Source organism: Staurois parvus, unplaced genomic scaffold (assembly GCF_062004578.1).
Source record: "Staurois parvus isolate SC_StPar_1 unplaced genomic scaffold, SC_StPar_1.0 ptg000195l, whole genome shotgun sequence".
Classification (NCBI taxonomy): domain Eukaryota; kingdom Metazoa; phylum Chordata; class Amphibia; order Anura; family Ranidae; genus Staurois; species Staurois parvus.
The window spans coordinates 3,693,498-3,981,855 of NW_028317991.1; the positions used below are offsets into that span (position 1 = coordinate 3,693,498).

A 288,358-nucleotide genomic window follows, 5' to 3' on the forward strand; every position below is an offset into this window, starting at 1 on the left:
GGTTGAGCTGTAGTTTTACCATCCACCCGAACACTGACATGCAGCCACTCTTGGCTGTACACTCGCCATGGCAGATATTAGCGTGTTGCATTACTGCTGCCTAACGCGACCCATACAAGTCAGTTGGGGCCACACTGCAACTGTGTGCAATGCATGCAATTGCAGGAGGGTACTGCACAGGGGTGGACTGACAACTCATGGGGCCCCCGGGCAATAGGGGGTCATGGGGCCCCTGTGTCCTTGCCCAAACTCTAAAAAGCCTATGAAAAAGGTACCAGGGGCATCTCATGGGGCCCCCTACTGACCCCGGGCCCTCGGGCAGTGCCCGAGTTTCCAAATGGTCAGTCCGCCCCTGGATATAGCACCTTCATATTGAGGAATGTGGATTGCTCATCAGAGGGCACCGCATATGTGAATGAGCCCTTACTTACCTGACCTTCCTCTCCCGCAGGCTCCCTCTCCAGGATGTAAGATTGATCTCCCACAGTCTGGACATACACTGTACAATCTGATTTATGGTGGCCATACCTACTTTGATTTTTTTTTTTTAATCCAATCGATGTGCAATTTAAACAAATCAATGGAATAGCCATAACATATTAATCGATTTAGATTGAATCAACCTGAGTCAATCAGACAATTATCGATGGCTTCCATGGGCAGAATACCTTGTTCATGAATCCAGTTATACGTCAACTGCTCAGATTGTGAGATTACACGGTGGGGACAGATGCGATCAATAACGTACAATTTGTACAATTCTGAACTATAAATCTAAAGCCACTTCCACGTCTGTGGCACATCGATCGAATGGACTGTGAACTATAGATTGATTATTCCCAGAGGAAGAGATCATTCGGTAAAATAAATTAATCGTTTCTCAAGGCATGTATGGTCACCATGAGATTGTATGAGGACAAACCAAGCAATACGTTTGGATCCAATCAGACAGGCTCTTGTACTACATAGTGGATGGTGGGGCTAAGGAAGATTGTACAATTGGATTGTATAGTGTGTGGTCACCTTAACCGCTACAAGGAGGAACGGCTGCACAAAATCAACTAAATACACGTGATTTGTATTTCCAGGCAGGAGGCTCGCGTGCGGGTCACCCTACCCGCGCCGCTATTGGCTGCTGGGGAGTTGGTGATCGGCGGTAAAGCTGACGGGAAAGACCTGTGTGCACAGCAGAGAGATACAAAGCAGCATGTCTCCCAAGTAAAACACACACGGCACACTGTTAACCCTTTGATCGCCCCAGATGTTAAAGCAATATTAAACGCAAAAGCAAACATTTATTACATTGCAGCTTACCAGTTCTTAGATGTGATGGCTGCATTAGTTTTCTTTTTTCAGGATTCTCTTCTTTTATTTTCATCTGGTGACTCGGCCATTAAGTCTGTTTTTCAACACAGTAAGCTCTCCTTAGATGTGATGGCTCCATTAGTTTTCTTCTTTAGGCTTTTTTTTCACCTAGTGATCTGGCCAGTAAGTCTGCTGTTTTTCAACAGAACAAGCTCTCCTCCTCTTATAGCAGTTTGAGGGTTGAGACAAACCATTTACCACTGACAGAGGTGATTACAATGATCAGCTTTTTTTTCTATTCATGCAAAACGTTTATCTCAAAAGGAAAAGAAATAGTTACTATAACTGCTTATAAAGTGTTAGCTGGAGTTTGGCTTCAATTAGTTAGTGTATCTAAAACTGCCAGTACATCGAACACTCCCCTCCCCCCAGACTGACAATGTTGCTGTCTAAAGGTGCTCCCTGTGCTTCTTCATCCAGCGTGGGGGCGCTCTAATACAGGAGGTGTGTTACCGGCAGGATTACCAAGTGAAAACAGAGAGGAAAACGCCAAAGAAAAGAAAATGAAGGCAGCCATCACATCTAGTGACTGGTAGGCTGCAACATGTTACATTTTTGGTTTGGGGTTTATAACCGCTTTAAGTGCTTCCTGTCTGCCCTATAGCAGAAGTACTGCTACAGGGCGGCACGGGTGCGCAAAATCATCTGTGTATATATACGTGATTTTGCAGTTGCGGGTAGGGGGCGCGCGTGAGCTGCCATTCGCAGCTTCAGCTGTCAATCACTGGGTCCCGGCCTGTGATTACTCGCCGGCACCCGGTGATTGCCGAGCATTAGCAATGGAGGGAGAGAACTGTATGTAAACAATGCAGATCTCTCCCGTCAGCTCCTGCACACTGCTTTGTATGGCTCTGCATAGCAGTGTGCTTACAGTGTAAAGAACTAACACCGCACACAGTTAACCCTTTGATCGCCCCACATCTTAACCCCGTCCTGCCCAGTGCCATTAGTACAGTGTCAGTGCTTTTTATTAGCACTGATCACTGTATTGGTGTCACTGGGGATGTCAGTGACACCAAGTCAGTTCCACCCAGTGTCAGAATGCTCCCCGCAGTCCTGCAATAATTCGCTGATCACCACCATTACTAGTAAAAAATAAAAAAAATAAAAACATTTCCCGTATCTATTTCGCCATTTATAAATGCTATAACTTTCACATAAACCAATTAATTTACACATATTGAGATTTTTTTTTTTTTTTAGCAGTCATGGAGCAGAATACATTTTGGCCCAAATTTATGATGAGATTTGATTTTTTTACTGGACATGTTTAATAGCAAAAAGTCAAAAATAAATGACATTGCTGAGTGCTGTAAAAAGATAGAAAAAAGCCAGCACATCAATGCATTATAATGAGGCATTTAAATGTCTTTTACTGGACATGTTTAATAGCAAAAAGTCAAAAAATATTGTTTGCTTCCCAAAATTGTCAGCCTTTTTATAGCGCAAAAAATAAAAAATGCACAGGAGATCAAATACCACCGAAAGAAATTTCAATTCGTGGGAAAAGAAGGATGTAAATTTAATTGCATGACTGCGCAATTGTCAGTTAAAGTAACAGTGCCATATCGCAAAAAAATGGCCTGGTCAGGAGGGGGGTAAATACTCTGGAGGGCGAGTGGTTAATGCCCTCTGATGTCATCAAGTACAGTGAAGAGTCCATAGCCCTGCACTGGACATGAGGATGCCGAGGTTCAGTCCAATCTTCTGGAGTGGAGAAGAGCGCTGGCTGCCCGGAAAGTGGAGGATCGGGTAAGTTAAACTGCTTTTAGCGCCCCCTAGACCTAAACACTTAACCCTTGCAGTGCAGGGGAAGCATTTTTTCCTGTCCCTGGAGATGAGCTTTAACAGCTTTGTGAAATATGGAAATAATAACAATAAATACCGAGCTCCCCTCTATAGTGCTATTCCTGGAGTATGAAACCTATAGAGCCCTATGATCCCTACGCATTGGATGCAGACGCTGCACATTGACACTCTAAGGGCTGGTTCACACTACAGAAATGCATTCCGGATGCGTTTCTGCATATGCGTTTTTGATGCATTTTTGGCATGTTCCGGTGTTTTTTTTTTTTTTTTATGCGTTTCTGATGTATTCTAGTTATTTTTTTCTCCTCTGTCTTCAATTTAAATAGGGACATGTGCGCTCCAGTGCACTTTTTTTGCGCTTTACCACATTCCAGTACAGTTCTGTGCAGAAAAAAGGAAGTTCTACATTTTTTTCTGTATTTTTTTCTGCAAACCGGAACGCACTGGAACTGCAAGCACTGATGTGAACTATGACATTGACAACCATATAACCTACTTTCTGTGCATTCTGGATGCAGAAAAAAAGCAACTGAAACGCATGGAGTGTGAACTGACCCTGATAGAGTTTGACAAGCTGCTGGCCATGGGGCTGGATGCTGCTCCTGTTTCCCGGCGTGTCTTTCGCCTTCAGAGGACTTTCTTATATACAGAATTATTAATTAACCATTAGCCATCTGGCCTATAGCCGTTTGGCGGCCGCAAAAGTGCTGCAGATTTCCGGGTGCACTCCATTTGGCGTCCTCCCACACATGCGCAGTTGGCGCAGTTGCAGAGCCGCGCAGCAGCGCAATCTGTCACCGGCCGTGTACCTCGGACATGGCCGATGACAGATCTGAGTATCGGCCCCCGTTGCCGGTACCATGTGACCTGCTGTGACCAATCACAGCAGGTCACATGACAGTTGTATACAATGGATGGCTTCATTCATGCCATCCATTGTATACTAGTGTCTAGCTGTGAATGGTCACTGCAGGTCACATGCACATGTCATGTGATTAGCTGATTAGCTGTGGCCAAATCACAGCTAATCACAAAAAAAACCAAAGAAAAAAAACCCTGAATGAATCGATGTCATTCAGGTAAATGCTCGCTTATAGCAAAGTAATTCTTTGCTATAAGCAAATTGTGTAAAAAAAAAAAAAAAAAAAAAAAATACTGATCACTTCCCCAAAGTAGTACAATGTTACTATGGTAACATTGTACTACTTTGGTCATAGTAAAATATGAAAAAAAACTTAAAAAAAATAAAAAGTAATAAAAAATAATAAAAAAAAAAATATATATATATATATATATATTTTTTTTTCATACTGTCACCAGTCAGTGTCCCTGTCACCGCCATGCCAGTTATATGATGACGCTGTACTGCACTGGTGACAGTATGTAAAAAAAAAATAGTGAAAATAATTTTTTTCATTTTTTCATTTTCCCGAAAAATTATGACAAAAAAAATACAACTTCAAAAAACTCGCCATTCCTCTTATGAAGTACGTCGGACTGTCTACTCTGCAAAAAGGGGTCATTTGGGGATATCTGTACTGTTCTGACATTCTTGGACCTCAAGAAATTAGATTGGCTGTCAGTACTTGATTGATCAATATTCAGATCTATACCATAGTTTGTGAACTCTATAACTTTCCTACAAACTAAATAAAACATCCTAATTTGGGTTATTTTCACCAAAGACATGTAGCAGAATACATCTCGGCCTAAATTTATGAAGAGCAATTATTTATTTGTAAACTTTTATAACAGAAACAAAGAAAAAAGTTTTTTTTTTCAAAATTTTTGGTCTTTTTTTGTTAATTTAGCAAAAAATAAAAACCCTGGCAGTGATTAAATACCACCAAAAGAAAGCTCTAGTTGTGTGAAGAAAATAACATTTTAGTTTGGGTACAATGTTGTATGACCGCGCAATTGTCATTCAAAGTGTGAGAGCGCTGAAACGTGAAAACTGACCTGGGCAGGAAGGTGTAAAATTGCACGGTATTGAAGTGGTTAAGAAAAAAAAAGATAATATATCACTTGGGGCTCACTCAGCTGGGTGGCTGAGGTCTGTAAAAGTAGGTGGACTGCAACTGTAAGGACCGCCCACCTAAAGAAGCGCATGCAGCCGTAGCAAAAATAAATGTTGCATTACCTTCACCAAACAGGTAACATTTAGGGCCCATTCACCGTGGAACACAAAGCATTCAGAGTGATTCACCACCCTGGCAACTCTCCATTCCTGGCTGCGGTAGGAGTGTGGTGTGTGATTCAGCGCATCGCACAGTGCTTTTTTTTTTTTGTTTTGTACAAACTTTATTTGAAGTGTACAGAATGTACACTTCATTAATGTCAGTGTATGGCAGCACGATGTGCTGCACTGCCATACATTGTCATGCGATTTGGCATGGGGCGCTTTTATCGCAGAACACTGCAGCACAGCCATATGCTGCATTGCAGCGTGAATGGGACCATGAGGTGACAGTTGTTTTACAATGCAGTAAAATGTCTGTCACCGCACATAGTGTGAATTCACTCCTAAATGTATGAGGCCACGCCACAACCACGGATTGCTTTTCAAAAGGGCAGCAAAGATAGCCACCCATGTGAATAGAAACATAGAAAAGTGATGGCAGAAAAAGACCCACAGGTCCATTGAGTCTGCCCATATTTTTTGTGTGTATTTTCTTTTTTTGCTTTAGTTTTTTTTTTGTGGGGGGGGGGGGGGGGGGTGGTGGTTGGGCTTTTTTTTTTTGTTTTTATTTGCTAACTTTTTTTGTCTGAGTATAGATCTATGCTTGTCCCATGCATGTTTGAAGCTATTTACTGTTGACTGGCTCACTACCTAGTATTTGTAAAAAAAAAGTGTAAATTTTCCACATTTTGTCATGTTACAACCAAAAACGTAAATGTATTTTATTGGGATTTTATGTGATAGACCAACACAAAGTGGCACATAATTGTGAAGTGGAAGGAAAATGAGAAAAGGTTTTCAACATTTTCTACAAATCTGTGAAAAGTGTGGCGTGCATTTGTGTTCAGACCCCCGGAGTCAATACTTTGTAGGACCTGCTTTCTCTGCAATTCTTTTTGGGGATGTCTCTCCCAGCTTTGCACATCTAGAGCAGTGTTTCTCAACTCCAGTCCTCATGGACCCCCAACAGGTCATGTTTTCAGGATTTCCCTCAGATGGAACAGCTGTGGTAATTACTAAGGCAGTGAAACTGATCAAATCACCTGTGCAAAATAATGGAAATCCTGAAAACATGACCTGTTGGGGGTCCATGAGGACTGGAGTTGAGAAACACTGCTTTAGAGGGACATTTTTGCCCATTCTTCTTTGTAAAATAGCTCAAGCTCTGTCAGATTGGATGGAGAGCGTCTGAACAGCAATTTTCAAATCTTGCCACAGATTCTCCATTGTATTTAGGTCTGGACTTTGACTGGGCCATTCTAACACATGAATATGCTTTGATCTAAACCATTCCATTGTAGCTCTGGCTGGATGTTTAGGGTTGTTGTCCTGCTGGAAGGTGAACCTCCGCCCCAGTCTCAAGTCTTTTGCAGATTCTAACAGGTTTTCTTCTAAGATTGCCCTGTATTTGGCTCCATCCATCTTCCCATCAACTCTGCCCAGCTTCCCTGTCCCTGCTGAAGAAAAGCATCCCCACAACATGATGCTGCCACCACGTTTCACGGTGGGGATGGTGTGTTCAGGGTGATGTGCAGTGTTAGTTTTCTGCCACACAGAGTATTTTGCTTTTAGGCCAAAATGTTCAATTTTGATCTCATCTGACCAGAGCGCCTTCTTCCACATGTTTGCTGTGTCCCACACATGGCTTCTCACAAACTGCAAATTGGACTTATGGCTTTCTTTCAGCAATGGCTTTCTTCTTGCGACTCTTCCATAAAGGCCAGATTTGTGGAGTGCATGACTAATAGTTGTCCTGTGGATGGATTCTCCCACCTGAGCTGTGGATCTCTGCAGCTCCTCCAGAGTTACCATGGGCCTCTTGGCTGCTTCTTTGATGAATGATCTCCTTGCCCGGCCTGTCAGTTTAGGTGGACGGCCATGTCTTGGTAGGTTTGCAGTTGTGCCATACTCTTTCCATTTTTAGGTCATGGATTGAACAGTGCTCCGTGAGATGTACAAAGCTTGGGATATTTGTTATAACCTAACCCTGCTTTAAACATCTCCACAACTTTAACACTGACCTGTCTGGTGTGTTCTTTGGCCTTCATGATGCTGTTTGTTCACTAATGTTCTGAGGGCTTCACAGAACAGCTGTATTTATATTGAGATTATATTACAAACAGGTGGACTCTATTTACTATTTAGGTGACTTCTGAAGGTAATTTGGTTCCACTAGATTTTAGTTAGGGGTATCAACGTAAAGGGGGTAGAATACAAATGCACGCCACACTTTTCAGATATTTATTTGTAAAAAATTTTGAAAACCATTTATAATTTTCCTTCCACAATTATGTGCCACTTTGTGCTGGTCTATCACGTGAAATCCCAATAAAATACATTTACGTTTTCAGTTGTAACATGACAAAATGTGCAAAGTATCATGGGGTAAGAATACTTTTTCAAGGCACTGTATATCCGGCTCATTGCATTTGTGATAAAAAATAAGGAAAGCCACAGAATATCTGCTGTGTTCAGCTGAAAAAAAATGAAAGTACAGCAAAGGGGAAGTACAAGAGACAGCTGTTGGTGGCAGTATTTACAGACATGTGCAATCCTGTAAACATCCACTAGAGGTCAGCCAAGTGTGTGAAAAAATGATCAGTTGTTTAACTGCTTGACTCCCAGGCCAATTCTCACATACACATGAAAATCTATTTTTTGTTTTTGCTATAAAATTATTTAGAACACTATATATATATATATATATATATATATATATATATATATATATATAAAAACAGTGGATGTTGCAATTTTGTATGTCACAGTGCAGCAAATGCATTTTTTTGGGGAAAAATAGTACACTTTAATGAATTTTAGTGCACACAAACACAATATAATACCCATTTTTTCTTCAAATATAAAAGATATTATGCCGACTAAATAGATACCCAACATGTCACGCTTTAAAAAGCCTGTGGAGCAGTGCCAAACTACGGTACCATAGGCAACAGTTTAGAATTACACAGGTGGTCTGGAAATAAAATGATTGCTCTTGCTCTGATGCTTGGGGTGATACCTCACATGTATGGTGCGATCACCATTTACATTTGCGTGCAGGATTTACATATGCGTTCGCATTTGCATGTGATCATAGGGGAGATGGGGGTGCCTTATCATTTTTTTATTATTTATTTAAAACTTTTTTTTACACTGTCCCTATTTTTTTTTCAATTAAACTTTATTGCTATCACAAGGGATGAGCAACATCCCTTGTGATAGCAATACGAATGACAAGTCCTCTTTAATGGAGAGATCTGGGGTCTATTAGGGATTTCCTCCCAAGCAACATAATAATGTAGGATGCAATACGGAAACCCACCACCAGGAGCCCCTGTGAGTACCCATAGCCTGAGGTCATTCATAGAAGAGTCATTGCATTGGTGGTCAGTGGAAAGAATACACCTCATAATGGTGGTCAGTGGGAAGAATGCCCTTACATTGGTGGTCAGTGGGAAAAATGACCCTTACATTGGTGGTCAGTGGGAAGAATGCTCCTTACATTGGTGGTCAGTGGGAAGAATGCTCCTTACATTGGTGGTCAGTGGGAAGTATGCTCCTTACATTGGTGGTCAGTGGGAAGTATGCTCCTTACATTGGTGGTCAGTGGGAAGAATGCCCCTTACATTGGTGGTCAGTGGGAAGAATGCCCCTTACATTGGTGATTAGTGGGAAGAATGCCCCCAACAATGGTGCTCAGTGGGAAGAATGCTCCTTACATTGGTGGTCAGTGGGAAGAATGCTTCCAACATTGGTGGTCAGTGGGAAGAATGCTCCTTACATTGGTGGTCAGTGGGAAGAATGCCCCTTACATTGATGGTCAGTGGGAAGAATGTTCCTTACATTGGTGGTCAGTGGGAAGAATGCCCCTTACATTGGTGGTCAGTGGGAAGAATGCCCCTTACATTGGTGGTCAGTGGGAGGAGGAGGACGCACTGAAGGAACTCTCCCTGAGAACCAGCATTTTCAAGCCTGGGCCTTGCCTGTTAGCTTGGCCCAGGAACCATATCTGATCCGGGGGAAGACCCTGAGAGGGATCCCCCTGATGACACAGGGCCTAGTGAGGAGGAGGTGGAGGACCTGACTGTGGGTCCAGGCCCTGGTGTGGACGTGGATGTCTTCAGACAGAAGATTATCGATTTGATTCTTGGATATCAGAAGAGCTGAGGAAAAACTTAAAGTTTTGAAGGCTAATCATAGGCCTGGAGTAAGAACAGATTGGCCATGAAGAGGAAGATGAAAGAAAGAGCGCACAAACCTTGCGCATTACCTCAATAAATAGTGACTAATTTTATTAATAAGGAAATATACTCACAAAATGATTGTATAACAGGCATAAGTAACCATAATCCAAACAGGGTTACAGGTAAATCAAAAAGGGGGGGGATGAAGACTAATGCGTTTCGAAGGGTGCTCCCTTCTTCATCAGAGCTGGGTTTGGCAGATAGAAACTTCAGTATGTAGTTTAGTAACAGGCTGAAATGCTGTAATACTGACACTCAGTGGCTGATTGTCTCCTTGCCATGGGAACTCTGCTATACTGAAGTTTCTTTCTGCCAAACCCAGCTCTGATGAAGAAGGGAGCACCCTTCGAAACGCGTTAGACTTCATCCCCCCCCCCCTTTTTGATTTACCTGTAACCCTGTTTGGATTAAAATATTTAAGAACTGTCAGGCTGGCACAGCTGTCAGACGGTTGGGAGTCAACGTCGAGAGCGGAGATTTTTTTTTTTTTTTACTGAGTCGGTGGTGGTGACGGATCTACTTTGGGGGGCATTTTTTTTTTACATACATATATTTTTTGCTTTAAATAAAGGACTTGTCAAAGACTATCTCCTGTCATTTTTTACATTACACTTCTTATTTTGTGAATGAGTAGCGGTACCATGTACCCCATACTCATTCACATAGGGGGGATGGGATCTTGGGGCCCCACTTCCGCAGACCCCCACAACCACCAGCCATGGTTGTGGAGAAGAGCCCCATATCTCGATCAACATGCCCCAAAGCATCCCTAGGTTGTGGGCATGTGGCCTGGTATGGTTCAGGAGGGAGGGGGTGAACTCGCTCATCCCCCCCCCCACCCTTTCCTGACCTGCTGCTCTGCACGCTCAGAAAAGGGTCTGGTAAAGATTTGGGGGAGACCCCACGCCATTTAAAAAAAAAGATTTGGTGTGGTGGTTCCCCTCAAAATCCATACCAGACCCTAAGGGCTTGGTATGGATAGAAGAGGGAACCCCACGCTGTTGTTTTTTTTTTGCTAAATTTTTAATTGCCGGCAGTTCTTTTTACTTTCAACTGTTAGCAGGGAACCCCACTGACCGCTGAAACATTACCCCATGTTTTCACTAATTAAATACTTCCTGGCTCATTCTGAGGTAGTGCAGGGTGGGGGAAGGATCAGCTGATCTGCACTGCTAGACTGAGGAGCTGGAGTGACATTAGGACAGAGATCCGACCCAGCTTCACATATTGTGTGGGATCTACACAAAGACACTCAGCACAGCTTTTCAACCTTTGCAGCCCTAGAGTGACCCTTTTACCAGCTCCAGAGAGGGGGAACTTTTTACTCCATACATCTCTACAAGGATACTTCTGGCCCGTGGGACCTCATCCTTACCACACGAGGGCGCTTCATCTCCATATTTTTCCAGTTCCTATCTACATTCTGACCAGAAAGAGAGGGGAATCTTCAGGATATTTACATACATGCGTATTATCAATACGCTTCTGGTTAGTGCGCATTTCTATCATTTGCACTGGAAAAACATCGAGCACTATTACAGGACTGCATTTCATTTGTGATTTTTCATTTGTGATTTTTCTTTTTTATATTGTAACCGTCATTCATTTTTGCTAATATCATACAGTGCTGCATTTATATATATATATATATAACTAATTAAATACTGCATGACATAACTCGTGATATTTTAGTGATTTGTTTTTTTAAAAAATGCTGTGCGGTGTCTTACTGTATACTCGGATGCGGTAAGATACCGCTTAGTGAATTGTCCCCTTTGTTCGAAGTTCGCTGTGAAACTTTTGTTAGGTTCGCATGTTCAACCGTGAACGGAACAGGGGGGTGTTCGGCCCATCACTACTGACCACCAATGTAGGTAAGATTCTTCCCCCACTAACCACCAATGTAGGGAGCATTCTTCTCACTGACCTTCAATGTAAGGGGCATTCTTCCCCCACTGACCTCCAATGTAGGGAGCATTCTTCTCACTGACCTTCAATGTAAGGGGCATTCTTCTCACTGACTTCCAATATAAGGAGCATTGGTGTCAGTGAGAATAGTGCCCCATCATTGGTGTCAGTGAGAATAGCGCCCCGTCATTGGTGTCAGTGAGAATAGTGCCCCATCATTGGTGTCAGTGAGAATAGCGCCCTGTCATTGGTGTCAGTGAGAATAGCGCCCCGTCATTGGTGTCAGTAATAGTGCCCCATTGTTGAAATAGGTGGCAGGAGTTATGCCATGTTGTTGGTAGCAGTAGGAGGGATAGTGCCCATGGGATGGTTAAGGTCAAGCAAAGGGCCACATCAGCCCCCCCACGGGCCACAGTTTGGAGACCCCTGCTCTATGCTGATTGTAGTTGATGACTTAAAGGTCCTGTCGGCATGGCAACCATCAGCTGTACAGTGACAACCTACCCAGAGTTCTAGGATGAGGGACATCATATTGCATGCTGTGATTGGCTGACATCAGCAATACAGGAAGATCGATAGAGAGGATCCAGTGTGTCCCTTCCCGGCCTGTCGGGGCGCCTACAGGTTAGTAGTGGGCGGGCCTACCTGGGAAGGTGACCCCGCCCACCCCATGATCGCTCTAGAGTAGTGGATAGAGAAGTCTGATCGGGGTGTGGAAAGGGAAGCCGAGGAACCCATCGGGGAGCATGCGCAGTACTGCCCGGAGCACTTAGTCTGCGCTGCTGCTTCCAGCCATGGTGAACTACAGGTTCCTGTCTGCAAGTAAGAGGGGAGCCGGGGGGAGGGGAGAGAGGAGGGACCCGGCCGGGGGGCAGCCTGGATATGTGTGGGGCTCTCTGTATCAGGTGTGTGTAGTGTATGGGGGGGGGGGGAATCACATATCGTCTGCAGCAGTTCCTGTACTCCATACACACCGGATACATTGTATGATTATCACTCATCTCACTGGATGACAGGTGTGCCTGTCTCTGTCCCCCTTCAGTCGGTCTGCCTGCCTGTCTCTGTCCCCCTTCAGTCGGTCTGCCTGCCTGTCTCTGTCCCCCTTTGGTCGGTCGGTCGGTCGGTCTGCCTGCCTCTGTCCCCCTTCAGTCGGTCTGCCTGCCTGCCTCTGTCCCCCTTCAGTCGTTCTGCCTGCCTGCCTCTGTCCCCCTTCGGTCGTTCTGCCTGCCTGCCACTGTCCCCCTTCGGTCGTTCTGCCTGCCTGCCTCTGTCCCCCTTCGGTCGTTCTGCCTGCCTGCCTCTGTCCCCCTTCGGTCGTTCTGCCTGCCTGCCTCTGTCCCCCTTCGGTCGTTCTGCCTGCCTGCCTCTGTCCCCCTTCGGTCGTTCTGCCTGCCTGCCTCTGTCCCCCTTCGGTCGTTCTGCCTGCCTGCCTCTGTCCCCCTTTGGTCGTTCTGCCTGCCTGCCTCTGTCCCCCTTCGGTCGTTCTGCCTGCCTGCCTGTCTCTGTCCCCCTTCGGTCGTTCTGCCTGCCTGCCTGTCTCTGTCCCCCTTCGGTCGGTCGTTCTGCCTGCCTGTCTCTGTCCCCCTTCGGTCGGTCGTTCTGCCTGCCTGTCTCTGTCCCCCTTCGGTCATTCTGTCTCTGTCCCCCTTCGGTCGGTCGTTCTGCCTGCCTGTCTCTGTCCCCCTTCGGTCATTCTGTCTCTGTCCCCCTTTGGTCGGTCTGTCTGCCTGTCTCTGTCCCCCTTCGGTCATTCTGTCTCTGTCCCCCTTTGGTCGGTCTGTCTGCCTGTCTCTGTCCCCCTTCAGTCATTCTGTCTCTGTCCCCCTTCGGTCGGTCGGTCTGCCTGCCTGCCTCTGTCCCCCTTCAGTCGTTCTGCCTGCCTGCCTCTGTCCCCCTTCAGTCGTTCTGCCTGCCTGCCTCTGTCCCCCTTCAGTCGTTCTGCCTGCCTGCCTCTGTCCCCCTTCAGTCGTTCTGCCTGCCTGCCTCTGTCCCCCTTCAGTCGTTCTGCCTGCCTGCCTCTGTCCCCCTTCAGTCGTTCTGCCTGCCTGCCTCTGTCCCCCTTCAGTCGTTCTGCCTGCCTGTCTCTGTCCCCCTTCAGTCGTTCTGCCTGCCTGCCTCTGTTCCCCTTCGGTCGGTTGTTCTGCCTGCCTGTCTCTGTCCCCCTTCAGTCGTTCTGCCTGCCTGCCTCTGTCCCCCTTCAGTCGTTCTGCCTGCCTGCCTCTGTCCCCCTTCAGTCGTTCTGCCTGCCTGCCTCTGTCCCCCTTCGGTCGTTCTGCCTGCCTGCCTCTGTCCCCCTTCGGTCGTTCTGCCTGCCTGCCTTTGTCCCCCTTCGGTCGTTTTGCCTGCCTGCCTCTGTCCCCCTTCGGTCGGTCGTTCTGCCTGCCTATCTCTGTCCCCCTTTGGTCGGTCGTTCTGCCTGCCTATCTCTGTCCCCCTTTGGTCGGTCGTTCTGCCTGCCTGTTTCTGTCCCCCTTTGGTCGGTCGTTCTGCCTGCCTGCCTCTGTCCCCCTTCAGTCGTTCTGCCTGCCTGCCTCTGTCCCCCTTCAGTCGTTCTGCCTGCCTGCCTCTGTCCCCCTTCAGTCGTTCTGCCTGCCTGCCTCTGTCCCCCTTCAGTCGTTCTGCCTGCCTGCCTCTGTCCCCCTTCAGTCGTTCTGCCTGCCTGCCTCTGTCCCCCTTCAGTCGTTCTGCCTGCCTGCCTCTTTCCCCCTTTGGTCGGTCGTTCTGCCTGCCTGTCTCTGTCCCCCTTCGGTCATTCTGTTTCTGTCCCCCTTCGGTTGGTCTGCCTGCCTGTCACGGTCTCCCTTCGGTCGGTCTGCCTAACGGTCTCAGTCCCCCGTCGGTCGGTCTACCTGCCGGTCTTGGTCCCCATCCCCATTCGGTCGGTCCACCTCTGTCTGTCAGTCTCGTTCCCCCTTCGGTCGGTCGTTCTGCCTGCCTGTCTCTGTCCCCCTTTCGGTCGGTCGTTCTGCCTGCCTGTCTCTGTCCCCCTTTCGGTCGGTCGTTCTGCCTGCCTGTCTCTGTCCCCCTTTCGGTCGGTCGTTCTGCCTGCCTGTCTCTGTCCCCCTTTCGGTCGGTCGTTCTGCCTGCCTGTCTCTGTCCCCCTTTCGGTCGGTCGTTCTGCCTGCCTGTCTCTGTCCCCCTTTCGGTCGGTCGGTCTGCCTGTCTCTGTCCCCCTTTCGGTCGGTCGGTCTGCCTGTCTCTGTCCCCCTTCGGTCGGTCGGTCTGCCTGTCTCTGTCCCCCTTCGGTCGGTCGGTCTGCCTGTCTCTGTCCCCCTTCGGTCGGTCGGTCTGCCTGTCTCTGTCCCCCTTCGGTCGGTCGGTCTGCCTGTCTCTGTCCCCCTTCGGTCGGTTGGTCTGCCTGTCTCTGTCCCCCTTCGGTCGGTTGGTCTGCCTGTCTCTGTCCCCCTTCGGTCGGTCGTTCTGCCTGCCTGTCTCTGTCCCCCTTCGATCGGTCGTTCTGCCTGCCTGTCTCTGTCCCCCTTCGGTCGGTCGTTCTGCCTGCCTGTCTCTGTCCCCCTTCGGTTGGTCTGCCTGCCTGTCCCCCTTCGGTCGGTCTGCCTGCCGGTCTCGGTCCCCATCCCCATCCCCATTCGGTCGGTCCGTCTCTGTCTGCCAGTCTCGTTCCCCCTCGAAGAGTGATTTGTAGGGTGCACGGTTTGGCCTAGAGGCCTTCATGGTGGTATGAATTGGGGCTGCTGGTTTGTAAGGGATCTGAGTATGATAGCGCCCTCTTCTGCAAGCAGTGAAGGGAATCTGCCCAGCTAAGCCCAACAAGCATTGCTGGAGGAGCTCTGACAACCTTGGTGGAGGTACTTGCAGAATACTAGAAGGAATATTTCTGTTGGGGTGAAGTTCCATTTGGGTTGGTCTTTGTAGATGACAGGGCCCCATACTTCGCAGCCATATCAGAGGATTAGGGCGATGACAATGTTGAAGATTTTAAGCCAGACTCTTACCTGTGGTTTCAGGTGGTACAGCTGTTTCCTGATGGTGTAGGAGGTGCCGCATACCTTGTCATTCAGGGCCTCCATGGCGGACTTGAAACTTCCTTAGTACTTAATTTCTAGGCCTAGGTATGTGCAGCTGTCAGGGTCATCAGAAGTGCACTTGTTTAATGTAAAGGAAGATTCTTTAGTTGGTATGTTTGTGTTCTTCCTTTGGAACATCTTGATTTTTGTTTTTTTTGGGTGTACAGGTAGTACCCCATCACACAATTTTTCTAGCACTGCCAAACTGTCTTGTAAACCTCTCTCTGTTGATGATGGTCATAAGGGGTCATCCTCATACAGCAGAACTTCACCTCGGTGTCACAAGGAGTTGGCCCTGGTGCTGGGGAGGATCCTCACCTTCCCTTGGGTGGAGTGTCTGAGACATTCAGAGTCAGACAGCATACAGTGGTTAGAGAATTCCACCGCCCTCAACTCAGGAGAAAGCAGAGTTCTCCTTTAAAAAAAACCTGTTTATCCTGCTCTGACGATTCCTTCTCTGAAATGTAAACCCTGTGTTGCCAGGACAGTGCTTAATGTGCACATCTATCAGGCTTGCCTAACCATTTCTCTGAGAAAAACGCTCTCATAACCCAGCCTGCCTATGGAGCCTCCCCTGTCTTCAGGCCTAATTATGGTGTTAAAAGTCACCCCCAAGGACAACCTGCTGGGATGTAAAAAGGAAGGGTTTGATCTTTGTGAGGAGGCATTTCCTGTCCCATTTTGACAGTGGGAAGGAACCCATTTTCAATGCCCTGGCTGAGGGAAGAAGGTTCTCACCCAAGACTTGAGGGTACATTGCCCCATCCATCATCCCTTTGATGTGGTGCAGTTGTCCTGTCCCCTTAGCAGAAATACACCACCAAAGCAGAATGTTTCCACCACCATGTTTGACAGTTGGGATGGTGTTCTTGGGGTCATAGGCAGCATTCCTCTTCCTCCTCCAAACACGGCAAGTTGAGTTGATGCCAAAGAGCTCGATTTTGGTCTCATCTGACCACAACACTTTCAACCAGTCCTCCTCTGCATTATTCAGATGTTCAGTGGCAAACTTCAGACAGGCCTGGACATGTGCTTTCTTGAGCAGAGGAACCTTGTGGGTACTACAGGATTTCAATCCTTGTTGGCGTAGTGTGTTACCAATCGTTTTGTGGTGACTGTGGGGAGGAGTTGTAGCCAGTTCATTGATGTATATGCTGGAGAGCTGGACCTAGACTACATGGGCATCTTGGAAGTAGTCTACACATTTGATGCAGCTATTTGTATATGACACCATTTGTTTTCCCTCCTATGCCACTCTTCAGTAGTTTGAGGAACAGGTCACCCTGGTAATTTCAGGGCTTCAGCCCCAGGCCAATTCTGATAATCCTCTCCCACATGTAAAAATCGGCATTGTTTTTTTTTTGCTAGAAAATGGCTTAGAAATGACACAGAGTAGATGAATACCCAACATGTCACTCTTTAAAATTGTGCATGCTTGCGGAATGGCGACAAACCGCTTTACTTAAAAATCTCCATAAGTGACTCTTTAAAAGCCTTTTACAGGTTACCAGTTTGGAGTTACACAGGTCTGGTGCTCTCGCTAAAACATTTTGTGGTGATATATCACGTGTGGTGCAAACACTGTTTACATACACATGTGTGACCTATGTATGTGTTCACCTTTGAATTTTTAAATGTTTTTTTCTTTGTTTAAATTTTTATTTTTACACTGTCTCTTTAATTATTTTTCACTTCTATGGCTAGCGCAAGGGATAAGAAACATCCCTTGTGATATCTGGAGCAGTGACAGGTCCTCTTTATGGAGAGGTCTGGGGTCTGTTAGATCTCTCCTCTGCCCTTCAAAACATCTGATGCTTTCACAAGCCGGTAATGGTCTGTTTACGTTAGACTGAAACTGGAAATGCAAACTACTCATTGCTTCTGGTTTCTTCGACCTTACAGATAATCGGGGACATTTCGGTCCTTGGTCATCCCTATGGTCAGCCGGTGGAACTGGAGGCTTCAGTCCTGGCTCCTTGGTAGGAGGGCCGCTCAGGTAGCTTTTACTTTTTAGCATCACCAGCTGGAAAAAAAAGATATGTGGGATAATGCGTGTAGGTGGAGGCATCATCCCGGTATAACTACTTCAACCTGGCGATGGACGTCACTGAGGCTGAAGTGGTTAAAGTCCAGAAAACCAGCAAATGTTTTCCCATGTTTTATATTGTGAACATAGTTCTTGATGGGACTGTTGAGGTTGTAGATTTGTTCTGTGTTGCTGTGGTTCGGCATGAAGCCTGCTTGTCCTCTGCTGAAGACATTATGCTGTGTTACCCCATAATTGAAGGTAGTAACCAGCACTCAGGACTAGGATGAACACTGTACATACTGCAACATGCACTGTATATCTGGGGACCCGTGTTTAATCATCGCTGGCAGGGTTCCAGCCCTATCACTGGCTTTTTACATTGCAGGTGTTAATTTTATTTCTTGTAGTGTAATGGGTATATCTTTTCAGTTTAATATTTGATTTTTAGAATTTATTCTTATGATGGGTTTTAGCTCCATAGTTGGCTTCTCTTTTGGAATGTCTTTGTAGAGGTTCTTGAAGCAGTTGAACCAGATGCTACCATTTTGGAATGTTGTTTTTCTTAGGTCCCAATTCCTTATATCCCCAAAAAAAATTCTTGCTCGTTTTTCTCAGCTCCTGCCTGAAAAGTGACGGTGATCCAGTGGCTTCATAGCCGCCGATCACTTTCACAGTGCAGGCGACGAAGTTCTCCTTCTTTGTCACTGGACCCCCCCTTCATGTGGTTCCTGGGCTCTCCTGCTCTTATGGGAAGACCAGGACCACGTCATAGGGCTTCAGCATGGCTGGCGGGAGGAGACCGAAGAACATCTGGTCTTCAATCCCCTTCTGTTTGGAATGAAACTGATCGTGATGATGGTTTCGTCACTTCAGTTTCAGAGCCATCAGATCTCAGCTCAGTTACATGCTGTGGAGGGTAAGGTAGACATTGTGGTCTATTACCCCAGTGTCCCTATGAAGAGTACCTGTCACCTGCCCTATGCTATTACATGGAGTCTGGAACCCCTTTTGAGAGCAGTAAAGTTAAATTTAAAAATAAAAAAAGTTTAAAAAAAATAAAATGTATTAGAAACAAAGAAAAATAGTAACGCCTGTTGCCCCACACACATTCACAAATGTAAACACATGCCTAGGCAGACATATATGTAAACCACAATCTCGCCACACGTGAGGTATCATCATGACCACCAGAGTGGGAGCAATAATTCTAGTATGACAGCTCACAGTAAACTCTTAGGCTCAATTACACTAATATTTTTTTTTTTTTTTTTAAACTCCTAGAAGCTATTATCCGCATATTTTTTCGGCTTTTAGTAGTTTTTGAGCTTCAGCATCTAGGAGCAGAAAAACATAAATTTTTTACACTGTTTTTTTTTTAAGCTTAAAAACTGCTGGTAATAGCGATTTTTTTAAGGAAGGAACATTAGCTTTTTTACAGTACATGTAAAAAGAAAAAGCTAGAAAAAAAGAGTTTTAGTTGCATTTAGAATTTTTTTCTGCTGGAAAAACGCTCCAAACAGACTCTACAGAAAAAACTTTTTTCTGCTCCTAGACGCTGAAGCTAAAAAAATGCTAAAAGCCTACAGTAGTGTGCATGGACACATAGGAGAACACTATTTAGCTTCTAGAAGAACAAATGCTAATAACCGCTTCTAGGAACTTAAAAGAAATGCTAGTGTGCACAGAACTGTAGAGTTTTTTTGGAGCATTTTTCTAGCAGACTAACAGCTTTTCTTTTTTTCCCTCTAAATGTACTGTAAGAACACTAATAAAACACTAATGCTGCTGAATGCTACTATAACCCTACTGAAAACTATTACCAGCGTTTTTTTATCCAGCGTTTTTTGAGCTTAAAACTCTAGGCTCAATACACACTAGCAGGTTTTTTTTTTTAAAGTGTCACCTATGGAGATGTTTGAGTACCATTGTTTTGTTTCTCACAATATTATGGGTGTGCACAGTTTTAAAACTTTCCATGTTTGGTACAGTGGATATAAAAAGTCTACAAACCCCGGTTAAAATGTCAGGTTCCTGTGATGTAACAAAATGAGACAAAGACATCATTTCAGAACTTTTTCCACCTTTTAATGTGACCTATAAACTGTGCAACTCAATTGAAAAACAAACTGAAATCTTTTTTTTTTTTCTGTTGGGGGGAGGAGTAAAAATAAAAGCCTAAAATTATGTGGTTGCATAAGTGTGCACACCCTCTTATAACTAAGGAAGTAGCTGTGTTTAAAATTAAGCAATCACATTCAAAATCATGTTAAATAGGAGTCAGTACACACCTGACATCATTTAAAGTGCCACTGATTACCCCCAAATAAAGTTCAGCTGTTCTCGTAGGTCTTTCCTGACATTTTCTTAGTCGCATCCTACAGCAAAAGCCATGGTCCGCAGAGAGCTTCCAGAGCATCAGAGAGATCTCATTGTTAAAAAGGTATCAGTCAGGAGGAGAGTACAAAAGAATTTCCAAGGCATTAGATATTATTATACAGGATTTATATAGCGCCAACGGTTTGCTCAGCACTTTACAATATAACGGGAGACAATACAGCAACAATACAGTTCAATACAAGAGGGATAGGAGGGCCCTGATCCTTGGAGCTCACAATCTAGGAGATATACCATGGAACACAGTGAAGACAGTCCTCTAGTGGAGAAAATATGGTACAACAGTGACATTACCAAGAAGTGGACATCCCTCCAAAATAGATGAAAAGACCAGAAGAAAACTGGTCTAGGAGTCTGCCAAGAGGCCTACAGCAACATCAAAGGAGCTGCAGGAATATCAGGCAAATACTGGCTGTGTGGTACATGTGACAACAATCTCCCATATTCTTCATATGTCTGGGCTATGGGGTAGAGTGGCAAGACGGAAGCCTTTTCTTACATAGAAAAACATCCAAGCCCGGCTAGATTTTGCAAAAACACATTTGAAGTCTCCCAAAAGCATGTGGGAAAATGTGTTATGGTCTGATGAAACCAAGGTTGAACATTTTGGCCAAAATTCCAAAAGGTATGTTTGGCGCAAAAACAACACTGCACATTACCAAAAAAACACCATACCCACAGTGAAGCATGGTGGTGGCAGCATCATGCTTTAGGGCTGTTTTCTTCAGCTGGAACTGGGGCCTTTGTCAAGGCAGAGGGATGTCACTCCACTTCCTCAAACTAAATCTTTCCAAAACTGAGCTCATACTATTCCCTCCAGCCTGTGCCCCCTCTCCTGACTTCTCCATCAAGATCAATAATACAACCATCAGTCCCTCCCCTCATGCCAGGGTACTAGGTGTAATCCTGGACTCCCATCTGTCCTTTCAGCCCCAAATCCAATTGCTGTCCAAATCTTGTAGACTTCACCTCCGCAACATCTCCAAGATGTTCCCGTTTTTAACCTCTGAAACTACTAAGCAACTTATTCTTTCCCTTGTTATCTCTCGCCTTGACTATTGTAACTCCCTTCTCATTGGCCGACCTCATCGCAGGCTATCCCCTCTTCAGTCTATCATGAATGCTGCTGCTAGACTCATCCACCTTACTAACCATTCTGTATCTGCCACCCCTCTCTGCCAATCCCTCCACTGGCTTCCCGTTGCCCAACTAATAAAATTCAAAACATTACCAATAACATATAAAACCATTTATAACTCTGCCCCAAATTATATCACCAATCTTGTCTCCAAATATCACCCAAACCGTCCTCTCCGCTCCTTGCAAGACCTCCTGCTCTCTAGCTCCCTTGTCTCCTCCTCCCTTGCTTGTCTTCAGGACTTTTACAGAGCCTCTCCCATCCTCTGGAACTCTCTACCCCAATCTATCGGACTATCGCCTACTCTGCCCACTTTTAGGTGATCTCTGAAAATCTCTTCAGGGAAGCCTATACCGCCTTCAGCTAATAACGGAATCTTCTACGCCTCCTACCAGTCCATCCCCCACAGGTATTACCTTTTATACCACCAGCCCCTCCCTCTTAGATTTTAAGCTCCAAGGATCAGGGCCCTCCTAACCCTCTTGTATTGAACTGTATTGTTGCTGTATTGTCTCCCTTTATATTGTAAAGCGCTGAGCAAACTGTTGGCACTGTATAATAATAATAAATTCCAAATACCAGTCAATATTGGCACAAAAACTTCAGGCTTCTGCTAGAAAGCTGAACATGAAGAGGAACTTCATCTTTCAGCATGACAACGACCCAAAGCATACATCCAAATCAACAAAGGAATGGCTTCACCAGAAGAAGATTCAAGTTTTGGAATGGCCCAGCCTGAGCCCAGACCTAAATCCGATGGAAAATCTGTGGGGTGATCTGAAGAGGGCTGAGCACAGGAGATGCCCTCGCAATCTGACAGATTTGGAGTGTTTTTGCAAGGAAGAGTGAGCAAATATTGCCAAGTCAGGATGTGCCATGCTGATAGACTCATACCCAAAAAGACTGAGTGCTGGAATCAAATCAAAAGGCGCTTCGACAAAGTATTAGTTTAAGGGTGTGCACACTTAAGCAACCATATAATTATAGTTTTTTTTTTTTTTTGCTTCCCTCCACCTAAAAGATTTCAGTTTGTAGGTCACATTATAGGTGGAAAATGTTCTGAAATGATTTATCGTTGTTTAATTTTTTTTACGTCACAGTAACCTGACATTTTAACAGGGGTGTGTAGACTTGTTATATCCACTGTATCTATTTACTCAGTGCAACCCCATCTTTAATCCTTTACCCCCCCCCTCAAAAAAAAATTGGGTATTATATTGTATTTTTTCACTAAAATTAATTTTTTATAATTTTTTCCTTCTAAAATATGCAATTGAATAGCAATTGCGCACATATCATGCAACATAAAAAAAATTGCAACTTATCTTTTTTATTCTACGGGATCTCTGGTTTCAGAAAATATTGTTCTGGAGGTTTTAAGTAAGCCTATGGCTACAAATGTATATTTTTACACATGCAAAAAAAAAAATCTTTAGTGCCATATTGGTTACCTCTTTCATGACAGAAGGTAAAATAAATCTTAATGCCTGAACACAATTTTGCTACTGTGACGTGTTAGTAAAACTGGACCCATCATCACAACTGCTTGGTTCATCCAGGTGGATTGCGAGGGCATCTCCTGTGCACAGCCCTCTTCAGATCACCCCGCAGATTTTCCATCGGATTTAGGTCTGGGCTCAGGCTGGGCCATTCCAAAACTTGAATCTTCTTCTGGTGAAGCCATTCCTTTGTTGATTTGGATGTATTCTTTGGGTCGTTGTTCATCCAGTTGTTTTTCAGGACACATTTGGCATTTGTTTGGTGGTAAATATTAATGGATAACCCCTTCTGTATTGTGTTTTTTTTTTTTTTTGTGTATTAAAGGAAAACTGGCCTAACGTTAGCCATATATTTCTTGCTATTACCATAACCTACTGCCAAAGAGCAACACAAAATAGATTCTCCTGCTCCCAGCACTCGCAGTGATACCACATTGGCATATTCTTTGTTGGTCGTACCCGTAGTAAGGCTCAGAAACAATAATGTGCATTTTGCTTTTTAATCCTACCTAAAACACACTAACACGACCTAGCAAAAAAAAAAAAAAATACCCTGACCTTGAACCCCAACCTTTGACCTTGACCCCTACCCTGACTCTAGCCCTGGCACTGACCTAGGTCAAACCCTGAACTAGCTATTTTATCTTTTTTCTTTTTTTTTTTTAATATAAAAAATATATAGAGTGTGTATATGTGTGCGTGCATATGTATGTGTGTGTGTGTGTGTGTGTGTGTGTGTATATATGTGAGCGATATATTATAATTTTTTTTTTTTTTTACACACCTATGTTTGTTTAGATTGCGACCCACGTCAGTAAGGCCACATATACAGTATATGCAGATGTAGTGGGAAATAATTAAAAAGTGTTGTCAGGGTATCTGTTTTTTTTGTTTTTTTTTTTATTCATTTTAATTTTGTTTTTGTTTAGGTTTTTTTTATTAAAGTTGTGCAGCATTACACGAGGTATAATAATGCATTGAACTGCACAACTCTTATGGAATGTCCAATCTTTGTACTCTAGGTAAATTTAAAATGGTTGTCAGCAGAGGTAAAGCAAAGTTCAAGGGGCAGGTGACTAGTCATCGTACACAGATATATATATATATATATATATATATATATATATATATAACATCTATTACATGGGCGGTGACACCAACTACCTCTTTGTCACTTTTAGTTTTGCACAACTTTATCTTTCTAGTCAAAGCAGTATTAAACTTAAAAGAAAACGTGAGTTATATTGTAGCCAGGGTCAGGGCAAGGAGTGGCAGGAGAGTTGGCTGCCTGGGGCCCAATGGTTGACTATAGGGATGGGATGGGAGTGCCTTCCTTGTGTTACAATGTTGACAGGAGTAGAGACAGGGGCAGTGATTTTGACAAGCGAGTAGCTGCTGGGCATAGGGGGGGGGCACAGTTTGCCCTGGGTGCTTGATGACCTTGTCATGGCACTGATTGCAGCTTACCAATTCTTAGATGTGATGGCTGCATTCATTTTCTTTTTTAGACTTTTTATTTTTTTTCATCTGGCGATCCTACCAGTAAGACTGTTGTGTTTTCAACAGAACAAGATGTCCTGCGGGTGTAGCAGTTACAGGGTTAAGACAAACCACAGACCACAGACAGGGTGCTTACAATAATCAGCTTTTATTTATTTATGTAAAACCTTTATCCCAAAGGGAATAAAAACTGCTTTAACTGCTTAAAAATTGTTTGGCTTCAGTTTGTTAGTGATTCTAAATCTGCTAGTCTATCTAACACTCCCGTTCCGTCAGACTGACAATACTGCTGTCCAAAGCTGCCTCCTATGCTTCTTCATCAAGAGTGGGGGCGCTCTAATACAGGACGTGTGTTACTGGTCAGATCACCAGGTGAAAACAGAGGGGAAAACACATGCAGGCACCACATCTAATGATTGGTAAGCTGCAGTATATTATATTTCTGGTTTTGAGTTGATCACAGCTTACATTTCTTTTACAGCATACTGAACTCGTTTTGTTAGTATATTATGAGGCTTAGAATGTATTTATGAATGTGTGAGCTGTATACATACAGCTTTTAGATGTACACCTCTGCATATCCCATCCAATATATCGTTCTCTATGTCAGGGTTCGACAAATCCCAGGTCGCCATGGCGGCTAGATATTGCATCCTGGCTCCTGGGATCACACACACTGCGCCCCGTAGACTTCAGCGGGGAGCTGCGCCCCGTAGACTTCAGCGGGGAGCTGCGCCCCATAGACTTCAGCGGGGAGCTGCGCCCCGTAGACTTCAGCGGAAAGTTGCGCCCCGTAGACTTCAGCGAGAAAACTCACATCAATAGCAGTCCTATGTGAACACTTATCTCTGCATGCCCCTTGAAAGTCTGGAACACACCGCTACAAACTTGCACAGGACCCTTTTCATAATGGCACTCAAAGCACAATGCATTTGGATCGCATCTGTGTGAACCACCTCAATAGGAACACACAATATCTAGTCTGTCGTGCAAATCTGTGCGTTTCAAAACAAATCCAGAATCGCATAGGTGTGAACATATACAAAACCTTCTATGCTCAGAGACCCAGATCAGAATTCAGCGGGTAGATCAATATATGAAAGTTCACCCAATAGCCGATCAAAGTTTGTGCAGCTTAAACACAAGGCTGGGGAAGCCCAATAGAAACTGTAATGAAGAATAAAAACAAAAGCGCACCATCCTTGCGCATTACCTCAGTAAGTAAAGGGTGAATTTATTGAATTGAGATACATACTTACAAAAGTAGCAGTAATAAAAGCATATAAAATCCAACATCAGCGCACTGGAATAGGAGACACGTGCGGATCCCATCGAGAGGGGAGACTCTCAGGATGAAGTTGACGCGTTTCGAAGGGTGATAACTTCTTCTTTAGAGCTACTCAAACTGAGAATAATCATATATATATATATATATATATAGCACAAAGCCATGTGTGAGCTTTCTCATATGGGTGGGAGATTCACATCATGTTGGGTGGGGCAACAGTGTCACAAAACCACAGATGCACATAAAAATAAACATAAAAACATGATTGTCTAAAATATAAAAAAAAAAATATATATATATACATACATATACACTGCATGATGGCCATAGATTGCTTGATATTGATTGTTCAATTAAATAATAAAAAATAGTAGTATAATTAATAATAGACATTTAACTTGAGCGCTTGGTCTACGATCGCCTAAGCGCCCACCTAACTGACAACAACCTCCTTGACCCACTACAGTCCGGCTTCCGTCCCCTACACTCCACCGAAACTGCCCTCCTCAAAATCACCAACGATCTACTAACCGCCAAAGCCAAAGGCGACTACTCTGTCCTCCTTCTCCTAGACCTCTCTGCGGCCTTTGACACAGTCGACCACCCCCTCCTCCTTAATAAACTACTCTCCCTTGGCATCAGAGACACCGCTCTCTCCTGGTTCTCCTCCTACCTATCCCAACGCTCCTTCAGCGTTTGCTACAACGGCGCCACCTCCTCTTCCCTCCCCCTCTCTGTTGGGGTCCCCCAGGGCTCTGTCCTTGGACCCCTTCTCTTCTCCATCTACACCTCCTCCCTTGGCAAACTCATACACTCCCACGGCTTCAACTACCACCTCTATGCTGATGATACTCAAATCTACCTATCCACCCCTCACCTCACCCCCACATTCTCCGCCCGCATCACTCACCTCCTAAACGACATCTCTGACTGGATGTCGCTCCATTTCCTCAAACTCAACCTCTCCAAAACCGAGCTTCTCGTCTTTCCCCCTTCCCGTGCCCCCCCCCCCATCCTTCCCATCACTACCAACAACACCACCATCAATCCCGCCCCGCAAGCCAAGGTCCTTGGCGTCATTCTGGACTCAAACCTTTCCTTTCAACCTCATATCAAATCTCTCACAAACTCATGCAGGCTCCACCTCCGGAACATCTCCAAGATACGCTCCTTCCTTACCCCAGACACCACTAAACTACTCGTTCACTCCCTGATTATCTCACGCCTTGACTACTGCAACTCCCTCCTCACCGGCCTACCCCAGTGCAAACTCACCCCGCTTCAGACCATCCTGAACTCAGCTGCCAGACTCATCCACCTCACCAGCCGCTCCACCTCTGCCACCCCCCTCTGCCTCTCCCTCCACTGGCTCCCCATTGCCCAACGCATTAAATTCAAACTGCTCACTCTGACCTATAAAGCCATTCACAACACTGCCCCTAACTACCTCACCGACCTGATTCCCAGATACCACCCTACCCGTACCCTTCGCTCTTCACAGGACCTCCTTCTATCTTGCTCCCTCGTCTCCTCCTCCCACGCACGACTGCAAGACTTCTCCAGGTCCTCCCCCATCCTCTGGAACTCACTACCCCAACCCATCAGACTGTCACCTTCCCTCCTCACCTTCAGGCGCTCCCTGAAAACCCACCTCTTCAGGGAAGCCTACCCCACCCTCACCTAACAGCCGCTGCCCTTCCCTCCTCCTTCCACTCCATCCCCCACAGCCATTTCCTCCTGTACCTCTACCCCCTCCCTCCTAGATTGTAAGCTCGAAAGAGTAGGGCCCTCTTACCCCTTGTGTGCTGTTTGATGTTACTGTACTGTTTCATGTATTGTCCCCCCTCTATTGTACAGCGCTGAGCAAACCCTTTGGCGCTATATAAACTCGATAAATAAATAAATAAATAACTTTACCTTTCACTTGCGATTAGATCAAATACATCTTTTTGCAGAGTGATCTATAAAAAGGTGCATATTGTTAAAGCTCTTAAAATGATTCAAAACTCTTTAAAATCCTTTTCAAGGGTGAACAGGCAAGTGTGGGGAAATAGCATTCAATTGTCTTAGATGTGTATAAATTGAAAAAAAAATGTCAGTGGAGAGAAGAAATCTAAACAGCAGAGGCTGCTCAGATGGCGGTGGAAGGCATGCTGATGTATGACAGCTATAGGGCGCCTGCGCAATGCGTTCCAGCCGCCATCATGGAGGGCACGTCGCAGGAGGTGCGATGGAGTTTTGCGTCTGTGCATTGCAGACGCCATAGCAGCCGCACGTAGGCTTTAGCTAGGGGCTTCACTTGCAGCATTGACTCTTTTGAACAACAACCCAATGGGACTAATACCCAAGAGACTAGTGCGGACACTACCCCTGATATTCATAAAAGGGAAGACAAAATGGTGTCCCTTTTCTACAAATTAAAACATGCGTTAGAAAAAGAGATGATACAATGGTGGGATATTTTGCTATTACAGAAATACTTAGAAGTCAGCAGAATTCCCAGGGGCCTTAGAATCACAAAAATATGTCATTTTTTTTTAGATGAAGACCTCAGTACTCGTTGGAAAGAGGAGCTTCGTAAATGTAATAGAATATGGTTACATTTGATTATTCAACAGAGAGAGGAATCTTGAACACATTAGACTGGAGAGATGTTCTCTCCAAGAGGAACTAACTTCTTATACTGATATTACCAGTTGTAACCAATGGGACACAAAAGTCTATGAGCAAAATATGCACTTTGAGACTGAAGTTATCAGTGATAAATTAGAAAGAGACCTACTAGACTATATGCAAGGGTGTGAATTTAATTGGAAATGTAGATCATTCAGGCCTTCTAATCCATCATATAGTACTACACAGGGGGAGAATGCAGTTCAAAATGAGGAAACAAATATCTTTTGGCTACTGGTTACTGGTTTTCAAAGCCAATCTTCTAGTAGCCAGCAGAAAGGCCATAGACAGGCCATCATCGCCCTAAGGCCCAGTTCTCTCGATGTTACCTAGGATCTCCCATCAGGATCATATCAACAAGTATAATTACAATAAAAATGATTAGCAGAACAGTTATGCTAATCCAAGGTCTCTGGATAAGCACCACCAGAACAACTCGCAAAATTACCACCCTAGTAGGTCAACACATTATAAGCCCCAATTTACTCCCAATAGACACACAGGTGGGCCACCTTCAAATAGGTTTGACCACCATAAGGGCAATGTGAATAGAGGGTCACTGTTTCACAAAGATGTACCATCTAAACATCACTCTCCATACGAATATAGGACTACTGAGACCAGCCATGGTTTTCCTAAAAACTCTGAATATTCTACCACCACGAATACCGCTGAGTTTGGCCCTAACACTGCCACTGCTAACAATAACAAAGACAATTCTATTAATGCTAATTTTTTACTGGAGAGGGCTGCGAAAAATCCATCATCCGCAGCCACAGTAGACAAAGCACTACCATCCACCAGCCAACAACAGAAAAAGAGGACAAGCGTACGAGAAGAGGAAGGAGAGGGGGAAGAGATATCAAAAGAGGAAGGAAAATACAATGATATCCTCCCTGTCCACTATTAAGATTTATAACTTATCACATTACACTTTTTCAGATACTGAGTTAGAACTGCTTAAGAAGGGTCTAAATTTTGCTCCTAATCTGTTCAAATTTTTCATCGATCTGAATACGTTTGTTCGTAACCTAACGGTTAAGAGATACTTTTTACTAAAAGAGAAAACCACCATTGATATTGATACCAACCTGAATGATTCCCCTTCGTCTCCATTGAATGACCCACTAGATACATCGTTATTAGATATATTAGAAAATTTATATACAGAAGGGGCGTTGATTGATAGTAAATTAGAGAAACTGATTATAGCAGAGACAACAAGTGCCTCTCAAATGGAGATCCTGCATACTGGTTTTAAGCCCAGATGTACTTTTTACCCACACTGCGTGAAAGGACATTATATTCCTACATTCTACAAGACCGTTTTGAAAGAATTTAGGAAAATATGCAAAACCAATGCTTTCAAACATAATTACCACACACGTCAGGACTCCTTGTCTGGCCCTCTCAAGATTCTTAAAGACAAAAAAGATGTCATCAGGAAAGCAGAGAAAGGGGTGGAGGTTTGGTGATCCAAGACCATGAGGCATATATTAATGAAGCATTGAGACTTCTAAATGATCGTCATACATATGAAGTCTTACCTACAGACTCTATAGTGCAATACCAAAAAAACTCAAAACATTGGTAGAGAAAACATTGTCTGAGAAAATACTGAATAAAGAAGAATTTTTCTTCTTATGTACCAAACATCCAGCTACCCCCTTCTATCATATTCCACAAATTCACAAAGATAAAGAAACCCCTCCGGCAGACCAATTATTGCTGGTATAGCTAGTCTTACCAACAATCTTGGCTGCTATATTGATCATTTCCTAAAAGAGATCGTGGTCAACCTTCCTTAATATGTCAAAGATTCTAATCATATACTTGAGATATTATCTGACTACACATGGGAACAGGGTTACAGATGTCTTTGGATGTAGTGTCACTGTACACTTCTGTCAAACATGACCCCGGCCTCGGAGCCATATATTATTTTCTAGCCAAGGATTTACCATTCCACTATACACAATCACAATTTCTCTTTATCTGCACTGAGTTTGTGTCAGCAAGCGCGACGGGGCACAGATCTGCGCATGCGCAGAACACCAATGCGCCCTAATCCGCTGGTGCTAGGACCTGGGCGGCGGCCGCGCATGCGCACTCGCGTTCCCGGATGCGCGCCTGGCACCAATGATGGCGCAGGGTGCCCTCTTTAAACCAGCCCTGCACAGACACTAGTTGCCGTATGGTCTAATTATCCTGTTCCTGTGTACCTGCTGATTGACTAGTTGCGGACCCTGCTTGTTCCTGACCTCTGCTGACTATCTCCTGCTCTGACCCCTGGCTCGTTTGACTTCTCTCCTGGATATTCCTATTGATCTGAACTCCTGTTACCGAACCCGGCGAGTGACCTGACTACTCTTTGCCTGCTGCCTTGTACTACGCTGACCCCACTGTTACCGAACCGGCCCATCTGACCACGCTCACTACTCTGCCATCCATTCATCCTGCATGGATCTGGGTATCACTGCTCAGGCTTTTCCGCCTCTTCACGTCAGGCTCTCTACCTGTATTTACCTCTGGCGGATCCCTCTACCACAGGCGGGTGTACTCAGGGGCCGCGACCTGGTCACTGTCTGCTCCAAGTCCATCCCCACCATCAGGGGCCCTGGTGAACAAGCAGACTGAGGCTTAGACTCCGCGCTCAGGGGAATCCTGTCCTGTGGATTGCTAGAGGTACCGCCAGGCAGTGTCTGACAGTTTTCCCTACAACTTCTCCTTTTTAGATACCTGACAGGTTCAAGGCACAGCTATGGGAGCCAGATTTGCTCCCAGCTATGCCAACCTATTTATGGGCTACTGCGAAAACCACTATATTTGGGCGAACAATCCCTATAGTGAAAATCTGATTCTATATGCCCGGTATATAGATGAAATTATAATCATTTGGAATGGTACTGACTTTCAGCTACAAGGTTTCTTGGATCAATGTGATAAAAACCCCTACGGAATTTCATTTACCCATGTGATAGATGAGAACCAACTAGTTTTTTTTAGATCTTGAATTAAGACATGATAATGGTGGACATATTCGTTCAAAAACACACTTTAAACCTACAGCCGGAAACTCCTATTTAGACGCAAGAAGTAACCATCATCCACAGTGGATTAAGAACGTCCCATATGGACAATTCTGTAGATTAAGACGTATGTACATGTACGTTGAAACAGGACTACATTGAATAAAGCTCAATTCTTAAAAATACATTTAAAGAGAATGGATATAACACCCATATTGAAACAGCATTTTATAAATATCTACTCATGTACGATAACCATCCTACAGATCCTAATAACCAGACCATCTGTTCAAAATCTTTGAGCCATATTCACACCAATAATCAATGTGAAGTGCGGTTCTGTACGAGATTTAATATCAAATCGTGGGCCATCAAACAGATTCTATCCAAAAGTTGGAATATCCTCAAAAATGATCCTGACCTGGGCAACTCGCTTCCAGAAAGGCCTAGTTTGATCTTTAGGAAACCCAGAGATCTTAGAAGTATTCTAGCTCCTAGTAGGCTACATAAGACTGCTATCCTCCCTAAATCTGTTCCAGGCCCATGGTCTGGTTTCTTTGACCAAAAAGGGAACTATAGATGTGGTGTCCCCAACTGTGGCACCTGTGAGATCACCTACCATCGCAAGTGCGATATAACAGGCACTGATGGCAAGAAATACGCCATTAAACAATTTATCAGCTGTGGTACTTCTTTTGTTGTGTATGGGTTTTTGTGCCCATTCGGCTTACTTTATATAGGCCGTACCTCCTGTCCCTTGAGAGTCCGTATCAGCGAGCACAAAAGCAGTATCAAAAATGGTAAAGACAAATATTCTGTCCCCTGTCATTTTAAGGAAGTTCATCAGGGCAATTACTGTGTTATCAGAGTGTTTGGTGTTGAGGCAATACCGAAAGATTTGGACAATAGCAGGAGACACCAAAAACTCTGCAGGAGAGAGAGTTACTGGATCTTTACACTAGATACTTTATCCCCGAAAGGTTTAAAGATCATCTTGAAAAACATAACTTAGTATAGTTCGTATGGATCTATACAAGTCTGTATCTGCTATATATACATACACCCATTCAATTTACATATTAATTTCATGAACAATTTATCTGTATCGCAATCTTTCATTATCCCCATTAATTAGAAAAACCTGGCAGGTCTTCAGTTTGTTTTTTTATTTCTGCTGAGCAGTGTCATATATCATGTGTTATTGAGTAATTATCTTTGATTATTATCCATTATTCATTACTCACTAATATAGCTTTCTTGTTGTATATGTATCGTTTAGGATTTTTTTCTCCATTCAGTGAATTATTTATTTATTTTACACATTGATTCTACACTGTTTTCATTCATTCTTTCATTCATTTTTTTCAATTTTTATTTTTTTTTTTTTTATAATTCGTTATTTTTCATAATTTTTTTTAAAATTATTTTTCATTGATTTAATTTTACCAATTTACTAGTATCATGGCTTATCAATTGTCAGCCAATTATTTATGGATTTCATTTTTGAGCATTATCCTTGAGCTTTATGTCAGAGTTGTATTTTTTTGAGCATTCATTTTTGAGCATTTTTTTTAGCATAATTGAATATGTGTGTGTGTGTGTGTGTGTGCGTGTGCGTATATATGTGTATATATATATATATATAATTTTTTTTTGGTTACTTTTCCATATTTCTCCCTTTCTGGTATTAATTCATAGACTTTTCTGTTTGGTGCAGGGACGATGCTGCGCTCCTCCATCCCTCCTGTGGTATGTGTGAGGTCTGGGTTGCAGCGCTGCTATGCACTTTTTTCCTTTTGGTCTCTCTGTCCCTTAGTGTTGGCTTGGACAGCAGGTGATACCGGCTGGCATGGATTAGCATAACTGTTATGATTATCATTTTTATAGTTTTTTATTGTAATTATACTTGATATGATCCTGATGGGAGATCCTAGGTAACATCGGAGAGTTTGAGAACTGGGCCTTAGGGTGATGATGCATGTGCCTATGGCCTTTTTGCTGGATATTGGGAGATTGGCTTTGGCTTTGAAAACCAATGGCCAAAAGGTTTATTTGTTTCCTCATTTTGAACTGCATTCTCCCCGTGTAGTACTATATGAATTATTTGAAGGCCTGGATGATCTACGTTTCCAATTAAATTCACACCCTTGCAGATATTCCAGTCTGTGTCTTTCAGATTTATCTGATTTATCACTGATAACTTCAGTTGCAAAGTGCATCATTTGCTCATTGACTTTTGTGTCCCATTCGTTACAACTGGTAATATCAGTATAAGAAGTTAGTTCCTCTTAGAGATAAGATCTCTCCAGTCTAATGTGTTCAAGATTCCTCTCTCTTTGTTGAATAATCAAATTTAACCATATTCTATTACATTTATGAAGCTCCTCTTTCCAACTAGTACTGAGGTCTTCCTCCAAAAAGACATATTTTTGTGATTCTAAGGCCCCTGGGAATTCTGCTGACTTCTAAATATTTCTGCAATAGCAAAATATCCCACCATTGTATCATCTTTTTTTTTCTAATGCATGTTTTAATTTGTAGAAAAGGGACACCATTTTGTTTTCCCTTTTCTGAATATCAGGGGTAGTGTCTGCACTAGTCTCCTGGGTATTATTCCCATTGGGTTGCTGTTCAAAAGAGTCAATGCTGCAAGTGAAGCCCTTAGCTAGAGCCTACATGCAGCTGCTATGGCATCCGCAATGCAGTGCGCAGGCGCAACACTCCGTCTCACCTCCTGCGACGTGCCCTCCATGATGGCGGCTGGAACGCATTGCGGAAGTGCCCTATAGCTGTCATACATCAGCATGCCTTCCACCGCCATCTGAGCAGCCCCTGCGGTTTAGATTTCTTCTCTCCACTGCCATTTTTTTCAATTTATACACATCTAAGACAATTGAATGCTATTTCCCCACACTTGCCTGTTCACCCTTGAAAGGTTTTTAAAGAGTTTTTAAGAATTTTGAATCCTTTTAAGAGCTTTAACAATATGGGCCTTTTTTAGATCACTCAGCAAAAAGATGTATTTGGTCTAATCACAAATGAAAGGTAAAGCTAAATGTCTATTATTAATTATACTACTATTTTTAATTCTTTATTATTTATTTGAGCGATCAATATCAAGCAATCTATGGTCATCATGCAGTGTGTGTGTGTGTGTGTGTGTGTGTGTGTGTGTGTATATATATATATATGTATATATATATGTGTGTGTGTGTGTGTGTGTATATATATATATATATATATATATATATATATATTTATATATATATATATATATATATATATATATATATATTTATTTCAGGTACTTGTATAGTGCTGTCAATTTACGCAGCTCTTTACACATATATATTGAACATACACATCAGTCCCTAACCCTCAAGGGGTGTACAATATAAGGTCCCTAACTTACATTCATACATACACATACTAGGGCCAATTTAGACAGGATCCAATTAACCTACCAGCATGTCTTTGGAGTGTAGGAGGAAACCAGAGCACCCGGAGGAAATCCACGCAAGCACAGGGAGAACATGCAAACTCCATGCAGGAGGCGCCATGGTCGGGAATCGAACCCATGACCCATTTACTGCAAGGCAGACGTGCTAACCACTAAGCCACTGTGCCGCCCATATATATATATATATATAATCTTTTAGACAATCTATATATTTATATATGTATATTTTCATATATTGCTTATGTATATGTACACACTGATTTATTCTGAGCATGTTTTTATGTTTATTTTTATCTGCATCCGTGGTTTTGTGACACCGTTGCCCCACCCAACATGTTGCGACTGTCCCAACCATATGGGAAAGCTCACACATGGCTTTGTGCTCTATCTATATATATATATATATATATATATATATATATATATATATATATATATAGTTATTCTCAGTTTGAGTAGCTCTGAGGAAGAAGGGATCACCCTTCGAAACCCGTCAGCTTCATAATGAGAGTCTTCCGTCTCGATGGAATCCGCACGTGTCTCCTATTCCAGTGCGCTGATATTGGACTTTTATATGCTTTTATTACTGCTAATTTTGTGAGTATATAATTCAATAAATTCACCCTTTACTTACTGAGGCAATGCGCAAGGTTGATGCGCTTTTGTTTTTATTCTTCATTACAGTTTCGCATAGGTGTGGCCCAGGGCTGCTCCATTCACACTTGGGTGTTTTGGGATCACAGAAGAATCGCTATGATCGCAAAATGCAGGTTCAGGTGCCATTATTATAATGGTGCCTAAAATGTGGTGCGGTTTTGCCGTGGTTGTCACATGGAAAATTGCATCCTGTGAAGTCCCAGGTGCTGACAACTCAAGCTAAAAAAAAAAAATAGCTCCTACCTTTTTTAGCTGGCTCTAGATTCATAGGAAATTTGTCAAGGCCTGCTCTATGTCACACGTTGTGCTGTATGTATGAGCCCAGCTTGTGCTGATTTGCTATATGTACTGAATTTCCTCCTTCCGTATATTTTGCAGGCATGGGGCCTCCTTGTATCATATTGTATACTGTATCTCTATAATAATGGTATAAGGATGTAAAAGCTGTATTCTGATTGGCCAATGTTCTTTGGACAAAGCTGTATGTTGCATGCAAACACAAACTTTCATTGACTTTGACTTTCATTCATTGAATTGGCTGCCCATTGCTGATCTTTCCTTCTGAAAATACTAGTTGCCTGGCTGTTATACTGATCCAGTGGGTTGAATACTTTTAGGGTTGATTCACTAAAACTGGAGAGTGTAGAATCTGGTGAAGTTCTATATAGAACTAATCAGCTTCCAGGTTTTATTGCGAAAGCTTAACTGAACAAGCTGAAGCTAGAAGCTGATTGGCTACCATGCACAGCTGCACCAGATTCTGAGTGCTCCAATTTTAGTAATTCACCCCCTTTTGAATTGCTGATCAGATACAAGTATTTTTCATGAGGCAAGCTATAGATGAGACTATTTTCTTTCCTTCCACCATAGAAAATTGCTCAATTTCCCCAATTCCCCTAATTCCCCTCTCGCAACGCTATTGTGTTCTGCTGGCTGGGAGTCCTCCCTGCCAGCAGAACACAATGATCACTGCTGGCGACTAGAGTCACTGGCAGTGATCACATGCAAACAATCTTACGGGCTGGTTGTACTGAAGTCGATCAATGGATCACATTCAGTCCAACCAGCTTGCCCATAGTTTGATCAAATTTCAGCCACTCCCTGCTGATCTGGTCTGAGATTTGATCCTTCTATGGCTGGTTTAAGGACTTCTGATTTATCTTCAACTTTCCTAATCTGCTTAGTTGTTCCATGGCAGTGACTCCATATTGACACCAGAGGGTCATTTATAAGAGCCTGACAGCTTCTAATTTTTGGAGAGGTGGGGCAGTGACATCAGAACTTCAAACTTCAAAGACACCAAAGGTGGGGCAGTATTTCTTCAACTGACAGCAATGAAGAGGCTTGATTCCCTCCACTGACACCAAACATGGGGCATAATTATTCCCACTGATATAAATGATGCAACACTATTCCTCCTCCCACTATCGCCAACAATGGGACACTATTCCTCCCACTAATACCAAGGTGAGGGCCCTACTGACCACAGGTACTATGACTTTTTTTTTTCATTTTTACTGACCACCAACCCAGAGGCTTTGTTACCTCCTACTGACGCTGGAGCATTTTCTACTCCCACTAGCCAAAGTCTGGTCCCCTTAAAGTCTGAAGGACAAGTAACTGGCCCTTTGCTTAGAAAGTCTGGACACCGCTGCTCTGAACTGTTCAACTGTTTTTTCTTATCTTGCACACCTTCTTTAAACTAGTTTAGGTGGCCGGGGAAATGGGTCAACACTGATCAGCTCTGACCTCCCTTTTGACCACAAAGATTCCAACTGTTCTTTGCATTTCCAAAGTATACCTGATTTGCTATATTGTGTACTGGAGCCCTAGGTAGGAACTCTACAGCCGTGTCCAAAGGTTTTGAGAATAACACAAATATTAATTTTCATAAAGTCTGCTGCCTCTGTTTTTATGATGGCAATTTGCATATTCTCCAGAATGTTATGAAGATTGATCAGATGAATTGCAATTAATTTCAAAGTCCCTCTTTGCCATGAAAATAAACTTAATCCCCAAAAAAGCATTTCCACTGCATTTCAGCCCTGCCACAAAAGGACCAGCTGACATCATGTCAGTGATTCTATTGTTAACACAGGTGTCAGTGTTGACAAGGATAAGGCCGGAGATCACTCTATCATGCTGATTGAGTTAGAATAACAGACTGGAAGCTTTAAAAGCAGGGTAGGGCTTGAAATCATTGTTCTTCCTCTGTTAACCATAGTTACCAGCAAGGAAACACATGCAGTCATCGTAGCTTTGCACAAAAAGGGATTCACAGACAAGGATATTGCTGCTACTAAGATTGCACCTAAATCAACCATTTATCAGATCATCAAGAACTTCAAGGAAAGAGGTTCAGTTGTTTTGAAGAAGGCTTCAGGGTGCCCAAGAAAGTCCAGCAGGTGCAGGACCATCTCCTAAAGATGATGATATTTGATTCAGCTGCAGGATTGGGGCACCACCAGTGCAGAGCTTGCTCAGGAATGGCAGCAGGCAGGTGTAAGTGCATCTGCACGTACAGTGAGGCGAAGACTTTTGGAGAATGGCCAGGTGTCAAGAAGGGCAGCAAAGAAGCCACTTCTCTCCAGGAAAAACATCTAGGATAGACTGATATTCTGCAATATGGGTAAAGTCTTTTTCTATGATCTTTCTGAATGTTTGGGCTTCCAGAAGAAACCTTGTCCAGAGAGGAAAAGGTGAATGCTACCATCAGTCCTGTCCTGTGTCATGCCAACGGTAAAGCATCCTGAGACCATTCATGTGTGGGGTTCCTTCTCAGCCCAGGGAGTGGACTCACTCACAATTTTGCCTAAGAACACAGCAATGAATAAAGAATGGTACAAAACATCCTCCAAGAACAACTTCTCCCAAGCATCCAAGAACAGTTTGGTGACCTACAATGCCTTTTCCAGCATGATGGAGCACCTTGCCATACGGCAAAAGTAAAAACTAAGGGAGTTGGGGAATAAAACATCGAAATTTGGGGTCCATGGCTTAGGAATTCCCCAGACCTAAATCCCATTCAGAACTTGTGGTCAATCCTCATGAGGCGGGTGAACAAAAACCCCCCACAAATACTGGCAAACTCCAAGCATTGATTATGCAAGAATGGGCTGCTATCAGTCAGGATGTGGCCCAGAAGTTGATTGACAGCATGCCAGGGCCAAGAGCAGAGGTCTTGAAAAAGAAGGATCAACACTCTTTGCATAAACTTGATGTCATTGTCAATAATGGCCTTTGACACTTATGAAATGCTTGTAATTATACTTTAGTATACCATAGCAGCATCTGCCAAAAAGATCTAAAAACACTGAAGCAGCAGACTTTGTGAAAATTAATATTTGTGTCATTCTCAAAACTTTTAGTCTTGAGAAGAGGATGGAACTTGCAACAGCATGTTCTGGCCATTTGAACATCTGTCCATATCTTTGAGGGCCTCTATGAAAGGGATTGTATTGATGTCATCAGTTTTATGTCAGCCTGAGATGATTCTAAATTCATTGATGAGTGCATTTGACATGAAGCAGCTGTAAATTGAGGGGGCTGGGATCACTGCTGAAGGTAAAAAACCTTGAGCCCTCAGGCTCTCCTGGTTCCTCTTTCTGTCAGGTGCCCACATAGCAAGCAGCTTGCTATGGGGGCATCCACTGCTCTGTGTGTCCATTCACTCACAGAGGTGCGGCTTGCCCCCCCCCCCCCTCCTCATTGGTTGACTGGCTGTGATTGTATTAGACCGCCCCCAGTCTGGATGAAGGAGCACAGGGGGCACCTTTGGGCAGCAGAAATGTCAATCTGGGAGGAGGGGAGTTTTAAATGTATTAGCAGGTGTAGATACACTAACAAATTGAAGCCAAACTCCAGCTCACGCTTTATAATTTTACGGAACTTTTTTTTTATTGGGGTAAAGGTATTACATGAATAATGAAAAGCTGATCATTGTGATCTCCCTTGTCAGCGGCAAACGGTTTGTCTCAACATCCTGATACATTTGCAAGAGCGCTTACTATGTAGAAAAACAGACTTACTGGCCAAGTCACCAGATGAAAATAAAAGAGAATCCTAAAAAAGAAAACTAATGCAGCCATCACATCTAAGAATTTGTAAGCTGTAATATAATAATGTTTGATTTTGGGTCTAATACAGCTTTGAGGGGATTCGCCCTCAATGTAGTAACAAGAAAAGGGCACTTTATTTATCTACAGCTGACTAGAGCAAGAAGAAAAAAATGTTGTAGTTTTTCTTCCTGGTACTCTGCGGGTGTTCATCTATATCAGGAGTCCCCAAACTTTCTAAACTAAGATTTGGGGGGGGGGGAGTGGCTGGCCAATGGGAATAGACACTGGGGTTGATTTACTAACGCTGGAAAGTCAAAATCAATCTGTTGTAGCTCTGCATAGAAACCAATATGTTTCCAGGGTTTAAGATGCGTTCCCACTAGTGTGACTTTGGAGCCACTTTACACTTTCTGGCACTTTAAGTTGCATCAAAGTGTTGCAGGAAACTTTTCAAAGTCGCTGCGACTTTAAGTCCCATGGATTGGAACAGGTTGAAGTCAATGTGCTGTGACTTGTCATGTGATTTTATTTGTCCAAAGTCGCATAAGTCACACTAATACGTACGGAGCCTTATTGTTAAAGCTTGACTGAAGAGACTGAAGTTAGAAGCTTTTTGTTTTCTATGCAGAGCTGCTGCAGGTTTTGCACTCGCCAGTTTTAGTAAATCAATGACCCAAAGCTTCAGGCTTGGAGGTCATCAAGAGAAAAAAAATTTACATAGTACCTGTGGTCAGTAGGAGGAGGAATAGTGCTCCCTTTGTTGGTGTTCTTGGGAGGAATAACTACTCCTATCAGTGGGAAGAACAGTGCCCTAAGGGCCAGATAAAGGCAAGCAGAGGGCCCCATCTGGCCCCGGGGCCATAGTTTGGAGACCACAGATCTATGCCATCACACATTTCTGCATGAAGGCGCACGGTGCTCATTGAAAGGCAGTCAGCCATGCCAGCACCAAGCCACCATTTACCTGTGATGTTCCTGACCATGGCTACCCACAGACAAGGAGGACAAGTTGGAGGGAACGTTCACCTAAGAAAGATCTTTTGCACAAAGCTTTCTTTGGTTGGAACATCTTTGGAAATATCGAACTGTGGAGCTGCACAAGGGCCCTTGGGATTTAAGGGCCCTATTTATACTAGATGCAGACCAGATAGATAAACCTTCCAATGTCCCTCAGATCTGGGCTTAGCTCACCCTTATTGAGCTGTCGCTCAATACATCATTAATGAGGGTTTTTACTTGATGTCACGTACCCGATTGGAGACTGAAATGATGAGGTCGGCCTCACTTGTGTCACTAGCCTTGACCCCACTGGAAGTGGAACATTGGGTGTCTAGGGATCAAGGGGACAAGAGTGCCAGTAGATGTTGTTTGCAGCTCTTGCAGCTGGAGACTTTGGAAGACTGATGAACCTCTGATTCAGGCACAGTAGTAATATGCAGAGCTGGTATGGTAGATCACCAGGTGTGCACCAGATCAAGGCAGGAAGCTGGATTGGGAGACAGGAACAGTGTCCTAGGAATAGCCGGGGTCATCATCGGGCGGACAGCGAGGTACCAAATCATAAACAAGCCAAAGTCAGGAGCAGAGCCGAAATCAGGAACCAGTATCAAGCAGGAGAGTAATCAGTCAGGTCAAGAACAAGCTGGGTCAGCAACAAGGAAATCACACAGGAACGAACAGGGAACAGCGGAAGACCAGTCGGCACAAGCAGAGGAACCTCTTAAATAGTCCGTCTGGCGCCAATCTTCACCATGCGTGTGCGTGATCGTGCATTTCTGTGCACATGCGCACGTCTATTCACCAGCCGCCTCACGGGAATTCCCTTACACTTGACCAATACTTGAATGGGAAGGGAGGATAGGGGTCTTACATAGGGGTCCTTTGGTAGCTCTTTCTGTCATTGAGTATAATGCAGTAATTAACCAAAGCAGGCAACCTATCACCAGAGGAACACAGAGGGGGAGATTTACTAAAACTGGAGAGTGCAAAATCTGGTGCAGCTGTACATAGCAATCAGCTTCCAGGTTTTTTTATCAAAGCTTAATTGAACAAGCTGAAGTTAAGCAGGCCATACATCGGTTGAATTCCAAAAGAGATTTTTTGATCCATCGAAAATCTAAAACATTGTTCGTTCTGTAATCCGATGGGGCCACCAATGATTTCGGACGTTTTTCAGAAATTTTCCAGCATGCCCGATAAACGAAATGGGGAGGAACCATGAAAATCGTCCCGTGCCATTGTCCCACTAACAGCAAAAATCAGCCAATTCTTCTTAGGTCCGATTTTCGAACAAAAAATCATTTGGAAATCGACCCATGTAGCTGATTGGCTACCTTGCACAGCTGCATTAGATTCTGAGTGCTCCAGTTTTAGTAAATCTACCCCCAGTGACTTTTTAGCAGCACACTACATACAGTCAGGTCCATAAATATTGGGACATCAACACAGTTCTAACATTTTTGGCTCTATACACCACCACAATGGATTTGAAATGAAACGAACAAGATGTGCTTTAACTGTAGACTGTCCGCTTTAATTTGAGGGTAGTTACATCCAAATCGGGTGAACGGTGTAGGAATTACAACAGTTTGCATATGTGCCTCCCACTTTTTAAGGGACCAAAAGTAATGGGACAATTGGCTTCTCAGCTATTCCATGGCCAGGTGTGTGTTATTCCCTCATTATCCCAATTACAATGAGCAGATAAAAGGTCCAGAGTTCATTTCAAGTGTGCTGTTTGCATTTGGAATCTGTTGCTGTCAACTCTCAAGATGAGATCCAAAGAGCTGTCACTATCAGTGAAGCAAGCCATCATTAGGCTGAAAAAACAAAACAAACCCATCCGAGAGATAGAAAAAACATTAGGCGTGGCCAAAACAACTGTTTGGAACATTCTTAAAAAGAAGGAACGCACCGGTGAGCTCAGCAACACCAAAAGACCCGGAAGACCACGGAAAACAACTGTGGTGGATGAGCGAAGAATTCTTTCCCTGGTGAAGAAAACACCCTTCACAACAGTTGGCCAGATCAAGAACAGTCTCCAGGAGGTAGGTGTATGTGTGTCAAAGTCAACAATCAAGAGAAGACTTCACCAGAGTGAATACAGAGGGTTCACTACAAGATGGAAGCCATTGGTGAGCCTCAAAAACAGGAAGGCCAGATTAGAGTTTGCCAAACGACATGTAAAAAAGCCTTCACAGTTCTGGAACAACATCCTATGGACAGATGAGACCAAGATCAACTTGTACCAGAGTGATGGGAAGAGAAGAGTATGGAGAAGGAAAGGAACTGCTCATGATCCTAAGCATACCACCTCATCAGTGAAGCATGGTGGTGATAGTGTCATGGCGTGGGCATGTATGGCTGCCAATGGAACTGGTTCTCTTGTATTTATTGAGGATGTGACTGCTGACAAAAGCAGCAGGATGAATTCTGAAGTGTTTCGGGCAATATTATCTGCTCATATTCAGCCAAATGCTTCACAACTCATTGGACGCCGCTTCACAGTGCAGATGGACAATGACCCAAAGCATACTGCAAAAGCAACCAAAGAGTTTTTTAAGGGAAAGAAGTGGAATGTTATGCAATGGCCAAGTCAATCACCTGACCTGAATCCGATTGAGCATGCATTTCACTTGCTGAAGACAAAACTGAAGGAAAAATGCCCCAAGAACAAGCAGGAACTGAAGACAGTTGCAGTAGAGGCCTGCCAGAGCATCACCAGGGATGAAACCCAGCGTCTGGTGATGTCTATGCGTTCCATACTTCAGGCTGTAATTGACTGCAAAGGATTTGCGACCAAGTATTAAAAAGTGAAAGTTTGATTTATGATTATTATTCTGTCCCATTACTTTTGGTCCCTTTAAAAAGTGGGAGGCACATATGCATACTGTTGTAATCCCTACACCGTTCACCTGATTTGGATGTAAATACCCTCAAATTAAAGCTGACAGTCTTAAGTTAAAGCACATCTTGTTCGTTTCATTTTAAATCCATTGTGGTGGTGTAAAGAGCCAAAAATGTTAGAATTGTGTCGATGTCCCAATATTTATGGACCTGACTGTATATAGCCAGCTATAGACCTGACAAGCTTTGTACCGCAGGTCTATTTTTCCATCCTAAAGAAAAACTAGTATCCGATGTAATTTTTATGGTATGTACATGCATTCTAAATGCAGTGTAAAGCCGGCCATAAATGGATCGAAATTTGTCCTGTTCTGCAGAGATGACCGAATTTCAATCCATGTATGGGTTCGCTGGTTGTACACAAGTTGATCTATTGATTGACTTCTGTACAACCAGACTGTCGGGGTTTTCCCAGCAACACTGATTATTGTAGGGGGAGGGGAAGGCTCCCTTCTGGCAGAGTACAATAGCACAATGGGAGGATTTGTTCATACATCAGTAAGGTGTACAAGAGGCCTAAATTTACTGAGGGTTCACTTTGAAGTGGTTGTAAACCTCAGACATGAAATATGAACAAAGTATATCCCTCTATAGTGTGTACATGTCTCAGTCCACAGCACGAAGGGGTTGATATACTAAAGGCAAATAGACTGTGCACATTTGCTCCAGAGCTTAATAAATGAGATAAAGCTTCACTTTGCAAAGAATAGCCAATCATATGCAAGGAAAATTTAAAACCCCCCCACAAAAAACAGCATTTTTGCTTGCACAGGATTGGAGTCGGCAGAGCTTCTGTCCTGGAGCAACTGCTATTGCAGACTGCAACTGCACTTTGCAAAGTGCACAGTCTATTTGCCTTTAGTAAATTAACCCCTAAGTGTCACTTTTGCTTGCTACCTCATTTCTCTGCTATCAGCATGAATCACGTCTGATGAGTTTTCCTGACACCAATTGATCTTCAGCACATAGCCTGTGATTGACAGCATCAGCTCTGCTCCAGTGAGCTGTATGAATGAAGGGGGTGTGTCCCTTCCCTCCAGTGAGCTCTCAGAGCTCTCCTCACTGAGCTCTGCAGTATATTATTTCAAGTCTCCACCCTCCCTTTTTTTTCTGACCTCTCAAACAAGCTTTATAAATTCTGCACTTTGAATGGATGTAGTGAAGAGAATGATACATATAAACAGGTACAATTTATAACTTATCCATGCCTTGGTTATATCCCGCCTCGATTACTGCAACTCCCTCCTCACTGGTCTACTGTTACACAGGCTATCCCCCCTTCAGTCTATTATGAATGCTGCTGCTGCTGCTAGACTCACACACCTTACCAACCGATCAGCGACTGCTGCCCCTCTCTGCCAGTCCCTCCACTGGTTTCCACTAACCCAACGTATAAAATTCAAAATACTAACCACAGCTTACAAAGCCATCCACAACACTGCCCCTAGCTACATCACCAACCTCATCCACAGATACCGCCCAAATCGCCCACTCCGCTCCTCCCATGATATCCTCCTCTCTAGATCCCTCATCACCTCCTCCCACGCTCGCCTCCAGGACTTCTCCAGAGCCTCTCCCTCCTCTGGAACTCCCTACCACAGCATGTCCAGTCAGCCCCCACCCTGTCTGTCTTTTAGGTGATCTTTGAAAACTCACTTCTTCAGGGAAACCTACCCCACCTCCACCTAAGAACTGCACTTGAATCACCTCCACCAGATCATCCCCCGCAGCTATCACCTTTTGTATCACCTCCCCCTTCCTTTAGATTGTAAGCTCCACGAGCCGGGCCCTCCTATTTCTTCTGTACTGCAATGTATTGTAATTGTACTGTCTCCCTTATATTGTGTATTGAAAATTGGCCTGGACAGGGAGGGGATATAAGTGCCTGGTAGGCAAGGGGTTAAGATAAAACGTATCTGTTGCCATTTCCAGGTAATCTGAGATCATGTTTGTTGTGGGTGAGAAGGTGTGTTATTACAATGTAAACACCACGGTGACAGCATGTCTTCAAACAAAACTGTGATCACTAATTTGTATTCCATATCATCAGCCACCACTGAGACCAGTGATGGAGCGCTATGCCTCCCCTGATGCCAGCGATGGGGCGCTATGCCTCCCCCTGACGCCAGCGATGGGGCGCTATGCCTCCCCCTGACGCCAGCGATGGGGCGCTATGCCTCCCCCTGACGCCAGCGATGGGGCGCTATGCCTCCCCCTGACGCCAGCGATGGGGCGCTATGCCTCCCCCTGACGCCAGCGATGGGGCGCTATGCCTCCCCCTGACGCCAGCCATGGGGCGCTATGCCTCCCCCTGACGCCAGCCATGGGGCGCTATGCCTCCCCCTGACGCCAGCCATGGGGCGCTATGCCTCCCCCTGACGCCAGCCATGGGGCGCTATGCCTCCCCCTGACGCCAGCCATGGGGCGCTATGCCTCCCCCTGACGCCAGCCATGGGGCGCTATGCCTCCCCCTGACGCCAGCCATGGGGCGCTATGCCTCCCCCTGACGCCAGCCATGGGGCGCTATGCCTCGCCCTGACGCCAGCCATGGGGCGCTATGCCTCCCCCTGACGCCAGCCATGGGGCGCTATGCCTCGCCCTGACGCCAGCCATGGGGCGCTCGCCCTGACGCCAGCCATGGGGCGCTATGCCTCGCCCTGACGCCAGCCATGGGGCGCTATGCCTCCCAGAAAAACATCTGATCTTCAAGTGAATATACTATACCTGGCAGATCGCCCTGGAAGCTGGAAATCACTGTAGTAGATACCACTACTAATGATGAAACCCTGACCTCATGGGTTTCAGTAACATTTTGACTGCTGATGCCAGTTTGAAAAGTGAATTTATTTTTTCCTACAAGCATGCAGGGAGAGCAGCAGAATACATAGTACTGGCTTCAGAAGATTTGCCCAGGCTAGGTGACAAATGTTAAAACAATTTAGATGTCATATGATGGGTGGGAACTTAACTTTCTTTGAAGTTTCTGGTGAAGTTCATTAAAATGATAATGGCCATTCATGCAGGCATGTTACTTCCAGGGAACAAGTCTTCAAAAGACAGAGAGCAATCTTCTTAGCTGGAGGTGTAATTGACATTGTGACACAAGAAGTACAGATGTTACACAATAGGACTTCTACTTACAAAGAATACATCCAATAGATCTGCTTAAAGCGGTGCGTGAAGGTATCGGTCAGGTATTTTATATTTTTATATATATATATATATATATATATATATATATAATTTTTTTTTTTTTAATTTATTTATTTTTTTCATTTAATTTTTTTTTTTTACATTGGCCCAAGCTGGACTAGTGTAAGCATGTACAAATTGCCCGAACCTTGAATTCACCTAAAGTTGAACAATCGGATAAAGGATGGTAGGATGAAGCCTATAATAAAATTCCATGTTTACTCTGACTTTTAGTAGTTCCTGTGGGCCAGCTTTCCATTAGGGCCCTTACACACTGGTGCACTTAATGCGGTATGCATTTTGCAAAAAGCAGATTGCATTTTTGACACGCTTTCAATACACTTTTGGTGTGTTTACTGGATTCCTGACTCCTAGCATGCACCTGTGAAACTTGGACATGTAACTCAAAAAAACACCCCGTGGGTGCATATTTGATGCATTTTCCATTTGTTTCACTTAGGGGATGCATTTTTTTCTATCTTTTTTAGACATGCAATAAAAATGCAGCATGCAGGACTTTAAAATAATGCACTGCACCTGCAGCACATTGGTGTGAAGAGTTCCATAGGATTTAAAGAGATACATTTTTCTTGCCCTTTTTTTATTTAACCCCAGAAACACATCCAGACAGATCAGCGTGAAAGGGCCCCTATATAACAATGCAGCCACTGTTTGTGCTACAATATACTGTAATTGCATTAGCTACATACAGTATGCAGCACCAGTGGTTAGCACTTCCGCCTGGCAGTACTAGGGTTGTTGGTTCGAATTCCAACCACGACACCACCTGCCTGGACTTGCATGTTCTCCCTGTGCCTGTGTTGGTTTCCTCCGGGTACTCTGGTTTCCTCTCACACTCCAAAGACATGCTGGTAGGTGAATTGGCTCCTGTCTAAATTGTCCTAGTATGTGTATGTATGAATGTGAGTTAAGGACCTTAGATTGTACGCCCCTTGAGGGTTAGGGACTGATGTGAATGTACAATATATATGTAAAGCGCTGCGTACATTGACAGCGCTATATAAGTACCTGAAATAAATAAATAAATAAAATGTTCCAGCAACAGTGCTGGTGACTTCCCATTTCAGCCAGAACTATAGTCGGACTGATTGCGTCTCCTGCTTGTTCAGGAGAATCCTTGTCATTTTATAAATACAAAACTTATGATGATTGGTCGAGGTGGAAATTGTGACATCTTCTGCCCACCAATCACTCCCCACAAATCAGAGTCAGGTTTGTGTTCATTGATAAAATTACAGGGGAGAAGCATTCAGCCCCACTCTTTAGTTCCATCAGTAGATGGGAAGTCACTGGTACTGCTGCTGGCTCATGATGCTGTATACTGTATGTAGCTAATGCTACTATGGTATATTGCAGCACACAGCAGCCACTTTAAAAAATTCAGGCCAAGCTGGCCCAAGCCATTTCAAAGTCATAGTAAGCCGTGAATTCCACACTGATGCCTGCTATGGATGCAGTGATACCGTTTTTTTATTGGCGAGTACGAGTACTGATACTTTCAGTCAAGTACTCACCGATACTGATACTTTGCATTGCGATTTGCATTAATGGACGCAAATTGCACCACAAACAATTATTATTATTATACAGTATTTATAAAGCGCCAACAGTTCGCTCAGCGCTGTACATTACAAAGGGGGACAATACATGAGACAGTACAGTAACAATACAGTACAATACACGAGGGGTTCGAGGGCCCTGCTCCTTGGAGCTTACAATCTAGGAGGGAGGGGATAGTGGTACAGGAGGAGATAGCTGTGGGGGATGGAGTGGTAGGAAGAGTGGAGGAGGTCGGCAATTAGCAGGGGGTGCGGTAGGCTTCCCTGAAGAGGTGGGTTTTCAGGGTGCGCCTAAAGGAGAGGAGAGTAGGTGATAGTCTGATGGATTGGGGTAGGGAGTTCCAGAGGATGGGTGACACCCTGGAGAAGTCCTGGAGGCGGGCATGGGAGGAGGAGACCAGGGAACTAGAGAGAAGGAGGTCTTGTGAGGTGTGGAGAGTGTTTTTTGGGTGGTATTTGGATATTAGGTCGGTGATGTAGTTTGGGATCAGTATGATGGACAGCTTTGTACGTCAGTGTTAGGATTTTGAATTTGATCTGTTGGTCAATCGGAAGCCAGTGGAGGGATTGGCAGAGGGGGGTGGCGGAAACGGAGCGGTTTGTAAGGTGAATGAGTCTGGCTGCTATATTCAGGATCGACTGAAGCGGGGATAGCCTGTGGTGAGGCAGGCCAGTGAGGAGGGAGTTGTAGTAATCGAGTCGTGATATGATGAGGGAGTGGATGAGCTGCTTAGTGGTTTCTGGGGTTAGGAACGTGCGGATTTTGGCGATGTTGCGGAGCTGGAGTCTGCATGAGTTTGTTAAAGATTGGACTTGGGGCAGAAAGGATAGATTGGAGTCAAGAATGACACCAAGTACTCTGTCCTGCGGGGCGGGCTTGACGGTGGCATTGCTAGCATATGATTTGAACAGGAATGCGATTCCTGGCCAAATCGCATGCAGATTCCTCACTTCTCCTGTGTGAGCCTAGGCGTGTCATAGCCTGAGTTCACACAGGAGAGGTGCAGGGAGATTTCCCGTAGCGGAGAGTGGGGGAGTGGGGAGGTATACTGTGGAGGCAGATATTCTCATTGGTAGGAAAGGAGAAAAAGTGACGGGGATTTGAAATCGCTGCTGCGTTCTTTCCTCTCCTTGCAGGGATGACAGTTTGGGCTAGAGGACTTTTGTTTGGCTAGCAGCACCATCACATGGATGGTGCTGACCAATCAGATGCTGTCTAGCCCAAACTGTAATTGCTGCAAGGAGTGGAGAGAAAACCGCTTCACGGGTCTGGGGATTTGAAATCCCCACTGCTTTCTGTCCTCTCCTACCGCTGAGACTCAGCATAGGATGGGCCTGCAGGGAGGTTCCCCACATCGCTCCTGTGTGAACTTGGGCTATGACAAGCCTGGGATCACCCAGGAGCAGTGGGGAAACCGCATGCTATTTGGACAAGAATCACATTGCTGTTCAAATCGCATGCTATTCTTTGCGGTGCAATTTACGTTCATTAATGCAAATCGCACCGCAAAGTATCTGTTAAGGTATCTGGAGTAATACGTGAAAATACTCTGTATTGTATTGGTGCATTCCTAATGGCTGCTATTTAAAAGTAAATGGTGGATCTTTTTTTGCATCCTCATACTCCTTCTGTACACTGTGACCTGTCAGGGATTTATTAATGACTCGTAAAATTACAGAAGGTCAATATTAAAATAAAGGATTGTCCCCATTGTACACTTCTTGTGTCTTTACACATACTTGCTTTATTGCCGGGTACTGTTGTATGTTTATTTTGCAAACAGTCATATCAATGGAAAAGCTGGTTACTGTTTATGGAAGGTTGTCTTGGGAAGGGTCATTTACATCCCGTACGGGCAAGCAGATATACTGACAGGTCTGCAGGAGACCTGCATAGCACCCGCGGTCTGCTGATCACTGATGCAATGCTTTAGAGGCTCCAGAAACAAAAACTAATAAATGCACATTTTTTACCTGCAAAAAAAGGGCATTTATTATTTTTTGGTAAAAAAGTGAACTTCTTCTGTAACAATCATGTTGATGTACAACCAAAAGTGGTATTTTTTTGTACGATTTTCTGATTGTGTGTACTAGGCTTAAGGGTTCATTCACAACAGCAAGAATACACACTGGCGTGCGTTTTTGCATTTGTGCTCTGATGGATTGTTAAAATGCTTCACAGTGCTTACTTTTTTTTTTTTCTTAATAATTTTTTAATCTATTTAAGGAATAAAATAGGTACCGTATTTTTCGCCGTATAAGACGCACCTGACCATAAGACGCACCTAGGTTTTAGAGGCAGAAAACAGGAAAAAAAATTCTGAACTAATGGACTGCAGACACAGTACAGGAGATGACCAGAGACTGCGGACAGCACAGGGATGACCAGAGACTGCGGACAGCACAGGGATGACCAGAGACTGCGGACAGCACAGGGATGACCAGAGACTGCGGACAGCACAGGGATGACCAGAGACTGCGGACAGTACAGATGACTGCTGACCTTTGGGGAGCGGGTACCTGAATTTGACAGGTACCCGCTCTTACTTCCGCAGAGTTTTTGTTTGATCTTACCTGTTCCTCGATCGAGCGGCGCGCTGTCTTCCCGGCTTCTGTAATGGCGCTCGGCATGACAGCCGGGTGCCCAGTGCGCATGAGCGAGAAGCACTTGCGCTTTGTGATTGGTCTGGCGGCTTCTGGGATCTGTCATGTGTCCCAGGTACCGCCTTACCATTCACAAAAAGCACCGCTTCTTGCGCATGCGCACTTGGCACCCGGCTGTCATGCCCAGTGCCCACACTACAGAAGCCGGAAGACAGCGCGCTGCTGGATAGAGGAACAGGTAAGGTCCCGCTGCAGAGCTGAGCGGCCGGCCCGGTATTCTGACACGGCCGCGGTGGAAATACCGGACCGGCCGCTCCATATTCGCTCCATAAGACACACTGACATTTCCCCCCCAGTTTTGGGGAAGAAAAAGTGCGTCTTATACGGCGAAAAATATGGTACATAAGAAATGTACCTATCATTGTAAACAGTTTTACAAAACAGGAAAGTCCTATTACTTACTCAGTGGTCCTATACAATAATCGTAATAAATAGCAAGTGTGCTTTAAAGTGGATTTAAAGGCATATGCACAATAAAATATATATGAAAATCCTCCTGCGCTAGTATGGGGTGAGCAAAAATATTAATATGAGATATAAAGCAGCTCACACTTGAAACTGACCTTTATCAGTGAAAAATACTAATACATAAATACTATAGTGAAGTGTTCAGATCACCGCCATACACCATACCATCATCCTGATCACCGCCATACACCACAACAGCGTTCTGATCACTGCCATACACCATACCAGTGTCCTGATCAACGCCATACACCACACCAGTGTCAGTAGTGTAATGTAGCAAAAAACATTTTGGCCTAAATTTATGAAGAAAAATTATAAGCAAAAATGTTTTTTTCATTTATATAGCAAAAAAAAAGGTAATTGCCTTTAAATCCAATACATATATACTATAGTGAAATGAAAAAGTACTGATAATTTTGAAAAAAACATTTTTGCTTAGTTTGTTATACAATTTTGCAAATAAATATTTTTTTTTCATAAATTTAGGCCAAAATGTTTTTTGCTACATTACACTGACACTGGTGTGGTGTATGGCGTTGATCAGGACACTGGTATGGTGTATGGCAGTGTTTAGGACGCTGTTGTGGTGTATGGCGGTGATCAGGATGATGGTGTGGTGTATGGCGGTGATCAGGATGATGGTGTGGTGTATGGCGGTGATCAGGATGTTGGTATGGGGTATGGCGGTGATCAGATCACTGGTATGGGGTATGGCAATGATTAGGACACTGATTTGGGGTATGGTGGTGATCAGGACACAGATATGGCATTCTGGTTGATCAGAACACTGGTATGGGGTATAGTGGTGATCAGGATGCAGGCACGGCCATGATGAGGACACTGATATGGTGGGTGTATCGCGGTGAACAAGACACTGGTGTGGTGTATGGCAGTGACCAAGACACTTGTATGGGGTATGGTGGTGATCAGGACACTGGCATTGGGTATGGCGGTGATCAGGACACTGGTATGTGGTATGGCGGAAATCAGGATGCTGATATGGCATTCTGGTTGATCAGAACACTGGTATGGGGTATAGTGGTGATCAGGATGCAGGCACGGCCATGATCAGGGCACTGATATGGTGGGTGTATGGCGGTGATCAAGACAATGGTGTGGTGTATGGCAGTGACCAAGACACTTGTATGGGGTATGGTGGTGATCAGGACACTGGTATTGGGTATGGCGGTGATCAGGACACTGGTATGTGGTATGGCGGAAATCAGGATGCTGATATGGCATTCTGGGTGATCAGAACACCGGTATGGGGTATAGTGGTGATCAGGATGCAGGCATGGCGGTGATCAGGGCACTGGTATGGTGTATGGCGGATATCAAGGTGCTGGTATGGTGTATGGCATTACTGTGAGCACTGGGACCAGTGCTGGCTTCATTGTGTGTTATGACTACACTGGGGCAGTGATCAGGGACACTGGGGTGGCTGGCACTGCAGTCTGTGAGTGTACAATCAGTCTGACAAACTGCAGCATCGGTTCTCTCTGCTCTCACAGTGAGAGCAGAGAGAATCGATGCTTAATTTCACTTTGCATTGTTTACTATGTGATTGCTGTGATTGGCCACAGCAATCACATGGTAAAACACCATTTGATCACCATTCACTCTGAAACGTTCAGGAGGTACGTTAACCTGTTACATATTACACCATGTTCAGTATGTAACATGTTACAGATGCACCAGCTTCCGCTCCCACCCCCTCCTCCCAAGTCCCTGTAATGACAGCAAGCAGGGGATCTTCTCCCCCCCCCCCCCCGCTTGCTGTCACAATCTTAAAAAAAAAAATGCACCTGTGTGCATGCCCACCCGGCTGCGCAGTATTCTGTGAATGTTGTATATTTGTGGATATTGGTAGTTCCGAGGGCGTTGTTCCGGTCAGAGTCCAACTGCCTGCCTGTATCAGAGGTATGGGAGGACAGATACGCAGACAGTCTGCAGAACTGAGTGGGTGCAATGCTTTGCAGGCTCCTAACAAAAAAAAAAAAAATACATGCATTTTTTTACCTTCAAAAAATGTGCTTTTTATTTTTTTTTGTAAAGGTGAATTTTATCTTTTAAAGTCCATTTTTTTTTACTTTCTGCTATAAAACTTTCATTAAAAAAAAATAAAGTTTTTTTTTTTTTTCAAAATGTTATGTCTTTTTTTGTTTTATATAATAAAGAAAAATGAAAAAAAAACAGTGGTCATCAAATAACACCAAAAGAAAGCTCTATGTGTGTAAAACAAATTATATACATTTTAGTTTGGATACAGCATTGCATGAGCACGCAATTACCAGTGAAAGTAGCACAGTTTTAAATATCAAAAAATGGTCTGGTCATTAAGGGGGTAAAACCTTTCCGGAGGTCAAGTGTTTAAAGAATAGTTTAAATCAGGGTTGGGCAACTGTGGCCCTCCAGCTATTGTAGAACTACAAGTCCCATGAGGCATTGCAAAACTGACAGTTACAAGCATGACTCCCAAAGGCAGAGGCATGATAGGACTTGTAGTTCACCAACAGCTGGAGGGCCACAGTTGCCCACCCCTGGTTTAAATGGAAGTTTATAAATGTTTGTCAATTATAATACAGAGCTAGAATATCAGATCTATCAAACAGGAATAATCCCAGGACAAATATGGAATAACAGTGCTGGGATGGTCCTCGAAAGACGGGCCCAGTAAGCATTGGACGGGGGCGGACTTGCTCTTTGTTGAGTGATGAGGATCAGCCCATTGACTGCTGGGAGAGGCTCTCCTGTAATTTAGTAAATGCTTTGTATCCCATTACTCTTGGCCTGCCCATGGAACCTGAAGATCTGGTTTGATTATTACATTTCCGGGTCACTCACATTTTTTTTTTTCTAGAACCTTTTGGCTCCGCCCCTTTTTATTGTAGCTGAATCTCGCCTTTCCAGTTTTAGATTCCTGTAATTTCATTCTGTTTTTAGATTTAGCCTTTCATCCCCATTCATTTCATACATATGTGCAGTGCGCGGTTACACAGGGGTATATGTCAGCTGCAGGTTTCTGCCACACATTTTAAAATGTTTGTTCAAGTTCAACAGGGGTGAGAACAAATGGGGGAATGTCATTGTCAGGAGGTGTTAGTCCTTGACACACCTTATCTCTCAATTTGCAAAGGAAACCTGTTTGGTTTCACATATGCATGGATTTGTTGGCATTTGTTACACTGTTCCAGCTTGGACCAGGGGTGGACTGACCATTCCGGCTCTCGGGCACTGCCCGAGGGCCCGGGGTCAGTAGGGGACCCCATGAGATGCCCCTGGTACCTTTTCATAGGCTTTTTTGGGTGTGGTTTGAGTGTGGGCTAGGACACAGGGGCCCCATGATCCCCTATTGCCTGGGGGCCCCATCAGTTGCCAGTCCACCCCAGGCTTGGACTATACAAGTATGGTATGTCATACCTATTGGACTGCCATGGAAGCGGAAATTTGCTGTAGTAGTCCCCGCTACAACAGTGACCTCGCTGTCTCCAAGGCTTTTGCTAAGCAGCTGCTCTGCTGCATAGTAACCACGAGGGTCGCTCGCTCGGCATGGGCGATGATCACATAACTCCTATTTGTGAAAAGTTGTCACGATCTCCACTTCGTCCAATCAGAGCATGCTGTGCATTCATTGAGAAGAATGCTAGCTGAATGGTGCCCATGCTAAGCCACCATGGGATCTGGAAGACTACAACATTTATTCTCCGCATGCACAGAGATTGTACAGGGTGAAGAATGGAGCACGGTCGCCATTCACAGAGCAACCTGTATTTTTCATGCAAATTAGCATTGGCAACTTGGTAGCATTCGGGTCCTGGCTTCACTTACCTGTAGGAAGTTGAGGCTAAGGAGGCACATATTTACTTTTTAGGTTGGTGGACACTTATGATGATGATGCTTTTTGCATCATAGATGACTTATTTCAGGACTTTATTACTGATATGTGTTTGTAATTTTTATTTTCACATTTGGTCACCTATCTACCTTAACCCAGTGGACACAGCAGTAAGGGATACATATTCTATTCAGCAGCGCAACACATATTTTGTCTCTTTTGTATGACCTGGGGCCGCCTGTTTCTAGCACTTTGTGATCTCCCTTGATTACACTAATGCAGTGCAGCTTAGCAGGTATTATTTGTAACTCCTTCTACTGAAGGCTGAATTAAACTGGGATGTGGCACATACTACTTCTTTACTCTTTTAAGGTCTGCTCTTAAGTTCTTCCTTATGCAGACAGGCTGAACATAAATAAAGAATTGCTTAGGCTGACTTAGATCTACAAGGTTAACTGTGAAAGCACTTGGAACAAAAAAAAATCAGGTTTGAGGATTTATTTACAAGCCTGCTGATTATCCTTGGCTATATTATGATCTAATAAAGTCTAAAAGTACAGTTATCATCTCATGACCAGCTTTTGCTAATGCTGTAACTGTCTGTTTCTGGCACCTTGTGATCTCTATTGATTACATGAATGCAGTGCAGCTTGGCTTTCCTCATTAAATGACTCATGTCATGAAACACTCTGAAACAAAAAGGTATACGGATCAGACGCCTTCCTAATTTTACTTGGTCTTGGTCTGCAGTAAGAGTGCATGTGCAGGCAGGCCTAATGTAAACAAGGCAGTTTATACGCTGGGTGTGGCCTATGGGTATAGCTTTGAAAGCATTGGTAAAGAAAATACAGACATAAGAGGTGGAGTTTACAAGGTTGTGTGGTATTCATGGCCATGTTAACAGAGATGACTTTGTTTAAAAATACAGATACCCTTTAAATTTATTACAGCGGACCTTTACCCTGAAAAGGGACCTTAGTCCCTGACTGTCCCTTAATCAGGGGTGGACTGACCATTTGGAAACTCGGGCACTGCCCGAGGGCCCGAGGTCAGTAGGGGGCCCCATGAGATGCCCCGGTACCTTTTTCATAGGCTTTTTTGAGTTTGAGCAAGGACACAAGGGCCCCATGATCCCCTATTGCCCGGGGGCCCCATGAGTTGTCAGTCCGCCCCTGCCCTGAATATAAAGAAGGTTTTTCGAGGGGTGCTCATTCTATTTGTTTTTGTCTCTTGTTCACCCATTATTGAGAGCCACTTGTCCTACTTCTGCAGCCTCCTGACCGTTCTTCATTCTTCCTCCTTGTTTTGTGGTGGTTGAGTTCATCTGAAGCATCTCCTCCCCAACAATGGAATAGCGGTTGGCCCCGGTCTTGTCTGGTAGCTTTTACTAGGCTTTATCTTGTGATCTCTGTTGTCAGTCAACATGAGAAGCTCAACTGGTTGAGTTCTTGGAATTTTCTCCTTACAGTGTTGGTGTGTGGGGAGTATGAAATATTTAGAATGAGACCATATGCTGGCCTGGAGGCCTTTAGCCTAGGGTCACAGTAGTTCTGCTGCAGAATAATGCATTTCCAGCTTTTTCAGATTTTTCTTGTAGCATGCTTTTTTACGTGTTTTTAATGCATTTCATGCTCTTTTTTTTGGCTTTTTTGTTTTTTGGCTTTTTTTTGACTGGTTAAGCACAAAAACACACCAAAAATGCATGTACATGCATTCTTCATGTGCTCCCATTGAAGTCTATGTGGCTAAAAGAACTGCATGCTGCAACAAAAAAAAGCACCTGCTACTTCAAAAAAAAATCACACTGTATCAGGTTACATTGTTGTGAATGGCTGCAGGAGGGCTGGCCTAGCATGCATCAACGGGGGGGCTGGCTGCCTGAAACCAAAAGAAGCAACCAGCTCCTAGTGGTGGGGAGGGCCAAGATGGTGGTGCAGGGCTCAGGCTTCGTCATCCATATAGAGAATCTCAGTGGGACAACACTCTGTTCGCTGGGCGGGAGAGTATGTATTTTGAAGAGAACCCAACAGTCAGGGTGGATTTGATTTAAATCAAACTGATTTAAATCACGATTTAAATCAAACTGATTTAAATCACGATTTAAATCACGATTTAAATCACTAGTCAGTAAGGCTTGATTTAAATCCTAGTTTTCTTCATTAAGTCTAATTCTTGCTGGTATAACTTTAATATGCAAGTAGATGAAGATTTTTAGAATAACAACTTTTCATATTAGTTTTTTTATCCCCAGTTTAATAGGTTAATCATTCATATTTGGACAACTTTTCTGTTGTACTTAGGAAGGAGAAAAATAATCATTACCTTAATAATAACAATTTAAATAGATTTATTCATCTGAAACAATAACATTCCAGCATATGTGATTTGCTTAAACATCCATGTTTGTTAACTAATTTGGCTAAACAAAATATATAGATTTTAAGAAACTTAGACTGTCAGCCCCTTCCTCCTCACACTTGGCTTCACTTTCTTCTTGTGCAGATCTATTCCACTCCAAACAATCAGAAAAATATTGTTTCTATTCTATTCACTGAACTTCTTGAAACTTAGCACTGAAGGGGTTGATTCTGTATTCATAGGTTGGTAGAAGTTAGGATGAAGGTCTTTTTCTTAACTCTGTTCATGTTATAACATTTTTGCTGTGAAGAAGAGGCATGTGATCTCCGCTGAGTCAAATTCAGTTTTGAGAACTGCAAAAGTAAACCAAACATCTGTGATAATATCTTGTAGGCAGAGAAACTGCCCAATAATCTTACAAAAACCTCTGGAAGAGCATGACATTGTGAATGGATTCATGGAATTTATTTACCAAAACAAACATTGTTTTGGTAAATAAATTGCCTTATTCTACATAATTAAAAAACTAATCTTTATTTCATGATGGAATAACCTTTGGATGGTAATATATTTTCTTCAAAAAGCATTTTATTTAAAAAAATTGATTTAAATTTAAAAAATCCGATTTAAATTAAAAAAATCCGATTTAAATAAAAAAAAATCCGATTTTTTTTTTTGATTTTTAAAAAAAAAATCATTGATTTTTATCCACCCTGCCAACAGTACATGTTAGAGGTAGAAAAAAAATATGGGGGGAGGGGGGGGGGGGGGTAGTGAAGTTCCTCTTTTAATTGTATAGTTGTGATGTGGTGCCATTTATTCTGAATGGCACCCTCTCTAAAAAGCACCCCCAAATGCACCCTCCTGAATGGCCCCACCAATGCACTCTTTTGAATGGCCCCCAGGTGCACCCTTTTTGAGAGCCTCCTCCCAGCGTAGCCTTCTGGACTGCCCCCCACGCGCTCCCTTTTGCGCGGCCCCTCCCAGCGCCCTTTTAGCGTGCCCTTTTACACAGCCCCCCAACGCCCTTTTGCACGGCCCCCACCCTGCGTATGCTTTTCTTTTTTTTTTTTTTTCTTTTTTTTTTTGGCTCAGTAACACAAGAACATGGTGAGAATGGAGTAAATAGTAAAACAGCTTCTCAAGGGGCACTTGCCATGAACAAGCACCACTCACTAGCAACCGTTGCTAGCCCAAGTTCAGTGGATTAATGCAGGGAACTGGAACAGCTGCACTCTGCAAAAAAAATAATTTGCTCTATTGTTGGAATAACATCTTCCATAGTGTCATGAGTAAGCACTGTGTTGGCGTGAAATGCATTGACGTCACCTTCAGCCCACACAGTGTCGTGCTTTTACTATTGAATATGTTATTACAACAATAAAGCATGTTATTAATGTTAATAAAGTGTATTATTTTTTGTTCAGCGTGCAGCCATCCACGTATCCTGCTTTATGTGTGAATAGAGTGTGAATAGAGCCATAGATTGTTCACCCTGTCTTCTCCTTCTATCACAATGTTCTGTATTAACTTGCAGCACACCTGATGAGCTCCCAGTCCTTCTCCTCCCTCTCCCAGTCTGAGCTCTGCTGTAGATGTGAATGCAAGAGACTGCTGTTAAGTCAAGTTCAGATTCTCGCATTGCTCAAATTCCAAAAAAAAAACAAAAACTTCTGAAAATATAATATAACAGCGCAACTCATACAATTATGCAAATTATTCATGGCTTGTACAGACCTGATTGGATATTATTATTATAGTATATAGCACCAATAGTTCCCTCAGTGCTGTACATTTTAATGGGAGACCGTACAAAAGACAGTACAGTAACAATACAATACACGAGGGGTTCGAGGGCCCTGCTCCTTGGAGCTTAGGATACCTATCGAAGCCCAGGCCTACCACCCATTATGGATAGATATGGTGACTTGGGTCCCCTCCAGACATCGTAGGGCCATAATGTGCCCAACACTCTCACATTCTTTAAACCTTAAGCCTGTGGGACTCCTCCAACAAACGATGGCCCCTATCGTCCCCCCATATGCCGGTTTCTCCTTTCTTCGATAACCCTTTGCTTCCACCAGGTATGCAACCCATTCATTTTAGCTGGTGGTTGAACAAAAGCCTTTACCGTATGCACCATTCTCTTGACCACAAGGGTGGTCTTCCTCTTACTTTGTGCAGTCTCTTGAAATGCCCCCTCTGAACGTTTCTACTTGCAGCAAATTCCTCACTCTTTACAGAAATCGAGCCCTGACCTCACAGAGCATTCAATGTTTGAAAACATATGTCTCCTAGATTGTACGCTCCAAGGAGCAGGGCCCTCTTATCCCTCTTGTATTGAACTGTATTTATTATTTTATTATTATACAGTATTTATAAAGCACCAATGGTTCGCTCAGTGCTGTACATTACAGAGGGGGACAGAACATGTGACAGAACAATACCAATACAATGGAAAACATGAGGGGATCGAGGGCCCTGCTCTTTTGAGCTTACAATCTAGGAGGGAGGGGATGGTGGCACAGGAGGAGATAGCTGTGGGGGATGGGGTGGTAGGAAGAGTGGAGGAGGTCGGCAAGTTAGCTGGGGTGGGGTAGGCTTCCCTGAAGAGATGGGTTTTCAGGGTGCGCCTAAAGGAGAGGAGAGTAGGTGATAATCTGATGGGTTGGGGCAGGGAGTTCCAGAGGATGGGTGACACCTTGGAGAAGTCCTGGAGGCAGGCATGGGAGGAGGAGACCAGGGAACTAGAGAGAAGGAGGTCTTGTGAGGAGCGGAGTGTGCGTGCTGGGCGGTACTTGGATATTAGGTCAGTGATGTAGTTCGGGGCAGTATGGTGGACGGCTTTGTACGTCAGCGTTAGGATTTTGAATTTGATCCGTTGCGCAATCGGAAGCCAGTGGAGGGATTGGCAGAGGAGGGTGACGGAGATGGAGCGGTTGAAAAGGTGAATGAGTCTGGCAGCCGTATTCAGGATCGTTTTGTATTGTTGCTGTACTGTCTCCCTTTATATTGTAAAGCGCTGAGCAAACTGTTGGCGCTATATAAATCCTATATAATAATAATAATATGTATTCAGGAGACCCAACAGCGGGGTTGCATCTCAACATTGTACAAACTACTCACTTCTCCGGCATCGAAGCTTTCCTATCAAATTGCCTAGGAGAGTGACTTGGGCATTTCCTCCGAGGTGGAGGAGTGGAGGGCCTTGACTGTCCATATTTACAAAGGTGTCATAAATGTAGCATTGGTTTAAGCGGGCTACAAGATGGTACCGGGTCACATCTCTTAAAAAATATATCCGGGCTCTTCGCCCCCCCCTGCTTCCAGGGTTGTGGCCAGGTGGGAACAACTCTCCACACATGGTGGACATGCCCCAAGGTTTGTCTCCTTTGGATAAGGGGTCCACTCTCTTATACATTTTGGTTACCATGGTCAGAATCCTGCTCAGACCGCACTATTAAATGCCCCGGTGGATATTCTAAGACACTCGCAAACTTTGATTCATTTTTATGTTCCTAGCTACTAAAATTGCCAAAGCAAAAACCTGGAAAAGTCCAGTGATTGATCTGGCCTTGATGAAGCATAAACTGATGTGGTTCATACTCAATGAAAAAATTGTGAGTGTCCTATGGGATAAATAAGCCATCGTTGATAAAGTGTGGATCCCCTGGCTTTCTTATCTACAGGTTCCAGACATCTAGGGACGGCTCCACATTTGACAACGATGGATCCCAGGATGGACGCACCTTTACCCTCTCCTCTTTCCTTTTCCTCCACCTTTCCTTCATCTCTATTTTCCACATACTTTTCTTACTTTCAATGTAAGGTGCAGGGATGTTGAATTTATATTGCCTGACACCTGGGACTCGTAGTTCTGGGTGCCGGGCAGGTAGTTTCTTTTAACCTTTAGCCCTGCTGTGGGCAAGCAGTGGGGCTCACCTGTCAGGTGGAAGCATTCGGGTGGCTGCGCTGCTGCCTGATTGCTTCCGCACAGCGCACTACAGTGTCAACCTCCGCCCCCCTGCCTGATATGTCTCCCGGGCCTTGTTTGCCCATCTGTGGGCATGGTACCAGTTCAACGGGTGCCAGCATGTATAGGGCAGGGAAGAGGGCGGACATGTAATCTCCCCTCCTCTTCGTGTCCTGACCCGGAAGTGACACTGTGATGTCACTTCCGGGTCCTCGTTGATAGATGTCCCGGCCATCGAGGCCGGGAAAGAATGTAATGCAGTGCAATGTGCACTGCATTACATCCAGTTGAGTACAGGGGAGACATTCAGGGTCTTTTAGATCCTGGATGTCTCAGTAAAGAGAACCTGTCACCAAAATCATATAGGGGACTTTTTGTCCCCTATGCGATGTAAAAAAAATAATTTTAAGAAAAAAATAACGCACGTGTTTATACTTACCTGCTGTGTGCAGTGGTTTTGTACAGAGCAGCCCAGTTCCTCCTCTTCTCACAGGCTCTCCTCCATTGCACATCGCTGGATCGAGAGGGGGCTTAGGTGAGTATTAAGGGGGGCTGCTGCACAGAGAAGGTTTTTTACCTTCAAGCATAGAATGCATGACGGTAAAAAAAAGCCTTTACAAACACTTTAAGGTGTGACATGTTGGATACTTATTTACTCAGTGCAATCTTATCTTTAATATTTTCCCCCAAAAATTTGTAATTTATTCCTTTTTTGTGTCCTAAAATTAAGTTAGGTGTATTTTTTACTTTTGTACCTTTGTGATAATATCGTGTGACGTAAAACATTTAAACTACCACTATTTTATTCTCTATGATCTCTGCTTTCAGAAAATAATATTGTGTTTGGTGGTTTGTGTAATCCAGGCATAAAATGATTTTTTAAAAGTGTGCAATAAGCGCAGAAACGCTCTAGCAATGAAAGCGATAAAGGATAAGCCCGACACTCCCCTTTCCTGATGAGCAGCCAATCGGTGCTCATTACACTGCAAGGTATCCCCCCTCCCTGCTAGTCCCCGGGTGCGGTGCTGGAGACAGGTAGGGAGGGGAGGAGGAGATAAGTGGCGAAATGTTAAAAATATTAAATGTTTACATCATCATAAAGCCCCTTTTGTTTTTTAAAAGCCCCAGACATTTCTAAAATCATCTTTGATTTAAAATACAGTTTTGGTTAAAATGTATGTTTGTTTGTTTGTTTTTTTAAGAAGGACAATTAGATTGGAGACACTGATTTAAAAAATTTCCAACCCCTAAGCCCTGGTTCACACTGATGGGGTACGGAATTCGTAGCATTTTCAGTGCGAATTCCGCACCGCATCAGAATCGCACCCCGTTCATGCGAATTGCTGAGGGTGTGTTTGTTAAGTTCACAACACCCCGAAAGCGGTCCTCCAAACGCGGTGCGACGTGCAGAATCGGATCGCATAGGTGTGAATACCTATGCGATCCGATTCTAGTGCGGACCCAAAAAAGGTTCCTGCACGTTTTTCGTGCGGGTGCGCTGCGAATGGAGCCATATAAAATGTATGGCTGCAAACGCACCGCACACAAATCGCATGTGATCTGCACAGGAATGCAGTGCGGTTCCTGTGCGAATCACATGATATGCTGCAACGCATGTATGTGAACCCGGGCTGTAGTTGGTTTCTGTTGTCGAGACTCTGGTCTCTTCTGCTTCTTATATATTTTTTCATTGCAAGCAATCCTTTCACGCAATGAGAAAAATGCGGTCCCGCTACCCTACAGATACAATTTATCGGCATATACTTATTACGGTTTATCTCGGCTTTCTAGTGGAGATTAGAGTTTCACTTCTGGACACATCCACTTTGTTACCTATGCTTAGCTCTATGGCTTATGTTTTGGGATCTTCTTGTCAACGTTCTCAGTGATTGTAAAACTCGTGCAGACTCCACCTCCGCAACATCGCCAAAATCCGCACGTTCCTAACCCCAGAAACCACTAAACAGCTCATCCACTCCCTCATCATATCACGACTCGACTACTGCAACTCCCTCCTCACTGGCCTGCCTCGCCGCTGGCTATCCCCGCTGCAGTCGATCCTGAATACGGCTGCCAGACTCATTCACCTTTCCAACCGCTCTGTATCCACCACCCCTCTCTGCCAATCCCTCCACTGGCTTCCGATTGCGCAACGGATCAAATTCAAAATCCTAACACTGACGTACAAAGCTGTCCATCATACTGCCCCAAATTACATCACCGACCTAATATCCAAGTACCGCCCAGCACGCACACTCCGCTCCTCACAAGACCTCCTTCTCTCTAGTTCCCTGGTCTCCTCCTCCCATGCCCGCCTCCAGGACTTCTCGTAGGGTGTCACCCATCCTCTGGAACTCCCTGCCCCAACCCATCAGATTATCACCTACTCTCCTCTCATTTAGGCGCACCCTGAAAACCCATCTCTTCAGGGAAGCCTACCCCACCCCCTGCTAACCTGCCGACCTCCTCCACTCTTCCTACCACTCCATCCCCCACAGCTATCTCCTCCTGTACCACTATCCCCCCCCCTTCTAGATTGTAAGCTGGAAAGAGCAGGACCCTCAATCCCCTCATGTTTTGCATTGTATTGGTATTGTTCTGTCACATGTTCTGTCCCCCTTTGTAATGTACAGCGCTAAGCAAACTATTGGCGCTTTATAAATACTGTATAATAATAATTGTAGTTGCTGTATCTTCTCTACTAAATGCAGTGTAACGCATGTTCCCATACTATTGTGTATTGCTTGATTCTCAATGGTAAGCCTAATAAAAATGATTGAAAGTGGGAGGAAAAAAAAGAATTATAATGTATTTATGACTACAGAGCTGCATTAAAGTGTTAATAAACCCAGTGTTACTAAAATCAGTCTGTATATGCATGTAAAGCATGCTTGTTATACTCACTGTGGGACCTAAAGGGTTAATCCTCTGCATTGTGTAAAAAAGCTGTTTGATCCTGTCTTCTCTGAGTTTCCCCTTCTTCTATTGTCCCCAATCCATCTGCTGATAGAACAGAGCTTTGGGGGCAAGCTGCACATGCTCAGTTTGGTGTGTATTGCTAGAGAGTTTTTTTTTTTTTTTGGGAGGGTGCATGTGATCAGCACAGGGCCAATCAGCAAGTCAGAGGTTATGACGCCTCAAAGGACAATGAGGGAAGAATGAAAACTCCTCCTACAAGCTTTAACTAGTGCTCTGCTGAACACTAATTGAAGTTACAAGATTGCTATATACTGCTGATGAGAAAAGGTATTTAGCAGTTTATATTTACTAAAATAATTGCATTTCTGTGTACTGTGGGAGACCAGATCTAGTGAATGCAGGGTCCTATGTTCAGCAAGCAGTGTTTGGTGACCACACATATAGCAGGTGCGAGTTTCATTTGTCATTGTTAATGTTTAACAGGTTTGAGTGTGTCACTGCCTTGTAAACTTAGAAACCGATTCATGCTCCATATCCTGACTTGTAACATTGCACTTTGCTCTTTATTATTTAAAGGAAACTGTGCTGAGAGATGCTGTCAGACGGTTACAGCTGAATGCCTTCTGCAAATGCTGATTACCCGGCTTTCTTCTGTATTTCTTTACCGAAAGGTTTCCTTTAGGACCGATTTATATCTATGCATTTCAGGAAGGCATGCGTTACATGTGTTACATGCAATGATACATTATTATACAGGATTTATATAGCGCCAATAGTTTGCTCAGTGCTTTACAATATAACCGGAGACAATGCAGCAACAATACAGTTCAATACAAGAGGGTTAGGAGGGCCCTGCTCCTTGGAGCTTACAATCTAAGAGGGAGGGGCTAGTGGTACAAAAGGTAGTAACTGTGGGGGATGGACTGGTAGAAGGAATAGAAGATTCCATTATTAGCTGAAGGCAGGATAGGCTTCCCTGAAGAGAGAGGTTTACAGAGATCGCCTAAAAGTGAGCAGAGTAGGCGATAGTCTGATAAATTGGGGTAGAGAGTTCCAGAGGATGAGGGAAGCTCTAGAAAAGTCCTGGAGACAAGCATGGGAGGAGGAGACGAGGGAGCTAGAGAGAAGGAGGCCATGCGAGGAGCGGAGAGGACGGTTTGAGTGATATTTGGAGACAAGATCGGTGATGTAATTTGGGGCAGAGTTATACATAGTTTTATATGTTATTGTTAATCTTTTGAATTTTAGCCATTAGAGTACATTGAAGCACCGTTCTTTTTTAATAGCACCCCAATTTGCCATAGTACACTGCAGCCAAAATTTTGTGATTCCTCAATTTTTTATCGCTTTTTTGCTGCATAGGAAGCATTCTAATTACATTGGGCTGTCTTAATGCAATGCATGTGAACTTGCGACGTAACGCGCAGTGCAGTAACGCACTGCACAAATATCAATCCCCTTAAACATCTACCTATGCATTCTGTTCCAGTTTTGCTTTACGGCAGTATTGCAAATTTTTAGTGTTCTATACAGCAAATGGTATTTCAGGGGAGGAGATTATTTATTTCAGCTTGTGTGATTGGCTCACCACCTCTGCCAGAGAGCTGTACAGAGCTGGAAGCTGCATTACAGGCATTCCCTGCAATAGGTGAGATACTTTCTGACTCAGTCCTCAGGCACACTGGACATTTTTACAGCGGCTGTTTTTGGCTTCTGGCGGGTTTTTGTTCTACAGCCAATAAACTCCCCAGCAAGTTATCCTATGTAACTAAGATAAAGTGCGGCGCTAAAAATAATAAAATAGTGAGATAATATGATAGTCAAAAAAGTGTGTAAGCCACGTAAAAACCATATATGAACATCATGTATATTCATAAAAACCATTAATAAAAGTCCATAAATAGATTCAAAGGTCATGCGTGAGCCCCTAGGTGACGCGATTAATCCCAGTGGTAGTCCAACATAAAGGTGGGTGGCAACAAGTAGATAAAGTGCGCACTCACCAGATGCGCAAGGAAAATGCGCAATGTATTTAATCACATGGAAGTCTGCCCGGAGTCCCTCTTAAATGGTACAGTTTAGGAAAGGTAGGTTAACGTCAGGGTATCTTTACATCCGGGGGTCCACTTTAAGGACGTGTAATCAGCCTCTTCATAAATCAGGGATGGTCACCAGGGGGAGCTCTGGGGAATTAAAAGCTCACCAAACCCAGTAGCATACCCCAACTGAAGAAGTATTTTCGTACGAAACGCGTCTTGGACAAGCCTGCTCGCCTATGGCCCCTCCAGCTGTTCATTTTGAGCATCTGGGATCGTCGGCAGGCATCCTGAGACTCCTTGGTACGGATACCCCCCAGGGTGCAGAGGTCCCTCTGGTGGTGGAGGAAAGCAGCCAATTTAACCCAGGGGTTGCTTTTGGAGCTTCCCTGTTGCCAGGGAAATTACAATGGACGCGAGTGCCCAAGGGTGGGGAGCACACCTGGGGGAGTTCATGGCGCAGGGCTCTTGATCTCAGGAAGAGAGGAGGGAGTCCTCAAACTGGAAAGAACTCAGAGCAGTTTGGTGGGCCCTTCTTTCCTTCTGGGCATCGATACAGGGCCAACACGTTCGCGACCTCTCGGACAATTCGACCATGGTAGCCTAGGAGAACAGGCAGAGAGGGCCCATGGGTCCTGACCGCGAGTCCTTCTCCAAACGGACCTCCCTGATCCTAATAGCTCCATATTGGCCCCAACGAGCGTGGTTTTCGAAGCTGGCGGCTTTAGCAACACGTCCGCCTTGGGTATTGCCACTTTGGAAGGGCCTGCTATCTCAGGGCCCGGTCGTGTGTTCCAGGGTAGACAGATGGAACCTGGCGGCTTGGTTTCTGAGGAACAGCTCTTGTTAGCCAAAGGGCTCTCAGGTAGGGTAGTTGCCACACTCCTGGATAATAGGAAGAAAGAGACCCAGGCGATCTATCTGAAGGTCTGGAAATGCTTCAATAGATGGTGTACCCAGGCCTCGATGGAGATTTATAGCTTGGTGTCGGTCCTGGAGTTTTTGCAGGCAGGGGCCGACAAGGGTTTGGCTGTCCGTACACTTAAGAGTCAAGTATCGGCTCTAAGGGTTTTCTTGGAGTCTCCATTAGCCAAGGAGGTACTCATAGCTAGATTTTTTAGGTCCTTGACCAGACAAAGACCGGCAGGGGATAGACTGTTTCCCAAATCGGATCTGACAACAGTTCTTAATGTACTGACGGGATCCCCGTTTAAACCTCTGGATTCGAGCTCCCTAAGGTCCCTGACTCTCAAGGCGGTTTTCCTTGTAGCGATTACTACTGCAAGAAGAGTAAGTGAACTAGAAGCTCTGTCAATTAGAGCCCCTTTTTTTTCAGGTATTTACGGATAGGGTTACATTTAGGACGGACCCTGCCTATGTACCCCAGGTGGCCTCTAGTTTTCGTAGAGGTCAGGATATTATTTTGCCTTCTTTTTGCTCTAATCCTTCGTGTGACTAGGAGGTAAGGTTTCACATGCTGGATGTGAGAATGTGTTCTCCTTTATTTAGAAAAGGCTAAAGAGTTTCGTATTCATTTTTTGTTTCTTTTTCGGGCGTATGGAAGGGCCAGAAACCTTCCAGGCGCACATTAGCTAGGTGGCTAAGACTAGCAATCGGGCCAGCATATCTGGCAGAGGGCCTGGAGGTCCCGTAGGGCATCATGGCACATTCTACTTGTGCCATGGCGACCAGACAAGCTGAGCGGGTCAGTGCTTCCCCGGGGAAGATCTGTAGAGCTATGACTTGGTCCAGTTAAGGCACCTTTGTCAGACATTACAGACTCAACCTGGTCTCGGTGCAGGAGCAAGCCTTCGGACGTAGGGTTCTGCAAGCAGTGGGCCCGCCCTAGGGGTGAGTGCTCGCTTATCCTCTCAAGGTGCTGTCCTGAAAGACAAAGAGTGGAAAAAGCAGAGTTACACTTACGGTAACGCCTTTTCCAGGAGTCTTTCAGGACAGCACCAGTTACCCACCCTCTGTTTCATGATTTTCAGGAGATACGTTTTATTGTGTTTATTGTGTCTTATGTTGTGTTTCCCCAGATGACAGGAGGTGCTTAAGTGTGAACTGAGGTTGTGAGGGGAGAGGCAGGCATTTTATTTTGGGTGGAGGTGTTTCCTCAGGTGGGGAGGAGCCGAGGTCTCTCAAGGTGCTGTTCTGAAAGACTCCTCGAAAAGGCGTTACCATAAGTGTAACTTTGCTTTTTTTTTTAAATTTTTTTACTAGTAATGTCGGCGATCAGCGACTTATAGCGGGACCGTGGTGGGCATTCTGACACTGGGGGGGGGGGGACTGACTTGGTGTCACTGACATCCCCAGTGACACCAATACAGTGATCAGTGCTAATAAAAAGCACTGACACTGTACTAATGGCACTTGGCTGGAAGAGATTATCATGTGTGGCGATCAAAGGGTTAACTGTGTGCTGTTTTACTATGTGAGCCATACAAAGCAGTGTGCAGGAGCTGACAGGGGAGAGATCTGTGGTGTTGATACACAGGTCTCTCCCCCATTGGTAATACTCGGGTGCCGACGGGGAATCTGCGACTGGGACTTGGTGATTGACAGCCGAAGCCGCAAATGGCGACATGGCTAGGGCCACAGCTTTAGTCATAAGGCCTCATGCAGACTGGACGGTATAAGAAACGCCAGTAGCGTTAGCTGTAGAATGCTGCATTAAAAACGTGAGTTTTGCCACTTTTTTTGTGTTTTTGTGCCCCCTACCTGGAACTGCAAAATCACGTATATATACGTGATTTTGTGCACCCGTGCCGCACGGAAACGGTTGATGCCTATGTGTGTATGGACACATAGGATAACATGCTGGGGGGTTTACTAGCTGTAGAAAAAACCACCAAAAGCCAAAACAGCCGCTGTAAAATTGTCCAGTGTGCTTTAGGGCTATATTTGCTAAAACAAAAATACTAAAAATAAAACACAAAAAAAAGTGGCAAAACTCACGTTTTTAATGCAGCATTCTACAGCTAACTCTACTGGCGTTTCTTATACCATCCAGTCTGCATGAGGCCTTATGGCTAAAGAGATGCAGACAAGGATAGATTTAATATTGCCTTACATAGTTATTATTCTACACATGTGACATGATTGTGTTGCCAGCAACTGCCAAAGTGTTGGGGAGAAGAGGCTGGGGACCTGGTATTACAGTACGGAGGGAGCCTGCGGCAGTGAGGGATCAGCTCAGTAAAAGTACTTTTTGGCATACCCCTGATAGAAACCTTTGCAGTGAGATGGGGTTGCCCTAGAGAACGTGTCAAACACAAGGTCCCTTGGCCAAATGCTGACCACTAGGCCATTTCATCAATCCTGCAGCTGTGGCACCCCCCTCGCCTCTGCCCCTACCTTGTCTTAGCAGTCGGCAGCAGAGAGGAGAACAAAACTCCTCCTACAGGTCCTGCGCTTCCCTATGCAGCCATGGAGAGGCTCATCTCTGCCCCCCTTCCCCCATCTCAGCAATCAGCAGCAGAGAAGAGGACAGAACACCTCCTTCAAATCCTGGGCTTCACTATGCAGCCATGGAGAGGCTCATCTCTGCCCCCCCTCCCCATTTCAGCTTTTGGCAGGAGAGAGGAGGGCAGAACTCCTCCTACAGATCCTGGGCTTCACTATGCAGCCATGGAGAGGCTCATCTCTGCCCCCCCTCCCCATTTCAGCAGTTGGCAGGAGAGAGGAGGACAGAACTCCTCCTACAGATCCTGCACCTCTCTGTGCAGCTGCAGCACCCCCTCGTCTCAGCATTCAGTTGACTCCAGCCCTCCTCTTGTCCTCCTCCAGATCCTAAACTTTTTGCTTCCCAGTTCCACCCGCAGGTTCTTCCCAGCAGCACAAGGTAAAGGGGGGGTGCACTGTGATTAACCTGTTGGTGCAGAGCGCACGCAGATATGCGGCCTCTTGGTGACTGGGCATTGGCACTGAGGGGCTGCATATTTGTGTACCCAATGTAAACAAAGGATGTGCGGCGAGTGCACGCTCTGTGCGCTCCCAGCACATTTACCTCACGGAAAGTTCCTGATTGCTACATGTGGTTGGAAGCTTTCTGATCATGTGTCAGCCAATCATAGCAGTCACATGACCCTAAACCCCACCCCACCTCCCACCGTCACAAACCCCTTAAAGGGCTGGGAGGCTTACAGATATAACTGGTCCTTTAAGGGCAGCCATAATGCTAATGTGGACTGCAATGAAATGGAGTCTGATACCCCTGCCCTAGTGCAATGGAAAAAATGTTCTATTTCCAGATTTATCCACTTCTGCACTACTCTATAGCAGAAATACTGTTACAGGGCGCTACGAGTGCGCAAAAACACACACACACACACACACACATATATATACATATACATGCTTGGCCAGTCCATCACCTTTACCCTCAGCTTCTTTAGCAAGTCAGTGGTCATCTTGGAGGTGTGTTTGGGGTCGTATCATGTTGGAATACTGCCCTGTGGCCCAGTCTCTGAATGGAGGGGATCATGCTCTGCTTCAGTATGTCACAGTACATGTTGGCATTCATGGTTCCCTCAATGAACTGTAGCTCCCCAATGCCGGCAGCACTTATGCAGCCCCAGACCATGACACTCCCACCACCATGCTTGACTGTGGACAAGACACACTTGTCTTTGTACTCCTCACCTGGCTGCCGCCACACACGCTTGACACCATCTGAACCAAATCAGTTTAACTTGGTCCCATCAGACCACAGGACATGGTCCAGTAATCCATGTCCTTAGTCTGCTTGTCTTCAGCAAACTGTTTGTGGCTTTCTTGTGCATCATCTTTAGAAGAGGCTTCCTTCTGGGACGACAGCCTTGCAGACCAATTTGATGCAGTGTGCGGTGTATGGTCTGAGCACTGACAGGCTGACCCCCCACCCCTTCAACCTCTGCAGCAATGCTGGCAGCACTCAAACGTCTATTTCCCAAAGACAACCTCTGGATATGACGCTGAGCACGTGCACTCGACTTCTTTGGTCGACCGTGGCGAGGTCTGTTCTGAATGGAACCTGTCCTGTTAAACCGCTGTATGGTCTTGGCCACCGTGCTGCAGCTCAGTTTCAGGGTCTTGGGAATCTTCTTATAGCCTAGGCTATCTTTATGTAGAGCAAAAATTCTTTTTTCAGATTCTCGGAGAGTTCTTTGCCATGAGGTGCCATGTTGAACCTCCAGTGACCAGTATGAGAGAGTGAGAGCGATGACACCAAATTTAACACACCTGCTCCCCATTCACACCTGAGACCTTGTAACTAATGAGCCACATGATACTGGGAAGGTAAAATGGCTAATTGGACCCAATTTGGACATTGTCACTTAGGGGTTGACTCACTTTTGTTGCTAGCGGTTTAGACATTAATGGCTGTGTGTTGAGTTATTTTGAGGGGACAGCAAATTTACATGTTATACAAGCTGTACACTGACTACGTCACATTGTAGCAAAGTGTCATTTCTTTAGTGTTGTCACATGAAAAGATAGAATAAAACATTTACAAAAATTTGAGGGGTGGACTCACTTCTGGGAGATACTGTATGTATATGTGTGTGTGATTATTCAGTTCTGGGTTTGGAGCACACACGCCCTACCCACCCTGCCATTCACGGCCTCAGATGTCAATCACCGGCAGTGTGCTTACAGTGAAACACACACACAGTAAAACAGTACACAGTTAACCCATTGATCGCCCCATGTTAACCCCTTCCTGCCTAGTGTCAGTGCTTTTTCTTTGCACCCATCACTGTATTGGTGTCACTGGGGATGTCAATGACACCAAGTCACTTCCCCCCGTGTCAGAATGCCCGCTGCAGTCCCGCAGCCACAGTTGCTGATCACCGCCATTACTAGTAAAAAAAAAAAAATTCCAATATATATATACTGCCAATTGTAAACGCTATAACTTTCACGTAAACCAATTAATTTACACGTATTGGGATTTTTTTTTATAGCAGAATACATTTTGGCCTAAATTTATGACGACATTTTGTTTTTTAAAAAACTTTTACTGGACATGTTTAATAGCAAAAAGTCAAAAATATCGTTTTTTTTATTTTCTTGTGCCAGTGTTGAAAAAACAAACACAGGCGATCAAATACCACCAAAAGAAAGCTATATTTGTGGGGAACAAAGGACATAAATTTCATTTGGGTTAAGCATGACATGGCCGCGCAATTCTCAGTTAAAGTAATGCAGCGCCGTATCAGAAAAAATCGCCTGGTCAGGAAGAGGAGCAAATCCTCCGGAGGGCAAGTGGTTAAGCTTGAAAGTGAAACTAACGTCCGCAATACTTACCTTTTCTTCAATGGACTGACACTTGTGAGCTGCCTCACTGGCGTCCACATGGTGCCAGTCATCAGCCATTTTGATTGGTCGGTGCAAAAAGACGTCCCTTCTGCACATGCCCAGGAGTACAGTGACTGTGGCACCATGGGCATTGTGCTGGAATGTAAACTGAGCATGCGCAGCACAGTGTTTTTCATTGCAGAAGAGACGTTGCGTGTGTCCTCTACAACACAGAGCTTGCCTGCTGGCAGATTTGTTTTGTTTGTTTTTTTTAACCAGTATGCTGTTTTTTTATTATTAGACTTTAGTTCCGCCTTAAGAAAGAGGAATTGACTCTAAATAAGTGGACTTTGAAGTGCAAAGTCTGCTTTAAGGTGCTCCTTCCCTTGTGTCATTATCCCAAATTACACACAAGATGAGGCCTGCAAGGTTTACACACCCCATAAAATTGTAGTAAATTATTATAATTTAAAATAACTGAATCCCAATTTCCTGATCTTTTATTTGTTTCATCTCCATGCAGGATTGTGTGTGTACTTTTTATTACGAAGGATAGTCACTCAATGAATGCCAGGGAGCGTCTGGAGAAGATCCTTTTACATGTTTTGCCCTTTGTGTCAGGTCACCTTCTAGAAGTCCAATACTCATTCCATTTCCATTTCTAAAGCCCTGGTGAAGGGCCCTAAAACGTGTTGGCTTTTATTAAATGTAGCCTAAAATTCTACGTCTCTACCTAATAAAATGTGTCTGGCTCTTTCCTCTCTACTATATAAAGAGAATGTCTGTCTAGGTCAGCCATTCTCAACCTTTTCAACACTAGAAATAATTTCTGGTCTCAGGGAACCCCTGCCAAAAAGTACTATATATACAGTTGTGTTCAAAATAATAGCAGTCAGACATCACTAACCGGACCAATTGCTGTTTTTGGTAGAAATATTTCTACATGGCAAATAATTTACTAGCAGGTGTAGTAGAGTAATAGAAATCCAACAGACCCAACAGTCATGACATGCATGCTGCTGATTCTGTGTAATTGAATCACTAATTGAAAGGGGCATGTTCAAAATAATAGCAGTGTGGAGTTCTATTAGTGAGGTCATTCATTCTTTGAAAAACAGGTGGCAATTATTGCCCTTATTTAAGGAAGGAAGGCAGCAAATGTTGTACATGCTGGTTACAGTGCATTTCTCTCTGAAATTCTGAGGAAAATAGGTCGTTCCAGACATTGTTCAGAAGAACAGCGTACCTTGATTAAAAAGTTGATTGGAAAGGGGAAAACATATAAAGAAGTGCAGAAAATGATAGGCTGCTCAGCTAAAATGATCGCAAAATGATCGCAAATGCTTTAAAATGGCAACCAAAACCTGAAAGACATGGAAGAAAGCGAAAAACTACCATTCGAATGGATAGAAGAATAGCCAAAATGGCGTGGACTCAGCCAACAATCAGCTCCAGGAAGATGAAAGAAGGTGTAAAGTTCCCTGTGAGTACTGTTACAATTAGAAGACGCCTATGTGAAGCCAAGCTATCTGCAAGAAGCCCCCACAAAGTCCCACTGTTGGAAAAAAGACATGTGCTGAAGAGGTTACAATTTGCCAAAGAGCACATTGACTGGCCTAAAGAGAAATGGCGCAACAACTGATGAAAGTAAGATTGTTCTTTTTGGGTCTAGTGGCCGGAGACAGTTTGTCAGACGACCCCCAAACACTGAATTCAAGCCACAGTACACTGTGAAGACAGTGAAGCATGGTGGTGCAAGCATCATGATATGGGGATGTTTCTCATACTACGGTGTTGGGCCTATTTATCGCATACCAGGGATCATGGATCAGTTTGAATACATCAGAATACTTGAAGAGGTCATGCTGCCTTATGCTGAAGAGGAAATGCCCTTGAAATGGGTGTTCCAACAAGACAACGACCCCAAACACACCAGTAAACGTGCAACATCTTGGTTCCAGACCAACAAGATTGACGTTATGGAGTGGCCAGCCCAATCCCCGGATCTTAATCCAATAGAAAACTTGTGGGGTGACATCAAAAATGCAGTTTCTGAGGCAAAACCAAGAAATAGAGAAGAACTATGGAATGTAGTCCAATCATCCTGGGCTGGAATACCTGATCACAGGGGCCAGAAGTTGGGTGACTCCATGCAACACAGATGTACAGCAGTTCTCAGAAACAGTGCGACTACAACCAAATATTCATTAAGGGATTCAAAGGAAAGCAAAATCTTCAAACATTTTTCAGTTTATATAGTGAATGTTTGAGTTTGTAAAGAAGAATACAAACACTGCTATTTTTTTGAACAGTCTAATATTCACTTTTCTTCAATTTTTTTAGAGGAACAACACAAATTTGATGTATTTTTCTTCATGTTTTGATTTGGAATAGAATGTGTCGTGTTCCCAATGCATTTGTGTGTATGGAAATAAAAGCTATTAGAAGGATTTTGAGCATTAATCACTTTTTTTCAACACACTGCTATCATTTTGAACACAACTGTACAACTCATGAGTGCAGTGGTGGTCAACTTTCTTGATATGGTGGTCAAGTGTGGCCCCTGACATCATTAAAGGTCTGCACTTAAAATTCAGTGAATATTCAGAGACCACAGACATATATAGGATATAGTCAAAGACTAATGGCATGATAGAAGACATAAGAGACTGCGGACAGGTTACCGGAGAGGGTCAGAGACTGTAGACATTCTGCAAGAGATGGTCAGACTGTGGACAGGTTACAAGAGAGGGTCAGAGACTGTGGACAGGTTACAATTGAGGGTCAGAGACTGTGGATTGGTTATGAGAGATGATCATACACTGCGGACAGGATACAAGAGCTGGTCAGAGACTGGACAGGATAGGACAGCTGGTTAGAGACTGCGGACAGGTTACCAGAGAGGGTCAGAGACTGCAGACAGGATATGAGAGCTGGTCAGAGACTGCAGACAGGATACGAGTGCTGGTCAGAGACTGCGGACAGGATACGAGAGCTGGTCAGAGACTGCAGGCAGGATAAGAGTGCTGGTCAGAGACTGCAGACAGGATTCGAGTGCTGGTCAGAGACTGCAGACAGGATACGAGTGCTGGTCAGAGACTGCGGACAGGATACGAGAGCTGGTCAGAGACTGCAGACAGAATACGAGTGCTGGTCAGAGACTGCGGAGAGGATACGAGTGCTGGTCAGAGACTGCAGACAGGATACGAGTGCTGGTCAGAGACTGTGGACAGGATACGAGAGCTGGCCAGAGACTGCAGACAGGATACGAGAGCTGGTCAGAGACTGCAGACAGGATACGAGAGCTGGTCAGAGACTGCGGACAGGATACGAGTGCTGGTCGGAGACTGCGGACAGGATACGAGTGCTGGTCGGAGACTGCGGACAGGAGACGAGTGCTGGTCGGAGACTGCGGACAGGGTACGAGAGCTGGCCGGAGACTGCGGCCAGGACACGAGAGCTGGTCAGAGACTTGCGGCAGGATACGAGAGCTGGTCAGAGACTGCAGACATAATATAAGTGATGGTCACAGACTGCGGACGAGCTGGTCAGAGACTGGGGACTGGTTATGACAGATGGTCAGAGACTGGGGACTTCCTGTAGAAGTTCCTGGAGACTGGAGACATATTACATGAGACTGATACAAATCTTTTCTATAGTGAGACAATGGTGTCAGTGGGAGGCAGAAATTGCTGCGGGAAACCCCAGCAACCACTTTGGGAATCCTAGGATTCCATGGACCCTACTCTAACCTAAAGTTACTTTTTCACTTCCATATATTTTCTTTATATAGCTTGAGCTGGAAATGAAATCCCCGCCTCTTCTGTTTCCCATGTCAAATAACGCTTCTCCAATTCTGAGTAATCCCATGCTGAAGGTTCTTTATGAAACCGACATTTCTGGAAGTGTCAGATCTCCTGTTTCTCCTGCATTTCCTCCAGATGTTTCCAAGCTCTGATGAAGACCCCAAGAGCCCCTAAAACGTGTTGGCTTTTATTAAACATGTCCAGACATACTAGTTGTAGTCTTAATAATAGCTGAAATTTTCTTTTGAAACCAACACTTTCGGGAGTGTCAGTCTTTTGTGTCCCCTACAGCGCTCGGTGGTTCCTCCTGCTGATGTCTACATCACTAAAGTACCTATGTGGGGGTTGGCAGGAAAAACCAATGAGAGCTGTAGGGGCGTTCACAGGAGATCGATACTTTGGTAGTTGCTTTGGCAATTGGGTTAGAGCGACTTTAAAGCGGTCTTGCTGTAAAAGGCATGGTTTGCTTTTTAGATATGGGTCCTCTCTCCTTATTGAGTCTCATTCACGTGTGCGGCAGGTTCTTCCACCACCTTAAAAACTGATCTGCATTGGATCGCTTTTCAGAGGTGGTTTAAAGTCATTTTTCAGGAGACTGACAATTCCTACATGTCAATTTTTCGATCCCCACTGAGGATTTTAAGTTGAACCATCTCACTGTAGCTGCACAGTCCCATGGACTTCAATGGTCAAGTCTGACAGGTGGTGCTACCTGTCATACTTGACATCATTTAAAATTGACACAGCCAGGCCTTAAGGCAACGTATACAGATTTGAGCAGCTGGTGTCATATTGTACAAGAGAGGGTCAGAGAGGAGGAGGTATGAAACCACGGTCAACTGCCTGTTTTTATCGCCCACCTCCCAAAGGTGAGCTTATCTTTAAATTTGCGCATATACTGTAGATGTATCCTATAGTGTAATGTACCTGTAAGGAAAAAAGTGTAATTATATCCCTGTCCATCGTGTAATTCCTGTACAGCAGGGCTGGAGTGTGAAAGAAACAGCACAATTTATGGGCATGGGCAGCACAGTGGCTAAATGGTTAGCACTTCTGCCTGGCAGTACTAGGGTCGTTGGTTCGTATCCCAACCAGGGTACCACCTGCCTGGAGTTTGCATGTTCTCCCTGTGCCTGTGTGGGTTTCCTCCGGGTACTCCGGTTTCCTCCCACACGCCAAAGACATGCTGGGAGGTTAATTAAATTGGATCCTGTCTAGATTGTCCCTAGTATGTGTATGTATGAATGTAAGTTAGGGACCTTAGATTGAGGGTTAGGGACTGATGTGAATGTACAATATATATGTAAAGTGCTGCGTAAATTGATGGCGCTATATAAGTACCTGAAATAAATAAATAATAAATGGGCTGAAAGGAGAATGTTGATAGGTGGGGAGAGGAAGCGGAGAGATAAGCTCATCACCGCACTTATTCTCTTGTCCAGTCACAGGCTGGGGGCGGGTCCATGACAACCTACACTCTGAGCAAGTCGGTAGAATGATGCTAGACTTCAGACTGAGGACATCTTGTGGCATAAAGAAGTAGTGCAGGGGACAGCTGTGGACTGAAGCTGAATATTACAGCAAAAGCCACTTTTTTAAAATGTTATCTATTAATGCACTTTTAGTTTTTATCTTTTTTTTGTTTGTTTTTTTTTTTGAATAGGTGTTCTGCTTCAAACGTACGCTTCTTTAAAATACAGGTGTAAATGGTTCAAGGAGAACGATGACATATGTCCTTAGTAAAGGTGACCAAGTTTTACTCGTTGATCAGGTTGGCTTAGTGCAGTGGTGGGCAACCTTTTTTTTCAACTGAGCCAAATCTCGCCAAAACCACGATTGAAATTTATTTTGAGAGCCACATTTTTAAAACTGAAAATACATCTCCCATATAGTAATTCATCCCCCATAGTAATTCATCCCCCATAGAGTAATTCATCCCCCATATAGTAATTCATCCCCCATATAGTAATTCATCCCCCATAGCAATTCATCCCCCATATAGTAATTCATCCCCCATAGTAATTCATCCCCCATATAGTAATTCATCCCCCATATTAATTCATCCCCCATAGTAATTCATCCCCCATAGTAATTCATCCCCCCATAGTAATTCATCCCCCATAGTAATTCATCCCCCATATAGTAATTCATCACCCCATAGTAATTCATCCCCCCCATAGTAATTCATCCCCCATAGTAATTCATCCCCCATAGTAATTCATCCCCCATATAGTAATTCATCCCCATAGTAATTCATCCCCCATATAGTAATTCATCTCCCATATAGTAATTCATCCCCCATATAGTCCCCCCCCCATATAGTAAGTCCCCCCCCCATATAGTAAGTCCCCCCCCATATAGTAATTCATCCCCCATATAGTAAGTCCCCCCCCATATAGTAAGTCCCCCATATAGTAATTCATCCGCCATATAGTAAGTCCCCCCTGTGTCAATTCACTTACCTTTGCTCCGCGCGTTCCTCTCGTCGTGCTTCCCGCGCCGTTCTGGTCTTCAGGGCGGACTGTGAGAGGAGAGGAGTTCGTCACGCTGCCCCGCCTACATCCTGGCTGCCCCGCCTACATCCTGACAGCTGCAGAGTCCTGACTTTTGGGGCGGCCGCCCGAGAGGAGGGAGGGGAGCGGGCGGCCGTCCGAGAGGAGGGAGGGGAGGTGAGGGGGCGGCCGCCCGGCACACGCCCGTCCGAGGGGAGGGAGGGGAGGGAGAGGAGGGAGGGGAGCGGGCGCCCGGCACACAGAAGAGCCGCATTTAAGCTTGTAAAGAGCCGCATGTGGCTCGCGAGCCGCGGCTTGCCGACCACTGGCTTAGTGTGTTGACACTTTTTTGTCATCACCCTGTTAGGCACACATTTGCCGAGACATACGGTGTTCAAGCAAATTCAGTTGTGTTTTGTTCGATGTTTGCAAGTGAAATGCAGCAACAAATGATTCGCATTCAATTCACTGGAACCTTAGGTGCTGGGGGAAGGTAAAAACAGGCGAATGACCTGTGGTTTTACTGCCCCCCCTCCCAATCGCCCCCCTAAACACAGCAATACAGCCAAGGCTATATTCATGCTTTGGTTTGTGGCAAAAGGTAAACGGCATGTCACATTTGGCAGACGGTACCACGGCTGACTGGGACCCCTTAAAGTGATTGGGGCTGCATCGCAAAGGCACGCAATGCACCTGGGTGTGGTGGGGTGGCATTTTGAGGGTTAAAGCAAGCGGTGAGGAGGCAACATATCGCCTTCTTAGTGCTTTTCAAATGCCCTCTGAAAGGCGCTGTACCACAGATCACTGTTCAGAGGCGTGGCACATGTGAATGAGCCCCAGTTGTTCAATCTGCCTTAGCTCTAAAAAGAACTGTGCAGTGCAAGTCCCTGCCAGACTGGATATACACTGAACTGAGTGTAAAGAGAGACTCTCCTGTTGCATGATGTTGGTAAATACAAAGCAGATTGTACAATTGGATTGTAACATGCGTGTCCAACTAAAGGGCATATATATATATATATATATATATATATATATATATATATAAATGAAGCAGCAGATAATTCTTTCATGGATCGGGACTTTGCATGCTTGGGACGGGGTCACGTATACCGCACACATTTATCATCCTTTAGTGGGAAATCCAGTTGTTGGTAACACCAGAAGCCTGTTGCTGCCAGAAATACAGAGGCCTGTTGCTGCCAGAAATACAGAGGCCTGTTGCTGCCAGAAATACAGAGGCCTGTTGCTGCCAGAAATACAGAGGCCTGTTGCTGCCAGAAATACAGAGGCCTGTTGCTGCCAGAAATACAGAGGCCTGTTGCTGCCAGAAATACAGAGGCCTGTTGCTGCCAGAAATACAGAGGCCTGTTGCTGACCCCTTGGTGACAGTCATGCTAATGCCTTGGATTCAGCTCACTCTGGGATTGATATGTGCATTTGTTCTAATAATTGATTCAGAAAGTACTGAGACCATTGATTCGGCATGACAGCCAGGCACTTAGCATTTTTGGACAGAGGTTAGCTGGGGAAGCCTCCACAGATTTTAAATCTGAACTGCAGCCTTGCACAGCTGCGCAGGCTCCTCTCTTAAGCTGAAATTGCTTACTCTGATTTCACTGCATACTGTGAGCTTCTCGCATTGTACATTGGAAGCTGCAGCAAGTCTTTTCCTGGCTGGAGGACATTCAGTATCATCTAGCCCTTTCCTCCCCAGCCTTACTGTCACCAGTCCGCCTCTTTCACGTATTCGATTTCAGTTTTTTCAATTCTGGAGCATCACATGTGGGTGTTAGCTAGGGCAGTCAACGTGCAAACCCCTTTTGCTCATTTTGTGTGTATCAAAGTCTTTTTTTTTTTTCAATACAGTCAACACCAGCAACCACCACCACCAACCCCCACCAGCAACCACCACCACCACCAACCACCACCCACCCACCACCAACCAGGAGCAACTACTAGCCTACTAAAAAAGAAAAAAAATGTTCGCTGTCTATCAACAGCCTGCTGGTTAGAAATTATCCTTGTCCACACTTGCATGACAGCTAAAGGGAATCCTAGCACTCCTCTAATCAACATTTAGTAGAAATGGCCCCTAAGTCCTATTGCGCCCTCATGCAATTGCACAGTCAAAACAAATGGTGTATCCCTTGAAGAGGGAAAGGAGTTACATAGCACAGGCTCCAGGGAGCAGGCACAGGCTCCAGGGAGCAGACACAGGCTCCAGGGAGCAGACCTGTCCATTTCCCATGTAAGGAGCTGTAGGAACTCTCACTGTATTTAAATACAGAGATTTATCAATTACCTGACTTTGGCACAGTATCTGTGTCTGCTGGGATGCAATCTAATGTTTATTGGTTACTTTTTATTATAGTCACATAATCATTCAAATTTGGGTCAGTCCTGAGCTGTATGTATGATTCTTCTGTACATCAACCACCTCTCCTGCGCAGATTTCAGAACTCCTCCATAACCGTCTGTATTTGTTTCCCCCCAGATACAGTGAAGGTGTTCGGATTATTATGTGCCTCCGTGTTTGCTTGGTACTTGGGCTATTTCTTTGCCGAAATATTGCCTGAAGACTCCCTACAGACCGCCATCGGAAGCATGCAACGGCTAGGAGAAAAAACTATGATCAAAGGTACTTTTTTTTTTTTCCTAAATGTGTATCAGATATTCAAGTATTGATTCTTCTGGATAGTTCCCTTTATTTGACCCCTTTTCAAGGTTTTTTTCCTTGTTACATTATCGCAGGACAAAGGCACAACCAAAACCTGACTACAAGGTGCCAGCCATGCACCGCACATCCTACTAAGGGGAAACCTGGAGTTTTTTTTTTGTTGTTTTTGGATAGAGTAGGTCTGTGTCCCCTCTGTCTAACTGTGAGAGGGAGTCTTCTTATCGGAGCCTGAACCGCATAAAGGTCTTCATGTGGGAGTCTGAACCCCATAGGTGTCTTTGTATAGGAGCCTGAACTACATAGGGGTCTTCATTTAGGAGCCTCAATTGCATAGGGGTCTTTGGTTAGGAGCCTGAGCTGCATAGGGGTCTTCGTATAGGAGCCTGAACTGCATAGGGGTCTTTGTTTAGGAGCCTGAGCTGCATAGGGGTCTTTGTTTAGGAGCCTGAGCTGCATAGGGGTCTTTGTATAGGAGCCTGAACTACATAGGGGTCTTTGTATAGGAGCCTGAACTACATAGGGGTCTTTGTGTAGGAGCCTGAACTGCATAGGGGTCTTTGTACAGGAGCCTGAACTACATAGGGGTCTTTGTATAGGAGCCTGAACTACATAGGGGTCTTTGTGTAGGAGCCTGAACTACATAGGGGTCTTTGTATAGGAGCCTGAACTGCATAGGGGTCTTTGTTTAGGAGCCTGAGCTGTATAGGGGTCTTTGTTTAGGAGCCTGAGCTGTATAGGGGTCTTTGTATAGGAGCCTGAACTACATAGGGGTCTTTGTATAGGAGCCTGAACTACATAGGGGTCTTTGTATAGGAGCCTGAACTACATAGGGGTCTTTGTGTAGGAGCCTGAACTGCATAGGGGTCTTTGTACAGGAGCCTGAACTACATAGGGGTCTTTGTGTAGGAGCCTGAACTGCATAGGGGTCTTTGTATAGGAGCCTGAACTAAATAGGGGTCTTTGTACAGGAGCCTGAACTGCATAGGGGTCTTTGTACAGGAGCCTCAATTGCATAGGGGTCTTTGTACAGGAGCCTCAATTGCATAGGAGTCTTTGTTTAGGAGCCTGAACTAAATAGGGGTCTTAGTATAGGAGCCTGAGCTGCATAGGGGTCTTTGTATAGGAGCCTGAATTGCATAGGGGTCTTTGTATAGGAGCCTGAACTGCATAGGGGTCTTTGTATAGGAGCCTGAATTGCATAGGGGTCTTCACATAGGAGCCTGAGCTGCATAGGGGTCTTTGTATAGGATATATAAAATAAAACCACTTCCTAGATAAATGAATGAATAATAAAATTATAAATTCAACTCCCCGCAGCACCATCAACACCTTCACCCCTAAAGAATTATTAATAAACAGAAAATGCTATATAAAAGTTGATCCCCCAGCAATAACTTTACAAGTGAAGTCCAGACCCTAAAAGTCCAGAAAATAAATCATATTCTTCATATGTGATAGCGGTGCCAAGTGTCCAAAAAATATGTAATCCTTCCAATGCTTTCCACGATAATATTCCCTCAAAAAAAATGAAATATCACATAGTGTATTATCTTTTAAACAACATAAAATATAGTGACATCACTCAAGTGAATAACCAATCAAACTGATAATCAGTGTAATAAGTGAACAAAGTGAAAAACTGTGAATCCAAACAGTGAAGCAACACTGTGTATGTGTATCACTCTTCAGTGCTCCTACTCAAACCAACACTGTGACACTTCTAAATTGCAGTAAGGAATGCATACCCTTACCAATATTCCAAAAAAAACGCTTTCAATATCATACAATAACTGGTGGGAGACGGCCCTCCTATAGATCTCCACAAGGTTTACACTGTCTTCACGGCACTGTCTGGGTCCATTAGCCTTGATATTCCATATGTCCCCATATACCATGCTCCATATAAACATATGAGGGACAAAATAGTGTAATTTCTTCTTCTTTCTTATTCCTTCTTTTTTCTTCTTTCTTCTTCTTTCTTCTTCCGTTTTCTTCCTGCTTCTTTCTTCTTCCTTTTTCTTCCCTCTTCCTTCTTCTTTCCTCTTCCTTCTTCTTTCTTCTTCCTTCTTCTTCTTCTTCCTTCTTCTTTCTCCTTCCTTCTTCTTCCTTCGTCTTCTTCCTCCTTCTTCCTGCTTCCTTCCTCCTTCTTCCTTCTCCTTTCTTCTCCTTTCTTTTTTCTCCTTTTTTCTCATTTCTCCTTCTTTCTCTTCTTTCTTCCTTCTTTCTCTTCTTTCTTCCTTCTTCCTTCTTTCTCTTCTTTCTTCCTCCTTCTTTCTTCCTTCTTCCTTCTTCTTTCTGCCTCCTTCTGCTTTCTTTTTCTTTCTTTTCTTTCTTCCTCCCTCTTCCTTCTTCTTCTTTATTCTTCCTTCTTCTTCTTCTTCTTCTTCCTCCTTCTTCCTCCCTCTTCCTCTTCCTTCTTCTTCTTTCTTCTTCTTCTTTCTCCTTCTTCTTCCTTCTCCTTTCTTTTGCTTCTTTTTTCTTCTCCTTCTTTCTTCTTCTTTCTTCTACTTCCTTCTTCTTCTTCTTCTTTCTTCTTTCTTCTTTCTTCCTTCTTCTTTCTTCCTTCTTCTTCCTCCTTCCTTCTTCCTTCTTCTTCTTCCTCCTTCCTTCTTCCTTCTTCTTCTTTCTTCTACTTCCTTCTTCTTTCTTCTACTTTCTTCTTCCTTCTTCTTTCTTCTTTCTTCTACTTCCTTCTTCTTTCTTCTTCTTTCTTCTACTTTCTTCTTCCTTCTTCTTTCTTCTTTCTTCTTCTTTCTTCTCCTTCCTTCTTCTTTCTTCTTTCTTTCTTCTTTCTTTCTTCTTCTTTCTTCTTCTTTCTCCTCCGATTTGCCCATCATTTCCGGGAAAATCGGCCGATCATCAAAATCGACCTCGAATTTTCCAACATGACCAATAAAAAAAAATGTGCAAAAAACGTCCGACAAATTAACCCACTAACGGTGCATAAATTCGGCCGATTTTCAACCCGTCTATGGCCGGCATTAGTCCTCATGCACACCGGACGTTTTTACAGCGGCTGTTTTTGGCTTCTGGCATTTTTTTTTTCTACGTTCAGTAAACCCCCCAGCATGTTATCCTGTGTGTCCATGCACACATAGACTGGAATCAATGTTTTTTGGCTGGAAAAAACCCAGAACTAGTAGGTTTCTAGAGGAGTTTTTTTAGCTGTAAAAAACGCTCTAACTCTGAAAAACGTGGTAAAGCACCGCAAACCGGCATTTTGGGGTGTTTATTTGACCAAAACATTTTTTTTTTGAGTAAAAAAAAAACCGCTAAAAAAACGAAACGCAGAAAAACGCAGCTAAACGCTAATGCAAAAATGGTAAAAAAGAGCTGAAAAACTCGCATTTTGAACGTGACTTTACACAGCTAAGGGTACCGGCGTGATCAAAAAAATTATATCCTGAAAGCTTACCGAGCCATATCATTGATCCCCAGGGACAGCTGATATCATCTGCATCAAGTTGGTAACATGGTTTCTTAGAATTCCCAATAGCAACAGATTCACTTATGCCGGCCATACATGGGTCGAAATTTGACCGTTTTTTTTGTCCGAAAATCGGACCTAAGAATAATCGGCTGATTTTTGCTCTGTTAGTGGGTCAATGGCACCAGCCGAGTTTCGTGGTTCCTCCCCTTTTTGGTGATCGGCATGTTGGAAAATTTGTGAAAAACAACCAATTTTCAACTGAATGATGGTCAAATCGTACGATCATTTTTCTGAAAAGAATATACGCATGAGCCGTGACCTGGAAGGAACAGAAGTTTTGCCTGTTATATGGGGTAAACTTTGACTTGGTCGGCCAATTTTCGAAATCATTGATGGCACATGGGATTACTGAGCGAACGTTTTCTATTTTTGGACGACAAATCGTTCAGAATTTGAACCATGTATGACCTGCATTAGGCACCATTCACACTGAGCTGGGCGTTTTTTCAGGCATTTTTTTCAGGCGTCTTTGAGCATTTTTTTTAGCAGATATGCGAATGTTATAGACTTTTTTTATGTAGGCGTTTTTGCTGTAATAAAATGCTGAAAATAGAAACAGCTGCTGTTTGAACTGAAAATGCCTAAAAAACCGCTTGTAAACGCTCATTCTCACTGTTCAGGCGTTTTTTCCATTCAAGTCTATGGGGACAAAATGCTCAGATCTGTCTGAAAAGTAGCGCAAGTACTTTTTTGAGCGATAGGCGTTTTGCTACAGAATGCTAAAGTGTGAACAGGGGCCATTGGAAATAATGGGATTTTACTTGTTGAGCGTTGGATGCATTTTTTTTTATGCGTTTTACATTTTTTTTGGGACAGTTTGTTGTCAGGAAGATTAACCATTTCAATACTGGACGCTTTTACCCCCTTCCTGCCCAGGCCAATTTTCATGTTTCAGCACTTTCAGCAATTGCACGGTCATGCAACTAGAGCTTTCCTTTGGTGGTATTTAATCACCACTGAATTTTATTTTTTTTTTTTTTTGTTAAATTAAACAAAAAAAGTCCCAACAATTTTGAGAAAAATATAAAAGTTTTTTTTTTGTTTCTGTTCTAGGTTTTGCAAATAAATAATTGTTCTTAATAAATTTAGGCCAAAATTTACTCTGCTACATTTCTTTGGTGAAAAGAACCAAAATCAGTATTTATTATTTAGTCTGTAGGAAAGTTATAGAGTCCACAAACTATGGGATATATCTGAAAATCGATCAATACTGATGTACTAATGGCCAATCTCATTTCTTGAGACCCAAATATGTCGGGACAGTACAAGCATCCCCCAAATGACCCCTTTTTGGAAAGTATACAGTCCGAGGTATTTAGTAAGAGGCATGGCGAGTTTTTTGAATTTGTAATTTTTTGTTGTAATTTTTTGGAAAATAAAGAAAAAAAAAGTATGTAAAAATTATATTAAAAAAGTAAAAAAATAAATGAAATGGTGAAAAAAATTCTCATTTCTTTATTTTCCCAAAAATAGAAATAAAAAAAAGGTGAAAAAAAATTCTAATTTATTTCTATTTTTGGGAAAATAAAGAAATGAGAATTTTTTCACCATTTCATTTATTTTTTACTTTTTTTAATATAATTTTTACATAGTCACCAGGGCAGCACAGCATCCTATAACTGGTGTGGCGGTGATCAGGGACACTGGTGACGGAAAAAAAAATGTTTGTTTTTTTTTCAATTTTTGTATTACTTTTTTTTTTTTTTATTATAAAACACTATGACCAGAGTAATATGTTACCATAGTCACATTGTACTACTCTGGGGAGGTGATAAGTATTTTATTTTCTTTACACAATATGATTGCCTATAGCAGTGAATGAAATTGATTCATTCAATGTTTTTTATTGTGATTTAGCTGATTGGCCACAGCTAATCACATGACACAGATGAGCTATAATTGGCCCAGAGTCTGTACCATGTGATCACTGTCACCAATTACAGCTAGCAACACAATTGTATACAACGAATGGCATGAAAGGAAGCCATCCATTGTTTACAATTGTCATGTGATCTGCTGTGGTCACAGCACTCACATGGTACCGGCAATGGACTGGTAAACAGATTTGTATCTGATGGACACAGCCAGTAATGGATCTTGCCGCAGCGCGGGCCCGCGATCCAGGTGATGTCATATGACGCCCACCCGGATCGACGAAAGTCCCGCTCAACCGTCATTTTGCTATTGTCCAGGCAGAAACTGGCTAAAAAAACCGAAATGCCTCAAAAACGCATAAAAAAAAAAATGCAGTACGTACTTTTCTGCAGCGTCTCCAGTGAAATCTATTGTGGCAAAAATGCACCTTTTCCAAAAACGCAGCGGCTGAAAAATGCATAAATGTGAATGTGCCCCATAGGAAACCATGTTACATGTACTGTACTGTGTTTCTGCAAAAAGCACTGAAAAATGCCCAGGTGTGAACCAGGCCAGAGATCTGCTGCTACAGGGATTTCTAAGGAACCAATTTGATGCAGAAAATCGCAGTGCAAATGTGACCCTGAAGTGTATGTACACCCGAATAATGACATTCTTATTTGCTCCCTTAGAACAAGCTGTCCCTATTTCTCTAGCATGGGGGGGGGGGGGGGTCTGTTGTCCTATCTTCCTGTCCTAGGGTGACAACCCTGTTCCATAGATACGTACTGTATTGAGAGGGCCTTGTCACCCTAGGAAGGAAATATGTTAGGACTACAGAACACCTCCACCTCTCGTTGCTTTAGCATGGGGGACCAAGCCCCCTACTTTTTAAGGTGACCTCCAGCCTTCCCTTCAGTCTAGAACACTTGTACAGTCTCCTCTCCTGGACTGAAATTACTTACTCTGACTTCAATGCATACTGAGAGCTTTTCACAATGTGCGTTAGAAGTTGCAGAGAGCCCACCTCCTTTCCTGGTTGGAGGACGTCCTGCATTATCTCACCCTTTCCTCCCCAGTCTGACTGTCCCTTGCTCGCCCCTTTCATTCTTTGGATTTTATTTCTTTCAATCATGAAGGCTCATCATCACATGCAGGCATTACCACAGCTTGCACTTTGTACAGCACAATTCCTGACCCTCCCACCAGTCATGATCTGCCTGCATTGCATAGAGAAGCACAGAGTCCCAGTGATGATGATGTCACTGGGTTTGACATCAGGTATGTAATGAAAACCAATTGTATTTAATATTTTCATAGAGGCAGAATCAGGGAAGGTAAAATAGAAGCAGAATAAAATTCAGCTTTGGATGCTATTCTGCGGTTTGCATGGCCCTGTGCAGTCCGCTGTGTTTATATGGATTCCTGGTGATCAGCAAGGGATGGATTTAGGCAAAATCATCTCTGTTATTCCTCCGGGGTTTTCGGTTCCGCTGTCGTTGGGAGGAAGTCGACTTGTTGCCTTCACTTAACATGATACCGTGGAATTTGTGTTTCCTTTTGTTCTTAGCTGGCACAACCAGTTTTACAGCTCCGAACTCATGTATGGTTTTCTGATGAGGAACTCGCTGACACCTGTATCTTCTGGTCCTGGAAATGCACAGCTTTAAATACCACCTCCTCTTAAAGGGGCACAAACCTTTTTACAAAATAATAATAAACAAAAAAAAAGAGAGTGGGGAAGGGTTACAACCTCTGTCATTATAGTGCTGGGTCCCTGTTGGGGGAGATGGGGTGGGATCCCCGCCTTCCTGTGCCCAGTCCATGACGGGGTAAGGGGGCCCCATGTCTTCAGTGTGTCACCCACTTTGGCTTAGGAAGACTTTCCACCTGTGTGGTTTGTATGTGATATATATTTTGTAAAATACCATTTAGATTATTTACTAGCAAAGTGTTTGCAATATTTCAAATAGTTCTAAGGAATTATTGTAAAACGGCATTGCTGAAGAATGATGAGAATGATAGCAGTGAGAATAATGAGCACAAGAGGAGCACCAGTGGGTATGGAAATGGGTAGGAGGTGTACACGAGAGGAGCACCCGAGGATATTATAGTGGGCAGGAGATGTATATTAGAGGAGCACCTGAGGGTATGGTAGATAGCAGGAGATGTATATTAGAGGAGCACCTGAGGGTATGGTAGATAGCAGGAGATGTATATTAGAGGAGCACCTGAGGGTATGGTAGATAGCAGGAGATGTACACGAGGAGTTCTGGAGGGTGTGGCAGTGGGCAGGAGATGTACATTAGAGGAGCACTGGAGGGTATGGCAGTGGACAAGAGATGTACACGAGGAGTTCTGGAGGGTATGGCAGTGGGCAGGAGATGCACATTAGAGGAGCACTGGAGGGTATGACTGTGGACAGGAGATATACATTTATCGGAACAATGGAGCGTATGGCAGTGGACAGGAGATGTACGTTTATCAGAGCTCTGGAGCATATGGCAGTGGACAGGAGATGCACATTAAAGGAGCATTGGAGGGTATTGCAGTGGACAGGAGATGTACGTTTATCAGAGCTCTGGAGCATATGGCAGTGGACAGGAGATGCACATTAAAGGAGCATTGGAGGGTATTGCAGTGGACAGGAGATGTACATGGGAGGAGCACTAGTGGTAGAGGCAATTGGCTGGAGATGTACATGAAGAATTCTAGAAGGTATAGTAGTGAGCAGGAGATGTACTGTATATTAGAGGAGCACCTCAGGGTATGGCAGTGCATAGGAAATGTACATTAGAGAAGCACTGGAGGGTATGGCAGTGGACAGGAGATGTACATTAGAGAAGCACCAGAAGGTATGGAAATGGGTAGGAGGTGTACACGAGAGGAGCACCAGAGGATATTATAGTGGGCAGGAGATGTATATTAGAGTAGCACCTGAGGCTATGGTAGTAATTATATGTACATGAAAGGAGCACAGGAGGGTATGGCAGTTGGCAGGGGATATGCATGAAAGGAGCAATGGAGGATATTGTAGTGGGCAGGAGATGTACTGTATATTAGAGGAGCACCTGAGGGTATGGCAGTGGACAGGAGATGTACACCAGAGAAGCACTGGAGGGTATGGCAGAGGATAGAAGATGTACATAAAAGGAGCATCTGAGGGTATGACAGTAGACACTAGATGTACATTAGAGGACCACCAGAGGGTATGGTAGTGGGTAGATGTACATTAGAGGAGAACCAGAGGGCATGGCAGTGGATAGGAGATGTACATTAGAGGAGCACTGGAGGGTATGGCAATAGGCAGGAGATGTACATTATAGGAGCACTGGAGGCTATGGAAGTGGAGAAGAGATGTACATTGCTCAGCATAAATGAGTACCCCCAACAGATTTGTCAGAGAACCTTTCCTTTCCTTTCAGAATCATTTTCTATGGGTCACTATACTACAAAATACTCCCACAAATGTGGACCATTGATTGCAAACAAGATTTGTTCATTTGCACACACAAGTATTTTTCCCAACAAATTAATTCAAGACCATGTTGCAAAAATGAATACACCCCAATAAAAGTCTTAGGAGCAAAGCTAAGTTTTAGGCTACGTTCACACTAGCCTTGTGTGCAGGCGGCAGAGAGGCGTTTGGGAAGCGTTTTTACCGCTTCCCAAACGCCTCTGCCAACTCTGCACATTACAGCACATGGTGCTGTTCTAACAGGAGCGTTTGCGTCGCGTCGCGTTGCGTCGCGGCAAAACGGACGCCTCTGGTCGAGTCAGGAGGCTTTGAAGCCTCCTATTCTGGTCTATGGTGCCGCTCCGCAAATGCCCGGCCGGCGTTTGCGGTGCGGTTGCGACGCGTTTGCGGGGCGTTTGCGGAGCGGTAACACCACTCAAATGCATTATAGGCGTTTGTGGGGCGTTATTAACGCTCGGCAAACGCCTAGCAACCGACGCTAAACCGCGCATGCGGCGTTTGCGGAGCGTTTGCCGAGCGTTAAAAACGCTCCGCAAACACCGGACCAACGCTTGCCAAACGCTATAGGGGCGTTTGGCAAGCGTTGGCAAAACAGCCTAGTGTGAACGAGCCCTTAGACAACAAAATCCTAATTAACAAGAATTCAACTACAGGTGAGTCTACTTATTAATTAAACAGATGTAGAGCAGAAAGTTGATTTATAAAAGGGTGTTACTTAACTAAGAAAACCCCTCCTATTTCATGCTGTCAGCAATGGCACCACATGGAAGAGATGTGTCACAAAGCCTGAGGAAGAAAATAACTACTTTACACAAGAAAGTTGAAGGTTACAAGAAGATCAGAAAAGCTTTACTTATTAGTCAGAATACTGTAGCAAAAGTGATACAAAAATTTAACAAAGCTGGAACTGCAACCATCTCACAGGGACGTCCAAGCCGTCCACAGACGTTAACACCTCGACATGTGCATCTTCTGATGAAAATGGTTGTAGAAAATCACAATGCAAGTTCACTGCCGTTAGCTAAAGAAATAATAAAGCCTAACTAGGGTGATTGTTTCCCGTGACACAATATGACATACACTGTAGAGGAATGGCATGCATGGGAGTCGTCCACGAAGGAAGTGTTTCCTAAAGCCCATGCACAAAAAAGCCCACCTAGAATTTGCCAGGCCCCATGCTGAAAAAGACTACCTGGGACTCTGCACTCTGGAATGATAAGCCCGAGATACAGTCAGGTCCATAAATATTGTGACATCGACACAATTCTAACATTTTTGGCTCTATACACCACCACAATGGATTTGAAATGAAATGAACAAGATGTGCTTTAACTGCAGACTGCCAGCTTTAATTTGAGGGCATTTACATCCAAATCAGGTGAACGGTGTAGGAATTACAACAATTTGCATATGTGCCTCCCACTTGTTAAGGGACCAAAAGTAACGGGATAGAATAATAATCATAAATCAAACGTTCACTTTTTAATACTTGGTTGCAAATCCTTTGCAGTCAATTACAGCTTGAAGTCTGGAACACATAGACATCACCAGACGCTGGGTTTCATCCCTGGTGATGCTCTGCCAGGCCTCTACTGCAACTGTCTTCAGTTCCTGCTTGTTCTTGGGGCATTTTCCCGTCAATTTTGTCTTCAGCAAATGAAATGCATGCTCAATCGGATTCAGGTCAGGTGATTGACTTGGCCATTGCATAACATTCCACTTCTTTCCCTTAAAAAACTCTTTGGTTGCTTTTGCAGTCTGCTTTGGGTCATTGTCCATCTGCACTGTGAAGTGGCGTCCAATGAGTTGTGAATCATTTGGCTGAATATGAGCAGATAATATTGCCCGAAACACTTCAGAATTCATCCTGCTGCTTTTGTCAGCAGTCACATCATCAATAAATACGAGAGAACCAGTTCCATTGGCAGCCATACATGCCCACGCCATGACACTACCACCACCATGCTTCACTGATGAGGTGGTATGCTTAGGATCATGAGCAGTTCCTTTCCTTCTCCATACTCTTCTCTTCCCATCACTCTGGTACAAGTTGATCTCGGTCTCATCTGTCCATAGGATGTTGTTCCAGAACTGTGAAGGCTTTTTTAGATGTCGTTTGGCAAACTCTAATCTGGCCTTCCTGTTTTTGAGGCTCACCAATGGTTTCCATCTTGTGGTGAACCCTCTGTATTCACTCTGGTGAAGTCTTCTCTTGATTTTTGACTTTGACACACATACACCTACCTCCTGGAGAGTGTTCTTGATCTGGCCAACTGTTAAGAAGGGTGTTTTCTTCACCAGTGAAAGAATTCTTCGGTCGTCCACCACAGTTGTTTTCCGTGGTCTTCCGGGTCTTTTGGTGTTGCTGAGCTCACCGGTGCGTTCCTTCTTTTTAAGAATGTTCCAAACAGTTGTTTTGGCCACGCCTAATATTTTTGCTATCTCTCTGATGGGTTTGTTTTGTTTTTTCAGCCTAATGATGGCTTGCTTCACTGATAGTGACAGCTCTTTGGATCTCATCTTGAGAGTTGACAGCAACAGATTCCAAATGCAAATAGCACACTTGAAATGAACTCTGGACCTTTTATCTGCTCATTGTAATTGGGATAATGAGGGAATAACACACACCTGGCCATGGAATGGCTGAGAAGCCAATTGTCCCATTACTTTTGGTCCCTTAACAAGTGGGAGGCACATATGCAAACTGTTGTAATTCCTACACCGTTCATCTGATTTGGATGTAAATACCCTCAAATTAAAGCTGACAGTCTGCAGTTAAAGCACATCTTGTTTGTTTCATTTCAAATCCATTGTGGTGGTGTATAGAGCCAAAAATGTTAGAATTGTGTCGATGTCCCAATATTTATGGACCTAACTGTAAATATTTTTGGAACTGATGACAGTGACCTTCTGTGGGGCTGCATGAGTGCTGCTGGTGTCGGGGAGCTGCATTTCATTGATGATATCATAAGTAATAATGAAATAAAGATAGTGAGCGCTTCCCAGTGTAGCAGCTAGCATCTCAAGGTAACCAAATAAAACCTTCAAATGCAAAGCATATAATAAAGTGCAGCGCTAAATAAGTCACAGTGAGAACTTTTAGTATGAATAAGTCCGTGGATAAATGTGGTAATAACATCTGAGTGAGCCAGAAGATCAAGATAATGGTGCTCGGGAAAACCGATAAAATTGGGCACTTACCAGATGCGCATAGGATATGCGCATAAGTAAATCCACCTCTTGAAGAGGTACGGTAGGTAAGGGTCCTCCTTCTAGGAAAGGTGAGGATTGTGTCTCCAGAGGTCTCCTTTAGGGTAGATTGGGTCTGCAACCTGTTTAAAGGGATTCCCTTCCTCTGGGTACTGTATCCTTCAGCAAAGAACTTCCACAGGCTCAGTTCTCACTGTGACTTATCGTTTAGCACTGCACTTTATTATATGCATTGATGATATCATGAATTCACAGATGTTTTGCTCTATATTGAAAGAGAAGATGCTACCATCACTCCATGCCCATGGTCGTTGTGCACTTTTCCAACATGACAATGATCCAAAACACACATCTAAGGCCAATGTTGCATTTCTGAAGAAGAACAGGGTGAAAGTGATTCAGTGGCCAAGTATGTCTCCTGATCTGAACCCAATCGATCACCTATGGGGAATTCTGAAGAAACAAGTTGAGCATCACTCTCCATCTGGCATCCAGGTTCTAAAAGCAGCCGTTCATGAAGAATGGAAAAACAGAGATGTTTTGATATGTTGCAAACTTGTTCATTCCATGCCTAGAAGACTTGGTGCTGTCCTTACAGATCATGGAGGTCATACAAAATACTAGATGGAGTAGTTTTTGTTGTGGGGTGTATTCAGTTTTGAATTTGAGTAGAACTGGAGATTTTGTAATCTTATATTATTAACCTTACATTCATGTAATGAGCTAAACAAATGTTCTGTAAAACTCAGTTTTGCCACAATTTTGGAAACTGTTCTTGTGTTCATTGAGGTATTGATTAAAGTCTTACTTTTCAAAAGGGGTCAACTCATTTATGCTGAGCAGTGTACATTAGAGGAGCACCTGAGGGTATGGCAGTTGGCTGGGGATGTACATTAGAGGAGCAACTGAGGGAATGGCAGTTGGCAGGGGAAGTACATTAGAGGAGCACCTGAGGGTATGGCAGTGGACAGGAGATGTACATTATTGGAGCACCTGAGGGTATGGCAGTGGACATGAGATGTACATTACAGGAGCACTTGAGGGTATGGCAGTGGACAGGAGATGTACATTACAGGAGCACCTGAGGGTTTGGCAGTGGACAGGAGATGTACATTACAGGAGCACCTGAGGGTATGGCAGTGGACAGGAGATGTACATTACAGGAGCACCTGAGGGTATGGCAGAGGACAGGAGATGTACATGGGAGGAGCACTGGAGGGTATGGCAGAGGACAGGAGATGTACATGGGAGGAGCACCTGAGGGTATGGCAGAGGACAGGAGATGTACATGGGAGAAGCACTGGAGGGTATGGCAGAGGACAGGAGATGTACATGGGAGGTGCACTAGAGGGTATGGCAGAGGACAGGAGATGTACATGGAAGGAGCACCTGAGGGTATGGCAGAGGACAGGAGATGTACATGGAAGGAGCACTGGAGGGTATGGCAGTGGACAGGAAATGTACATGGGATTAGCACTGGCAGGTGAGGCAATTGACTGGAGATGTACATGAAGAGTTCTAGAGGGTATAGTAGTGAGCAGATGTATTGTATATTAGAGGAGCACCGGATGGTATGGCAGTGGACAGGAGATGTACACAAGAGGAGCACTGGAGAGCATGGCAGTGGGTAGGATGTCCCGAATGACTGTTTTCTGCAGTTTCTGTAACTCTCAGTACCGCTGATTGGCTCTATCTCACATGGAGAAGGAGGGGAGACATTCGAGCAGTGGGCCTATGCTGCTTATTGTCACCTTTTATTCCTTCCCTGCACTATCCACACCTATTGGAAGATTTCCACTCACTTCCTGACTTTCATCCCAAGTTTTGGTTGGAATTTTACTTTAACAATATGTTATATGGTCAGGTAAAAATGTTTTCCTTAGTCCTTCATGTATTTAGATGTGTTTTGTTGGGATGAGTATTTTCTATGGCTACATTAAAGATGTCCCAGGCTGTGTCTGATAAGTGATCTGATGCTTCTCAAGTATTCAGTCATACATTGCAGAATAAAGCAAATGTTCACTGGCTGGGTGGTTAGCGTGTCTACATTGCAGCACTGGAGTTCTGTGTTTCACTCCCAGCCAGGACACTGGGATACATGCCGGTAGCTTGGGTAGCTCCTGTCTACATTGGCGCTGGTATGATCCTCTACTGAGCACACCCAGGATGACTGCCTCACCTTCTGTCTGCCCCAACACTAACCTGATAATAAAATGAATGAATGATGATTGTAGGGCTGTGTTCTGTTTAGTGGACATACAGTTCGGTCCATCTATATTTGGACACAGGCACAATTTTAGTTTTTTTTTCAGGTATTTACCAAAACATATTCAAGCTATAGTTATATAATGGATATGGGCTAAAAGTGCACACTCTTGGGTTTAATTTGAGGCTATGTACATCCAAATTGGAGGAAGGGTTTCGGAATTACAGCTCTCAAGAGTGCCCATCACCCCTTTTTCAAGGGACCAAAAGTAATTGGACAATTGAATCAAAAGCTGTTTCCTGGCCAGGTGTGGGCTGCTCTTTCATTATTTCTATCTCAGTTAAGCAGGTAAAAGCTCTGGAGTTGATTATAATTGTGGTGTTTGCATTTGGAATTTATTGCTGTGAACCCACATCATGTATTCAAAGGAGCTGTCCATGCAAGTGAAACAGGTCATTGTAAGGCTTCAAAATGAAACAAATCCATCAGAGAGATAGGAGCAACATTAGGAGTGGCCAAATCAACAATTTGGTACATTCTGAGGAAAGAACACACTGGTGAGCTCAGCAACATAAAAAGGCATGGACGTCCACGGAAGACAACAGTGGTGGATGATCGCAGGATTTGCTCTATGGTAAAGAAAAACCCATTCACAACATCCAGACAAGTGACGGACACTCTCCAGGAGGGGGGGCTATCATTGTCAAAGTCCACAATCAAGAGAAGATTTCACGAGAGCAAATACAGAGGGTTCACCACAAGGTGCAAACCATTCATAAGTATGAAGAATAGAAAAGCCAGATTACACTTTGCCAAAAAACATCTAAAAAAGCCAGACCAGTTCTGGAAAAGCATTCTTTGGGCGAATGAAATGAAGATTAATCTGTGCCAGAATGATGGGAAGAAAAAAGTGTGGAGAAGGCTTGGAACAGCTCATGATCCAAAGCACACAACGTCATCTGTAAAACATGGTGGAGGCAGTGTGGTGGCATGGGCATGCATGGCTTCCAGTGCACTGGGTCATTGGTGTTTATTGATGATGTGACAGAGGACAGAAGCAGCCGGATGAAGTGTTTAGAGATATATTGTCAGCCCAGATTCAGCCAAATGCAGAAAAGTTGATTGGACGGCGCTTCACAATACACATGGACAATGATCCAAAACACACTGCAAAAGCAACCCAGGAGCCTTTGAAGGAAAAGAAGTGGAATATTCTGCAATGGCCGAATCAATCACCTGATCTCAACCCAATTGAGCATGCATTTCACTTGCTGAAGGCAAAACTAAAGGCAGAAAAACCCACAAACAAAGAACAACTGAAGACAGCTGCAGTTAGAGCCTGACAAAGCATCAGAAAGGAGGAAACCCAGTCTGTGGTAATGTCCATGGGTTCCAGACTTCAGGCAGTCATTACCAGTAAAGGATTCTCAACAAAATATTAAAAGTTAACATTTTATTTATGATTATATTCAATTGTCCAATTACTTTTGGTTCCTTGAAAAAGGGGGGATGGCTACTCTAAAGAGCTGTAATTCCTAAACCCTTCCTCCAACGTGGATGTACATACCTTCAAATTAAACCTGAGAGTGTGCACTCAGCCCATATCCGTTATATAACTATAGCTTGAATATGTTTTGGTAAATATCTGAAAAAACTAAAATTGTGCCTGTGTCCAAATATATATGGACCTAACTGTATCCAGACATTCTTCCATGGTGTGCGGATATGCGTTTTTTTAAATGGACAAACGATCTAAAGGGTTGATTTATTTCCTACATCCTGGTTGATCTTGGCTGTACTCACTGGCCGCACTCCAGCATTGTGAACACAATGGCAAATAGACGCGTGACAGGGGAAGCTTGTATTGATTTTTTTTTTTTTTTCTTTTGTGCTTTTGTAACATTTAAAGCTCCATGCACATGGGATGTTTTAATAACTCTGGTAACGTTGGCTGTGTAAAGTCATATTAAAAACATGTCTCTTTAGCATTTTTGTATTAGCATTTAGTGGCATTTTGCCACATTTTTTTCGGGTTTTTTTTATCGCATTTGCGTTTTTTTTGTCAGTTTTTAGTTTTTTGGGGTTTTTTTACCCAAAAAAAAAGATTTGGGAAGGGGGGAGTGTCAAAAAAATGTCCAAAAACAGTGGTTTGCTGTAATTTACCGCGTTTTGTCGCATTTTTCAGCGTTGGAGCGTTTTTACAGCTAAAAAAACTCCTCTAGAAACCCACTAGTTCTGGGGGGTTTTCCAGCCAAAAAAACGTTGATTACAGTCTGTGCATGGACACACAGGATAACATGCTGGGGACTTTACTGGCTGTAGATAAAAACATCAAAAGCTAAAAACAGCCGCTGTAAAAACGTCCCGTGTGCATGAGAACTTAAGGTTGGTCCAGTAAAACATGAGACTAGCCCGGTATAGGAGGGAAAAGGTCTGTGCCCCCCCACCCTTTTTTTTTGCTCTGGCCCTCCTTTTGCTCTGGTCCTCCTTTCTTTTGCTCTGCCCCCCTTTTTTTTGCTCAGCACCCCTTTTTTGCTCTGGCCCCCCTGTAGCTCTGCCCCCCTTCCTTTTGATCTGCCCCCTCTTCTTTTCCTCTGGCTTTCCTTTTTTCATCTGCCCCCCCCCCTTTTTTTTTCCTCTGCCCCCTCTCCTTTTACTGTGGCCCCCACTTTTTCTTTTTTTCTCTGGCCCCCCTTTTTTTCCTCTGGCTTCCATTTTGTTTCTCTGGCCTCTTTTTGCATTAAACTCCCTCCTTTTTCTCTGGTCTCCATCCTTTAGGGCCCCCCTCGTTTTTGCTCTGGCCCTACTCAGATCTGAATCTTACATTTTAAAATCAACACACCCCCCTTCCTTTTAAAAAACCAAAAAGATGAGATTGTCCTATATTGAAATCCTTAAAGTATTAAATGCTCAGCGCTTTTTAACCTGACACATTGAGCGCAATAAATGAATCATTTCCCAGTATGCTATTTGTTAAAACTTTTACCCCTGCACTTTCAGTTTACATCTTTCAATGTGCCGGTCACCTGCTGTATCAGTGCTGCTTCCCTGAACTTCCATTCTTCACAGGAAAGAGTTTACAGTGGACAGCATAGTAGAAAAGGAAGGAGGAGAGTGCCTTGCTATGTTAGCCTATGGGGCTGTTTGTTTTTATTGGTGACAACAGTGTAAGAAGAGTTCCTGCATGCAAAGGTGTCTCCTTAGGATTCTGCAAGAGAAAGGAGCCACTCTGATCAGGAACCCTGGGGCAGTGGTCATGGCACCGGCGTATACTGTCATGTAGACAAGGATTAAAGATAAAGTCAAGGCCTGGACTGAGCGAAGTATAAGGGAGGGCCAGCATGACTGGGGCGTGCAGACGAGGCGGAGAGTGTAATTTGGGTAGAGTATAGGCAAAGAAAAAGGGGATGGGGGGTGGTTACTTACTTGATTGGTGTACGCAGCATTGTGGGTGGTCTTGCAGGATTTGAAATGGGGGGTTGTGTCTTGTCGGAGTCAGTCGGAGCTTGTGCCATCATGGAGGTGGTTTCGTGCCTTGCTATCTTAGCCTATGGGGCTGTTTGTTTTATTGGTGACAACAGTGTAAGAAGAGTTCCTGCATGCAAAGGTGTCTCCATAGGATTCTGCAAGAGAAAGGAGCCACTCTGAACAGGAAACCTGGGGCAGTGATCATGGCACCAGCGTATACTGTAATGTAGACAAGGATTAAAGATAAAGAAGCTTCATATGCTATAAATAAATCCACTCCTGAAGTTGCTTAAAATAACTGAGGGGGGTTTAATGTCCTGGGTTCTCAGGATCTAATGTCCTGTTTCGTAACATTCATTTATTTTTTAAAATACGATCAGTGTAAATATCGGCTGCAGCCGTGAGCTTGGTACTGGCTTTTTCTGGCACCCCTCGGCTGTCATGTTACAAGCATGACTCCCACTGGCAGAGGCATGATGGGCCTTGTCGTTCTGCAACAGCCAGGGGGCCGTCCGTTTGATACCCCTGGGAAACCATGGGTACTCCTCTCGAAAATTGTGGGTACACTGCGTTGCACCCAAGTTACCTCCAAACTGCAGCATGGCAGCATAAAACTGACTTAGGCCTCATTCACATGGCCGTAAAACATTTTACTGATGTAAATGTGATGAGAAAAGTTCCCGCGTAATGATCTGTAAGTCCTATTTCACACCAGTGCAGCTTTGAAGCCGACTATTCTGTGCAATTTCATTGCAGCTTTGCTGACACTTTGTGGGATTTCATTGAACAGATATCAATGCAAGTGGCAATGAAGTCGCCCAAAAATAGCGTAGGGACCTTTTTCTTGAGTCTCACTAATTTGAGCAGTTCCATTGCTGGTAATGGGGTGCGACTTGTCATGCGACCTTGAACTTGCATGACAAATCTGGTGTGAACCAGAGCTTAAATACTTGCGTATAGATGCATTTATACATATTCGTAAATAACCTGTTTTTGTGATCATTTACTTTTACTCTTTGTTTAGACTTAATATATGCACTTACAAACACGTATACATCTATTTATACACATAAAGGCCGGTTCACACCAGAGAAATGCATTTTTATGCGATTTTTCAAAAGGTTCCTAGGGTTTTTTGTTTTTTTTTTTTGCTGTAGTGCGTTCCAATGCTTTTAGATGCATTCTGATGCATTTTTCCACATTCCAGTGCAGTTCCTTGCAGAAAAAATGCAGCATGTTCAACTTTTTGTTGTTGACTGTACTGGAGCTCACTGCAATGGTGAGAACTTTGCCATTGGAATCCATGTAACCTACTGTCCATGCGTTTTGGATGCAAAAAAAACACTCTGGACTGCATGTGGTGTGCACCAGCCCTAAGCGTGTAAAGCGCATGTTCTTAAATGCAGATTTTGGATTCTGTCTCAGGCTAGATTCACGTATATGCGGGTGGAGCCGCTGCGGATCCGCACAAAAATCTGTGCAGCCGCACCACCCACACAGAAGAATGCAGACCTGCGGGCGGGTACCATTAATTCTAATGGCATGTTGCTCGCACTGGAAATCGCAACTGCAGTGGGAACCAAGGTTCCCGTGTGGACTGCAGTTTCCAAAGAAGTGCAGGGACTCCTTCCCTGCGTGTCCCGGGGCACGGGAGTCCATTCAAATGAATGGGCTCTCGTGCCCGCGCAAAATGCGGCCCGCAGGAACGCACATATGTGAACCAGGGCTTATGGATCTGAATGCAGTGTATGTTTATGCACATGTGTGAATGGCTCCATTGAAAACAATGCAGCTGCATTCAGATTCGTCATTAAAAAATACTTGTGTATGCATGATGCCTGATCAAAGATGATGCTGTCCTTCTGGAGAGAGAAAATCAGGTGATGTCCTTGTCATGGGGAGCTCTGTGATCTCTGTGAGAAGTGTGAATACCTGGAAGTGTTACGGAGCATGCATGTACAGAACAGGAAAAATCTGTCTGATGCTAGGCCTGCTTTATTACCATTTCATTATGTGTGTTCTTCTAATGCTGCCATTTCACTTTGTTGTTTTTTTTTTTTTTTTCTGACAGCCCCGCTGCCGGTGAGACAGAAGTGTGCCGTGTGGAGGAAATGCCAGCCATCAGAGTTTGTGTACAGTGTACGAAGTGGTGGTGCAAAGTCCTACTTGCCCGTGATATGTCTGGAAGATGAGATGTAAGTGTTGCACAGATCATGGCAATCAAAACTTTTGTATAAAGTCAACAATGATTCCTTTTTTTTTTTTAACTCCACTTAAGCCGGACACAGGTGGATCGAATCTCCGCTGGTTCAACAGGCACCTGTCGAGATTCGATCCATCTATGGGCAGGCTGGTTGTAGTGAAGTTGTTCCATCAATTGACTTTACGACAACTCATTGATGCATGTGGGAAGTGAAGGCTGGTCCATGTAGTCTTATCCAGTAGAAGAGCTACTGTAGTTCAAAATACTGAAACAGTTAATACTAGTTCTGATAGAAAGGTGTCAGAACACACAGAGCTTCACAGTTGGTTGTGTATGAGGCCACTTAGGTGCAGGCCGATCAGGGTGTCTAAGCTGACCCGTGTCCACAGCCCAAAGTGCCTACAAAGGGGACGGAGCAATGGAAGAAGGTGGCCTGGTTGGTGAGTTAAAAAATGGTTTGAGGAACACAATGCGTTTGAGGTGTTGACTTGGTCTCCGAATTCTCCAGATGTCAATCCAATCAAGTGTCTGTGGGAGGTGCTGGAAAAATAATTCTGATCCATGGAGGCCCCACCTCGTAACTTTCAGGATTTTCTACTTGCGGCTTGGTGCCTTGGCATACTTTCAGAAGTCTAGTGGAGTCCATTCCTCAACGGGTTATGGTGGGTGGTCATAACGCTATGGCTGAGGGTTATATGTGGACCATAGCACGTGCCCATTGGTGCAAATGAGCCCTTCAATTTTAGATATGAGGGGATGGTTACAGGTTCATAGCGAGTGAGGGAGCAGTGGGATTGGTGGGTTGTTTTTTTTTTTTTTTAATAAATTATATAATTTTCCAGCTTCCTAATGAAAATGTTCTTATTAGTGATCTGTTCTTTGGATTTGTCACTCAGATTACTAGGCGGAGGTAAGAAGACCGGAGATAGAGGGTTCAACTTCGTAATCGTCAATCGTAAGTTTGTCTATTGCATAGAAATAATGGCTCAGCTACTGTAAACTCTAAGGCCCCTTGCACACCTCAGAGATTTGTAACTTGAAGCTCCAAAGCACTTGAGAAGAAAAAAATCCATTATTAGTGGAGCTGGTTTGCATCTCCACTCCAAGTCGCCTGAAGCTCAAAAAAGTTCTGGAACTTTTTTATTCACTCAAATCAGGTAGATTTACATGCTTTTGAGTGTTTTTAATTATATAGATATTACATAGGAAATGTACGATTCATGCATTTTTGAGCGTTTCTGCAAGTTCTGACCCATGTTTTTGGAGTGTTTTTCAGTGGCCATCATTAGTAAGGGCAGATGATTAGAGTGTCATTTACTTTCTGGAATCCTTCTGCCCTTATCTCAGGCATAGGCTGAGCTGAGAACCCCCCCCCCCCCCCTCCTGAATACTCCTGAGATATATGACGTAATTTGCATAGGCACATAAACCAGGAAGTAACTGAAGAAATGTGAAAAAGAAGTTTATACAAGTAAATATGATATACTTTCCTATCTATTTACTAATGGGAGCAGCATAGTTACATAGTTAGTCTGGCTGAAAAAAGACAAACGTTCATCCAGTTACATTACATTACATTACATTGAGTTTATATAGCGCCAAAGGGTTTGCTCAGCGCTGTACAATAGAGGGGGGGACAATACATGAAACATTACAGCAACAACAAACAGCACACGAGGGGTTATAGGGCCCTACTCTTTCGAGCTTACAGTCTAGGAGACTGTAGTTCATTAACATATCTTTTGTTTCCAAGGGTGGGAAAGGTCTGAGGTGTGAATTGTCATGATGTGTGACCAGCTTGGTAGGAACATCCTGTGTTCAGTGTTTTGTCCATCTGAGTACCTTGAAAATGCTTTCCATGCATTTTTCACGATGTTAAAAGGCTCTGGACAGCATCGGGAACTGGAAGAGTTAAAAAATAATTGCAAACGCTTATAAACACAGTTTAACCGCATTTACAAGCGCTTTGCGTTTGAAACGCTGATAAAATCGACGTCTGAACGCAAGTTTGTTGCATTAAAAAAAAACGACTGTAAACTCAACTGCCTGTAAGCGACTATAAACGGCTATGTGTACACGGACACATAGGAAAACATTAGGGAGAGTTCAGGGGCTGCTGAAAAAACGCTGAACAGCTCCTGAACGTCAGTTTATCAGCTGCAGTGTACATGAGCCCTAACCGTGTAACATCATCTTTTCTATTTTACCAAACAATTTTGTAACATATTGTGTGTTTGTGCATTAACCACTTGCCGCCCTGCCACTACATATATACGTGTGCAGGGCGGCACTGGGGCGCAAAAGCACGTTTTAAAACGAGCTCTGCGCTCCCAACGTTTCCGCGGGCAGGGGGCGCGCGCGCGCTCCTGCTGACCCACGGGTGACACCATTTGATCCCGGAGGGATCAATCATTCGATTTCAGCCAGTGATGTCCGGCTGAAATCAGATGATCGGTTCCTGTCCTATCCTGTCCTGTGTTGACAGTTACACAGGACAGGATATGATGTCATTCTTCTCTGCCTGGACATATTCCGTTCCAGACAGAGAAGAAGACATACAAATTGTGAGTAAAACAGCACATACCCACAGTTAGAACACTCTAGGACACATTTAACCCCCTGATCGCCCCCCCCCCCCCAGTTAACCCCTTCACTGCCCTGTCACCAGTGTCACTGATCAGTGAGCCGATTTTTACTGATCACTGTATCAGTGTCACTGGCGACTTCCGATAGTGTTAGCGCCCCTCCCAGATAGCACCAGTTTGCCCGCCAGTACACCAGTAATCCCATTTAACCCCTTAATTCCCCCCCCCCCATTTAACCCCTTCACTGCCCTGTCACAAGTGTCACTGATCAGTGAACCGATTTTTACTGATCAGTGTCGCTGGCGACTTCCGATAGTGTTAGCGCCCCTCCCAGATAGTGCCAGATTGCCCGCTAATACACCAGTAATCCCGTCTAACCCCTTGATCGCCCCCCCCCGAGTTAACCCCTTCACTGCCCTGTCACCAGTGTCATTGATCAGTGAACAGATTTTTACTGATCACTGTATCAGTGTCGCTGGCGACTTCCAATAGTGTTAGCGCCCCTCCCAGATAGCGCCAGTTTGCCCGCTAATGCACGGGATTTTTTTTACCAAAAACATGTAGCAGAATACATTATTTGGCTTAAATTTATGACTAACTTTGAGTTTACGATATATTTTTTATAGCTGAAAGTAAAAAATATTGTTTTTTTTTAAATTTTCGTGATTTTTTTGTTTATAGCGCAAAAAATAAAAAGCGCACAGGTGATCAAATACCACCAAAAGAAAGCTCTATATGTGTGAAAAAAAGGACATAAATTTCGTTTGGGTACAGCACTGCATGACCGCGCAATTATCATTTGAATAAGTGCAGCGCCAAATAGCAAAAAAAGGCCTGGTCATTAAGGGGGGTAAATCCTCAGGAGCTCAAGTGGTTAAAATTAATAAAAGTGTATTTTTTGAAAAAAAATGTGTTTGAAAAACTGTTGAGCAAATACCGTTTGACATAAACAAAAATTACCTGTAAAGGCTTTTAATGCGTCGCCTATGGAAATTTTTAGGTACTGTCTTTTGATGCCATTCCACAGGCATACGCAATTTTACAGCATCATATGTTGGCTGTCTATTTACTTGGTGTAACATCATCATCTTTATATGTTAACAAACAATTAGGTATTATATGGTGTTTGTGTGCAATAAAATTAATCAGTGTATTTTGTCCCAAAAAAATTGTGTTTGAAAAACCGCTGCACAAATACCGTGTGACATTAACCTCCCTGGCGGTATTCCCGAGTGTAGCTCGGGGTAAAGTTTCAGCACCACAAGAGGTAACCCCGAGCTACACTCGGGAATACACTGCAGCGTTGCTCTGGGATCCCTTCTGCACTTACCTTGTCCTTCGCTCCTGCGATGTCCCCCCTGCAGTGTCCCCGGCAATTTCCTCCGGCCAATGCCAGCATCTGTCTTCCGAGTTCCGTTCCCTGCGACGTCGGGACGTACGGGGGATGGAACGGCGGGAAATTTAAAAATTTTAAAAAGTGACATTCACTCAATACACTAAAATCACATAGTATAACATTCCTGTATCAAACCATTTCACATACATTTTGTCCCGAGTGCTTTGTCCTGTGCCCTGCCTGCATTTTTACTGTTCTTTCTGCCTGGAAACTGAGAAACGTCCATGGCGTCCAAAAAGCGTCCCTTTAGGTCAAAATCGGTTTTAGACCGGCTGGAGAACAGCGATAGTAAATTAGAGCCACTTGCAGAATTGAGTGATAATGATTCGTGGGGAAATTCAAGTTTGCTCAGTGATGTGCAAACTTGGCGCTCTATTTCCAATTTCAGTATTTTTGGTTTGATTATATTATTGAATTAAATTTATTATTATTATATTATTATTTTTTATTTTTATTTATTATTTTATAATTTATGATTTAGTGTTTCAAATTTTAACATACCCGGGATGTTTACTAGACTCTTGTTCGGACAGATTTCAGTGAGTTATTCCTAAGAATTACAGGCCTACAATAAAAAAATGACATTATTTCCATGCAAAAATATGTACAGCTTTGAGCACAGAAATACTGACATAATCAGAAAGCTAAGGAGGCTACAAAAATAAATCCAGCACCCATCATTTTATTCTCTGAAGCCTCTGCAAAAAAAACATATATAATGTTTGGGGTTGTAAGTATTTTTTTTAGCAAAACAATACTGATTTTTACATGTAGGAGAGAAATGTCAGAATTGGCCCAATAGGAAAGTGGCTAAAATACTTGGAGATCCTGCCATGGAGGTTCCTGTGCAGGTTCTTTCTGTTATAGGGTGACAACGCTCTGCCATCCTTTCATTTTTCCCCTCTATTGTCCAATCTCTCCGCTGGAGACTATAGTTGGCTGTGCCATGTACATAGCACAAGCGTAGTTAAATATTGTGTAGACAACAGAGACATTCACAGGTGAGCTGACTTTACATGCCCCACACTTCAGGGATTATGGCTTTCAGACCTTGCCTGGTCTTGGTGTATTCAACAAAGATTTGTTGAATGCTCCACTGTTGTCTCCATTTGTTAACCAGGTTTGAGAAATGCCATGCAGCCATCTATGGAGTACATGTACACAGGAAGTGGCTGCAAATATTCGGCAGGAGATCAGAAGCACTGAGATGTAACAAAGGATAAAAAAATTAGGTGAAATATTTTATTTAGTTAAACATTGTTAATTATTTGATACACGGTTGTTTTAGTAAACTAAATGTCATTTAGTTTACATCTATTGTTAGATATTCATGTGAAAGAGACCAGTTTAATGTTAATATTCTTACCAAGCTGTGACATTCTATATACACGTGCAGGAAGCCATACTTCCTCATTTTGTATGCAGCGTCTGGTTCCTGCTTAGTAATGCTTTGCGGTGGAAATGCTTTCCTCGTCCTTTTGATGGTGCAGGGTCTGTCTGGCTGCAAACTAGAGACCTTCAACAATGAGGTGATGAATCCACAATGCTCCTGGAACACAAAGACCATGTCATGTTGGCAGGTGCAGGTTTATAAGCTGTCATCTGGACCCTCGCTTCAGTGCTCAGAGCCCTGGTGCCCAAACTGCTTCCCAGAGGCCACATGCGGCAATTTGGCCCCCCTCAGGGCTCCTACAGACACTGATCTGTGTTTCCCTGTAACCCTGTTATTGCAATGATTTCTAGTGGTCTCACATAATGAATGTCTCCTGAAGCATGTCCCCAGTCTCTGACCATCTTCCATACCATGCCCCCAGTCTCCCTGACTATCTCTTATATCATGTCCGCAGTCTCTGACCATCCCTTATACCATGCTCCCAGTCTCTAGGTATCTCTTGTATCATGTTTGCAGTCTCTGACCATCTCCTGTATAATGTCTGCAGTATCTGACCAATTCTTGTATCATATCTGCAGTCTCTGACCATCTCCTGTATCATGTCTGCAGCCTCTGACCATCTCTTGTATCATGTCTGCAGTCTCTGACCATCTCCTGTATCATGTCTGCAGTCTCTGACCATCTCTTGTGTCATGTCCGCAGTCTCTGATCATCTCATGTACAATGTCTGCAGTCTCTGACCATCTCCTGTAAAATGTCCGCAGTCTCTGACCATCTCCTGTAAAATGTCCGCAGTCTCTGACCATCTCCTGTATCCTGTCTGCAATCTCTGACCATCTCCTGTATCCTGTCTGCAGTCTCTGTCTCTTGTATCGTGTCCATAGTCTCTGACCTTCTCTTGTATCGTGTCCACAGTCTCTGACCATCTCTTGTATCGTGTCTGCAGTCTCGGCCCATCTCTTTTATCTTGTCTGCAGTCTCTGACCATCTCCTGTAGCATGTCCCCAGTCTCTGACTATCTCTTGTATCGAGTTCACAGTCTCTGACCATCTCCTGTATCGTGTCCACAGTCTGACCATTTCCTGTAGAATGTCCCCAGTCTCTGACTATCTCTTGTATCGTGTCCACAGTCTCTGACTATCTCTTGTATCGTGTCTGCAGTCTCTGCCCATCTCTTGTATCATGTCCGCAGTCTCTGCCCATCTCCTGTATCATGTCCACAGTCTCTGACCATCTCTTGTATCGTGTCTGCAGTCTCTGCCCATCTCTTGTATCGTGTCTGCAGTCTCTGCCCATCTCTTGTATCGTGTCTGCAGTCTCTGCCCATCTCTTGTATCGTGTCTGCAGTCTCTGCCCATCTCTTGTATCGTGTCTGCAGTCTCTGCCCATCTCTTGTATCGTGTCTGCAGTCTCTGCCCATCTCTTGTATCGTGTCTGCAGTCTCTGCCTATCTCCCGTATCATGTCCCCAGTCTCTGCCCATCTCCCGTATCATGTCCCCAGTCTGACCATCTCCCGTATCATGTCCCCAGTCTGACCATCTCCCGTATCATGTCCGCAGTCTCTGACCATCTCCTGTAAAATGTCCGCAGTCTCTGACCATCTCCTGTATCCTGTCTGCAATCTCTGACCATCTCCTGTATCCTGTCTGCAGTCTCTGTCTCTTGTATCGTGTCCATAGTCTCTGACCTTCTCTTGTATCGTGTCCACAGTCTCTGACCATCTCTTGTATCGTGTCTGCAGTCTCTGCCCATCTCTTGTATCGTGTCTGCAGTCTCTGCCCATCTCTTGTATCGTGCCTGCAGTCTCTGCCCATCTCTTGTATCGTGTCTGCAGTCTCTGCCCATCTCTTGTATCGTGTCTGCAGTCTCTGCCCATCTCTTGTATCGTGTCTGCAGTCTCTGCCCATCTCTTGTATCATGTCTGCAGTCTCTGCCTATCTCCCGTATCATGTCCCCAGTCTCTGCCCATCTCCCGTATCATGTCCCCAGTCTGCCCATCTCCCGTATCATGTCCCCAGTCTGACCATCTCCCGTATCATGTCCCCAGTCTGACCATCTCCCGTATCATGTCCCCAGTCTCTGACCATCTCCCGTATCATGTCCCCAGTCTGACCATCTCCCGTATCATGTCCCCAGTCTCTGACCATCTCCCGTATCATGTCCCCAGTCTGACCATCTCCCGTATCATGTCCCCAGTCTCTGACCATCTCCCGTATCATGTCCCCAGTCTCTGACCATCTCCCGTATCATGTCCCCAGTCTCTGACCATCTCCCGTATCATGTCCCCAGTCTCTGACCATCTCCCGTATCGTGTCTGCAGTCTCAGCCCATCTCTTGTATCATGCCTGCAGTCTCTGACTATGTCCTGTATCATACCTACAGTCTCTGGCTATATCCTGCTGTTTCTGACACTGAATATGCACTGAATCTTATGTGTGCTGTAAAGAGCCACGTTTTAGGCCCCTCACATCAAGAAAGTTTACCACCACTGGCTTAGATCTAAACACAGCTTTCAAAAACTCATAGAAGCGGTTTCAGGTTTTATTGCCAAAGTTTAATTGAGCAATACTCAGCAATATTCATATATACCGATTTTCGTTTTCAAATTCTATTTGAATTTCGGAAGAAATTTTGTTTTGTTTTTTCAGATTCGTTTAAATGCATAACTATAGTAATTTGGAAATTGGCATTCATCCGAATCTCCAAATAACGAAAACTTTGTCCGAATTTCAAATCAGAGGGAAGCAAACTGCACATGTCTGCTTGACCTCCAGAGGTAGCTGATTCCTTGTGTAATAAGAAGGTTAATATACACCCTATAGGGGTTAGTGACCTAAAATTGCAAAATCTGGTGCACTTCTGCATAGAAACCAATCAGCTGCCAGGTTTTATTGCCAAAGCTTAATTGAACAAGCTGAAGGTAGAAGCTGATTGGCTGCCATGCACAGCTGCACCAGATTCTGAGTGCTGCAGTTTTAGTAAACCTCCCCCAGTTGTCCAGGCATGGTCCACCATTGTGCAGATGAGCCTGAAATGAGTGCTTGTAGACATGAAATGGCTGAAAAAGAATGAAGGAGATCAGCAACACTGAGATGCAAAAAATGTAAAAAGGTGAACAGTGTATTATTATATTAAAACAAACATGACTTGTGATACTTGGTGCTCTAGCAAAATGTCATCCAGTTAGGATTTAGATCTGCTTTAACCTGGAGCAGCAAGAATTGAATTGAATTGATGCTGTTAAACTGGCCAACAACTGCCGCTTCCTGTAATCAGATTCTAACCTTGAGTGCTACACATCTCTTTATTTTTTTAAATATACAGTTGTGTTCAAAATAATAGCAGTCAGACATCACTAACCTGATCAATCACTGTTTTTGGTCGAAATGATATTTCTACATGGCAAATAATTTACTAGCAGGTGTAGTAGAGTAATAGAAATCCAACAGACCCAACAGTCATGACATGCATGCTGCTGATTCTGTGTAATTGAATCACTAATTGAAAGGGGCATGTTCAAAATAATAGCAGTGTGGAGTTCTATTAGTGAGGTCATTCATTCTTTGAAAAACAGGTGGCAATTATTGCCCTTATTTAAGGAAGGAAGGCAGCAAATGTTGTACATGCTGGTTACAGTGCATTTCTCTCTGAAATTTTGAGGAAAATGGGTCGTTCCAGACATTGTTCAGAAGAACAGCGTACCTTGATTAAAAAGTTGATTGGAGAGGGGAAAACATATAAAGAAGTGCAGAAAATGATAGGCTGCTCAGCTAAAATGATCACAAATGCTTTAAAATGGCAACCAAAACCTGAAAGACGTGGAAAAAAGCGAAAAACTACCATTCGAATGGATAGAAGAATAGCTAAAATGGCAAGGACTCAGCCAACAATCAGCTCCAGGAAGATGAAAGAAGGTGTAAAGTTCCCTGTGAGGACTGTTACAATTAGAAGACGCCTATGTGAAGCCAAGCTATCTGCAAGAAGTCCCCGCAAAGTCCCACTGTTGAAAAAAAGACATGTGCTGAAGAGGTTACAATTTGCCAAAGAGCACATTGACTGGCCTAAAGAGAAATGGCGCAACATTTTGTGGACTGATGAAAGTAAGATTGTTCTTTTTGGGTCTAGTGGCCGGAGACAGTTTGTCAGATGACCCCCAAACACTAAATTCAAGCCACAGTACACTGTGAAGACAGTGAAGCATGGTGGTGCAAGCATCATGATATGGGGATGTTTCTCATACTACGGTGTTGGGCCTATTTATCACATACCAGGGATCATGGATCAGTTTGAATACATCAGAATACTTGAAGAGGTCATGCTGCCTTATGCTGAAGAGGAAATGCCCTTGAAATGGGTGTTCCAACAAGACAACGACCCCAAACACACCAGTAAACGTACAACATCTTGGTTCCAGACCAACAAGATTGACGTTATGGAGTGGCCAGCCCAATCCCCGGATCTTAATCCAATAGAAAACTTGTGGGATGACATCAAAAATGCAGTTTTTGAGGCAAAACCAAGAAGTAGAGAAGAACTATGGAATGTAGTCCAATCATCCTGGGCTGGAATACCTGATCACAGGGGCCAGAAGTTGGGTGACTCCATGCAACACAGATGTACAGCAGTTCTCAGAAACAGTGCGACTACAACCAAATATTCATTAAGTGATTCAAAGGAAAGCAAAATCTTCAAACATTTTTCAGTTTATATAGTGAATGTTTGAGTTTGTAAAGAAGAATACAAATACTGCTATTTTTTTGAACAGTCTAATATTCACTTTTCTTTTTTTTAGAGGAACAACACAAATTTGATGTATTTTTCTTCATGTTTTGATTTAGAATAGAATGTGTCGTGTTCCCAATGCATTTGTGTGTATGGAAATAAAAGCTATTAGAAGGATTTTGAACTTTATTCACTTTTTTCAACACACTGCTACTATTTTGAACAAAACTGTATATACATACATACACTTTGTTTTATATAAAATATCTAAAAAAAAAATAAAGTACTTGAAAGAAAAGTATAGACTTACTCACCTAGGTGAATGCAGTATTGATCTGATGCATTCATCTCTAGTGAGAACTGAGCAATCAAACACCGCTGATCGCTCCGTTCTCCCCTCCACTCTGAGCAGAAAACAGGTGACTGTCAGTGGAGCACTGGGCTGGGCAGGGGCTGGCTCAGACTCTCGGGGATCACTAAGAGCCTGAGCCAGGTGCCGTTCCAGGATTCTGGGTGGATCCTGACCATATGGTCGAGATTTGTTCACAACCTGGACTGGCTCTGCAGAACTAACTACACTCCAGTGATCCATAGGAAAAGTATAGCCATAAAAGCTTTGGCTACATGTCCCCTTTAATCAGGGTACATTCCACCCTGTACTTCAATGCCTTTTGTTTGCATGGCATGACAACAATCCTGCACTGCTCCTGAACTGAGAGCATAGTTGCCGCTCTCATGTAGGCGTTGTCTGCTTCCATTACAGTGGGAGGAAAAGATGTTGCAGGGGGTGTGGCTATCAGGATTGTCACTACTGATTCATAAGCCTGTGGCTTGTTGACCATCACCTGGCCACACCTACTCCCAATGGCTGCAACGCCTCTGTTGCTAAACCCTTTCCGCAGTGTCTGAGAGGGGAGCGTGTGAGACACAAAGGATTTAGAAGTTTTTTTGATAACTTTTTGAGGTTTGTGCTTTACACAGTGACTGGATTTGGTACTTGTATAGATTGTCATACAGAAGCCTTTAGTTGTACTTTAAGGTGTTACTAAACCCCGGACCCTGCATTCACTATATCCGGTCTCCCCGGACCCTGCACTCACTATATCTAGTCTCCCGGACCCTGCACTCACTATATCTGGTCTCCTCGGACCCTGCATTCACTATATCTGGTCTCCCCGGACCCTGCATTCACTATATCTGGTCTCCCCGGACCCTGCATTCACTATATCCGGTCTCCCCGGACCCTGCATTCACTATATCTGGTCTCCCTGGACCCTGCATTCACTATATCTGTTCTCCCACAGAACATGGAAATGCAATTATTTTAGTAAATATAAACTGCTAAATACCTTTTTTCATCAGCAGTTAGAGCAGTCTTGTGTCTTCTATCAGTGTCCAGCAAAGCTCTGGTTAAAGTTTATAGGAGGAGTTTTCATTTTCCCCTGATTGTCCTCTGAGGCTACATAATCCCTGACCCTCTGGAAGGGTGCATGTGATCAGCACAGGGCCAATCAGTATGGTCCAGACAAAGAAAAATAAAACTCTCACAATACACACCAAACTGAGTATGTGCAGCTTGCCCCCAAGGCTCTGTTCTATCAGCAGATGGATTGGGGACAGTAGAAGAAGGGGAGGATCAGAGAAGACAGGATCAAACATTCTTTTACACAATGCAGAGGATTAACCCCTTAGGTTCCACAGTGAGTATAACAAGCATGCTTTACTGCTTATACAGAGTGATTTTACTGTTGTGGGTTTAGTAACACTTTAAGTGTCCCAGCATCCAATAAGCACCTGCTTGATTTGGGTCATAAAGTCAGGGATCAGGATGGCAGCCTGCACACCATCAGAAACATGAGGACAATGTCCTTGTAAAGTATGGACCCCCCATGTACAAGTATGTTTACCATTGAATACCTTCTTTCTTTTCAGCTCAAACCTTGAAAGTCGTGGACACCAAGACATTTGACATGTATGAAGGAGGTGAGTTTTTAATGGACTTCATGGGTTTGCTGGATCTGTGTGTGATGTGTAAATGGGGGGAGGAAGATGAAAATTTAGCTGGTACCTTTCAATAATTAAATATATTTGGTTGTACGAACTTTAGAGAATATTTTTTTTTCCATCAGGAATGGTGTCATATTAATGGCATGGTGTATATTTCTCACCTACGTTTTATGTCAGTTAATGGTTAAAGAGGACCTTACCCTTCCTTCCCCATCCTGCAGCAAAATGGCAGTAATATATAGTACATTGTGTATAGACAGGTACACTTTCCTATATCCACGCTGCCTTTCCTTCTTGTGTATCCCTTTTCAGAGTGCCTCTGTGCAGCCGGTGTCCATGCTCCCACACTGCCATTTTGAAAAGTATATTGTGGTGCACGAGAAGGAACGTATGACATCATGCGCCTTGTTGCGCACCACACAACATTAGACCCATCTGTTTTTGTGGGGGTTTTTTTGTTTTGTTTGTTTTAAAGGCTTTCCCACAAGATCTTGCAAGACCTTAAGGCGAAAGTTATTTTTGTTTCTTTTTCAAATTTTTTTTATAAAAAAGAGTTTAATGTGTACAGCACATGTGTGAGATGATCTTGCAGTGTAGATATGGAATCTCCTTGAAAACACTAATGACGTTGCCATTCAAGGGGACATTTGTGTGGCCAGGGGTAAGTCTCTAGTGCCTTCGGAGGAACCAGATATTGAACTCAAAAGAAGATAAGAAAATCAAAAACTGTGCTTTTTTTTTTTTTGGTTGTTTTTTTTTTTTTTTTATTAGCATTAGATGGTTTCACATACCCACGCAGTGATGCATGCTAATGTGAAATGTAGAAAAAGGGGGAAAAGTCTGCTTTAAAGCTGAATTCCAAGAAAATTTAAAAGTGTTCCCTTGCAGGGTGGATGCCCCTGTGCTGCAAGGGTTAACTGCGCATTTACTTTAGGGTTGCCCTTGCTTTCCTTTATCTGGGCATTGGGGCACTTTTTAGCCCACTGATACAAGGCACTATTCCACCCACAACAATGGGGCATAATTCCTGCTACTGACATCAACAACGGGCACTATTCCTTCCACTGACACCAATGATGGGGCGCTATTCCTCCCACTAACACCAATGATGGGGCGCTAATCCTCCCACTGACGCCAATGATGAGACGCTATTCCTCCGCCCACAGACACCAATGATGGGACACTACTTCGCCCACTGACACCAGCGATGGGGCACTGCTCTGCCCATTGACACCAGCGGTGGGGCACTGCTCTGCCCACTGACACCAGTGGTGGGGCACTGCTCTGCCCACTGACACCAGTGGTGGGGCACTGCTCTACCCACTGACACCAGTGATGGGGCACTGCTCTGCCCACTGACACCAGCGATGGGGCACTGCTCTGCCCACTGACACCAGCGATGGGGCACTGCTCTGCCCACTGACACCAGCGATGGGGCACTGCTCTGCCCACTGACACCAGCGATGGGGCACTGCTCTGCCCACTGACACCAGCGATGGGGCACTGCTCTGCCCACTGACACCAGTGATGGGGCACTTTTTCTCCCTCCTCCTAATACCAAAGATGCATTGTTTATCCTTACTAAAGCCAGAACAATTTCTGCTCCCAATGGCTACAGTCTGTCCCCCCTAGTCCGAAGACCAGTAAACTGGCCCTTTGTTTTTACAGTTTGGGCACCCCCTTTTTGGGGGAATATTAAGAGCAGATTTACATACATGATCCTCCGTTCTCCACATGCACAGGGCTCCCCCATGCTCCAGCTGTGGACTGTCCCTCAGTGTTCTCACTTTCAGTGCTGGGCTACGGACCCTGCATTGGTCTTGATGATGTCAGAGGACTTTAGACCAGGGACCAGTCTACAGAGCCTAGTCTAGCAGTGTGGAGGATCTGATACAGTTGCAAGAAAAAGTATGTGAACCCCTTGGGATTACGTGGAGTTTTGCATGAATTGGGCATAAAATGTGCTCTTAACGTCATCTAAGTCGCAACAATAGAAGAACACAGTCTGCTGAACATAATACTACACAAACATTAGATGTTGCCATGGTTTAATTGCACATAACATGTAAACATTCACAGTGCAGGGAGGAAAAAGTATGTGAACCTTTGGACTTAATAACTGGTTGACCCTCCTTTGGCAGCAATAACCTCAACCAAACGTTTCCTGTAGTTGCAGATCAGACCTGCACAACGATCTGGAGTCATTTTGGACCACTCCTCTTCACAAAACTGTTTCAGTGTAGCAATATTCTTGGGATGTCTGGTGTGAATCGCTCTCTTAAGGTCATGCCACAGCATTTCAATCGGGTTGAGGTCAGGACTCTGACTGGGCCACTCCAGAAGGCGTATTCTGTGCTGTTGCAGCCATTGTTTTGTTGAATGACTTGTATGCTTTGGGTCATTGTCCTGTTGCATCACCCATCCTCTGCGGAGCTTCAGTTGGCGGACAGATGGTCGTACGTTTTCCTGCAAAATGTCTTGATAAACTCTGGAATTCATTTTCCCATCAATGACAACAATCCGTCCAGGCCCTGAGGCAGCAAAGCAGCCCCAAACCATGATGCTCCCTCCGCCATGTTTCACAGTGGGGATGAGGTTTGGATGTTGGTGTGCTGTGCCTTTTTTTCTCCACACATAGTGTTGTGTGTTCTTCCCAAACAACTCAATCTTGGTTTCATCTGTCCACAGTATATTTTGCCAGTAGTGCTGTGGAACATCCAGGTGCTCTTTTGTAAACTTCAACCGTGCTGCAATATTCTTTTTGGACAGCAATGGCTTCCTCCGTGGTGTCCTCCCATGTACTCCATTCTTGTTTAATGTTTTCCTTATTGTAGATGTGTCAACAAAAATGTTAGCATGTGCCAGAGATTTCTGTAGGTCTTTAGCTGACACTCTGGGATTCTTCTTTACCTCATGCAGCATTCTGCGCTGTGCTCTTGCAGTCATTCTTACAGGACGACCACGCCTAGGGAGAGTAGCAACAGTGCTAAACTTTCTCCATTTGTAGACAGTCTGTCTTACCGTGGACACATGAACATCAAGGCTTTTGGAGATACTTTTGTAACCCTTTCCAGCTTCATGCAAGTCAACAATTCTTGATCGTAGGTCTTCTGAGAGCTCTTTTCTGCGAGGCATGGTTCACATCAGACAGTGCTTCTTGAAACCAGTAAACCCAAAACAGGTGTGTGTTTTTTAAGGGCAGGACAGCTGTCAGCAACACATCTAATATCATCACACTGATTGGAGTCAAGGTTGGCTCACTCCTGGCTCCAATTAGCTCTGGGAGAAGTCATTAAGCTACGACCTCACATACTTTTTCCTCCCTGCACTGTGAATGTTTACGTTATGTGCAATTAAACCATGGCAACATCTAATGTTTGTGTAGTATTATGTTCAGCAGACTGTGTTCTTCTATTGTTGTGACTTAGATGACGCTCAGAGCACATTTTATGCCCAATTCATGCAAAACTCCACGTAATCCCAAGGGGTTCACATACTTTTTCTTGCAACTGTAAGTAAAACTGCTGTGCCCATTCATAAACATAAAAACTAAACTAAAAACCATCAGCACTTAAAGAACAATAGACCCACTAATCCTGCCTACGTGATACAGTCAACATGAAAAACTGTGAGTCCTCCAATTAAACAGAAAGTACAGCGCTCAGCCAGTGAATAAACCCTGAACCTTGATCTTAAGAACTATGCAAGATAAATGATAATGATACAGTGTAAAGTCTTTGATAGAAACAAACAAATCTGTCCCACATGCCGTGATGAAACCAGAGAACTTCATATCACCAATGTGACGCCATCCACTTGCATGCAAGGCTTACCGGAAGGATTGCGACCCCTTACTAAGAGTGGTCAATCAATGCTCATTGTTATAGTATTGGTAACATCATGGATATGGATGATCCCCCAGAATGTTCCGAAAGAGTGGCAAGGGTTCAGCCAAAACAACTCTTAAATAATGGCTCCAGACCCTCCAATGTGAATCAGTAAAGCTGACACTCGTAATAAATATATATATATATATAAGAGAAATGCTCCACATAGTTTCAAACCACCAATATTAAGAAATGTATTGGGTATGTTGCATTTATATGATCAAAGTTAAAATCAGCATGTACAAAAACACCATAGAAGTATTCCACCAACAAAGATGGCCACTGGCTGGTTGCGCATGCTTGGTAGCTGTTAGATTTTAACTTTGGCCATGTAGGTGCAATGGTGTAAAACCACCAATATTAAGAAATTGAATTTGCTGAAGTGACACCCATACACAGGGAGTGAGGCTTATGCTTTACAAGGGCAGGAACCTCTTCATCAGAGCTAACCTGTGCTGTGCCCATTCCCCTATGCCTAAAGAAAATACGTCAGAGACATGGGAGATTATCAAACTTACAATACCTATAAATGGCAGAATATTGTTCAGAATAATTGTCAGTCGACAGATATTACGTCAGCCAATCCACCCATTAAAGAGAAAATTAAATATCAGAATGTCTTACCACAAGAAAAAAAGATGGAGGACAGGCGGAAAAATAGTGTCCACCATACACAGAATGCACAATATAATTCCCCATGGAGAACTAAAGGTAGAGGTAATGGCAACCCAGGGAGCCCTTATAATAATCAATTTAATATTCCAGTCTATAATAGATTTCAACCTCTGGATGGGTGGAGAAATCTTCCATCATATGGAGGAAGTCCAAGAAATAATAATAATTTTTTTCAGCGAGGGTACAGAGGAAGACCACTTGGACCCCAAACAAGAGCCCCATTTTACCAACAGGGTTGGGGAAGGGGAGCCCCAAGGGAGTACCCTTATCCAAACTATTACAGAAGGGAGATGGAGAGACCAGCATTTCCAAGAGGAGAGGAACAAATAGCGCTGACCAGCGAAAGTCCAGAAATACAAGGGAAAGAAATAAGGACGGACAACAAAAGGAAAAGGAAAGATGTGTAGGGGAAAGTATTTATAATCTCAGTTTCATTCCCCTTACTCAAGATGAGATTAATGTTCTAGACAAAGGATTAACATTTGCACCTAAGTCTAACCTTAATAGATTTAGTACTTATATAGACATTAACAAATATATAAGGAAATTTAACATTAAAAAGTATTTTGCCTCCTTACCTGGCCCCAATAAAAATGCAAATAAAAATAGTCCTTCTGACATGTTTACACATAGTGGGTTGAGAAATAATTCGACATTTAATCCGATCAGTACCATGAACCAATATCCAGAGGTCTTTAAACAGATGGTTACAGAAGATTTAAGGGATATCCAAATTAAAAAAATATAAGGAGGAGGAATCCTTCCATCTAGGTCTGAATTTCTTAAAAAATAAAAATATCGGGCAGCACAGTGGCTAAATGGTTAGCACTTCCGCCTGGCAGTACTAGGGTCGTTGGTTCGAATCCCAACCACGGCACCTTCTGCCTGGAGTTTGAATGTTCTCCCTGTGCCTATGTGGGCTTCCTCCGGGCACTCCGGTTTCCTCCCACACTCCAAAGACATGTACAATATATATGTAAAGTGCTGCGTAAATTGACAGTGCTATATAAGTACCTGAAATAAATAAATAAATATTGTGATCAGGCCGGCTGATATGGGGGGAGGGGTGGTTGTGTTGGACAGGACAGCATATGAGGAAGTAATGGGTTCTATTTTGAATGACGTGGACACATATATTAAGAGTAAAAATAATCCTTTAAATAAATACAAGAAGTCACTTCAGGATCTAGTTAAGTTGGCTAAAAAAGATTGAATAGTGAATGAAAAGGAAGCCAAATATCTGATCCCAACTCATTGCAGAATGCCTATCATTTATTATTTACCAAAAATTCACAAGAGTCTAACGAATCCCCCAGGGAGGACCTATAATCAATGGTATTGGGTCACTGCATTCAAGAACTGGGGAGTATATTGACTTCTTTTTGCGACCAATAGTAAAGAGAATGCCATCCTTTCTCAAAAATGGGCAAGACGTGATAGATTTGATTGAGAACATGAAAGTCTTTTATCCATGCAAAAAATGTAACATCTGTAAGGTTACCAATGTAAGAACGAGTAATTTATGATTTTATTTCACATAGTACAGGAAATATTTTTAATATTAAGAAATTTATTACTTGCTCCACATCATTTGTGACGTATTGCTGAAATGTCCGTGTCAACCAGTATGTGGGGTAGGACGTCCAGACCCCTATATAAAAGGCTGAGAGAACAGCTGGCAAATAGGAAAAAAAGACCATTGTCAAGGCATTTGAGAGATTTTCATAACTGTGATCCGGGGGTATTAAACAGGCAGTAAACCTTTTTTTTACCGGAGGTCAGTTTTAAAGGGACGCTGTCACTATTGCTATTTACGACAGGCTGATGGCGTCTCATACTGGCAATCCCCAGTAAACTGGCCCTTTGTTTTAACAGTTTAGGCACCCCCTTTTTAGGGGGATATTAAGATTTACATACATGATCCTCTGTTCGCCACATACACAGAGCTCCCCCATGCTCCAGCAGTGGACTGTCCCTCAGTGTTCTCGCTTTCAATGCTGGGTATGGACCCTGCATTTATATAAAAAAATGCAGCGCTTGAAAAGAAAGGTGATGATAAGACACAGTCCAGTGAAAAAAATGTGCTCCGTATTTCCTAGTGCAGGTGGTAAAGATTTACACTAACCAGATAGCGTAAAATTATACGCATGTGTATATGTATCCTGTAGAGTCCCCTTCTGCACTCAGATCTGGTCAAATAGATAGCCGGAAAGGATAGACATCCTACGCCCTCTTGTGGTGAAAGAGTGGTCCAGCAAGTCAGAGCGATGCCAATCAGAGTAAGCCTTCCCCCTTCACTGGAGATGACAAGGAGATCCCTTGGGGCCCTTGGAATTAAAGATGGCCGCCGGGCCTCCTTGTGGCACCGGCGGCTTAGTATCAACGGCGTCCTAGGTCCACCTGACGCGTTTCGTGCGCACGCACTTCTTCAGAGGTGGAACAAGGACCGCCGTGACCGTCTCCTCTAACGTATATACCGTATCTGGCGCATGCGCACTGATGCGGCGTCATCTTGCCGAGGTCCGGGCGTCCGCAATTAACAAGTGCGCATGCGCGGATGCCATTTTACCATGGGCCAAAGTGAATGCAAGCATCTAAACAGCGGCTCCATACTAGTGGATTTTGTCATATGCCAAAAGGCAGAATACCCTGCGCTAACAGGAACAATATTATCAGTATCGGACGTGATGTACGCCATGATAAAAAAGCAAATTAAATGATATTGTATGGGAAACCCCCTCAGGGGACATCCAATGTGGAATAATGTAAAGGGGAGAAGAATTAAACAAATTCCCAAAGAATGTGAATTGGCCAGGACAAGGGCTCAAAAGGTAAATATTGAATAAACAGGTGTCCTAAATAGGGGGCCGATAGGTGCAAAAGCCCCATAAAATAATCTAATGAATAAAATATAAATCTTAACTAAATAGGGTATCACGCCCTATACGTAGGTATTAATCCCATATGTAGGGACAAAGCAACATGGTAAATTGGCATTATAAAACATATAAAATACCTGTCACATGGAAGTATAAGCCCATAGTGACAAGGTAAATAAACAAAGAAAATATATATAAAATACATGTTTATATTCAGCAACAGATTAAAAATACTAAAAAGAACAGGTGTCACAAGCATATGTCATAACATGCAAAACCAAGGAGCAGAAGATAGATATGGTCCAATTCTAGTAAGCGTGTGTGAATAATGGATTTACACTGATGTATGGTTACCATACACAAGTGGTTAAAATGAAATTAAAATGAAATTAAGTATATAGTAGCTCCCCGTTGACTCAAAAGTATAGTCAACATGGTTTCTTGTGTCAATATCCTACAATTGACCCTAGTGGGTTCAGCTGTTATTAATATAGCAGTTGACGTCAAGCTCAATATTCAAGCCTGCGGGGTGCAAAGTATCTAGTTCAAAAATATATTTAGTCTCCATCTGTGAGACCGCCCTGGTCTTAAAGGTTCCTCTCCAATGTGCGGTTACTACATCAATGCCAACGAATCTCAGACTAGAGGGGTCTCTATGGTGATATTTCCTGTAATGGAGGGACAGAGAGTGTTCCTTGTACCCCTTTTTGATGTTATTGACATGTTCCCGGAGGCGGTCCCTAAGCCGCCTAGTTGTCCTCCCAATGTATTGCTTGGAGCAGGGGCATTCTAATAAATATACAACGTACCTACTGTTGCAACAAATGAATTTTTCAATATTGTAGGATTTCTTAGTCTGGTTAGAGGCAGACGTGTCTATCTTTCTCTTCCTCACTCCATGCGCCAGATACGGTATATACGTTAGAGGAGACGGTCACGGCGGTCCTTGTTCCACCTCTGAAGAAGTGCGTGCGCACGAAACGCGTCAGGTGGACCTAGGACGCCGTTGATACTAAGCCGCCGGTGCCACGAGGAGGCCCGGCGGCCATCTTTAATTCCAAGGGCCCCAAGGGATCTCCTTGTCATCTCCAGTGAAGGGGGAAGGCTTACTCTGATTGGCATCGCTCTGACTTGCTGGACCACTCTTTCACCACAAGAGGGCGTAGGATGTCTATCCTTTCCGGCTATCTATTTGACCAGATCTGAGTGCAGAAGGGGACTCTACAGGATACATATACACATGCGTATAATTTTACGCTATCTGGTTAGTGTAAATCTTTACCACCTGCACTAGGAAATACGGAGCACATTTTTTTCACTGGACTGTGTCTTATCATCACCTTTCTTTTCAAGCGCTGCATTTTTTTATATATATGAATTGTGGGACTTTATATGCGTTTTCCTTTATGTTCAGTTGCTGCCACTATTGATGAGCGCTTACTGTATATTTTACCTTATATGGACCCTGCATTGGTCTTGATGTCAGAGAACCTTAGACCAGGGCCCAGTCTACAGAGCCTAGTCTAGCAGTGTGGAGGATCTGATAAGTAAAACTGCTGTGCCCATTCATAAACATAAAAACTAAACCATCAGCACTTAAAGAACAATAGACCCACTATGGCCTAAACCTGCAGGAGGGCCCCCCCTTTTTTTTTTTTTAAATAACCTTTACTACCACTTTAAACTCACAGTAAAGTTTTGCTTTTACCGGTCAGTTTTAAAGGGATGCTGTCACTATTGCTATTTAGGACAGGCTGGTGACGTCTCATACTGGCCATCCCCTCTGCAGTTGACAGTGTTTGGGACTGGCAACCGACTGTTAAAGCCCAAGCACAGTTCGATTTGGGAGGTCACATGCGCCATTCTGCTGCATAGGGGGGGGGGGGAGGAACAACGCTGTATTCTCCAAGATAAAAAAAAATGATGGCGGAGCTGGGAACTGGGATGGAAATGGGAAAAAATCCACATGTGGATGGCCAGCTTTATCTTTCTGGCAAATAGAGAGACATGTTAGGTTGGCCATATGGGGGTTATTTTTCATACATTTGAGTATGTCTGGTGCTGGTTGGGCTGGTTTTTTTTGGAAAGCGCTCCTACCAGGCATTGGTTAAACAGGTTTTCCAGCATTGTTGATAAATTAACAACTCTGTAAAATTTTTACTTTTATTTTCTGACAATGGTGATCAAAGTTTATTGCTGGTTGTTCATTACCTTACAAATCAACACCTAGAAATCCCCTTTTAATAAAGAAATATTAAAGAAACATTCAAAGTACAAACTAATTTATGAAAGGTGTAATTCATGTGATCAAAGATAAGGGGCTCGAGTGTGTGATGGTTTTGTCCACATTTCTTTTTTTCTTTTTTCTTTTTTTTTATTAAAGGATAAGTCCACCTTTGGAACATTTTGCATGTTCCACGCGTTTTTAGGGTGTAACGTTACCATAGCTGCAGCTGCCACCCACATCCCCCCTCCCTCCAACAGATAGATAGTATTGGGAGATTTCTCCTCTTACTATCTGTCAGGTTTGAAAACAGCGCGGCAATGCGGGGCTCCGCCCACACGGCCGCGTCATTCACTCACGGACTTCCGTGAATTAATGAACTACAAGTCCCGACAGGCTTAGCTGCTGTGGGTTTGTAGTTCTCAATGAACTACCATGGCGCTGTGGAGTGCCATGGTAGTTCATTGAAGCTTCCTGTCAGAATATCTGCTTGCTCCATACATCCCGTACGGCAATCAGATATTCTGACAGGTCTGCAGGAGACCTGCATGGCATTAGCGACCTACTGATCTCTGGTGCAATGCTTTCCAGGCTCTTCCTTCGATCCATCGGACCCTTCCTTTTGATTATGGACCAAATGCGATTTCTCCTGCGCTCCGGGACCCAGGCCGGTGGTGAGTAGATGAAATCAAACTCCGAAAAAGCAACCACCGGAGTATACAAGGTCGTGCAGCTCCAAACCAAGGCTGGGGAAGCCCGAACAGAACTGTGAAGTGAAACCACAAGAAGCGCACCAACTTTGCGCATTACCTCAGTAACCAAAATTTATTTAGTAAAAGAATGGTACTCACAAACAGCGAATAAAAACAGGCATGTAAGTCCTCCAAGGGACTTCAAAGGCAAGAGGCCAGCTCTGCTCTGAGGAAGAAGGCATGACCTTCAAAACGCGTCAGCTGTACTGAGTGGCTACCCCCATGATGGGATTCGCACTGGCCTCTTGCCTTTGAAGTCCCTTGGAGGACTTACATGCCTGTTTGTATTCGCTGTTTGTGAGTACCATTCTTTTACTAAATAAATTTTGGTTACTGAGGTAATGCGCAAGGTTGGTGCGCTTCTTGTTGTTTCACTTCACCTTCCTTTTGATTGATCGGACCCTTCCTTTTGATTGATCGAACCCTTCCTTTTGATTGATCAATCCTTTTTTTCCTTCCTTTTGATTGATCAATCCTTTTTTTCCTTTTTTTTCATTGATCAATCTAGCTTTTTTTCCCTTCCTTTTGATCGATCGATCCTTTCTTCCTTCATTTTAAATTGACTGATCCTTAGTTTGATCTATCATTCTATCCCTTCTTTAATTGGAAGATCGTTTGAAGGAGGGATCAATCGATTGAAGGAAGGATCAAAAACGCTTCAATGTGAACCTAAACTTTAGACATAAGGATGACCAGAGAGGGGAATTGAGGTTTAAAAAAAACAAAAACAAAAAAAACCGCTGGAACCGGAGAGAAATCTCATGGCCAAAAAGACCATGCGTTATGCAGAGTGAGGGGCTCCAAAGTGTTTACAGCTTTGAGTTTTGCAATCCTAAATCAGGACCTGGAACTTGAAGGCTTCAGAGTGGCTTGTATGAGATGAAGCCTTTAATCCTGTGTCCAGTTCTTACTGGAGACCTGCAGGTTGTGTGAGTATGGAGGTGTGCAGGGTGGTCATGAGCCAGGAGCTGGCCACAGCTCAGGGTGGAGACAGATGCCTTTGTTCAGAGATATGCTCCAGCCAGAAGAGATGAACCACTCAGGGGACAGAACTCCATGTGGGAGAGGTTCCTTACCTGCAATACCAGGAGAGGTGGGATGGCTGAATGAGTCGGCAGGACTGAGAGAGCCGAGACAGCTAGTGAGTCCAGGGAATCGGAGATGGTCTGCAAGTTTCAGAAGAGTGAGAGAGCCTGGGGTGCTGGGAGAACCTTGTCTAGAGACCAGGAGTGAGCCCATGCAGCGAGGTGCTGGAACTAAGGCTGAGTGAGCCTGAAGAGCCCGTGGTCAGGAGACCAGAGACGAGAACATCGGTGCTGCTGAGGAGAGCCAAGTGGCTTAGCAGTTTTTTTATCATTTGTTTTGCTGTTGGAACACCCATGTGTGGACAGCCTGATGACAAGACTTTGCTTTTCCTTTTATTAAGTGTGGGCCAGAAAATAAATTACATAATATCTGTTGTCAGTGGGAAGAGAAATATTGGCCCCTTTAACAGCATCAATTGAAGGAATAGTGCTCCATCATTGGTGTCAGTGGAAGGAATGGTGCCCCATCATTGGTGTCAGTGGAAGGAATAATGTCTCATCATTGGTGTCGGTGGAAGGAATAGTTTCCCATCAGTGGTGTCAGTGAAAAGAATAGTGCCCCATTGATGTTGTAAGGATTAGTGCCCCATCATTGGTGTCAATGGAAGGATTAGTGCCCCATCATTGGTGTCAATGGAAGGATTAGTGCCCCATCATTGGTGTCAATGGAAGGATTAGTGCCCCATCATTGGTGTCAATGGAAGGATTAGTGTCCCATCATTGGTGTCAATGGAAGGATTAGTGCCCCATCATTGGTGTCAATGGGAGGAATAGTGCCCTATCATTGGTGTCAGTGGAAACAAAGGTGCCCCATCGATAGCATCAGTTGGAGGAATAGTGTCCCAGCAGTGGTGTCAGTGGAATGAATAGAGCCCCATCGTCAGTGTCTGTGAAAGGAATTTATGCCTCATCGATGGTGTCAGTGGGAGAAATAGTTCCCCATCATTGGTTTCAATAGGGGGAATAGTGCCCTATCATTGGTGTCAGTGGAAGGAAAGGTGCCTCATCATTGGTATCTGTGGTAGGAATAGTGCCCCATAATTGGTGTCAGTGGAAGGAAAGGTGCCCCATCATTGGTGTCAGTGAAAAGAATAGTTTCCCATTGATGGTGTCAGTTTAAGGATTAGTGCCCCATCATTGGTGTCAATGGGAGGATTAGTGCCCCATCATTGGTGTCATTTGGAGGAATAGTACCCTATCATTGGTGTCAGTGGAAGGAAATGTGCCCCATCGATGGTATCAGTTGGTTGAATATTGTCCCAGCATTCTTGTCAGTGGAAGGAATAGAGCCCCATCGATGGTGTCAGTAAAAAGGAATGGTGCCCCATTGATGGTGTCAGTGGGAGAAATCGTGCCCCATCATAGGTTACAATAGGGGAAATAGTGCTCCCTCATTGGTGTCAGTGGAAGGAAAGGTGCCTCATCATTCGTATCTGTGGGAGGAATAGTGCCCCATCGATGGCATCAGTGAAAGAAAAAATGCCCCATCATTGGTGTTAATGGGAGGAATAGTGACCCATCATTGGTGTCAATTGGTGGAATGGTGCCCTGTCATTGGTGTCAGTGACAGGAATAGTGCCCATTGATGGTGTGAGGGGGAGGAATGGTGCCCCAAGGGCCAGATAAAGGCAATAGAGACCACTGTTCTGAAGTATCTGGAACTCTACCATTTGGTATTTGTAACTTGGCCATACTTTGCAGGTTCTATTTTGGTTTTTAAAAACAAATGTGGTTGGATAAAGGCCAAAACTTTCATATCTGAGCACCTGAGGTTTCTGGGCTGCCCTCTGCAGGATAATGAAGGACATGCACAGAGAGCTCTGGCTGCTTCCACTCCCATTCTGATGCTATGGGCTAATAGGAGTGCATACAGTATAAGCTTTGGGTTAGCGACATGAAACAAATATACATGTGAAGAATTCTGACTTCATTGGCTGCATGTTTGTATCAGGTCAGGACAAAAGGATGAGGATGTTTTAACTTCAAAAACAAGTCAGCTGTTGCAACTCCTTTTCCTGTCCTGGCTGAATGCCCTTGGTGTCATAGTTTTGCACAGCGCTGCGCAGAGCCTACAGGACAGTGTAGGAATTACAGCACAAATAAGTAGAACTAAAGGCAAGACTTTTTTTTAACTTTTGGATGGAGTAGAGAGGGATTAGAACTCCTGTCATTTATTGCTGTCTGTGCCCCCGTTGGAGAGACTCACCCGCTGTATCTGTCCTGCTTACCATTATCATTGAAAGTGAAAATAAAGAAATCTCAAATTTTGGGTCCCCAAAAAAGTAATAGAGGGGAAATATTCCCATAGGGACACTAGTTTTAGTGACCTGGGGGTCCCCTAAGGATTCCCCTAATTTGCAGGGATTTCCTCTCAATTTCTCTTTGGCTGTGGGACAGGAAGTGAAGGAAAATCACCCCAATGGGACACAGATGACGAAAAAAAAATCTGACATTATTATTATAATACAGGATTTATAAACCGCCAACAGTTTTCTCAGTACTGTACATTATGATGGGAGACAGCACACGAAACAGTACAGTAACAATACAAGTCAATACACGAGGGGTTCGAGGGCCCTGCTCCTTGGAGCTTACAATCTAGGAGGGAGGGGATAGTGGTACAGGAGGAAATAGCTGTGGGGGATGGAGTGGTAGGAAGAGTTCATTAATTAGCTGAGGGTGGGGTAGGCTTCCCTGAAGAGAGAGGTTTTCAGAGTGCGCCTAAAGGTGAGGAGAGCAGGTGATAGTCTGATGGATTGGGGTAGGGAGTTCCAGAGGATGGGGAAGCCCTGGAGAAGTCCTGGAGACGGGCATGGGAGGAGGAGACGAGGGAACTAGAGAGTAGGAGGTCTTGTGAGGAGCGGAGAGTACGTTTTGGGTGGTATATGGATACCAGATCGGTGATGTAGTTTGGGGCAGTATTATGAACAGCTATATACGTCAGTGTTAGTATTTTGAATTTTATCCGTTGGGCAGTGAGAAGCCAGTGGAGGGGTTATAACCCTCCCTTGCACTATCCAAAATGAAATAAAAGTTTTGCTTACATTTCTACTTTAAGTACAGTTACGGGGTAATGTAGATGTACAGTGAGGGCTGTGCTCTGAGAAACAAAAAGTAAACGAAGCTTTGTGATATGTCCTATCAGTATGATTGCACAGCGACATCTACTGGACAAAGCTTGGTATTGATAGACATTTGCATTGGTATTAAAGAGACTCTGACACACTGCTTGGAAACCATTATTTACCTGCTTTGAAAAAGAAGTAGAGAAGACCCGCTACTAAAAGTTACTTTAGCGACATGTGAAATTTGAAACAACCTTTGTAAAGTAATTACTGTAAGTTTTATGCCCACTTTTGCATTACTTTCTATATAGCCCTCATATGTTTATTGATTTCATCCAATACAGGGAAAGTCTAACTACTCTTCTTATGCATTTCACTGCATTGGAAGCTTAGATACAGAGCTGTATGAATACGTTCCTGATACAGGGAAACACGTAAGAGGAGCAGGTGGAGTTTTCTTGTATCAGATAACATCATTTTTGGCCTTTTGGAAGTTGAGCGGCTCCAATTTTGCTTTTTCACCTACAAGATGTACTAAAGGCAAACAGACTGTGCACTCTTCAAAGCGCGGTTGCTCCAGAGCTTAGTAAATGAGGTAAAGCTTCACTTTACAAAGAATGCCCAGTCACACACAAAGAAAAAAATTAAAGCATTTTTGCTCGCACATGATTGGATGGTGAAAATCAGCAAAGCTTCCCTTATTTACTAAGCTCTAGAGTAAATGTGCTTGCAAAGTGCACAGTATATCTGCCCTATTGTCATATAAAAACATACCACAAAAATTCACATTTGATTTCCTTGGTGCATTCATTAACCCCTTGACACCGCCGTCACAAAAATATGCGGGCTTTTTTCTGTGGGGCCGCATATTTGCGCACTTGTCTCTGTGCTGAGAGCGCGCCACACAGCACGCTCCCAGCACAGAGACCGGGGTGTTACTGAGAGCCCCGGGTACCAATCGTTAGATCGATTCCGGGTCACATGATCGCTGTGATTGCCTATGATTGGCTGTCACAGTGATCAGTCACTGTGAAGCCCACCTCCCTTGTTTTTTTTTCTCTCTGAATGAAGGGGAGAGATGCATTGTATCTCTCTCTTTCTCCTTGCAGAGAGAGGAAAAAAAACTGTAAAATAAATAAATTAAATATTCAAATATAAAATAAAAAAAAAACAAAGAAAAAAATGCCTAGATCAAGGTTTGATCTAGTTCAGTGCCAGGGTTAGTGTTTGGGTCAGGGTCAAAGGTAAAAGGTCAGGATTTTTTACATTTATTTATTTTGTTTAAATTGGTGTCAGTGTGTTAGGTAAAAAAAACAAAACAAAATGCGCACTATTGTTTTTGGGCTGTAGCACAGGTACAACCAACAAATAACACACATATATGGTATCACTGCGATCATCAAGAGCTGGAAAAATTATTTTGGGTTCTTTGGTGATAGGTTATGGTAGTGACAGGAAACACACAGCTAAATTTAAAAAAAGATTTGTTTTTCTTTTTTGGGCCAGTTTTCCTTTTAATAATAAAAAAAAAAATCAGGAGATATCCATTACTATTTACCACCAAATGAAAGCCCAATTTGTCCTGAAAAAACACGGTATAATTCACCTGGATGTTGTGCTTTTTTGACAGATTTCTCAGGACCGATGGTCGAGTTTATGAACAAGGTCCCTGATAAGTTTATTGTCCTGGTCGCCAGCCATGATGATGCATTTTCGAAGTAAGGATAACTGCTATGTTTCTAAAATTTGAATTAAGTATACCTCTGGATGAGCTCCACACGGGATTTCACTTGTTCAAATATGTGTTGTAAAAGTGTGGATTACTTGAGTACATTGAAGGAGGATGAAGTAGTGTTGATCTATTCACAGTGGACCTACAGTACATTCAGTTATTGATCACACATGATAAGGCTTAGGAGCTTAGACACTTGGTTCCTGCCAAGGGGGAGAAAAAACCTGTGTGAAATCTGATTTTCTCCTTCAGTAGAAGAGTTTAGGCTTTTGGATATGTGGCCAGCACTAAAGGGAACCTGGAGCAGCATTTTCTCCAGGAAAGGTAGTGCATCTCATCGTTTAAAACCCACCTCTTCAGGGAAGCCTACCCCACCCTCACCTAACTGCTGCTCTCCTTCATTCCTCCTACCACTCCATCCCCCACAGCCACTTCCTCCTGTACCACTACCCCCTCCCTCCTAGATTGTAAGCTCGAAAGAGTAGGGCCCTCTTACCCCTCGTGTGATGTTCGTAGTTGCTGTAATGTTTCATGTATTGTCCCCCCCCCTATTGTACAGCGCTGAGCAAACCCTTTGGCGCTATATAAACTCAATGTAATGTAATGTAATAATGTAATTTATCCATACCAGCCAAAGTGTGGTTGATTTTTAATGTTCAGGTATAGGTTGACTTTAAAGGATTAGTGTACGTAAAATGGATGTACTGGGGGCTTGAATCCCTCCCAGTTCCTTCCAGCACTTGACTAGGTTACTGCATCACCCATATTCTCACTGTTATTAGAGGATCTTGGCCTAGCTGCAAAAATTATTTTACTATGGTGGGCAGCACAGTGGCTAAGTGGTTAGCACTTCTGCCTGGCAGCACTAGAGTCATCTGTTTGAATCCCTACCATGGCACTACCATGGAGTTTTCATGTTCTCCCTGTGCCTATGTGGGTTTCCTCGAGGTACTCTGGTTTCCTCCCACACTCCAAAGACATGCTGGTAGGTTAATTGGCTCCTGGTTAAACCGGCCCAAATATGTATGAATGTGAGTTAGGGACCTTAGATAATACGCTCCTTGAGACTCTGACTCCAGCAAACCTGATGGACCACTTTGGTCTTTTTACTGGCATCACTTTTATGTTTCTTTAAAAAAATTAAAATTGACAGCGGAGTCTAAACCGCCATCTATCCCAAAAACAATTAACATGTTATCCTTAAGCAGTGTGCAGGGGCGGACTGACAACTCATGGGGCCCCCGGGCAATAGGGGATCATGGGGCCCTTGTGTCCTTGCCCAAACTCAAAAAAGTCTATGAAAAAGGTACCAGGGGCATCTCATGGGGCCCCCTACTGACCCCGGGCCCTCAGGCAGTGCCCGAGTTTCCAAATGGTCAGTCCACCCCTGTCAGTGTGCGTACTTGTTTCCTTTACTAACACATATCTGTGCTCACAGGTTAAACGATGCTGCGAAGAAAGCATTTGAAGACCTTGGTAGCAAAGAAATCCGTAACCTAAAATTCCGATCCGGGTTTGTTTTCGTGGCTATTAAAGGTGGAACCCTTCCTGAGGATGCTGAAAGAGAAAAGGTACGCAGGAGGCTATGTTGTATCCTAACCGCTTGCTCATATGTGTGATCTTAACCGCTTATCGCTACGCGTTGGAAGCAGGGCCGGTGATAGACTATTTTGCACTCTAGGCAAGGCCAGCTACTTGCAGCCCCTTCCCCCGCCCCCCAAAGAATAACACATTAACATTTTTGAAAACCGTATTATATTAAAAAAGCAAAAAATATACAGTCAAAGTCCAGCTACTGATTTTTTTTTTCTTTTCGGGGGGGGGTGTCACACCTCTCAAGGGTCCTTTACTAGTTGGGGAGGGGGATCCTGTCCTAACCTCTGTGGGGTTCATTCTGGGACTTGCAGTCCTTCACTATGGAGGGGGGGGTCACATCCCTAACAAGTGATGGACTACAAGTCCCAGCATGAACCACTTGAAATCTACCCCCCCCTTGCCAAAAGTGATGGACTACATGTCCCAGTATGGTCCTAATCCAGCAACAGCTCAGCTGCCATCCTTTCTATATGGGTCTGTGCTTGGCTCCCCCTTGACATGTCATGTGGTTCCATCTGGTGGCCTGCCCCCCTTCCTCCACCAAAACCAAAAGTGATGGACTACAAATCCAGCATGACCTCTTTCCCCCACCCCCCCAAAAAAAAGTGATACTACAAGTCCCAGCATGAACCCTTGAGACCTAAGGATGGGACCTGTTAGATCTCAGGGGTTCATGCTGAGACTTGTAGTACTGCACTAGTTGTGGTACAGAGGGGGGGGTGTCACATCCTCGTCCAAGGTTCATGCTGGGATCTGTAGTTCTTCACTTTTGGGGGGGTCACATCCCCCAAACGTGAAAGACTACAGATCCCAGCATGAATCCCTGCAATCCAAGGTTGGACCCCCCCTCCTCCCATCCCTCTGCGGCTGTCATCTGTCTGTTAATTTGCTATAATTTTTTTAAAATAATGTGTCAAAAACTATTCTAAATTTTTTTTAAAAATGACTTTATACTGTAACTGTTTATTTTAAGGTGCACCCACTTGTAGATATGTGCACGTCTGCAGCATTTAGGACTTCATTCTGATCCATTATGAATTGGTATAGAATCAACATTTACTGGTGGTGACTGGACTTGCCAGCCTCCATATATGTCCTATTGGACAGAGAGACAGACCATCATGGGAATTGACCAATAGAAATGAGCAGGGAGCAAGTAAGCTCCAATATGAACTTGGTGTTGGAGCTGTGCCCATTCAGAATGGCCTGGCATTCAAGTGTAGATGTAGTGTAGACCTGCTAGCAGCTTTTTTTTTTTTTTTTTTTTTTTTTTTTTTTTTTAACAAAAGTCACTTTAAAGCTTCAGTTTAATCTGTTTATATTTTGCCCTGGTTCTTCCTTTCCATTTTCGTTTCATACCTTATTTTATACCAAGCATTGTCATCCTTGTGCTTCACTATGAAATGCACACAGATCATGGCTGGTGGGAGGGGCTTTCTGAAAATAGCCCTAGACAGCAGGAGGCATGCTGGACCTCTGCAGAGAGACCACTGCCTCCACAGAAAGAACGATTCCTTCTCTACCACATGCTGACAGCGACCAGGCTTTTCTGGCTGTGGATGCTTTCTAAATGAACTGTAACACATTGCGCACCTTCTTTTTTGATTCCCCTGGAATGTATTTAACTGAATGTTTAACCTCCCTGGCGGTATTCCCGAGTGTAGCTCGGGGTAAAATGTCAGTACCAAAAGCGGTAACCCCGAGCTACACTCGAGCTTACCATGCGGCGCTGCATAGGGAGTCCCTGCAGAGCTTACCTTGTCCTTCGCTCCCACGATGTGTCCCCTGCAGCGTCCCCGGCCATCTCCTCCGGCCGATGTCGGCATCCGGCCTTTGTGTTCCGGTCCCTGTGACGTCGGGACGTACGGGCGCCGCCGGCAGCGGCGGGAAATTTGAAAATTTTTTAAAAATGTCATTTTTTTCAAAACGAATTTTACATAGTAAAACATTGCTGTTTCCAACCATTTCACATACATTTTGTCCCTAGTGCTTTGTCCTGCGCCCTGCCTGCATTTTTACTGTTCTTTCTGCCTGGAAACTGAGAAACGTCCATGGCGTCCAAAAAGCGTCCCTTTAGGTCAAAAGCGGTTTTAGACCGGCTAGAGAACAGCGATAGTAAATCAGAACCACTTGCAGAATTGAGTGATAATGATTCATGGGGGAAATTCCTCATCAGACACTGAAAACGATTTTGCGACTTTGCTCAGTGATGTGCGAACTTGGCGCTATATTTCAAATTTCAGTGTTTTTGGTTTGATTATATTATTGAAATAAATTTATTATTATATTATTATTTTTTATGATTATGTATTAAATTATAATTTATAATTTTGTGTTTCAAATTTTATCATACCCGGGATGTTTACTAGACTCTTGTTCGGACAGATTTCAGTGAGTTATTCCTAAAAATTACAGCCTACAATAAAAAAAACTACATATTTCCATGCAAAAAAATGGTACCGCTTTCAGCACCAAAAATCTGAAATAATCATACCGCTAGGGAGGTTAATTGACCTTTTCACTGTTTTTGCATTTTTTGCACACGATTAAAAAAATCATTTTAGGCCTGAAGATTACATAAACCCCCAAACATTTTCTGAAAGCAGACATCCTAGAGAATAAAACAGTGGTATTGTCAGTTTTTTATGTCAGCAGGGTCTTGCTAAAAGTTTTTTTACTTTTTTAAATCACTTTTTTGGTCACTTTTTAAATATAATTTTTTTTCTTCCTTTCCTTGTTTTCCTTCAGTCTGCTAATTAATGGGAGGGATTAATTGGTCACAGGTGATACAGGTCCTATATAACTTGCTGTAGAGCTCACTCTGAGCTTGCCTGTATTTTGCTCACTGGACCTTTGACTAAGTGGACATTTGATAAGTGGAGTTAAAAAACCGGAGTGGAAAACAGGAGATTATAACAGGAGACTACTAACCTGTAGGTGACAACTGATATTTCCTGTTAATATTGTAACTGGGATATGAGTGCTAGCAGGGTGGAAGGTTTTGTGCAGTGCACAGTGTGCGGCATGTATGCAGCAATGGATCAACAGCTCCAGGATGGATACCGCTGAGACAGATGTGAGTGGGTTGCCCTTCTGGAATCTCGCGTTAGAGATCTGGAGGAGCAAGTTGCAACACTGGGCAGAACCGACAACCTTGAAAGGGGTCTTCTGCTCTCTGAGCAGGTAGCTAATGGGATTGATGTGGAGGGTGGAGGGGCTAATCAGGATTATCAAGTAGGAAGATGGGTTACTGTAACGAGAGGGAGTGGTAGGGGCTCACAGAAAAGGAAGGCTGGCCCTGGGTTTGTCCACCCAAACAGATTTGCCAAATTGGGTGAAGATGTGGGGGTGGCAGGCTCAGGGGTGGCAGCCCTGGATGTCACTGATATCCCTAACAACCGGGAGAGCAGACCATATGGGGTGGTGAGGGTAGTGCGGGAAGGCCTAGACAGCTGGTGGTAGTAGGGGATTCTATAATCAGAAGGACTGATAGAATAATTTGTTGCCAGGATCGCCTCAGCCAAATGGTTTGCTGTCTCCCTGGTGCCAGGGTTCGGCATGTGGTGGACCGGGTTGATAAATTACTGGGAGGGGCTGGGCATGACCCAGCTGTCTTGGTACATGTTGGAACCAATGACAGAATACATGGAAGATGGAGGCTCCTTTAAGAATCAATTTAAGAACTAAGCTGCAAGTTGAAGGGAAGGACCTCCAAGGTGATCTCTGAAATATTACCTGTACCATGTGCAACTCAGGAAAGACGGGGAGATTAGAGAACTCAATGCATGGCTGAAGACTTGGTGTAAGAGGGAAGGATTTGGGTTTCTAGAGCACTGGGCTGACTTTTCATTGGAGTGCAACCTATATGTTAGAGATGGTTTGCACCTACATGGAAGGGGCTCTGCTGTGCTGGGGGAGAGGTTTATGGGAAGGTTGGAGGAGTATTTAAACCAGAGTCTGGGTAGCAGTGACCATGACATGATTTAATTTATTGTTAGCTGTAAACAGCAAACACATACGGGAAAAATAAAAACGCTCAATTTTAAGGGAGCTACTTTTCCAAGGCTGAGAGCTGCTCTCCTAGACTTAGACTGGGAGGGAATATTGGCATCGATGAACACAACACAGAAATGGGATTTCTTCAAAAATACTATATGTGAACACTGCAAAATATATTCCCATGGGCAACAAGTTTAAAAGGCTAAAAATCAAGGGCGATCAGGAAGGAATTTTTTTCCCTTCAGGAGCAAATTGAATCATGCTTTGCTGGGTTGTTTTTGCCTTTCTCTGGATCGACTGTGGGTGTAGGATTAGAACCTTTTTTTTTAATGGTTGAACTTTTGTCTTTTTTCAGCTATGTAACAATAGTAGCACAGTGGCTTATGAAACACAAAATTTCTGTTAAAGAAAATACTAGCGTTGGGGCACATAAACGCAATATATTACCCAGTTTTTGGTAAAATATACAGGATGAGGTTGTGCTGAGTAAAGAGATACCAAACACAAAAAAAACAGTAAAATTGCTTACACTCGTAAAATGGGGACACATTTTGGTACCCTATATTTTCTATAGGTAACCTTTAACCATTAGCCGCCCGGCCAATGGCCGTTTGGCGGCTTCAAATGTGTCTCTGCACTCCGGGTGCACGCCATTTGGCGTGCTCCCGCACATGCGCAGTTTGCGCTAATGCAGAGCGGCACAGCAGTGCGATCTGTCACCGGCCGTGTACCTCGGACACGGCCGATGACAGATCCGAGTACCGGCTCCCGTTGCTGGTACCATGTGACCTGCTGTGACCAATCACAGCAGGTCACATGACAGTTGTATACAATGGATGGCTTCATTCATGATGCCATCCATTGTATACTAGTGCCTAGCTGTGAATGGTCACAGCTAATCACAAGCACATGTCATGTGATTAGCTGTGACCAAATCACAGCTAAGCACAAAAAAAAAAAAAAAAAAAAAAAAAAAGCTGAATGAATCGATTTCATTCAGGTAAATGATTGCTTATAGCAAAGTAATTCTTTGCTATAAGCAAATTGTGTAAAAAAAAAAAAAATACTGATCACTTCCCCAAAGTAGTACAATGTTACTATGGTAACATTGTACTACTTTGGTCATAGTAAAATATGAAAAAAAAAATCTTAAAAAAAATGTAATAAAAAATTAAATATAATAAAAAAATAAAACAAAAATATATATATATTTTTTTTTCATACTGTCACCAGTCAGTGTCCCTGTTCAGCGCCATGCCAGTTACAGTCAGGTCCATAAATATTGGGACATCGACACAATTCTAACATTTTTGTCTCTATACACTACCACAATGGATTTGAAATAAAACAAACAAGATGTGCTTTAACTGCAGACTGTCAGCTTTAATTTGAGGGTATTTACATCCAAATCAGGTGAACGGTGTAGGAATTACAATAGTTTGCATATGTGCCTCCCACTTGTTAAGGGACCAAAAGTAATGGGACAAAATAATAATCATAAATCAAACTTTCATTTTTTAATACTTGGTTGCAAATCCTTTGCAGTCAATTACAGCCTGAAGTCTGGAACGCATAGACATCACCAGACGCTGGGTTTCATCCCTGGTGATGCTCTGCCAGGCCTCTACTGCAACTGTCTTCAGTTCCTGATTGTTCTTGGGGCATTTTCCCTTCAGTTTTGTCTTCAGCAAGTGAAATGCATGCTCAATCGGATTCAGGTCAGGTGGTTTACTTGGCCATTGCATAACATTCCACTTCTTTCCCTTAAAAAACTCTTTGGTTGCTTTTGCAGTGTGCTTTGGGTCATTGTCCATCTGCACTGTGAAGCGGCGTCCAATGAGTTCTGAAGCATTTGGCTGAATATGAGCAGATAATATTGCCCGAAACACTTCAGAATTCATCCTGCTGCTTTTGTCAGCAGTCACATCATCAATAAATACAAGAGAACCAGTTCCATTGGCAGCCATACATGCCCACGCCATGACACTACCACCACCATGCTTCACTGATGAGGTGGTATGCTTAGGATCATGAGCAGTTCCTTTCCTTCTCCATACTCTTCTCTTCCCATCACTCTGGTACAAGTTGATCTTGGTCTCATCTGTCCATAGGATGTTGTTCCAGAACTGTGAAGGCTTTTTTACATGTCGTTTGGCAAACTCTAATCTGGCCTTCCTGTTTTTGAGGCTCACCAATGGTTTACATCTTGTGGTGAACCCTCTGTATTCACTCTGGTGAAGTCTTCTCTTGATTGTTGAATTTGACACACATACACCTACCTCCTGGAGAGTGTTCTTGATCTGGCCAACTGTTGTGAAGGGTGTTTTCTTCACCAGGGAAAGAATTCTTTGGTCATCCACCACAGTTATTTTCCGTGGTCTTCCGGGTCTTTTGGTGTTGCTGAGCTCACCGTTGCGTTCCTTCTTTTTAAGAATGTTCCAAACAGTTGTTTTGGCCACGCCTAATGTTTTTGCTATCTCTCTGATGGGTTTGTTTTGTTTTTTCAGCCTAATGATGGCTTGCTTCACTGATAGTGACAGCTCTTTTTGGATCTCATCTTGAGAGTTGACAGCAACAGATTCCATATGCAAATAGCACACTTGAAATTAACTCTGGACCTTTTATCTGCTCATTGTAATTGGGATAATGAGGAAATAACACACACCTGGCCATGGAACAGCTAAGAAGCCAAGTGTCCCATTACTTTTGGTCCCTTAACAAGTGGGAGGCACATATGCAAACTGTTGTAATTCCTACACCGTTCACCTGATTTGGATGTAAATACCCTCAAATTAAAGCTGACAGTCTGCAGTTAAAGCATATCTTGTTTGTTTCATTTCAAATCTATTGTGGTGGTGTATAGAGCCAAAAATGTTAGAATTGTGTCGATGTCCCAATATTTATGGACCTGACTGTATATGATGATGCTGTACTGCACTGGTGACAGTATGTAAAAAAAAAAATAGTGAAAATAATTTTTTTAATTTTTTAATTTTCCGAAAAATTATGACAAAAAAATACAACTTCAAAAAACTCGCCATGCCTCTTATGAAGTACGTCGGACTGTCTACTCTGCAAAAAAGGGTCATTTGGGGGATATCTGTACTATTCTGACATTCTTAGACCTCAAGAAATTAGATTGGCTGTCAGTACTTCAGGATTGATCAATATTCAGATCTATTCCATAGTTTGTGAACTCTATAACTTTCCTACAAACTAAAAAATACATCCTAATTTGGGTTATTTTCACCAAAGACATGTAGCAGAATACATCTTGGTCTAAATTTATGAAGAACAATTATTTATTTGTAAACCTTTATAACAGAAACAAAGAAAAACTTGGTTTTTTTTCAAAATTTTTGGTCTTTTTTTGTTAATTTAGCAAAAAATAAAAACCCCAGCAGTGATTAAATACCACCAAAAGAAAGCTCTAGTTGTGTGAAGAAAATGATAAAATTTTAGTTTGGGTACAGTGTTGTATGAATGTGCAATTGTCATTCAAAGTGTGAGAGCGCTGAAACCTGAAAAATGGCCTGGGCAGGAAGGTGTAAAATTGCACGGTATTGAAACGGTTAAAATCCCCCTATAGGTCATCAGTTTGGATAATGTCCCTAGAATTATTGGTCTCACTCCGGCGTGCGCAGTGATATTGAACATGTGTAGCACAATCAATGTTTTGGTGTGTGTATGTGCCCTTGACACATTTACAGTATGTTCATACGTGGGGGTAGGGCTCAAAAATATATTTTATTAAATTTGTTAAATATTTTATATGCAAACAAAATAGACAGTTCCAGCTGACACAGCTTACTCGTAGTAATAAAGACTGTAAGTGCAACCCGTGTCTATCAGGCAGTATACCAAATTGATATAAAACAATAGACAAAGTACAGGAGGCATCGATGCCAGACCTGCATTGGGAGGGGGGGGGGGTAGGGAAGGGATGGGATGCAAAACGTATATACAGGCTAACAGCTGAGATGAAAAAAAAATATATATGTCCAGAGAGGGGTGTTAGACATAAGCACTTTAGAAGGGTAATATACCCAAACACCTCTGTAATGGAGTATTTAAAAGAAAAATGGGTAGATACCTCCTAAAGAGGGGAGAGTGCCTTGCCTGTGTACTGCCTTCCTAATGGAGTGGGAACAGAGCTCGGTAAGATGGGTGGATGGCGATCGGTAGCGATGGGTGGATGGCAGGGTCTCAACACACGCACTTTATAAAAGAGTAATGCAGAGATTGTGTTGGGACCGTGTGTTCCACCTTTGGGAGGGATTTAAAGTGCTTGGGTGTAACTTTAAATCTTTACACTTTTTTTTATTAAATTGTTTTTTTTTTTTAACTAAACTTTTTTTTTATCCATCACACGGGGGACAAAAGTGTCCTAGATGATGCATTTTTGGTGACAGGTTCTCTTTAATGTTAAATACCTGATCCCAGTCCTCTAATAAATCTAATGGAGTGCAGATCACACTACATTCGTTTTTTCCCCGACCATACTGGCTGGGGACAGTGACACCAGATGCCTGAAATGACTTTTTACACATTGCTTATGGGTCAGTAACAGGAAGGGGAGATCAGCAAATGGATGTTCACTGATCTCCCTCCCCTCTACCTGGCAGCACCCTCCATGCCAGTCCTGGGTCTGCCAGTGAGCACACAGAGCCAGGGGAAAATGGTGAAGATTGGGGGGGGTCTGCAGTAATGGAGGTGCAAAGGTGGACTGACAACCCATGGGGCCCCCGGGCAGTAAGATATGGGGGCCACCTGTGCCCCCACCTACACTCAAGCCACACCCACACAACACCCTACCCACATATTGCAGCTCAGCTGCATAGAAGGGGAATTTAAATATTTACTGCAGCAAAGTATGCATGAATGTTCCCAGCTTCTTTCCGTAGAAGCCACTGGGCACTTCCAGGTTTAAAGATTGCTGCCATGTGGGGGAAGTGAAAGAGAGAGGGGAGTGAGAGGGTGAAATAGAGGATTGGTGTGAGAGAGAAGGGGTGTGTTTTAAATTGTGCAAAAAATTGGGCATGGCTTAAAAGGGGTGTGGTTAAATAGTGCCAGAGATGACTTATATAGTGCAGAATGAGGTAATGTTAAATAGGGAATATACAGTGTGGAGTGTATGACAGTGGGTAGTATGTACAGGGAGAGGAGTGTGGAGTGTATGGCGGTGGGTAGTATGTACAGGGAGAGGGGTGCGGAGTGTATGACAGTGGGTAGTATGTACAGGGAGAGGGGTGCGGAGTGTATGACAGTGGGTAGTATGTACAGGGAGAGGGGTGCGGAGTGTATGACAGTGGGTAGTATGTACAGGGAGAGGAGTGTGGAGTGTATGACAGTGGGTAGTATGTACAGGGAGAGGAGTGTGGAGTGTATGGCGGTGGGTAGTATGTACAGGGAGAGGGGTGCGGAGTGTATGACAGTGGGTAGTATGTACAGGGAGAGGGGTGCGGAGTGTATGACAGTGGGTAGTATGTACAGGGAGAGGAGTGTGGAGTGTATGGCGGTGGGTAGTATGTACAGGGACAGGAGTGCGGAGTGTATGACAGTGGGTAGTATGTACAGGGACAGGAGTGCGGAGTGTATGACAGTGGGTAGTATGTACAGGGACAGGAGTGCGGAGTGTATGGCGGTGGGTAGTATGTACAGGGAGAGGGGTGCGGAGTGTATGACAGTGGGTAGTATGTACAGGGAGAGGAGTGCGGAGTGTATGGCTGTGGGTAGTATGTACAGGGACAGGAGTGCGGAGTGTATGACGGTGGGTAGTATGTACAGGGAGAGGAGTGCGGAGTGTATGGCGGTGGGTAGTATGTACAGGGAGAGGAGTGCGGAGTGTATGGCGGTGGGTAGTATGTACAGGGAGAGGGGTGCGGAGTGTATGACAGTGGGTAGTATGTACAGGGAGAGGAGTGCGGAGTGTATGGCGGTGGGTAGTATGTACAGGGAGAGGGGTGCGGAGTGTATGACAGTGGGTAGTATGTACAGGGACAGGAGTGCAGAGTGTATGACAGTGGTTAGTATGTACAGGGACAGGAGTGCAGAGTGTATGGCGGTGGGTAGTATGTACAGGGACAGGAGTGCGGAGTGTATGACGGTGGGTAGTATGTACAGGGACAGGAGTGCGGAGTGTATGACAGTGGGTAGTATGTACAGGGACAGGAGTGCGGCGTGTATGACAGTGGGTAGTATGTACAGGGAGAGGAGTGCGGAGTGTATGGCTGTGGGTAGTATGTACAGGGAGAGGAGTGCGGAGTGTATGACAGTGGGTAGTATGTACAGGGACAGGAGTGCGGAGTGTATGGCTGTGGGTAGTATGTACAGGGACAGGAGTGCGGAGTGTATGACAGTGGGTAGTATGTACAGGGACAGGAGTGCGGAGTGTATGGCTGTGGGTAGTATGTACAGGGACAGGAGTGCGGAGTGTATGACAGTGGGTAGTATGTACAGGGAGAGGAATGCGGAGTGTATGACAGTGGGTAGTATGTACAGGAACAGGAGTGCGGAGTGTATGACAGTGGGTAGTATGTACAGGAACAGGAGTGCGGCGTGTATGACGGTGGGTAGTATTTACAAGAACAGGAGTGCGGAGTGTATGGCTGTGGGTACTATGTGTAAGATGGTGTCAGTAGGTGCTCTCATTAATTCTTCATTTTATTTAGTATTATTATTATTATTTTTTTTTTTTGCAATTTCATGATTTTATTTACAAATTAATGTTTTATTATTTTTATAATTTTTTTCAAAATGCTTTTGGGTGGCCAGTGGATGGTGTCAGTAGAGCAATGGGGAGGGTGTCAGAATTTTTTTTATTTTTTATTATCTAATTTCTAAATTATTTTTTACAATTTATGTGTAGTGTCAGTAGGGAGTGAACAGGGAGCACTAGTATATGTTGGGCTGTTATTATGAATGAAGGGAGGGGATGGAGGAAGGAAGGAAGGGACGGAAGAAAAGGGAGGGAATGGATGGAGTAAGGAAGGAATGAATGAAAGAAAGAAAATGGAGGAAGGAATGAAGGAAAAGAAGGAAGGAAGGGGAGGGAGGAAGGAGTAAAAAGGAAGAGAGGGAATGGATGAAGAAAGAGGAGGGAAGGAAAGGGGTGGGAGGAAAAGAATGAAGGGAGGGGAAGGAGGAAGGAAGGGAAAGAAGAAAAAGGAGGGAGGGAATGGATGGAGGAAGGAAGGAAAGAAAATGGATCTAGGAAGGAATGAAGGAAAAGGAGGGAAGGGAGGAAGTTAGGAAGGGAGGGAGGGAATGGATGGAGGAAGAAAGGGAGGGGAGGAAGGAAGGAAGAAAAGGGAGGGAATAGATGGAGGGAGGAAGAAAGGGGAGGGAAGGAAGGAAAAAGGAGAGAATGGATGGAGGAAGGAAGGGGAGGGAAGGAAGAAGGGATGGGAGGAAAGAATGAAGGGAGGGGATGGGGGGAGGAATGAAAGGGAGGGAATGGATGGAGGAAGGAAGGAATGAAGGAAGGAAAGAAAATGGATGGGCGAAGTAATGAAGGTAAAGGAGAGAAGGAAGGAAGGGGAAGGGAGGTAATAGATGGAGGGAAGAAAGAAGGAAGGGTAGGGAGGGAGAGAGAAAGGAAGGGGAAGGAAGGGTGGAAGGAAGCAAGAGAAGGGAGGGAATAGAAGGAGGGAGGAAGGAATGGTAGGGAGGGAGAGAGGAAGGAAGGGGAGGAAAAGAGAGAGGAAAGAAGGGGAGGGAAGGAAGGAAATGAAAGGAGGGAAGGGAGGAAAGGATGAAGGGAGGGGATGGTGGAAGGAAGAAAAGGGAGGGAGGAAATGGGGGAAGGGGAGGTAAGGAAGGAGGAAAAGGGAATGGATAGAGAAAGGAAGAGAGAGAGAGAAGGATAATGGGAGGGGATGGCGGAAGGAAGAAAAGGGAGGGAGGGAATGGATGGGGAAAGGAAGAAGGGGAGGGAGGAAGGAAGGAAATGAAAGGAGGGGAGGAAGGAAGGAAATGAAAGGAGGGGAGGGAGGAAAGAAAGAAGAGAGGGGATGGAGGAAGGAAGGAAGGAATGACTTAAGGGAGGGGGGAAGGAAGGAATGATTGAAGGACGAGGAGGGAGGGAATGAAAGCATTAAGGGAGGAGATGGAGGAAGGAATGAGGGTAAGGAAGAAAAGGGAGGGAATGGAGGAAGGAAGGAAGAAAAAGGAGGGAAGGAAGGAAAGAAGGGGAAGGAAAGAAGGGGAGGGAAGGAGAGTGAAAGGAAGGGAGGGAAGGAAGGAGGGGATGGAGGAAGAAAAGGGAGGGAAGGAATGGATGGAGGAAGGAAGGAAATGGAGGGAATGTATGGAGGAAGGAGAGGGAGAGAGAGGGGGGGAGGGAGGGAGGGGAGAGGAGAGAGAGTGAGACGGACCTCGTACATTCAGAAGCATCACAGAGCTGCCAGCTGATCTGGACAGGAGAGGCAGAGCACATCCTCTCTCCTCTGCTCTGCCGTGGAGGATAGGGGGAGGGGTGGGCACTTTCAGAGGCATTAGAGACCTGCGAGGGGGGAGTCTGAGGAACACAGAGGGGGGGGCCCAGGAGAGAAATCCGATGCACAGTCAGGGATGATTGGTTCAGTGGAGGGACAGTGACAGCACCGATCTCCCTGCATGGATTTCAACGAGGCAGCTGGAAGCCTCTCTGTCCCATGGCTTTCAGCTGCTTCCTTGAAATCCATGCAGGGAGATCGGTGCTGTCACTGTCCCTCCACTGCACCGATCACCTCCGACTTTGTTCCTGATACATATCATCCATGGGGGGGTGCAGGGTGTGTATGGTGAACAGCCCGCACCCATGCCTCTCACCCACTGCCCACCGGCTCCATCACCAGCACAGTGTCCGGACCCGTCACCCAACTCGCTGTGCCCCGCAAAGTGACAGGTGAGCTACTTCTGGGTCGGGATCTGAGACTGCTACCTCCTCCGCTCCCCACACTGTCACTGGACAGTGATCCTCTCACGGGCCCCTTACTGACCCCGGGCCCTCAGGCAATGCCCGAATGCCTGAATGGTCAGTCTGCCCCTGTGGAGGTGTGTGGAAGGATCACAGCTGACAGCTTGTCAGATTTACACACAGTGCCCTGAGTCTGTGTAAAATCCCCCCAAAGCCACTGACGTATGGCATACATTGGTGGCTGTAAAAGGGTTAAAGAGTAAGTTCCCTTTTGTTGAGAAAAAACATTCCCCTCTGGGTGATCTGTGTACATTGCAGGGATTCTAACAAACTTTGTTGCAGATTCCTACCTTGTGTTATTCTGAAGAAACTACTGTTTGTCTGTCTGTGTCCATGTGCAGAGTGAATTGGAGGAATTTTATAACTATCAATCAGCTGCTGCAACTACAGGGTTCTAATGTGGAAAGGGGCAGGGTCTGCATCCCTATAAACATGATTTACCCTTTGGGAGTAGCTTAGCAAAAATTAAATTTTTGTTGCAGGGGATGCACAAAATTTTACTTGTATCAAAGTGCAGATTTCTGGGAAAATCAGTGAGCCACTCAAACAGCAGAAAATGAAATTTTTAGGAGGCGTTATGTACACCATCTGTATACAGAACACCTCCAGGTTGCCTTATTGCAGTGTATTTTACAGAAAATTACAGTGCTGCAGATTGAAAAGGAAAGGTCAAGGTTCCTGCCTGGCCAATAGTCAAATGACAGCTGGGCGGGACACGCACCATTCCAGGTAGATGACTTCCTCCTTGTGTGTGCCTAATGGGCTACACTGCGGCACGTTCTCTCACCTGCTGTGTCCACCGGTCACCTTGGATGACCAATCAGTGTACTGGCTGCTGTCAGTACCATGTGATCCCTGTTACAAATCACAGCACATCATATGACAGTTTTACACAATGGATAGCGTTCATTCATGCCATCCATTGTGGCGATCTCTGTGATTGGTCGCAGTTATCACATGGTACAGACAGGGCCAATCACAGCTAACCACAATAGCAAATACTGAAAGAATAGATTTTATTCAGTGAAAATGGTTGCTTATAACAGTGAAATTCACTGCTATAAACAATCATAATGTGTATAAAAAAATAAATAAATTCCTGATCACGTCCCCCCACTAAGGTAACACTGTATTGCTCTGGGCACAGTATGTTTTAAAATAAAAATTGTAAAAAAAAAAAAAATGTAATGAAAAAATATATTAAACAAATTGATTTTTTTTTTTTTTTTTTTGCTGCATACCTGTCAGTGTCCCTGATCACCACCACACCAGTTGTATGATGACTCTACTGCACTGGTGACTGTATATAAATGAAATTGTGAGAATAAAAAAAATTCTGATTTTTTTTTTCCAAAAAATTGTGACAAAAAATTACAACTTCAAAAATTTGCCATACATAAATAAATACATTGTACATTGCCATCTGTACATCAGAATTGATCAATTTTCATATATATATCCCATAGTTTGTAGACTCCATAACTTTCCTACAGACAAAATAATAAATACTGATTTGGGTTATTTTCATCAAAGAAATGTAGCAGAATGCATTTTGGCCTAAATTTATGAAGAAAGATTTTTTTCCAAAATTTTATAACAGAAATTAAGAAAAACAATTTTTTTTTGTTTTGTTTGTTTTGGTTCGTTTTTTGTTTATTTAGCAAAAAAATAGAAAACCCATTGGTGCCTAAATACCCCCAAAAGGAAGCTCTATTTGTGTGAAAAAATGATAAAAATTTAATTTGGGTACAGTGTTGCATGACCACACAATTGTCATTCAAAGTGCAACACTGCTGAAAGCTGAAAATTTGGCCTGGGCAGGAAGATGAAGGTGCCTGGTATTGAAGTGGTTAATACCATTCAATTACAAAATTAACTTGTGTCGCAATTGTTTATGCTATATCTATGTATACACTATATTGCCAACAGTATTGGTCTCCTACCTTTACACCAGTGTTTCTCAACTCCAGTCCTCATGGACCCCCAACAGGTCATGTTTTCAGGATTTCCATTATTTTGCACAGGTGATTTGATCAGTTTCACTGCCTTATGCAGGCCATAGATGGGTCGAAAATCGGCCGAAAATAAAATCGGCCGATTTTCGGATCGTTAGTGGGCTATTTGTTCGGCCGTTTTTCGGTATTTTGGTCGTTTTTTTTTTTTGGTAAAGTTGGAAAAAAATCGTCCGATTTTGCCGATCGGCCGATTTTCGCGGCAATTAGTGGGCAAATCGCCCGATTTTTTACCGATAAAAAATCTGCGCATGAGCAGTGACCTGCAAGAGGAAGACAAAAAGAAGAAGAGGAAGAGAATGAAGAAGAGGATGATGAAGAAGAGGATGAGGATGAAGAAGAAGAGGATGCGGATGATGAAGAAGGAGAAGAAGAGGATGAGGATGAAGAAGAAGAAGAAGAAGAGGATGAAGAAGAAGAAGAAGAGGATGAAGAAGACGAAGAGGATGAGGATGAAGAAGAAGACGAAGAGGATGAGGATGAAGAAGAAGAGGATGAAGAAGAAGAAGAGGATGAGGATGATGAAGAAGAAGAGGATGAGGATGAAGAAGGAAAAGAGGATGAAGAAGAAGAGGATGAGGATGAGGAAGAAGAAAAAGAAGAAGAGGATGAGGATGAAGAAGAGGATGAGGATGAAGAAGAGGATGAAGAAGAGGATGAAGAGGATGAGGATGAAGAGGATGAGGATGAAGAAGAGGATGAAGAAGAGGAGGATGAGGATGAAGAAGAGGAGGATGAGGATGAAGAAGAGGAGGATGAGGATGAAGAAGAGGAGGATGAGGATGATGAAGAAGAGGAGGATGATGAAGAAGACGAGGATGAAGAAGAAGAAGTAGGATGAAAATAAGAGGAATTCCAGTCCAGCAAAAAGTGTCCCTGCAGAGAGCTCCGCTATTTCTTTGACAGTTCCTTGACATTTACAGCCGTTGCAACATTGTATCTATTTGTTTCCGAATAAAAACATCTGTATCCTAAATGGAAACAAATAGATACAATGTTGCAACGGCTGTAAATGTCAAGGAACTGTCAAAGAAATAGCGGAGCTCTCTGCAGGGACACTTTTTGCCAGCTGTAGACGGGATGAAAATCGGCCGATTTTTTTTTTTTACCATTGGTGGTAACGTCGGCCACTTGAACGACCGATTGTTCGTTTTTTTAAAAGAAAAATCGGCCGATTTTCGACCCATCTATGGCCTGCATTAGTAATTACCACAGCTGTTTCATCTGAGGGAAATCCTGAAAACATGACCTGTTGGGGGTCCATGAGGACTGGAGTTGAGAAACACTGCTTTACACTCACATGAACTTTAATAGCATCCCAGTCTTTGTCCGTAGGGTTCAATATTGAGTTGGCCCCGCCCTTTGCAGCTATAACATCTTCAACTCTTCTGGGAAGGCCGTCCACAAGGTTTAGGAGGGTGTCTATGGGAAGGTTTGACCATTCTTCCAGAAGTGCATTTGTGAGGTCAGGCACTGATGTCGGACGACAAGGCCTGGCTCACAGTCTCCGCTCTAATTCATCCGAAAGGTGTTCTGTCGGGTTGAGGTCAGGACTCTGTGCAGGCCAGTCAAGTTCCTCCACCCCAAACTTGCTCATCCATGTCTTTATGGACCTTGCTTTGTGCACTGGTGTGCAGTCATATTGGAACAGGAGGGGGGACACTTGGCACAATGTAGGCAGGCTATTATTGTTCTGGCAACCACCAAACCCAGACATGTCCATTGGGTTGCCAGACAGAGAAGCGTGATTGGTCACTCCAGAGAACACGTCTCCACTACTCTAGAGTCCAGTGGCAGCGTGCTTTACACCACTGCATCCGACGCTTTTCATTGCACTTGGTGATGTAAGGCTTGGATGCAGCTGCTCGGCCATGGAAACCCATTCCATGAAGCTCTCTACACACTGTTGTGTTAATCTGAAGGCCACACCAAGTTTGGAGGTCTTTAACTATTGACTCTGCAGACAGTTGGCGACTTCTGCGCACTGTGTGCTTCAGCATGCACTGTCCTCGCTCTGTCATTTTACGTGGCCTACCACTTGGTGGCTGAGTTGCTGTTGTTCCCAGTTGCTTCCACTTTGTTATAAGACCACTAACAGTTGAGCGTGGAATAGTTAGTAGCAAGGAGATTTCACGGATGGACTTATTGCACAGGTGGCAACCTATCACGGGACCACGCTTGGAGTCACTGAGCTCCTGAGAGCGACCCATTCTTTCACAAATGTTTGTAGAAGCCGTCTGCATGCCTAGGTGCTTGATTGTATACACCTGTGGCCATGGAGGTGATTGGAGCACCTAAATCCGATGATTTGGAGGGCTGGCCCAATACCTTTGCCAATATAGTGTGTGTGTGTGTGTGTGTGTGTGTGTGTGTATATATATATATATATATATATATATATATAATTTGCCCCCCCAAAAAAATCTCCTGGGTTCTCAGCTCCTTTCACTTCATATAATAATTGTTTTCTACTTTCTCCTATGCAGATCATCCACTCGGACGGTTCCAGGAACAGGTACTCCGGCTGGCCGGCAGAAATCCAAATTGATGGCTGTTTACGAAGACAATAAACTGTAATTCTTCTAAAACTGTTCCGTATATTTAAGTTGAATTAAATGCAAAAAAGAAGATGGCAAAAAGGACAACACACAAGTGCATGACAATGATATCATGTTTGGAAACATGACGAGTAGCGTGTGGAAGAATGTGGTTAGATTACAATTATCAGGAAATTCTCGATGAAGCCCGTATCTAAAACTACTCCTATTTTTTTACAATCCTGGCACTCCAGGAAAATTTTTTTTAGATCTGTGTACAGAAGAATATATTTGTATATTTGGTAAAAGTGTATTTTACTACTGACTGTAGATGATGATATACATGAACTACTGAGATTCTTGTTTGGACAGTCAGCAGGTTGCCTTACCCAGAATCCTTTGCACAAACTCGGGTTCATTGCGTACACTGGAAATTTAAAGCATCTGGTCACTTTAACCGCTTACCGGCAGTTTGTTGGCCGAGGTATTTTGGAGCGCTGGTTTAAAAACGGCGCCCTTGTTTACTACTTGTGCCAGTGCCTCGTGTGGCACAGAGCCAATCAGAACCCATCCTCCCACTGTATGTGAGCTGTAGTTTAACCCCTTCATCTCCACCTCCCTCTGTGTAGTACTTGTACATTAATGATGGGCTGTATCTAGTGCACTATTACTATGCTCCATGTTTTAACCACTTTAATGTTCCTTCATTTGCAAACCAATGCAGCAAAAAATTATTACCTCGGGGTATCTACTTTCCATGAAAAGGTTCATTTTGAGGGTGTTTGTACTGTTCTGACATTTTTATTTGATACATTTTATAATAGAAAATACATTTTGAGGTCTTTTTTCCCTTTAAACAATAAAAAAAAATAAAGAAAACAATTCTGGTTACAAAATACCACCAAAAGTTCTGTCTGTTTAAAAATTTTTTAAAATTCATTGGGGTACAGTGTTTAACTGACTAATTGACAGTCAAACCATCAAAAAAACCAAACAAAAATGGCCTGGATAGAACGGGGTATTACAAGCTGGTACTGAAGGGCCTATGTTTTGCCTTGCGTGGTGCGCTAATGCACTTTACAAGCTGATACGTTTTATGCAGTGCTGGGAAAAGGTCATCTGGTGCACAGGACAAAAGTGCCAAACTGTGACCCCCCCCCCCCCCCCTTCTGCCTCCAGCAGCGGTGCCTGTGACCATATTACTAACCCCCCAGCATTGGTGGTCAGTGTTATGTGATTTAAACCCATCATTATTGGTAGGCCCTTAACTTTCTTTCTGTATTGATGATCAGTGGCGGTGCTATTTAAAAATATCCATCCCCATTGGTGGTCAGTGGCATTATTAATTAACCTCTTCATGCTGAATTAGTGGCCAGTGGTAGTAGATAGTTCCTTGTACAAAGCTACCCTATGCACTGTCTGGCTGCATATCAGGAAATGGGTCTCTGACATTAAATGACCAAACTCAGCCTGCTGTTCTCAAGTCTGTTTCCTGCCTTACATCTAACCCCCTCCCATGTGGTGTCAATCTCTCTCTGGCTGGGAATAGAACCATGTTAGAGCAGCAGGCTGGGACTAATCATCACTCCATCTGCCAGTAGTACTGGCCAGGCCCAGAAGCACAGAGAAAGCACCACAGCACCCTGCTCCATTTGCAGGGAGTTGCTCTGCATGTGTCGGGCACAAGGGTAGGGCAGAAGGGGCAGGTGCCTCAGTGGAATTGGGGGGGGGTGGGCAGCGTGACCATCCCCAGTGGAGAAACACTGCAGTGCTTTTCTGCTTTTGATGGTCATGCTGCACCTCAACCCCCCCCCCCCCCCATATTTCACTCCTTCAACTGGGGCACTTGCTCCTTCTGCCCTCCCTTTGTCCCAGCCCTGATTATAGGGACACAATTATGTTGACTGCCTTCCAAATTATATTGAGTTCAAATATTTCCAGTGAAGGATACTGGTAATACTACAGCATACAAACACATTTTAGACAATTGTGCTCTTCCAACCTTGTGGTAACAGTTTTGAGAAAACCCTCTTCTGTTCCACCATGGCTGTGCCCCTATGCACAAAACCAGCTCCATAAAGACATGGTTTGATTAGTTTTTTGTGTCGGAACTTGAATGACTTGAATAGAACCCCGATCTCAACCCTACTAAACACTGTTCATGATAAATTGGAATGCTGATTGTGAGCCTGGTCATTTACAAAATCAGTACTTGACCTCACACATGTTCTTTTGGGCCGAATGGCCCAATTTCTTGCAGACACCAATATCTTGGAAAGCCTCCCCAGAGGAGTAGAGGCACCATATTAATGCCCATGGTTTTGAAAGGGAATGTCCAATAAGCCCATATAGATGTGATGGTCTGTGCCCACACACTTTTGGCCATATATTGTATTTTTATGAATTGTTTTCTATTTACCAACTGCAAAAACTATTCCTATTCCTGGCCATAAATTAAAACTGAACTCCAGGAATAAAGCCATCCCGGTTGGAGTTTGGCAAAGGGATTTTTCTGTCCAACATGACTGTGCCCCTGGGCACAAAGGAACCTCCATATAGATATGGTTTGGTGTAGTGGAAATCAAGTGACCTGCACTGAACTCTGACCTCAACCCTACTGAACACCTTTGGGGTGAATTGGAGCCAAGTCTTCTTGAACTTGACCTTATGAATGCTCATTTGGCTGCATGGACCCATATTTCCACAAATGCCAATAGTCTTTCCAGAAGAATGGAGGCTGTTATAGCTGCAAAGTGGGGAGCCAACTTCATAGTAATATCCATAGCTTTGAAATGGAATAACCACTAAGCAGTTACTGTACGTATGATGGCCAAGTGTCCAGCCGAACTCTGGGGAACAAACCTTAATCCTTGCACTGGGAGTAAGTATTAGCTACTTGTTTTGCTTAGAGCAGTGGTCTCCAAACTCTAGCCTGCAGGCTGAATGCAGCCCTTTGCTTACCTTTATCTGGCTCTTGGAGCTTCTACTTATATGGGGCACTATTCCTTCCACAGATACCAAAAAGGGCACCATTTCTTCTACTGACAATAAAAATGGGGCACAATTTGTTCCACTGATATCAATGATGGGGCACTATTCCTCCCACTGATACAGCACTATTCCTCCCACTGATACCAATGATGGGGCACTATTCCTCCCACTGATACCAATGATGGGGCACCATTCCTCCCACTGATACCAATGATGGGGCACTATTCCTCCCACTGATACCAATGATGGGGCACTACTCCTGCCACTGATACCAATGATGGGGCACAATTCCTCCCACTGATACCAGGGATGGGGCACTATTCCTCCCACTGATACGACATACGACTTCTCCACCATGACAGCAGTATGAGACAGATTCTGCCTCTACAGTTTAGAAATACCATCGTTAGTCTCATCTTCAAGGTGAACCTTAAAGTGGAACCTCAGGGAACACAAAAATTAACCTCAAATGCTTGTTTTTTTTAGGGGTAAAAGAAAAAGTACTTATTCCATGGCAGCCAGAGCTCTTCCCTAAATTCTGTTGCTCTAGTACACGAGTGTCAAACTGGAGGCCCTCCAGCTGTTGCCAAACTACAAGTCCCATGTGGCATTGCAAGAATGACAGTTACAAGCATGACTCCCAAAGGCAGAGGCATGATGGGACTTGTAGTTTCGCAACAGCTGGAGGGCTGCCAGTTTGACACCCCTGCTCTAGTATGTAGGTAGAGCTCTTGATGTTCTCACATGCAATGCACAACCACTGGTGCTGCACTGTACCTGGTGCTGTCAAGAGGTCACAACTGGTGGAGCGGGAAAAGGGAATCAGCTTCAGGTGCCAATCGTATGCCAAGCAGAAAGCTTGTGGGACTAAGAATAAGATACATTTTTGTGCTCATTTCTCTACTACTAGACAAAACACACATTTAGCCCTTGCAGTTTGGAGTGGGACCCACAGTTTAGGTTAACTTTTGTTTTGTAACCCTTGTATTGTAACCAGTGTAAGTCTGCAAAAAAGACAAATTCCTGGAGTCCTGCTTTAAGAACAAAGTATTGCTGTGGGGGCCAGTAAATCACATCAAAGGTCTCAGCAGGGGAATAAATATCTGACACTCCTTAAAGTGTCACCAAGAAGAAATGAATGAAAAATCTCCTGTGCTCAAAGGACTGGATATGGCATATGTGGAATAATCTTCAAAGACCTTAGCATTCAAAGCAATATAGCAATACTGTGCAGCCCCCTAAGGGCTGGGGTAGCCCAATATGGCACTAGAAAATAAGAAAAGAAAAGGGGCGCACAAACCTTGCGCATTGCCTCAATAAAAACTTTAATCGTGAAAAAAAAAAATTGCAGATGAAGAGGAGATCGCTCCTCGAAACGAGTCAACCATTTCCCAGTGTCTTTTTCACATGTGGGACTCATGCACTTTTTCAGACCATGGGCCATTGTTGGTCATGATATGCCGGTTTACATGTGTCGTTTGTGAGTATACATCTGCTATTTTTTACGATTCAATTTTTATTGAGGTGATGCACAAGACTTGTCTTTTCTTTTTTTCTAACTCCTTAAAGTGTGTTGAATACTGAATATACACTATAATGCCAAACGTACCTAGGCATGCAGACTGCTTCTACAAACATTTGTGAAAGAATGGGTCGCTCTCAGGAGCTCAGTGACTCCAAGCGTGGTCCCGTGATAGGTTGCCACCTGTGCAATAAGTCCATCCATGAAATCTCCTGGCTACTAAATATTCTACGGTCAACTGTTAGGGGTATTATAACAAAGTGGAAGCAACTGGGAACAACAGCAACTCAGCCGCCAAGTGGTAGGCCACGTAAAATGACAGAGCGGGGTCAGTATCTGCTGAAGCGCACAGTGCGCAGAAGTCGCCAACTGTCTGCAGAGTCAATAGCTAAAGACCTCCAAACTTGGTGTGGCCTTCAGATTAGCACAACAACAGTGCGTAGAGAGCTTCATGGAATGGGTTTCCATGGCCGAGCAGCTGCATCTAAGCCTTACATCACCAAGTGCAATGCAAAGTGTTGGATGCAGTGGTGTAAAGCACGTTGCCACTAGACTCTAGAGCAGTGGAGACGTGCTCTGTGGAGTGACCAATCACGCTTCTCTGTTTGGCAGTCCAATGGACATGTCTGGGTTCTGCGGTTGCTGGGAGAATGGTACTTGCCTGACTGCATTGTGCCAAGTGTAAAGTTTGGTGGAGGGGGGATTATGGTGTGGGGTTGTTGTTCAGGGGTTGGGCTTGCCCCCCTAGTTCCAGTAAAGGGAACTCTTAAGGCATCAGCATACCAAGACATTTTGGACAATTTCATGCTCCCAACATTATGGGAGCAGTTTGGGGATGGTCCCTTCCTGTTCCAACATGACTGCGCACCAGTGCACAAAGCAAGGTCCATAGAGACATGGATGAGCGAGTTTTGGGTGGAGGAACTTGACTGGCCTGCACAGAGTCCTGACCTCAACCAGATAGAACACCTTTGGGATGAATTAGAGAGGAGACTGCGAGCCAGGCCTTCTCCTACATCAGTGCCTGACCTCACAAATGTGCTTCTGGATGAATGGTCATAGACACACTCCTAAACCTTGTGGCTGGCCTTCCCAGAAGAGCTGAAGCTGCTATAGCTGCAAAGGGTGGGCCAACTCAATATTGAACCCTACGGACTAAGACTGGAATGTCATTAAAGTTCCTGTGAGTGAAAAGGCAGGTGTCCCAATACTTTTGGCAATATAGTGTACCTCTGCGAGCTTTATCTCTTCAAGAGAAGGAAAATCAGCAACATGGTTTATGGGTGTAGTGGTGGAACCAGCTCCTGTAGCACCCAAGGCAAATATGCTAATGTATGTCACCATCCCTGCTGCTATTTACATCCAAACTCCTTGAGCGCTTGGTCTATAATCGCCTGAGTTCCCACTTCACTGATAACAACCTCCTTGATCCCCTACAGTCTGGCTTCCACCCCCTACACTCCACCGAATCTGCTCTACTCAAACTCACAAATGACCTGCTAACCGCCAAAGCTAATGGCCACTATTCAGTGCTCCTACTTCTCGACCTCTCTGCGGCTTTCGACACGGTTGACCACCCCCTCCTCAAAAAACTACACTCTCTTGGCCTCAGAGACTCCGCCCTCTCCTGGCTCTCTTCCCATCTATCATAGCGCTCCTTCAGTGTTACCTATAACGATACCACCTCCTCTTCACTCCCTCTCTCTGTAGGGGTCCCCCAAGGCTCTGTCCTCGGGCCCCTTCTCTTTTCCATCTACACCTCCTCCCTTGGCCAATTGATACACTCTCACGGCTTCAACTACCATCTCTATGCCAATGACACGCAAATCTATCTCTCTACCCCTCACCTCACCCCTTCAGTCTTCACCCGTATCACAAGCCTACTGAGCGACATATCAGATTGGATGTCACTCCACTTCCTCAAACTAAATCTCTCCAAAGCTGAGCTCCTAGTTTTCCCCCCAGCCCGTGCCCCCCCCCCCCCCCGACTTCTCCATCAAGACCAACAACTCCACCATCAGTCCCTCCCCTCACGCCAGAGTACTAGGTGTCATCCTAGACTCCAATCTGTCCTTCCAGCCCCAGGTCCAATCGCTGACAAACTCATGTAGACTTCACCTCTGCAACATCTCCAAAATACGTCCGTTCCAGCCCCGGAAACCACTAAGCAACTCATTCACTCCCTTATTATTTCACAACTTGACTACTGTAACTCCCTCCTTATCGGCTTACCTCACCACAGGCTATCCCCACTTCAGTCCATCTTGAATGCTGCGGCCAGACTCATCCACCTCACAAACCGCTCCGTATCCACCACACCCCTCTGCCAATCCCTCCACTGGCTTCCAATTGCCCAACGGATAAAACTCAAAATGCTAACATACAAAGCTGTTCATAATACTGCCCCAAACTACATCACCGATCTGGTATCCAAATACCACCCAAAACGTACTCTCCGCTCCTCACAAGACCTCCTACTCTCTAGTTCCCTGGTCTCCTCCTCCCATGCCCGCCTCCAGGACTTCTACAGGGCTTCCCCCATCCTCTGGAACTCCCTACCCCAATCCAGACTATCACCTACTCTCCTCACCTTTAGGCGCACCCTGAAAACCTATCTCTTCAGGGAAGCCTACCCCGCCCTCAGCTAATTACTGAACTCCTCCACTCTTTCTACCACTTCATCCCCCACAGTTGTTTCCTCCTGTACCACTATCCCCTCCCTCATAGATTGTAAGCTCCAAGGAGCAGGGCCCTTGACTCCCTCGTGTATTGAATCGTATTGTTACTGTACTGTCTCGTGTATTGTCTCCCATTATAATGTAAAGCGCTGAGCAAACTATTGGCGCTATATAAATCCTGTATAATAATAATCCCCAATAAGCTGTACATTACTGCAGCAGCATAGGTTGCAGGTCTTTCCCTTTTTGCACCCCCTCCTGCTGAAGTGCTCAAGGTGGCTGCCTCTTTTCCCTACCCCTTTGCCTGGCCCTGAAATTGGAATTATAGTCTTGATGCAAAAAAAATCACTGGGAGTTAAAATAGAAGAGCAGATTCAAAGACAAGTTCTCCCTAACACTACTCCTTTTCCTCCTCTGCTCAATCATTAACCATACTTTAAAACACCCCCTTCTGCCCCACCTGTAATGATTGTGCACATTAGGCATGTGAAAGCTGTATGCAACATTCATTTTGTTCATTTCTCAGCCATTTTGTCATGAGAAGAGGCATTGCTCCCTTCCCTTTTCCTTCAGTTCATGGAATACACAAACTGTTAACTGATGCCAAGACCTTGTTATCAGTCCATTGGACAGACACATACAGACCTTTCCCATTAACCAATCCACATTTCAATCTGGAAACCATAAAAAAAACGTTACCCCTGCAAGCTTGAGCAATCCAGAGAACTAACAGATACCCTGTTGCAAATAGCTCAGCCAATATACATTCCTGATTAACTGGTTATTAGCAAAGACTCTAAACCAGGGGTCCTCAAACTTTTTAAACGGGGCCAGTTCACTGTCCCTCAGACCGTTGGAGGGCTGGACTATAGTTTTAAAAAAAAACTATGAACAAATGTGGACACAATACAGGAGATGACCAGAGACTGCGGACATAGTACAGAAGATGACCAGAGACTGCGGACATAGTACAGGAGATGACCAGAGACTGCGGACACAGTACAGGAGATGACCAGAGACTGCGGACACAGTACAGGAGATGACCAGAGACTGCAGACACAGTACAGGAGATGACCAGAGACTGCGGACATAGTACAGGAGATGACCAGAGACTGCGGACATAGTACAGGAGATGACCAGAGACTGCGGACACAGTACAGGGGATGACCAGAGACTGCGGACACAGTACAGCAGATGACCAGAGACTGCGGACACAGTACGGGAGAAGACCAGAGACTGTGGACACAGTACGGGAGAAGACCAGAGACTGCGGACACAGTACGGGAGATGACCAGAGACTGCGGACACAGTACGGGAGATGACCAGAGACTGCGGACATAGTACAGATGACCAGAGACTGCGGACACAGTACGGGAGATGACCAGAGACTGCGGACATAGTACAGATGACCAGAGACTGCGGACACAGTACGGGAGAAGACCAGAGACTGCGGACACAGTACAGGAGATGACCAGAGACTGCGGACACAGTACGGGAGATGACCAGAGACTGCGGATATAGTACAGGAGATGACCAGAGACTGCGGACATACAACGGTGGCGGGAATACTGGGCCGGCTGCTCCATAAGACACACAGACATTTCCTCCCAAGTGTGCCTTATGGAGCAAAATATACGGTAAATGCAGGACACCTTGTTTGGTCCGATCTGTGTACAATGTAAAGAGAGAGAGAGGGGGGTGGAGAGATAAGGAGGGGAGAGTAGGAGGGGGAGAGAGAGGAGTGGGGGAGAGAAGGGGGAGGGGGAGAGAGAGAGAGAAGAAGGGGGGGGAGAGAAGAAGGGGGGGAGAGAGAGAGCGGAAGGGGGGAGAGAGAGAGGAGGGGGGAAAGAGAGAGGGAGGAGATCGATCATCTATTGCACTTATCTAGGGTCTGTGGCCGTGATACCCGACATGCAGCGATGGAGTCTCCTCTCTTGCTCCCCCTCTTAATGGTCAGCTCTAGGCTCCGCCCTCCGGCCGTGACGGTTCCATGCACTGAGCAGAATAGATGGCCGGCTGGCTACAGAGAGGCCAGGTGAGTGGTGCGGGTTCATAAGTCGAGCCCACCTTCCCCTGTTCTAGAATTGCTGATCCCGCCCTCCTGTCTCCCGACCGCGGCAGATACGCCCCTGCCTGGCAGGCCGGATAAATGTCTTCGGCGGGCCACAGTTTGAGGACCCCTGCTCTAAACCTTCATTATATGTCATAACTCCTGAAATTATAACTCAGTTAATTTGTAGCGTTTCAATCCCAAACATCCCTATAATAGACAATATAGGGAATCAATGGAACCTCTTATCCTCCTAGGTATAGTAGACATCTGAGACCTGTCATATTTATATTCATTCCAAAGCTAATTTCATGTTGGACAATAATACGCACATTAGCAGGCTGTACTCTTTAGGTATTCATAGATATTAATACTTATAGCAAACTGTATCTGGGACTTGGTCATAAAAGTAGTGACATCCCAGCAACCACCCTCTAGACTGGATGATTGGTCAGATGGTCTCGGTTAACACCCCACCTTGATGTGAAGAAAAGTGGAATGCAAACACATTTTGGGGGCTCTTGTGTATCATCAAGCAAATGAAGATCTCGCAAGTTATGAGACCAAATCTAACACCTTGCTCATGGACTGAAATCTGCTGAAACAGGACTTGCAAGTATTCTTCATGTTTCACCCATGTATCTTTCTGTTGCTTGTTGTCTGTTACTTTGTAATATTTTTGTTGTTTTTTTTTATATTATTAAACTATATTTTGAAAACTGTCTCTAATGCAAACTAAAAGAATCCCTGTATCTAGGAAGAGTGCTTGCGACTGTAGAATAAATTCTGAATATACATGTCTGTGGTGATAGTAGTGATTATAATTGTTCTTGCTAATATTATGGATGGGTGATAGGCCGATCCTATCTGGTGGCAGTTTGGTGTTTAAAGAGATAATTGCTTAGTTAACTAAAACCAGTAACAAATACTCTCTGTTGGCACCTAAATGTTGGTCCCGCAAGCTGGAAAATCTTTGTACAGTGTAAAGCTAAGAGTGGCATTGTTGCATACATGACAGCACAGTATGAAGTTGGTAAAAAGGGCAGTGGTCCGAAACCGTGTTCATTACACCACCCACCATCCAACTGACAGTACGAGAGCTTCTAGTAGACCAATCACTCTTGTAATTTTCCATCCCAATATTTATTATTTCTCCCCTTATAAACCACTTTGGCACACTTTGCATTCTGCTTAGGTTTCTCCCCTCACTTTATTGTACCTATTTTATGTTTCATTCTATACATTTATCTTGTACTTGTTTACATTTTTATTGTATGTTTATTTCTTCTTTCTCGCTTATTTTGTCTATTTAACCACTTCCCCTGCAAAGGATTTCCCCCCTTACTGACCAGGCCATTTTTTTTGTGTTATTGCTCTGCGTTATTTTAACTGACAATTGCGCGGTCATGCAACACTGTACATAATGGAAATGTATGTCCTTTTTATCCCACAAATAGAGCTTTCTTTTGGTGGTATTTGATCACCTCTGCGGCTTTTATTTTTTGCGCTATAAACACAAAAATACTGACAATTTTGAGAAAAAAACTATATTTTTTACTTTTTTTTTGCTATTAAACATGTCCAGTAAAAAAATTTAAAACATCAAATTTTTTCATAAATTTAGGCTGTGTGTCTTTGCTACAAAAAAATCCCAATACATGTAAATGAATTGGTTTACATGAAACTTATAGCGTCTACAAATGGCGGTATAGATACTGGGATTTTTTAATGTTTTTTTTTACTAGTAATAGTGGCGATCAGTGACTTATAGCGGGACCGTGGCGGACATTCTGACACTGGTGGGAACTGACTTGGTGTCACTGACATCCCTAGTGACACCAATACAGTGATTAGAGCTAATAAAAAGCACTCACACTGTACTAATAGCACTGGGCAGGAAGGGGTTAACATCTGGGGCGATCAAAGGGTTAACTGTGTGCTGTGTGTGTGATTTATACTCTGCTATGCAGAGCCATACAAAGCAGTGTGCAGGAGCTGACAGGGGAGAGATCTGTGTTGTTTATACACAGGTCTCTTCCCCATCGGTGATACTGGGTGATTGCCGAGGGCCGGCGGGGAATCATTGGTTGGGACCTGGTGATTGACAGCTGAGACCACGTACGGCGGTGCTCGTAGGGTGTGGGCGTGCCCCATACCCGGTAAGGCAAAATCACGTATATACAGTAAGGTTCGTATATATTTGGACACAGGCACAATTTTAGATTTTTCAGGTATTTACAAAAACATATTCCAGCTATAGTTACATAATGGATATGGGCTGAAAGTGCACTCTCAGGTTTCATTTGAGGGTATGTACATCCAAATTAGAGGAAGGGTTTAGGAATTACAGCTCTTAAGAGTAGCCATCCCCCCTTTTTCAAGGGACCAAAAGTAATTGGACAATTGAATCAAAAGCTGTTTCATGGCCAGGTGTGGGCTACTCCTTCATTATTTCTTCATCAATTAAGCAGGTAAAAGTGCTGGAGTTGATGCAAAGTGTGGTATTTGCATTTGGAATCTATTGCTGTGAACCTACATCATGGTTTCAAAGGAGCTGTCCATGCAAGTGAAACAGGCCATTGTAAGGCTTCAAAAACAAAACAAATCCATCAGAGAGATCGCAGCAACATTAGGAGTGGCCTAATCAACAGTTTGGTACATTTTGAGGAAAGAACGCACTGGTGAGCTCAACAACATAAAAAGGCATGGACGTCCATGGAAGACAACAGTGGTGGATGATCCTCTCTATGGTAAAGGAAAACCCATTCACAACATCCAGACAGGTGAAGGACACTCTCCAGGAGGTGGGCGTATCATTGTCAAAGTCTACAATCAAGAGAAGACTTCACAAGAGCAAATATAGAGGGTTCACCACAAGGTGCAAACCATTCAAAAGACTGAAGAATAGAAAAGCCAGATTAGACTTTGCCAAAAAACATCTAAAAAAGCCAGACCAGTTCTGGAAAAGCATTCTTTGGACGGATGAAACTAAGAATAATCTGTAACAGAATGATGGGAAGAAAAAAGTGTGGAGAAGGCTTGGGACAGCTCATGATCCAAAGCACACAACATCATCTGTAAAACATGGTGGAGGCAGTGTGATGGCATGGGCATGCATGGCTTCCAGTAGCACTGGGTCATTGGTGTTTATTGATGATGTGACAGAAGACAGAAGCAGCCGGATGAATTCTGCAGTGTTTACAGATATACTGTCAGACCAGATTCAGCTAAATGCAGCAAAGTTGATTGGACGGCGCTTCACAGTACAGATGGACAATGATCCAAAATACACTGCAAAAGCAACCCAGGAATTTTTGAAGGAAAAGAAGTGGAATATTCTGCAAAAAGGCAGAAACACTCGCAAACAAAGAACAACTGAAGACAGCTGCAGTTAGAGCCTAGCAAAGCATCAGAAAGGAGGAAACCCAGTCTGTGGTAATGTCCATGGGTTCCAGACTTCAGGCAGTCATTGCCAGTAAAGGATTCTCAACAAAATATTCGCTTGAGGTGATTGTGCGACATACCCCGAAAGCTTGTCCTCAAAATTGTATGTTAGTGCAAATAAAAAAAGTATCACGGACAGTACTCAATTGTTTCTGTAACAAAATATTCAAAATTAACATTTTAATTATGATTACATTCAATTGTGCAATTACTTTTGGTCCCTTGAAAAAGGGGGGATGGCTACTCTTAAGAGCTGTAATTCCTAAACCCTTCCTCCAATTTGGATGTACATAACCTCAAATGAAACCTGAGAGTGTGCACTTTCAGCCCATATCCATTATATGACTATAGCTTGAATATGGTTTGGTAAATACCTGAAAAAAATAAAAATGTGCCAGTGTCCAAATATACTGTATATGGACCTAACTGTATGTGATTTTGCGCAGCTCTGCCAGCCTGTAGCAGTATTTCTGCTATAATGCGGAACGGAAGCACTTAAGAACCTGGCATTTATTAGATCACTTCCAGGTTTAGCTCTCATGTTCCCCAACTGCTGTAGCCAGGGATGAAGCTAATGGAGCATGATCTGTGCTCTATTAGCTTAATTGGAGAGCAAAAAGCTTGTGACAACAAATAGGAACAATAAGAAAGTTTAAGAAGGTAAAAAAAAATAAAATAAAAAAAGGTTACACCCAAGCACCTGAACCCCTCCCCCCTCCAAAACAAAGTTGAAGCCATCCCTTATATGCACACACATGAATGTAAACAGACCTAATCAGGGCTGTCTATGTGCAAAAACGTTGCTTGTGATACACGTTACATATTTGCCATGCACACCAGAGCGAGAGCAATAATTCTAGGCCCATTATTCACTCTAAGCTGGTGACCTGCAGGGGTTTTAAAGTGTTGCCTGTGGAAAATTTAGAGTACTGAAGTGTGTCTCTGTTGCATGTCATTTTAAGCCTCAATATTTTGGGTATCTATTTAAAAAATAGATAAATATATTACCAAAAAATTGGTAATATATTGCATTTGTGTGCCCCAAATTATACCACATGTTACTGAAATTTTACACTTTTACAATTTGACACAATATTCCGCTAATGTTGTCTGGCTATAAAATATGGAACCAGCACCAGTTTATACTCCCAGGTAATTGTTTTCAGAAAATATGTAATGTTTTGTTGGTCTTAAATAATATGTTACTCCAATATTTCATATTCCTGATATGTGTCTGTTGTGTCATGTACTTGTATGAAAAGTGTCCTGTTCGCTTTGTATTGCTTCCCTTGTGTGAAATTCCTGTTGATCCTGCCACTCCCTCTCAGCCTGTCTGTCCTCCAATAGTCAGGATTGTGCTGACACCCCCCTGCACAGCCATTCACTGGAAAGACCAATGTGTTGCTGTCCTTCCTCTCCCAGACCCTTATGTAGCTGAGAACAGAGGGAATGTGATCACTTATAAAAAGAAAAAAAAGGGGTTTATATATAAAAATATATATATATATATATACACATAACCCTCAAAATGCGAGTGGGCAAGTGGAAATAACGTGGGGACAAGCAGTGCCTGGACTAGGGATGGGTGGGACAGTCGACAGTGGAGGCAGTTACAAGGACTGATCACCTGTATGGCTCTCAATGAAGCAGCTGAAAGCCACAGGATGGAGAGCAGAAGAATTGGCCTCCAGCTGTTTAATTGAAAGCCATACAGGACATCAGTCCTTGTAACTGCCCCCACCTCTGAATTGATCATCCCGGATCCTATAGTTTCTTTCCAGCCCTACTTATGTTCAGCAGTGCAAGACAAATAAATTCTTTAAAAATCATACAATGTGATTTCCTGATTTTTTTTTTTAAATTCTGTCTCTCAGAGTGGGAATGCACCTACAATGTGAATTTCAGACCCCTCCATGATTTCTAAGTGGGAGAACTTGCAAAATCGCAGGGTGTTCAAATACCTCTGTTCCTCACTATATATATATACATAAATGTCTTTTATTTCCATTTTAAACTAAATGGATTGTTTTACAAGGTAAGGGGTCACAGATACTTTAACCCCTCGATGCTGAGCATACGCAAATATGCGGCCTCTCGGTGTCTGGGCCTTGATGCCAAGCGGCTGCATATTTGTGTGCCATTAGAAAATACATATGTGCTGAGAGCGCGCGCCCCCAGCACATGTGTCCTTGACTCACAGAAAGGTCCCGATCTCCCCTTGCGATCTGGACCTTTTCTGATCATGTGACTGCTGTGATAGCGAATCACGGCAGTCACATGACCCTAAAACCCCTCCCGGCTTCTGAAACTCTTAAAAGGCCGGGAGGCGCCGACACGAAGGGGTTAAGTAAGCTTCAGACCTAAAATGACTTTTTAAAAGTGTGCAAAAAAACTCAAAAATAGCTCTCGCAGCCAAGGATTCATCCACACTGCCTGCATCCTAAATGCTCCGTTGTAGCGTGCAGGCAGCTCACAGTTTAGTTCCTGCAGTGAGCTGCGGCACTGGGCTGGTGTGATTTTCACTGTATCATGCTATTTACTTTTTTTTTTTTAAGCAGGTTTGACAGTGCCAGTGTGATTGAGGCCCTCATTCCCCCGGAATATGTTCTGTTTTACAGTATGAGAATAGGTAATAAAAGAACCCTTTCTATCCCTCCATTGCTATCATTATATTCTATAGGAATGTGATTCGTCTCCATCTAGCGGCCGTTTCTGGTAACTGACAGCACAATCAGTTGGAAGGTATGATGTCTCCCTCTAGTGGCCGTTCATGGAGTGGCGTTGCTTCTCTTCCCCCTCCCCCTGTCCTCCTGGTCCCTCCTCTCTGGTGAGGCCTGCTGTCTGTGTCATGCTGATCAGGAAGCTGAGTGTGTGTGCAAGCTGGAGCAATGGCCACGTTCTTCGGGGAGGTTTTGTCTGTGTTCAGCCGGGCAGTGGATGATGAGGATGAAGAGCAGGAAGAGGACGAGGATGAGGAGGACAGAGAGATCAGGAGAGAGCTGGAAAAGAAAAGGTTCATCTTTATCACACTTATCTTCTATTAGTGGGCGAAAGTTACATTGTTGTCTACTTAAGGACTGACTGTAACAGTTACATGTGATTTCCTATACTGGTGGGGTGCGGGGCTTATAATACAGAGAAGGACCACTGCTGACTTCATATATCTCCACTTTATTGGGCCAGAATATTCTGCCGGACACATTCTATGGGCCTGGTGCTCAACACACAGTCTGGGGGCCGTATGTGGCCCCTTGGCACCTGCATAGTTTTTTTTTTGTATTGTGGGGCTTACCCAGGCTGGTGAAGGACAAAACTCCTCTGACTGGCTTGTGGATCTTTTCATTCATAGTGTCTTCCTTTTTCTGTGCTATCGCTTTCATTTTTTTACAAATATATATATATAATGGGTTTTAGGCTGCGGAGACATTACCTGGGGTATGAGGCTATGATAAGTGGTCTACAGGGACTAAAAATGTGAACGCATTGATTTATAAAGGGGATCTAAGGAGCACTGATCTCTAGCAGTCTCATGCAATGTGTTTCCAGTTTTCAACTATCTTATGAAGTCTCCAACAACTCCTGTAGTGTGTCTGCAGTCTCTGACCATCTCTTGTATCATGTCTGTAGTCTCTGACCATTCCCTGTATCAAGTCTGTAGTCTCTGGCCGTCTCCTGCATCGGCTCTGCAGTCTCTGACCATCTCCTGCATCGGGTCGGCAGTCTCTGACCGTCTCCTGCATCGGGTCTGCAGTCTCTGACCGTCTCCTGCATCGGGTCTGCAGTCTCTGACCGTCTCCTGCATCGGGTCTGCAGTCTCTGACCGTCTCCTGCATCGGGTCTGCAGTCTCTGACCGTCTCCTGCATCGGGTCTGCAGTCTCTGACCGTCTCCTGCATCGGGTCTGCAGTCTCTGACCGTCTCCTGCATCGGGTCTGCAGTCTCTGACCGTCTCCTGCATCGGGTCTGCAGTCTCTGACCGTCTCCTGCATCGGGTCTGCAGTCTCTGACCGTTTCCTGCATCGGGTCTGCAGTCTCTGACCGTCTCCTGCATCGGGTCTGCAGTCTCTGACCGTCTCCTGCATCGGGTCTGCAGTCTCTGACCGTCTCCTGCATCGGGTCTGTAGTCTCTGACCTTCACCTGCTGACCATCTCCTGTATCAAGTCTGCAGTATCTGACCGTCTCCTCTATCCAGTCTGCAGTCTCTGACCGTCTCTTCTATCGAGTCTGCAGTCTCTGACCGTCTCCTCTATCGAGTGTGCAGTCTCTGACCGTCTCCTCTATCGAGTGTGCAGTCTCTGACCGTCTCCTCTATCGAGTGTGCAGTCTCTGACCGTCTCCTCTATCGAGTGTGCAGTCTCTGACCGTCTCCTCTATCGAGTGTGCAGTCTCTGACCGTCTCCTCTATCGAGTGTGCAGTCTCTGACCGTCTCCTCTATCGAGTGTGCAGTCTCTGACCGTCTCCTCTATCGAGTGTGCAGTCTCTGACCGTCTCCTCTATCGAGTGTGCAGTCTCTGACCGTCTCCTGCATCAGGTCTGCAGTCTCTGACCTTCACCTGCTGACCATCTCCTCTATCGAGTCTGCAGTCTCTGACCGTCTCCTCTATCGAGTCTGCAGTCTCTGACCGTCTCCTCTATCGAGTCTGCAGTCTCTGACCGTCTCCTCTATCGAGTCTGCAGTCTCTGACCGTCTCCTCTATCGAGTCTGCAGTCTCTGACCGTCTCCTGCATTAGGTCTGCAGTCTCTGACCGTCTCCTGCATTAGGTCTGCAGTCTCTGACCGTCTCCTGCATTAGGTCTGCAGTCTCTGACCGTCTCCTGCATTAGGTCTGCAGTCTCTGACCGTCTCCTGCATTAGGTCTGCAGTCTCTGACCGTCTCCTGCATTAGGTCTGCAGTCTCTGACCGTCTCCTGCATTAGGTCTGCAGTCTCTGACCGTCTCCTGCATTAGGTCTGCAGTTTCTGACCGTCTCCTGCATTAGGTCTGCAGTCTCTGACCGTCTCCTGCATTAGGTCTGCAGTCTCTGACCGTCTCCTGCATTAGGTCTGCAGTCTCTGACCGTCTCTTGCATTAGGGTCTGCAGTCTCTGATCATCTCCTGTATCAAGTATGCAGTCTCTGACCGTCTCCTCTATCGAGTCTGCAGTCAATAGGGGAGACTGTCTGACCATTTCCTGTATCGTATCTGTACTCTCTGACCGTCTCCTGCACCAGGTCTGCAGTCTCTGCAATTCCAATGTCAGCCAATGCAAATGAAGGGATGGATGCTGCTCAACCGACCCCAGGAGTCAAATGTTGTGTAATGGCCTCAGCTGCCATTCTGGCCACACCCTCTGATGCATTTCACCCCACCCACCAGGGGTTTGGTCACAGAGGTCTGTGACCAAGCCCTTGTGGGTGGGGAGAATTGCATCAGTGGGCGTGACCAAAACAAAGGCTGAGACCATTCTACAGCATTGGACTCCTGGGGTTGATTGAGCAGCGCCCATCCCTTCACTGGCATTGGCGCACTCTGCAATGGTATTGCAATCAAATCCTGTGCTGGGGTCGGGGCCAAGCTGTTCTGTGTCTATGGATGCACACAGCTCGGCTCGGTAGTGAGCTTGCATGTGTACCACCATAGGAAGCAGCTTGCTAAGGGGGCACACAAAGAAGAGAAGGAGCCAAGAGCGCCGGTTGGGGTCCTCAGAGGAGGAGCTTCAGGACCACTTTGAGCAATGCCATTGCACAGAGCAGGTAAGTATAACATGTTTTTATTTTAATAAAAAATATATAATCTACAACCGCTTTAAAGTCATTTTTGATATGTTAAAATCTACAGCTTTCATTAGAATAATATCTGATGGCCCTGCCATGAAATTCCAGATTCAGACACTTACTGTAAAGGGGTGACAACCTTTTACCTGTCTCTCAGTTCTCCTGTGTTGTCACCCTGTTCATGCTGTACCAAAGGAGAATGCGAGCAGCTGGGGAAACATGCACCCTCCTGAGCAGAGTGTGTGTGTGACCTCGGCAGAGAGACCACTGCTTCAACATAGATAGCAAGAGTCCTCTGCAGCATGCTGAAGGGCACAGGCTTTTCTACTCAGGCTGGGGCTGCTTTCTAGATAAAACCAATTGTTTAGTCAGCTAAACACATTCCAGAGGCAAAAGGTGTGAAAAGTTAGGGTGAACGCGCATTTGGGCCATTCTATCCACCAGCAGAAGATTTGGAAGGGAGGTCTACCAGGCAGGGGCGTCCCTAGGTAGGTGCGGGGGGTGCGCGCCACACCGGGTGACACCTACCGCACGGGGTGACACCGGACCCGCTCCACGAAACGGTAAGTTGTAAAGCAAGCCGACGATCCCCGCAGGATGGATCAGATCTGCGGATTGAGCATTGTGGATCGGACTCCGATCCATTATGCTCCCCAATCCGCAGATCCGATCCATCCTCCGGGAATCGTCGGCTTGCTTTACAACGTACCTTTTCGTGGAGCGGGTCCGGTGTCGCCCCATATAGGTTGCATGCCGACGATCCCCGCAGGATGGATCGGATCTGCGGATTGGGGAGCATAGTGGATCAGACTCCGATTCATTATGCTCAGATTCATCCTGCGGGGATCGTCGGACTGGTGACACCAAGTGTTAATGCACCGGGTGACACCAACCCTAGGGACGCCCTGCTAGCAGGTTTCATCGGTGTGTCTGGAGCTTCTATTATAATAACAGCTTTTCTTTTTGTTGGATAATAAACAGAGAGAAGAGTAGAATATTGTATGTCTAGTTTTATTTCCTCTGATCTGTATTCAGATATTTCTATATAAACCATGTGACGTTCTGCCTTCTCCTTGCAGGGAAGTGACTCTGACTTGGAGCCCGGAGACCAGCGCGACCATTGAGAACTCTCCTGACCACAGACTCGGCTGCTCCAGTCTGATCCTGGCTGTTGGTGACAATGCTACAGGTTGGTAACTGGGCAATAAAAAGACCAAGTATTCCTGAAATTGCCTTCTAAAAAAAACACTGACCAATGTGCAATCTGTCCTGCAACCATCTATGCCACGGGTGTCAAACTGGCGGCCCTCCAGCTCTTGCCAAACTACAAGTCCCATGAGGCATTGCAAGATTGACAGTTACAAGCATGACTCCCAAAGGCAGAGGCATGATGGGACTTGTAGTTTCGCAACATCTGGAGGGCCACCAGTTTGACATCCCTGGTCTGTGCCAAGATCCAGCATCCTTAACCTCTTGGCACCTGCTGAACGCAAATGTGTGGCCTCCCGGGGTCTGGGCCTAGACGCCGAGCGGCCGCACATTTGCATTCTATTAAAAAAAGCACATGTGCTGAGAGCGCGCACTCCCAGCACACATGTTCCGTGCTCACGGAAGGGTCCCGATCTCCTCTTTCGATCAGGACCTTTCCCGATCATGTGACCGCCGTGACAGCGAATCATGGTGGTCACATGACCCTAAAACCCCGCCTCCCAGCTTCTGGAACCCTTATAGGGCTGGGAGGCGCCGGCACCAAGGGGTTAAAAACTGCTCAGCTCATGCAGAGGAAAGTGATATTAATGCAACATTAACTTGTTCTTTTTTTACCCCCCCCCCCATTTCTGTAATTATGAATACATTTTTTATATATAGGGGTGACTTTTTTGCAGTTCACAGTCTGCACTTCCACAATTCTGGTCTAGCCCCCTGCTTGAAACCTCTTGAGATACCGGCATCATCACAGATCCCACAAGGCTGTAGGCCTCATCAGGAGGTCGGCTCCTAGGACCCAGAAGGGAGAGCCGGCTGTCTGATGACATGACAAAGACAATGGTGGCGTAGGACCCAGAGTGCAGCAGCTGTAGGTGGATGAGTGGGACATTGCTGGATCCACCAGGCGGGTGAGTATGCTATTCCTATGAATCTCCACCTTTTTTCAGATGCAACACACTTTAAACGTATGCAAAACCTCAAGGCATCCAAACATTGAGCATTGCGCAGGGTTGTGGGGCGCTTGCAGAGCGGCCTTATTCACTGACAAGGGGAAGCAAAAACACAGGAAGCAAAAAAATCAAAACCTTGTCATGTGTACACCCCTGGATGCTGCCTCTACAGCGAAATGGGGAGTGGTTGATGAGTGGTAAAGATGCAGCTCAACCACATGGTTTTACCACCCCTCAACTGTGAACAAACCCTAAAAGAAAATTGTTAGAAGGAATATTTTTTTTTTTTTTTGGTAGAAGAGACTACCTCCGAAGGTTTGTTTTTTTTTTTGTTTTTTTTTAAGCCCTCATGTACACTTGACGTTTTGATAACGCTGGTAACCTTAGCTGTGTAAAGTCACATTAAAAACTTTTCAGCTTTTGTTAGCATGTTTGCATTGGCGTTTAGCAAAGTTTTCCTGCGTTTTGCATTTCTTTGACCAAAAAAAATTTTGGGGGGTCAAAAAAAGTCCAAAAATGCTGGTTTGCGGCGTTTTGCTGCCTTTTTCAAAACTCCTCTATAAACCCTCTAGTTCTGGGTTTTTTTCCAGCCAAAAAACACTGATTCCAGTCTATGTGTGCATGGACACATAGGATAACATGCTGGGGGGTTTACTGGCTGTAGAAAAAAACGTCAAAAGTCAAAAACAGCCGCTGTAAAAACGTCCTGTGTGCATGAGGGCTCAAGCAAATGAGTTACTTTGTTCTGAATGGGCAAATGGAATGGGTTGTTTTAAAGAGGGACTGTCATTGGAATATTCACTTTTCTGCAAAACCGACTCATTTTGAGGGCTTTAACTCTACCCTCTTCACCAGGACTTAGAAAAATGAATCAATGAAACAGTGTTCACATATATGCGGTGCGGTACATCGCATGTGATTCCCACAGGAACCGCAACGCAGTCCTGTGCGAATCACATGCGAATTGTGTGCGGTGCGATTGGAGCCACTGGACACTTTTTATGGCTCTATTCGCACTGCACCCGCACCAAAAACATGCAGGACCCCTTTTTTGGGTCCGCACTAGAAATCGGATCACATGGGTATTTACACCTATGTGATCCAATTCTTAACATACACACCCACAGCGGTTCGCACGAACGGGGTATGATTCTGATGCAGTGCGGAATTTGCACTGAAAATGCTGCGAATTCCACACCACATTAGTGTGAATCCGGGCTCAGTGGACTTTTTTTTTTTTTTAAATATTTATTCATTTTCCATATAAAATACATGTTCCATCATTGCTCTCATATAACATACAAAACCATCAATTATATCCCTTTCTGTCACTATTGCCATAAACCCCCCCCCCCCCCCCCCCACCTATCTAAATCTCCATCTACCCTCCATCCCACCCCCCCAAAACCACCCACTCTGCATTTCTCCACTATATCTCTCCCTAAGCAAGGGGCACTTTCACATATCCCACTCTACTGCTTCATGTATTTCACCTTGGGCACAAAATCTTCCCATTTTCCCCACCTCTTCTAATATAACCCCATCTTGTCTTCTTGCATATAATACAGTTTCTCCATCCTACATATCTGATTCACTCTTTCCACCCAGTCCTCTTCGCTCGGCACCTCTGACCTATATCAAGACATAGGTATCAGACCCTTTGCCGCATTTAAATAATACCATATACCCGAATCCTTATATTTGTTCACTGATAGTTCTGTACTATGTAATAAACACAACTCTGGATCCAATCCCATCTTTATCTCAGTAATTATCCCAATTAAGTGAACTATTGTCTTCCAAAAACCTTGAATTTTTGGGCACTCCCACCATATGTGATATAACGTGCCTATCTTTCCACACCCTCGCCAACACTCTGGTGAATTCTCTCCACTCATCTTGTGTTCAATATTCGGTGTAATGTGCCATCTTATTAAACATTTATAATTTACCTCCACCTCTCTCATGCTTATGTTCTCGTGCGTTAGTCTATATATCTTCCTCTGTTAGTCCTCATCTATCTCCATCCCCAAATCCCTTTCCCAATTTGCTATGTACATTGGCTTTGTGTGTGTGTGTCTAATTCAGTGAGGATCTTATAGATTTTTGCCGTGCCCCGTTTCCCATCTCCGCGTGATTCCAACAACCTCTCAAACAAATTCCAATCCTTTCTCAATCTCAAAGGTTTCAGAAGACTCCTGACAAAGTGTTTTAATTGGTGATATCTCCACTCATCTATCTTAATGAAAAGTTCCCTTTTGTCCTTTTCCAAGTCCCTAAGTGTTCTCAATTCCTGCCCTTCCATAATATCTCTCAATTGAATGTCCTCCTTTTTAAACCATTTTCCTGTATTCTCCTCCCTTCCTGGAGGGAAATACTCCGTGTTCCTCAGTGACATTAATTGTGAATTAAAAATCCCACTTCATAAACTTGTGCAGTCTATGCCAAACCCTTAAAACATTTAATGTATAAACACTCGTGGTATCTTTTAATTCTCTATATTGTGCTGGTACCCATATGGGTTTACTCAAGTTAACTCCGCTTAGTTCATTTTCAATTTTGACCCAACTTTTCCCCTCTGGATTGTGTGTCCAGTCATAAATTCTCGCTAGAACTACTGCTCTATAATACCTCTTGAAATCTGGCACTCCCAATCCTCCCTTCTCTTTATTTCTACTTAACAAATCATAAGATATTCTAGGTTTTTTATTCTTCCATATATATCTTATTAACATCTTTTTAATTACCTTAAAAAAAACCTCCGGAAGTTTAATTGGGATCATCTGAATTTTATATAGGATTTTAGGTACAATTACCATTTTTATCAGATTTATGCGACCTATCCAAGATGGGTTACCTCCTCCCAATTTCTTTAGTTCCTCCTTAATCTCATTTAAGAGTGAGATATAATTTAACTTATACAAGTTTGTATATGAAGCAGTGAGTTTAACCCCTAAATATTTTATCTCTCTATCTTTCCATATAAAAGGGAATTCTTTTTGTATCTTTTCTTTTTCACTATTTGGAAGATTTACATTTAAAATCTCAGCTTTTGTTGGGTTGATCTTCAAATTTGATAGCTTCCCATAATCCTTTAAGCTCTTCATTAAATTTGGGAGTGTTATCCTAGGGTTTCCCACATAGAACAACAGATCGTCCTTAAAGGCAGCCACTTTATGTTCAATTCCTCCTATCTGTATTCCCTATATGTCCATATTTTTCCTAATTGTTGACAGTAAGGGTTCCAAAGACAATACATACAACAATGGGGACAGTGGGCATCCCTGTCTTGTTCCATTTGACATCCCAATAGGTTCCGACCTCTCTCCGTTAACCAAAATAACCGCGGAGGGCTCTCTATACAACTTTCCTATCCACGCTCTCATTCTAACTCCCAATCCCAGTCTCTAGAGTGTCCATCATAAAGCTCCAATCTACTCTATCGAATGCCTTTTCAGCGTCGATTGAAAGCACCACCGCCGGAGTTTTCCCCTTCCTAGCTTTCTGAATAAGCAACAAAGTTTTCAACCTATTGTCTCTGCCTTCCCCCCCTGGTACAAATCCCACCTGGTCCCCATGTATCCATTCCAGGCTCAGTGGACTTAAAGTGGTTCTAAAGTCTGGACATTTTTTACCTTAACGCATTCCCTGCATTAGGGTAATAAAATGTCCCAGTGTTTGTATCGCCCCCTCACCCCCCTGTATACTTATCCTATCTCAATCCAGTGTTGTGCCTGTCTGTAGCTGCTCTCTCCCTCCTCCCTGCTCTCCGGCTTTGCTGAGGCAGTGAAGGAGGGAACAGAGGTGGGGTTGACCTGTGCTGTGTGTGTCGATGGATGCACACAACCCGCTTTGGAATCAAGCCCGCAGGTGTGCCCCCATAGTAAGTAGCTTTCAATGGAAGCATAAAAAGAAGAGGAGGAGCCAAGACTCCTGACTGGGGACCCCAAAAGGGGAGGTTCTGGGCTGCTCTGTGCAAAACCATTACACAGAGCAGGTACGTATGACATGTTTATTGGTATAATAAAATATGTTACTGAGATGAGTTTGCAATCCTTCAGCAGGTGGTTTTAAGCTCTGCAAGCTCTTCTCTATAAAATTCAACTACATAGATTGATTATTGAGTTAGTGTACACTGTTTTTCCCTAATGAAGGGGGTGGGGGGGTCCTTGACATGCATTGGCTTTACAAACAGTTTTGTTGTTGGAATATACTTGTATCTGGAGTATTACATTGTTAACACTTTCTAAATTCACTTATCCTTACCCAACCCAAGGTGACCATGGAAGCCCCATGGTGTGCAGAAGCTGCTGAACCAATATTAAGATTCTCTACATTTGAAGGGACTGTAATATTAGATGACAAGGAATAATATAAACATATAAAGAATCTTCAGGGTCCAGCACCACTCATCCACTTTCCCCAAGCATGAAAAAAAAAAAGAACTTTTGGTATAATGAATAGAGAAGGCTCTGTTTGGATACATAGTGTAACTGTTTGTTGTTTCTGGTCTCTCTCCAGGGTTCGTTTCTTCCCATATCCTGAGCTCTGGGAGTTGGGAGGTATCTGGATCTATCACATTATGGAATGAGAGGTGTCGGCAGCAAGCGCCCGGATCTGACAGCACCCCATCTTCCTGCACCTTCTACCGCTGTATCACAGACCCCACGGTGAGCCGCGACCGAGAGGAATGTATAAGAAAACTCCTTCTATATTCAGGAGTATTGAGTGAGGCAAAGAGCGATGGGTAAAGTTCAGTTAGGCATGACAACTAGTCGGCAGTGATGTGACCACCGTAAACTGAACTCTAGCTGCTACAGGGCTCATTCACACTAGCATTTGAGCTGTGTTTTTAACCGCCTCCCACCCGCCATATAAGGTGATGACAGGCGCAAGGCAGTTCTCTCGTTCTGGGAGGACGGCATGTGATGTCCTCCCACTCTAACCACGTGTGCGTGGTTCTGGGAGCACACAACGTGGCGATCGGTGGTGCACTGTGTCCCTCGGACATAGCAGATCACCGTTCAACAGAAAGAGCCGAAGATGTCGGCTCAGTCATGTGATCAGCTGTGTCCAATCATAGCTGATCACATGTAAAAAAGGAAATGTCGGTTATCGGCATTTCTTTCCTCACGTGCTGTCATGCTGACAGAGGAGAGTAGGTAATCGGCATCACTCAGAGGGGACATCTGCACTGATCATCATGGCACTGATGATCAGTGTAGCCCCAGCAGTGCCACCTGTCAGTGCCGATCAATGCCAGCTGCCAGTGCTCATCAATGCCACCTGCCAGTGCCCATCAATGCCACATATCAGTGCCTACCAGTGCACATCAATGTCACATATCAGTGCCCATCTGAGCTGCCTTTCAGTGTTGCCTATCAATGCCTGTCAGTGCCACCTATCAATGCCTGTCAGTGTCACCTATCAGTGCTGCCAATCAGTGTCACCTATCAGTGCTGCCTATCAGTGCCTGTCAGTGCTGCCTATCAGTGTCCTCTATCAGTGCCATATATGAGTGCTGCCTTTCAGTGCCCATCAGTGCAGCCCATCAGTGTCACCTACCAGTGCCTCCTCATCAGTGCCCATCAGTGTCACCTATCAGTGCCCATCAATGCAGCCTCATTAGCGCACATCAGTGAAGGAGAAAAATCACTTATTTACAAAAATTTATAACAAAAACTAAGAAAAAACATTTTTTTTTTCAAACTTTCAGTTGTTTTTGGTTTGTTTAGCAAAAAATAAAAAACCCAGAGGTGACTAAATACCACCAAAAGAAAGCTCTATCTGTCTCAAAAAAATGATAAAAATTTCATATGGGTACAGTGTTGCATAACCGTGCAATTGTCTTTCAAAGTGCGACAGCACTGAAAGCTGGCCTGGGCAGGAAGGGGGTATAGGCAAGTGGTTAACAACCCCTACCCCCACTTGCCCCCTGGCCGGGGTTGTGCACATCGCTTCTGCAGCAGAAATGATGCCCCCTGTTTATTTTGGAGGGCATCGCGCCTAGCTAGCATTACCCATTCAAGTGAATGGGGCTGCTTTGCAAGCACCCTACAACGGCATGTGGTTGCACCATGCTAGTGCAGGGTTCAAGGGTTTAACCACTTCCAGTCCGGACACTTTCCCCCCCTTCCTGTCCAGGCCAATTTTCAGCTTTCAGCGCTATGACACTTTGAATGGCAATTGCGCGGTCATGCAACACTGTACCCATATTACATTTTTAACCTTTTTTGAGACAGATAAAGCTTTATTTTGGTGGTATTTATTCACCACTGGGATTTTTATTTTTTTTGCTATATAAATGAAAAAGTCCAAAAATTTTGAAAAATGTGTTTTTCTTATACATTTTTGCAAATAAAGAATCTTTTTTCATACATCTTGGCCAAAATGCATTCAGTTATTTTAGTAAAAAAAAAACAAATTCGTTTATAACCAAAAATAATAAGTTTAAATTTTTTTTTTACATTTTTATTTTTTTATATTATTTGTTTTTTGTTTGTTTTTTTTACATGCCATCACCCTAGCAGTACAGTGCACCATAGTGACACTGTACTACTTGTGGGGGGTGATGAAGAATTTTTTTTACACTGATTGCTTTTACACTCATAAAGGCTGTAAAAGCAATCATTTCTCCTTCACTCTGGCTGCATTCTTGCAGCCATTGAGAAATACTGTGTGAGCTGTGATTGGTCACAGCTTGTCACATGGTACAACACTGTTGTGAATAGTTTTGTACTCACACGTAGTAAGCAATGATGTCAGAAGTGATATCTTGCTTACTACTCTTCATGTGATCACTGATTGGCCAATCAGTGATCACATGATCAGGTCCTCACAGTGGTCCTGTACAATGATCGGTGTTCCGCTATGTCCTCCGGACACAGTGGGCACCGGATTGCGGTGCTGCACGCTCCCAGAGAGTGCGCACAAACAGGGAGGATGCTAATAAACGGTCTCCCGTCCAGCCGTTTATATACATGGACCGGAAGGGAAGTGGTTAAAGCAGGTAGTAAGGAGGCAATAAAATGACTCCTCAACACCTATCAAATGCTCTCTGAAAAGCAATCATAATGCTGCTTACGCTTCAGAGAGCAAAGCATGTGTGAACTAGCTTTTGACCAATGTGGGTGTTCGACAACTGCCCTTTCCACCCACCTGTGACAAAAGACTGGCCAACCTCACGCCGCTCTGTCACTTATGCAACAATGCCACTCTCGGCTTCACACTGCACAAAGATTTTCCAGCTTGCAGGACCACAATCTAGGTGCCAAAAGACTGAGAGTGATTGTTACTGGGTAGGGTTAACTCTTGAAACTCCAAACTGCCACCAGATAGGATCGGCCTATCACCCATCCATAATATTAGCAAGAACAATTATGAAAAATAAATATCTGTACACACACAGTCACCACAGACAGGTACATTCTGAGGGTTATACTACAGTAAAGCTCTTCAAGAGATAGGGATTCTTTTAGTTTGCATTAGGGCACTACAGACAGTTTCAGCACTTTTCAAATATAGTTTAATAATGAAAAGTTAAAAATGGTGCAAATAAAATATTGCAAAAAAACTCAAAAATATTACAAAATAACAGAAACAACAAGCAACAGAGAAATAAAAAGGAGTTGAAAATGAAGAATAATTTCAAGTCCTGTTTCAGCAGATTTCAGTCAATGAGCAAGGTGTTAGATTGGCTCTCATAACTTGACAGCTCTTGACAGTACATGAGAGCTGTCAACATGTGGTTGCATTCCACTTTTCTTCACATCAAGGGGGGGTGTTGACAGAGACCATCTAACCAATCATCCGGTCTAAGGGGTGATTGCTGGGATGTCACAAAGTTTAAGACCAAGTCCCAGATACAGTTTTCTATAGGTATTCATATCTCTATATGCAGTACCTACTGTTTACAGTCGACTAACATGCATATTATTATCCAGCATGAAATTAGCTTCAAAATGGCTTTACATATGACAGGTCTCAGATGCCCAGTTTGTCTAGGAATTATTATTATTATTATACAGGATTTATATAGCGCCAACAGTTTGCTCAGCGCTTTACATTATGGTGGGAGACCGTACACAAGACAGTACAGTAACAATACGATTCAATACAAGGGGGGTTCGAGGGCCCTGCTCCTTGGAGCTTACAATCTAGGAGGGAGGGGATAGTGGTAGAGGAGGAAATAGCTGTGGGGGATGGAGTGGTTGGAAGAGTGGAGGAGTTCAGTATTAGCTGAGGGCGGGGTAGGCTTCCCTGAAGAGAGAGGTTTTCATAGTGTGCCTAAAGGTGAGCAGAGGAGATGATAGTCTGATGGATTTAGGTAGGGATTTCCAGAGGATGGGGGAAGCCCTGGAGAAGTCCTGGGGACAAGCATGGGAGGAGGAGACAAGGGAGCTAGAGAGCAGGAGGTCTTGTGAGGAGCAGAGAGTACGGTTTGGGTGATATTTGGAGACAAGATTGGTGATGTAGTTAGGGGCAGTGTTATGAACAACTTTATACATCAGTGTTAGCATTTTGAATTTTATCCGTTGGGCAATTGGAAGCCAGTGGGCCGGTTCTGTTGCCAATACTCCTAAGTTAACCATTTCAATGCCGGGCAATTTTACACCTTCCTGCCCAGGCCAGTTTTCAGGTTTCTGCGCTCTCACACTTTGACAATTGCGCGGTCATACAACATTGTACCCAAACTAAAATTTTATCATTTTCTTCACACAACTAGAGCTTTCTTTTGGTGGTATTTAATCACTGCTGGGGGTTTTTTTTTTTGCTAAATTAACAAAAAAAGACCAAATAGTTTGAAAAAAAAAAAGTTTTTCTTTGTTTCTGTTATAAAAGTTTGCAAATAAATAATTGTTCTTCATAAATTTAGGCCGAGATGTATTCTGCTACATGTCTTTGGTGAAAATAACCCAAATTAGGATGTATTTTTTAGTTTGTAGGAAAGTTATAGAGTTCACAAACTATGGTATAGATCTGAATATTGATCAATCCTGAAGTACTGACAGCCAATCTAATTTCTTGAGGTCCAAGAATGTCAGAACAGTACAGATATCCCCAAATGACCCCTTTTTGCAGAGTAGACAGTCCGACGTACTTCATAAGAGGCATGGCGAGTTTTTTGAAGTTGTATTTTTTTTTTGTCATAATTTTTCGGAAAATGAAAAAATTAAAAAAATTAGTTTCACTATTTTTTTTTACATATTGTCACCAGTGCAGTACAGCGTCATCATATAACAGGCATGGCGGTGAACAGGGACACTGACTGGTGACAGTATGAAAAAAAATATATATATATATATATATATTTTATTTTTTTTTTATTATTTTTTATTAAATTTTTTTTCTTTTTCTTACGATTTTTTTTTCATATTTCACTATGTCCAAAGTAGTACAATGTTACCATAGTAACATTGTACTACTTTGGGGAAGTGATCAGTATTTTTTTTTTTTTTACTCAATTTGCTTATAGCAAAGAATTATTTTGCTATAAGCAAGCATTTACCTGAATGAAATCGATTCATTCAGGTTTTTTTTTTTTTTTTTTGTGCTTAGCTGTGATTTGGCCACAGCTAATCACATGACATGTGCATGTGATTAGCTGTGACCATTCACAGCTAGACACTAGTATACAATGGATGGCATGAATGAAGCCATCCATTGTATACTACTGTCATGTGAGCTGCTGTGATTGGTCACAGCAGGTCACATGGTACCGGCAACGGGGGCCGATACTCAGATCTGTCATCGGCCGCGTCCGAGGTACACGGCCGGTGACAGATCGCGCCACTGAGCTGCTCTGCAGGAGCGGGCGGCAAATGGTTAATGATGTTTGGGCTCAAAATGCTACAAATTAGCTTAGGAGAGTAAATATGTCTATATCCTGGCTGTGCTGTTATTATTTCATGAGTTATGAAATATACTGACGTTTTATAGTTTTGGCTGATAAGCAGTCCATGGGGAATGTGGATTGCTATTGTATCTATGATAGGGGGGAGAGCTGCAAGTGTCTGTTAGTTCTCGGGTTTGATTCAGCAATTTCAAGACTGCAATGTGAATTGGATAATGGAAAGTGTCTGTGTGTGTGCCATCAATGGACTGATAACAAGGTTCTGGCATCAGTGAACAGTTTGTGTATTCCATGAAATGAAGGAGGAAGGGAGGGGGCAAAGTCACTGTGGCAGCGCCTCTTCTCCTGCCAGTATGGCTGGTATGAGCTGAGGCATGAACAAAATGAATGTGGCATAGTTTTCACATGCCCTGTGTCTGTGTATACATTTACAAAGCCCACAAGATACCACAATACACATCCTTGCAGAAGTCCTTTTCTTGTTTTTTAGATATTTAGAGATATCATTACATATTTTAGCTATTCAACGAAATGGAAGGAGCGGTCTTGATCAGCATGTGTGAAAAAAAATCTTCTAATGCGATGTAGAAAAAGAGGAAATGTTTAGAGGTGGGCAGCACAGTGGCTAAATGGTTAGCACTTCCGCCTGGCAGTGCTAGGGTCGTTGGTTCGAATCCCAGCCACGGCACCTCCTGTCTGGAGTTTGCATGTTCTCCCTGTGCCTGCGTGGGTTTCCTCCGTGTACTCCGGTTTCCTCCCACACTCCAAAGACATGCTGGTAGGTTAATTGGCTCCTGTCTAAATTGGCCCTTGTATATGAATGTGAGTTAGGGACCTTAGATTGTACATCCCTTGAGGGTTAGGGACTGATGTGAATGTACAATATATATGTAAAGTGCTGCGTAAATTGACGGCGCTATATAAGTACCTGAAATAAATAAATAAATAGAAGCACAGGTTGTCATCAGCTGAAGTATGTGGGATTAATGCTGATGGTAATCTGCTTGAATTTTGCCTTTCTTGGTTCCTTCTTCACCCCTCATCATCATGCTAATGAACATTTTTAATTAAAGCTTTCTTTGTTCTTCTCTATGTAATGCAGGCAGATCCTGGCTGGTGGGAGGGTCTGGCTAGGTGCATAGCTTCCTGAAAACATCACAGCACCTTGCCTTGCTACTCCTCACAAGAGCCCCCAGTGCTGACATAAGCCGTACACTGGCTCTTTGGAGGAGTTGCGCAAATATAAAAATGCTTTGATGGGTGAATGTCAGTCCGGGTGAGTGGACATTACTAATAAGGCTCCATTTGCATGTAGACCAGCCTAGGTAACACCCACAGGTGATGCTGAGCCTCCATGATTAAAAGAATTGAAATCTAGGAAACAAAAGGGGCGGGCAAAGGACAATCAGTATCACAAGTGTAATAAAAGCGCCACACCCTTAATACTTTAAAGCAGCAATTCCACCTCAAAGAAACCAAATAAATTTCTTAGTGCTATAACTTAAATCAAGGAATGCGCTAAAACCACAAACTATTCCTAATTTAGTGTAGAAACATTAGTGCAAAAGATATATATATCTATTATCAATTAATATCAAAAAATATCAAAATTATGTGCAAAACATAAGTAATTTAAATAATTAAATTTGTGAATATAAAAAAAACAAAAAATGTCCAATTCTGAATTTCTTCAAATGTCCAAACAAATCCTTTTCAAATTCAGGTGCTCTCAAAGAAATTGTGCCAAAATCCACCACCAAAAGTAAAGTTGGGTAACTCACCAGAGCTCCATGCTGATCAATCTCTAGATCAGCAAAAAACGCTTTTTGCTCTGGGAGCAGATGCAATGAATCAACTTCTCAGGTGTGATGATCAATAGCTACACATTCATCCATAAGGTACAGTTGCAAGAAAAAGTATGTGAACCCCTAGCTTAATGACTTCTCCCAGAGCTAATTGGAGCCAGGAGTGAGCCAACCTTGACTCCAATCAGTGTGATGATATTAGATGTGTTGCTGACAGCTGTCCTGCCCTTAAAAAAACACACACCTGTTTTGGGTTTACTGGTTTCAAGAAGCACTGTCTGATGTGAAACATGCCTCGCAGAAAAGAGCTCTCAGAAGACCTACAATCAAGAATTGTTGACTTGCATGAAGCTGGAAAGGGTTACAAAAGTATCTCCAAAAGCCTTGATGTTCATGTGTCCACGGTAAGACAGACTGTCTACAAATGGAGAAAGTTTGGCACTGTTGCTACTCTCCCTAGGCGTGGTCGTCCTGTAAAAATGACTGCAAAAGCACAGCGCAGAATGCTGCATGAGGTAAAGAAGAATCCCAGAGAATCCCAAATTTAATTATTTAAATTACTTATGTTTTGCACATAATTTTGATATTTTTTGATATTAATTGATAATAGATATATATATCTTTTGCACTAATGTTTCTACACTAAATTAGGAATAGTTTGTGGTTTTAGCGCATTCCTTGATTTAAGTTAAAGGACAATCAGGATGAGAAAAAAGAGATAGATAATGCTGGAGGTCTTCCAACCAAGAAAAAAGGCGGGCTGTATCTGACCAACTGCAGCTTCTAATGCACACTGTGAGAAGCTCCCAGTGTGCAGTGAAATCCATTTCAGTACAGGAGGGGAGACTGTACAACTGTGCAAGACTGAAGGGAAGGCTGGAGGTCAGACTTAGGTTGGGGTCTACCTCGTTTCCTAAATTTGTAGTGCATACCTGCATAGGTGCATAGGAGTGTGTTTATGTCCTCCTACCTGAGAATATGATATTTGCTTTACAGCATCGCGCAGAATTGCCCAGAAATACACGTTATATTCTAAGGCTAAACATGGCACATATGCAGAATTTCACTAGTCACAGGAAGCGTTGGAGAATGGAAGCGCAGCAGTAAAAAAAAAACACAACAAAGGCTTAAGTGGGTTCTACAGCGTGTACTTATCTTTGCAAATTTGATGGGAGTGGGATGGTTGAAAATGAGTCTCTGCAAATGAGTCACTGCAAATGAGTCACTGCAAATGAGTCGGTCAGTTTTTGTGCAAATTTCAGTTTGAGCTACTGAGCTCTGTATACAACAGGAAGTTAGGGGAAACATAAATGTGAAAAAGGACCAAGCACCTCAGGTGCTGGTTAAATAAAAGACACTAAAGATGGCGGCTCCGGGGACCCAAAGACCTGTGAAGAACCGGCCCTGTTGAGGACAGTGCTGGTTCCCTGAACAGTTAAGTTTCCTTTTATAAAAATCAGCAGCTACCGGATTTGTAGCTGCTTACTTTTGTCATTTTTTTTTTCCAAGGGTGAAGAACCTCTTTTAGAGAAATATATATATTTACCTAGTAAAACATTATTATATTTTTTTAGTTGGTATAATACACTGCTCCAAAAAATTAAAGAAACACTTTGAAAACACATCAGATCTCAATGGGGAAAAATCTCCTGCTGGATTTCTATACTGATCTGGACTGGGTAATGTGTTAGGAACGTAAGGATGCCCCATCGTTTGGTGGAAATGAAAATTATCAACCTACAGAGGACTGAATTCAAAGACACCCCGAAAATGAAAGTGAAAAAATGATGCAGCAGGCGAGTCCATTTTGCTGAAATTTCATTGCAGCAACTCAGAATGGTCCTCAGTAGTTTCTATGGCCCCCACGTGCTTGTATGATGCCTGACAACGTCGGGGAATGCTCCTAATGTGATGACGGATGGTGTCCTGGGGTATGTCCTCCCAGATCTGGACCCGGGCATCACTAAGCTCCTGGACAGTCTGAGGTGCAACCTGGCGGCATTGGATGGACCGAAACATGAAATCCAAGAGGTGTTCTATTGGGTTTAGGTCAGGCGAGCGTGAGGGCCATTCAATGGTATCCATTCCTTCGTCCTCTAGGGACTGCCTGCGTACTCTCGCCACATGAAGCCGGGTATTGTCGTGCACCAGGAGGAACCCAGGACCCACTGCACCAGTGTAGGGTCTGACAATGGGTCCAAGGATTTCATCCCGATACCTAATGGCAATCAGGGAGCCATTGTCTAGCCTGTAGAGGTCTGTGCGTCCCTCCATGGATATGCCTCCCCAGACCATCACTGACCCACCACCAAACTGTTCATACTGAACGATGTTACAGACAGCATAACATTCTCCATGGCTTCTCCAGACCCTTTCACGTCTGTCACATGTGCTCAGGGTGAACCTGCTCTCATCTGTGAAAAGCACAGGGCGCCAGTGGTGGACCTGCCAATTCTGGTGTTCAATGGCAAATGCCAATCGAGCTCTATGGTGCCAAGTAGTGGGCACAGGGCCCGCTAAAGAACATCAGGCCCTCAGGCCACCCTCATGAAGTCTGTTTCTGATTGTTTGGTCAGAGACATTCACATCAGTGGCCTGATGGAGGTCATTTTGTAGGGCTCTGGCAGTGCTCATCCTGGTCCTCCTTGCACAAAGGAGCAGATACCAGTCCTGCTGATGGGTTAAGGACCTTCTACGGCCCTGCCCAGCTCTCCTAGAGTAACTGCCTGTCTCCTGGAATCTCCTCCATGCTCTTGAGACTGTGCTGGAGACACAGCAAACCTTCTGGCAATGACACGTATTGATGTGCCATCCTGGAGGAGTTGGACTTCCTTTACAACCTCTGTAGGGTCCAGGTATTGCCTCATGCTACCAGTAGTGACACTGACCCTAGACAAATGCAAAACTAGTGAAAAACAGTCAGAAAAGATGAGTAGGGAAAAAAATGTCAGTGGCCTCCACCTGTAAAACCATTCCCTTTTTGGGGGTCCTCTCATTGTTGCCCGTCTAGTGCACCTGTTGTTAATTTCATTAACACCAAAGCAGCTGAAACTGATTAACAACCCCCTCTGCTACTTACCTGACCAGATCAATATCCCAGGAGTTTCATTGACTTAAAGCTATACTCTGATTACAAAGTGTTCCTTTCATTTGTTTGAGCAGTAAAATATACACAACTTCTGTACAAATCTTTGAACGTTGCTGTGTCTGGCCATACTTGGCAATTTGGTGAATTTTGACCATAATTGTTTCAACATTTTCACCAACCAAATGAGTGAAAATGGGAAGAGAATGGATCAGAACCAACTTAATGACAACCAAAAATAAATTCTTCAGTGGGCATTACCTCCAGTTTTTTTTTTTTGTTTCATCCAGGATAAGTTTTGGGTAAAAGTCCATTGAATGCAACAAAATTGTCAAGTTTATGTTCCGCATTGGGGTAAGTGTGCACTGTTGTCTACGGGAAGATTCTGGGTGTTATCAGTGAGTGTTCTGTGTTGTGTTCCAGGTGATGCTGTGTCAGTGCTCCTGTTACGTGGCGGAAGACCAGCAGTTCCAGTGGTGTGAGAAGGTGAGCGACAATCTGTTCTTATTTACAAAGGGAGATTATAGTAGTAGCCTTATCCTAAGAACTCCAAGGAGATGTGTGCAACTGTAACAAAAAATAAATATAGATCTCTCCGCTCCTCGCAAGACTTCCTACTCTCTAGCTCTCTTATCTCCTCCTCCCACGCTCGTCTCCAAGACTTCTCCAGGGCGTCACCCATCCTCTGGAACTCCCTACCCCAATTTATCAGACTATCGCCTACTCTACTTACTTTTAGGCGATCTCTGAAAACCTATCTCTTCAGGGAAGCCTATCCCGCCCTCTGCTAATAATGGAATCCTTTACTCTTCCAACCACTCCATCCCCCACAGTTATTACCTATTGTACCATTCACCCCTCCCTCCTAGATTGTAAGCTCCAAGGATCAGGGCCCTCAAATCCCTCTTGTATTGAACTGTATTGTCTCCCACTATAATGTAAAGCGCTGAGCAAACCGTTGGCGCTATATAAATCCTGTATAATAATAATAATCTCTCTCACTCTCTCAATTCACAAAGCCTGCACACCAAGATGAAGCCTAATTGGACGAACGATAGTTCAGATTTTTCTGTGTCCTTGTCCCATGTTTAACCACTTTCAGTCCGGACACTTTTACCCCCTTCCTGACCAGGGCAATTTTCAGTTTTCAGCGCTATCACACTTTGAATGACAATTGCACGGTCATGCAACACTGTACCCATATGAATTTTTTACCATTTTTTTGAGACAGATAAACCTTTTTTTTGGTGGTATTTATTCACCGCTGTAATTTTTTAAAAAAATTTTTGCTATGTAAATGAAAATGTCCAAAAATTTTGAAAAAAAGTGTTTTTCTTATACAATTTTGCAAATAAATAATATTTCATCAGAAATCTTGGCCAAATCGTATTCCGTTATGTTTTTATTAAAAAAAAAAAAATAAGCCAAATTAATTTATTACCAAAAATTATAATTTTTAAACATTTTTTTTTACATTTTTTTTTTTTTATATTATTATTTATTTTATTTTTTTTTACATACTGTCACCCTAGCAGTACAGTGTCACCATGGTGACACTGTACTACTTTTGGGGGGTGATGAAGATTTTTTTTTTTTTTACACTGATTGCTTTTACACCCATATAGGATGTAAAAGCAATCATTTCTCTTTCTCTCTGTCTGCATTCTTGCAGCCATTGAGAACTACTGAGTGAGCTGTGATTGGTCACAGCTTGTCACATGGTACAAGACTGTTGTGAATAGCCTTGTACCATGTGACCTCTGTGATCATTCACAGATTTCACACGTAGTAAGCAATGATGTCACAAGTGACATCTTGCTTACTACTTTGCATGTGATCACTGATTGGCCAATCGGTGATCACATGATTGGGACCTCGTACAGAGGTCCCGTCCGACGATCGGTGTTTCACTGTGTCCGGAGGACACAGCGGGCACCAGATTGCGGTGCTGCGCGCTCCCGGGGAGCGAGCACAAGCGGGGTGCGGGGAGGCCTTTATAAACGGCCATCTGACCCTGCAGTGCCACCGTCTGGCCATTTATATACAACGGCCGGTCGGGAAGTGGTTAAAATTAAAATGCCTAAAATAGTAGGAAAATTCTTGAATGACAGAAGGCAACTTCCCATGTACGACGCTACAGCCTATGTCTAGTCTGTGGTCGTACTTTGTGTCCAATCATACACAGACATGCAGATTTGATTTTTATAGGCTGAATACTGTACTAATAGAGAGCCGGTTCACATCAGATACAGTCTAGTGCATTTTTTTTTTTTTTTTGCATCAAAAACACATGGATAGTAAATATTATGGGTTCCAATGACCTAGTTCACACCAGTGCGGTGTGTTCCAGTGCAGAAAATAAAAGTAGAATATGCTGCATTTTTCTGCTGAACTGTACTGGAAAGTGGCAAAATGCATCAAAAATAGGGATTTCGGTGTCCGAAATGTTTCGGCCGAAAACATCCCTTTCGGCCGAAATGAAAAACAGCACCAACGCAGGTGCTGAAAAAAACTTGCCCCTTGCCCGCCGCCCGCCTGCTGTCGCCGCCGCTCGCTGCTGCCAACACCAGCCGCCACTCGGTAGTTCTCAGCCTTACCTAAGAAGCCATCGAACGATCCCGATGCTGGGAATTGAGATGAATGAAGGAAAAATGGCCTCCACTCATCTGTATGTCTTTGGAGGACCGGAGCGATGTCACTACCGGTTCCGGCCATTTTTTTTTTTTGAAGCACCAGATCAATGCTTTTTTTTTTTTTTTTTGGTCCAATGCTTTACATTGCAGAGGAGAGATGTGGAGTCTTATTGACCCCATATCTCACCATAAAGAGGACCTGTCACTAATTACTTCTATTACAAAGGATGCATGCATTTCTTGTGATAAGAATAAAAGTGATTAAAAATTTTTTTAAAGGGACAGTGCAAAAAAAATTAAATACATTTAAAAAAAAAAGTTTAAAGTGCCCCCGTCCCCCCCTGTGCTTGCACGTAGTGGTGAACACCCACATATGTAAATGGTGTTCAAACCACACATGTGAGGTATCGCCACGAACGTCGGAGCAAGAGCAATAATTCTCGCACTAGACCTCCTCTGTAACTTTACACTGCTAACTTGTAGAAATTTTTAAAGCATCACCCATGGAGATTTGTACGTACCGCAGTTTCACGCCATTTCACGAACTTGCACAATTTTAAAGCGTAACATGTTGGGTATCTATTTACTCGCTATAACATCCTCTTTCATATTTTACAAAATAATTGGGGTATATATTGGGGTTTTTTTTGTTTTTTTAATCAAAGTGTATTTTTTTCCAAAAAATATATATTCATTTTTAAAAACTGCGCATTTTGGCTTCGGTTCTGGTTTTTGGCCAACTGCATTTTGGATTTTCGGTTTCAGCACCAGAATTTTCATTTCGTTGCATCACTAATCAAAAATGCACCGGAATGTATCCAAACTCATCAAAAGCACATTACAGCAAAGTAAAAACCCAGGAAACTTTGGACAAATAAGAGAGGGATAAGAAAGCATCAAAAATGCACCTGAACGCAGCAAAAATGCATTAAAAATAAGCACACAGAAATGCATCTTGACTGCTTTTCTGTGGTGAGAACTGGCCCTAAAAGAAATTCAAACATTATGATAACTAACGACAAAATGTTTCCAACTTGTTCCTTCAGAAATTTTCATCTGAACCGTCCATATCGGCTCTCGAAAGCAGTGTACTAAGCAGACAATCAAATGAACTTTCTGAATAATACTTTTGTCCAATTTTCTAATAGTGTGTACTGGGCTTAAAGTGGAATTAAACCCTCCTATCGTTTTCAGCCAAGGAAGCTGCCATCTTGGCCTCTGATCTACAACTGCAATGGTGCTGCACATGTGATCAGTTATGGCACCAGCCATTTGATGGTTTGACAGTACAAGCAAATGTGACCGCTGCCATTCCTGGCATGCCTGAAATTGAACTATTTTTTTTAAACCATTTAATCAATGAGTTTAATTTTTTAAAAAGTGACCGTTATTTTTAGTTAGGTCCAATAAGGCTCCATTCACACTTGTACGACTCCAAAGTTGCTTGACTTTGGAGTGCAACTTTGACACAACTTTGGATGGGTGCGACTTGGATGTGAATTGTCCCTCAGCAAAGTCAGACCCACTGTTGCATGTAAAATATTCAGGTATGACTTTCATGCAACTTTTGAGGGTTAACATTGAAGTCTATGGCCCTCAAGTTGCATAAACGTCAGACCAAAGTGGTGCATGAACTACTTTGAAGTTGCTGCAACTTTAAGTCGCACATATAAGAATGGTTATCATTGGAAAACATTACATTTTGAGTCTTCATCAACTGATAAAAACGAACTGCTTTCGAAATGCGTTTGATGACCACTGTCAAGCTCCCTTAATCTCAAATGTGTTTCGAAAGCAGTTTGTTTTTATCAGTTGATGAAGACTTTCCTTCAAATGTGTTGAATTCTTCCGTCCATGTCTCTACTTCCACATCAGACCAGGAAAAGGAGATTTTAATGTGTTGAGGCCACCTGTCTCATTTTTAGTCATTGGATCCACTTTGAGATTAAGGGAGCTTGACAGTGGTCATCAAAGTGGATACAATGACTAAAAATTAGACAGATGGCCTCAACCTATTAAAATCTCCTTTTCCTGGTCTGATTTGGAAGTAGAGACATGGACATAAGAATTCAACACATTTGAAGGAAGGTCTCCATCAGCTGATAAAAACGGACTGCTTTCAGAATGCGTTTGAGATTAAGGGAGCTTGACAGTGGTCAACAAACGCATTCTGAAAGCAGTCCGTTTTTATCAGTTGATGGAGACCTTCCTTCAAATGTGTTGAATTCTTACGTCCATATCTCTACTTCCAAATCAGACCAGGAAAAGGAGATTTTAATAGGTTGAGGCCATCTGTCTAATTTTTAGTCATTGTATCCACTTTGATGACCACTGTCAAGCTCCCTTAATCTCAAAGTGGAGACAATGACTAAAAATGAGACAGATGGCCTCAACCCATTAGAATCTCCCTTTCCTGGTCTGGTGTGGAAGTAGAGACATAGAAGGAAGAATCTGATTGCTCTAGGAAACAAGAACTATGTTCCTTGCAGACACCGAACGTAGTATCTTCAACTTGTTTATACACAGTGCTTAGGCGGTAAAGTTCTTCTCAAATGTTACATCTCATTTGGCTCCCATCTGCCAATCCTAGAAGGATTAGAATAATTTGAACCAGACTTCTTTCTTATTAACACCTTGTCATTACATCTGTCAAACGTGAAGGAAAGCTTTAGACAAAGATGACGTTCTTACAAATATTTACCCAAAGCCAACGGCCCCTGTGAACGAGCAATGCAGTAATGTAAACAGATCTGATTGCGGAAGGGTCATTATCAGGACCGTGAAATATTTGGGTGTGTGAAATTGATGTAATCTGATGTAATGGGGTGAAATGAAGATAATCACATCTGACATGAGTTGTCTTATGCTTTGCTGTTCAGCTCTGATCTTATCTGGAGTCTTCTCTAAAATGTTGGAGAGTGAATGTTCTATCATGACCATTATAAAATAGAGGACAACAGCTTTAAATTAGGAGGAACATCAGGAAAGCTGGGTTCCTCTGCAAATACGCTTTATTATTTCAGATGTGTCTTTATATGTGTAACGGAGGAAAGGCAGGACAGAACACACAGAGTGGATGACAGACGCACAAAGCTTTATTGAGACAAACAGACGGCAGTCCTTCAATACGGGGGTGGCAGAGAGGGTGGATTTTCCACTAAATGGTAACGAGGGGGCCCCACCCACTTATAGTCCACTAGGAGAGCCAAGGGGGTGTCCCTGTAACAGGGGTAGTCCAACACAGGAGAGGGGTGCGAGGAGTCACCACCGCAACAGTTCAGGTAACAGTGGGGAAGCAGGTACTCACGGATCCAACAGGGTGCCTGGTCTCCCAGGGGTAGAAGCAGAACGCAGGTACCTGTGGAGTCCGGATCAGGCGGGTGGCCTCTGGCTGTGGCAGACGGGCTGTGGTAGTCTCTCCCCCTTCTGTGGGGTCTCTCGCAATCGCAGGCCAGCTTTCTCTGGTTGTCTCTTCCCTCCTGTGGGGTCTCTGTGAGGCTGGGGTAGGCTTGCAGAGTCTATTCGTAAGGGTCTCGCCGAAGCTTGAGATCCCTTGCAGACTACACACCAGAATGAATAGGAGCTCCCAGCATCCACCTCTTAAACTGCTGCAGGACGCTCCCCGGTCGCCTTGGCAACCGGGAGGGGGAAGGGAACACTAGACCCCAGGGAGAATCAGGCTGGTGACAGGGACATCCTGGGGTCAGGGATGCTGTCTGCATAGATGAAAAGCAGGTTGGGAGGTGTGCAGAGAGCTCCCAGCCAGCTGGCCAGGAGGGAGGGGCCCAGAGTAATTTGATATGGCCATTTGGCCTAGTGACACAGGGGACAATTGGAACAATACAGAGCAGGACACTGAGGGCATGTGATACAAGGCATTAATAAGGGGATTAATAATTGGCAGGCTCCCATACCGTGACAATATGCATATACTTTTTGACTACCATTGATCTATGGCAGCCAATCTCAACCAGGGTTCCATGGAATTCTAGGGTTCCTCCAGATATTGCTAGAGTTTCCTAGTTGATCTCCAAACTGATGGTCCCCGCATAGTTCCGGGGCCAACAACACTTGCCAAAGTCAGGCATAACATCCATGATCTTTTAGCTATCTCTAAGGGTGGAATTCTGTAGGTGGTATTGATCCCACTGCCAACTAATGTATTAGTTATTTTTTTTCCCACTGACTCCCAATGAGTTGGTTTAGCAGGGGGTTTTCCAAGACCTGAAAATTATTTAAAAGTTTCCTCAGGTAAAAAGATTAAAAATGGCTGATCTATGTTATTGTCATGGTTGGCCCATTTGCTAGATAGGATTCGTCATGGCAATCAAGGGGTTCAATGCTGCTGCTTTTAAATTCTGAGGCCAGTCCTGTATTGTATGTAGATGTGATATGGACCAGCCAATTCATTTAAAGTCTGGTGCTGTTAGTGACAGCCCAGCAAGGAGAACCTGTCACCACCTGTGGGATGAAGGTAGGGCTGCCATACTGTAAAAGGGAAAGTTGGAATTCACCTCCATGCAAGTGTAGAGTTGACTTAAGGGTCATGTGATCACTACTTGGGTGTCTGAAAACCCTAACACTCAGGGGGACCATGTATATTATTACATAGCTTCCTAGTGACGATAATACTGTATAAATACTGTATAATAATAATTTGCTAAGCAATATATATTTTTTATTTTAATTGTTTTTTTTTTGTTTTTGTTTTTTTAATACAGCCTATATATTTTATTACTTCTTTTTATTCCTTTTGTGGCCCATATACAAGATTTTAATAGTGTCCTAGTAGAGCCCCCACATTCTTACCTTTTCTTCACTACCTTAGCGATCCATTCAGAGTTGGGAGCTGACGGAAATGTATTTCCAGTTATGGAGAAATGTGCAAATTACACCAAGTGATAGCCCTGGACCAATCATCATTACCATATGGGGGGCTCCTAACCTTTTGTAAGCTATGACTCCAGCCATTTGTGCCTTACACTGGGCTTGCTGTTAGTTCCTGGTAGCTAAATGGAGAGGTGGGGAAGAGAAAGTAGGTAAGTAGTAAGTATACATGTCTTTGGAGTTCTTCTGCAAACTCCAGGCAGGTGGTGCCGTGGTTGGGATTCGAAACAAAGACCCTAGTACTGCCAGGCTGAAGTGCTAACCATTTAGCCACTGTGCTTTGTATGCAAAAATGCCCGTATTGAATAAGAAAAATGAAAGCATCCACGGGAGCCATGCCGCAACCCAACATACTAACATTACTTAGTAAATGTTCTGAATTGCTTTAATGTTTTAATAAAAAATTTTAAAATTTCAATAAGGCCCTGTCCATTCTGGGCTTTAGCCGTGGTGCATTGGGTTTTGCCGATTAGCTGCGGGTGGAGGGCACAGATGTCCCATCCTGTCCTGCTGCCGGCAGCCTGTAAAACTCTGTGAGAGGCTGACAGCTGCTGCAACTGAAAGTACAAACGTTTGTGCAGTATGCGCCCAGGGACGAAGGACTGGAATACAGACTTCTTGGGCAGTATGCGCCCAGGGACGAAGGACTGGAATACAGACTTCTTGGGCAGTATGCGCCCAGGGACGAAGGGCTGGAATACAGACTTCTTGGGCAGTATGCGCCCAGGGACGAATGCCTGGAATACAGACTTCTTGGGCAGTATGCGCCCAGGGACGAAGGGCTGGAATACAGACTTGTTGGGCAGTATGCGCCCAGGGACGAATGCCTGGAATACAGACTTCTTGGGCAGTATGCGCCCAGGGATGAATGCCTGGAATACAGACTTCTTGGGCAGTATGCGCCCAGGGACGAATACCTGGAATACAGACTTCTTGGGCAGTATGCGCTCAGGGACAAATGACTGGAATACAGACTTCTTGGGCAGTATGCGCCCAGGGACGAAGGGCTGGAATACAGACTTCTTGGGCAGTATGCGCCCAGGGACGAATGCCTGGAATACAGACTTCTTGGGCAGTATGCGCCCAGGGACGAATGCCTGGAATACAGACTTCTTGGGCAGTATGCGCCCAGGGACGAATGCCTGGAATACAGACTTCTTGGGCAGTATGCCCCCAGGGATGAATGACTGGAATACAGACTTCTTGGGTAGTATGCGCCCAGGGACGAATGCCTGGGATACAGACTTCTTGGGCAGTATGCGCCCAGGGACAAATGCCTGGAATACAGACTTCTTGCCTTCTGGGCATTCGTCTCTGAGCGCATACTGCCCTAAATGTTTGTACCTCTAGATGCAGCCCCGTCCAGCTGTCAGCCTCTCATTGACAGGCTGCAAGGAGCAGGCCTGGTTGGTGTACATGTGCCTTCTGCCCGCCAAAATCCAATGCTTTGGGACTTAACACCCACTGTGCATGGCAGCTAAAGCTGAAGTAGAAAAGGTGACAGTATTTTAATTAAAGTGGGCATGCATCCAGTGGAAAAAAATTATGTAAAATCATTGCAATATGGAAAAAACATAAGATGTCAACATCTCTAATGGATCTTTCAAAGTGACAGAGAAGGATATTGAATTATTTGCAGACCGTCCAATGCAAAAACCACAAATGACATGCAACATTTGTCCAGTCCTGTGTCCATGTATTAATTAACCTAGCTTGTCCCTAGGGACAGGTTTCATGTCATACAGCATCCAATGCATGCCTTGTCATTTCCTCTGTGCTGCCTCGCAGATGTGGGTGTGCCAATGTGAATTAAAGTGATATTAAATGCTCAGTTTGTATTTTTTACCTGCTCTGTGCAGTGGTTTTGCACAGAGCAGCCCATATTCTCCTCTTCTTGGGTCCCCTGCCAACACATCTGGCTCCTCCCCCTCAAGTAGTGCCCCCAGAGCAAGTTGCGTGGCTCGGCCCTGTCCCTCTCTCTTCTCACTGGCTGTGATTGACAGCAGCACTAGCCAATGGCTCCCACTGCTGTGTCTGAGCCAAAGAGGAGGAAGAGACCTGGGAGAGCCACTGCTCTCATGCACATTGCTGGATCAAGATCAAGCTTGGGTAAGTATTAGGGTGGCTGGGGTGGGAGCAGCAGGTTTTTTGCCTTCATACATAGCCTTTACAACCAATTTAAGAAGAAAAAAAATCTTCCAGCTACATGGTGAGATCTGTGTGTTTGTGAATGCTCTGCCTGCTTGTGTCTGTATCAGATCTAAATACTGTGTAGCTCTCACCTGCAGAGCACTAGACTGAGAGACCCATGCAATGCGGGATATGTAGTTCCTTCAAAGGAAGTGTCAGTTCTCACACTACAGACAGAAGTCATGTATTAACCTGTGCAGTGCCCCGCTGCATGCCTCATGTTTGAACACAGAGACTGCTGACACATGAATGTGAAGATTTACTCTACTATAGATTGTGCATACCGGCAACAAACATGACTACATGATCAATGCACATCTTATTCTGGGAAACACAAGTCACAGGTTGGAAGGTTTATAATACATTTAAGGCAGAGGTGGGCACCCTCTGCACCCCAGCTGTTGTGGAACTACAAGACCTATCAGGCATTGCAAGAATGACAACCACAGGCATGACTCTCAGAGGCAGAGGCATGATGGGATTTGTAGTTTCACCATAGCTGGAGTGCTGAGGTTACCTACCCCTTACTCTAAAGCAGAGGTCTCCAAACTTTCTAAACAAAGGGCCAGTTTAGTGTCCTTCAAACTTAAGGGGGGCTGAACTGTGGCCAGTGTTAGAAGAAGACATCCTGGCATCAGTGGGGCATCAAAGTCCCATCATTGGTATTGGGGGTGTAATAATGCCCCATCATTGGTGTCAGTGGGAGGAATAGACTTCAGACCTTAGGGGGGCTGGACTGTGGCCATTGGGAGTTGAAATTGTCCTGGTGTCAGTGGGAGTAAACACTGCATCTTCGGTATCAGTGGGAGGAATAATGCCCTATTGTTGGTGTCAGTATGAGTGCCTCATCATTGGTGTCAGTAGAAGGAATAGTGCCCTGTTGTTGGTGTCAGTGGGAGAAATAGGGCCCTATTGCTGATGTCAGTAGCATGAATTATGCCCCATTGTTGGTGTCAGTGGGAGGAAAGCTGCCTCAAGGGCCGGATAAAGGCAAGCACAGGGCCGCATCCGGCCCCTGGGCCGCAGTTTGGAGACCCCTGCTCTAAAGTCTCACTTTGCCAAGATCTGTGTTCTCTCTGACATGAAGAACTCTTTTGATCATTGTACAAAAATGAAATCTGCGTTGATTCTGCGTTCTATGATGATAAAACAGGAAAATCGCCAAGTAAGTGAATACTTTGTATAGGGTACAGTGTGCGGGCTGTGAGCTGCTCAGTTATGTAGCCCAAGCTTAAAATTATCGTTTTTGGATTTTTTGTAATCTTTGATTTTGGTGTTTGTCCTCTGACAGGTCCTCGGGTGTCTACAGAAATCCACTTTAAAGGTGACTATCCTGTCCACTTGCTCGGTGTCTGACTATAAAACCACAGAATCCACATACAACCTCCCCGTGCCTTTCTTGAAGGCGCTGAAGACAAACTGTTACACCGACGGGACTCCTTGCGGCCCTCTGGAGCAGCCGAATATTGTGGATGGGCTCCCTGCTGCCGGTAAATATTAAATCTGAATGCAAGCCTTCCCTTCCCTCTTACGGTTCTCTTTTTTTCTGGACTGAAATTGCTTACTCTGATTTCACTGCACACTGTGCGAAGCTTACAGCGTGCATTAGAAGCCACAGCTAGTCAGTCATTTTATGGTTGGGGGACGTCCATCATCCTCTAGCTCATTCCTCCCCAGCCTGACTGTCCTTGACCCACTCCTTCTGTTATTTGGATTTCAGTTCTTGCAATCAATATGCATACATTTGTATATGTGCTTCTGCAAGTCCCAGCATATACCTGCATACAGCTGCATCCTGTGATTGATTTCCATTGGTCTCAATATTGCCTGGTTGGGGGTCTCCTGAATTGTGTGTTCTAAAGCCCCAGGCAGTCATGTACATGAAGCCTTAGGGCTTGTGTCAACTGTTTTTTGTATGTCTCAGAACAGCCTGAAGCAGGTCTATACAGCTTAGGAGGATAGCTGCAGGCCATATGGATCCATCAGTAACCTCACAAACATCTCAGACTGATGTTAGATGCAAGCAAGCCGCATTTTCCAGTCAACACAAGTCCAAATCCAAGGGATTCAGGCCTTTAGCTTAACCACTTCCCATCCGGCCCATGTACAGTATATAAACAGCCGGATGGGAGCAGTGCAGGGGCCGGTTGCCGTTTATAAACGGGGCCCGCATTTGCATCTTGTGCGCGCTCCCTGGTAGTGCGCGGCACCGTAATCCGGTGCCTGCTGTGTCCGGAGAACACCGATTGCTGTACTGGACCTCTGTGTCAGGTCCCGAGTCATGTGATCACTGATTGGCCAGTCAGCAATCACATGAATAGTAGTAAGCAATGATGTCACTTCTGACATCATTGCTTACTACGTGTGAAATCTGTGAATGATCACAGAGATCACATGGTACAGGGCTAGTCACAACAGCCTTGTACCATGTGACAAGCTGTGACCAATCACAGGTCACACGGTATTTCTCAATGGCTGCAAGAATGCAGCCAGAGAGAAGGAGAAATGATTGCTTTTACAGCCTTTATGGGTGTAAAAGCAATCCGTGTAAAAAAAAATCTTCACCACCCCCCACAAGAGTACAGTGTCACTATGGTGACAGTATGTTAAAAATGATAATTTTTGGTATAAACTAACTTGACTTATTTTTTTTACTAAAAAGATAACTGAATACATTTTGGCCGAGATTTATGAAGAAAGATTATTTATTTGCACAATTTTTGGACTTTTTCATTTATATAGCAAAACAATAAAATTCCCAGTGGTGAATAAATACCGCCAAAATAAAGTTTTATCTGTCTCAAAAAAATGCTAAAGAATTGATATATGGGTACAGTGTTGCATGACCGCGCAATTGTCATTCAAAGTGTGATAGCACTGAAAGAGGAAAATTGGCCTGGGCAGGAAGGGGGTGAAAGTGTCCGGACTGGAGGTGGTTAAAGTGGTTGTAAACCCTTCCATATACCCAGTGAAGTGACTGGCCTCAGGTGATGCACAGAGATGAAACAAATCCTCCTACATATGTTGTACCTATTTATCTGAAGTATTCTCTACATCCGTTTAAAGAAGGGGTCTCTAAACTTTATAAACAAAGGGTCAGTTTATTGTCCTTCAGACTTTAGGGGGGCCAGACTGAGACCAGTGGTATTGGAATATTCTCTGGCATCAGTGAGAGTAAACATCAACACATTTGGTACCCCATCATTGATATCATTGAGAGGAATAGTGCCCCATTGTTGGTGCCAGTGGAATAAGTGGTGCCCTATTGTTGATGTCTCATATCAGTGGGAAGAAAATACCCCAAGGGCCGGATAAAGGTAAGCAAAGGGCTGCATTCAGCCCCCGGGCCACAGTTTGGAGACCACTGGTCTAAAGCGCTGTATTTATAAAGCTTGTCTGAGAGTTCAGAAAAAAGGGGATGGATAGCTGAAAGTACACACTGCAGAGTTCAGTGAGAAGAGCTCTAAGAGCTGATTGGAGGGAAAGGACACCCCCCCTTCACACAGCTTACAGACACAGAGTTGGGGCTATCACTCTGCTGTTGGCTTCCCTCCCCATCACTATTTTTTTTTTTTTTTGTCAGGAAAACTTGTCAGAGGTAATTTATGCTGCTAGCAGAGGATCGAAGCAGCAGACAGAAATGACACTTGGTGCTGTGGACGGAGACAAGTGCACTCTATGGAGGGATATGCTTTGTACATATTTCATCTCTGAAGTTTAAAACCACTTTAAAGTGGAGTTCCATCCAAAAGTGGAAGCATATCTGCCACGCCACCCCCATCCTCCCCATCACACCTTTGCTGCCACATTTGGCACCATTTGGCCACAGCGAACAGAGCCGGAAGTTGATAAGGCCCAGAGGACTGCAGCCCATGCACAAAGCTCTTCGTGCATGCGCAGTAGGTAAATTGCCAGTTTCCCTTAGTCAAAATGGCAGCGCCAGCACCCGAGTGGGGACACTGCTGGATCCCAGGACAGGTAAGTGCCCCAATATTAAAAGTCAGCAGCAGTGTTTGTAAAACTCCGCTTGAATTCATATAATCTAAGCCTATGGATACAAAAGTGTAGCAACAACTACATTTCCTGCTGCCCATAATAATTATTTAGGATCTTTATTCATTTCCAGCACTGCAATGTACAAATGGCAGTTGGAAGGTTTACATTTGCTACAAAAAAAAAAAAAAAAAAATCTTTTTATTACATAAGCCTCCTATTTTGTTTTTTGGTCAGGGGTATATAGCACCACATCAGTCAGATGTCTTTTGCTTCCTTCATTGTCCCCATAACTGTTATTAGAATTTTGAGTAACCAGTACCAGTCTTTGCATCCAAGTGATTATTTGTCTTCTTGCAGTGATGGCGTACTGTCAGGTATGGGGGATCCCCGCCGTGTATTACCAGTGCTACACCGACATCACCAAACTGGACTCCGTCACCATTGAGGCTTTCCGCCCAGTCCTGTCCTGTCAGAGCATGAGCCTGCTGGCCGCGGTAAGCTTTCAATATCTGAATGTCTGTAGATAAGTCTTGCTGGGATAGGAGATCAGGAGAAGGGATGAACCACTTGACTTTACTGGGGAAAATGCTGCTGTGTGCTCCCTGCAGTGCTAATCTCTGCTGAAGATGATTGTTCTTCCAGTCGGATCCCCCCTTTAAAGTGACTCTAAAGACTTTTTTTTTAGAAAAAATAACAAACATGTCTATACTTACCTGCTGTGCGCAGTGGTTTTGCACAGAGAAGCCGGATCCTCCTTTTGTTGCAGGCTCTCCTGGCCCCCCGTCCTGTCAGATGCCCCCGCAGCAGGTACCTTGCTATCGGGGCACCCGCTGCTCCGTGTGTCCATTCACACATGGAGCTGCGGCTTGACCCGCCCCCTCTCTCTTCTCATTGGCTCACTGGCTGTGATTGACAGCAGTAAGAGCCAATGGCTCCTGTCTCAGCCAATGTGGAGAGGGAGTCCCGGGCTAGCAGAGACTCCAGTGCACATCGCTGGATCGAGGGGGCTTGGATGAGTATTAGGGGAGGCTGGGGGGGGGGGATGCTGCACACAGCATAGAAGGCATGAAAGTAAAAACTTTGAGCCTTTACAACCACTTTAACAGCTGATAGTGAATTGGTGCAATTGGTATCTTTCACAGCCTTAGATTTTGATTCAGATAAGAACTGCTAGTTCTTTTTTTGCAAACCCAATTAAACCCAAAAGAAAACATTATTATTATATTGCATCTTACCAGTTCTTAGATGTGATGGCTGCATTAGTTTTCTGTTTTAGGCTTTCTTTCCTTTATTTTTATCTGGTGATCCGGCATGTAAATCTGTCGTTTTTCAAAAGAAAAAGCTCTTTTCCAACTGTATCAGTTTACAGGGATGGGACAAACCCTTTAGCACTGGCAGGGGTGCTTACAATGATCCGCTTTTACTTATTCATATAAAACCTTTAGCCCAAAAGAAAAAAAACTGTTTGCTGTAACTGCTTATAAAGTGTTGGCTGGAAATCAGCTTCACTTTGTTAGTGTATCTAAATCTCCTAGTACATCTAACATTCCCGTCCCCCCTGACTTACAGTGCTGCTGTCCAAAGGTGCCCCCTGTGCTCCTTCATCCAGAGTTAAGGCAATCTAATACAGGGGGTGTGATACTGGCCAGATCACCAGGTGAAAACAGAGAGGAAAAAAACTAAAAAAACTAAAACTAATGCAGCCATCTAATGATTTGTACAGTTTGCTGCAATATACTACATTTTTAGTTTTGGGTTTTTTAATTATTTCAAGTATTTCTAAACCCAAACACTTAACCATTTGCGGCCCGCCCTATGGCCGAATGGCGGCCAGCAAATGTCATCAGCGTTCTGGGTGGACGCCATATGGCGTCCTCTTGCACATGCGCAGATAGCGCTCCTGCAGAGCCGTGCAGCGGCGCGATCTGTCACCGGCCGTGTACCTTGGACACGGCCGATGACAGATCTGAGTACCGGCCCCCGTTACCGGTACCATGTGACCTGCTGTGACCAATCACAGCAGGTCACATGACCGTTGTATACAATGGATGGCTTCATTCATGCCATCCATTGTATACTAGTGCCTAGCTGTGAATGGTCACAGCTAATCACATACACGTGTCATGTGATTAGCTGTGACCAAATCACAGCTAAGCACAAAAAAAAAAACCCTGAATGAATCGATGTCATTCAGCTAAAATGCTTGCTTATAGCAAAGCAATTCTTTGCTATAAGCAAATTGTGTAAAAAAACAAAAAAAAAACAAATACTGATCACTTCCCCAAAGTAGTACAATGTTACTATGGTAACATTGTACTACTTTGGTCATAGTGAAATATGAAAAAAAAATCTTAAAAAAAATTAAAAAAATAATAAAAAAAAAATATATATATATTTTTTTTTTCATACTGTCACCAGTCAGTGTCCCTGATCACCGCCATGCCAGTTATATGATGACGCTGTACTGCACTGGTGACAATAGGTAAAAAAAAAAATAGTGAAACTAATTTTTTTAATATTTTCATTTTCCTAAAAAATTATGACAAAAAAAACACAACTTCAAAAAACTCGCTATGCCTCTTATGAAGTACGTCGGACTGTCTACTTTGCAAAAAGGGGTCATTTGGGGATATTTGTACTATTCTGACATTCCTGGACCTCAAGAAATTAGATTGGCTGTCAGTACTTCAGGATTGATCAATATTCAGATCTATACCATAGTTTGTGAACTCTATAACTTTCCTACAAACTAAAAAATACATCCTAATTTGGGTTATTTTCACCAAAGACATGTAGCAGAATACATCTCGGCCTAAATTTATGAAGAACAATTATTTATTTGCAAACTTTTATAACAGAAACAAAAAAAAATGTGTTTTTTTAAAATTTGCGGTCTTTTTTTTGTTAATTTAGCAAAAAATAAAAACCCCGGCGGTGATTAAATACCACCAAAAGAAAGCTCACGTTGTGTGAAGAAAATGATAAAATTTTAGTTTGGGTACAGTGTTGTATGACCGCGCATTTGTCATTCAAAGTGTGAGAGCGCTGAAACCTGAAAAAAGGCCTGGGCAGGAAGGGGTAAAATTGCCCGGTATTGAAATGATTAAAGGGTAATTTAATCTTTTCTTGAAAAATCAGGTAAACTGACTCCAAATATCTTCCAGTGTAGTGGGCCGTACACTACGTATCCATTGTAATGCTCACAATGGGGAGCACTTATTGGTCAGTGCAGCCACATACCCGTGCTTACCAATGAGAAGCATATCTGAGGTTTCCTTTTCCAGTAAGAGGTGCTTCTCATTGGTCAGCGCAGTCATGTGGTCAAGCACCTTCCATTGTGAGCATGATGATGAATAGTGGCTCCTGTGAACTTAACTTGATTTGTGCATTTTTTTTTAAAGATAATAAAAGGCTCTGTTAGATTTTGTTTTAATGGCTAAATCACCTTTTTAGACAAAAAGTAAATAAATGCACAGACAGTATTTGTGTGAAATAAAAAATAGGCTCATAGGAGCCTGCAATGCATTGCAAACACAATCGGTTTCATCTGCTTATATTTTTATTTCTGTCCCACCCAGGGGCGGACTGACAACTCATGGGGCCCCTGGGCAATAGGGGATTATGGGGCCCCTGTGTCCTTGCCCAAACTCAAAAAAGTCTATGAAAAAGGTACCAGGGGCATCTCATGGGGCCCCCTACTGACCCTGGGCCCTTGGGCAGTGCCTGAGTTTCCAAATGGTCAGTCCTCCCCTGGTCCCACCTCATCAACATGCTAGTGAAGTAACTAAAGAAAACATTTTTCATTTCTATTGCATACCATATTATAGACCCAGTAGGGACATTACCACTGGGTCTCTGTGCCTCTATGTGCAAAGCAGGCAGATTATTTATTTATTACAGGCATTTCTACAATGCAGTCAAGTAGCATAGCACTTTACCTACTGTGCCTACGGTCCCTATCTCAAATGCATACACACATACTAGGGCCAATTAACCTACCAGTATGCCTTCTGGAGTGTGGGAGGAAACTCAACTACCTTGTAGAAGACCATGCAAGCACAGGAAGAAGATGCAAACTTCATGCAGAGAGTGTCCTGGTGGGGATGTGAACCAAGGTCCCCAGTACTGCAAGGAAAAGGTGCTAACCAATGAGCTGCTTGGGCTAAAAAGGGCAGAATGCATTTGCATGCAGACAGCCCTCAGTAAAGCCTATATGTTATCCTGAGCTTCTATAATTGAAGGAACTGGAATCCAGTGAATGAAAGGGGTGGGCCTAGACAGTCAGGCTTGGGAGGAAAGAGCTAGAGCATGGGTGTCAAACTGGCGGCCCTCCAGCTGTTGCCAAACTACAAGTCCCATGAGGCATTGCAAGGCTGACAGTTACAAGCAGGACTCCCAAAGGCAGAGGCATGATGGGACTTGTAGTTTCGAAACAGCTGGAGGGCCGCCAGTTTGACATCCCTGATCTAGATGATGCAGGACGTCCTCCAGGTGGGAAATGAGGTGGGCTCTGTATGACTTGCTGCAGCTTCTAATGCACAGTGTGAGGAGCTCAGGGCTCTGTGTCAAGGTCCATTACCACATGCCAAAGGGCTTCCAATAGTAACATACCCCTCCCCCTAGGCTTTTTGTTATGGCAGCAGAACTGGAGGGAGCCCAGGGCAGCATTTTCTCTGGGAAGTGATTGACATATTTGAAGCAAATGTACACACACTTATATTTTTATTATAAAAAAAATATATATTTTTATTATATAAAAAAAAATAATTATATATATGTATTATTATTAATATTATCATTTTGTGAGCTTTCTATAGCCCTTGTGTGCAATAAAAAAAAATTATATATATATATATATATATATATATATATATATATATATATATATAAAATATAATTTATTTATTGCAAACAAAGGCTATAGAAAGCTCGTTAAAATAATATAATCCTTTATTATATATTATTTATATATATATATATATATATATATATATATATATATATATATATATATATATATATATATATATATATATAATTTTTTTTTCTCTAATTATTATTTATTTTATTTGTGTATTTAATTTTTTTCGTTTCCTTTCCAGAAAACGGAAAACATTGCAGAGACTCTGAAGAAGACGGTGAGAACTACTGAAGTTCAGAGCAACCTCTACATATAGAGGTGTCTGCCGCTGTACATGATTGGCTACTACTGGCATGAGGCATGATGGGACTTGCAGTTCAGGAATGTGCGGACTTGCTGTAGTGTTGGTATAAAAAATCCACAGGACGCCATAGATGGGGCTGGTTCTATCATACTGTTGGATCAGTATGTGAAAGACTTAGCCCCGGTTCACACTGCTGCGGCTTATCATGCGACGTGTGACACATAAAGTCTCATGACAAGTCAAAACACATTCCTTGTAATGGGTGCCATCTTAATCCGAGTTGCAGTGACTCAAAAAAAAAAGTAGAGGTTCCTTCACTACTTTTGTGCAACTTTGTTGCGACTTGAGTTCCATAGACTGCAATGTTAAATCACGAAAGTCGCTGCAAGGAAATTGCACGGCTCTGGAGCCGCAGCAGTGTGAACCTGAGCCTTAAAGTATAACTTGAGGCAAAAGTTGTGTTTTAGGTTTGTACACCATGAAGAGGTATTCGATCCCCTGTCAGGTTTTTATTGCTGTCTGTTCCCTCCATTAGGGAGATTCATACTCTCTATTTGCCATGTTTACTATTATCATCAAAAGTGAAAGTAAAAGAAAACCTCAATTTTGGGTTGTCACCAGAAAAGTACCAGAGGGGAAATTTTCCAGTTGGGACACTAGTTCTGGTGATCTCAGGGGCGCCAAGGAATTCCCTTAATTTGCAGGGATTTCCTCACTTCCTGTTTGGCTATGGGACAGGAAGTGAAGGGAAATATCCCCAATGGGGCACAGATGGTGGAAAAAACTGACAGGGGTTATAACCCTCCCTTACTCCATCCAAAATGGAACAAGTTTAGCTCTTAGTTATACTTTAAAGTGACTTTGTACTGACAAATTTTAATTGGTGGAACACAGAGTTGCCCCAGGGGGTGTCTGCCTCAACCTTCCCAATGCTCCCTGCTGTCTTGTATTGCTGCTGGAGCACATGAAACCCCCCGTATTTGTAGGCAGTTGGGCCATCCCAATACAGACAAAGGGGGCAACTTCTCTAAGCCTATTAACGTCAATAGAAGGGATGGGGGGGATCAAACCTGCTACCTTCCCAAGGGCCCCATTCTACCAGCTTTGACCTTACAGCATCTTCTGAACAGCCTTTGATACATTGATCTGTATTTTGTCAGTATAGCCACTTTAGAGTGCAACTCCAACCAACCTTTTTTTTTTTCTGGCTGTCAATAAAATTGAAAAAAAATTAGAAATTCTGCCAGATATGTATTGCTTTCTGTGTCCCCACTGGAGATTTCCCTTCACTTCCTGTCTTGGTGACACACCAGGAAGTGATCGGGAGAGGGAGGCGCCCACTTTTGACTGTAGTTGTTATTGGAACTAGTGTCCTTATTGGGGGATCACCCGTTTGTTCAACTAAAGTAAGAAAAACGTTAGATTTTTTTTCTTCCACCTTCTATCCCATCAACAGTGCTCACCAAGACAGGAAATAGGGAAATCATCCCAACAGAACCAAAAAAAAAAACTGATAGAGGTTCCAACCAATCCCTGCTGTAGCCAAAACTAAAAAATGTTTTTTTAAAGTTGAACTCCGGGAAAAGTAAATATTGTCTAAATCCATTCATCATGTGTATTCATCCTGGAATCTTGTGCTTTGTGTATTTCATCCAGATCTGTGCAGTAATCCCGTGTGAGACTTTACTTCCTGTCTTCAAGACCGCTCACTGCTGCTCTCTCTCCTGGTGCAGGGTGACTGGTCTTGTCTCCGCCCCTCCTGTAGTTTTCTGCAGGCAGCCTGTAGTAGGTGGAACCTGCTGGGCCCCTCCCACAGCTCTGCTCTCTGCACAGACTATGTACAGCACAGTGATGATGTCACTGCTACTTTACATAGTAATATCTGGCGTTGCAAAGGCATTTGGTACACAAAGTGGATTTATGTCCTAATGGCTATTGAGGAATACAGAATAAAAAATATTTAAAGTAGGTTATATGGTTGTTAATGTCATAGTTCACATCAGTGCTTGCAGTTCCAGTGCATTCTGGATGTAGAAATAAAAGTAGAATAGGCCGCATTTTTCCTGTACAGAACTGTACAATAAAATGCTTTAAAAATCACTGGAACGCACCCAAAACGCACTGGAACGCACCCAAAACGCACTGGAACGCACGTGTCCCTATTTAAATTGAAGAAAGAGAGGGGAAAAAATGAACCAGAACGCATCAAAAACGCGCCAAAAAGCGTTAAAAATGTGGAAAAATGCATCCGGAATGCATCTGGACTGTGTTTCTATGGTGTGAACCGGCACTTAGTCCACCTTTGTCCAATGAAGAGATAAATGTCAGTTTGGTGATTTTATAGCAAGTTGTTCTGCTCAGAGTCGCTTTAGATAACAGTTCTCATCCAAAGCCATCGCGCTTCTTCATCGTAACAATGGAAGGAACCAGTTCAGTACTCACAGGGACCAATCGCAGGCTGCTTTCAGTTTGGTTGATTCTGATTGGTTGGTATGAGCTAGCGTTTTGTTCCATGCTCCATTTATTGAACAAGCCTGAATGCAGTGGTGTATTTAGGTTTTTTGCTGCCCTAGGCAACACAAAAATCAGACGCCCCCCCCGGCAGAGAGAGCTTGACACCCACCAACACCAGTGGCCAACAACACCCGTGCCCCCCCCGCCCACCTGAGAGAGCCTTCCACTAACACCAACTCCCCCCCCCCCGGAAACAGAAAGAAAGACACTCACCTTCACAGCTCTGGACTTCCCCGGAAATGACAGTCGGGCTCTACATACACCATCAAGCAGCCTCTTTCAGATCCCACCTGGTCCCCATGCCACATATGTCCCTTATTCCTGGGGGGATGCTGCCCCCCTGAAAAATGCCGCCCTAGGCAAATGCCTTGTGGTAAATACACGCCTGCCTGAATGTCTGTTATACATGGGAGAGTGCGGGTGGAAATTGTAATTGGAAGGTAAAAAAATGGTTAACTGGAGATTCCACCAATCCCATGACATCTAATGTATCTATGATGATATGTGAAGGGGTCATCAGTTGAAGCGCCCCCTGTAGGCTGCCCTTAGGTTTTATATTTGTTTATATAGTAACTGATAATAAAAGGTTATTTTTCTTGTTAAAAGCATTTGTTTTGTGTCTTGTTTTAGTCGTCAGGGGTTTCTCTTTGAGATTCCCGGGGCCAGAATTGATGATATGCAAGGTGCAGTAACACACAGCAACCAATCAGAAGCCATCTTTAACCAATCAGAACAATTAGAAAGTGAATTTAGGTTGTTATGACTGCTCACTTGATTTCCCTCTGTCATTCCCATTATTGGAAGAAAAAAATCATCTCCTCCAGGTTACTTTTATACAGTGTTGTTATGCTTCATTGCAGATCCTTACCTGCTTCTGTTCTGTAGATGGTGATATTGTCTTGCTATGAAGCACTGCAAGGGGCTGCCTTCACCATAATTGTCTTCAGTCCCATTGTTGTAATAACAAACATTGCTTCCCCTCTACCCTGCATAACACATCACCTACTCTGCTCACTTTTAGGCGATCTCTGAAAACCTATCTCTTCAGGGAAGCCTATCCTGCCCTCAGCTAATACTGGAATCTGCCAACCAGTCCATCCCCCACAGTTATTACCTTTTGTACCACTAGCCCCTCCCTCTTAGATTGTAAGCTCCAAGGAGCAGGGCCCTCCTATCCTTCTTGTATTGAACTGTATTGTTGCTGTATTGTCTCCCGTTATATTGTAAAGCTCTGAGCAAACTGTTGGCGCTATAGAAATCCTGTATAATAATAATAAAAAAAGATGGCAGTAAACCTAATAACATTTTGGGGGGGGAGTAAAGGGGTTTGGGGGTGCCTGTAATTGCACCTCAAATTTCACCTCTGGGCAGACTTCTGCTAGCCAGTTTCAAGACAAAAGCTTTCATTGCTGAAGTGAAATTCATTCCCGGTGATGTTTACAGCTGAAGGGTAATACCTTCCCTTGCTTCATACCCCTCCCTTGATCAACATGCAAGTAAATACCTCTTTTGAGACCCATTGATATCATGACTGGGTCTGTCTGCTGGTCTTTGCTTCCAGTCTGGTAGAAAGGGCCCCTGTAAACATCTCAGCACCCTGCCCCAGATCTTGTTGCATTATATGAAAAAACACATCCCTGGCATCCCTTTAGATGTGCATACTCCTCCCTACTGGCCACTAGGTGCTGCAGACTTGCCCTGGTGAGTATACATCCCTTGCTCCCTCCCCCAGCCCATGTTTTTTTTTTTTGCGGTTTATATGAGCTTCACTGGTTTTTTCTATGATCTTCTTGGCATAGTTCTCCACTCCATTGCTGTCTACCTGGATGTTCCTGCACATCTTTGTGTGTTCTGGCTGTTCTTGTTGCATCCTTATAACGTAAAATGAATACCAATCCAGCAAGGATGGTGGGAACCATGTGTGCAGAGCCAGGAACTCACCAATTGAGTGCCCAAGTGACAGGGAAACACTTACCCTGTTTCGCCTTTCAGATATATGCTCTATATGTTGCATCCACTTCTCAAAAACTAGTTTCACTAAGAGACATATTAATACATTTCCAAGTGATCAATATGCAAATCATGACTTTTTGCACATTCACTATAAGAACCCTCCTCTGCCCCTCTGCTCAAAGGTTTGGCATTTTGGTGTAATAATTTCCCCCTCCAGCAGGTGGCGCTGTGCTAGCTCCTGCAAATGACAGGAATGGCTGGATGTGCAATACAATTGTATTTAGGCAGTTTGGTAAAGGATTTTGCTGCCTGCACCTGGTAACAATTATATCGCTGCTGCAAAGCAAGGGCTGGGGTGGATGGAACACTAAATATAGCCAAAATAAAGCAAGCAAATTATTTATTACAGTTACTTATACAGCATCGACAAATTATGCAACACTTTACATATTGTAATAAAACAGTTTAGCGCTGAATAATATTACCAATGATCAATAATAAATGCAAAAACCCAAATATATATGTGATAAACAACAGGTGACCTGAAGGAGTGAGATGCCAACAGAACCAGCAGGGACTGCCAGAAAAGGAGGAAAGCAACCTTTCTGTGGGGGCCATATTGGATCACCTTTTGTAGATACCCATGCAGTACACCTCTAACATGAGGTGAAAAGCGGATTTTAAAGGAAGATAAATGTGAGTGGGCATTTATTATGTTATATATGTACATTTTACTAATAAAATAGATTATGTAAGACGTGGAAACAGCTCTCATTGTTTGAACACTGTTTGGAGTAAATCAAATGTTTTGACTGACATTCTGCGGTTTAGCCACAAGATGTCACTGTTTTTCTAACACAACCTCAGACTGCATAGATACTTCTATATTCATGAAGAGGTGGGGTTTTCACACAGGAGTGGAGTGAGCAGGAAGAGGAGATAGCAGCCATGCTTTGGAGAATGGGGCTGTGTGTGAGCTAAGAATCCGATGCCATCCAGGTGTGAGAACATCCCTCCATAATCAAGAATGCAGCTAAGTAAAGCTGATGGTGTTCAAGACGCTGATCCTGTTCAGAGAAAAAAAAAAAATTGCTGCCAGGAATGCTGATGAGATTGCTGCTTGTTGGAGAGACATTTGTTCTGTTCAGAGTCACCAGCGGATACAAAGCAGACCCGGGTCGGTAAGATCGTGCACGCACCTCATTTCAGTGTTGGCGCCTTGGGACTGAGACAGGCCTAAAGTTAGTTAGTTAGGATCTCTGTTTGTGTCAGGCCACAATTGTTGTTACTGATCATTGGAAGGACTCCACAACTTAAAGTGACATTTCACATTGGAGAGCTGATAACATCCCACAAACTCAAGCCAGACTGGCGTTTTGCTCAGAAGGAATACTCAGGCATGTGCTACAGGACTAGTTATGGGAGGGGGAATACTGTAGATTTGTGTAAGATTGTAAGCTGTTGTGCTGCACCGCAGGCTAGCCCATACCATACACCCATACACGGATTCCTGCTTTTAGGGTAATAACAGGTAAGGTGTGGCAGCTTAGTTGTGCCCCCCAGTAGGTAAATTACTACACCTTCTACCTTCATCCATCAGGAGGCGCCGTGCTGTGCAGCACAAGGGTCTCAGCCTTTGGGCTGGGTGTATGTAAATTTATTGTATGTTCCCAGCATTTGTGGTTGTGTTTATTTGCCACATCTAAGTAAAATTCTGTTGTAGCAAAAGCTGGTGTTGGGGTTGCTTTCCTCGTTCGTGACTTCACTGTATCCTGGGGAGCCCACCCCGGTACACGGCTTACAACTCCACTATGGAGGATCTTTCTGTTTTATTATGATCCTGGGAGAGGTTTGCTGGTAGCTGTGCGGAGGCTTGGAGTGAGGAGCGCTTACCCCCACTAAGAGGAGCCTGTGAAGAGTCTGTCCTTATTAGGATCGGTGTGATCCCTTAGGCGAGCTGGCCCTTTGGGGTCTATGTAAGGAGGTGAGGGGGCATTCTGGCCACTGAAGGATTGTTACGTATTGATCACCTACACATTATCACTTGCATGCGAGTGAAGTTGGAGCACCATTATATATATGTTGCTGTTTTGGGACTTTAATTTATGATTATATGATTATAGAGTTGTTTTTTTGTGCTATTCACTATTCTGTTGTATGACACATTACACAGTTTGCACCTGTTATGTTCCCATAGAGGGAATTCACGTTTTGCACTTTATATTCATTTGGATCCCTCTAGTGTGGATTATAGGGGGACTAAGTGCGGTGTACTTATACTTATGTGTATCACATATACAGTCAGGTCCACAAATATTGGGACATTGACACAATTCTAACATTTTTGGCTCTATACACCACCACAATGGATTTGAAATGAAACGAACAAGATGTGCTTTAACTGCAGACTGTCACCTTTAATTTGAGGGTATTTACATCCAAATCAGGTGAACGGTGTAGGAATTACAACAGTTTGCATATGTGCCTCCCACTTGTTAAGGGACCAAAAGTAATGGGACAGAATAATAATCATAAATCAAAGTTTCACTTTTTAATACTTGGTTGCAAATCCTTTGCAGTCAATTACAGAAGAACGCATAGACATCACCAGACGCTGGGTTTCATCCCTGGTGACGCTCTGCCAGGCCTCTACTGCAACTGTCTTCAGTTCCTGCTTGTTCTTGGGGCATTTTGCCTTCTGTTTTGTCTTCAGCAAGTGAAATGCATGCTCAATCGGATTCAGGTCAGGTGATTGACTTGGCCATTGCATAACATTCCACTTCTTCCTCTTTGGTTGCTTTTGCAGTATGCTTTGGGTCATTGTCCATCTGCACTGTGAAGCGGCGTCCAATGAGTTGTGAAGCATTTGGCTGAATATGAGCAGATAATATTGCCCGAAACACTTCAGAATTCATCCGGCTGCTTTTGTCAGCAGTCACATCATCAATAAATACAAGAGAACCAGTTCCATTGGCAGCCATACATGCCCACGCCATGACACTACCACCACCATGCTTCACTGATGAGGTGGTATGCTTAGGATCATGAGCAGTTCCTTTCCTTCTCCATACTCTTCTCTTCCCATCACTCTGGTACAAGTTGATCTCGGTCTCATCTGTCCATAGGATGTTGTTCCAGAACTGTGAAGGCTTTTTTAGATGTCGTTTGGCAAACTCTGATCTGGCCTTCCTGTTTTTGAGGCTCACCAATGGTTTCCATCTTGTGGTGAACCCTCTGTATTCACTCTGGTGAAGTCTTCTCTTGATTGTTGACTTTGACACACATACACCTACCTCCTGGAGAGTGTTCTTGATCTGGCCAACTGCTGTGAAGGGTGTTTTCTTCACCAGGGAAAGAATTCTTCGGTCATCCACCACAGTTGTTTTCCGTGGTCTTCCGGGTCTTTTGGTGTTGCTAAGCTCACCGGTGCGTTCCTTCTTTTTAAAAATGTTCCAAACAGTTGTTTTGGCCACGCCTAATGGTTTTGCTATCTCTCTGATGGGTTTGTTTTGTTTTTTCAGCCTAATGATGGCTTGCTTCACTGATAGTGAGAGCTTTTTGGATCTCATCTTGAGAGTTGACAGCAACAGATTCCAAATGCAAATAGTACACTTGAAATGAACTCTGGACCTTTTATCTGCTCATTGTAATTGGGATAATGAGGGAATAACACACACCTGGCTATGGAACAGCTGAGAAGCCAATTGTCCCATTACTTTTGGTCCCTTAACAAGTGGGAGGCACATTAGCAAACTGTTGTAGTTCCTACATCGTTCACCTGATTTGGATGTAAATACCCTCAAATTAAAGGTGACAGTCTGCAGTTAAAGCACATCTTGTTCGTTTCATTTCAAATCCATTGTGGTGGTGTATAGAGCCAAAAATGTTAGAATTGTGTCAATGTCCCAATATTTATGGACCTGACTGTATATTTGGGTTTTTGCATTTATTATTGATTTTTGGTAATATTCAGCGCTACACTTTTTTATTATTTTGTCATTTCACTTATTGGGTATAAATTTAGTGTTAGCAGCTTTAGGGTTAGGGCTCTGTTTTTAAGCGCAGGAGGATCCTCTCTATTTTTATACTTTATATATTGTACATTCACATCAGTCCCTGCTAACGAGCTTACAATCTAAGGTCCTTATCTCACAAGCAGATAGATGCATAGTAGGAACAATTAGCCTACCTGCATGTCTATGGAGTGTGGGAGGAAACCCATGTAAGCCCCATGCAGATAGTTTTTTGGTTGGGATTTAAACCAAGGTCCCCAGTGCTGCAAGACAGAAGTGCTAACCACTCAGCTATTTTGCTACAGGATTTGTCCCCCAGCACCTGATGTTGCAGCTTCTGTGATAGACAGAGATGGCTAGATGCTTACAGGATAAGTTCACCTTTAGTATTTAGGGTGTACCATGTTACTAAAGAGCACCAGACTGTGCCCCTCTGATTCTCCCCAACACCCCCCCACCCCCCCCGCACTGTGACAGCGGTGGGCGATCTTCCCATACACGCTGCAGATCTGCGAATGAGGGAACTATAATTACCATCATCTACCGTAGCAGACAGCTTGTAGCTCTCAGTGAACTGTGGGGGCGCTGGTGAGCACTCTAGTAGTTCATTGATCTTCCTGCTCTCCAGTAACTATCTGCCCACACTGGAGATACAGACAGCTATACTGAGAGTCTGCAGGTTCATGACATTGCACTCACAATCTGCTGATCATGGAAGCAATGCTCTGCAGGCTCAAAAAAAAAAAATGCACATTTTTTTTACCTGCAAAAATATGTTCATTTATTTTTTACAAAATTGAACTCAGCCTTTAATATGACCAGATTTAAGCACATGTATAAGGCTAGATCGGCGTTTTCTCAACCAGGGTGCTGAGGCATGGTGTGTTTTCTTGGCTTGTCAGGGGTGCAATGCTGTGTCTGGTATTTTCACATTTCCAAGGTGCAGGTTGGGCAGCTGTCAGCAACACAGAAATGTATGGCACAATCCAGGGAGGGTAGCATTCAAGGCATACCCAGTATTGGGGGGGGGGGGGGGGGGGTAAAGTCTACTTCTGTTTATCCTGTTCTGCCTTCTGTCCACTAGCATGCTGCCACAACCATGCTCTTGTGAAGATTGTGAGGTAGGACTCTCTTGCCAAAAAGGTAGGGAGTACATAGGATTATGATGTGGAATGGGGTGGACCGAGAACTCTGATGTAGAGGGGGGACAGAGGACTCTGATGTGGAGGGGGGACAGAGGACTCTGATGTGTAAAAAAAGGGGGACTGAGGACTCTGATGTGAAAGAGGGGGACTGAGGACTCTAATGTGAAAAAGGGGGAGGGTGGCTGACTCCTCTTAGATGAAAGGGGGGGGGGGGGGCTGAGGACTCTGAGATGAAGGGGGGGTGACTGAGGACTCTGATGTGAAAGGGGAGGCCTAAAGACTCTGATGTGAAAGGGGAGGCCTAAGGACTCTGATGTGAAAAGGGAGGCCTAAGGACTCTGATGTGAAAAGGGAGGCCTAAGGACTCTGATGTGAAAAGGGAGGCCTAAGGACTCTGATGTGAAAGGGAGGAACTGTGGACTCTGAGATGAAAGGGAGGGACTGAGGACTCTGATGTGAAATAGGGGGAATGAAGACTCTGATGTGAAAGAGAGAGACTAAGGACTCTGATGTGAAAAAGGGGGAGGGTGGCTGAGGACTCTTAGATGAAAGGGGGGGGGGGCTGAGGACTCTGATTTGAAAAAGGGGGACTGAGGACTCTGATGTGAAGGGTGGGACTGAGGACTGATGTGAAGGGGGGGGGGAGACTAAGGACTCTGATGTGAAAGGGGGGGGCTAAGGACTCTGAGATAAAGGGGGGGGGGGTGACTGAGGACTCTGATGTGAAAGGGGAGGCCTAAGGACTCTTATGTAGAAAGGAGGAACTGTGGACTCTGAGATGAAAGGGAGGGACTGAGGACTGTGATGTGAAAAAAGGGTGAATGAGGACTCTGATGTGAAATAGGGGGAATGAAGACTCTGATGTGAAAGAGAGAGACTGATGACTCTGATGTGAAAAAGGGGGAGGGGGGCTGAGGACTCTTAGATGAAAGGGAGGGGGACTGAGGGCTCTGATGTGAAAAAGGGGGACTGAGGATTGTGATGTGAAAGGGGGTGATTGATGACTCTGATTTTAAAAAGGGGGAACTGAGGACTCTGACGTGAAAAAGGGGGGGAGGGGGGCTGAGGACTCTGAGATTAGAGGGGAGTAGTTGAGGACTCTAATGTGAAAATGGGGGGGTACTGAGGACTGATTTTCCATGTTCTGCAAAGGTGTCGTAAATGAGAAACGCCAATCTAGATGCATCTGATTCCCGTTGCCCTATAGCAGGTATACTTGTACAGGGCGGCAGGGGTGTGCAAGATCATCTGTATATATACGTGATTTTGCATCTCCGGGTAGGGGGCGCGCCCTCCCTGCACCGCCATTCGCGGCTGTCAATCACCAGGTCCCAGATGGTGATTACTCGCCGGCTCCCAGTGATTGTCGACCATCTCCGACGGGGAAGGAAAATTGTTTGTAAACAAATCAGTTCTCCTCCTTGTCAGCTCGTGCACACTGCTTTGTTGGCTCTGCACAGCACAGCCATGCAAAGCAGTGTGCTTACAGTGAAGCACTAACACACAGCCCCCCCAGTAAAACAGCACACAGTTAACCCTTTGATCGCCCCAGATGTTAACCCCTTCCTGCCCAGTGCCATTAGTACAGTGTCAGTGCTTTTTATTAGTACTGATCACTGTATTGGTGTCACTGGGGATGTCAGTGACACCAAGTCGGTTACCCCCAGTGTCAGAATGCCCGCCGCAGTCCCGCTATAAGATGCTGATCGCCGCCACTACTAGTAAAAATTTTAAAGAAAAAAAAAAAATTCCAGTATATATACCGCCATTTGTAAACGCTATAACGTTCACGTAAACCAATTAATTTACACGTATTGGGATTTTTTTTTAGCAAAGACACGGAGCAGAATACATTTTGGCCTAAATTTATGACGAAATTTTATTTTTTTAACTTTTTTTTACTCAAAATGTTTAATAGCAAAAAGTCAAAAATATTGTTTTTTTTTTCAAAATTGTCGCTTTTCTTTTTTTTTACAGCACAAAATATAAAAACCGCACAGGCAATCAAATACCACAGAAAGAAAGTTCTATTCGTGGGAAAAAAGGATGTAAATGTAATTTTGGAGCAGCAATGCATGACCGCGCAATTGTCAATTAAAGTAACGCAGCGCTGCAACGCAAAAAAATAGCCTGGTCAGGAAGGGGGGTAAATCCTCTGGAGAGCGACTGGTTAATGAATGCAGGGAGAGGTTTCCATGGACTGGGTCCTGCTATTCTCTATAAGGACATTAGGTGGCGATGTTGGATTGTACTTAGTATGGCTCAGCTACATTCAGCTCAAGACTCTTGAATGGTTACCAATTAGCTCCCAGTATGAAGAGTCCTTCTGGAACCCTATTGACACTGAAGTGAGGTCCTCAGAATGGTCTGCACGCCACATGGACAGGACTTGATCTTGTTTATTCTTCCATAAGGGTGGACTATGAATGACCTAATGCTAAGAGGACAGAGGCTATAGACTGATCGCGATTTGTCCTCATTATAATCTCAAGCACGGCATTCGTGGCATCATTACAACCGCTTTATTGAGAGCTGCAAGTCCTTCTTGCAGTGGGGCTGCACCTGCACTCCAAGTGTCAAAAGCTAAGCTCACTTTTTGCAAACAAATTAATAAATGTACATATATTTGCAGAAAATAATTTTTTTGCAAAAGAGCCAGGAAAATATTCCAACTACGATCAGTAGACCGTGGGTGCAGTCTCAGGCTCCTGAAGACTCTACCTCCAGTTCTGTATCCATAGCGAGATATAGAAGTTCAGTTAACCCCTTGCCTACTGGGCACTTATACCCCCTTCCTGTCCAGGCCAGTTTTCAGCTTTCAGTGCTGTCACACTTTGAATGACAATTGAGTGGTCATGCAACATTACTCATGAAATTTTTATCATTTTTTTGAGAGAGATAGAGCTTTCTTTTGGTAGTATTTAATCACCTCTGGGTTTTATATTTTTTGCTAAACAAACCAAAAACAACTGAAAATTTGGGAAAAAAAAGTTTTTTCTTAGTTTTTGTTATACAATTTTGTAAAGAAGTGATTTTTCTCCTTCACTGATGTGCGCTAATGAGGCTGCAGTGATGGGCACTGATAGGCTGCACAGATGGGCACTGATAGGTGGCACTGATGAGGAGGCACTGTTAGGTAGCACTGATGGGCATTGACAGGCATCACTGATGGGCACTGAAAAGCAGCACTCTTATATGGCACTTAGGTGGCACTGACTGGCACTGTTAGGCAGCACTGATAAGCAGCACTGACGAGCACTGATAGGTGCCAATGACTGGCATTGATAGGTGGCACTGACAGGTGGCACTGTTAGGCAGCACTGACTGACACTGATAGGCGGCACTGATTGGCAGCACTTATAGGTGCCACTGACTGGCATTGATAAGTGGCACTGAAATGCAGCTCAGATGGGCACTGATATGTGGCATTGATGTGGTACTGATGGGCACTGACAGCTGGCATTGTTGGACACTGACAGGTGGCACTGCTGGGGCTACACTGATCATCAGTGCCCTGATGATCAGTGTAGATGTCCCCTCTGAGGAATGCCGAATACCGGCTTTCCTCTCCTCTCAAGCTGTCAGCGTGACGCCGGTAACCGGCATTTCCCTGTTTACATGCGATCTGCTGTGATTGGACACAGCTGATCACATAACCGAACTGACGTCTTCGGCTTTTCTGTTGATCGGTGATCCGCTGTGTCCGAGGGACACAGCACACCGCCAATCGCCGCGCTGCAGGCCCCCGGAGCCGCAAACGCGTGGTTAGAGTAGGAGATCGTTGTATGATGTCCTCCCAGAACCAGAGAACCACCTTGCACCCCTCATTACCATATATGACGGGCGGGGGGCGAGTAAAGAGCTGGAGGAAGTCTCAATGGACTATGAGTGTGGTGATGGTGAGTGGTGGAAGATCCGTGGGAATGAATGGTGCAGCTGTGTGGGGCTCCACCAATTTTCAAATCTGACAGCTGCTGCAGGGGAGAAGAACCCCCTGCAGACTGTCTGACTGAGCAAGGGGTGTCAGACCTCTGCACAGAGACAAACAGTGCTATGTAGATGGCATATACAGGTGGAAAAGTGTAGTATATCTAGAGTTCCAAAGGTAATGCAGGCATAAATTAGTCCCAAAAGTTCCTTTAAGAATGAACACACAGATGGCAGCTCCTCAGAGACTTGAATCAATCTCTGCAGCAAAACAAAAAACAACAGAAGGCGCCAATCTGGGTGTAGTATAAAATACAAATGTATTAGAACTGTGCAAATGGAAACTCGTTTAGGAGATATGCATGCATGTGTCACTATGGGGCCACTATATTATCACTGCATCCAGGAGCATGCGAGGCATTATAAGGGACCACCGCTCAGGTAGGCACACGAGGTGCTAAGGGGATCCAGAACCAGAAAGCAATCAGTGAGCCGTGGAACATGGGGTCCTACAAGCCAGAAGTGACATCAGCTCCACGGACAAGGGGCAGTGGTGTATTTAGGTTTCGTGCTGCCCTAGGCAACACAAAAATCGTCTCCCCCCCACGGAGAGACCCTGACACCGACCAACACCCCCCTCCCCCACAAAGACTGTCTGACATTAACCAACAACACCCCACCCAAGAAGAGAGCCTTCCACTACCACTGCGCCCCATACACTGGCAACCCTCCCCCACCCCGGCGAGACAAGACACTCGCCTTCACAGCTCCCGACATCCCCGGGAACAAGAGTTAGGCTCTGCATACATCATCAAGCAGCCCGCAGCCTCTCTCAGATCCCACCTGGTCCCCATGCTGTGTGTGTCTCTTCTTCCATCCCTTCTTTAGGGGGGCGGTGCTGCCCCACAGAAAAATGACGCTGCCCCCCTCAAAGATGCCGCCCTAGGCAAATGCCTTGTTTGTCTTGTGGTAAATACACCCCTAACAAGGGGACGTGGCTAAGCAGCAGCCCTTATGACGTTGGATGCAACGGTATTACAGCTCTGCACTGAGACCACTGTTTCCAGGGAAAGCATCCTTGCAGCATGCTGGCAAGGGACAAGCTCTTCTACTCAGGCTGTGACTAAGTCATTATGTCTTGGATACCCCAACAGTGAGATCTCGTCATAATTTTTACTTTGTTCTTGCCCCGTTGTCAAAGTTTCAGACACCCATGCTGGATTCTCTATCATTTCAATATAATACCAGAAAATCCAACAGGGATAGCGGGAACCCCTCATAATAAACATAGGCATAAAACATATATACTGTGTGTATGTGTATATATATATATATATATATATATATATATACAGTTGTGTTCAAAATAATAGCAGTGTGTTGAAAAAAGTGAATAACGCTAAAGCCACTAGACCCAAAAAGAACAATCTTACTTTCATCAGTCCACAAAATGTTGCACCATTTCTCTTTAGGCCAGTCAATGTGCTCTTTGGCAAATTGTAACCTCTTCAGCATGTCTTTTTTTCAACAGTGGGACTTTGCGGGGGCTTCTTGCAGATAGCTTGGCTTCACATAGGCGTCTTCTAATTGTAACAGTACTCACAGGGAACTTTACACCTTCTTTCATCTTCCTGGAGCTGATTGTTGGCTGAGTCCTTGCCATTTTGGCTATTCTTCTATCCATTCGAATGGTAGTTTTTCGCTTTCTTCCATGTCTTTCAGGTTTTCGTTGCTATTTTAAAGCATTTGCAATCATTTTAGCTGAGCAGCCGATCATTTTCTGCACTTCTTTATATGTTTTCCCCTCTCCAATCAACTTTTTAATCAAGGTACGCTGTTCTTCTGAACAATGTCTGGAACGACCCATTTTCCTCAGAATTTCAGAGAGAAATGCACTGTAACCAGCATGTACAACATTTGCTGCCTTCCTTTTTTCCTTTTTCAAAGAATGAATGACCTCACTAATAGAACTCCACACTGCTATTATTTTGAACATGCCCCTTTCAATTAGTGATTCAATTACACAGAATGAGCAGCATGCATGTCATGACTGTTGGATCTGTTGGATTTCTATTACTCTACTACACCTGCTAGTAAATTATTTGCCATGTAGAAATATCATTTCTACCAAAAACAGTGATTGATCCGGTTAGTGATGTCTGACTCCTATTATTTTGAACACAACTGTATATATATATTTATTGTACTCCAGTCAAAATGGGATCCTTGGCAAAGAGCCCGTGTTGTGGAGAAGGAAGGAGGCAGAGGAGACTTGGGCTAAAGGTAGGAGATGGGAGGCTGACTGGGCTCTATTTATTGTCCCTGCATTGTATTGCCATCATGGCCTACTTGTTGCCCACATAACCACATTGCCCATTTTCTGCCTCCATATTGGCACTTTGTTCTCCACGTTTGGGGGGGGGGGGTGTAAGACCTCTGCAGAGAGACCCCTGTTTCCATGCAGAGCATCACTGCAGCATGCTAGCAGGCAGTGACGTCCCGATGCAGGTGCGGGGGGGGTGCGCATTGCACCGGGTGGCACCTACCACACGGGGTGTAAGTTGTAAAGAAAGCCGATGATCCCCGCAGGATGGATCAGATCCATCCTGCGGGGATCGTCGGCTTTCTTTACAACTTACCTTTTCGTGGAGCGGGTCCGTTGTCACCCCGTATAGTTTGCATGCTGACGATCCCCGCAGGATGAATTGGGGAGCATAATGAATCGGACTCCGATCCATTATGCTCAATCCGCAGATCCGATCCATTCTGTGGGGATCGTCGGAGGGGGTGTCATCAAGTGTTATCGCACTGGGTGACACCAACCCTAGGAACGCCCTGCTTGCAGGGGACAGGCTGTGACTATTCTACAAAGAAAACAACCTGTATGACTTTACACACCTTTTTCAACACTGCTCAAAAAAATGAAAGGAACACTTTGTAATCAGAGTATAGCATCAAGTCAATGAAACTCCTGGGATATTGATCTGGTCAGTTAAGTAGCAGAGGCGGTTGTTAATCAGTTTCAGCTGCTTTGGTGTTAATGAAATTAACAACAGGTGCACTAGATGGGCAACAATGAGATGACCCCCAAAACAGGAATGGTTTTACAGGTGGAGGCCACTGACATTTTTTCCCTACTCATCTTTTCTGACTGTTTTTACTAGTTTTGCATTTGGCTAGGGTCAGTGTTACTTCTGGTAGCATGAGGCAATACCTGGACCCTACAGAGGTTGCACAGGCAGTCCAACTCCTCCAGGATGGCACATCAATATGTGCCATTGCCAGAAGGTTTGCTGTGTCTCCCAGCACAGTCTCAAGAGCATGGAGGAGATTCCAGGAGACAGGTGGTTACTCCAGGAGAGCTGGACAGGTCTGTAGAAGGTCCTTAACCCATCAGCAGGACCGGTATCTGCTCCTTTGTGCAAGAAGGAACAGGATGAGCACTGCCAGAGCCCTACAAAATGACCTCCAGCAGGCCACTGATGTGAATGTCTCTGACCAAACAATCAGAAACAGACTTCATGAGGGTGGCCTGAGGGCCGACGTCCTCTAGTGGGCCCTGTGCTCCCTGCCCAGCACCATAGAGATCGATTGGCATTTGCCATTGAACACCAGAGTTGGCAGGTCCGCCACTGGCACCCTGTGCTTTTCACAGATGAGAGCAGGTTCACCCTGAGCACATGTGACAGACGTGAAAGGGTCTGGAGAAGCCGTGGAGAACGTTATGCTGCCTGTAACATTGTTCAGCATGACCGTTTTGGTGGTGGGTCAGTGATGGTCTGGGAAGGCATATCCATGGAGGGATGCACAGACCTCTACAGGCTAGACTATGGCACAATGACTGCCATTAGGTATCGGGATGAAATCCTTGGTCCCATTGTCAGACCCTACGCTGGTGCAGTGGGTCCTGGGTTCCTCTTGGTGCACGACAATGCCCGGCCTCATTTGGTAAGAGTATGCAGGCAGTTCCTGGAAGATGAAGGAATTGATACCACTGAATGGCCCTCACACTCACCTGACCTAAATCCAATAGAACACCTCTGGGATATCCTGTTGCGGTCCATCCGATGCCGCAAGGTTGCACCTCAGACTGTCCAGGAGCTCAGTGATGTCCTGGTCCAGATCTGGGAGGAAATACCCCAGGACACCATCCGTCGTCTCATTAGGCACATGCCCCGATGTTGTCAGGCATGCACACAAGCACATGGGGGCCATACAAACTACTGAGGACCATTTTGAGTTGCTGCAATGAAATTTCAGCAAAATGGACTCGCCTGCTGCATCATTTTTTCACTTTGATTTTTGGGGTGTCTTTGAATTCAGTCCTCTGTAGATTGGTAATTTCCATTTCCATCAAACAATGGGGCATCCTTATGTTCCTAACACATTATACAGTCCATATCAGTATAGATATCCAGCATGAGATTTTTCCCCATTGAGATCTGATGTGTTTTCAAAGTGTTCCTTTAATTTTTCTGAGCTGTATATATAATAAAATTGAATACTGTATATTTAGCTGATTTAAATTGAAAGTGCTTTTGGACGTTAAGCATTATATGACACTTTATAAACATATCTATGAACTGGAGGAAAGTGCAGATTGCAGAAGCTGATGCTTTCGTACATCTGCCACTCTGTGTTCTCCACTCCATCACGCAATCACAGCAGTCAGCAATGGCCAGACACCGTTCAGCCCCCTCCGGAGGTCTCTGGGGCATCATAACAATACCAAACTGGAAACCCCAACAAACTGACATAAACCAAACTCTGTAAAATGGATCTGGGACTTGTTTCTTCTGCGAGGTGTTGACATATGGCTGCCAGACTCCCAACCGCTCGACATAAAATTTTAAAAGCAGCTACATTTTATTAAAAAAACGCGGCCACTCCATGAAAGCCATATTTTAATCATAAGACCACCTGCAGAATGTCGCAGCTGTCCAGAAAGAGCAATCTGGAGCTCCTCCATAATGTGATGTGGAGCAGATGTCCTGACACTGCTGTGCTGCACACGTCTACACGCTGGGAGAGTTTAAATGCAGCCACCTCTTAATATCTATCATGTGAAAGGGGAAGAGACAAATGGCTGCTCTAGGCCTGGGGTATGGGATTGAGTGGTTTTTACATCTATGCCAGCTTTGTTGAAGGTTGCAAATAATGCCTTGCAATAGGGATATTATTGGTATAGGTGGAGCTTGAAGGGCTACGTCAATGTCTTGGATACTCCACAGTTGGGATCTCTGTTCCATTATTTGACTCTCTCCCTCCAGCTATCCACATTGCAGCTTCTCCAACAACTCTATATTAAAAATCCAACAGGCATAGCGGGGACCCCTCATAACGACCACAGGTGTGCATGTCTAGTATATGTAGCACTAACCCCAGAGGGGCCGCAGTAGATTACACAGGTTCTTTCCCAAACAATGAGGAGGCATTCTGGCACACAACAACAATTCACTCATTCTGGCTCATTGATCAGCCTAGGGGTTGTCTTTTTATTTGCTAGTAGAAACTTGGGAGGGATTTGAGGTGGTGTGGGATACTTCAAAATGGGATGTACTGCTAGCAGAGGACACTTCTTACTCAGTAACAGTGGCAGTGGGATAGGTAGACTGGAACAGTCTATGGTTCACAGCTAGGGACCATGAAGTAGCTTGAACGCAGGTAAAGGCAGACTGGAACAGTATATGGTTCATGGCTGGAACCATGAAGTAGCTTTAGCACAGGTAAAGGCAGACTACAGCAGTCCATGGTTCATGGTTGGGGGACCATGAAGTAGCTTGAGTACAGGTAAAGGCAGACTGGAAAAGTCCATGGTTTATGGCTGGGGACTATGAAGTAGCTTGAGCACAGTTAAGGGCAGACTGAAACAGTCCACGGTTTATGACTGGGGACCATGAAGTAGCTTGAGTACGCGTAAAGGCAGACTGGAACAGTCCATGGTTCATGACTGGGGACCATAAAGTAGCTTGAACACAGGTAAAGGAGAACACAGGTAAAGAGGCCCTACTCACTTGATCCTGGCACACAGTCAGTCCATGGGTGCAGCCCCTTGCAAAGTAGTCCAGCATTCAGTCCAAAGGGCTCAAGGAGCAAGCAGCCCCTTCCTCTCAGCTCACAGATCCATTCCCACAGAGGGGAAAAGAGAATCTATTTAAGAGTCCTGATTATTTATTAGCATCCCAGCCACCATCTTGGCACACCTCCCTAGAGATTGGCTAGGCACTGCTCAACATTAAGGATAGTCCTTTGAATTCTCCCTCTCTATGTTCCAGAAACGTCTTCTAGAGGCAGGGCGAAGCAATTAAACTCCCAGCCTGTGAAGCTCTGAACAGACAAGATCAAGCAATCACTGCATCTCTGATTACAGCAGAAGCCAAAAACTAAATTTGCCTAGCAGCCTAACTTGCTGGGTGCTACATGCAATATATTTCCAAAAGTATTGGTCCGCCCTCCAAATCATTGGATTCAGGTGTTCCAATCACCTCCATGGCCACAGGTGTATAAAATGAAGCACCTAGGCATGCAGACTGCTTCTACAAACATTTGTGAAAGAATGGGTCGCTCTCAGGAGTGGTAGGCCATGTAAAATGACAGAGTGGGGTCAGCACATGCTGAAGCGCACAATGTGCAGAAGTTGCCAACTGTCTGCAGAGTTAATAGCTAAAGACCTCCAAACTTTGTGTGGCCTTTAGATTAGCGCTACAGTGCGTGGAGAGCTTCATGGAATGGGTTTCCATGGCCGAGCAGCTGCATCCAAGTCTTATATCACCAAGTGCAATGCAAAGCATCAGATGCAGTGGTGTAAAGCACACCGCCACTGGACACTAGAGCAGTGGAGACATGTTCTCTGGAGTGACAAATAACACTTCTGGCAATCTGTCTGGCAATCTGATGGACGTTTCGTGGGTTGGCAGTTGCCAGGAGAACAGTATTTGCCTGACTGCATTGTGCCAAGTGTAAAGTTTGGTGGAGGGGGGATTATGGTGTGGGGTTGTTTTTCAGGGGTTGGGCTTGGCCCCCTAGTTCCAGTGAAGGGTGAAGACCTCTTAAGGTGTCAGCATACCAAGACATTTTGGACAATTTCATGCTCCCAACTTTGTGAGAACAGTTTGGGGATGGTCCCTTCCTGTTCCAACATGACTGCGCACCAGTGCACAAAGCAAGGTCCATAAAGACATGGATGAGCCAGTTTGGGGTGGAGGAACTTGACTGGCCTGCACAGAGTCCTGACCTCAACCCAACAGAACACCTTTGGGATGAATTAGAGTGGACATTGTGAGCCAGGCCTTCTTGTCCGAAATCGGTGCACTTCTGGAAGAATGGTCAAACCTTCCCATAGACACCCTCCTAAACCTTGTGGACAGCCTTCCCAGAAGAGTTGAAGCTGTTATAGCTGCAAAGGGCGGGGCCAACTCAATATTGAATCCTACGGACTAAGACTGGGATGCCATTAAAGTTCATGTGTGTGTAAATGCAGGCGTACCAATACAATGTATATATGAGGGCTGAACTGAAAATAATGCATAGTGGACATAACTTTCTTTTTATTATCTTCCATAGGTCATTCAAATTTCACATGCTGGTGGAGTAACCTTTCCTGTCCAGCAACTCTTCTTGTAATTTTTTTTTTATTGCAAGTAAATAATGGATTCTAAGCAGAAGCAATGTGCTGTTGTTGAGTTCTTGATGAAGGGGGGGGGGGGGGTGCAAGCTGTCAACAGAAGGCTACAGAATGTTTGTGAAGATGACACCATGGAGAAGAGTCACCAATGACATGACATTGCCTTGTCAATAGTGTCATCTCCATAAACATTTAGCCTTCTGTGGATGTTGGACAGCCTGCACTCCTCCTTCATCAAGAACTCAGTGATGACACATTGGGGTTTATTTACTAAAGCTGGAGAGTCCAAAATCAGACTCCCTTCTGTATAGAAACCAATCAGCTTCTAACCTCAGCTTGTTCAATGAAGCTTTGGCAATGAAACCTGGAAGCTGATTGGTTTCTATGCAGAAGGGAGTCTGATTTTGGACTCTCCAGCTTTAGTAAATAAACCCCATTGCTTCTGCTTGGAAGCAATGATTTACCTGCTATGAAAAAGAAGAAGAGGAGTTTCTAGAGAGGAGGGATTACTCTACCAACATGAAATGTAACAACCTTTGTGAGTTATTAGCCACTTCAGCCTTTGGAACGTACCCATGTGTCGTCTGGTTGAAGGGGTTATACCGGGATGATGCCTGCAGCTGTGTTATTTCTGGATTTTTGGTTGATATTCTGTCTTTATCATTTAAAATACACCTATGATAAAAATTTTAGACCTTTCATTTCTTTGTAAGTGGGCAAACTTACAAATTCTGCAAGGGATCAAATAATTATTTTCACCACTGTACATCTATGCTTCTTGTACATTCCATTCCAAATCCATGGGAATTAATGTAGGGTTGTCCGTCTGCTGACAAATATTTTGTACACAAAATGTGGTCCTGTGGTTCCTCTACCCATAAGACCAAGGCTGATTGTACTGTATAGACATTACATTTCAGGAAAGTTGAGAGAGTCAGCCTTATCTAGACCAGGGGTCGCCAAACTTTCTAAACAAAGGGCCAGTTTACTGTCTTTCAGATTTTAGGGGGGGGGGTGGCGGATTGCACCCTTGAGAGTAGGAATTCTCCTGGCTACATTGGTAGTAAATAATGTATCCTTGGTATTAGGGGGTGAAATTGTACCCCAATGTTGGTGTCAGTGAAAGGAATAGTGCCCCATCGTTGGTGTCAGTGGGAAGAATTGTGCCCCATTGTTGGTGTCAGTGAAAGGAATAGTGCCCAATTGTTGGTGTCAATGATGGGAGGAATTGTGCCACATTGCTGGTGTCAGTTTGAAGGATAATGCCCCATCGTTGGCGTCATTTGGAAAAATAGTGCCCCATTATTGATGTCAGTGGTGTTGGTTATGTGTTAGAGAAGACACTGGTAGTGATGAGGCAGAACTCTGTTTTACTTGTGTGGCTTAAGTTGCAAACATACAGAACACATTTCAGTAATGTATAACAGCAGACATCGTAGTCTGAAGAGAGGAAGAGAAGAGAGAAGAAAAGGAAGAGAGAACCAACAAGTTTTACACATATGCACAACTAGTAACCTTTAGTGTACAGTGCCATCTACTGGTCAAGTGATATTAACACACAATACTATATAGTACATGCTGTTGTATCCCCAACAAGTGGCAGGAAGTATGCCCCGTTGGTGTCAGTGAGAGCAATAGTGCCTTGTATCAGTGGGTGGAATAGTACCCCAATTGATAAAGGCAAGCAAAGGGCTGCAACCGGCCCCCGGACCACAGTTTGAAGACCTCTGATCTACATGGTGTAGCAATGCAGGTATATACCTTTCCTAGAGAAGGATAAAAGTGCTGGGCCATGATAAATCCCTCCATTGCGCTCTCTCCCCAAATCCCCTATGATTGTATACATATGACTGCTTTTCAGTTGCAAGCTCCTAGGTCGCCAGTCCTCCATTTGGTTCAATCATAAGCTGTAGCGCTGCCTTCACTAAAGTGATGAGTCAGGAACTGCTGAAGGTTACAAAAGATGTGAGAAAAAGAGGCAAGCAAACCAGAAAATTTGCAATTGTGTAGAAAAGGACAGGGGACACCAAATCAATAACTGCATTATGTGTAATGGCTCTTTTTTTGTCCCCAGCACACAAAGACAGCAGATAGGGTTAATATTCAGATTCTGGTCCCAAATTTCTGTGGAACGTTACTTTTTTTCCAAAAATAGTTTGGGTGTGTTCTGTAGAATATGACTCTTCATGACCTCATGGATTTTTAGCATGACGGGCCTATTAGTCAGTGGCTCCAACAAGCTCATGTTTATTTCTAGAGTGGTTCTATCTGTCCATCTCACCTGTCAATCTTTCATCACATCGATGTCTTTACTATTGGATCCTGTCTACTCAAAATGTGGTCAAAGTGTTCCTGTTTTTAGCTTTAAGTGTATCTAAACCTAAGAAGAAAAGTGGAATACATTGCAGATTATCGGTTCTTCGATGTGGTGGCTGCATTAGTAATTGTCAGGCTAAGAATATCTTCTGAAAGTACAGAACAATACCCATTGATCCTGTCAGATGTTCAGTGTCTTTGTAAATTTCTGCGCATTGAACTGAAACCTTAAACCATATTATCAGCTTTCCCAGCTATCTTCTGTGAACTACAAAACAACTCCCCTGTATTTAATGGAGATGAGGACAGGGGAAGAGTTTGCAATCCAAAACAGGAGAGCAGCCTAGGGTGACAACACTGATCCTCCATAGATACAGTTTGGTAATTGTACGTTGTCGCCCTAAGATAGAAAATGTTTTACTGGCAGGAACATCAGCTGAAAATGAAGGGAAAAATCCCTAACTAAAGGAAAACAAATGCAGCCAACACATCTAAGGAATGGCAATTTGTAATGTATTACAAGTCCTTTGCAGAAAAGGACTTCTGAGTTTACACTCAATTACCTGACCTGAAGACTTGTTTTTGGTCAGTGACCAGGGGTGGACTGACAACTCATGGGGCCCCCGGGCAATAGGGGATCATGGGGCCCCTGTGTCCTTGCCAAAACTCAAAAAAGCCTATGAAAAAGGTACCAGGGGCATCTCAAGTTTCCAAATGGTCAGTCCGCCCCTGTCAGTGACTCAAAGTCAGTATGACATCCAGGCAACAAATGAGATTAAATGGTGCTAAGGGCAAGCAACACAAGTCCATAAAAGTCCAACTTGAGCAAGTAGTCCTGTAATGCTATCCACAGGTTCACTTAGAGCAGCCACCCCAGAATAGAAAGCAGCCTCTGTAATGGAAGAAAACAGAGAGCTAGTGGGCACCCACTAAGTGTAGTTTTAAAGTGGTTGTAAAGGCTCCAGGCTTTTTACCTTTATGCATTGTATGCATGAAGGTGAAAAAACCTTCTGTGTGTGGCAGCCCCCCCTAACACTTACCTGAGCCCCATCCCAATCCAGTGATGTCCTCGAGAGCCTTAGTTCTCCAGGGAGTCTCACTCCTGATTGTCTGAGGCAGCAGTGGGAGCCATTAACTCCTGCTGCTGTCAGTCATAGCAAGTGAGCCAATTAGGAGAGGGAGCGGGGCTGAGTTGCTGCTCTGTGTGTGAATAGACACGCAGAGCCACGACTCAGGAGTGTGCCTGCTCAGGTGCCCCCTGCTTTCTAGGGGGTAGCCGACAGAAGGGATGGACCAGGAGTGCCGACCCGAGAAGAGGAGGATCTGGGCAGCTCTGTGCAAAACCATTGCACACAGCAGGTAAGTATAACATGTTTGTTGTTAAAAAAAAAAAGGCTTTAGCATCACTTTAAAGATGCTACACTTAGCTGGCGCCCCCTTTCTCCTTTTATAACATCCAGGCAACAGCCAGGGGGTCAGTAATGGTAGCCTCCATATTCCTTTAAGGACAGGTTCCCTTTTACTTGATTTTTCTGTTTTCTGATGTTGAGTCGAAAGGCAACTTGCACCTTCATCTCCAAGGTCCTTAAATTGTTGTGCATCATTGTTGAATCACCAGCTTATGTCACTTTGGCGTTTTTAGGACTATATTCATTTGTCCAATTACATTTGGTCCCTTGAAAAAGGGGGGATGGCTACTCTTGTAATTCCTAAACCCTTCCTCCAATTTGGATGTACATACCCGCAAATTAAAGATGAGAGTGTGCACTTTCAGCCCATATCCATTATATAACTATAGCTTGAATATGTTTTGGTAAATACCTGGAAAAAAAACTAAAATTGTGCCTGTGTCCAAATATATATGGACCTGACTGTATGTATGTAAAGCACTGTGTAAATTGACGGTGCTATATAAGTACCTGTAATAAATAAATATATATATATATATATATATATATATATACATATACATATACATACACACACAGTTGTGTATATATGCAGTTGTGTTCAAAATCACTGTTTTTGGTAGAAATGATATTTCTACATGGCTAATAATTTACTAGCAGGTGTAGTAGAGTAATAGAAATCCAACAGACCCAACAGTCATGACATACATGCTGCTGATTCTGTGTAATTGAATCACTCATTGAAAGGGACATGTTCAAAATAATAGCAGTGTGGAGTTCTATTAGTGAGGTCATTCATTCTTTGAAAAACAGGTGGCAATTATTGCCCTTATTTAAGGAAGGAAGGCAGCAAATGTTGTACATGCTGCTTACAGTGCATTTCTCTATGAAATTCTGAGGAAAATGGGTCATTCCAGACATTGTTCAGAAGAACAGCGTACCTTGATTAAAAAGTTGATTGGAGAGGGGAAAACATATAAAGAAGTGCAGAAAATGATAGGCTGCTCAGCTAAAATGATTGCAAATGCTTTAAAATGGCAACCAAAACCTGAAAGACGTGGAAGAAAGTGAAAAACTACCATTCGAATGGATAGAAGAATAACCAAAATGGTGCAGAGTCAGCCAACAATCAGCTCCAGGAAGATGAAAGAAGGTGTAAAGTTCCCTGTGAGGACTGTTACAATTAGAAGACGCCTATGTGAAGCCAAGCTATCTGCAAGAAGCCCCCGCAAAGTCCCACTGTTGGAAAAAAGACATGTGCTGAAGAGGTTACAATTTGCCAAAGAGCACATTGACTGGCCTAAAGAGAAATGGCGCAACATTTTGTGGACCGATGAAAGTAAGATTGTTCTTTTTGGGTCTAGTGGGCGGAGACAGTTTGTCAGACGACCCCCAAACACTGAATTCGAGCCACAGTACACTGTGAAGACAGTGAAGCATGGTGGTGCAAGCATCATGATATGGGGATGTTTCTCATACTACGGTGTTGGGCCTATTTATCGCATACCAGGGATCATGGATCAGTTTGAATACATCAGAATACTTGAAGAGGTCATGCTGCCTTATGCTGAAGAGGAAATGCCCTTGAAATGGGTGTTCCAACAAGACAACGACCCCAAACACACCAGTAAACGTGCAACATCTTGGTTCCAGACCAAAAAGATTGACAGTATGGAGGGGCCAGCCCAATCCCCGGATCTTAATCCAATAGAAAACTTGTGGGGTGACATCAAAAATGCAGTTTCTGAGGCAAAAGCAAGAAATAGAGAAGAACTGTGGAATGTAGTCCAATCATCCTGGGCTGGAATACCTGATCACAGGTGCCACAAGGTGGTTGACTCCATGCAACACAGATGTACAGCAGTTCTCAGAAACAGTGCGACTACAACCAAATATTCATTAAGTGATTCAAAGGAAAGCAAAATCTTCAAACATTTTTCAGTTTATATAGTGAATGTTTGAGTTTGTAAAGAAGAATACAAACACTGCTATTTTTTTGAACAGTCTAATGTTCACTTTTCTTCAATTTTTTTAGAGGAATAACACAAATTTGATCTATTTTTCTTCATGTTTTGATTCGGAATAGAATGTGTAGTGTTCCCAATGCATTTGTGTGTATGGAAATAAAAGATATTAGAAGGATTTTGAGCTTTATTCACTTTTTTCAACACACTGCTATTATTTTGAACACAACTGTATATATACACACAATATATTGCCAAAAGTATCGCGCCAGCCCTCCAAATCATTGGTTTCTGGTGTTCCAATCCATGGCCACATGTGTAAAAAATTACAACAGGGTTAAGGACTGATGTGAATGTACAATATGTATGTAAAGTGCTGCATAAATTGATGGCGCTATATAAGTACCTGAAATGAATAAATCAGCTATAGTAGAGCAGCATTCAGATCCTTAAAAAAAACTCAGTGCTGATCTGAACTACATTTTCTGCACCTGTTTGCATGAGGCCTAAGTCATTTGGTAACTTCAATGGGGGACAATAGCTGAATCAATTTTTTTAAAAGCTGTCTGTGGCTGACGCCCTGGTTTTGTTCAGTGCATTCAGGAAATACGGTTTGCATTCATCGCGCTTCCTAAGGTCTGCAGTTATTTTAGCTGTTACATTATGTCCCTGAGGGCCCATGATCCTGCTTCTGTTTTAGATTTTTTGGCATTTCACTAACCAACCTGTGTGCTTATGTTTATATTTGCTCTCCATGTTGATTTTGTCAGCCGCGTCTGAGCTGACCTGCCATACATACCTGGCCATTGTACAAAGGCCCATAAATTAGATTGTTCCAGGCTTCCACTTTAATCTTGGCTTGGTGTCAGCGTAGTCGGGACATAATCAAGAACAAAAGACTTGTTTGGTTATGAAGAGGAAGCTGCAGATGTTTTATTGGATGGCTTTGTTACATATGAACACGGCAGCTGCTTAGGTTGCCATTGTATTGCCAAGAGAAACACGCCACAATGCCTCCTAGGAGGGAACTGCACCTTGTAGCAAGAGGTTTGGTCTGCTGCGTGATTTGACACCTTGTCAGCAATAAAGTATCATCCCTGCTTTGCAGGGAAAAGAAACAAAGAAATCTTTCTCTCTGTCTAGAGCTCTGTGTTGTTTGTCAACACAGGGCTCTGGGCTGTGATTCGACACCACTGATCAGCAGGTTCCCGACCATGAATCATTGGCTGGGATCTTCTGACAAACTCCTGCTGTGTCAAATCACAGGGGAGTAGGCAGGCGGGGGCATGCCCAAAACCCAGAAATAGGCAGCAATGTACAGGTATGTCGCTGTGCCTGTAGAAGCTGCTCCGTCGCAGTATATGTCCTGAGGTGGATCGAGGCAAGCAGTTTACCGCTTCTGGTCCGCCCTATAGCAGAAATACTGCTACAGGGCGGCACGTGTGTTCAAAATCACACATATATATATATATATGTGTGTGTAATTTTGTAGTTGCAGGTAGGGGGCATGCTGCCATTCATGGCCTCGGCTGCCAATCACCTGGTCCTAGCTGGTGATTTCTCACAGACACCCGGTTATCGCCGAGTATCTTAAACACAGATCTCTCCCCTGTCAGCTCCTGCATAGCAGAGCCATACAAAGCAGTGTGCGTACAGTGTAAAGCACACAGCATACTGTGAAACAGCACACAGTTAACCTTTTGATCATCCCACATGTTAAATCCTTCCTGCCCAGTGCCATTAGTACTGTGTCAGTGCTTTTTATTAGCACTGATCAGTGTAGTAGTGTCACTGCAGGGGTGTATTTACCACAACGCAAACAAGGCACTTGCCTAGGGTGGCATTTTTCAGGGGGGGCAGCACTGCCCCTCAGAAGAAGGGACAGAAGAAGAGACATATGCGGCATGGGGACCTGGTGGGTCCCGAGAGAGGCTGCGGGTTTCATGACGGTGTATGGACAGCCCGACTCTCGTTCTCGGGGATGTCTGAAGCTGTGAAGGTGAGTGTCTCTCTCTCGCCTTGGGGCATGGTGGCTGGTGTATGGGGGGGCAGTGGTAGTGGAAGGCTCTCTTGGGTGGGAGGCAGGGGTGTTGTTGGTCAATGTCAGGCTCTCTCTGCGGGGGGTGCCAATTTTTGTGTTGCCTAGGGCAGCACAAAACCTAAATAAATTACTGTTTCACTGGGGATGTCAGTGACACCAAGTCAGTTCCCCCCAGTGTCAGAATGCCAGCCGCAGTCCTGCTATAAGTCGCTGATCGCGACCATTACTAATAAAAAACGAAACAATTAAACCAATTAATTTACACGTCCTGCTATAAGTCGCTCATCGCCGCCATTACTAGTAAAAATTAAAAAAAAAAAATCCCAGTATATATACTGCCATATGTAAACGCTATAGCTTTCACGTAAACCAATTAATTTACACGTTTTGGGATTTTTTTTCACAAAGACATGTCGCAGAATACATTTTGCCCTAAATTTATGACAAAATTAGATTTTTTAAATGTTTTCACTGGACATGTTTAATAGCAAAATAGCAAAAAGTCAAATATATAGTTTTTTTCTCAAAATTGTCGGTCTTTTTTTGATTATAGCACAAAAAATAAAAACTGCACAGGCGATCAAATACCACTGAAAGAAAGCTCTATTTATGGGGCAGAAAGGGCATACATTTAATTTGGGTACAGCGTTGCATGACCGCGCAACTGTCAGTTAAAGTAACGCAGTGCCGCAACGCAAAAAATGGTCTGGTCAGGATGGGGGGGGGGGGGGGGGTAAATCCTCTGGAGGGCAAGTGGTAAACTACTTCACTGTTATAACAATGATGACACACAGGAGATGTTCTGATCTGGGAACCTGCTCTACACTGTAATCGCTGGGGGGAGCTTGTGACCTCTCCTTTGGACTATTTTTACCAGTTCACTCCCTCACATATTGTATTCATGTAGGGCTCACCCCCAAAGGGGCCGCTGGAAATAACACAAGTCTCCCTTACCTGTCCAGAGGCTACCAGCCCAGGTAGCAACCTCAGAGCACACCGACAAACTCAGTCTATGGGTGTCTTTTTGAAGATTTATTGCAGTACTTGAACACAGGCGGTAGAGGGATGAGGGTGTAGGATACTCCAAAAACACACACACAGGCATAGGAGGAGTTCCTCAGTATTGCTGGAATTATAGGGGACTTCCAGCTAATCTGAGACTCTCAATGAGCAGTCACAGCCTTTGTAGCAACCTCTGGTGTTTAACCCCCAAAGTACTGGCACTCTTGAAGCACTAGGCAAAAGGTCCTACTCACAATGTCCAGAGACAGCATCCCAACCAGCTTCCTTGCGACACTCTTCAGCGAAAGAGTTCCTTCTCCAGCTGAGCTTTCACAGGCATCATCTTCCAGCAAATTTCTTTATGTCCAGGTTCCTCCAAGGCCCTCAGCCAAGCATATCATGGAGCCCAACAGTAGCAGCTCTTCAGTAACTGTCTGGAGAACTCAGAAGTGAGATCGCTCTGATGAGACCTCCCAAACATTTATCATCTCCCCAGCCACATATTCTGGGCCTCCCTCCCAGGAACTGGCTGAGGTCACATAAATATTCATCACCCAGTGGTTAACCCTCCTACTGTATTTCTGGAAGCTTCTTCCAGGGGCAGGAAGGAGCAGTTAACCACTAGACCATGATGAGACCTGGAAAATAAATTGCTGCTCAGCTGAATACTGCAGAGCCAAAAACAAAATGTATCCAGCCTAGGGCAAGGCACTACATCTATGTAAAAAAAGTTTGATAAAGAGTTTGATATAGAGTCCAACTCTCTCTCCCTCCTCATTGGCTCAGAGACAGCAGCAGGAGCCATTGGCTCCTGCCAACTGCAGCCAGTGAGGAGGGGGCTGGGCTGAGCAGCGTTCAATGTGTTAATGGGCACACAGAGTGGAGCTTGGAAATGAGCACGCATGAGTACCCCCATAGCAAGCGACTTGCTACGTGGGCACTTGGCAGGGGGGAGGAGCCAGGAGCACACGCAGGGAAACCAAGAAGAGGAAGATCGGGGCGGCTCTGTGCTAAACCACTACACAGAGCAGGTAAATATAACATTTATTTTTTAAATGTTTCCTTTAGTATCACTTTAAAGCTAAAACTCCAGAAAGATATGAAAATATATAAATTAACAAAGAACTGTATTAATCATTCATTAAATGTATTTTTCCTCATTTTTCTGACCCTGTAGTACATATATGCAGCAGCAGGAAAAGTGAGCTTTATCACTGCACATATACCTCCACAGCAGTCTGAGGTTATGTACTGACAGTGAGATCACTGCACGCTCCCAGCACACTGACAGAGCGGTCTCTATTCGGTAACCAGCGGGACAGACTCCTGCCAATCAGAGTGATTACAAGATCGGGAAGCCACTCCCCCTCCCTGCTTTAAAACCACTTAAACTGCCTGGCCTCAGGTGATACACAGAGATGAAACAAATACTTCTATATACATTGTACCTGTTTATCTGCAGAAATCTTTCCCCCACATCCATTCAAAGTGCAGAATAGTGGGGACTAGACTATACCCATAACCCACAAGGACATCATAGAGGAATCCAGATCACAATGGGAAAATGACTTTGTCTGGAACTATATTCATGCCTCCAAGTCTTTAAGGAGGCCCTATCTGAAAGAGGCCTGAAATCGTTTTAAGCACAATAAGCAAGAATGGGGCCAGGCCATCTATTTATAAAGACGGTTGTCAAGGCCGGACAGTCATAGCTTAGCTATTCTTTGTACCTAGACCCAGAAGTGACTTTTTATAGATCTAGAAGTGTCTATACCTAGACATAGAAGTGACTTTTTCTAGACCTAGAAGACCTAGAAGTGTCTTTACCTAGAAGTCTCCTCTCCACTTCATGCACACAAACATGGCCAGTTGTGCAAAGTTCTTGAAAAAGGCTTTTGTGATGTTTGCACTCTTGATGATCCTGCCAAGCTGTTTGGAAATCAAAAAATGCACATTACCACTGTCCATCTTCAAAGAGGTCTACGACACTTTTAAAAATATAGTAAGTTTCATTATGGTTATTTTCCGCTTGTCATGCCACTTTGCGCTCTTTTCTTAGTCTAAATTCCTCTTAATATTGTGCCCACATTCAAATGGAAATGTTACTGGTGGTTTGTACTGAGGAGGGGGTCTGTATTAGGCAGGTGATCTGTACTGAGAGGGTGGTCTATACCGGGGGACTGTACTAAGGAGCTGGTCTGTACTGAGGAGGTGGTCTAAACTATCCCTATGTCCAAAGAATATCATGGACATCATAGAGTAATCCAGATCACAATGGGAAAATGACTTTGGAACTATATGCATGCCCCCAAGCCTTTAAGGAGGTCTTAGCTGAAAGAGGTCTGAAATCGTTTTCAGCACAATAAGCATGTATGGGGCTAGGTCAGGGGTGGGCAAACTTTTTGACTTGAGGTCCGCAATGGGTTCATATATTGGACCCGGGGGCCGGACCAAGAGTAGATGAATGATGTGTATGTGTCATCCATAGTAAGTATAGTAATATTCCCCCATAGTAAGCATAGTAATTAATCCCCCATATAGTAATTCATCCCCCATATAGTAATTCATCCCCCATATAGTAATTCATCCCCCATAGTAATTCATCCCCCATAGTAATTCATCCCCCCTATAGTAATTCATTCCCCATATTAAGTCCCCCCTGTGTCAATTCACTTACCTTTGCTCCGCGCGTTCCTCTCGCCGTGTTCCCGCGCCGTTCCGGTCTTCAGGGCAGACTGTGAGAGGAGCCTAGCTCCCCTCCCCTCACGTTCGTCACGCTGCCCCGCCTACACACATTCTGACAGCCAATGTTTGCCACGCTCTGTGGGCCGGATTAAAAGGTCCGCCGGGCCATATACGGCCCGCGGGCCGTAGTTTGCCCATTGCTGGGCTAGGTCATTTATAAAGATGGTCATCAAGGCTGGACAGCTAAAGCTTAGTTATTCTTTGTACCTAGACCCATGTCCACAACAATTTTAAAAATATGGTATGTTTGAGTATTGTTTTTTTTGCCTGTCATGCCACTTTGAGCTCCTTTCTTATTCTAAATTCCTCTTTATATTGTGCCCACATTCATAGGCAAATGCTACTGGTGGTTTGTGCTGAGGAGGGGGTCTGTATTGAGCAGGTGATCTTCACAGAGACGGTGGTCTATACTGGGGGTCTGTACTGAGACGTTGGTCTGTACTGAGGGGGAGGCCTGTACAGAGGGGGAGGCCTGTACAGAGGGGGAGGCCTGTACAGAGGGGGAGGCCTGTACAGAGGGGGAGGCCTGTACAGAGGGGGAGGCCTGTACAGAGGGGGAGGCCTGTACAGAGGGGGAGGCCTGTACAGAGGGGGAGGCCTGTACAGAGGGGGAGGCCTGTACAGAGGGGGAGGCCTGTAGTGAGGGGGAGGTCAATATTGGAGGTCTGTACTAATGTGGTGGTCTGTACTGAGAGAATGGTCAGTACTGAGGAGGTGGTCTACACTGGAGGTCTGTACTGAGGAGGTGGTCAGTACAAAAGAGCTGGTCTGTGCTGGGGGATCTGTATTGAGGAGGTCGTCTGTATTAAAGAGGTGGTAACATTAAAATACAAGTTGTCATGTTTTTCAGAAATAAAAGAGGAGTTCAGAATTCGTAAAGAAAAAACACATTAGACTCACATAGGTGGATGCAGCATCGCTGCGATGCTGCATCTGTTTCCTACCACTTCTAAGACCAGGAACTGGCCAATCAGTTCTCGGTCTTAAGCGAGCAAAGAGCCATTGCTCTGCCCTCCCAGCACTCAGTGGAGCACCGCGCTGTGGGGGCGGCAGAGGCTGTTTTTTAGTTTTTGTAGAAAAGATTTTATTATTTAGAAATCACAACTAAAAGTTTGTTTCCAATACAGGTACATGTTTTATTTTTACCATCAAACACATTCTGAACAAGGAAGCTAGAGCAGGGGTGAGGAGCGTGAGCATGGCGTCTCATAGTAGCGCGGACTAGGAGCTCTGGAGCCCACCGGTGGTGTTCACTTGACATCCCCGCAAATCTGCACGTGCTGCTCACCCGTGCTGTCGTGGAGAGGTGGAGGGTTCTGTGTGGCCGGTGGTTGTGGAGAGTGGGAGAGTCGTGCAGGAGAAGGACTACAGCCTTCAGGTGGAGAGAGACCCAGCGAGGAGTAGGAGGATCAGTCAGGTGACTGGGCAGGGGAGCCTGGGACTTGAACGGACAGAATCACCCCGCTCCCTCTTCAAAGGACTTCTGGTCTCTATCCCTCTCTAGTGTGGCTAACCAATGAAGGGATACAGGAAAAGGGTGCACTAAAGAGCTGACCAAGAGCCATGAAGCGGTAACTTGAGATGGATCACCAGGTCTGGGAGCCCCCAGGGACACCAAAAGAGAGCTAGCGAGAGCAAGGAAGAAACATAAGGAACTACTGCACAGCCAGCGTGAGCAGCGCGTGGGCGCAGGGGAGTGGTCAGGGAGGCTGTAAATCCCCAAGGTTTGAATCCATGAAGCATGAGAACAAAATATTGGTGTTTTTTAGGGGGCCCCAGACGTAAATGGGACAGTTTATGAAGGACTTAGTCTGAAAAGTGAATTCTCACGTATTATTATAATTCCCCGCATATCCTGAGACATATGAAAAGTAGATCTGTCAAAGGAGAGGGAGCGAGAACCCCACAACCAAATTTAAACACAAGCACAATAGAAAAGTATATGCCTTTACATGAGATGAGTTCTGAGGATTTAATGTCAGAAACTCAAGGAGAATAAAGTGGCCTTGGAGAGCAGGGGAGATTATCACTGGAGGCAGTGGAAAGAAACCAATCAAAAGAAAACTCAAAGCTGGAGAGGGAAAAGGGTAAAAGAAACATGGAGGAACAAGAAGTAAGGTCCCAAATGCCCACAAAGGTAGAAATTGCCAAAATGTTCGCAAAATTAGAAAACTCTATAAAAAGTGAAATGGCGGTGTTACACGGCGATATGGGACAAGTTCTATCACGTTTAGAGTAGACGGAAGAGAAGCTGGAGAAGCAAGCACAAGTAATTAATAAATTAGAAGAACAAATGGATGCAATGAAAAAGAACAGAAAATTCTATCCTACAGATCATAAGATCAGGAAAATAGAGACAGGAGGAATAATTTGAGGATTAAAGGTACACCGGAAATGTCTCAAGGAGAAGATCTAAGAGATACCATGAGAATATTGTTTAATCCAATAATGGGAAGAAAAGAAACAGAGCAATTGAAGATAGAAAGAGTGCATAGGATAAGAAGATCTCAAAAAGTCCCATCAGATACCCCTAGGGATGTGATAGTAAGGTTCCATCATTATGAAGACAAAGGGATTATTTGGAAGAAGTGGAGTACCAGATAGAGTTTGGTGGGACGAAAGTACAAATTTTTGCAGACATAGCATCAGAGACACTTATCAGGAGAAGGTTACTGAAACCATTGTTGGAGCAAATGAGAAATAGGAACGTTCTATAAAACTGGGGATTTCTGGCATGCCTGACTGGATGGAGGAATGGGAAATCGGCGACACTGAGATTCCCAGAAGATTTAAATGACTTTTGCGAAAAATTAGAACTACAGACTCCATATGTTAAGGGATGGTCTGGTAGAGAGCAAGAGAACATAAGAGTAGTTGAGAAATGGCAAAGAGTTATAAAAAAAGAGATAGGTGGGGAGGGAGAGGGGTGGTGTGGGGGGGAGGTGAGAGAGTAATGGGAGTTGGAGGACCCAAATGGAGAGTCTCCTACCCCCTTTTTCCCTTTTTTTTTCTCTCTTCCCATCTCTGCCCTTTTTTCACCTGTCTAATAATGTCTCAGAGATGAGAGCCTATGCCTTCGAAGGCAGGCTAAAGGGGGCTTTAAAAGCCAGGTAGAGGTGTATCAGACAGGCAAGAGAAATGTAGTAAAGAAGAATGGGCAGGGGGGAGAAGAGGATAGAGCGACACGGTGGGTAATAGGGAGCCTTTCCATGCTGCCAATTTCAGACCTAAATATGAGAGATCAGGGTCTGCAGGGGCGTGCATACTCAGAGTTTTACCCAAAAGAAAAAATCAACTGTGACAGGGGGTCACAGTTGACTCAAGGACCAAAATAGGTCAGAGGAGTTTTGGAGGGGAGGGGGGAGAAGGGGAGGAAAGGGAAGGTCCTCTTACTTAAAAATTTTGTTTACCATTGCCCCTACAAAGAGGACATAGAGAAAACATTTAAAATGGGAGGAAAAGATATGGTAAATTTTTTGACATATAATGTAATAGGATTAAATACCCCAACAAAAAGACATGAAGGAATTACACCAACGATCGATAGTGGTCTTTCTTCAGGAGATACATATATCCCAGGATTCAAATATGAAGTTATATCCTGGGTAGAGAAGGAAAGGATAACGGCTTAAGAACATTGCGTATCCTACAAAAGCAAAGAGGAAAGGTACCAGAAATTATTCTGTTGGTAGATGCTAAAAAAGCCTTCAACAGAGTAGATTGGGGGTTTAGGATTGATTCACTGAGAACATTAGGAATAGGACCTAGAATGATGCAGTGGATAAAAGAACTATATTGTAGTCCCTCAGCTGCAGGGAAGGTAAACGGCTCATTATCCAAATTCTTTAAGATGCATAATGGAACCAGACAGGGATGTCCCTTGTCTCTGTTGTTGTTCTTGATCTCTCTGGAACCGTTATAAGCTACTGTTAGAAATAGTATGGACATCAAGGGAACGTGGATAGAGGACTTTGAACACAAGGTAGCAGCATATGCTGATGACATGCTGTTTTACATAGCAAACCCCAGAATAACTTTACCAAACTTAAAGAGAAAATTGAAAGAATATGGAGAGTTACAGTTGCAAGAAAAAGTATGTGAACCCCTTGGGATTACGTGGAGTTTTGCATGAATTGGGCATAAAATGTGCTCTGAACATCATCTATGTCACAACAATAGAAGAACATAATACTACACAAACATTAGATGTTGCTATGGTTTAATTGCACATAACATGTAAACATTCACAGTGCAGGGAGGAAAAAGTATGTGAACCTTTGGACTTAATAACTGATTGACCCTCCTTTGGCAGCAATAACCTCAACCAAACGTTTCCTGTAGTTGCAGATCAGACCTGCACAACGATCTGGAGTAATTTTGGACCACTCCTCTTCACAAAACTGTTTCAGTGTAGCAATATTCTTGGGATGTCTAGTGTGAATCGCTCTCTTAAGGTCATGCCACAGCATTTCAATCGGGTTGAGGTCATGACTCTGACTGGGCCACTCCAGAAGGCGTATTCTGTGCTGTTGCAGCCATTGTTTTGTTAAATTACTTGTGTGCATTGGGTCATTGTCCTGTTGCATCACCCATCCTGTGCGTAGCTTCAGTTGGTGGACAGATGGTCGTACGGTTTCCTGCAAAATGTCTTGATAAACTCTGGAATTCATTTTCCCATCAATGACAACAATCCGTCCAGGCCCTGAGGCAGCAAAGCAGCCCCAAACCATGATGCTCCCTCCGCCATGTTTTTCAGTGAGGATGAGGTTTTGATGTTGGTGTGCTGTGCCTTTTTTTCTCCACACATAGTGTTGTGTGTTCTTCCCAAACAACTCAATCTTGGTTTCATCTGTCCACAGTATATTTTGCCAGTAGTGCTGTGGAACATCCAGGTGCTCTTTTGCAAACTTCAAACGTGCTGCAATATTCTTTTTAGACAGCAATGGCTTCCTCCGTGGTGTCCCCCCATGTACTCCATTCTTGTTTAATGTTTTCCTTATTGTAGATGTGTCAACAAAAATGTTAGCATGTGCCAGAGATTTCTGTAGGTCTTTAGCTGACACTCTGGGATTCTTCTTTACCTCATGCGCATTCTGCGCTGTGCTCTTGCAGTCATTTTTACAGGATGACCAGGCCTAGGGAGAGTAGCAACAGTGCTAAACTTTCTCCATTTGTAGACAGTCTGTCTTACCGTGAACACATGAACATCAAGGCTTTTGGAGATACTTTTGTAACCCTTTCCAGCTTCATGCAAGTCAACAATTCTTGATCGTAGGTCTTCTGAGAGCTCTTTTCTGTGAAGCATGGTTCACATGAGACAGTGCTTCTTGAAACCAGTAAACCCAAAACAGGTGTGTGTTTTTTAAGGGCAGGACAGCTGTCAGCAACACATCCAATATCATCACACTGATTGGAGTCAAGGTTGGCTCACTCCTGGCTCCAATTAGCTCTGGGAGAAGTCATTAAGCTAGGGCCTCACATACTTTTTCCTCCCTGCACTGTGAATGTTTACATGTTATGTGCAATGAAACCATGGCAACATCTAATGTTTGTGTAGTATTATGTTCAGCAGACTGTGTTCTTCTATTGTTGTGACTTAGTTGACATTCAGATCACATTTTATGCCCAATTTATGCAAAACTCCACGTAATCCCATAGGGTTCACGTACTTTTTCTTGCAACTGTATTCAGTCTGAAGATTAATCCCTCATAAAGCGAGATCTTAAATATAAATGTTCCAAAGATGGAGAAACAAATGCTACAAAAAGAATTCTCCTTTAAATGGAAAGAAAAAGAACTAATGTATTTGGGAATAAAACTAACATCGCCTATAAAAATGTTATATCAAGCAAACTATATCCCGTTAATAAATGAGATAAAGGATGAACTGAGGAAAGCCTCTATGGTAAAGCTATCCTGGATAGGTTGGATAAATAAAAAGATGATAGTGGTACCAAAAGTTTTATATAAATTTAATGATACCAATATCCCTCCCAGGGTCTTTTTTTCAGGTTTTTAAAAACAAATGGTACTCAGATATGTGTGGAATAATAAAAAAACCTAGAGTTAAATATGAAGTGTTATGCACTAATAAAAAATATGCCAGATTTCAAGAGATATTATAATTTGGTGTTAGTGTCATGAATTGTAGATTGGATAAATAATACACAGGGGACATGTTGGGTAAAAATGGAAAGCTCACTTAGTAAGGCTCCACTAGATAAGTATATATAGATACCACAGGAATTTCACACATGGGCAGGGGCGGACTGACAACTCATGGGGTCCCCGGGCAATAGGGGATCATGGGGCCCCTGTGTCCTTGCCCAAACTCAAAAAAGCCTGTGAAAAAGGTACCAGGGGCATCTCCCTGCACAGGGGATGAAGATACTAGCACTTTGACACAAAACTTATTCAGGATATGGGATGAAATGTACAAACAGAAGGATTGGAAGTTTAAATCACTGTCAATACCATTGGTGGGAACTAAATTTTTTCCGCCAGGAAATGACAATATTTCAAGGAAATGGATAATTGATAGAAATGCACATTTAAAAGATATTGTGGATAAAGGGGTTTTATGTTCATTACAAGAGTTGAAGAGCAAGAAGGGAATATTTTCTACACTAGATGAGTGGAGGTATGGTTAAATAAGACATTTTGTTGCAAAGCTTCCACAACCACAAAGAACAGAGAAACAAAAATATCCTATGGAACTACTGTTGAGTACAAACAAAACACAAAAACATACCACGTCTAAGATATATAGAACTCTTACTGAAATAGAGAGTTTGGCAAGTTTAAAGTTTTTGTAGAAGTGAGAATTGGAGCTTGGAACAAAAGTAAATGAGCAGCAAAAAAGTAAAAATGTTTAGTTTAACCTCCCTAGCGGTATGATTATTTCAGATTTTTGGTGCTGAAAGCGGTACCATTATTTTGCATGGAAATATGTAGTTTTTTTATTGTAGGCTGTAATTTTTAGGAATAACTCACTGAAATCTGTCCAAAACAAGAGTCTAGTAAACATCCCGGGTATGATAAAATTTGAAACACGAAATCATAAATTATAATTTAATAAATAATCATAAAAAATAATAATATAATAATAATACATTTAATTCAATAATATAATCAAACCAAAAACACTGAAATTTGAAATATAGCGCCAAGTTCGCACATCGCTGAGCAAAGTCGCAAAATCGTTTTCAGTGTCTGATGACGAATGTCCCCACGAATCATCACTCAATTCTGCAAGTGGTTCTGATTTACTATCGCTGTTCTCTAGCTGATCTAAACCCGCTTTTGACCTAAAGGGACACTTTTTGGACGCCATGGACATTTCTCAGTTTCCAGGCAGAAAGAACAGTCAAAATGCAGGCAGGGCACAGGACAAAGCACTCGGGACAAAATGTATGTGAAATGGGTTGAAACAGCAATGTTTTACTATGTAAAACTTGATTGGAAAAAAATGAAATTTTTTAAACTTTTCAAATTTCCCGCTGCCTGCAGCGGCGTCCATACGTCCCGACGTCACAGGGACCGGAACAAAGAAGCCGGATGCCGGCATCGGCCGGAGGAGATGGCCAGGGACACTGCAGGGGGGACATCGCGGGAGAGCAGGACAAGGTAAGCTGTGCAGGGAATCCCTATGCAGCGCCGCATGGTAAGCCCGAGTGTAGCTCGGGGTTACCGTTTTTGGTACAGACATTTTACCCCGAGCTACACTCAGGAATACCGCCAGGGAGGTTAACACATGGGACGGTGAATATGAATATAGTTGAAATGAATTATGAATGCTTGGTAAGATGGTATATTACACCTACTGTGATGCATAAATGAAGACCAGAGACCTCACCCCAGTGTTGGAGGGGATGGGGGAGTAGGGGCACAATGGCACATATTTGTTAAGAGTGTCCCAAAATACAGGAGTTCTGGAGTGAGAGAGTGCAATACACACAAGAGATCCAGAAAATAAGTGCGCCGTTGGACCCGCGGGTCTGCCTATTCTATAAATCGGAGTTATCGGTGAAGCAATACAGAAACATGATAGTTTTCCATCTCTTAAATGCGGCCAAAAGCCTTGTACCTAAATATTGGCAAACAGCAGAACCCCCTAAACTAAAAGACTGGATGGATAGAGTTGAGTGTATACACAGGATGGAAGAATTATACCATATTGATGAGGATAAAATGGAAAAATTTAAGAAGGCTTGGGAAGGGTGGTATATTTTCAAAAAAACAAAGTTTTTTAGAAGTGGTCGGAGTACAGGGGAATAAATATAAAGGAAAATAAATAATAACATGGAAAAGACAGAAAGGAAAGAGAAAAGATAAGGTGGGGTAGTGGTAAGAATAATTAAGAAAAATTAAGAAAAAAAAAAAGAATTTGAAGTAAACGGAAGAACTTGGATGATGAGAGGAGGGGTGGGGGAGCAAGTGGGGGGATAGGGGGGAAATTAAGTAAAGATTTTTTGTATTGTACGAAGTTGGTAAGAAATTGATTTTTACTTTTAAAAATGAATAAAGATATAATAATAATAATAAAAAAACCACATTCTGAATCAAACAACAAATCATACATTGAGGAGAAGTCGGAGGTCTCAGAGGCTTCCAGTACGGCTAGTAAGCTGTGCTCCATATTCTCCTCCCAGCATTCGGTATGTCTCCTTCAACCACAGTATTCTTTGCTGCAGTAATGAGTCACTTCACCTGCACAGAAAAAAAGTATTTTCTTCCAATAAATTCTTCCGTAGAGTTCAGTTCAGCTGCCTCTTGTTCACAGTCTTCAGAGCTCCACAGGTGGGAAGCTTCAGTCTACGAGCTCCATTCTTTTATATAGGGGAGAGAGAAATTCCTCTCTGCATCTACCTTGAACATTTAACACTCCGGTCCAGGGGCGGACTGACCATTTGGAAACTTGGCCACTGCCCGAGGGCCCGGGGTCAGTAGGGGGCCCCATGAGATGCCCCTGGTACCTTTTTCATAGGCTTTTTTGAGTTTGGGCAAGGACACAGGGGCCCCATGATCCCCTATTGCCCGGGGGCCGGGGGTCAGTAGTGGTCCCCATGAGATGCCCCTGGTACCTTTTTCATAGGCTTTTTTGAGTTTGGGCAAGGACACAGGGACCACATGATCCCCTATTGCCCGGGGGCCGGGGGTCAGTAGGGGGCCCCATGAGTTTTCAGTCCGCCCCTGCCTCGGTCACAACAGGTGCGACTTGGCATGCGATTTGCATGCCATGCGACTTGCAAGTCACACCCTATTGTCCGCAATTAGAACGTTCATATCGGTGCAGTTCTGACTTGGTCGAAGCCGCACTGATTTCTAAAGTAGGACATGCACTTCTTTTGGTGCGATTTGCATAGACATCTGTGTGAGATGTCTTACAAATCGCACCTGAAATCAGCATGTCACCCGACTTTGAAATTGTTCGATTTCACTGTAAGGTTCCACGCACACGGGATTTTTTGACAACGCTGGTAACGTTAGCTGTGTAAAGTCACGTTAAAACGTGAGTTTTCAGCTTTTTTTTAGCAGTTTTGCATTAGCGGCGTTTTGCTGTGATTAGTGGTGTTTTCCCTAGTTTTTCTACATTTGCTTTTTTAGCAGGTTTTTTGGTCAAAAAAAGTCCAAAAATGCTGGTTTGCGGAGTTTTACCGTGTTTGGCCACGTTTTTTAGCGTTAGAGCGTTTTTAAAGTTAAAAAACTCCTCTAGGAACCCACTAATCCTGGGTTTTTTTCCAGCCAAAAAATGTTGATTCCAGTCTATGTGTTCATGGACACATAGAATAACATGCTGGGGGGTTTACTGGCTGTAGAAAAAAAACGCCAAAAGCCAAAAACATCCGCTGTAAAAATGTCCCGTGTGCATGAGGACTTAAAGTGATACTAAACAATTAAATTTAAAAAAAAAAAAGTGGTACTCACCTGCTGTGTGCAGTGGTTTTGCACAGAGCAGCCCTGCCACGTTTGCGTTTAGCATTTTTTTTTTTTTTGCCCCCCAATCTTTTTTGGGATCAAAAAAATGTCCAAAAACGCCGGTTTGCAGTGTTCCTGCGTTTTTCAGCATTAGAGCATTTTTACAGCTAAAAAACTCCTCTTGGAACCCACTAGTCCTGGGGGTTTTTTTCCAGCCAAAAAACGTTGATTCCAGTCTATGTGTGCATGGACACATAGGATAACATGCTGGGGGGTTTACTGGATGTAGAAAAAAACCGCCAAAAGCCAAAAACAGCCGCTGTAAAAATGTCCCGTGTGCATGAGGACTTAAAGTGATACTAAACAATTAAATAAAGATAAAAAAAAAGTGGTACTCACCTGCTGTGTGCAGTGGTTTTGCACAGAGCAGCCCTGCCACGTTTGCGTTTTTTTAGCATTTTTTTTTTTTTTGCCCCCCAATCTTTTTTGGGATCAAAAAAATGTCCAAAAAGCCGGTTTGCAGTGTTCCTGAGTTTTTCAGCATTAGAGCATTTTTACAGCTAAAAAACTCCTCTTGGAACCCACTAGTCCTGGGGGTTTTTTTCCAGCCAAAAAACGTTGATTTCAGTCTATGTGTGTACGGACACCTAGGATAACATGCTGGGGGGTTTACTAGCTGTAGAAAAAAATGTCAAAAGCCAAAAACAGCCGCTGTAAAAACGTTGAGTGTGCATGAGGACTAAGTCACGCGATTTCAAAGTCGGGCTTGATGTGACTGGGGTGTTAGGAGACAAGCCATAAACTTTGGAGCATGCCCAGTCCATTTCACATTTGTACAGGCATGTAAGCAGACACGTGAACAGCTCTCTGTATGTCTGAGTGTAAGAAACCGTCATGCATCGTCATCGGTTTGTAATTGTTTATATATTGCCAGACCAAATGCCAATGCTGGCCATACACACGTCAATTTTATTTTCTGGTCGATGGGCTATTTGATACTTTATACAGTATACAGCTATTATACTTATATATACTTGTATAATATATAGCTGTATATATATTTATACATATAAATAAATATATATATATATACAGTGGGGCAAAAAAGTATTTAGTCAGCCACCAATTGTGCAAGTTCTCCCACTTAAAAAGATGAGAGAGGCCTGTAATTGGCATCATAGGTAGACCTCAACTATGAGAGACAAAATGAGAAAAAACATCCAGACAATCACATTGGCTGATTTGGAAAGAATTTATTTGCAAATTATGGTGGAAAATAAGTATTTGGTCAATATGAAAAGTTCATCTCAATACTTTGTTATATATCCTTTGTTGGCAATGACAGAGGTCAGACGTTTCCTGTAAGTCTTCACAAGGTTGGCACACACTGTTGCTGGTATGTTGGCCCATCCTCCATGCAGATCTCCTCTAGAGCAGTGATGTTTTGGGGCTGTCGCTGGGCAACACGGACTTTCAACTCCCTCCAAAGGTTTTCTATGGGGTTGAGATCTGGAGACTGGCTAGGCCACTCCAGGACCTTGAAATGCTTCTTACGAAGCCACTCCTTCATTGCCCGGGCAATATGTTTGGGATCATTGTCATGTTGGAAGACCCAGCCACGTTTCATCTTCAATGCCCTTGCTGATGGAAGGAGGTTTTCACTCAAAATCTCACGATACATGGCCCCATTCATTCTGTCCTGTACATGGATCAGTCATCCTGGTCCCTTTGTGGCAAAACAGCCCCAAAGCATGATGTTGCCACCCCCATGCTTCACAGTAGGTATGGTGTTCTTTGGATGCAACTCAGCATTCTCTCTCCTCCAAACACGAGGAGTTGTGTTTCTACCAGACAGTTCTATTTTGGTTTCATCTGACCATATGACATTCTCCAAATCCTCTTCTGGATCATCCAAATGCTCTCTAGCAAACTTCAGATGGGCCCGGACATGTACTGGCTTAAGCAGGGGGACACGTCTGACACTGCAGGATCTGAGTCCATGGCGGCGTAGTGTGTTACTGATGGTAGCCTTTGTTACGTTGGTCCCAGCTCTCTGCAGGTCATTCACTAGGTCCCCTTGTGTGGTCCTGGAATTTTTGCTCACCGTTCTTGTGATCATCTTGACCCCACAGGGTGAGATCTTGCGTGGAGCCCCAGATTGAGGGAGATTATCAGTAGTCTTGTATGTCTTCCATTTTCTAATTATTGCTCCCACAGTTGATTTGTTCACACCAAGCTGCTTGCCTATTGCAGATTCAGTCTTCCCAGCCTGGTGCAGGTCTACAATTTTGTTTCTGGTGTCCTTCGACAGCTCTTTGGTCTTCACCATAGTGGAGTTTGGAGTGTGACTGTTTGAGGTTGTGGACAGGTGTCTTTTATACTGATACCAAGTTCAAACAGGTGCCATTGATACAGGTAATGAGTGCAGGACAGAGGAGCCTCTTAAAGAAGAAGGTACAGGTCTGTGAGAGCCAGAAATCTTGCTTGTTTGTAGGTGACCAAATACTTATTTTCCACCATAATTTGCAAATAAATTCTTTCCAAATCAGCCAATGTGATTGTCTGGATTTTTTTCTCATTTTGTCTCTCATAGTTGAGGTCTACCTATGATGCCAATTACAGGCCTCTCTCATCATTTTAAGTGGGAGAACTTGCACAATTGGTGACTAAATACTTTTTTGCCCCACTGTAAATATATATATATATTTATACAGCAATTTGATATTTTATACAGGATCTGAAAAGCAGGGGGCAGGGATCTGAAGTTGCATCAGTGAGGAGAGTTCTGAGAGAGATCATCCATCTGCTGCTTCTCCTTCGCTGTCCAATCACAGGCTAGGACCTGTAAGCATCACCTAACTGCAACAAATAAGAATTGGGTCCCTTGTCCTGCCTATTATGTGTGACGAGGCTGTGTAAATCTCAGGACTGGATGGACAGAAATACAAATTCTTAGGCAGGTAAAATAGCTCACATACATTTTTTTTAGCGGTTTGCCTGGAGCTCAGCTTTAAGGTCCCCCGGGATATGTGGTCAGTATATCCTTCCAATAGACATTTTACAATGGAGTGCAGCTCCAGGCTATATACGTTTTATACAGTCCCCACAGAGTTCATTAGTAAGCCACTTTTCAATACGCCGCTTCCTCCGCAAGACTCCCTTTTCTTGAGTGTAATGTTCTGGGCCAGGCCTCTTCCACATGGCAGACAGCTTAATAGCTGCGGTGAGCTGGTCTGGCATTTGCAGCAAATGTTGGGTGCTATAATAATCCATAGAAAATCTACAGAAATGAGCTTTCATTTGCAAAAAACACAAAGAATTTGGACTTGGCACCCGACATTAACCTCCCAGGGCCCTCCACTGTCTGGACACTTTATGTTCCGGAATCTCCCAGACCACTCGCGTGGTTCCATTACATGGGGGGGGGGGGGGCAGACTACTGTGCTAAGCTACATTAAACCTTTTATTTATGGGGCCGTTCAAGGAACCGGAGAGGGCTGTGTAATGTCAGGAGGAAGAGGATAATGGGTAATCAGGGCTACAGTACATACAACACCTATTCCAAAATACCTGACTATGTTACAGGACATCGGGGGTAATGAAATAAATGTGGAGATTGTACCTCCTTTGAGTTGTGCGGGATTGGTTCCTGACATATTTCCCAAAACGTTGGCAAGAAACGTAGTTTTTAAGTGAATAAAGCTGAAAAAATGGAGTTTGCATGTTCTCGCTGTGCCTGGTTCAAATCCCAACCACAGCACCACCTGCCTGGAGTTTAAATGTTCTCCCTGTGCCTGGTTCAAATCTCAGCCACAGCACCACCTGCCTGGAGTTTAAATGTTCTCCCTGTGCCAGCGTGGGTTTCCTCCAGGTATTCAGGTTTCCTCCCATACTCCAAAGACATGCTGGTAGGTTAACCACTTCCCGTTTGGCCCATGTACATAAAGGCCGGATGGGAGCAGTGCAGGGGTGGGTGGCCGTTTATAAACGTCCTCCCCGCTCCCTGCTTGTGCGAGCTCCCTGGGAGCGCGCGGCACAGTGATCCGGAGGACACAGCGGAACACCGATTGCTGTACGGGACCTCTGTGTGAGGTCCGGATCATGTGATCACTGATTGGCCAATCAGTGATCACATGAATAGTAGTAAGCAAGATGTCACTTCTGACATGCAAAATCTGTGAATGATTACAGAGGTCACATGGTACAAGGCTATTCACAACAGCCTTGTACCATGTGACAAGCTGTGACCAATCACAGCTCACACAGTATTTCTCAATGGCTGCAAGAATGCAGCCAGAGAGAAGGAGAAATTATTGCTTTTACAGCCTTTATGAGTGTAAAAGCAATCAGTGTAAAAAAAAAAAAAAAAAAAAAAAGTTTATCATCCCCCACAAGTAGTACAGTGTCACTATGGTGATACTGCACTGCTATGCTGACCGTATGTAAAAAAACAACATAAATAATATAAAAATGTAAAAATAAATTTGAAAAATTATAATTTTTGGTTATAAACTAATTTGGGTTATTGTTTTTTACTAAAAAGATAACTGAATACATTTTGGCCAAGATTTATTAAGAAAGATTATTTATTTGCAAAATTTTATAAGAAAAACACTTTGTAAACATTTTTTTGGACTTTTTCACTTATATAGCAAAAAAAAAAAAAAAAAATCCCAGTGGTGAACAAATACCACCAAAATAAAGTTTTATCTGTCTCAAACAAATGGTAAAAAATTCATACGCGTACTGTGTTGCATGACCGCGCAATTGTCATTCAAAGTGTCATAGCGCTGAAAGGTGAAAATTGGCCTGGGGGGGAAGGGGGTGAAAGTGTCCGGACTTGAAGTGGTTAATTGTCTCCTGTCTAAATTGTCCCTACTATGTGTATGTATGAATGTGAGTTAGGCACCTTAGATTGTACACCCCTTGAGGGTTAGGGACTGATGTGAATGTACAATATATATGTAAAGTGCTGCGTAAATTGATGTCGCTATATAAGTACCTGAAATAAATAAATAAATAAATACAAAAAAGTACAAAAAATAATACATGTACTGCACTGGTCAGGATATTTAACACGGTATTACCATCTGAAGACCAAACCATCCCAATGGCATGAGTTGAGAATCAGCTCTGATATACAGTGCCGTGAAAAAGTATTCATACCCCTTGAAATTTTCCACATTTTGTCATGTTACAACCAAAAACGTAAATGTATTTTATTGGGATTTTATGTATTAGACCAACACAAAGTGGTACATGATTGTGAAGTGGAAAGAAAATGAGAAATGGTTTTCGAAATGTTTTACAAATAAATATCTGAAAAGTGTGGTGTGCATTTGTATTCAGCCCCCCCGGAGTCAATACTTTGTAGGACCCCCTTTCGCTGCAATTCCAGCTGCAAGTGTTTTTGGGGATGTCTCTACCAGCTTTGCACATCTAGGGAGGGAAAGTTTTGCCCATTCTGTGTAAAATAGTGCAAGCTACTGTATTTTAACCACTTCCAGGGGGGACACTTTTACCCCCTTCCTGACCAGGGCAATATTCAGCTTTCAGCGCTATCACACTTTGAATGACAATTGCGCGGTCATGCAACACTGTACCCAAATGAATTTTTTACTATTTTTTTGAGACAGATAAAGCTTTATTTTGGTGGTATTTATTCACCGCTGGGATTTTTATTTTTTTTGCTATGTAAATGAAAAAGTCCAAAAATTTTGAAAAAAAGTGTTTTTTTAATAACATTTTGCAAATAAATAATATTTCATCATAAATCTTTGCCAAAATGTATTCCGTTATCTTTTTAGTAAAAAAAAAAATCCAAATTAGTTTATAACCAAAAATTATAATTTTTATTTTATTTTTTTATATTGTTTATTTATTTTTTTTTTTACATACTGTCACCCTAGCAGTACAGTGTCACCATGGTGACTACTTGTGGGGGGTGATGAAGATTTTTTTTCTTTTTTTTACACTGATTGCTTTTACACCGATATAGGATGTAAAAGCAATTATTTCTCTTTCTCTCTGTCTGCATTCTTGCACTCATTGAGAAGTACTGAGTGAGCTGTGATTGGTCACAGCTTGTCACATGGTACAAGGCTGTTGTGAATAGCCTTGTACCATGTGACCTCTGTGATCATTCACAGATTTCACACGTAGTAAGCAATGATGTCACAAGTGACATCTTGCTTATTACTTTGCATGTGATCACTGATTGGCCAATCAGTGATCACATGATCGGGACCTCGTACAGAGGTCCCGTCCAACGATCGGTGTTTCACTGTGTCCGGAGGACACAGCGGGCACCGGATCGCGGTGCTGCGCGCTCCGAGGGAGCGCGCACAAGCAGGGTGCGGGGAGACCGTTTATAAACGGCCACCCGACCCTGTACTGCCACCGTCCGGCCGTATATATGCAACGACCGGTCGGGAAGTGGTCAATTAGTACAGTGATACCTCGGTTTACGAATTGAATGCGTTCTCCGGGACGTTTCGTATTTTGAAAAATTTGTAAACCAAAACGCGGTTTCCCATTAGAATGCATTGAAAAACACCTCCACACTCGACGCCACGTGCTACCCACAGACTCCAGCATGCACAGGGGCGCTATAAACCTCCCAGGCGCAATGCATCCTGGGGAAACTTGCTTTGTATTGCAAAAAAGTTTGTAAACCGAGGCATTATTTTCAATGGATTTTCATTCGTAAACCGAAAATTATGTTAAGTAGTTCGTAAACCGAGGTACCACTGTATGTTTAATAAAATACATTTATGTTTTTGGTTGTAAGATGACAAAATGTGGAAAATTTCAAGGGGTATGAATACTTTTCTAGGCACTCTAAACCAGGGGCGGACTGACCATTCGAGCACTCGGGCACTGCCCGAGGGCCCAGGGTCAGTAGGGGGCCCCATGAAATGCCCCTGGTACCTTTTATAGGCTTTTTTGGGCGTGCTTTGAGTGTGGGCAAGGACACAGGGGCCCCATGATTCCCTATTGCCCGGGGGCCCCATGCGTTGTCAGTCCACCCCTGCTCTAAACTCTTTAAAGCAAAACTAATTTCTTTCAACCAAAATGAACTATTTTTAATCTGTATGCTGCAAGCATTAGTAAATGGATAGGAAGGTACAATATATTACATTTACTTTTTGTCAACTTCTTTTTTTACATTTCCTCAGTTATTTCCTGGCTTCTATCCTAGGCCAAAATGATGTCATACATCCCAGGAGTCTTCAGAAGGGGTTTTCTTAGCTAAGCACACCCTACTCTCTGCATGTCTGAGCTAAGGGAAGATGGATTCCAGGACTTGAATGCTACATGAATCATCTGCCCTTACTCAAAATAGCCACTGCTATAAATGTTAGGGGGGTGGTCAGTTGAGAATCAGTACTTATATAAACTCAATAAACGGAACTAAACTTTCTCAGTCAGCACTGACTATTTATCATCCTTATGCTGCTAACATTAGTAAATAGATAGGAAGGTATATTACATTTACTTTTTGTCTACTTTGTTTTTTTTTACATTTCCTCAGTTATTTCCTGGTTTCTAGCCTAGGACAAAAAGATGTCATACATCCTAGAAGTCTTCAGGAAGGGAAGAGGGGCTTTCTCCACTATGGACACCCTCCTGCCTCACTGCCTGCCTGAGCTAAGGGTAGATGGATTCCAGCAATTGAATGCTACATGAACCATCTGCCCTTACTCAAGATAGTCGCTGCTAGAACTGTTAGGGGGGGGGGTATCAGTTGAGAATCAGTGCTGATACAAACTCATTAAAGCGGAACTAAACTTTCACAGTCAACACTGACTATTTTTCATCCTTATGCTGCTAACATTAGTAAATAAAAAGAAAGTTATATTATATTTACTTGCTTTTAAACTATTTTTTTTTTTACATTTCTTCAGTTACTTCCTGGGTTCTGGCCTAGGTGAAAAGATGTCATACATCCCAGTAGTCTTCAGGAAGGGAGGAGGGGCTTTCTCCACTATGGACACCCTCCTGCTTGACTGAACTAAGGGTAGATGGATTCCAGGAACTGAATGCTACATGAACTATTTGCCCTTACTCAAGATGGCAGCAGCTAGAAATGCTACGGTGGGGGGGGGGAATCAGTTGAGAATCAGTACTGATACAAACACATTAAAGTGGAACTAAACTTTCTCAGGCAACACTTTATGTTTCTTCCTTAGTAAATAGAAAGAAAGGTATATTATATCTACTTGTTTTAAACTTTTTTTTAATTTCTTCAGTTACTTCCTGGTTTCTGGTTAAGGCAAAAAAGATGGCATACATCCCAGAAGTCTTCAGGTGGGGAGGAGGGTCTTTCAAAGCTAACCAAGCTGCCTGCCTGAACTAAGGGCAGATGAGAAAGAAAGGTATATTATATCTACTTGTTTTAAACTTTTTTTCATTTCTTCTGTTATTTCCTAGTTTCTAGCCTATGCCAAAAAAATGTAATATATCCCAGAAGTCTTCAGGTGGGGATGAGGGGCTTTCCAAGTTAACCAAGCTGCCTACCTGAGCTAAGGGCAGATGGATTCCAGGCAGTAAATGCTACATGAATTATCTGCCCTTACTCAAGATGGACATGACTAGAAATGCTAGGGGTGTGTTTTTCAAAGTAATTTCTCCTTAAATTAAAGCATGGGGACACAGATGGATGGTGGAGTTTGCTTTGAATATTAAACATGAACGTTGTTTCGGTTTGTGATGCTTCAATACAATTAAGTTTCTCTAAATTCATCTTTGAATTGAATTAATGTAGTCTTTTGATTTAACTCTTTTGTGACCAGAGGTCATCATCAACAAAGTGTTGCACTATATTTGAGCGTTACAAGCCCAAGGCTCTGGGCTTGTCATAGCATCTCACTATGGACTACCTATCTTGACTATAGACTATTTCTGAAACATGTTTGCCCTCTGCCTGCACTGACCTAAAAACTGTTTCAGGACTACTCTTGATTGCTGCCTGCCTTGACCTCAGTCTGTCTCAGGATAACGGTACCAACCACCACCAACCTTGGCTACCACACACCTCTGGACGTTCATATGGAGGCTCACCTGTAGAACTTCGGCTCACACCTGATCTGCCTCCATACTACAGGCACCCATTTATGTTACCTTTGCTCAGTCTCAATGTCATCAGGCCAGGAACCATAGCACTGTGTATTCAGACCTGGGAACAACCAAGTACTGTAGGGAGCAACTGGAGTTGCTATGGGTAGAAGGACACTCACCAGCTATAATTTCTGATTTAAACATCGGGGCGTGCATCACATTACCCTAGTGTAGCAGCTCTCTAGAGTTTAATTTTTAGTTAGGAGTAGCAGTTCGGGTGTAATAGTTAGTTGGGTTAAATTGAGGTCAGAGCTGAGAGACTGTGCAGGTCAGTTCCCTGGTACCTCCCCCTGCTCTAGAGATCTTGGAGTGGATTCTAGAAGTGGTGGGCAGGGGTACGGAGGGGCTGACTTGCACACTTGGGGGACCCTGGCCAATCCCTAGGCAGGAGGCTTGGCATGGGGCTAGGGCAGCCCTTAAATTTTAGAGAGCCTGCTCAGCAACAAGAGAGTTCTGGTGGAAGATAAAGTGAAAGGCTGGAGAGCAGGAGCCAGGGAGGGGGCCCAGAAGAGAAAAGGGCTCACCTACAGGCAAACGAACTGAAAGGAGGAAAGCTCAGGACCTCATTGGCCCCCAGAGTGAGGACCATCTGTGTAGCAGGGAAAGAGACATAGGAGACATAGGAGTGAGTAGACCAACACCTACTGGGCCAGAAAGGGGAAGGAGCACTCTAGTGAGAAACTGGATTAGCTTGCTACCCGGGACTGTTTTATATTTAAAGTGACAGGCACTGGATCCCCTACTCAGGGATTCCTTCAGACAGCTGGATAGAGGAGTATCTGGGGTCTGGGGTGGCACACCAGATGATGCTGGCTAGCTCTCCAAGAAGAGATTTTTGCTGTTAAAGAGACTTGTGCATAGTTCCCTTGGGCCTCCCATACACCCCTTACCCCATCCTAGTTCAAATTCACCGAATAAAAAAAAAAAAAAAGCTTAAGGACTGGTTACTGTCTCCTGGATGCAAGTCTGAGTGGAAGATGTGTGTTGCCTGGCTGTAAAGGACTATAGGGGGACCCAAATCTCTTTTGACTCCTAAGGTGGTAGTGCTACACTAGTATACCATACAAAACAGTGCCTTGATAAGTAACATGCTGGTTCTGCATCATTATATTCAAAGTAGACATCCTAAAGACACCTTTAATGTTTTTATTCTCCTGTTGTAAATATAATATTGCTCAACAAGTGTTAACCTAATCCAGTGGTATGAATTATAAAATGAAACAATTTGTAAATTGTCAAATAATATCAGAGGGGTTTATCTACTAAATGTGGACCTTTTCATATGGGAGGAAACTCATTTAGGAACACGCTTATACCATTCTGAAGAGAGGCCTTCAGACTCCAGCAGGGAGGCATTTTGTACAAAGTGGAGGAGGTATCCTTTGCTGCTTTAGAGAGAATTTATCCTATTCCTAGGGAAGACTTTGAGGAAAAAAATCTTCAGGCTGAAACTAAGTGGATTTATTAGTTAAAAGCAACTGCAAGTCCAGGTTTAAATGAACAAATTAGTTCTACATCCTTCCAATAAAACTGCAGTATAAGATTGATACATCAATGCAATAACCGGTCTCGGCCTATTTTTCCGAGAATGTCAGAGAACAAGATTTAGAATAATATGATATATATATATAATGTTTATATATGGTTTATTAGAATGTGAGTTCAAGATGTCCTTTTTTCCCCCTTTTTTGTGTTGCTAAAGTGGAGCTCCACCCAAAAGGGGAAGTTCCACTTTAAGCCTTTGTCCCCTGCTCCTCATTAAGGATTTGCACCTTTGGGGAGTGGGGGGGGGGGAGCGGGTACCCAAATTTGACAGGTACCCACTTCCACTTCAGCTGCGATCGCCTAGGTGATCGAAAGTGGAAGTTGTCCTGCCTCCCTCCCCATAGTCTTTTGGGACACGTGACAGGTCCCAGAAGACTACGGGGCCATTCACAAAGCACAGTGCTTCTCGTGCATGCGCAGTGGGTTCCCGGCTGTGAAGCAGCAATCTGTCGCAGCTGGGTGCCCAAACTGAAGATTCCGGCACCAGGGAGACAAGACAGCCAGTGAAACCAGCGGTGCTGAGGACACCGCTGGACCAAGGCACAGGTAAGTGGCTGTATTTTAACTCCTTGATGCCGACGTAACGCAAATATGTAGCCTCACGGAACTGGGCTTTTTTCCGTGGGGCCGCATATTTGCGTACCTGTCTTGGTGCTGGGAGCGCTCCCAGCACCAAGACAGTGGTGTCACTGAGAGCACCGGGTCCCGTTCTAACAATCAGGACCCGGAACTCCCGATCCCGGGTCACATGATCGCTGTGATAGCCTCTGATTGGCTATCACAGTGATCAGTCACTGTACAGCCAGGCCCCCTTTGTTTTTTTTCCTCTCTCTATGAATGGAGGAAAGGGATACATTACAATTTTTGTAGCTGCTGACTTTTATTTTATTTTTTTTAAGCTTGAACTCCACTTTAAGCATTTTGTTTTATTATTTGACCTTGATTTTGTTTGCTGTACTTTTTGATATTTTTTGCTTGCTGTTTGTTTTTATCTTTTAATTTTTTTCTCCCTTTTATTTATTTACTTTTTTAAAGAATTCTGAGATAGACAAAAAAAATCACCCATTAGTACCAGGGGCGGACTGATCATTTGAGCACTCGGGCACTGCCTGAGGGCCCAGGGTCAGTAGGAGGCCCCATGAAATGCCCCTGGTACCTTTTATAGGCTTTTTTGGGTGTGTTTTGAGTGTGGGCAAGGACACAGGGACCCCATGATCCCCTATTGCCCAGGGGCCCCATGAGCTGTCAGTCCACCCCTGATTAGTACAACCCTACACAAAACAATAAAGTTAATAAAATGATACATGTACAAAGAAGTTTTTGCCCAGAGTTCTGCTTTAAGCTATTTGATGTTATTATTTGTTCTTGTTTTTGTTTTCTCCTGTTACATTTAAAATATTCTCTGTGTCATTATATATATTTTTTTTCTTTTTTTAAATAAACTTATTGTTTGTTTATTGATTAATTGAATAATGTTTATTATTTTAAAGCCCCATCCACACTGGATGTTTTTTTCAGCTGCTCCCAGGGGCATCTGGCATTATTGTTCTGCTTCTACATGCCTCTGCGGGTAAGCCTATGCATCCGTGTACATATAGGCATTTAGATGAGTTTACAGGCAGAAAATCCCCCCACTGCCAGCGCATCCAGGAGCAACAGCATTTTAGGAGAAAAAAAAAAGATTGGCTCCTGTAAACGCATCTAAACGCGCAGTAACACCAGGTGCATTTAGCGCTTGGGCGTTATTAAAATCCAATGGCCAGAATAAATTATTACTCTGGCCAATGAAATTACCGGTAATTAACGCCCAAGTGCTTGACGTGCCTAAACGCATTACACACTTTTTTTCAAGACTCAGGCATTTTTTTCTGCCAAAACGCAGCTGCCAGGAAGAACAGCATCTACGAGAGATAGCAAAACATCCTGTGTGCAAGAGGCCTAACATAGGTGATTTTTTTATTTATTCAGAATATTTGTTGTTTGTTTTTATGTTTTTTTGGTTGCCCCCCCAGTCCTTGTCTGGGCCTGTGGCTGCAACCGATCTGTTGCCTTTGCACCCAAGTACATCCCTTTTGTGCTGCGTCACTTTAATTTGTGGGTTGCTGGCTTTTGAAAGACGGCACTAGTGTTGTCAATGATGCGTCAGCGGAATGCAGGCATTCCAGGTTGGAACAGAATACTCTGGTGCAAAAAAGCAGGCTCCCACTCTCCAGAATTTGCAGGTCGGTTGTTTTTTTCCAATGTAAATCCCCCCATAATGTATACCCCCCCTTGTACCTTGTAAATCCCCCCAGCAGGGACGGACTGACCATTCGAGCACTCCCGAGGGCCCAGGGTCAGTAGGGGGCCACGTGAAATGCCCCTCGTACCCTTTATAGGCTTTTTTGGGTGTGCCTTGAGTCTGGACAAGTACACAGGGGCCCCATGATACCCTATTGCCCGGGGACCCCATGAGTTGTCAGTCCGCCCCTGCCCCCCCCAGTGCAATCCACTCAGTGTAATCTGCCAAATCAAGTGTAATTCCCCCAATGCAATCTCCCCTGTGCAAATCTTCTACCCAATGTAACTCTGCTCATGTGTTCAGTTTACATCTCCCCCATTACTGACATCAGATCAGTGTGGCTTCCCCGACAGATGTCCCTCTGCCTAGTTTCTTCCTCTTCCTCTTGTGGATGTAACATCAGAGTGGAGGAGGAGCGTCCGGTCCCCGGAGGATATGCAGGGCAGCGCAGTGCAGGTGCCCGGACTAGAAAGCCCTACCCAGGCCCCTCATATCTGTGTGGGTTGTCCCCCTAATAGTGGCCCTGGGTGTCACCCTGGTGTGGTCCGCACCCCCATAGCATCGCCACTGACTGGCCAGATCACCAGATGAAAACAGAGGGAAAAAAGCCTAAAAAAAGAAAACTAATGCAGCCACCACATCTAATAATTGGTAAGCAGCAATTAATTACATTTTTGGCTTTGGGTTTAATACCACTTTAAATATTTATTCAAATAATAAAGATTTTATGGAAATCTCCAAATATGTATGTGAAAAAGTGTTCTAATTTTCCTCCATTTGGTCTGGTAAATATATCATTGAAAGTGTTCTGCTATATCCGTTGGATAAGTATAAAACAATACCTGTCCCCAATGTTAAGGAGAAGTTGAGGGGAGAGGTGTTCTGTAGTCCTGTCCTAGGGTGATGCTGCTGCTCCTCTATAGATACAGCTCAGCAAACATTGTCACCCTAAGGCAGAACGTGTGCTACTGGCAGGATCACCAGGTGAAAACAAAGAAGCCAGCAGGAGAAAAATATATATACATATAGCCACAAAAAAGCCCAATGAGGAATTTTAAACTGTTGTTGGGCATATTATAACCAGGGTTTTTTTTGTGGCATTGACGTAGTAAAGGCTTCATTCTGGCAACTCCACCATGCAGCTAATTTTTGTTCAACTATCATTGTATTGTGCTAATTAAAAAAAAAACACACACCGTCATTTTCCAGAGCAGCCTGTATTTCTCCTAAGGTTTCCTGCTGGTCTTTCTTTGTATCCCGTACAATTCTTCTGGCAGTTGCGGCTGCAATCTTTCTTGGTCTAACTGACCTTGGCATCTACAGATTTCCGCACTTTCCACTTCTTAATAAGTGATTGAACAGAACTGGCTGGCATATTCAAGGCTTTGGACATCTTTTTATATCCTTTTCCATCATTATAAAGTTCCATTACCTTCTTACGCAGGTCTTTTGACAGTTCTTATATGCTCCCCATGGCTCAGTATCTAGCCTGCTCAGTGCATCCATGTGAAGAGCTAACAAACTCACTATTTATACACAGACACTGATTGCAAGTTAAAAAGCCACAGATGTGGGAAATTAACCTTTAATTGCCATTTTAACCCGTGTGTGTCACCTTGTGTGTCTGTAGCAAGGCCAAACATTCCAGGGGAGGGAAACCTTTGATCATGGCCATTTGGGAGATTTCTGTTATCATTATGATTTAAAAAGGAGCCAAACAATTGACAACAAATGGCTTTATATGATCACTATCCTTTAATATAAGACAGTTTTTTGGCATGATCAGTCATATTTTCAATATCAATGCCAGAATTTCCCGATTTCTGCCAGGGGATGCAGACCTTAGAGCACAACTGTATATATTATTTAAAATGTGTGTATATATATATATATATATACACACATACACACACACTGTATATACAGTATATATTATATGAAAAATAAATATAATATATCTAAGAAACACATATATATTTATTTCAGGTACTTATATAGCGCCATCAATTTACACAGCGCTTTACATATATATTGTACATTCACATCAGTCCCTAACCCTCAAGGGGCGTACAATCTAAGGTCCCTAACTCACATTCATATGCAAGGGCCAATTTAGACAGGATCCAAATAACCTACCAGCATGTCTTTGGAGTGTGGGAAGAAATTGGAGTACCCGGAGGAAACCCACACAGGCACAGGGAGAACATGCAAACTCCAGGCAGGAGGTGCCGTTGCTGGGATTTGAACCAACAATGCTAGTACTGCCAGGTGGAAGTGCTAACCATTTAGCCACTGTGATATATATATATATATATATATATATATATATATATATATATATATATATATATATATATATATATATATATATATATATATATATACGTTTTTTTGGGGGGATTTGCCACCTCATCCCTTTAAATCTGAACATATGATTTACACAGGTTCTGTGGCTGATTAAGGTGGTAATTAAACTCACTTAGTGCCTGATCTGCAATAAATTAGCCTCAGAACCTGTGTAATAAATATGTGTTTGATTTTAAAGGGATGAGGTGGCAACCCTAGCTAGATACACTGTAATTTCATTTGATAAACCCTTTATATCTTTTTAAATCTACAGCTTTTATGAAAATATTACCTGGTGACAGGGATGGACTGACAACTCATGGGGCCCCCTGGCAATAGGGGATCATGGGGCCCCTGTGTCCTTGCCCAAACTCAAAAAAGCCTATGACAAAGGTACCAGGGGCATCTAATGGGGCCCCCTACTGATCCCAGGCCCTCGGGCAGTGCCCGAGTTTCCAAATGGTCAGTCCGCCCCTGCCTGGTGTCACAGTCATAAAGGCCTGTCCTAAGGTGACAACACTGCTCCTCTATACAATACAGAGAACGTTGTCACACTAGCCAGTGTTACTCGCACAAGGTAAAAAAAAAAAACAGCCTAAAAAAGAAGAGTAATGCAGTCACAACGTCTATGAAACTGGTAAGCTAAGCTATATCATTTTTGTTCTTGGGTTTAGATACACTTTAATTCCCCTGAACATTCTCAAGCAGATTTTCTCTTCTGCAGAGTACCACACAATTGAGAAATTGAGGCAATCACAGTTTGTGAATTTGTATGACTCTTAACAGATTGCACAAATCTGTTTTCATTTATTTGGCAGAACCCTCCCAAAAAACTGCAACTCACCCGGATTTCATTTAGCTGCAGAATGATACATATTTTTTTTCTGATCAATAGAGGGCGCTCTACCACCACTCACACCCACGGAAAGTTCTTTGTGTTGTTTCTTTTCAAACCCATAAGAGCTTTTTGTTTTTTTGTGCCGGTTTACAATTGTAAAGTTCTAATAAGTGAAGGTCAGGTGTGCATCCTACACAGCTTTTGGATTAAACACTCTGTTCTGCTGCTACGAAGGACAACTCGTCGTTCTGGTCGTTCACCGGGTGTGCGGGCGATGGTTGCGTGGAAAGCATGATTCAGGGAAATGACAGATCTCTATCTTCTACACAATAGCCTGGAGTGCTAAATGTCTTTATTATAGTGGATGTGTCATTCCAATTCCTATCCACCGCTTTGAAGCGGCATTTTTCTTCTTGCTGTAGAATGCATACTGATTATGCAATTGTGAGATTTTCTAAAATGAATTTAGAGAGCCATAGGCAAGCAGCTGGATTGAAAGACATTGGTCCAAATAAATTTTACCTGCTGAAAGATTTTAATTCCGTTCATCTTCAGATTCATTCACCCCTGCCAGACAGCACAGCCAGGTGCCCGACCTCCCTTCCCTTCACTGAAGTTAAGGCAATACCATTTGGTCAAGAAGCCAATCCTGGCCTGTGATTTGCTAGTAAAGGAACAATGCATTAATGAGATCCTCCTATCAGCCAGCTGTGCAACAGGAGCTTACAGAAGGCTAATTGCATTTTAAATATTCTAAATACACATATAAGCCCATTTATAAAAAAGTTGCATGGCAATTCACCCATGGAAAGTGCATGTATGCGAATAGGGTACAAAAAAAACCCAAATGATATTAGTCTATTTCCTGTAATGGTCATATGTTTTTCATTCATTTAAAAATTAAAATACCACATTTGGCCACTAGATGATGCTGAGTACAACAGGAGTTTCTTATAATACTTATCACCATCTAGTGGCCAAAAGTGGTATTTTACCTTTTAAATCAGTGAAAAAGAATTAGACTACTTAGTCTTTATTCACATCTATGCGTTGTGGTCACCAAGGTAAAATGTGGTATCCAAAGTAAAGAGCTGCTCAAACTGTTGGCGCTATATAAATCCTATATAATAATAATAATAAAAAAAACAATTGCACATTTTACCACGCGGTATCGCAATGCATGGCAGTACACAGATCTAAGTGCAGTGCTGCATTTTTGAATGGTGCCCCAATGTACCTAGCCAATGCACAACAATGCACATGCATTTTAGCACACCATAGTGAACAGATGAGAACCATCAAGGGCAGCACAGTGGCTAAATGGTTAGCACTTCCGCCTGGCAGTACTTGGGTCGTTGGTTCAAAACCCAGCTACAGCACCTCCTGCTTGGAGTTTGCATGTTCTCACTGTGCCTGCGTGGGTTTCCTCCGGGTGATTTGGTTTCCTCCCACCAGGGGCGGACTGACCATTTGGAAACTCAGGCACTGCCCGAGGGCCTGAGGTCAGTAGGGGGCCCCATGAGATGCCCCTGGTACCTTTTTCATAGGCTTTTTTGAGTTTGGGCAAGGACACAGGGGCCCCATGATCCCCTATTGCCCGGGGGCCCCATGAGTTGTCAGTCCGCCCCTGCCTCCCACACTACAAAGACATGCTGGTAGGTTAATTGGATCCTGTGTAAATTGGCCCTAGTATATGTATGTATTAATGTAAGTTAGGGACCTTAGATTGTACACCCCTTGAGGGTTAGGGACTGATGTGAATGTACAATATATATGTAAAGCACTGCGCAAATTGACGGCGCTATATTAGTACTATTAATAAATAATAAATAAATCAATGTGCTGCATTGGAAGTAACACTGGATGTCCATTGAGACCTGTGCTACAGCCCATTGCCTGCCCAATTAAAATGAATGGGGCGCCACCTTACTATAGCATATGGTAATGTGCAAAATATCACAGAGCACTATAACCGTCTGAATGATCCCCATAAAATACAGTATATGTTACCCCAGTCACTGATCTCATACAGATTATACTCAGGTTCATGTCATTTCTAAAGTAATGTTCGATATTTTTAAATCTGCAGTTTTTATTAAATTAAAGTGGTTGTAAACCTCAGACATGAAACATGAACAAAGCATATCCCTCTATAGCAGCGGTTCTCAACCTGGGGGTCGCGACCCCTTTGGGGGTCGAACGACCATTTCCCAGGGGTCGCCTAAGACCATCGGAAAACACATATTTCCGATGGTCTTAGGAACCGAGACACCGCTCCTCTGTCTCGCGATCTGTGGGCGGGATGATATGCTGCCCCTGTAACCTGGCCACACCTCCGGGATCACTCAACAGCTCCGCCTCCTCGCCGCTGATTGGCCACCGGAACTGTAGCTCAGGAGAGGCACACAGGCGGCCAATCACCGGCGAGGAGGTGGAGCTTGGAGAGGAGGAGCCGAGCGGCAGAGCGCGCAGATCGAAGAACATCGAGGGAGCTGCAGGACCGAGTGAAGAGGAGAGCAGCCAGAGAAGGAAGACAGCTGACAGGTAAGTGTAAATTTTGCTTCTGCAGGCTGTAGATGGGAGAGGGAGAGAGCGAGCCCAGGCTGGAGCAGGGGTCAGCAAGGTAAGTATCATTGGTGTCAGTGGGAGGAATAGTGCCCCATCATTGCTGTCACTAATACCAACGATGGGGCACTATTCCTCCCCGCACTGACACCAACGATGGGGCACTATTCCTCCCCCCACTGACACCAATGATAGGCACTATTCCTCCCCCCACTGACACCAATGATAGGCACTATTCCTCCCACTGACACCAACGATGGGGCACTATTCCTCCCACTGACACCAACGATGGGGCACTATTCCTCCCCCCACTGACACCAACGATGGGGCACTATTCCTCCCCCCACTGACACCAACAATGGGGCACTATTCCTCCCCCCACTGACACCAACGATGGGGCACTATTCCTCCCCCCACTGACACCAACGATGTGGCACTATTCCTCCCCCCACTGACACCAACGATGGGGCACTATTCCTCCCCCCACTGACACCAACGATGGGGCACTATTCCTCCCCCCACTGACACCAATGATAGGCACTATTCCTCCCCCCACTGACACCAACGATGGGGCACTATTCCTCCCCCCACTGACACCAATGATAGACACTATTCCTCCCACTGACACCAATGATGGGGCACTATTCCTCCCACTGACACCAATGATGGGGCACTATTCCTCCCACTGATACCAATGATGGGGCACTATTCCTCCCACTGACACCAATGATGGGGCACTATTCCTCCCACTGATACCAATGATGGGGCACTATTCCTCCCACTGACACCAATGATGGGGCACTATTCCTCCCACTGACACCAATGATGGGACACTATTCCTCCCACTGATACCAATGATGGGGCACTATTCCTCCCACTGACACCAATGATGGGACACTATTCCTCCCACTGACACCAATGATGGAGCACTATTCCCCCCACTGACACCAATGATGGGGCACTATTCCTCCCACTGACACCAATGATGGGGCACTATTCCTCCCACTGATACCGATGATGGGGCACTATTCCTCCCACTGACACCAATGATGGGGCACTATTCCTCCCACTGATACCGATGATGGAGCACTATTCCTCCCACTGACACCAACGATGGGGCACTATTCCTCCCACTGATACCAATGATGGGGCACTATTCCTCCCACTGACACCAATGGCGGGACACTATTCCTCCCACTGATAACAATGATGGGGCACTATTCCTCCCACTGATACCAATGATGGGGCACTATTCCTCCCACTGACACCAATGGCGGGACACTATTCCTCCCACTGATAACAATGATGGGGCACTATTCCTCCCACTGACACCAACGATGGGGCACTATTCCTCCCACTGACACCAACGATGGGGCACTATTCCTCCCCCCACTGACACCAACGATGGGGCACTATTCCTCCCCCCACTGACACCAACGATGGGGCACTATTCCTCCCCCCACTGACACCAACGATGGGGCACTATTCCTCCCCCCACTGACACCAACGATGTGGCACTATTCCTCCCCCCACTGACACCAACGATGGGGCACTATTCCTCCCCCCACTGACACCAACGATGGGGCACTATTCCTCCCCCCACTGACACCAATGATAGGCACTATTCCTCCCCCCACTGACACCAACGATGGGGCACTATTCCTCCCCCCACTGACACCAATGATAGACACTATTCCTCCCACTGACACCAATGATGGGGCACTATTCCTCCCACTGACACCAATGATGGGGCACTATTCCTCCCACTGATACCAATGATGGGGCACTATTCCTCCCACTGACACCAATGATGGGGCACTATTCCTCCCACTGATACCAATGATGGGGCACTATTCCTCCCACTGACACCAATGATGGGGCACTATTCCTCCCACTGACACCAATGATGGGGCACTATTCCTCCCACTGACACCAATGATGGGACACTATTCCTCCCACTGACACCAATGATGGAGCACTATTCCCCCCACTGACACCAATGATGGGGCACTATTCCTCCCACTGACACCAATGATGGGGCACTATTCCTCCCACTGATACCGATGATGGGGCACTATTCCTCCCACTGACACCAATGATGGGGCACTATTCCTCCCACTGATACCGATGATGGAGCACTATTCCTCCCACTGACACCAACGATGGGGCACTATTCCTCCCACTGATACCAATGATGGGGCACTATTCCTCCCACTGACACCAATGATGGGACACTATTCCTCCCACTGACACCAATGATGGAGCACTATTCCCCCCACTGACACCAATGATGGGGCACTATTCCTCCCACTGACACCAATGATGGGGCACTATTCCTCCCACTGATACCGATGATGGGGCACTATTCCTCCCACTGACACCAATGATGGGGCACTATTCCTCCCACTGATACCGATGATGGAGCACTATTCCTCCCACTGACACCAACGATGGGGCACTATTCCTCCCACTGATACCAATGATGGGGCACTATTCCTCCCACTGACACCAATGGCGGGACACTATTCCTCCCACTGATAACAATGATGGGGCACTATTCCTCCCACTGATACCAATGATGGGGCACTATTCCTCCCACTGACACCAATGGCGGGACACTATTCCTCCCACTGATAACAATGATGGGGCACTATTCCTCCCACTGATACCAATGATGGGGCACTATTCCTCCCACTGATACCAATGATAGGACACTATTCCTCCCACTGATACCAACGATGGGACACTATTCCTCCCACTGACATCAGTGATGGGGCGCTAGTCCTCCCACTGATACCAATGATGGGGCACTATTCCTCCCACTGATACCAATGATGGGGCGCTAGTCCTCCCACTGATACCAATGATGGGGCACTATTCCTCCCACTGCAAAATTACAGTTCTGAAGTAGCAACGAAAATAATTTTATGGTTGGGGGTCACCACAACATGAGGAACTGTATTAAGGGGTCGCGGCGTTAGAAAGGTTGAGAACCACTGCTCTATAGTGTGTACTTGTCTCAATCTAGACCACTATGTGTCATTTACGCATTAAGTCCTGCTTTCACTGGGTAAATGCTCCTATCACCTCTCCACTCTTAACAAGGACAGCGCATTAACTCCTGTTAATTTCAGAACAAATAGTGTATATATATTTGTATGTGTTGACTAGTTCTCACCTCTAGTTGCACTCGTTTTATGACTGTATGCTGTGTCCGGTCTGTTTGAGAAACATCCCCCCCCATTCATGTGATCTTTATCAGTTCCTCCTCCTCTCCACTACCTCTTTCTGTAGGGGTCCCTCAAGGTTCTGTCCTTGGACCCCCTTCTTTTCTCCTCCCTTGGTCACTTGATAAACTCCCATGGCTTTAAGTACCATCTCTATGCTGATGACACACAAATCTATCTTTCTACCCCTCACCTCACCCCTTCAGTCTCCACTCGCATTACTAACCAACTAAGTGACATATCGGCATGGATGTCTCTCCACGTCCTTAAACTCAATCTTTCCAAAACTGAGTTCTTAGTATTCCCCCCAGCTTGTGCCCCCTCCCCTGACTTCTCCATCAAGATCAATAATACAACCATCAGTCCCTCCCCTCATGCCAGGGTACTAGGTGTACTCCTAGACTCCCATCTGTCCTTTCACCCCTAAATCCAATCACTGTCCAAATCTTGTAGACTTCACCTCCGCAACATCTCCAAGATACGCCCGTTCCTAACCTCGGAAACCACTAAGCAACTTATTCACTCCCTTGTTATATCTCGCCTTGACTATTGTAACTCCCTCCTCATTGGCCTACCTCATCGCAGGCTATCCCCTCTTCAGTCTATCATGAATGCTGCTGCCAGACTCATCCACCTTACTAACCATTCTGTATCTGCCACCCCTCTGCTCCTCGCACAACCTCCTGCTCTCTAGCTCCCTTGTCTCCTCCTCCCATGCTTATCTCCAGGACTTTTCCAGAGCTTCTCCCATCCTCTGGAACTCTCTACCCCAATTTATCAGACTATCACCTACTCTGCTCACTTTTAGGCGATCTCTGAAAACCTATCTCTTCAGGGAAGCCTATCCTGCCCTCAGCTAATAAAGGAATCTTCTACTCTTCCAACCAGTCCATCCCCCACAGTTACTACCTTTTGTACCACTAGCCCCTCCCTCCTAGATTGTAAGCTCCAAGGAGCAGGGCCCTCCTTTCCCTCTTGTATTGAACTGCATCATTGCTGTATTGTCTCCTGTTATATTGTAAAGCATTGAGCAAACTGTTGGCGCTATATAAATCCTGTATAATAATAATAATATTAATGTTTACCCATTCTTCATTGTAAAATAGCTCAAGCTCTGCTTCTCCTCTGCTATCCGGATGAGTCACCTATGACACCTGTTTTCCTGACACCAGGAGATAAAAAGGTGACAGAAGAGGGAGCTCCAGCACACAACCTGTGGCTGACAGCCTCAGCTCTGTTCCTGTGTGCTGTGTGAAGAGGGGTGTGTTCCTTCCCTCCAATCAGATCCCTCTGAGCTCTGCAGATTGTAGCTTCAGCTCTCCGCCCCCTGCTTTCTGAAAGCTCAGATAAGCTGTATAACTTCTGGACTTTGGCTGTAGAAGAGAGATGACTGCAGATACAATTTATGTTGGAGGATTTCATCTCTGTGTATCACCTGAGGCCAGTCATTCCACAGGGTGTATAGAAGGGTTTGCAACCACTTTAATGTATTTCCACAGAACCTGCTCATGTAATATAGCAAATAGGACTTCCCCCCTGGACTGGACATATATAGTTAGTCCCCGGTCACAGCCGTGTGAATTGTCATGTGATTTGATCGTTTTGCACTTTCTTGCCTGCAGTGGCTAAATAGTTAGCACTTCTGCCTGGCAGTACTAGGGTTCGAATCCCAACCACAGCACCACCTGCCTGGAGTTTGCATGTTTTCCCTGTGCCTGTGTGGGTTTCCTCCCATACTCCAAAGACATGCTGGCAGGTTAATTGGCTCCTGTCTAAATTGTCCCTAGTATGTGTATGTATAAATGTGAGTTAGAGACCTTAGATTGAACACCCCTTGAGGGTTATGGACTGATGTGAATGTTCAATATATATATATATATATATATATATATATATAAAACTGGATTTCGACCGTGGCAGGATACCGCATTGTCACTATATAGTGACAGTGCGGTATCCTGCCACGGTCGAAATCCAGTTTATAACCCGGGATTCTCAACCAGACAGGTAGACAGGTTGAGGGGCTCCAGAGGGTTTATTTGATGCAGAGGAAACTGGCTTTTCAGTTTCCTCATTTATTTGTAAAGTCTATTTTGGGATCTGGAGCCTGAAGATTTCTGAGTGATCTGGGATGGGGTGAAATCTCCAATCCTGGGTCTGTGTTTTCTGAACCCCCAGCACACTAATGATACAGGTGTGTGTAGGGCTTTAACTAAGGACCTGACTATGGTTCTGGGCTCCACCACGGCAGACAGGAGGTCTCTGCCTTGGAGTCAGGAGGGCTTCACCAAGGAGAGGTGGAAGCCAAACTAGCTGTGTGCGAAAAAGCCATTTTGGAAAGAGTCTGCAGGAGACGGACGTAAGCCTGAAGTGGAAGGCCAGAGGAAAATTGTATGTACAAGCCAGGAGGCTGAATATTTGTTTGATGGTGGATACCCCTGCATGGGAAGCTTTATGGAACTTTTTCTTTAAATAAAAGTGGGCTAAAAAGGCCCTTAAAAAGAAAGCGAGTTGCTGTGTGCTTTAAAAAAGCTCTACCATTTGATGCGAGTTCCCACTATACAGTGAACATCAAGGCTTTTGGAGATACTTTTGTAACCCTTTCCAACTTCATGCAAGTCAACAATTCTTGATTGTAGGTCTTCTGAGAGCTCTTTTCTGCGAGGCATGGTTCACATCAGACAGTGCTTCTTGAAACCAGTAAACCCAAAACAGGTGTGTGTTTTCTAAGGGCAGGACAGCTGTCAGCAACACATCCAATATCATCACACTGATTGGAGTCAAGGTTGGCTCACTCCTGGCTCCAATTAGCTCTGGGAGAAGTCATTAAGCTAGGGCCTCACATACTTTTTCCTCCCTGCACTGTGAATGTTTACATGTTATGTGCAATTAAACCATGGCAACATCTAATGTTTGTGTAGTATTATGTTCAGCAGACTGTGTTCTATTGTTGTGACTTAGATGACGTTCAGAGCACATTTTATGCCCAATTCATGCAAAACTCCACGTAATCCCAAGGGGTTCACATACTTTTTCTTGCAACTGTATATATGTGTGTGTGAAGCGCTGTGTAAATTGAAGGCTAGGTTCACACCTATGCAGTTTGATTTGATCTGTTTCCGCAGTGCGTTTTTTTTTTTCTTGTTGCTAGGCAGATCAAAACGCATCAAAAATGCACTACATGCTTTTCTGCGGCATCTCCATTGAAGTCTACAAAACCAAAAACGAAACTTTTGGCATTTAAAAAAGTCCCTGACCCTTTCCAAAACATGGAGATGTGAACCTGTCCCTTAGGAAACCACGTTAAGTGGACTGTATTGCGTTTCTGGAAAACGCACAGGTGTGAACTTAGACTAAGTACCTGAAATAAATGAAAAATAAATATCATCCACAATGGAAGCAGTCAAGTCCATGCGACTCCGTCGGAGTCTTACCAATTCTGAAAGTAGTTCCTGCTCTACTTTTCGCAAGTTCAGGTGCGACTTGCGTAGACATGGAGTCACACAGATATCTTCCAAGTCGTACTGACATCCAACTTTGAAATCGTGCGACCTCAAGTGAAATTCGGTTTTGGTGTGACCGAGGTATTTCGGTTCCTCATAGAGGCTTAGGATCACATGTGGGCATCGCTAGGGCAGTCTGCATGCTATACAACACCCATTCCTTCAGTTTAAAATCCACCCATCAAGGCATTTTGATATATGCATGACGCGTCCCAAGAGCCAGTCCACTGCTTTCATCAGGGCTGAGGGCTCTTTAGAAGAGTACTGGGGCAGGGTGTTGTGATGTTTTCTGGAAGCTATGTACAGCACCCTGCCAGCCCCTCCCACCAGCCATGATCTGCCTGCATTGCATAGAGAGGCTCAGAGACCTGGTGACATCATGTAATGTGAAAGGTTTTTATTTAAAAATGTCATTAGCATTTTGATGAAGGGGGGAGGGAAGAACAAGAGAAGGTAAAATATAAGCAGATTAAACGTAAAGTTTACGTAAATGTTTCCAACAGTGTATTACTAACACAAATAATTGCTTCATTGTCTCTATTCCTTGCATTCGGTATTAAAGCCGCATCTAAAAACTGTCATCTCTCAAGTCCCTTCTGTCTAACGAGTTGACTTGCAGCACACGTCCCGGCTGCATGTTTCTTAAATGAAGGGGTTATATAAATATGGCAAAGGACCACACACAAAGCGGGGGAGGGGGGCGGACTGCTTCTATATACTCTAGGCGTGTGCTCCAAGATTCTATAAAATTTGGAGAACAATGCCTTCTGCACCCCCCCCCCCTCGGGGTACTACAAATTGCTCTGCAAACCTTGCCTGGCCTTATTTGAGATCCTCGCTCCCCCCTCCCCCGCTCCATTTTATATCCATAATGCACTCAGATTCAGTATAACCCGTTGACTATAGGCTCGGTGAGATATTAGAAGACCACCACTTCATTAACTGATCTTCTTCCCTCGAAACAAGGCAAAGGTTTCCCTCTCCGGCTTGTAGAGATCGATTACAGCAAAGGAATTTGTGAGTTGCAAGTTACAAAGCCTAATTACTAACACATTGTATTCAATACCACCACTGATTCCAAGAACATGATATATATATATATATATATATATATATACAATATATATATATATGTACGCTAACACTTGGGGGGCTATTTCTAAAACATTTGTTGGACGATTGTCTAAAGCATTTGTCCAGACAGCACAAATACCCTCCGTATTACTATTGTAGCGCTACCCCCTTGAGGGCCGTTGGATTTTGCTGGGCCCCCCTAAGCTCCACACAGCCAGGCAACACACATTTTTCACACCTTCTCTCAGAGTCAGTAAAGTAGTCCTGAAACTTGGATGAGGTGTATGGGTATATGGGATGCTTAAGGAACTGTAGACCTTTGAGGACAACTTCTTAGCAACAAAATGAATAAAAATGTGGACAAATATCACCAACAGTCTTAGTAAGGAGCCCTCTTTGCTGTACCTCCTCAGATCCCAGATGAAATTCTCTTCAGTCATCTGGCTGTCTTGAAGGAATCCATGGGCAAGGGATTCCAAGATCTACCCCGGAGTAGTACCAGATGAGATTTAGTTGGGTATTGCACCCGACTGCCCTCTCTTCTCTGTAGCCCAGAGGGTGTAGAAGTACTCACACTGTCCTGTAGCTTAATGGGTTGCAGCTGCTTTCAGGCCTTGCTCTGGGCTGGCTCATTCCCTGTTACACAGGCCATCCTCCCAAGGAGGTAGGGCAGTGAAGATCCTTCTCTCCAGCTCCAGCGAGTAGGTAGGCACCCCTCTGCTGGGGCCCCCTCCCATGCTCCACACCAGCACTTTCTTAAAAACCATCTTCCACCCAACTCCAGCAACTCCCCTGCTGATCACCCTCTCCCACATTTATGGGTTGTCCTAGCCACCTTGCCAGGCCTCCTGCATGGGGATTGGCCAGGTTCCCTCAAACATGCAAATCTAGGCCTTCTCTGCTCCTCTTCTAGAAAGGTCCAGCAGTTTCTATAAGGATGGGAGGGCTGCAGAAGCCCAGACCTGTAGAGCCTCCCAGCCTTTCCTGAGGTAATCTCACTGCCTCACTCCCAGGCTGAATCACCCCAGGCTTTTAACAAGCCTCTGACTAACTAACAAACAAAACTCCTACCTAAACTGGAGGGCGCTACATCATGACTATGACCATTAGCGCCATATAGCAGCCAAAATACAATTTATTTTTCTGAAATACATAAATGAAAAGGTATACCACATTTAACCCACTGAGGAACTCATAGGAAGTCAGTATTAGAGAAATTACAGGGAGATTTGTGCAGTCTGAACAAATGATTATGACATTTGTCCAACAAATGTTTTATAAATAGACCCTGTGCTAAGCGGTTCTAAATGCCTGGAGACCAGGGGCGGACTGACCATTTGGAAACTTGGGCACTGCCCAAGGGCCCGGGGTCAGTAGGGGGCCCCATGAGATGCCCCTGGTACCTTTTTCATAGGCTTTTTGAGTTTGGGCAAGGACACAGGGGCCCCATGATCCCCTATTGCCCGGGGGCCCCATGAGTTGTCAGTCCGCCCCTGCTAGAGATGGAGGTGAGCATTCTGATCATGTGACCACTTGCTATGGAGGCACTGGTGCATGCTCTCTCCCAAGCCCCACGCTATGTGTCCATAGAACACATAGCGTGGGGTCTCGCCCCCTTCTCTCCTCATTGGTTCACTGACTGTGGTTGAAAGCAGTGGGAGCCAATGGCTTCCGCTGCTATGTTTCAGCCGGTGAGGAGGCAGAGACCCGGGACAGCCAAAGCTCCTGTACACATCACTGGATTGAGATCGAGCTCAGTTGAGTATTAGGGGAGCTATAGGGGGAGCAGCACACAAGGTTTTTTTTACCTTCGTGCATAGAATGCACAAAGGTAAAAACACTTCGGGCTTTACAACCGCTTTAATGCCCTGTAATCTATTTTTCATAAATTAGTTTGTGTTTTTCGGTCTACTTGTACCATCCTCCGTGAGCTTCCAATTCTCTCCTTTTCTGCCCTCAATTCCATTTATTTGGTACAAGCAATGTACGTTAGTAGCAGTCAGCTGGCACTGCTCTATGCACACTACAAATCCCATAGTCCATAGTCTATCTTGGGAGTGGGCAAGAGAGGGTAGCTACGTTCCTACAAAGAATGGGACCATGGAGAATGAATGTAGCCACCCACTAACAGGAAGTCAGATCACAGCAGCAGCAAAAAAGAAAAGGAATTTGGAGATTTGGATGAGCCTGAGAGCAATAGTGGACTTTTCTGAGCTAAGAATACAAAGAATTGAATAGAATTTATTTTTTAGTGTCACTTTAAAAAAATACTTGGCAGTAGGTTAGCTAGGTAAACACGTGAACAGGGGACTAGGGCTCCACCTTCTGGCTGGATATAGCTGATACTATATTTCAGGGGTCTCTAAACTGCGGCCCTTTGCCAGCCTTTATCCAGCCCTTGGAGCATTATTCTTCCTATAGATATGAGGCACTATTCCTTCCACTGACACCAACAATAGGGCACTATTCCTTCCACTGACACCAACAATAGGGCACTATTCCTTCCACTGACACCAACAATAGGGCACTATTCCTTCCACTGACACCAACAATAGGACACTATTCCTTCCACTGACACCAACAATAGGACACTATACCTTCCACTGACACCAACAATAGGACACTATACCTTCCACTGACACCAACAATAGGGCACTATTCCTTCCACTGACACCAACAATAGGGTGTTCCTCCCTCTGACAAAGTCCTGAAATTATTTATCTTTGTCTCATTTTTTTTATATCACAGAATCCTGACATTTTAAGAGGGGTGCTCAAAAAAATGAAAGTAACATTTTGAAACCACATCAGATCTCAATGGGGAAAAATCTCCTGCTGGATATCTATACTGATATGGACGGGTAATGTGTTAGGAATGTAAGGATGCCCCATCGTTTGATGGAAATGAAAATTATTAACCTACAGAGGACTGAATTCAAAGACACCCCGAAAATCCAAGTGAAAAAGTGAGGCAGCAGGCTAGTCCATTTTGCTGAAATATCATTGCAGCAACTCAGAATGGTCCTCAGTAGTTTTGTATGGCCCCCACGTGCTTGTATGCATACCTGACAACATCGGGGCATGGTCCTAATGAGACGACGGATGGTGTCCTGGGGTATTTCCTCCCAGATCTGGACCAGAGCATCACTGAGCTCCTGGACAGTCTGAGGTGCAACCTAGCGTCGTCGGATGGACTGAAACCTGATATCCCAGAGGTGTTCTATTGGATTTAGGTCAGGTGAGCGTGGGGGCTATTCAATGGTATTAATTCCTTCATCCTCCAGGAACTGCCTGCATACTCTCGCCACATGAGGCCGGGCATTGTCGTGCACCAGGAGGAACCCAGGACCCACTGCACCAGCGTAGGGTCTTACAATGCGTCCAAGGATTTCATCCCAATACCTAATAGCAGTCAGGGTGCCATTGTCTAGCCTGTAGAGGTCTGTGAGTCCCTCCATGGATATGCCTCCCCAGACCATCACTGACCCACCACCAAAATGGTCTGCTGAACCATGTTACAGGCAGCATAACGTTCTCCACAACTTCTCCAGACCCTTTCACGTCTGTCACATGTGCTCAGGGTGAACCTGCTCTCATCTGTGAAAAGCAGAGCGCCAGTGGTGGACCTGGAAATTCTGGTGTTCAATGGCAAATGCCAATTGAGCACTAGGGTGCCGGGCAGTGAGCACAGGGCCCACTAGAGGATGTCAGGCCCTCAGGCCACCCTCATGAAGTCTGTTTCTGATTGTTTGGTCAGAGACATTCACACCAGTGGCCTGCTGGAGGTCATTTTGTAGGGCTCTGGCAGTGCTCATCCTGTTCCTCCTTGCACAAAGGAGCAGATACTGGTCCTGCTGATGGGTTAAGCACCTTCTATGGCCCTGTCCAGCTCTCCTAGAGTAACCACCTGTCTCCTGGAATCTCCTCCATGCTCTTGAGACTGTGCTGGAGACACAGCAATCCTTCTGGCAATGGCACGTATTGATGTGCCATCCTGGAGGAGTTGGACTGTCTGTGCAACCTCTGTAGGGTCCAGGGATGGCCTTAATGCTACCAGTAGTGACACTGACCCTAGCCAAATGCAAAACTAGTGAAAAACAGTCAGAAAAGATGAGTAGGGAAAAAAATGTCAGTTGCCTCCACCTGTAAAACTATTCCTGTTTTGGGGGGTCGTCTCATTGTTGCCCATCTAGTGCACCTGTTGTTAATTTCATTAACACCAGAGCAGCTGAAACTGATGAACATCCCCCTCTGCTACTTCCTGACCAGATCAATATCCCAGGAGTTTCATTGACTTGACGCTATACTCTGATTAAAAAGAGTTCCTTTAATTTTTTTTGAGCAGTGTGTATGTGTGTATATATATATATATATATATATATATATATATTCCCTTTAAGATTGCCCTTTTACTTGATGTGTTCTGTAACTTTTGAACCACTGTAAAACTACAAGTACCCAGCAGGGGGCACTGTGGATTAAATCTAATTTATCAGCTCCCGATTGAGGAAAGATAGAAAGTTATTTGGCCGAGTTCGCCATCAGTAATGGGCAAATGTCGGTTTGATCCAGAAAACCTGATTGAGAAGCGTAGCCCAGCCTGCCGGCATCTGGCGAATAACCGCCCGTCTTTTTATAACCGTGCAGTCAGACTTTTGATGCGTCAGCTGAGTGTTTTATAAATTAATCCACCCTAATTGGATTTTTTTTTTGCCGGGATATAAATAACTCTCCATTTTTATATCTCCATTCGGAGGATTTACGGGTCTCTGTAAGCCTGGTGAATTCTGCCAGACAAAAGTCGGTTTAAATATAGACGTGACCTATTTTTGCGGAAGGTTTCTTATTAAACAGACGGGAAACCTCAGTGACGCCTCTGGCGGCGGGCTGGCTCCCTCCGGGGGAATTCTGTTGGGTTGTCTCTGATATTGGTCACCGGGGTGTCATTAGATTGCCCAGCTACACTCGCAGGCACTGATGCTAATTCAGTCTCTTGGCACTTGGAAGGTAATTACGAGGACGCTGTAGGAAGCAACATTTTCACGTGTAAACATCCAGAACAATAGATCGGGTATGAGGCAGCAAAGTCAGGCAATAGGTAACATGAGTCAGGGAATTGCTGACCCTCTCCAGGGGATATTACTACTACGCCAGGGGCGGACTGACAACTCATGGGGCCCCCGGGCAATAGGGGATCATGGGGCCCCTGTGTCCTTGCCCAAACTCAAAAAAGCCTATGAAAAAGGTACCAGGAGCATCTCATGGGGCCCCCTACTGACCCCGGGCCCTCGGCAGTGCCCACATTTCCAAATGGTCAGTCCGCCCCTGTACTACGCTCAGCAATTTCTCAATCCACAGCCAAAGAAGGCAAAAGTCGCAATTTTAAAAATTTTACATAACATCTAAAAATATCTAATAAACAACTTTTGGAGCTCAAAGGGGTCATTCACATGTGCTTTGACCTTTGAAGGATGATCCGCATTAAGATCACTCTTCAGAGAGCATTTAACAGGCAGAAGAAGGCGTTGTATTGCCTCCTCGCCTCCTGCTTTAACCCATTAAAGCCTTCAGTAGCATGCTGCAATCGCCGCTGTAAGTGACCGGGGTATAATTCCTGCAAAGCATTGCATCCGCAGCTGCTGCCCCTTACAATAAAGGGGGAGCAATTGGGGGTAGTAAAAACGTGCCTCAACTGCAGGGTTTTACTGCCCCTTAGCAGCTAGTATGAATCAGCCCTGAAGTTTCTTCTTCAGGTGTAATGACACAAAATAGGAAACCAACTATAAAAATCAACAGCGTTTCATTGACTTCTGATAGACATGGAAATCCACAAAAGTTACCTATGCAGGTTGCCTTTGAGCCGTTTCTGCATTGTGTTTTGCATTTTTACACCTGCGTTTTTGCCGAATTTTTTTTTCTTGTTGCTAGGCAGATTTAAAATGCAAAATGCATAAAAAACGTGGCAAAATCTCATAAAAAATGCAGCAAAAACGCAATACATACTGTTCTGCAGCATTTCCATTACAGTCTATAGAACCAAAAATGCTACTTTTTGTGTTCAAAAATTTCCCTGACCCTTTCCAAAAAAAGCACCAGGTGAAAACTCACAGATGTGAATGTGTCTCATAGGAACTCATGTTAAATGGACTGTACTGCGTTTCTGTACTGTGTGAACCTAAAGTTTTATGCACACAAGGCGAAAAACAAAGCCTCTTTTACCAGCGTTTTTTTCTTTCCAACCTGTTAAAACCTGCAGGCATAGGCATTTACAGGCGTATTAGAAGAGAAGCATCTACAGGATGAAAAAAGAAAGGAGAGGAGCTTTTGGGTGGAAAAAAACACGTGATGCGCATAAATGCGTCTAAACATGGCAAAACGCTAGACGAGTTTACCGTTTGGATGTTCATTCAATCCAATAGCCAGAATAAAGTAATATTCTGGCCAATGGATTCTATAAAAGCTCAAGTGCTTGACGCACCTAAATGCATTTGCAATACGCGGCTTTAGGCACTTTTTTTAACCCCTTCCCGGCCACTCGCTCTGGTGTCCTCCTTAAAATTTCTTAATGCTTGGGTGGCATGAGGATTGGCATTCATGTGACCACTGTGATTGGCTGTCACAGTGCTCACATGATCAGAAGCCTGTCCCGCTGGTTTATGATATGTACTTGGGACTGAACATAGTCCGCCTGAAATGCATATGTGCGTCATGTGGGAGTTAAAACCCAGTTTTTTCTGCCTCACATTTGGATTACTGGGGTGTAAAAAGGTTAACCTGCTTGTTCCTGCAAGGAGTAAACAGAGCCATGTGCATGAGCCCTCAGCCTCCATTCACATTTCGCAATTTGGATTCGCAGGCAGAATCACCAAATCGCAGGGCAATCCCTGCAGAACGCGCGGCGTACGTTTTGGGTGGCATTATTTTTTAATGGCACCAGAAACGCCATGCGATTCTACCACAATTTTCTATTCCATTCCTTCACGCTAATGTCCTTAGCCCCTTTAACTCCCCCCCCCCCCACTGCCCTACCTTACACAGACAGTGATTGACAGACAGTGATTGATTGCTAGGACTGCCCTTCATCCTAGCAACCAATCACCTGTTTGTTAACCTCGGGCAGCTCCCACCCTCCATCCACAACTGTCCTGCCTCCCGCTGTCAACTCTGTGAGGATGACCGCGAGACAGCTGGGGGAAGAAAAGGCTCCTAAATGACAGGACTGCATGGGTCCAGATGGGACAGTGACTCGGTCCGCATCCGGACCCCGGTCCACCATTTAGTGATGCCTGGTATAGAGGGATATGCTTTGTTAATATTTCTTGTCTAAGGTTTACAACCACTTTAACTTCTTGGCACCGGCCGAACGCAAATGTGCGGCCTCCCGGTGTCTGGGCTTAGACGCCGAGCGGCCGCACATTTGCGTTCTATTAAAAAAATGTGTGCCGAGAGCGTGTGCCCTGTGCACTCCCAGCACACACGTTCATTACATACGGAAAGGTCCCGATCTCCTCTTACGATCGGGAACTTTCCCGATCATGTGACCGCCGTGACAGCGAATCACGGCGGTCACATGACCCTAAAACCCTGCCCCGCCTCCTGGCTTCTGGAACCCTTAAAGGGCTGGGAGGCGCCGGCGCCAAGGGGTTAAGTATGACAAGCATTTCTTTAGTCCTGGAGAAGTATTACAAGATAAGCCAAGGTTCACATCTATGCAGTTTGCGTTTGAACTGTTTGTGCAGTGCTTTTTGCGGTGTGTTTTGCGCTTTTGACACGTTTTGATGTGTTTTGCTTTTTTTTTTCCCAACCTATTGCTGGGCAGATTAAAACGCAAAATGCATCAAAAACGCACTATGGGCATTTCTGCAGCATCTCCATTGAAGTCTAATGAACCAAAGCCGTACGTAAAAAGCGCACCGGGTGAAAACGTGGAGTTGTGAACATGTCCCATAGGAAATCATGTTAAATTGACTGCTGTGCATTTCTGCAAAACGTAACGGAAAACGCTTAGGTGTGAACCTAGACTAAAGGCCGTTAGGACTTTACTGCAAATCTATCATTTCTATGTTTGGGACCGACGACGATGTTGAGCTCGGCTCTAAAAAACGGAATGTGTTTTATTGGCGGTCCTTTGCCCGGCCTTCTGCGGACAGAGCTGCATGAAAATTCTGTATTAGGGGCGATTGGGGATGTTTGGAATCCTGGATATATTGCTGCTTTTTAAAATGTGGTTGAAACAGAGTGTTTCTTCATTACCGGAGACATTAATGGTTTTCACATAACAAGCCTTGAAGTTGGTTTCGGTTGGGTTTGTCAGCTGGGTTATGTGACTAAGCTCAGACTATATTCGCTCTACAATGGGGTTATTGAGAGCCGAGCCTCGGGTCTAATTGATTGCAGACCCTCTGGAAGGCTCCACTCGGAGGGTCTGGAAAGCTTCCAGTCTGGTTGTGTTCACTTCTCCTTTGGGAAGGCCGTTAAGGAGGTTAGAGCTTTGTTGGCAGTTGACCCGCCGGAGTTTACCAGCTTTGTAAAATTTTGCAGTCCTGTACCGCTAATGGTTAAGGAGGTTGTAAGACTCCCAACTAATAAGAGACCATTTACGTCTATTATATGTTGAACAGGATCCAGGATGTAGAATATTACTGTGTCATTTCTCTATACTTACACTAAAAAATATGGGTACATTTGGTGGGGACAGCTTTCTTCCTTTTTATGTAGGTAAACGTGTTCAATTTTAAGGGAATGCTTAAAGGGTAACTCTACTTTTGTGGGAAAAAAATATAGTAATTAAAAAAGAATAATATAGTGTAACATGTAAGTGAATGAACCTTCCAATAATGCTATTACTTCAGCTTCAGCTAGAGGGAGCTCTAGTGATTTGTAGTATGATTTCAGGAGACTAACAACCAACAAGCTCACATTAGAGTGGAACTTCACTCTCTCAATCAACAATGACTATTTTTAACCACTTGCTCTCCACAGATTTACCCCCCTTCCTGACCAGCTAATTTTTTGCGATACGGGGCTGCATTACTTTAACTGACAATTGCGTTGTCATGCAACGCTGTACATAAATTAAATATATATATATATATATATCATGTTGAAATGCGTTTTTTATTACAAAATATATGAAAAATATTTTTAAAAAATACATCTCAAATATTCTATATATCTTTAAAAATACAAATCTACATTTTTTGGTATGCATTTACAAATATATGTAATAACAATTATGTTAAAATGGCTTTTTTATATGTTAAAAAAAATCTGAAGAATATATTTGTAATATATAAAAAACGCATTTCAACATGAGATATGTATATGTATGTGTGTATATATATATGTGTGTGTGTGTGTATATATATATATATATAGAGAGAGAGAGAGAGATGAATATGGACAAAATTGTAGCATTTCAAATATACAGTATGTCAATATATTTGGGAAGAATATTTCTAAAATATATTTTAGAATACATTCTCTCTCCCTCTCTCTCCAAAACTTGCCATAGCACAGCTCTCTCTCTGGGTTGGGGTGCTTCCCCCAACTGAGCTCCTTCCCGGGCTTTTACTTTTAAAAGTACTTTTTTAAAAGTAAAATTATTTAAAAGTAAGATCCAACAACTGCAAACACCCAATATTTTATACCTGGGTCAGAAGGTGCCCATATGGAAGAAAAATATATTTGAAATATATTTTAAAAATATTCTTCCCAAATATATTGACATATATTTGAAATGCTACAATTTTGGCCATATTCAATATATTTCAAAATATATTTTAATATATGTTAAAATGACTTTTATGTAAAAAAAATCTGAAGAATATATTTTAAAAAAATATATTTTTAAAAACATTCATATATTTTGTAATATATAAAAAACGCATTTCAACATGCAGTATATATATATTTATTGAAATATATTTTGAAATATATTGAATATGGACAAAATTGTAGCATTTCAAATATATGTCAATATATTTGGGAAGAATATTTCTAAACTTTATTTCTTTGCAGAGACCCTTACAATTTGTCCTGAATTGCTAAGGTGACAGGGTCTCTTTGAATACAATTACTCCTGTGTATCTGGAGTGTACCTTTAAATGATTTTGCCTAATTTTGGAAAATATATTGTTGCCAAGACAAATTGAAAAAAAAAAAACAAAATCGGACAGGAAGTCTGATAATCAGAGCTTTTGAGATTATGTCTAAAATCCAGCCTGAAACTGTGGACTAAATATAGTTTAATCTGCAGCTATATAGAGCTCTACGCGTTTTAGTGTCTGGTGTCCATGAAACACACAAAAATAACAACAATTCAGGATTTTGTTGCTTTCATAAAACCAACCCTAACCATTCATTACAAACATGAATGAAAAGCTGAAAAAATGAGAATGGAGAAAAGCCTTTGAGAATGGCCAGCATGGCATGCAGTGACTCATACGAATAAAGAGCCCCTGTCTAACGAGCCGTATGTAAGAGATACTCACCTTAATGACACTCAAACTCTCAGCACTGGCCAGCAGCAGCACTACAGTGGTAGGATTGGCATTGCATATCTTATATAGGTAACTCTTCTTTTAAAAAGGAGAATGTATTTAGGTTTCTTCCACCTTTGATGCACTATTCATTTTTGCAACACTCTGCAGGTTTCAAAGCAAAAACGTTACATGGAACTAAACTTACATTTCATCTAATGGTCCCCGTCCCCTGCCGGTGCTGGCATCTTCTGCTGTGTATGTGGGTCTTCAGCCATCTTCATTGGAAAGCAAGATACATTACACTTACATGCGCAGTCAGTCATCCTGGCACGCAGATACCGGGGCCAGCAGTGCAAGCTGAGCTGTGCATGCGCAGCTCATTTTACATGCCAGAGAAGATAGCAAACAGCTCTTCTGCAAGAAAGAGCCTGTCTGCTCACTGTGTGTGACATCGGAACTTTAGTTCCGCTTTATTAAATGCACATTTTTTTCTTATTTTATTAATGTGGAAATATTTATTAAAATGTTCAAAAAAGTGGGCTGTTAGCCACCATAGTACCGCTCTATAGCCAAAAGATGGCTACAGCATAGTTCTCTTGCTCTGGGAGGGTGTCTATAGATGTCCTCCTAGAACACGTCTCCTGTGCGCACTCTGGGGTGCACATCAGGCGCACTCTGTGACTACTGTGTCATTTGGACCCAGCTGATCACAGATCTTGGTAAAGGGCCAATCACAGCGGTCCTTTACCATGTGATCAACTGTGTCCAGTCACAGTTGATCACATGCAAACAGATATGCTGTATCAGTGTGAGGAAGAGACAGTAGATATCCAGCAAGGTTGTCAGCACTTTGCACTGATATTCAGGGCACCGATCATCAGTGCCCTGATAACCAGTGCAGCTTATCAGTGGCAATTAGTGCCCATCAGTGCAGCCTCATCAGTACAGATCAGTGCAGCCTCATCAGTGCAGCCTATCCATGCCCATCTGTGTAGCCTCATCAGTGCCCATCTGTGTAGCCTCATCAGTGCCCATCAATGCAGCCTATCCGTGCCCATCAGTGCAGCCTCATCAATGCCCATCAGTGAAGCCTCATCAGTGCCCATCAGTGCAGCCTCATCAGTGCCCATCAGTGCAGCATATCCGTGTCCATTTGCGTAGCCTCATCAGCGCACACAAGTGAAGAACAAAAATTACTTATTTGCAAAATTTTATAAAGAAATGAAGGAAAATGTTTGTTTGTTTTTTTTTCAAAATTTCCAGCTTTCTTTGTTTAGCAAAAAATAAAAAAACACAGTGATTAAATACCACCAAAAGAAAGCTCTATCTGTCTTTAAAAAATAATAAAGTGTCAGATGTGTACAGTGCTGCATGACTGCGCAATTTTCATTCAAAGTACGACAACGCTGCAAACTGAAAATTGGCCTGGGTAGGAAGGGATGGAAAGTGGTTAAGTGGTTAAAAAAGGCCTGTGAGATACAAAACAGATTTCTTTATAATAGATCGGCCCTTGAGGACCGGGGTAAGTACCAGCGGCCTGCAAAGTGCAGGTAAAGTTTACACACTGGGTTATATTTATTTGCAATGTGAAATGTCAATATTTTTTTCCTTCGATTCCAAATGAGACAAGTTTCTTGATTAGAAGGTGCAGCATGGTGTAGGAGATAAGAGTGGAGAGGAAGTCCATGAGGATGAATGTCTCAACAAAATCTTGGAGGAAGTTCAATGGGAGGAACAGGCTCTTCTACTTCCATAAATAATGAGGAAACTGAACTGGGTTACTGCGCAAAACATCACTTCAAGTGCTATAATGGCTCCTTTTGAGCGGGATGTGTGTACAGATAATTGGCCCTCAATGTACATCAAAACAAATGTCTCCAAGCAGCAGTAGGGCTTGGATTTTTTCTCAAGATTGCAAGTAAATTAGCTTTTTGGTTGACATGTGAAGATCAGTGAGGGATTGACCTTTTCGCTGCCAGATCCTTTTCTTTTTTTTCTTTTTCACACACATTAAAATGCACATTTTAGGCCTACACATTACTTGAAACCCCCAAGAAAATTATATATTTTCTTAAAGAAATTTTCTTCCACTTTCAACTACCTACTCTCTCCCCCCCCACCCCCACCCAGTACCTCACTCACCTCCCACGAGATTGCCAATCACTTCCAAAATAAGATCGACGCAATCCGTAAGGACATCACAAATGCTCAACCTACCTCCCCACCTAGCCTCCCTCCCACCATAACCCCACCAACTCACCCCTCCTCTGACCTCGCAACTGCCCTGCCCCCCACCACATCTAACATCCCGCACACTATTACCTCCCCAACACTCCACTCCTTCAGCCTTGCCACCACTGAGGAGGTCACCAAGGTCTTCTCAGAAGCCCACCTCACCACTTGCCCCATTGACCCTGTCCCCACACAACTCCTCCGGGCACCCTCCTCCTCCATCCTACGCTCCCTCACCCACATCTTCAATCTCTCCCTCTCTACTGGCGCATTCCCCTCCCCTCTAAAGCAGGCGCACATCACCCCCATACTCAAAAAACCCTCCCTGGACCCCATTGACATGAACAACCTTAGACCCATCTCCCTGCTGCCATTTACTTCCAAGCTCCTTGAGTGCTTAGTCTATAATCGCCTAAGCTCCCACCTCACTGACAACAACCTCCTCGATCCACTACAGTCTGGCTTCCGTCCCCTACACTCCACCGAAACCGCCCTACTCAAAATCACTAATGACCTGCTAACCGCCAAAGCTAATGGCCACTACTCAGTCCTTCTACTCCTTGACCTCTCTCTGGCCTTCGACACAGTTGACCACCCCCTCCTCCTTAATAAACTACACTCGGCATCAGAGACTCCGCTCTCTCCTGGCTCTCCTCCTACCTATCCAAACGCTCCTTCAGCGTTACCTATAATGCTACCACCTCCCCCTCTCTCCCCCTCTTTGTTGGGGTCCCCCAAGGCTCTGTCCTCGGGCCCCTTCTCTTCTCCATCTACACCTCCTCCCTCGGCAAACTGATACACTCCCACGGCTTCAACTATCACCTCTACACCGATGACACCCCTAACCTCACCCCTTCAGTCTCTGCCCGTATCACCCACCTACTGAACGACATATCAGACTGGATGTCGCTCCATTTCCTCAAACTGAACCTTTCCAAAACCGAGCTCCTAATCTTCCCCCCAGTCCACGCTCCCCCCTCCATCATGACCAACAACGCCACCATCAGTTCCACCCCACAAGCCAAAGTCCTAGGTGCCACTCTAGACTCAAACCTATCCTTCCAACCCCATGTTCAATCATTGGCAAACTCATGCAGACTCCACCTCCGCAACATCTCCAAAATACGTACCTAACCCCAGACACTACATTAGATGTTGCCATGGTTTAATTGCACATAGCATGTAAACATTCACAGTGCAGGGAGGAAAAAGTATGTGAACCTTTGGACTTAATAACTGGTTGACCCTCCTTTGGCAGCAATAACCTTAACCAAACGCTTCCTGTAGTTGCAGATCAGACCTGCACAACCATCTGGAGTAATTTTGGACCACTCCTCTTCACAAAACTGTTTCAGTGTAACAATATTCTTGGGATGTCTGGTGTGAATCGCTCTCTTAAGGTCATGCCACAGCATTTCAATCGGGTTGCGGTCAGGACTCTGACTGGGCCACTCCAGAAGGCGTATTCTGTGCTGTTGCAGCCATTGTTTTGTTGAATTACTTGTATGCTTTGGGTCATTGTCCTGTTGCATCACCCATCCTCTGCGGAGCTTCAGTTGGCGGACAGATGGTCGTACGTTTTCCTGCAAAATGTCTTGATAAACTCTGGAATTCATTTTCCCATAAATGACAACAATCCGTCCAGGCCCTGAGGCAGCAAAGCATCCCCAAACTATGATGCTCCCTCCGCCATGTTTTACAGTGGGGATGAGGTTTTGATGTTGGTGTGCTGTGCCTTTTTTTCTCCACACATAGTGTTGTGTGTTCTTCCCAAACAACTCAATCTTGGTTTCATCTGTCCACAGTATATTTTGCCAGTAGTGCTGTGGAACATCCAGGTGCTCTTTTGCAAACTTCAAACGTGCTGCAATATTCTTTTTGGACAGCAATGGCTTCCTCCGTGGTGTACTCCCATGTACTCTATTCTTGTTTAATGTTTTCCTTATTGTAGATGTGTCAACAAAAATGTTAGCATGTGCCAGAGATTTCTGTAGGTCTTTAGCTGACACTCTGGGATTCTTCTTTACCTCATGCGGCATTCTGCGCTGTGCTCTTGCAGTCATTTTTACAGGACGACCATGCCTAGGGAGAGTAGCAACAGTGCTAAACTTTCTCCATTTGTAGACAGTCTGTCTTACCGTGGACACATGAACATCAAGGCTTTTGGAGATACTTTTGTAACCCTTTCCAGCTTCATGCAAGTCAACAATTCTTGATCGTAGGTCTTCTGAGAGCTCTTTTCTGCGAGGCATGGTTCACATCAGACAGTGCTTCTTGAAACCAGTAAACCCAAAACAGGTGTGTGTTTTTTAAGGGCAGGACAGCTGTCAGCAACACATCCAATATCATCACACTGATTGGAGTCAAGGTTGGCTCACTCCATGCTCCAATTAGCTCTGGGAGAAGTCATTAAGCTAGGGCCTCACATACTTTTTCCTCCCTGCACTGTGAATGTTTACATGTTATGTGCAATTAAACCATGGCAACATCTAATGTTTGTGTAGTATTATGTTCAGCAGACTGTGTTCTTCTATTGTTGTGACTTAGATGACGTTCAAAGCACATTTTATGCCCAATTCATGCAAAACTCCACGTAATCCCAGGGGATTCACATACTTTTTCTTGCAACTGTATACTGTTTGCGCTTATTTATGCATGTAGGTACATATAAGTGGGGGCTAGGGGCATTAAATAAAATTATGGTTTTTGTTTATTTTAGTAAAGTTAAATTTTTTTAAACATTTCTTTTTTTTAGCTGATACAGTATATAGTAGCATAAGGCAGGTGACACATTCTCTTTAAAGTGCTCCGGGCCTATTAGATGTATTAATGTCATCCCTGCACTCTACTGAAGCTAAAACAATACTAGATTAGCTTCTTCTTCTGGCCAGAGAGGTTGGATTGACAGCTGTGAACCTGGAAGTGCTCACAGCTGAGCACTTCTAGGTTCTTTCTTCACAGGGAAGATTGGTTCTTCATCCTGACAAACATTATAGGGGTCCCAGGAACCCAGGACGGACAGGTAAGCTTGGGGTACATGATGCCGGGGGAGAGGTGGCCCATTTATGTACACATAGCTGTCTCCCTCCAGCCACCAAACTGCTCCAGCGGGACACGATGACAGCCGTTCTTTTCCGATGTTACACCTCACTACTACTATTACATGGCTGTGTTTAACCACTTAAATGTGAGTGTTCCTACTTTTACACTACAATAAAGTGTCATGCTGCACGTAGAGGAGCTACTTCTCCTTCTCTCATTAACACAGAGTCTGCTACAGTACTGTTTGGAGCTTGCCCTTAGTGCCATACGGGCCCCCCAATTAAAGTCACCCTAACCATCTTTACCCACTACCAAACTGTTCCGGACTTGGGGCCAGTATTTGCGCTGATTATCACTTCTTCTACTTTCACTGCTGCATATCAACTACCTGTGCGGGATACAGGGTGCTGAGTTCGGGTTGCCGACAGCCAGAGTCACCTGAGTGCAGAGCAGA

At 44.0% G+C, this 288,358-nt stretch overlaps 2 protein-coding genes across 2 annotated transcripts; both read left to right on the forward strand.

The window, feature by feature from the left end:
* The first annotated feature begins 12,185 nt into the window (after positions 1–12,185).
* On the forward strand, positions 12,186–149,771 carry FAM3B (FAM3 metabolism regulating signaling molecule B). The gene is made up of 8 exons (XM_089677898.1): positions 12,186–12,327; positions 81,267–81,410; positions 101,227–101,350; positions 102,255–102,313; positions 113,388–113,438; positions 129,660–129,747; positions 131,200–131,332; positions 148,814–149,771. The coding sequence occupies exons 1-8, from the start codon at positions 12,300–12,302 to the stop codon at positions 148,895–148,897; spliced, it is 711 nt and encodes a 236-aa protein (XP_089534024.1). The 5' UTR covers positions 12,186–12,299; the 3' UTR covers positions 148,898–149,771.
* A 14,592-nt stretch (positions 149,772–164,363) lies between these two features.
* PSMG1 (proteasome assembly chaperone 1) lies at positions 164,364–206,196 on the forward strand. Its single transcript, XM_089677899.1, has 7 exons — positions 164,364–164,562; positions 168,384–168,493; positions 173,985–174,133; positions 184,630–184,692; positions 195,208–195,406; positions 198,270–198,406; positions 203,015–206,196. The coding sequence occupies exons 1-7, from the start codon at positions 164,438–164,440 to the stop codon at positions 203,087–203,089; spliced, it is 858 nt and encodes a 285-aa protein (XP_089534025.1). The 5' UTR covers positions 164,364–164,437; the 3' UTR covers positions 203,090–206,196.
* Positions 206,197–288,358: the final 82,162 nt, after the last annotated feature.

Bases quoted from the DNA above. Each gene is read 5' to 3' on its own strand.
- FAM3B (XM_089677898.1), top strand. From the start codon at position 12,300: ATGGTGAACTACAGGTTCCTGTCTGCAA. The intron at 12,328-81,266 runs GTAAGAGGGGAG...GTTTCCCCCCAG, and splicing joins CTACAGGTTCCTGTCTGCAA to ATACAGTGAAGGTGTTCGGA. The intron at 113,439-129,659 runs GTGAGTTTTTAA...CTTTTTTGACAG, and splicing joins ATTTGACATGTATGAAGGAG to ATTTCTCAGGACCGATGGTC.
- PSMG1 (XM_089677899.1), top strand. From the start codon at position 164,438: ATGGCCACGTTCTTCGGGGAGGTTTTGTCTGTGTTCAGCCGGGCAGTG. The intron at 184,693-195,207 runs GTGAGCGACAAT...GTCCTCTGACAG, and splicing joins AGTTCCAGTGGTGTGAGAAG to GTCCTCGGGTGTCTACAGAA. The intron at 195,407-198,269 runs GTAAATATTAAA...GTCTTCTTGCAG, and splicing joins GGATGGGCTCCCTGCTGCCG to TGATGGCGTACTGTCAGGTA.